This window comes from Erythrolamprus reginae, chromosome 13 (assembly GCF_031021105.1).
Source record: "Erythrolamprus reginae isolate rEryReg1 chromosome 13, rEryReg1.hap1, whole genome shotgun sequence".
NCBI lineage: Eukaryota > Metazoa > Chordata > Lepidosauria > Squamata > Dipsadidae > Erythrolamprus > Erythrolamprus reginae.
This window is the reverse complement of record NC_091962.1, coordinates 14582191-14867527: the sequence shown is the minus strand read 5'-3', so window position 1 is coordinate 14867527 and position 285337 is coordinate 14582191. Positions and strand designations below refer to the sequence as shown.

Below are 285337 nucleotides of genomic sequence, written 5' to 3'. Positions count from 1 at the left end.
CAGATCTTTCTCTTCTTTTCTGCATTCTTTCTTTTCTTTTATTCATTTTCCTCTTTTCCCCCCCTCTTTCCACTACCCTTTTTTCTGTAAATTTAATATCTCTCTTTTCACTCTTCAAATTTAGAAAATATTTTCATCAATTTGTTATTAGCTAATATATATTAACATGAGATGTAACGTTTATTATTAAAACCTAAGAAAATTCTTGATAATATCAAGGATATTGCTTATCTACTGTTTATTTACAATGTTTAAGAAATACCACACTGTCATCAAGAATTACATGTATTATAAGCCCTGTTAACTTTACCTAGGCATTTGTATTATAATCTACAACTTACAATGTATAATCGTATTACTTATCTGAATTGCTTGATTTCGTATTTCCCTTCCCTATCCCCCCCACCCCCCTTTTTTTCTTTTCTGTATATTCCTTCCTACTCTCCACTACCCTTTCCCTATTTCCTCCCCCCCCCCCTATATTTACAAATAAAGTATATATTTTTAAAAAAATTACCTTAGCTTTATATAGTGAGAGGAAAGTCATCTCCTGGACCTGAAGTAATACTACACCAATTAGCATTAATTCTTTCATTTCAATTTTCATTTCGTGCAAAAATGTTCAAAGTTGTTTCCAAGTGAAAAAAGCTTTCAAAAAGACCAAATATAAATACCTAAAATGAACAATTTGCAGATTAGGGTGTGTTATTGAGCAGCACACCAGGGTTAAAGAAGCAAAATATGCAGAAAGTATCTACTTCAAATAACTGGTCAAAAGTTAACTAATATTACTTAAGGTCCAGGAGTTGATCTTATTTTCTAGGAACTAAGTCAATTCTTGAGGTTTGGCCAAATTATTAGAATACAATTTTGGTGGAACTTGAGGTAATCTCAATCATCTCCTTGTAAAAAGACCAAACCACCACAGGTGAATGAGAATTAAAATTTGCTTCCCAGTAAAGCCGGAGGTAATTATAGCCATGCCCTTGTGGGCTAAAAGCACATAAAAGTACAGGATTAGTATTCTGGTTTCTGAACATCTTTTGATTATTTGGTGATATTGATTTTTTCCCCCCAAAGGCATGAATCCAATAGACGAAGAAGAAGACATCAACAGTGAGACAGATGGTTTCATTTACTCTTCAGTGTATTGAAAGCGAGGAACTGTATTGAAGGCAGGTACTGTTTGCGACATGTTGCTACAAAAATGTTTACACCTTGCTAAAGTTTACTTGCTTTGGCAAAGTTGTTTATTAAAAAACCCCAACATTAAAATGTATCAATGGCAGCGAGCCGGAAGGCTAAGTTGCACTTGCCACTGCGGCTCGTAAGTTCTTGTAGGACCAGCGAGATTTTGCTGTTGAACCTGTGGAGGTAGCAAAATTGCGCCTGTGTTTCAGCGTGGTTTTACCTGTGGCTCCGTGCATGATTTTTTTTAGCTGGTTTTACCTGTGGCTCCTACCTCCACAGGTGCAGCAGCAAAATCGCACAGGTCCCACAAGAACGTATGAGCTCTGGCGGTGAGCGCACTTTAGCGTTCCGTCTCTGCGGTTGCCCTTTCAGTCCCTGAGTAAGCAGTGAGGGCGAATCACACTGGAAGAGACAACAGCGCTCAGCTAAAAGCCTCCTCCAATGCCTGAGGACCCCCTCAGTAAGACTCAGACCGGAAGGGAATCCTTTGGGATCACCCCCCTCCCATCTTAGAAATAATGCCAGTACCAGCCAGACTTCTTAAAACCGAAAGTGATGCAATTGGATACCAGGTATATTGACAGAGGATAATATTGGTGGCTCACCATTGAAATGAGGCGTCCTTGGTGGTGTCTGAGCTCAGTGGCTTCCTTGTAGAGGTTTCGTTAGGAAGCTAGGGAACATCTTCAGTGCTGGAAGGGAGTGCAGTTGGCTCTCAATTTATGGTTTTAGTGGCTTCTTTCAGGGTTGGTGTAAAGGGTCTTGGACAGGGGTAGGCAAGGTTGGCTCTTCTATGACATCTGGACTTCAACTCCCAGAATTCCTGAACTAGTATGATTGTCACAGGAATTCTGGGAGTTGAAGTCTACAAATCATAGAAGATTTGTGGTCTTGGAGATTTTGTGTTGTTAGCTTCTTTGGCAGTTCCTTGATGGGACATTCTGTATTTCTTCATTGTTGGTCTGATGTGAATGATAGTAATAAAACCTCAATGGCCATTTTTAATGCTGATGTGGCCATTAATTGATAATAGATTTTATACATTTTTTCCCTGGCATAATTTAGCCCTGGCAATGCCTAGCCGGCTACTTTTCGCTGGCGGGATTTGCGGCGGTGCCGGGTAGACACGCCCCCCTGCGTAGCCGACATCTTGTTCTGCCGGGATCTCGCGAGATCCGCGAGATCCCAGCCTGGCCCGGCTGCGGCGCAGGCTGATGACAACACTATGATCATCAAATTCAAACTCAATCCTTGAGTTTGAAGGGATCTTGGAGGTCTTCTAGTCCAACCCCCTGCTAAAGAAATGGCCTATACCATTTCAAGCAGGAGGCTGTCTGGTCCCTTCTTAAAAACTTCTAGTGATGGATCATCTACAAATTCTGGTGGCAAGCTGTTCCATTGGTTAATTGTTCTCACTGTCAGGAATTTTGTCCTTAGTTCTAAGTTGCTTCTCTCCTTATTTAGTTTCTATCAATTGTTTCTTGTTCTACCCACAGCTGCTTTGGAGAATAGCTTGACTCTTTCTTCTTTGTGGCAATCCCTGAGATGTTGGAAGACTGCTATCATGTCTCCCCTGGTCCTTCTCTTTATTAAACTAGTGATAAAATGATGGAGACTCTACTCAAAAAGAGGATAAATCAGCACCTAAAGAACAATAACTTATTGGACCCAAATCAGCATGGCTTTATTGAAGGCAAATCATGTCAAACTAATCTCATTGATTCCTTTGACTATGTCACAAAAGTGTTGGATCAAGGTGGTGCCATGGATATTGCCTACCTGGACTTCAGCAAAGCCTTTGATACGGTTCCACATAAAGAGCTGATAGATAAATTAGTGAAGATTGGACTTAATCCCTGTATAGTTCAATGGATTTGGAGCTGGCTGAAGCGTAGACACCAGAGAGTTATTGTTAAAGGCGAGTATTCTGAGCAGAGTCAGGTTACAAGCGGTGTGCCACAAGGGTCTGTTATGGGTCCTATTCTTTTTAATATGTTTGTGAGTGACATAGGGGAAGGTTTGCCTATTTGCCGATGACTCTAAAGTGTGCAATAGGGTTGATATTCCTGGAGGCGTCTGTAATATGGTAAATGATTTAGCTTTACTAGATAAATGGTGAAAGCAATGGAAACTGCAGTTTAATGTTTCCAAATGTAAAATAATGCACTTGGGGAAAAGGAATCCTCAATCTGAGTATTGTATTGGCAGTTCTGTGTTAGCAAAAACTTCAGAAGAGAAGGATTGAGGGGTCGTGATTTCTGACAGTCTCAGAATGGGTCAGCAGTGTGGTCGGGCAGTAGGAAAAGCAAGTAGGATGCTTGGCTGCATAGCTAGAGGTATAACAAGCAGGAAGAGGGAGATTGTGATCCCACTATATAGAATGCTGGTGAGACCCCATTTGGAATTATACTGTGTTCAGTTCTGGAGACCTCACCTACAAAAAGACATTGACAAAATTGAACGGGTCCAAACACGGGCTACAAGAATGGTGGAAGGTCTTAAGCATAAAACGTATCAGGAAAGACTTCATGAACTCCATCTGTAGAGTCTGGAGGACAGAAGGAAAAGGGGGGACATGATCGAAACATTTAAATATGTTAAAGGGTTAAATAAAGTCCGGGAGGGAAGTGTTTTTCATAGGAAAGTGAACACAAGGACAAGGGGAGTTAGTTGGGGGAAAGATCAAAGGCAACATGAGAAAATATTATTTCACTGAAAGAGTAGTAGATGCTTGGAAGAAACTTCCAGCAGACGTGGTTGGTAAATCCACAGTAACTGAATGTAAACATGCCTGGGATCAATATATATCCATCCTAAGATAAAATACTGAAAATAGTATAAGGGCAGACTAGATGGACCATGAGGTCTTTTTCTGCCCTCAGTCTTCTATGTTTCTACCCAGTTCCTGCAACCAGTTCTTCTTATGTTGGAGCCTCCAGTCCCCTAATTCTCTTTGCTGCTCTTCTCTGCACTTTTTCTAGAGTCTCGACATCCTTTTTGCATCGTGGCGACCAAAACCGAATGCCGTATTCCAAGTGTGGCCTCACCAAGGCCTCATAAAGTGGTATCAACACTTCACATGATCTCGATTCTTTCCCTCTGTTGATGCAGCCTAGAACTGTGTTGGCTTTTTGGGCAGCTGCTGCACACGGCTGGCTCCTATTTCAATGGTCGTCCACTAGGACTCCAGATCCCTCTCACAGTTACTCCTGTTGAGCAAAGTACTACATATACTACACCTGAGCATTTTGTTGTCCTTACCTAAGTCCAGGATCTTACTTTTGTCACTACTGGCTGGCTAGACTATTTGGGGATTCAGGGGAGGTGAAGGGATGAGGGATGAGACAGACATTAGCCAAAGAGGTTGCTACCCAGGTCGCCGTGTTCCCAGTCCAACGGTTGTGCATTAAAATATTTATGGGTGTTTGTTACTGACAAAGCTGTTTTCTCTCGTTTGGGATGGGGTACAATTAATCTGCCATAAATCTCATTTGGGTCCAGCTACAGTTTGGCACGGTGGGAAGGGAACACCATGCTATAATTCATGGCGCAAACTTTATCACTGATTAAAAACAGAGCAAAGGCATCTCGGGCAAAGTGGCATCCTAGCTGCAGCCTCCTGAAACATTGCAAGATTTAGAAATTGTAGAAGAAATTGGTGGCTCGGGTTGTAGATGGTGTACATTCTTTGCGTGGTGAGAGCCAATCTGGAGCCGTGGTCAAGGCATCGCTCTCTACCTGGGACGACCTTTGAAAAGTGTTCGGAAACTTCAGATCATGCAGAATGCAGCTGCGAGAGCAATCATGGGCTTCTCTAAGTATGCCCATATCACTCCAACACTCCGCAGTCTGCATTGGTTGCCGATCAGTTTCCGGTCACAATTCAAAGTGTTGGTTATGACCTATAAAGCCCTTCATGGCACCGGACCAGATTACCTCAGGGACCGCCTTCTGCCGCACGAATCCCAGCGGCCAGTTAGGTCCCACAGAGTGGGTCTTCTCCGGGTCCCGTCAACTAAACAATGCCACTTAGCGGGACCCAGGGGAAGAACCTTCTCTGTGGCGGCCCCGGCCCTCTGAAACCAACTCCCCCCAGAGATCAGAATTGCCCCCACCCTCCTTGCCTTTCGCAAACTCCTTAAAACCCACCTCTGCCGTCAGGCATGGGAGAACTGAAACATCTCCCCCTTGCCCATGTTGTTTTGGTGTTAGATTGATTGTGTGCTTGTTTTTTAATATTCTGGGGTTGTTTTTTTATGAGTTTTTTAGCTTAACATTGTAATTGGATTGGTGGGTATTGGATTTGTTATTATGTATTGTTTTTACCTTCTTGTGAGCCGCCCCGAGTTTGCGGAGAGGGGCGGCATATAAATCCAATAAATCTAATCTAATCTAATCATCAGCCTAGGAACTGGATGGCTGTGAATTCTAGTACTGCCAACTGAGTGACTTGGGGCCAGTCGCTTTTTCTCAGGCCCTAGGCTGGAGGCAATGGCAAAGCACCTCTGAATAACAGAGTAACAGAGTTTTGTGTCTTCTAGTCCAATCCCCTGCTCTGGGATGAGCAGTTTCTGATGTGAAGCTCTGATTTTCTTGGACACAGTTTACTTTTTATAACAAAATTCTTGTGTATGTAATCACAACGATTGACTTGGTCCAAATAAGCTAGCTAGTAACAGGTTAATATACCGCATACAGATAGTTCATACTAAGCAAGCAGGTGAGCATGTAGTTGCTAATTTAACCTTTTGTTCTTGGCTAGAAAAATAGAAGAGGTGAATAAGCAAGTAACATTTACCATAGTTATACAGAAGGGTCTTGAATACCTTAAGTCAGGGATAGGCAAAGTTGGCTCTTCTTTGTGACGTAGTCAAAGAAATCATGTCAGACTAATCTCATTGATTTCTTTGACTATGTCACAAAGGTGTTGGATCAAGGTGGTGCCATGGATATTGCCTACCTGGACTTCAGCAAAGCCTTTGATACGGTTCCACATAAAGAGCTGATAGATAAATTAGTGAAGATTGGACTTAATCCCTGGATAGTTCAATGGATTTCAAGCTGGCTAAAGCATAGACATCAGAGAGTTATTGTTAATGGCGAGTATTCTGAGCAGAGACAGGTTACAAGCGGTGTGCCACAAGGGTCTGTTCTGGGTCCTATTCTTTTTAATATGTTTGTGAGTGACATAGGGGAAGGTCTGGTAGGGAAGGTTTGCCTATTTGCCGATGACTCTAAAGTGTGCAATAGGGTTGATATTCCTGGAGGGGTCTGTAATATGGTAAATGATTTAGCTTTACTAGGCAAATGGTCAAAGCAATGGAAACTGCAGTTGAATGTTTCCAAATGTAAAATAATGCACTTGGGGAAAAGGAATCCTCAATCTGAGTATTGCATTGGCAGTTCCGTGTTAGCAAAAACTTCAGAAGAGAAGGATTTAGGGATAGTGATTTCTGACAGTCTCAAAATGAGTGAGCAGTGTAGTCGGGCAGTAGGAAAAGCAAGTAGGATTCTTGGCTGCATAGCTAGAGGTATAACAAGCAGGAAGAAGGAGATTGTGATCCCCTTATATAGAGCGCTGGTGAGACCACATTTGGAATACTGTGTTCAGTTCTGGAGACCTCACCTACAAAAAGATATTGACAAAATTGAACGGGTCCAAAGATGGGCTACAAGAATGGTGGAAGGTCTTAAGCATAAAACGTATCAGGAAAGACTTAATGGACTCAATCTGTATAGTCTGGAGGACAGAAGGAAAAGGGGGGGGACATGATCGAAACATTTAAATATGTTAAAGGGTTAAATAAGGTCCAGGAGGGAAGTGTTTTTAATAGGAAAGTGAACACAAGACCAAGGGGACACAATCTGAAGTTATTTGGGGGAAAGATCAAAAGCAACGTGAGAAAATATTATTTGACTGAAAGAGGAGTAGATGCTTGGAACAAACTTCCACTAGACGTGGTTGGTAAATCCACAGTAACTGAATTTAAACATGCCTGGGATAAACATATATCCATTGTAAGATGAAATACAGGAAATAGTATCAGGGCAGACTAGATGGACCATGAGGTCTTTTTCTGCTGTCAATCTTCTATGTTTCTATGAGACACGACCCCCACCCATACCCACTTTTAGAAGCAGCCCCTCCCCTACTCAGCCGCTGGAAGCAGCCGTGTCATCAGAAGGGCAGCTCAACCAGGAAAAGAAGTCCATCTGGAGTAGATGCTTGCAGGAAGACAAGGCAAATGGCGAGGGGTGGGGCAAGGGGCAGGGCTTAATTCCACCACTCCGTGGGCCAGATACTTTTCATTGGTGGCCCATATCCAGCCCTCGGACCTTTGCAGAATAGCTTGACTCCCTCTTCCTTGTGGCAACCCCTGAGATATTGGAACACTGCTACCATGTCTCCCCTGGTCCTTCTTTTCATTCAACTAGCCATGCCCAGTTCCTGCAACCGTCTTTTATGTGTTTTAGCCTCCAGTCCCCTAATCCTCTTTGTGGCTCTTCTCTGCACTCTTTCTAGAGTCTCCACATCCTTTTTCCATTGTGGCGGCCAAAACTGAATGCAGTATTCCAGGTTTGGCCTTAAAAAGTCATTATAAGCAAACACTTTTCTTATTGACACATATAAACACAGCTACTAGAATTGCGATAGCGCAAACATGGAGAAATGAACAGACTCCCAGTGCAAACTTAATAATAGACAAGATATTACTCATGTGCAGAAATGGACGAGACGACAAACTTACTTAAGGGAAATAGAATGAATGAAGTTAAAAGTATGTGGTGTAATTGGCACGAATGGATTCAAAAGAAATTTCTTGTATAATATGATATGAAATTGCAGTACAAATTGTAGAAAAACCACAAATACCTTTTGAATGCTTTTTTTCTGTCCTTTATTGCATAGTATTAAGAGAGTGTTATTTATAAGACCTAACTTAACTAAGAACGATTGTAACAGGTAAAAAAGTAGGACAAGATCTGTAAACTGAACAAACAACATGTGATATGTGTATTTATGAAAACAATAAAAAGAATTTTTTTAAAAAAGTCATTATAAAGTGGTATTAACACTTCAGGTGATCTTCTGTTTATGCAGCCTAGAACTGTGTTGGGTTTTTTAAGCAGTGCTGCACAGGGGTGGCTCCTATTTAAATGGTTATACATTAGGACTCCAAAGATCCTAGTGATAATAGAGAAACGCATGGGTTTTAAAACTGTTTTAAATTGTTTTTAGGGGTTTTTACCTTTTACATTGAAGTTACAGGGGCTTCTTATCTACCATAGGCCACAATCATTATCTCTGATCCATCCCACGATTAAATATCTTTATTCCATTCTTAATAATAATACATGTCCTTCAAATTTTAATTAGGATCTTTTTCAACAACTCCATTCCACTCTCCAAAGTCATAGGAGCTCCTGTAAATTGAAACATGGCAACTCTTAAGATTTGTTTTCCAGTTAAATGTGAGAAGTCCAATCACCCATCTCCCTCGATCTTCTTGAAAGGATTCATTTCATCAGTCATCAGTTCTCTCCTATCTAGCTTATCCCCAAGCAGCCTGCCTTCAAAGCAGATTCCTTTTTCAGGGATGCCAGCAGCAAATTAAGTTCACGCCCATTTGGCCATCCACCCACCCACCCACCCACCCACCCATCCATGTCTGAATTTGGGTCCAAATTTTTTTTGCTTCCTTACATTGCCACCAAATGTGGTAGTATGTTCCTACCTCTTTTTTGCACTTCCAACATTTGTTACTTACATTTACGTTTATTTTGGCTGAGCGCGCTGGCGCATAGTGCCATCAGAAGAACATTTTATAAAGATTTTCTTTGTATGGTGTTGATAGTGTCATCTTATAGTTTACTGACCATAGTTTTTCCCAGTCTTCTAGTTGAATCGCATAGCCAAAGCTATCATATTAGGTTTAACTATTTCTTCAATATTTTCGTAATTTAGTAGATAATTATACATTTGGGTTATGAATTTTTTGTCAGATCCTGTCAATATTTTGTCTATTTCATTTTGTTTTTTACATATTCCAAATTTCACCAGGTCCTTTTTGTATCTACTTTGAATTTGGTAATATGGCAGCCAATCTATTACTATGCCTTCCTCTTTAAGTCTTTCTCTAGTTTTTAGACTTCCTTTGGTATTTAGGAGGGCTTCATAGGTTATTATTTGTTCTTGGCTAATTATATTTGGATGGATTTGGGCTTCTAATGTAGATAGCCATCTGGGTATTTCGTTATAATGTTTTTTCCTAACTTTTCGCCAGTATTTCAACAATGTATTCCGAATTTGATGTTGTTTAAAATATGAGTGTTTTGAATGTTCATTTCCCCATAAATGTGCATGCCAACCTTCATTTATATCGTTACCTTCTAGTGTTAAAATTCTAGGATTTTCAAGGTTGACCCATTCTTTAACCCATAGTAATTTAGTGGCTTGGTGGTATATTTCTAAGTTGGGCAAACCAAATCCTTCTCTTGTTCTTAGATCTTGTAAGGCTTTCATGTTTATTCTTGGTTTTTTATTGCACCAGATAAATTTAGAAATTATTTTATTTATTTTAGTAAAGAACGATTTGTTTAATTGTATTGGTGCTGTTTGGAAGAGATAGAGCCAACTTGGAAGTATATTAGACTTTATGGTGCTAATCCTTCCCATTAAGGATAAATTTAAGTTTGTCCATTTTTCTAAGTCTTCTTTCGTTTTATTTAGTAGTTTCATATAATTTAGTTCTTTTAGTGAAGAGTACCTTGCCGTAAACCAAATTCCTAAATATTTAATTTTTTTTTCTATTTGGAAACCTGTTTCATAGAAACATAGAAGACTGACGGCAGAAAAAGACCTCATGGTCCATCTAGTCTGCCCTTATACTATTTCCTGTGTTTTATCTTAGGATGGATATATGTTTATCCCAGGCATGTTTAAATTCAGTTACTGTGGATTTACCAACCACGTCTGCTGGAAGTTTGTTCCAAGGATCTACTATTCTTTCAGTGGAATAATATTTTATCACGTTGCTTTTGATCTTTCCCCCAACTAACTTCAGATTTTGTCCCTTGTTCTTGTGTTCACTTTCCTATTAAAAACACTTCCCTCCTGAACCTTATTGAACCCTTTAACATATTTAAATGTTTCGATCATGTCCCCCCTTTTCCTTCTGTCCTCCAGGAAAAGGGGGGACATGATCAAAACATTAAAACATCTTTTATTAGTAGTTTATTAAGATCTTGATTACAATTCTTGGTTAAGACGTCTTTCTTTATCACAGTTTTATTCTACATTAAATAAACTGAATGAAATAAAACTTTACTAAATCTTTTACAGTAAACTTTATTCTCAGTTTTAATATGAATATATCATCATACTTAATTTTTTTTCTGCAATTTCATCCTCCATACTTTATTAAGTAGAAAAGTACTTTATTGCAATGTTAAATTCCAAAAGCAAAAGGGAGGAATTAAATGAAGAATCTGCCAGTTGTTATACCTCCTGCATCTGTTTAGAAGAAGTCAGAGAGTTCATGTTTACCTCATTGAAGACCAGAGGCTACTTGTCTACCTCCACTTTTCATGGATAGAGAGTCCTAACATATTTCCTAACACTTTCTCTTTTTTCTGCTCAGTCTCTGCCTGAGTCCAGATGTGTGGAAAGTTGTCGTCCTGGATTGGTCAAGAGGGCTCGAGAAGGAGAGCCAGGTTGCTGTTATGACTGCGTTCCTTGTCCGAAGGGGACTTTCTCCACTCAGGAAGGTGGGTGACCCTGAGGAAAATGGGAGGCTTGGTGGAACTGGATCCATCCAGAACATTATCATGAAAGTGCAACTTAAAAGGCAGATTGGAGCAAACCTGGGGGGGTTTTCAACCTGCACAATTTCTTATCTAAAAGGAAGTAGATCAAAAAGACTTTGAAGGAGGGCTGGGAAGAGACTGAACTCCCCTCAACTGCATATACCTAGCTAGATTTTTAAAAAAAATATTCTTCTTAGTTCTTTTTAATGGAATTGTTTAGAAATACGTCTTGGAAAATGTCCCTGGAATTAGGTGTTGTCCAAAAAATGTATTTCTTGTAATGTAAAAAAATAAAATACAGTAGAACCCCGACTTACGAGATTAATTGGTGCCGGAAGGAGGCTCGTACGTCGAAAAGCACGTATGATGAAACATTGTTTCCCATAGGAAACAATGGAAAAGCGATTAATGCGTGCAAGCCCGAGGGCGGAGGCGGCGGTAGTGGCGGCTGCGGCGGCTGCGGGGAGTCCAGCGCTGCCTGAGCTGTGAAGGTAAGGGCCAGGGAAAAGGGAGCCAGGCTGCTTTTTCTTTCCCGGGGGAGCGGGCAGGAAGGACGAAGCCTCTAGGCTGATCTTTGCGGGTGGAAAGTGTGGGATCAGGCAGGGCGTAAAGCGGAAAGCCTCATTTTTTTGAGGGGAAAAGACGTCGGCTGAGGGGTGCCCAGTGCTTCCCGGCGAGGAGGAGGAGGAGCTGGGCTCCGGAGGGGCGCACGGGGAAGGGCTTGAGCCGCCGCCTTCTCCTTTCCTGCTGCTGTTGTTTCTCGCCGCAGCCTCGCGTGCTGCTTATCCCTCGCTGAGGTGAGAGAGCCGCGGGGCAAACAGCCGGCACCGGGCACAGCCTTTTGCGAGGGAAGCCGCCGACGCAGCAGGAAAGGAGAAGGCGGTGGCTCAAGCCCTACCCCGTGCGCCCCTCCGGAGCCCAGCTCCTCCTCCTCCTCGCCGGGAAGCACCAGGCACCCCTCAGCCGACGTCTTTTCCCCTCAAAAAAATGGGCAGCACTACCGCTGCCGCGGCGGGGAGAGGCGGGCATGTGGGCTGGCGGCATTGGGCTTGGTGGAAAGTCCGGGGGCAGCTCCAGCGACTCCCCTCCCGTGGCTGCTGTTGAGGCGGCAGCAGCGTCCGCCTCTGGCGCGCGGCTCTCCATTCTTCTCTTTCCCCCTCTCGGGCTCCGAATGCGGCGGCGGGAAGAGGAAACGAGGCGCAAGGCAGCGCGTCTGCAGGAACGGGTGGTGGGGCGCCGTTGTTGTCCTCACGGCGCAAAGCCACACAGTCCTGGATCGCTTGCTTCCCCGGCCAGCAAGCCGGCTGCCTGGGAAAGCGTTTTTCAAATGCGCCTCGTTTCCTCTTCCCGCCGCCGCATTCGGAGCCCGAGAGGGGGAAAGAGAAGAATGGAGAGAGAGCCGCGCGCCGGAGGCGGACGCCACTGCCGCCTCAACAGCAGCCACGGGAGGGGAGTCGCTGGAGCTGCCCCCGGACTTTCCACCAAGCCCAATGCCGCCAGCCCACATACCCGTCTCTCCCTGCGGCGGCGGCGGTAGTGCTGCCCAGCGCTCCGGCGTTGTCCGGGCTTCTCCCGCCACGCGCAGCCCAGCAGCTCGCTCCGGCTGGCGGCGGCGGAGGAAGGCGAATGCGGCTTGGAAGCTGGGAGGGGGGCGGAACGTCTTTGGCCACTTAGCTCTTCCTCCGAAAGGAAAGCGTGGAGGCTGCCTCTCTCCTCCCATATTCTGCCCCCCTCCCAGCTTCCAAGCCGCATTTGCCTTCCTCCGCCGCCGCCAGCATCCAGCTCTTCCTCCGCTTCTCGCTTCTCTACAAAATGACAGCCGGGCGGAGGCTGGCGGCGGCGGAGGAAGGCAAATGCGGCTTGGAAGCTGGGAGGGGGGCGGAATATGGGAGGAGAGAGGCAGCCTCCATGCTTTTCTTTTGGAGGAAGAGCTAAGTGGCCAAAGATGTTCCGCCCCCCCTCCCAGCTTCTAAGCCGCATCTGCCTTCCTCCGCCGCCGCCAGGCTCCGCCCGGCTGTCATTTTGTAGAAAACCGAGAAGCGGAGGAAGAGCTGGATGCTGGCGGCGGCGGAGGAAGGCGAATGCGGCTTGGAAGCTGGGAGTGGGGCGGAACATCTTTGGCCACTTAGCTCTTCCTCCGAAAGGAAAGTGCGGAGGCTGCCTCTCTCCTCCCATATTCCGCCCCCCTCCCAGCTTCCAAGCCGCATTTGCCTTCCTCCGCCGCCGCCAGCATCCAGCTCTTCCTCCGCTTCTCGGTTTTCTACAAAATGACAGCCGGGCGGAGCCTGGCGGCGGCGGAAGGAACACTCGTACCCCGAATTTGGGCTCGTAAGTAGAATCAAAATATCTCTCCCCTCCTAGCTCGCATCTCGAAATGCTCGTATATAGAGCAGCTCGTATGTCGAGGTTCTACTGTACAGTGATACCTTGTCTTACAAACTTAATTGGTTCCGGGATGAGGTTCTTAAGGTGAAAAGTTTGTAAGACGAAACAAGGTTTCCCATAGGAATCAATGGAAAAGCAATTAATGCGTGCAAGCCCAAAACTCACCCCTTTTGCCAGCCGAAGCGCCCGTTTTTGCGCTGCTGGGATTCCCCTGAGGTGAGGTTCCCCTCCATGGGAAACCCCACTCCGGACTTCTGTGTTTTTGCGATGCTGCAGAGGAATCCCAGCAGGGGAATCCCAGCATCGCAAAAACAAGCGTGAAGTCCGGAGGTGGGGTTTCCCATGGATGGGAGCCTCAGGGGAATTCCAGCAGCACAAAAACGGGCGCTTCGCTGGCAATGGAGGTCCAGAGGCGGGGCATCCCAGTGGCAGCGGTGGCTTTGTAAGGTGAAAATAGTTTGTAAGAAGAATCAAAAAAATCTTAAACCCTGGGTTTGTATCTCGAAAAGTTTGTATGATGTGGCGTTTGTAAGATGAGGTATCACTGTATTAAAGAAATATTGCTTTTTATTTTTCAGATACTGAAAAATGCACCCAGTGTCCAGATGATAAATATCCCAATGAGGACAGAGTCCAATGTATCCCCAAAGTTATAACCTTCCTGTCTTATGAAGAACATCTGGGCATCATCCTGGTCTCTTTTGCCCTACTGTTGTTCCTAAGCACAGCCAGCTGCTCTGTCCTCCTCCTGCCGGGGTTTGATCCTTCTCGACATTTTCAAGGACGACCATCAGAGGAAGTCGTTGGTGATGGCCTCTGCGAAGTTGGGAGCCGCCATGAGGATGGTGATGGAACAAATGATGTGGAAGAGGGCGAAGAGGACCAGGCAGAGTCGGTCGATGACGGCCCCGGCAAATCTCCACTGGTTGCAGGCGGCCCGAGACGCATCTCGGCTGCGGAAGTGTTGAGCGACGTATCTCAGCTCCTTCAGGATGGAGATCAGGTGAGGGTCCTCAGGGATGGAGGACGGAGGCTCCGGGGAGAAGAGGAAGGGACGGGGTATGTCAGGGGGCTTGGTGGTGGGGAAGGGGGCAGGAGCCACGGCGGCGATGGGGATCCCCGCGTAGACCAGGTGGCCGTTGGCGATGGGCCCAGCCGGACGGGTGGGCGGGCTGCTGCTCGCTCCGTCGCTGTTGTCTGAGCTGCAGCTCAGCAAGCTGGGGGCGCACGGGGGGCGCCGCTGGGGTTCTTCTCCCGGTTGGCGCATCCTCAAGAGCCAAGCGCCCCAGTTCAGCACCAGGACCTGGACCTGCGTGGAAGAAACCACTGGATGAGAGAAGGGGACCCCCAACTTTTCAGTGGTCTGTCTTGGAACGGAGCAAAGGAAGGGGAGACTTGTGGACTTCAATTCCCAGAATTCCCCGGCCAGCATGTCATAAACCATGCTGGCTGGGGGATTCTGGGAGTTGGAGTCCTCCTCTATTAAAGTAGGCTGGCTGGGGAATTCTGGGACTTGGAGTCCACTCCTTTTAAAGCATGCTGGCTGGGGATTCTGAGAGTTGGAGTCCTCTCCACTTAAGCATGCTGGCTGTGGGATTCTGGGAGTTGGAGTCCTCTCCACTTAAGCATGCTGGCTAAGGAATTCTGGGCGTTGAAGTCTTCCCCTCTTAAAGTGCCCAACACTGCTCTGGGCTGTGCCACATTTTGAGGGAAGCCTCCAATTCTCCTATAAGAATACGAACCTACTGTTTTTATTTTATTTTATTTTTAACACACCCAAACCAGAGAATTATAAAAATAATAAAAGAGCCAGTCAGGACAAAGAATCTGCCGTTCAAGTTAATGAAAGTGCATCATCTCCAGTGATTTCAAAAGTGCCACCTTATGGCAGCCCAGGGGCGAGATTCCCAAAGGGAGACCACCACCCATTCCCCAGCAGGCGGCAGAAATGGTTGGTTGGCAGAAAGTGGTGGAAAGTTCATATTTTTAGCCTGAAATGTTTTCAAGGAAGCTTCTGATTGATGGCGAGAACAAGGATAACGGTCAATCCGGTGTAGAAGTTGGGGATAAATCAACAGCTTGCCACACTATCTGCAGAAGGCCTGGTGTGGATGGGAACTTGGGTGGGGGGATTTTCAGGAGGGAGAAGATGCAGCTACAAAGTATTATTTAGAGGAGTTCAAGGACATCCTATATCCACCCACCTGGGCGGAAGCAGAAGGAGGACTTCCCATGCTGGCACAATCTGAGTGGGCAACATGACAAGTTTGTGGGTGGGGGGACAAGGGATGGGAAACTCAGATTCAGGGTTCCCATTGTAGGAACCCCCCCCCAAATCTGAAACAGGAGGCGGCACTCACCCATCTTGGCATGGAGCCTCCCTCGGGGTCATGGTGGTGGTACTGGAGGACAAAGACAGTGGTCATTACTGAGAGACCCACCATGCCCATGGTGGAGGCAAAATATTGCCCTGCAAAGAGAGAAGCAGATTGGAGAAATCCCGGAGTCATCTCACCTGGGCTTTTCAGTGTACATCTTTGACCAGTGTACATCTTTGACTATCCACAGAGGGCATTCCGCATTCTTGTAGAATAGTTAAAACAAATTTAAGCCTTTGATCAACACCCCCTTTAAAAACCCACACAAACTGGAGGTGACGCAGGTGCACCCCGGATTTGGGAGAGGGCGAAAGGACAGGAGGGGGAGTTACTCTTGTTTGAAATTGGATTCCCCTTTTCCAGTCTCACCTATTAGTGGCACCGAATCGGAGGTGGCTGGCATTATTTCGGCCACCAGCAACATAAAGACAGTAAGTGACAGCAGCACAGTGATGCCTGGAAAGAAAAGGGAGACCCCGAAAGGTTAGTGGCGGGGGACGGGGGTGTCCCATGGAGCCTAGAAGAAGGACCCCTGGGTCAGCCCCACCTGCCTCGGCCTTAGTCTTCCCAGTCTGCAAAATGGGGAGAGTTTTTTAGACTGACCTCCAAATCTGTTAGATCAGTTTTCAGCGCCCAAGGAAAGGGATTTTTTGTTTGTGTGCCCTTGTAGACCAATGGTGAGGAATTAATTATGACCCGTTTATGACTTGTGGACTTCAACTCCCAGAATTCCTCAGCTGGCCATGATTGGTCTCCAAATAGGGTAACTTTAAGACTTGTAGACTTCGACTCCCAGAATTCCTCAGCCAGCCATGTTTGGTCTCTAAACTGGGTGACTTTAAGACTTGTGGACTTCAACTCCCAGAATTCCTCAGCTGGCCATGTTTGGTCTCCAAACTGGGTGACTTTAAGACTTGTGGACTTCAACTCCCAGAATTCCTCAGCCGGCCATGTTTGGTCTCCAAACTGAGTAAATTGTAGACTTATGGACTTCAACTCCCAGAATTCCTCAACCAGCAGTGTTTGGCCATGCCGGCTCAGGAATTCTGGGAGTTGAAGTCCACAAGTCATAAAAGGGCCAGAGTTCACACTTTTGTCATAGGACTATCAGCGTCCTCGCTCTACAGAATTTGAAAATTTCGTCCATTGGTCAAACTCTTGCTCCCCCTCGCCCAACTGCGCACGACAACCTCGCCGCCTCCTTGGGCCCAAGAGTTTTTACCCAAAGAAATCTTCTCCCCTGAATCAGCAGGCAAGAGGAAGACCAAAAATGTCACGGCCGAGAGCAGCAAGCAAGGAACTAGCATGTTCAGGGCGTAGTACAACGTCCGTCGACGCATAACGACCACGAAGGTGACATCAAGGTAAGGCTCCCGACAACAGTCGTAGAAAACCCGGTTTTCACTGCCAGGGACCCCTGCAGGATGGAAGGATGGAGAGGAAGAGTCAAAGGGAAAGAGTCCCCCTCCTCCAGGGTCCTAGCCAGTGTTCCCTCTGATTTTTTGGGGGGGTGGGCGGAAAAGTATAGTGTCTGAGCGGCAGTCCCTTCGGGACTGGGCCGCACAGAAATAATAAATAAATAAATAAATAAATAAATAAACAAACAAACAAATAAAAAACCCACCCTGTTCTGCCTCCGAGAATTTCAAAATAAAATACTGCCCTGTGTGTCTATAACAGTGAGCTCATAATAGGGCAACTCTATCAATATCAAAATGCCACTTAAATAGTTGAGCTAGTTTCAAATTAGATTTTGATTTTCTTTCTCTCTTCCTTACTCCCATTCTTTTTCTTTCTCTTTTCCTGCCTCTCTTTTTTCTATCTGTTTCTCTCTCTTCCTCTCTCTCTCCTTCCCTCTCACTCTTTCCCTCTCGGCTTCTGGGCAGGTTTGGAAAACTCTGAGTTGGTGATGATTTTTAAGTGAGCGATTGCTCACTGCTCAGCTTAGAGGGAACTATGGTCCTCCTAGCAATGCCAAGGGGGACCTCAGGATTAGGAACGTCGGCTTCATTCTTACCCACAAGGTCCCACTCGCCGTTGGAGATGTAGCCCGACGTGTCGCTCTCCAGCATACGGAGGTCGAGCAGCCAGCCGTCGTGAGTCCAGGACCCGAATTTGAGGTCGCATTTTTGGGTGTCGAAGGGGAACCAACGGACGTCGATTCGACAGGTGCTTTTCAAGATCCCTGGAGCGGAAGGGGAGGAAGAAAAGTGGGACTCTCTCCCAAACTCCAACGCCTTTTTTAAGAAGTATTTTTGAAAGACAAAGCCACGCGGGAGCCTGCGTGTAAAATAAGACAGCCATCCTGCTCGGCAATTTGAACCCTACACAATATATATCGGAGTAGTCGAACAATTTTATTCCTTCCTTCCTTCCTTCCTTCCTTCCTTCCTTCCTTCCTTCCTTCCTTCCTTCCTTCCTTCCTTCCTTCCTTCCTTTTTTTTATGAACCAGAAAAGCAGATCTTATTTTTGCATCCTTCCCATCTCACCTGGAGGCAGCCACTGGCAGTAACCGCTGGAGTTGACCAAGACGTGAGTGTGGAGTGTAGAGTCAAATTCCTCATTGGCACTAAGAAAGAAAAATTAGAGAAGAATTAAAACTCTTTAACTAAAAAAAAAACCCAACAAGAAATGGGTGAGATCATCCAAGGACATGGGGTGAGGTATCATCAATATGCTGATGATATCCAGCTTTACATCTCCAAGCCCATGTACAGTCAACGAAGCAGTGGAAGTGATGTGTCGGTGCCTGGAGGCTGTTGGGGCCTGGATGGGTGTCAACAAACTCAAACTCAACCCAGACAAGACGGAGTGGCTGTGGGTCTTGCCTCCCAAGGACAATTCCATCTGTCCGTCCATTACCCTGGGGGGGAACTATTGACCCCCTCAGGGAGGATCCGCAACTTGGGCGTCCTCCTCGATCCACAGCTGACATTGGAACATCATCTTTCAGCTGTGGCGAGGGGGGCTTTTGCCCAGGTTCGCCTGGTGTACCAGTTGCGGCCCTATTTGGACCGGGAGTCACTGCTCACAGTCACTCATGCCCTCATCACCTCGAGGTTCGACTACTGTAATGCTCTCTACATGGGGCTACCTTTGAAAAGTGTTCGGAAACTTCAGATCGTGCAGAATGCAGCCGCGAGAGCCATTGTGAGGCTTCCTAGATTTGCCCACGTTTCTGCAACACTCCGCGGCCTTCACTGGCTGTGGATTGGTTCCCGGTCACAATTCAAAGTGTTGGTAATGACCTTTAAAGCCCTACATGCCATTTGGCCAGAATACATCTGGAACCGCCTTCTACCGCACGAATCCCAGCGGTCGATAAGGTCCCACAGAGTTGGCCTTCTCCGGGTCCCGTCGACCAAACAATGTCGTTTGGCGGGCCCCAGGGGAAGAGCCTTCTCTGTGGCGGCCCCGGCCCTCTGGAACCAACTCCCCCCAGAGATTAGAACGGCCTCCACCCTCCTTGTCTTTCGCAAATTACTTAAGACCCACCTTTGTCTCCAGGCATGGGGGAGTTAAGTTATCCTTTCCCCCTAGGCTACTACAAGTTATGCATGGTATGTTTGTGTGTATGTTTGGTTTTTTTATAATAAGGGTTTTTTAGTTGTTTTTATTAATTGGATTGTTCATGTTGTTTTACCAGTGTTGTTAACTGCCCCGAGTCTGCAGAGAGGGGCGGCATGCAAATCCAATAAATATAATATTATAATAATAATAATAATAATAATAATAATAATAATAATAATAATAATAATAATAAATATTTTAACTAAAAAGAATTATTTCAAAACTGGCCAAGAGGTTTTCGCAACTGCCGCCGGCTTTTTCCCTTACGCGAGATTTTTCATAACTGGTTTTGTATTAACTCTGGGTTTTGTATTAACTTCTGGGTCCTATTCTTTTTAATATATTTGTGAGTGACATAGGGGAAGGTTTGGTAGGGAAGGTTTGCCTATTTGCCGATGACTCTAAAGTGTGCAATAGGGTTGATATTCCTGGAGGCGTCTGTAATATGGTAAATGATTTAGCTTTACTAGATAAATGGTCAAAGCAATGGAAACTGCAGTTTAATGTTTCCAAATGTAAAATAATGCACTTGGGGAAAAGGAATCCTAAATCTGAGTATTGTATTGGCAGTTCAGTGTTGGCAAAAACTTCAGAAGAGAAGGATTTAGGGGTAGTGATTTCTGACAGTCTCAAAATGGGTGAACAGTGCAGTCAGGCGGTAGGGAAAGCAAGTAGGATGCTTGGCTGCATAGCTAGAGGTATAACAAGCAGGAAGAGGGAGATTATGATCCCACTATATAGAATGCTGGTGAGACCACATTTGGAATACTGTGTTCAGTTCTGGAGACCTCACCTACAAAAAGATATTGACAAAATTGAAGGGGTCCAAAGACGGGCTACAAGAATGGTGGAAGGTCTTAAGCATAAAACGTATCAGGAAAGACTTCATGGACTCCATCTGTATAGTCTGGAGGACAGAAGGGAAAGGGGGGACATGATCGAAACATTTAAATATATTAAAGGGTTAAATAAGGTCCAGGAGGGAAGTGTTTTTAATAGGAAAGTGAACACAAGAACAAGGGGACACAATCTGAAGTTAGTTGGGGGAAAGATCAAAAGCAACATGAGAAAATATTATTTTACTGAAAGAGTAGTAGATCCTTGGAACAAACTTCCAGCAGACGTGGTAGATAAATCCACAGTAACTGAATTTAAACATGCCTGGGATAAACATATATCCATCCTAAGATAAAATACAGAAAATAGTATAAGGGCAGACTAGATGGACCATTCTATGGACAGACTTCTATGTTTCTATGTTTCTAACTCCAGGGACCCCCCAAGTCGTCCCCCTACGCTCGATTTTTGTAGCCCTGCCTTACCTGTTGTACAGAAGAATGTCAGGTTTCCACACCTGCTCGGCTGAGAAACGTAACGTTTTCACTCCGGGATATTCAGATTCGTTCCATCGCAAATAGTGATCGTACCAGTATTTAAAAAAAGAAAAACAGACTGTGTTTTGCAAGGCGCCTAATTTCGGGGTGCCCTTTCCCTTTTATCCTCCTTCAATTATAGCCATAGAGGTAGATATTTAAAACGTACCATCTGCAGCCAGACGTTGGTGATGAGGACTTGGTTCTTCTCATCCTGTGCAGGCAACAGGAAAATAAAAATAAGGTTTCTTAAAAAGCCACACACTCTTTAAAAATTGAAAAATCCATCTTAGCCACAGGCAATTTTGTTTAAAAATAAGGCAAATCCTCAATGTACGACCGATTTAAAGTTACAACCTGTTATGTCTGGCCAGATCAATTATTAGATCAAGCAAGGAATCTGTCCGTTGCAATCTCGGCTATTCATTAAAGTCTCGGGCATAAAGTCAACTCCAAAATAGTTTTCCTTGATGACGTCTCTACTTAACTATGATTCACTCTGAATTGGCAGGAAGCCCGGGAATCAAGATTTGCTTTTCTTAATCTGTATTTCCCACAAACAGTCCAAAAGTAGATTTGATTCAGCCGTCTCTCACAATTGAAGTTGACTTCCACACTTGCTGTCACGAGGCTTGCCCTTATATAGCCGAAAGGCGTGACCAAGTGTTCTATAGATCTATCCACACAAAGGCCTGTTCAGCCACTTCTGCCTTCTGACACTTCTGCATACTCTGGCGTCGAGAAGAAGCTCTTCCCCTTCTGAGTTACTCATGGGCACCTCTGGAGGTGCAACAGTTGGCTTTCAGCCTCTAATCCCACATCAGACTCGGGTGCCAAATACCCTGGCCTAGGATACCAACCCACACCCGTCTCTCAATGCTCAGAATCAGCTGCTCAGGATGTAGGCGGAGCCACCAAAGAGGTGTCCATGTTTGGCGTTCATCTCCAGGACTTACCAGATCCATGATCTGCATAAGGCTGAGGGTGAAGTGGACAGTGATGGCTTGGGTATCATTGCTGACGGGTCTTTCCAGGGGAATGTAGTCTTCCATCAGGTCCTTCAGCAGTTGGCGCTGGTGGAGGCCTCCTTCGGAGTCTGCAAACCAAGAGTTGGACGTGAATGTTGAGGAAAACATCAAGATCCAGAATTCGGGGAGATTTTTTTTTCATAGAAACACAGAAGATTGACGGCAGAAAAAGACTTTGTCTGCCCTTATACTATTTCCTGTATTTTATCTTAGGATGGATCTATGTTTATCCCAGGCATATTTACATTCAGTCACTGTGGATTGACCAACCAAGTCTGCTGGAAGTTTGTTCCAAGCATTTACTCCTCTTTCAGTCAAATATTTTCTCACGTCGCTTCTGATCTTTCTCCCAACTGACCTCAGATTGTGGCCCCTGGTTCTTGGGTTCATTTTCCTATTGAAAACACTTCCCTCCTTTTCGATCGTGTCCCCCCTTTTCCTCCAGACTAGACAGAGGGAGTTCATGAAGTCTTTCCTAATAAGTTTTATGCGTAAGACCTTCCACCATTTTTGTAGCCCATCTTTGGACCCGTTCCATTTGATCCATCACTTTTTGTAGGTGAGGTCTCCAGAACTGGATACAAAGAAGCAAGCTGGAATTAAGGAGGAATTTCCTGATGGTTAGGACAAATTAACCAGTGGGACAGCTTGCCACCAGAAGCTGTGGGCGCTCCAACACTGCAGGTTTTCAAGAAGAGACTGGACAGCCATTCTGAGATGGTTTGGGTCTCCTACTTGAGCAGGGGGTGGGCTAGAAGACCTCCAAGGTCCCTTCCAGCATTATTATCATACAACCTGATCTTTCCACCCTAAAGCTTCTGCCCCCAGATTTTAAATCCCCCCAACCCAAAGATTTGCCCCCCACCCCATGCAAATGGCAGCGCAGGAGAGTCCGAAAACTCACATGGCTCCACAACTCTGCTGCTTCAAATCTGATCTCGAATGGAAGAGGGGAGGAAAAGGGGGGGTGAGGAGAAGGTGCCCCCCCTCTTGGGGGAAGTCTCCAGCCCCTCCCCACACACACCATCCTTCCCCATTCAGCAAAGCGGCAACGCAACATGCAAAAAAAAATTGCACTCCACCGGCAGTAAAGATGGTTGTGTCGTCTTTCGTGCCCGCAAAGCAAAACACACCGCACACACAAACGCACCAACAGGCAGAGTGTGGCAAAATAGAACACATATACAAACACACAAACCGCGAGAGACACAAACACACACACGAATGAGATGGTTGTTCTGCAGAACAGCCAGCAAAGCCAAAAACGATACCGCCGAGAAGTAGTTTCCCGTTTTCAAGCTGGACCAGAATTTTTTCCCTTCCTTTGGCGTCTCTGAAAACCGGGCAGCCTTCAAAGCAGGGGGTCCAAATTCATAAGGTTGTGTGTGTGTGTGTGTGTGTGTGTGTGTATCAACCCCCCCTTTCCCAAACCCCCCACCTCAAAGCCTTTGGAGGCCACCCACCTGCTCCTATGCCGGGAGACCGTGGACAGGACAGGTGGGTGGACGGAGAGGGAGAGAGGAAGGAAGGAAGGAAGGAAGGAAGAAGAGGAAGGAAGGAAAACAGGAATGGAGGAAAGGTAGGAGGGAGGGAGAAAGGAAAGAATAAAAGAAATGAAGGAAGGGAGAAGAACAAGAGGGAGGAAGGAAGGAACCTTCGGTTTTCATCACATTGAAAATTCATAGGGGGAAGAAGTGAAGGAAGGAAGGAAGGAAAATAAGAATGGAGGAAGGGTAGAAAGGCAGAAGAAAGGAAAGAATAAAGGAAGGAAAGAAGGAAGAACAAGAGGGAAGGAAGGAAAACAAGAATGGAGGAGGGAGGAAGGAAAGAAAGTAGGAAGGAAGGAAGGAAGGAAGGAAGGAAGGAAGGAAGGAAGGGCCTTACCTGGGAAGAGAAGGAAGAAGGAGGCGAAGACGAGGAGGTGAGCAGAAAATTCCGTATTCATGTTGGTTTGGGGGGGAAGGGGAAAAAAAAGGGATTTAAATTCCCCGGAATCTTTCCTCCTCCCTTCCTGCTTTTTGCCGGAATCCGAAGGAGAAGAAAGAAGCGACGTTCTGCAGCTTAGCAAAGACAGCAAAGCAGGGCTTCATTTAGGAAAGGAGGAGGAGAGAGGGAGGGAAGGAAGGAAGGAAAGAAGGAGGGAAAGAAAGAAAGAAAAGGGGGGGAGGGAGAACCTGCACTCTGGCCACCCTCCGTCCCTTTTACAGGGGGGCCTGAAGCCTTTCTCTCTCTCTCCCCCCCTCCACTCTCTTCGGAAGAGCCCTCCTCCCCATTTCCAAGGAACACTCCCCTCCCAGGAATGAGAAAAGGGGGTGGGTGGGTTTGGATAGAAGGGGCCCGGAGGCTCCACAGGCAGCCAAGATGGAGAGGCTGCAACCAGCCAGCCTGGAGGAGGAGGAGGAGGCTGGGAAAGACCGGCCAGGCTGTGGTCCCAGCGGGAAGCTCCTCCAAGCCCAGCAGGGCCCCAGAGGTCATCCAGTCTAGCCCCTCTGGAATTAGAAGGCCACCTGGAATGAAGATGCTGGGGTCATGCAGGCGCCTTGCTAACCCACCCCTCTTCTTTCTTCTCCCCTTTCTCTCTCTCTCCTTTCTTCTCTCTTTTCCTCTCTTTATCTCCTCTCACTCTCCTCTTTCTTCTTTCTCTTCTCTTCCCTCCCCTCTTTCTCTCTCCTGTCTCTTTCTCTCTCTCCTTTTTATGCCAAATCCAACTCAATGGAAGAAGTTCCAAAATTCATTTTTTTAATAAGAAAGGATGAATTTGCACAGATTCCCCCTGGGGTTTTTTCCCCGGCTGCTTCCACCGCAGTGGTTTAAGAGTTTTCCAAACCAAGCCCTGGTTTTCAGTCACAGCTGCAGTTGCTGGAGGGGACATTTGGGCTTCCTTGGTTTCCCCCCCCCCCACCCTGCATGGCATAAGGATCCCCCACGGGCGTGAAAGCATCCGTCGGAAGTAGAGTCTGGACACAGGAAGGGGGGGGGGATGTCCAGCAGGCAAAAATCCCATTTAATGGAAATTCATCCAGGCTTGCTGTTCTGGCCCCGAAACCTGAAACCTCACGGCTGCTTGAGCAAATTTGCACAACAGTGTGTGTGTTTGTGTAAGAGAGAGAGACCGACAGACAGATCTGTCTGCCTACCTTCATAGATAGATATGATAGACAGATGAGATGATAGAGACATAGAGACTAGATATAGACAGACACAGAGATAAATGTAGGTAGGTAGGTAGATATAGATAGATGGATGATAGGCAGGCAGACTAGATATAGATACAGAGATAGGTAGATAGGTAGAGACAGATGTAGATGGAAGATAGATAGATGATAGATAGATAGATAGATAGGATTAGATAGATAGACAGACAGGTACAGACATAGAGATTAGATATAGACACAGATATAGGTAGGTAGGTAGGTAGACACAGATGGATGATAGGTACAGGCAGACAGACATAGAGACAACGTATAGACAGAGATAGATAAAAGATAGAGACTAGATATAGAGAAGCAAAGACAGATATATAAACGATATAGGTAGACAGATATATAGATAGGTGGATGGTAGATATCAAAATTAGATAGAGACAGAGATAAATGATATAGGTAGGTAGGTAGATAGATAATAGAGATAGATGATAGACCTTTGCCGCCAGGCATGGGGGAACTGAGATACACTTCCCTCTAGGCCTTTACAATTTTATGCATGGTATGTCTGTATGTATGATTGGTTTATATATAATGGGTTTTTAACTGTTTTTAGTATTGGATTTTGTTATATACTGTTTTATTGCTGTTGTTAGCCGCCCTGAGTCTGCGGAGAGGGGCGGCATACAAATCCAATAAATAAATAAATAAATAAATAAATAAATAAATAAATATAGACAGACAGACAAATTAGGTAGGTAGGTAAGTAGACAGACAGACAGAGATATAGATAGATGGGTGGGTGGATGATAGATGATATATAGACTATAGAGAGAGACACAGACAGATGAGAGATTAGATTATATGGATGGATGGATATAATGAAGATAGATGAAAGATGATAGACAGTTATATGATATACAGTGTTCCCTCGATTTTCCTGGGTTCAAACTTCGCAAAAAGTCTATACCACGGTTTTTCAAAAATATTAATTAAAAAATACTTTGTGGTTTTCCCCCCCATACCACGGTTTTTCCCGCCCGATGATGTCATATGTCATCGCCAAACTTTCATCCACCGTTAATAATTTTTTTAAAAAATAAACTTTAATAAATAAACATGGCGAGTAAATGGTTGTTAAGGGAATGGGAAATTGCAATTTAGGGGTTTAAAGTGTTAAGGGAAGGCTTGTGATACTGTTCATAGCCAAAAATAGTGTATTTACTTCCGCATTTCTACTTCGTGGAAATTCAACTTTCGCGGGCAGTCTCAGAACGCATCCCCCGCAAAAATCGAGGGAACACTATAGAGAAATATATACATACATACACACACATACGTCAAAAGTGAACTAAATGAAGACGGGGCCCATTTCATCGAATAAATCAATTTATTTAAAAGAATATGTTACAATTAATTGTACTAATTGATTCTTACCAAACTTTTTTTGTTGTTGTTGTTTCAGAGGAGCTTCGCTCTAAAGATGAAGAATGCCCTGCGTCCTGCCCTCCCACCCCCAACCCGCCCTCCCACCCCCCAAAAAAATGTTCTCCGAGCCCTTTCTTCCTCCTTCGCAAGGATATTCCTTCTTCACATCCTAAAAAAATCGCAAACGGAAAAGAAACGCCGAGGAGTATGCAGTGAAAACATTACAATTAGAAGTCTGTCAAATAAATTAAAACAGTGAGAGACACACACACACACACACGGAAAGCACCAGGAAACCCAGAGCTTAAATATATATATATATATAAATATAAATATATTTATATATATATATATTGACCCGAACCAAGGATATTTAAAAGAAAAAAATTGAGGGACATGGAAACCTTTATTTTTTTTCAACCTATATAATCTTTGGATAACAGACGGGGACGTTTGAAACAAACTCACAATCCTGTAACAGAAAAGAATCAAAAATATATTTTTATAAAAGAGCAAACCAGCGGTGGGTGGGAAAAAACACTTTGCAACAAAATGCTGGGGTCTTTTTTTTTTTTTAATTGTTGCATCCCAATTGAGAAAAGGGGTAAGGGACACGTGCGCAATTTGCCTAGAAACGGGGGTCACTTTTGCAACTCGAAACCAAAACGCAGGTTTTGATGCAGAAAACAAAACACTTTGCAAGCAGTTTTGTTACCCAGCTGAGAGTTGTGGGTCCCTCCCCACAAACACACCTACACAACTCCCTTGGGACGCCCTCCCATCCTGATGGTTTATACGTCAGACCAGCATCCCTAAGCCACCTTTCCCCAAATCCTTGGTTAAGAACAAGGGAGGCAACGTATCGCCAAGGTATATTGCTTCCCTAAATTTAAATTATTTAAAATCTACTAAATTTAAATTTTAAACGCGGCCAAATTTGTATTCCGGGCTGCCCGATTGGCGCTTAGAAATTAGGGTGTCCGCTTTTTCTCTTTCTTGCTGGTGGCTTCGGGATAAAGCAAGGGGCTAGTCCTCAAGGAGGTGGGCCTTTCCAAGCACCATCCTAAGCGCTGACCAAACGCCCAGAAGGATCTTTGCGTGGTTTTTAGTGCAATCGGAAGCATCGAGGGCACACGGTTACTATTACTCCATTGTCCCACCTGTGAAAATCGACTTTTTTTTCTTTAAGGTAAGTGGGGGCCACCTTTAGTTTTGCCCGACGCTGAAAAACCACGTTCTTCAAATGATGTAACCACTAGGCTCAATGGTCTCCGCTGGACATTTTGTGGTTAGCAACTGGCTAACCAGCCCTCGCTCCCAAGCAATGAAATTAGCGAGGGGGGGCTTTTTAGCTGGGTGTGTGTGTATGTATGTGTGTGTATATATATACATACACACACACACACAAAAAAAACATTTAACACACACACATATATATATTTGCAGGTGCAGAGCAAAACTCCAGTGCCTTGTGAGACGATTGCAACATCTACTTTGAATTTTAAACAGTTTTCAATTGTGGGGGATTTTTTTCTTTCCTACTGCGTTTTTATTTTTGCAAAATTTTCATTTTTTATTTTATTTAAAAAAACACGGTTCAAATTGTGTTTTGGGCCTCAGCGTGAGCTCCGGTGTTGGAAAGAACAGAAACTGTTTATTAGCCCCTCGGATGTAACAGCCTCAATATGGAAAAAAAAAATTATATTTATATATATATAAATATAATATATGGGTTGGGCCTAGAGGCAAAAAGGAGCTGTGATGGCCCCTTAATATACCAGGGTGACACAACATAAAAAAACAAAAAGGAAAAACAAAAAACCCCAAAAAAACATTACACCAGGGTGACACTACATAAAAAAACAAAAAAGGAAAAACAAAAAAACCCAAAAAAACATTACACCAGGGTGACACTACATAAAAAAACAAAAAGGAAAAACAAAAAAAACCCAAAAAACATAACATACACCAGGGTGACACTACATAAAAAAACAAAAAGGAAAACCCAAAAAACATAACATACACCAGGGTGACACTACATAAAAAAACAAAAAGGAAAAACAAAAAAGAACCAAAAAACAACATACACCAGGATGACACTACATAAAAAAACAAAAAGGAAAAACAAAAAAACCCCAAAAAACATAACACACCAGGGTGACACTACATAAAAAAACAAAAAGGAAAAACAAAAAAACCAAAAAACATAACATACACCAGGGTGACACTACATAAAAAAACAAAAAGGAAAAACAAAAAAAAACCAAAAAACATAACATACACCAGGGTGACACTACATAAAAAAACAAAAAGGAAAAACAAAAAAACCAAAAAACATAACATACACCAGGGTGACACTACATAAAAAAACAAAAAGGAAAAACAAAAAAAAACCAAAAAACATAACATACACCAGGGTGACACTACATAAAAAAACAAAAAGGAAAAACAAAAAAACCAAAAAACATAACATACACCAGGGTGACACTACATAAAAAAACAAAAAGGAAAAACAAAAAAAAAACCAAAAAACATAACACACCAGGGTGACACTACATAAAAAAACAAAAAGGAAAAACAAAAAAACCAAAAAACATAACATACACCAGGGTGACACTACATAAAAAAACAAAAAGGAAAAACAAAAAAAAACCAAAAAACATAACATACACCAGGGTGACACTACATAAAAAAACAAAAAGGAAAAACAAAAAAACCAAAAAACATAACATACACCAGGGTGACACTACATAAAAAAACAAAAAGGAAAAACAAAAAAAAACCAAAAAACATAACATACACCAGGGTGACACTACATAAAAAAACAAAAAGGAAAAACCCCAAAAAACATAACATACACCAGGGTGACACTAAATAAAAAAACAAAAAGGAAAAACAAAACCCAAAAAACATAACATACACCAGGGTGACACTACATAAAAAAACAAAAAGGAAAAACAAAAAAGAACCAAAAAACAACATACACCAGGGTGACACTACATAAAAAAACAAAAAGGAAAAACAAAAAAAACAAATCATACCAGGGTATGGCTAGCTGATGAGGCCAAAACAAGGCCGAAATGGTGCCATCCTAGTCTCCCTGAATTTTAAAATTTCAGCAAAAAACATGGGATATATATATATGTGTGTGTATATAGACGGGCATGATAGGTTTGTCTCTCATATATATATTTTTCTTTACATACATACATACATACATATTTCAGACACTGCAAACGGATGTGTGGGTCTCCATCCAAGTTGTTAAAAAACAAAAAACTGGGGGGGGGGAAATTGGCGCTGCCTTAACTTTCAAACAACGTGTGACTCTGAAAATGGCTCCCCCTCCCCAAAATTAAAAAATTGTGTGCGCCACAAACTTATTCTGGATTATGGTGGTCTCCCTGCCCTCCCTTCCCCCCACATACCCCCTGTTGAACAGGACATTCATGAATGGAATTAATATGAGTTTTAATACAGTAAACCGGTTCCTTCCTCTTCTTTCTTTCGTCCTCTTTCTCATCCTTCTTTCTCTCCTTCCTTTCTTCTTCCTCGTTTTGAAAAGTGTTAATTTTTTTTTGTTTTTCTCCAGGAAGGGTTTTGAGGAGTGGGGGAAAAAGGGGATAATACGCTTGTCGGTCGGTCGGATTCAAGTGGCGATGTCTCGTTGCTCTGTCCGCATTACCTGGAAAATGTTCTGGGGGGGGGGGAAAGATGGAGGGAACGAAGGAAAGAGGCTGAAAATGAGGGTGGGTGTTGGGAGGGGGCGTGAAGACTGACCCACCCCAGGCTCCTTCAAAAAATGGGACATGGACCGAAGGGGAACAGGAGTCTTCTTGGGAGGTTTGCGGGGGGGCGCCTCCTGCTGGAAATCGGGGCGTTCCCGGGGTAAAGGGCTGGGGGGTCACTTTGGGCCAATCACCAGGAGAAGGTGAGTTCTTGTCCCACCTTAAGGATGGATGTTGGTTGGCTGACTTTGGGCCAATTACCAGGAGACACTGAGTTCTAGTGCCACCTTAAGGATGGATGTTGGCTGGGTGACTTTGGGCCAATTACCAGGAGACAGTCAGTTCTAGTCCCACCTTAAGGATGGATGTTGGTTGGGTGACTTTGGGCCAATTACCAGGAGACACCGAGTTCTAGTCCCACCTTAAGGATGGATGTTGGCTGGGTGACTTTGGGCCAATTACCAGGAGACAGTCAGTTCTAGTCCCACCTTAAGGATGGATGTTGGTTGGGTGACTTTGGGCCAATTACCAGGAGACACTGAGTTCTAGTCCCACCTTAAGGATGGATGTTGGCTGGGTGACTTTGGGCCGATTACCAGGAGACACTGAGTTCTAGTCCCACCTTAAGGATGGATGTTGGTTGGGTGACTTTGGGCCAATTACCAGGAGAAAGTGAGTTCTAGTCCCCACCTTAAGGATGGATGTTGGTTGGGTGACTTTGGGCCGATTACCAGGAGACAGTCAGTTCTAGTCCCACCTTAAGGATGGTTGTTGGTTGGGTGACTTTGGGCCAATTACCAGGAGACAGTCAGTTCTAGTCCCACCTTAAGGATGGTTGTTGGTTGGGTGACTTTGGGCCGATTACCAGGAGACACTGAGTTCTAGTCCCACCTTAAGGATGGATGTTGGTTGGGTGACTTTGGGCCAATTACCAGGGGACACTGAGTTCTAGTCCCACCTTAAGGATGGATGTTGGTTGGGTGACTTTGGGCCAATTACCAGGAGACACTGAGTTCTAGTGCCACCTTAAGGATGGATGTTGGCTGGGTGACTTTGGGCCAATTACCAGGAGACAGTCAGTTCTAGTCCCACCTTAAGGATGGATGTTGGTTGGGTGACTTTGGGCCAATTACCAGGAGACACTGAGTTCTAGTCCCACCTTAAGGATGGATGTTGGTTGGGTGACTTTGGGCCAATTACCAGGGGACACTGAGTTCTAGTCCCACCTTAAGGATGGATGTTGGTTGGGTGACTTTGGGCCAATTACCAGGAGACACTGAGTTCTAGTGCCACCTTAAGGATGGATGTTGGCTGGGTGACTTTGGGCCAATTACCAGGAGACAGTCAGTTCTAGTCCCACCTTAAGGATGGATGTTGGTTGGGTGACTTTGGGCCAATTACCAGGAGACACTGAGTTCTAGTCCCACCTTAAGGATGGATGTTGGTTGGGTGACTTTGGGCCGATTAACAGGAGAAAGTGAGTTCTTGTCCCGCCTTAAAGGCCTGAAATGCAGCTGGGTGACTTTGGGCCAATCACCAGGAGAAAGTGACTTCTAGTCCCACCTTAAGGATGGATGTTGGTTGGGTGACTTTGGGCCAATTACCAGGAGACACTGAGTTCTAGTGCCACCTTAAGGATGGATGTTGGCTGGGTGACTTTGGGCCAATTACCAGGAGACAGTCAGTTCTAGTCCCACCTTAAGGATGGATGTTGGTTGGGTGACTTTGGGCCAATTACCAGGAGACAGTCAGTTCTAGTCCCACCTTAAGGATGGATGTTGGTTGGGTGACTTTGGGCCAATTACCAGGAGACACTGAGTTCTAGTCCCACCTTAAGGATGGATGTTGGTTGGGTGACTTTGGGCCGATTAACAGGAGAAAGTGAGTTCTAGTCCCGCCTTAGAGGCCTGAAAGGCAGCTGGGTGACTTTGGGCCAATCACCAGGAGAAAGTGAGTTCTTGTCCCGCCTTAGAGCCCTGAAAGGCAGCTGGGTGACTTTGGGCCAATCACCAGGAGACAGTGAGTTCTAGTCCCGCCTTAGAGCCCTGAAATGCAGCTGGGTGACTTTGGGCCAATCACCAGGAGAAAGTGAGTTCTTGTCCCGCCTTAGAGGCCTGAAAGGCAGCTGGGTGACTTTGGGCCAGTCACCAGGAGACGGGGAGTTCTAGTCCAAGTACAAATACTTAACGCCGGGTTACAAATCAAACCGAATCAACACGGAGCGCCAATCTTTCGTCCCCCGCCCTTGTCACCTTGCTGCACAGGCTGTCTTTACTCCAATTCTTGTTGTCCTTGTCGGTGGCGTCCTCTTCCACCTTGCAAAGGAAGACGCAAAAGGGGAGGCGTTGAAGTGGGCCGGGCGCCGGGAGTTGTAGCGCCCAGAGGTGGAAGGCCTCCCACCGGCCCTCCCCAACCCTCCCCACCTTCACCTCCTTCCGCCACTTCAGCTCACAGAAAATGCGTTAAAAGCACTCGTGCATGTAGTTGAACTGGAAAAAAGGACAAGATTCGAATTCAGGGCCCGGTGCGCTTTCCTCCGGCCGGGGGTTTGGGAACCCCCCTCCACCTCCGAACACCCCCCCTCCCTCCGCTTACGTAAGGGGTGAAGATTTTGACCCATCGCGGCTTCTTCTCCCCCCGGGCGTACTCGAAGCAGAAGGCCATCCCTTCCTCGTCCGTGTCCCAACGCTGCATCTCGTCCCATTCGAAAGCGATGACCTGGTTCTGGGAGGATCGGCCCAAAAAAACGGCGGAAAATCACTTGAAATCCTTTGCAAAATCTCGCGCAAGATTTCGGTGAATTTTTTTTTCCTTTTCAAATCTTTATGCTTTGTATGGTTCATTGCATGTATATAAATAACATTTATAATTTAAAAAATAAAATAAAAAAGATTTCGCTTGCTGCGCATGCAACAGACACCGAATTAGCCTAACCTGGAAACCAGTACCGCCACCCACCCACACCACCCGGTCCCCCCCCCCCGCCAACCTCGAGCTGCCCTTCCTCGGTGCAGGCGTGGAGCTTGAAGTGCTGGATGCTGATGGCTGTGATGACGTGGCCCTTCCGGCGCGAGTCGCAGGAGCAGTGGGGGAAGACGATCTCGTTGTAGCCCTCGCACATCCGCAACATGTTTAGGTACTGCCGGGAGGGGGGGGGAGAAGAGGAGGGGGGGGAGAGATGTAAGATTTGGGGAAGGGGTTACAGAGTAAAAGGTATTAACTTACAGCCTTGGCCTCTTTGGGGGGATGGACTTCTGGGCAGTATAACGGCAAAGGATTGTGGGAAATAGGGTGTGGAGATTCAACGTTGTTCAATGGAAGAGATGCAAAACGGGGGAGGTATGTGCTTGAACGAAGCTTTCAAACCATGATTTCTGCCTCAATAACCCTCATTCTCACATGGATGATGGTTGCCGGGAATCTGGAGATGCCCAGCGCCCATAACTTTCAACGCTTCCTATTCAAAGTTCCAAAGGTGGGTTTTTTTCCCCAAGAAGGCAAAATGGACTTTGTTTTTTTCCTTGAAGAGGTCTCGCTCCTCATCGAAGAGGCTTCCTCAGGTTCTGACGGAATGATGGGGAACGGAAGGATTTCTATTCCTTGTAATCCTCTGGTCGTTGGCGCTCTCTCGGAGTCCTCGTGGCCGCTTGTGCCCTCAGGATTACCTGAATCCAGTTGCAGGGTGACCCCCTAAGCGGCCTCGGGTGACCCCCGAGCGCCAACGACCAGAGGACTGTAAGGAATAGAAATCCTTCCGCTCGCCACCATTCCGCCAGAACCTGAGGAAGCCTCCTGGTTGAGGAGCGAGACCTCTTCGGAGAAAAATGAAAAAATCCAGTTGCCTTTCGGGACAACCATGACATGGGTGACCCAGAATCTCCAGAAGTGGAGGTGGCCTTACTTACCATGACCATTTTCCTCTGTTCGACAAAAGCTTCTGCAGCTGGTAGAACTTCTCCTCGGCTTTGATGTAGCCTTTTTTCACGTCGTCGACCGCCTGGGTGGGTGGGGTGGGAAACAAAAGAACTATGGAGTAGCAGGCGGTCCCACAAATACACTGGTCATAAAACTTTCAATTGCACCTGCTCAATGGCACTCGCCCAAGAGGGCCCCAACTCGAAATGCCGTTTTGCTTCCTCGCTCGTCCACTCCTCGTGCCCTCCTGCCCGGATCCCCGAACAACACTCAACTCCCCCCCCCCCCCAATGAGTGATCCCTGTCAGCCTCAGGAAATCTCTTGATTCTGAAGATGATGAACCAAGTGCCTTAGTTTATCCTGGGTTAGGGAGGTTATCTGGAGACGGGAGTGAAGGGGACGGTGATTTAGGGGGGGCGGACGTTACTATGTGTTGTGGTTAGCTCTGGCCCAGCTCCTCCCCCAAGGAATGTGGAGGTGGATGTGGGGGGAAACATCTCCCGACAGAGTCTGCCAGCGAAGTATCCTCCGACGAAGGAAGTGGGGGTGTGATGGAAGAGGGGGGCTTGGCTGACAGCCCAGGAGGAGACCAATCTTCCTTATCTTCTTTGGATCCAGAGGAGGAACGTATGACTGAGCCACCCATGCGTAGAGTTATGCATAGGAGAGAACAACTTAAGACATATTACAGGAGATAAGAGAGGCCACCTGTGTTTGGGTGGGGCTCCAGTAATTAGAGCTGCTGATAAAAGAGCAATGTGCTGGCTTGGCCGTTGTGGAAGATGACGATGATGATGATGATATTATTATTATTAATTAAATTTGTATGCCCCCCTCTGCAGACTCGCAGATTATCGTATCGTCGTTTGTCAAGGTGAATTGTTTGTTTCCTGATTATATTCAAGACTGTGTTTGGATTCCTGGACTTTGGATTGTACTTCGTTGTGAATGTTTATCACTGTTCGGACAACAGTATCTGTGACCCAATTTCACAGCTACCGAGTTAATAACTGGACTTCGTTCTTGTATTGTATTCCAACTGTGCCTTGTTGCTACAAGAAATCCCTCTGAAGTTTAAAAGGGAGTTTTCTCTTCTCTCCTGTTGATAAAGAACATTTATTTGCCTTCTATCTTGTGTGTGTGTGTGTGTGTGTTTGGACTCATTAACCTGTAACGCCGGCAGAACACTACGGAAAGGGGTTTTCCCTGTCAGATAGTGATGAGTTATCAAAACAGATCCAAAATATAGAAGGACGATCAAACGAAAGGAAGAAGTGGAGGGAAAGGGGTTTGGAATCTGCAGTTAGTCCATCGGTGTGTTGGACACGTCCCTTCCAGGAGAAACTGCACTCGGACAAACTGCGTGATAAAATATGGCCGTAGGTTATGTGCTTCTTGAAAAGGAAGCCATGGTTAAATCATGGAAGGCTCCTCAAATGAGACCGTAGCCTTCAGTCGCCTTGACCAGGACACCGAGAGGACAACTCGCGCTCTGCGAAGAAGGGAAAGGGGAGTGGGTGGGGGGGGGAAAGCCGAGGGTCACCTGAAGGGGGGTCCCACCTGGTGGAAGAAGTAGGTGACGGCCAAATCGTTATCGTTCAGGAGGACCTCTTCCTCGGTCGTGAAGAGCCACTTTGGGATGGTCAGGCAAGTTCCTGGGACGGCCGAGGTGTAATTCTGGACGTAGAGCTTGTGGGGGAACTCGTTGGGCGCCAGTTTCCTCACTGGGGAGGGGTGGGAGGAGGAGGAAGAGAAACAAGGTTAGAAACCTAGAAGATTGAAAGCAGAAAAAGACCTCCTGGTCCATCTAGTCTGCCCTTAGACTATTGACTGTATTTTATCTCAGGATGGATCTAGGTTTATCCCAGGCAGGTTTAAATTCAGTTCCTGTATATCTTTCCTTCCTTCCTTCTTTCCTTCTCTTTCTTTCTTTCCTTCTTCCCTTCCTCCCTCCTTCCTTCTTTTTCTTTCCCTCCTTCCCTTTCTTTCTTTCCTTCCTTCTCTTTTTTTCTTTCCTCCCTCCCTCCTTTTTTCTTTCCCTCCTTCCCTTTCTTTCTTTCCTTCCTTCTCTTTCTTTCTTTCCTTCCTCATTCATAGAAACATAGAAGATTGACGGCAGAGAAAGACCTCCTGGCCTATCTCGTCAGCCCTTATACTATTTCCTGCATTTTATCTCAGGATGGATCTATGTTTATCCCAGGCCTGTTTAAATTCAGTTCCTGTGGATTCTTCCTTCCTTCTCTCTTTCTTTCCCTCCTTCATTCCTTCCTTCTCTTCCTTTCCTTCCTTCTCTTACTCCCTCCCTCCCTCCCTTCCCTTTCTTTCCTTCCTTCCTCATTCCTTCCTTCCTTCTTTCTCTTCCTAGTCTGTCCTTATACTATTTCCTGTATTTTATCTCAGGATGGATCTAGGTTTATCCCAGGCGTGTTTCAATTCAGTTCCTGTGGATTGGCCAACCACGTCTGCTGGAAGTTTGTTTCTTTTGACGTGGTGGGGAAGGTTAGAGACGAGGGTCCTCGTTCTGTTTCCCTCCCCTCCCCAAGTGCAAAATGGGTGCGGAATTTCAACGCTCCTTACCGAAAGAATGGTTGATCACTTCAAACAAGGCAAAGTACTTGGCGGTGGTGCTATCCATCCCCACCTTGGAAGCAACAGCCTGGACAGGGAGGGAGGGAGGGAGAAAATTAAAAAGGGAGGGAAAGGAAGGAAGGAAGGAAAGCAGAAAATGGAGGGAGGAAAGAAGGGAGGAAAAAGAAAAAGAAAGGGACGGGCAGGGGGAGAAAAAGGAAGGGAGGGAGGAAGGGAGAGAGAGGTGGAAGGAAATGCATTTTAACAACCATAACATTTTGAGAAGCCAAAACCCTTCCAAGGAGCCAAATCTTCTCTTAGGAGCTTCCCTCCTGCGCCCCCAATTCCTCTAAAGCCCCTGAGAATCCCCCCTCCCCGGGGACCCTCCCCTACCTGGTAGACCTCGTCGGTGGTGCTGTTCTTCTTCACCCGGACAGTCACAGTCGTGATATCTGGAAGGGCCACGCGGAGCTCCACGTCTGACACCCCATTGAAGTTCTGGGGGGCAGGGGGGGGGAGAAAGAGCCCGGATGAACCATTTTCTCTTGGGGGGGGGAAGCCCCTTCTCGTCAGCCCCCAGTGTAACCCCCCCGCCCGACCTACCTCGTCCGATTCCGAGAGGAATTCTTGCATGACGTCGCTCTCCCCCGATCACCCGGATGGAGCACACTGGAAGGGAGAAAGCAGAGCTTGTTGCAGGGAGCAACTCGCTTCATCTATTGCTCTCGCCATTGCAACTCAAGGCTCAGTTTTTGCTCCTGTTTGAACTCGCTGGTTTCTTCCTGCAAATTGGTCTTTGGCAGTTTGCCAAAGAAGAGCAAGGTCTGCGAGCGCTATGGACTTGTTCCACATCATTTGGACTTAACGACCGACTGTTAATGACAATAATTAGCAGCCGTTAACAAATCAAAAGAGGTTTGCGAGACGCCGTTTGTGCCATTTCATTGAATCGGGAAGCCTAGGTCAGAACAGCATGGCCCATGGTGCACTGAAGGAGGAAGGGGCGCCCCACCCGCTCCCCACCTACCCTTCTCTAGGTACTCCTCCAGGCCCTGCCTCCTGGCGTCCAGCTGCTGCTCCGACAGGGAGAAGGGCCATTTGCCGGGCAGGCGAGGGAAAGTAAAATTGGCAAACTCCCGTTTCAGGTTATGGTGCAAGATGGCAAACTCGCGGTAACGTTTCGAACACAGCTGCCGGCCCACCATGTAAACGTTGTAAACCTAGAAAAAGAGAAATGATAGATAGATAGTTGGATGGATGGATGGATAGACAGATAAATTGATGGATCGATGAATGGATGGATAGATAGCCATCACGATCTCCAAAACATTTAAAATTTATATAAAACGACTAAAAATTACTAAGCTTTCGTCAGCCCCTACTGACTGTGTCAGTATTAAAATCCCAGAGTATTAAAAGCAAGCATTTCTTCAAAGGGCTTTTTTTTTTGCCATAATTTTTATTGATTATTTCAATATTTACATCTTAATGGGGATTTTAATACTCTGATGAAGTCAGTAGGGACTGACGAAAATCTTAGTAATTTTTAGTGGTGTTAAATCAATTTTAAACATTCCAGAGATCGTGATGGCTGTCGCACGTTCATTTGTAACTATACCCGGAACTCGCATTTTTAGGACAATTCTTGATATATACACACACACATACACACACACACACATATAAACCCACAATAGAGAGGCGAACTAGCATACTGGACAAATGGCTGTCCAGTCTCTCAATCCAATCTCTGGATTGACCCTCACTGTAGAAGATTGCTCCGAAGGCAATAGGAGTTAGAGCAAAAGGTATTAGGCTTATAGCCTTAGCCTCTTTGAGGCATGACGTCACGTCCAGACAATATAAAGACAAAGGATTGTGGGAAATGGGGTGTGGAGAATCAATGCTGTTCCATGGAGGAGAGGTGAGGCTGGGAGGTGGGATTGAACAAGGCTTTTAAAAACGTCACGATTTCTGCTTCAATAAAAGACATCCTCTGTTGCGACGCTGTGCTGGGAAGCTTTCGGCGAGCCAAAACCGCACAACCGAACGAGTGCTTACCACAAACTTCTCGCCGTTCTGCTCCACGTGCTTGTAGGTGGGGATGGAGATGGGCACTGCCTGCTTCTCCGTGTAGTCGTAGAAGGACTGGCCCAGGGAGTCGTCGCCGGGGTCCAGGCTGTCGGCCTCGTGCGGGGGGTACCGACAAGACTGTCAGGATCAGCTCCTTCTCACCTGCCCGGATCAGGTCCACCACCTGCTTGTGGGTGGCCCCTTCCACGTTGACGCCATTCCTGGGGGCGGAGAGAAGGGAAGAATGATGCCCTTGGGGAAAAGGACTCCTCCATCTGAGTATTGTATTGCGGATGACATGTTATGTTTGTGAGTGACATAGGGGAAGGTATTTGCCGATGACTCTAAAGTGTGCAATAGGGTTGATATTCCTGGAGGCGTCTGTAATATGGCAAAGGATTTAGCTTTACTGGATAAGTGGTCCAAGCAGTGGAAACTGCAGTTTTATGTTTCCACATGTAAAATAATGCACTTGGGGGAAAGGAATCCTCAATCTTTGTATTGGCAGTTCTGCGCTAGCAAAAACTTCAGAAGAGAAGGATTGAGGGGTCGCGATTCCTGACAGGTTCCAAATGGGTGAACTGTGCGGTCAGGCGGTAGCAAAAGCGAGTAGAAGGCTTGGCTGCATAGCTAGAGGTATCAAATACTTAACGCCGGGCTACAAATCAACCTGAATCAACACGGAGCGTCAATCTTTCGTCCCCCGCCCTTGTCACCTTGCTGCACAGGCTGTCTTTACTGCAATTCTTGTTGTCCTTGTCGGTGGCATCCTCTTCCACCTTGCAAAGGAAGACACAAAAGGGGAGGCGTTGAAGTGGGCCGGGCGCCGGGAGTTGTAGCGCCCAGAGGTGGAAGGCCTCCCACCAGCCCTCCCCAACCCTCCCCACCTTCACCTCCTTCCACCACTTCAGCTCGCAGAAAATGCGTTCGAAGCACTCGTGCATGTAGTTGAACTGGAAAAAAGGACAAGATTCGAATTCAGGGCCCGGGGCGCTTTCCTCTGGCCGGGGGGTTTGGGACACCCCCCCCCAAACCTCTGAATGCCCCCCCTCCCTCCGCTTACGTAAGGGGTGAAGATTTTGACCCATCGCGGCTTCTTCTCCCCCCAGGCGTACTCTTCCTCTCCATCCTGCAGGGGTCCCTGGCAGTGAAAACTGGGTTTTCTACGACTGTTGTCGGGAGCCTTACCTTGATGTCACCTTCGTGGTCGTTATGCGTCGACGGACGTTGTACTACACCCTGAACGTGCTAGTTCCTTGCTTGCTGCTCTCGGCCGTGACATTTTTGGTCTTCCTCTTGCCTGCTGATTCAGGGGAGAAGATTTCTTTGGGTAAAAACTCTTGGGCCCAAGGAGGCGGCGAGGTTGGCGTGTGCAGCCGGGCGAGGGGGAGCAAGAGTTTGACCAATGGACGGAATTTTCAAATTCTGTAGAGCGAGGACACTGATAGTCCTATGACAAAAGTGTGAACTCTGGCTCTTTTATGACTTGTGGACTTCAACTCCCAGAATTCCTGAGCCGGCATGGCCAAACACTGCTGGTTGAGGAATTCTGGGAGTTGAAGTCCACAAGTCTACAATTTACTCAGTTTGGAGACCAAACATGGCCGGCTGAGGAATTCTGGGAGTTGAAGTCCACAAGTCTTAAAGTCACCCAGTTTGGAGACCAAACATGGCCGGCTGAGGAATTCTGGGAGTTGAAGTCCACAAGTCTTAAAGTCACCCAGTTTAGAGACCAAACATGGCTGGCTGAGGAATTCTGGGAGTTGAAGTCCACAAGTCTTAAAGTCACCCAGTTTAGAGACCAAACATGGCCGGCTGAGGAATTCTGGGAGTTGAAGTCCACAAGTCTTAAAGTCACCCAGTTTACAGACCAAACATGGCTGGCTGAGGAATTCTGGGAGTCGAAGTCTACAAGTCTTAAAGTTACCCTATTTGGAGACCAATCATGGCCAGCTGAGGAATTCTGGGAGTTGAAGTCCACAAGTCATAAACGGGTCATAATTAATTCCTCACCCTTGGTCTACAAGGGCACACAAACAAAAAATCCCTTTCCTTGGGCGCTGAAAACTGATCTAACAGTTGGGAATCTCGCCCCTGGGCTGCCCTAAGGTGGCACTTTTGAAATCACTGGAGATGATGCACTTTCATTAACTTGAACGGCAGATTCTTTGTCCTGACTGGCTCTTTTATTATTTTTATAATTCTCTGGTTTGGGTGTGTTAAAAATAAAATAAAATAAAAACAGTACGTTCATATTCTTATAGGAGAATTGGGGGCTTCCCTCAAAATGTGGCACAGCCCAGAGCAGTGTTGGCCACTTTAAGAGGGGAGGACTTCAACGCCCAGAATTCCTTAGCCAGCATGCTTAAGTGGAGAGGACTCCAACTCCCAGAATCCCACAGCCAGCATGCTTAAGTGGAGAGGACTCCAACTCTCAGAATCCCCAGCCAGCATGCTTTAAAAGGAGTGGACTCCAAGTCCCAGAATTCCCCAGCCAGCATGGTTTATGACATGCTGGCCGGGGAATTCTGGGAATTGAAGTCCACAAATCTCCCCTTTCTTTGCTCCGTTCCAAGACAGACCACTGAAAAGTTGGGGGTCCCCTTCTCTCATCCAGCGGTTTCTTCCACGCAGGTCCAGGTCCTGGTGCTGAACTGGGGCGCTTGGCTCTTGAGGATGCACCAACCGGGAGAAGAACCCCAGCGGCGCCCCCCGTGCGCCCCCAGCTTGCTGAGCTGCAGCTCAGACAACAGCGACGGAGCGAGCAGCAGCCCGCCCACCCGTCTGGCTGGGCCCATCGCCAACGGCCACTTGGTCTACGCGGGGATCCCCATCGCTGCCGTGGCTCCTGCCCCCTTCCCCACCACCAAGCCCCCTGACATACCCCGTCCCTTCCTCTTCTCCCCGGAGCCTCCGTCCTCCATCCCTGAGGACCCTCACCTGAGCTCCATCCTGAAGGAGCTGAGATACGTCGCTCAACACTTCCGCAGCCGAGATGCGTCTCGGGCCGCCTGCAACCAGTGGAAATTTGCCGGCGCCGTCATCGACCGACTCTGCCTGGTCCTCTTCGCCCTCTTCCACATCGTTTGTTCCATCACCATCCTCATGGCGGCTCCCAACTTCGCAGAGGCCATCACCAAGGACTTCCTCTGATGGTCGTCCATGAAAATGTCGAGAAGGATTAAACCCCGGCAGGAGGAGGACAGAGCGGCTGGCTGTGCTTAGGAACAACAGTAGGGCAAAAGAGACTAGGATGATGCCCAGATATTCTTCATAAGACAGGAAGGTTATAACTTTGGGGATACATTGGACTCTGTCCTCATTGGGATATTTATCATCCGGACACTGGGTGCATTTTTCAGTATCTGAAAAATAAAAAGCAATATTTCTTTAATACATTGATACCTCATCTTACAAACGCCACATCATACAAACTTTTCGAGATACAAACCCAGGGTTTAAGATTTTTTTTATTCTTCTTACAAACTATTTTCACCTTACAAACCCACCGCCGCCACTGGGATGCCCCGCCTCCGGACCTCCGTTGCCAGCGAAGCGCCCGTTTTTGTGCTGCTGGGATTCCCCTGAGGCTCCCATCCATGGGAAACCCCACCTCCGGACTTCACGCTTGTTTTTGCGATGCTGGGATTCCCCTGCTGGGATTCCTCTGCAGCATCGCAAAAACACAGAAGTCCGGAGTGGGGTTTCCCATGGAGGGGAACCTCACCTCAGGGGAATCCCAGCAGCGCAAAAACGGGCGCTTCGGCTGGCAAAAGGGGTGAGTTTTGGGCTTGCACGCATGAATTGCTTTTCCATTGATTCCTATGGGAAACCTTGTTTCGTCTTACAAACCTTTCACCTTAAGAACCTCATCCCGGAACCAATTAAGTTTGTAAGACAAGGTATCACTGTATTTTATTTTTTTACATTACAAGAAATACATTTTTTGGACAACACCTAATTCCAGGGACATTTTCCAAGACGTATTTCTAAACAATTCCATTAAAAAGAACTAAGAAGAATATTTTTAAAAAAATCTAGCTAGGTATATGCAGTTGAGGGGAGTAAAGTCTCTTCCCAGCCCTCCTTCAAAGTCTTTTTGATCTACTTCCTTTTAGATAAGAAATTGTGCAGGTTGAAACCCCCCCCCCAGGTTTGCTCCAATCTGCCTTTTAAGTTGCACTTTCATGATAATGTTCTGGATGGATCCAGTTCCACCAAACCTCCCATTTTCCTCAGTGTCACCCACCTTCCTGAGTGGAGAAGGTCCCCTTCGGACAAGGAATGCAGTCGTAGCAGCAAACTGGCTCTCCATCTTGAGCCCTCTTGACCAATCCAGGACGACAACTTTCCACACGTCTGGACTCAGGCAGAGACTGAGCAGAAAAAAGAGAACGTGTTAGGAAATATGTTAGGACTCTCCATCCATGTAAAACGGAGGTAGACAAGTAGCCTCTGGTCTTCAATGAGGTAAACATGAACTCTCTGGCTTCTTCTAAACAGATGCAGGAGGTATAACAACTGGCAGATTCTTCATTTAATTCCTCCCTTTTTCTTTTGGAATTTAACATTGCAATAAAGTACTTTTCTATTTAATAAAGTCTGGAGGGATGGAATTGCAGAAAAAAGATTTAAGTATGATGATATGCTCATATTAAAACTGAGAATAAAGTTTACTGTAAAAAGTTTAGGAAACTTTTATTTCATTCAGTTTTTTTAATGTAGAATAAAACTGTGATGAAGAAAGACACCTCTGTCTTAACCAAGAATTGTAATCAAGATCTTATAATAAAAGATGTTTTAATGTTTCGATCATGTCCCCCCTTTTCCTGGAGGACAGAAGGAAAAGGGGGGACATGATCGAAACATTTAAATATGTTAAAGGGTTAAATAAGGTTCAGGAGGGAAGTGTTTTTAATAGGAAAGTGAACACAAGAACAAGGGGGCACAATCTGATGTTAGTTGGGGGAAAGATCAAAAGCAACGTGAGAAAATATTATTTCACTGAAAGAGCAGTAGATCCTTGGAACAAACTTCCAGCAGACTTCCACAGTGACTGAATTTAAACATGCCTGGGATAAACATAGATCCATCCTAAGATAAAACACAGGAAATAGTATAAGGGCAGACTAGATGGACCATGAGGTCTTTTTCTGCCGTCAGTCTTCTATGTTTCTATGTTTCTATGGAACAGGTTTCCAAATAGAAAAAAAAATTAAATATTTAGGAATTTGGTTTACGGCAAGGTACTCTTCACTAAAAGAACTAAATTATATGAAACTACTAAATAAAACAAAAGAAGACTTAGAAAAATGGACAAACTTAAATTTATCCTTAATGGGAAGGATTAACACCATAAAGTCTAATATACTTCCAAGGTGGCTCTATCTCTTCCAAACAGCACCAATACAATTAAACAAATTGTTCTTTACTAAAATAAATGAAATAATTTCTAAATTTATCTGGTGCAATAAAAAACCAAGAATAAACATGAAAGCCTTACAAGATCTAAGAACAAGAGGAGGATTTGGTTTGCCCAACTTAGAAATATACCACCAAGCCACTAAATTACTATGGATTAAAGAATGGGTCAACCTTGAAAATCCTAGAATTTTAACACTAGAAGGTCACGATATAAATGAAGGTTGGCATGCACATTTATGGGGAAAAGAACATTCAAAACACTCACATTTTAAACAACATCAAATTCGGAATACATTGTTGAAATACTGGTGAAAAGTTAGGAAAAAACATTATAACGAAATACCCAGATGGCTATCTACATTAGAAGCCCAAATCCATCCAAATATAATTAGCCAAGAACAAATAATAACCTATGAAGCCCTCCTAAATACCAAAGGAAGTCTAAAAACTAGAGAAAGACTTAAAAAGGAAGGCATAGTAATAGATTGGCTGCCATATTACCAAATTCAAAGTAGATACAAAAAGGACCTGGTGAAATTCGGGATATGTAAAAAACAAAATGAAATAGACAAAATATTGACAGGATCTGACAAAAAATTCATAACCCAAATGTATAATTATCTACTAAATTATGAAAATATTGAAGAAATAGTTAATCCTAATATGATAGCTTGGATGACCAACTTTGGCTATGCGATTCAACTAGAAGACTGGGAAAAACTATGGTCAGTAAACTATAAGTTTCAAGTTTTATTGGATTTATATGCCGCCTCTCTCCGAAAACTCGGGGCGGCTAACAACAATCATAAACAATGTACTGTACAATAAAATCCAATACTAAAAGCAAATTAAAACCGCTTAATATATAAAAACCAAACATACATACAAGCATACCATATATACAGTTGTAACGGCCTAGGGGGAGAAAAAGTCTTAATTCCCCCATGCCTGGCCGCAGAGGTGGGTTTTAAGTAGCTTACGAAAGGCAAGGAGGGTGGGGGCAATTCTGATCTCTGGGGGGAGTTGGTTCCAGAGGGCCGGGGCCGCCACAGAGAAGGCTCTTCCCCTGGGTCCCACCAAGTGGCATTGTTTAGTTGACGGGACCCGGAGAAGACCCACTCTGTGGGACCTAACTGGCCGCTGGGATTCGTGCGGCAGAAGGCGGTCCCTGAGGTAATCTGGTCCGGTGCCATGAAGGGCTTTATAGGTCATAACCAACACTTTGAATTGTGACCGGAAACTGATCGGCAACCAATGCAGACTGCGGAGTGTTGGAGTGATATGGGCATACTTAGAGAAGCCCATGATTGCTCTCGCAGCTGCATTCTGCACGATCTGAAGTTTCCGAACACTTTTCAAAGGTCGCCCCAGGTAGAGAGCGATGCCTTGACCACGGCTCCAGATTGGCTCTCACCACGCAAAGAATGTACATCATCTACAACCCGAGCCACCAATTTCTTCTACAATTTCTAAATCTTGCAATGTTTCAGGAGGCTGCAGCTAGGATGCCACTTTGGCCGAGATGCCTTTGCTCTGTTTTTAATCAGTGATAACGTTTGCGCCATGAATTATAGCATGGTGTTCCCTTCCCACCGTGCCAAACTGTAGCTGGACCCAAATGAGATTTATGGCAGATTAATTGTACCCCATCCCAAACGAGAGAAAACAGCTTTGCCAGTAACAAACACCCATAAATATTTTAATGCACAACCGTTGGACTGGGAACATGGCGACCTGGGTAGCAACCTCTTTGGCTAATGTCTGTCTCATCCCTCATCCCTTCACCTCCCCTGAATCCCCAAATAGTCTAGCCAGCCAGTAGTGACAAAAGTAAGATCCTGGACTTAGGTAAGGACAACAAAATGCTCAGGTGTACTATATGTAGTACTTTGCTCAACAGGAGTAACTGTGAGAGGGATCTGGAGTCCTAGTGGACGACCATTGAAATAGGAGCCAGCCGTGTGCAGCAGCTGCCCAAAAAGCCAACACAGTTCGAAGCTGCATCAACAGAGGGAAAGAATCGAGATCATGTGAAGTGTTGATACAACTTTACAAGGCCTTGGTAAGGCCGTGCATTCGGTTTTGGTCGCCACAATGCAAAAATGATGTCGAGACTCTAGAAAGAGTGCAGAGAAGAGCAGCAAAGAGAATTAGGGGACTGGAGGCTCAAACATAAGAAGAACTGGTTGCAGGAACTGGGTAGAAACATAGAAAACTGACAGCAGAAAAAGACCTCATGGTCCATCCAGTCTGCCCTTATACTATTTCCTGTGTTTTATCTTAGGATGGATCTATGTTTATCCCAGGCATGTTTACATTCAGTTCCTGTGGATTGACCAACCACGTCTGCTGGAAGTTTGTTCCAAGCATCTACTCCTCTTTCAGTGAAATAATATTTTCTCATGTTGGTTTTGATCTTTCCCCCAAATAACTTCAGATTGTGTCCCCTTGTGCTTGTGTTCACTTTCCTATTAAAAACACTTCCCTCCTGGACCTTATTTAACCCTTTAACATATTTAAATGTTTCGATCATGTCCCCCCTTTTCCTTCTGTCCTCCAGACTCTACAGATTGAGTTCATGAAGTCTTTCCTGATACGTTTTATGCTTAAGACCTTCCACCATTCTTGTAGCCCATCTTTGGACCCGTTCAATTTTGTCAATGTCTTTTTGTAGGTGAGGTCTCCAGAACTGAACACAGTATTCCAAATGGGGTCTCACCAGCGGTCTATATAGTGGGATCACAATCTCCCTCTTCCTGCTTGTTACACCTCTAGCTATGCAGCCAAGCATCCTACTTGCTTTTCCTACTGCCCGACCACACTGCTCACCCATTTTGAGACTGTCAGAAATCACGACCCCTAAATCCTTCTCTTCTGAAGTTTTTGCTAACACGGAACTGCCCATACAAGACTCAGATGGAGGATTCCTTTTCCCCAAGTGCATTATTTTACATTTGGAAACATTCAACTGCAGTTTTCATTGTTTTGACCATTTATCTAGTAAAGCTAAATCATTTACCATATTACAGACCCCTCCAGGAATATCAACCCTATTGCACACTTTAGAGTCATCGGCAAATAGGCAAACCTTCCCTACCAAACCTTCCCCTATGTCATTCACAAACATATTAAAAAGAATAGGACCCATAACAGACCCTTGTGGCACACCGCTTGTAACCTGACTCTGCTCAGAATACTCGCCATTAACAATAACTCTCTGGTGTCTACGCTTCAGCCAGCTGCAAATCCATTGAACTATCCAGGGATTAAGTCCAATCTTCACTAATTTATCTATCAGCTCTTTATGTGGAACCGTATCAAAGGCTTTGCTGAAGTCCAGGTAGGCAATATCCATGGCACCACCTTCATCCAACACCTTTGTGACATAGTCAAAGGAATCAATGAGATTAGTTTGACATGATTTGCCTTCAATAAAGCCATGCTGATTTGGGTCCAATAAGTTATTGTTCTTTAGGTGCTGATTTATCCTCTTTTTGAGTAGAGTCTCCATCATTTTATCACTAGTTTAATAAAGAGAAGGACCAGGGGAGACATGATAGCAGTCTTGCAACATCTCAGGGATTGCCACAAAGAAGAAAGAGTCAAGCTATTCTACAAAGCACCTGTGGGTAGAACAAGAAACAATTGATAGAAACTAAATAAGGAGAAAAGCAACTTAGAACTAAGGACAAAATTCCTCACAGTGAGAACAATTAACCAATGGAACAGCTTGCCACCAGAATTTGTAGATGATCCATCACTAGAAGTTTTTAAGAAGGGACCAGACAGCCTCTTGCTTGAAATGGTATAGGCCATTTCTTTAGCAGGGGGTTGGACTAGAAGACCTCCAAGATCCCTTCAAACTCAAGGATTGAGTTTGAATTTGATGATCATAGTGTTGTCATCAGCCTGAGCCGCAGCCGGGCCAGGCTGGGATCTCGCGGATCTCGTGAGATCCCGGCAGAACAAGATGTCGGCTACGCGGGGGGGCGTGTCTACCCGGCACCACTGCAAATCCCGCCAGCGGCAAGTCACCAGCTAGGCATTGCCAGGGCTAAATTATGCCAGGGAAAAAATATATAAAATCTATTATCAATTAATGGCCATATCAGCATTAAAAATGGCCATTGAGGTTTTATTACTATCATTCACATTAGACCAACAATGAAGAAATACAGAATGTCCCATCAAGGAACTGCCAAAGAAGCTAACAACACAAAATCTCCAAGACCACAAATCTTCTATGATTTGTAGACTTCAACTCCCAGAATTCCTGTGACAATCATACTAGTTCAGGAATTCTGGGAGTTGAAGTCCAGATGTCATAGAAGAGCCAACCTTGCCTACCCCTGTCCAAGACCCTTTACACCAACCCTGAAAGAAGCCACTAAAACCATAAATTGAGAGCCAACTGCACTCCCTTCCAGCACTGATGATGTTCCCTAGCTTCCTAACGAAGCCTCTACAAGGAAGCCACTGAGCTCAGACACCACCAAGGACGCCTCATTTCAATGGTGAGCCACCAATATTATCCTCTGTCAATATACCTCACATCCAATTGCATCGCTTTCGGTTTTAAGAAGTCTGGCTGGTACTGGCATTACTTCTAAGATGGGAGGGGGGTGATCCCAAAGGATTCCCTTCCGGTCTGAGTCTCACTGAGGGGGTCCTCAGGCATTGGAGGAGGCTTTTAGCTGAGCGCTGTTGTCTCTTCCAGTGTGATTCGCCCTCACTGCTTACTCAGGGACTGAAAGGGCATCCCCAGAGACGGAACGCTAAAGTGCGCTCACCGCCACAGCTCATACGTTCTTGTGGGACCTGTGGAGGTAGGAGCCACAGGTAAAACCAGCTAAAAAAAATCATGCACGGAGCCACAGGTAAAACCACGCTGAAACACAGGCGCAATTTTGCTACCTCCACAGGTTCAACAGCAAAATCTCGCTGGTCCTACAAGAACTTACGAGCCGCAGTGGCAAGTGCAACTTAGCCTTCCGGCTCGCTGCCATTGATACATTTTAATGTTGGGGTTTTTTAATAAACAACTTTGCCAAAGCAAGTAAACTTTAGCAAGGTGTAAACATTTTTGTAGCAACATGTCGCAAACAGTACCTGCCTTCAATACAGTTCAATACAGTTACTCGCTTTCAATACACTGAAGAGTAAATGAAACCATCTGTCTGACTGTTGATGTCTTCTTCTTCGTCTATTGGATTCATGCCTTTGGGGGGAAAAAATCAATATCACCAAATAACCAAAAGATGTTCAGAAACCAGAATACTAATCCTGTAATTTTATGTGCTTTTAGCCCACAAGGGCATGGCTATAATTACCTCCGGCTTTACTGGGAAGCAAATTTTAATTCTCATTCAGCTGTGGTGGTTTGGTCTTTTTACAAGGAGATGATTGAGATTACCTCAAGTTCCACCAAAATTGTATTCTAATAATTTGGCCAAACCTCAAGAATTGACTTAGTGCCTAGAAAATAAGATCAACTCCTGGACCTGAAGTAATATTAGTTAACTTTTGACCAGTTATTTGAAGTAGATACTTTCTGCATATTTTGCTTCTTTAACCCTGGTGTGCTGCTCAATAACACACCCTAATCTGCAAATTGTTCATTTTAGGTGTTTATATTTGGTCTTTTTGAAAGCTTTTTTCCGTTGGAAACAACTTTGAACATTTCTGCACGAAATGAAAATTGAAATGAAAGAATTAATGCTTATTGGTGTAGTATTACTTCAGATCCAGGAGATGACTTTCCTCTCACTATATAAAGCTGAGGGTTTTTTTTTTTTAATATACTTTATTTGTAAATATAGGGGGGGGGGGAAGGAAATAGGGAAAGGGTAGTGGAGAGTAGGAAGGAATATACAGAAAAGAAAAAAAGGAGGGGGTAGGGAAGGGAAATACGAAATCAAGCAGTTCAGGTAAGTAATACAATTATACATTGTAAGTTGTAGATTATAATACAAATGCCTAGGTAAAGTTAACAGGGCTTATAATACATGTAATTCTTGATGACAGTGTTGTATTTCTTAAACATTGTAAATAAACAGTAGATAAGCAATATCCTTGATATTATCAAGAATTTTCTTAGGTTTTAATAATAAACGTTACATCTCATGTTAATATATATTAGCTAATAACAAATTGATGAAAATATTTTCTAAATTTGAAGAGTGAAAAGAGAGAGATATTAAATTTACAGGAAAAAAAGGGTAGTGGAAAGAGGGGGGGAAAAGAGGAAAATGAATAAAAGAAGAGAAAGAATGCAGAAAAGAAGAGAAAGATCTGCGTGTGACACAGACGTTTTCAGGGACGACTTTTTGTGGAAAAGTAATAGGAGGAGTATATGCATAATATAGTAAATGTATTTTATATGTAAAAGAAAAAAAAGAAAAGAAGAAAGTATATGTTAGTAGTATTAGTAGTAGTAATGTGTTATGTGATATGTATTGCATTAGTTTAAAAACGGATAAAAAGAGATATGGTATAAGTTTTGTTGCAAATTAATTAGTTTTTGGCGCTAAGTCTTTTCATTAATTTGAGTTTGGTTGGAACGTTCAAGAGTAAAACAGGATTAATGGTTTGATAAATTACTGGTTTTATAGTATAAAAGTTTGATATTGTTTTTGTGAAACCCATTTGTACCAGTTTTCCCATATTTCATAATATTCTGGGAAATTACCACAGGTGAACAAGCATTAAAATTAGCTTCAAGGCAAAATACAGAAGCTTCAGGATCTGCAGTTGCCCTTCATTTCTTGAAGAAACTCATTTGTTGGGACCTGAGGAAATTTTAGCCAAAGCTCAAGTCCTTAAAAGAAGCAAAATATATAAGAAAACTAGTTGCCTCAAGGAACTACAGGCAAAAGTTAAGGAAAAATAGTTCAAGTCCAGGGGTTTGACCTTATTTTCTTGAAATAAAGCCAGTTCTTAAGGTAATTCTGAGATTATGTTAGTAAAATAGATGGAATATTAGGTCATCTCAGCCATGTCCTGTTAACCCAACCACCACAGGCAGAACAAAACCAGAAACAGAGAAATATAGATTGATGGCAGAAAAGACCTCGTGGTCCATCTACTCTGCCCTCATGCTACTTCCTGTATTTTCAAATTAAAATTAACAGTTTTAAAGGTAAAGATAAAGTTACCACAGGAGGTGACCTTGCTCTCAGAAATAAACATTTTAGTCAAGGCTCAAATCCTGAAATAATCGAGATATTCAGCTGTCCCGGGCATTTTACTCCTTAGAATACACCCCCGGGGTTAAAATTACTACAGGTGCTATCTAACACTAGGGGCTATTAAGCGGCTAAAGAACTCACGCTCCCCTCCCCTCCCTTATCCGGCAAGTTTTAAAAAGCCTGAGGGGAAAAAAAACCTTACCTCAAAAGCTCAAAAGGCCCTGCCCGGCCTCGAGCTCGAGGACTTGGGCTGCGGAGGCGCCGGGGCGACTGTTTTTGGGGCTCTCCGGCGCCCCGCAGCATCGAACGAGAGACCCTCCAGCCGCAGACTGCTCCTTCGGGCAACGTGCTTGCTAATTTTCCACACAGCTGGGGCAAATCACCGGCTTTGTAAATGCTCCCCGCCCCTCGAGCGAGGAGAGGCATCCCGACCAATCCGAGGGAGGGGTTATCAAGAGCAGCCAATAAATGGGCGAGAGGGGCGGGGAGAAAGACCCCCGGGGAGCCTCTGAGGGGTAAAGGCTCGGTTGCACTCGATCCTCAGCACGGGGCCCGGCACCTGGAGGGGTTGCCATGGAGACGGCTCATTGCGGCCTGGTGGGGAAGATTGGAGGCTTGAGCCAGGTGAATTCAATGAATCTCAAATGAGAACGAACTGTAAACGACCCATACAAACTACTTTTGCAGAACACCCTATGTGTTGTGTTGGGCAAATCCAGCTCCTGAAACAAATTGGCTCTTTTCTACTTTGGAGTTGTTTAGAGTGAGTGGCATATAAATACAATCAATAAATAATAATGTTTCAAAATAAAGTTGGAATGGAGAAACTGTGGTCTTTTGGATATTGCATTACACCAGTATTACACCAAATATCTTCAAGTTGCCAAGGTTGGGAAACACTGTATTACACAGACACCTGATTAGGGACACCTGGCTTAGGAGATCTAGGGAGAAACAGAAGATTGACAGCAGAAAAAGACCTCAGGGTCCATCTAGTCTGCCCTTATACTATTTCCTGTATTTCATCTTAGGATGGATCTATGTTTATCCCAGGCATGTTTCAATTCAGTGACTGTGGATTTACCAACCACGTCTGCTGGGAGTTTGTTCCAAGCATCTACTACTCTTGGAGTCAAATAATATTTTCTCAGGTTGCTTCTGATCTTCCCCCCCCCCAACTAACCTCAGATTGTGTCCCCTTGTTCTTGTGTTCACTTTCCTATTAAAAACACTTCCCTCCTGAACCTTATTTAACCCTTTCAGATATTTAAATGTTTCGATCATGTCCCCCCTTTCCCTTCTGTCCTCCAGACTATACAGATTGAGTTCATGAAGAGAATTTCTGCCATAGGAAGAGGCGCTGCGCTGGAGGAGAAGAGGGGAGAGGCGCCCCACAGCCAGGGAAGACTTAGGGGGTCACAGAACCCCCCCCCCCCAATCCGAAGGAAAGCCATGGAAAATTCTCAGCTGAATCAGGAAGAGGCGGAGAGGATCTGCAGAGATCTAATCAGTGTTCCCTCTAATTTTTTTTGAGGGGGCTGGAAAAGTATAGTGTCTGAGCGGCACAGAAACAATAAATAAATAAATAAACAAAGAAACAAACAAATAAAAAACCCACCCTGTTTTGCCTCAGAGAATTTCAAGATAAAATACTGTGTACTGTGTGTCTATAACAGTGAGCTCATAATAGGGCAACTCTATCAATATCAAAATGCCACTTAAATAGTTGAGCTAGTTTCAAACTAGATTTTGATTTTCTTTCTCTCTTCCTTACTCCCATTCTTTTTCTTTCTCTTTTCCTTCCTCTCTTTTTTCTATCTGTTTCTCTCTCTTCCTCTCTCTCTCCTTCCCTCTCACTCTTTCCCTCTCGGCTTCTGGGCAGGTTTGGAAAACTCTGAGTTGATGATGACTTTTAAGTGAGCCATTGCTCACTGCTCAGCTTAGAGGGAACTATGGATCTAATACTGCCCGATCCTCTGCCCAGATCCTCCACCCTTCCCGGGGGAATCCTCCACTGGGCTCTCTCGGGAAAGGCAGTTTCCTTCCCCCAAACACGCGTCTCTCTTGCTCAGAACGTCTGGACGAAGCAGCCCCTTCAGATTTTCCACCCCTCGCCCCCAATTGTGTCGGAATCGCCCTCTTTCTTTCTGCCGATCAGGATCCCCTTTTCTTTGCCAAGCAGCCTCTCTTTCAGCAGAGAAAAATAGACAAAAATCATTTTGGAGGGAGAGAAATGAAATATAAGAGTGCAAAAATATACCCCTAAAACAAAGGCTCCTCTTTTATTATTCTTATGAAGATTAACACGGTATAAAATAGGAAATAATGTAGGTGGGATATAAATGGTCAGGGAAGGGACTTTGAATCCAGCCTGTCGATTCCCAAAGAAAGCCAGCCAGCCACATCAGCCTCACTAAAGAGAGGGGATCATCGGATTCCTTCCATCTGTTAGCCAGGATTAAAGCCCCAAGGAAGCCAGCATCCAGGGTGAATGACGTTGGTTCAACCAGGAGAAAAACCCAAGGAAGCCAGCACTTTTTGGACTCCTTGCGAGACAAACTAATTAAAATCAAATGACCAAACACACTAAACCAGCCTCTAAATTCCAAAAATGCTGTAGAAGAAACTGCATCAAAATTCACGTCCTGATCAAACCGATCGGTCGGCTGTCCCAGAATCGAAGGCTGTGGTGGCTTCTGCCTCCATTCAACTTTCTTTCTGGGCTTCTGCCTTCGCTCTTCCTTCTTCTTTGGTTTCTCCCAGCTGAGGATCCAATGGATCTCTTCCCTGAGATTGGAAGATCCCACTGATCTTACACAGAATCCAAAGGATTCCCCCCTCCCCTTTGACCTAGAAATTTGAAATCCTTCTGAGTTGAATAACAGGCAGGGAGGGGTTCATACAGGGGTCTTCCTTGGTTTCCCCTAAGGAATATAGTACAGGCAAGTCCTCGACTTACAGGAATTCATTTAGTGACCATTCAAAGTTATGACAGCATCCCTGTACAAAGGTGACTTATGAGCGTTTTTCACACTTACGACCTTTGTAGCATCTCATGATCCTTTGATCAAAATCCAGACACTTGGCAAATGGTTCAGACTTATGACCACTGCTGCGTCCCAAGGTCATGGGATCCCCATTTGCAACCTTTCCACAAGCAAATTCAGGGGGAAGCCAGATTCACTTAACAACCGTGTTACAGGCTTAACAACTGTGGTGAGAAAGGTGGTAAAGTCGGGCAAAATTCACTTAACAAGTATCTCCTCCAAGAACAGAAATGTTGAGTTCAGTTGTGGTCGTAAATTGAGGACTCCCACTAACTGCTTTTTTCATGCCATGTCCTGGTGTCCGATCTTTGTCTCCTCCCAGCTATGAACTCAGCCTAAAGGATCCTCTGATTTCCGTCTTCTCCTGATGGGTCTCCTTCCTTCCTCCCTCCCTCCCTCCCTCCCTCCCTCCCTCCCTCCCTCCCTCCCTCCCTCCCTCATGGCTGACAGTGTAAATGGGGGAGGGGAGATCTGGCAGCCCCTCTTAGTTTTTCAAACTGATGATCCCCCACCCAATCCCTCCCTTCCAAGGTCCTTCTGGCTGGAGGGAAAGAGAGGAGCCAACACCTGTCTTTTCCAGAGGTGTCCGTGGATGGAAGCTGTTATGTTTGCAAGTTGTTGGAATAAATGTGATCGCTGATTGGAGCAGGCGCGACCAATGAGAAACCCGCAAGCGCAACCAATGGGAAGCCGAGGCGCGACCAATAAGGAACCTCCGGGCACAACCAATAGGAAGCCCCGGCACGAAGTCTTGAAACATTGAGATTCCTCTGAAAGAGTCTTTGGATCTTGTGCTGCACAAAAGCTCCATTTCTATTGGGAAGGAAAGTTGGGTTCTGCCAGCTAGAACGTTTCTCATCCGGCCATTACTCAGGGAATGACAGGTTTGGTTTTTTTAAATGCTTCAGATGATAATGAGTCTCTCACTGGCTTTACTACTTTAATTCATTTTTCAACACTGTACAGTGCCTGGTTGATGCTCTCAGGACCAACTTTATAAAATACACACCACCCTCATTCTGATGCTCTGAAATCTGCTCTTCTCTAGAACCTTCACACGGATCATAAGGTTTCTACTGTCCGTGCTATGAGTCCAATGGACGGAAGCAGAAGCAATCTGGGCACCAAGTGCTGAATTATATGCAGCCCCCCCTTTGTGCCCCCCACCTGCTATAAAGTCAGACATTCCCCCCAAATAAGACGTAATATTGGGGGGTTTATAGTTAAAATCCTCATTAGGGCACAGAGCCGGTTGTTCGGTTCTTTGAATCCCACCACTGCCGGGGACTCCTCAGTCAGCCCCCCCACGACACCCCCCCCCCGGCTGTGGGGCTGAGTCACCACCTGCAGCCCCTCTGCATGATGGATGGATGGGGGGAGGGCAAGAGGAAATCCACACTCCTCTCCAGGACTGCCATGACCCCCCCTCGTGCTGCGGCCCCCCAAGACTGAAAGTATCCACCTCCCTCCACTTCTCTCTCTGCCCCTGGACTCGCCTCCTCTGGGTGAAGTCCAGGGAGACTCTGCCTAGAGACCGATGACGCTGAAGAAAGGGGAATTCCCATTGATCCTCCCGCTTTTCTGGGCCCTCCCTATTCAAAATTACAAGGCAAACACTCCCTCCCCTCCAATGCAGCCCCTCAGTCTCTGGGGCTGAGCGGCCGCATCCTCTCCCTCCCTCCCGGAAGAGCCGCGGAGGCTTCGGGGGTTCCTCGCCTGGCTGGTTATAGGCGGCCTTTCTCGGCCCCTCCGGCGTTTCTCCGGCCGTGCGTCGCCTGGATCCCCCTTCTGGGCTGGGCAGCCTTTCTGCGATCCCTTCACTTTGCGCAGAGGGGGAACGTGCGAGGAATCCCACTGCCTGAGCCAAAGGGATCCAGGAGATCCTGAGACTTGGCTTTTCAGCCCTTCCCTTCCACTCCTTTCCCTTTCTCTCCTTCTATCTTCCTTTCCTTTACCTTTCCATTTTTCTTTTCCCTTCCTTTTCTTCCCTTCACCTTTCTTTCCTTGTCCTCTTTAATCCCACCCTTTTTCTTCCCCCCTTTCTCGTTTCTTCGCTACCTTTATTTTCCATTCTGTGCCATCATAATAAAAATAGTAAAAAGGACCCTTTTGTTTTAGGAGCGATTCTTGTTCCACAGATGCAATATGCAAATTTCCCTGGGAGGAACATCTGTGAAATGAAACGTGGTTTTTCTGTTTGTGTGTGTGTGTGTGTGTGTGTGTGTGTGTGTTCAACCCAGTGAAGGGCCACAAACATTTTTACTAGCATAATACTGGCTTATTTTTGGAAATTATTTAAGGGAACAAAAAGGACCAGAAATGAAGGAGCGGCAGCAGTAATAGTTTTGGGTTGGAAGGATGCGACAAAATGGACAGTGCAAAATTGGTATAGGTACATGGTGGATCATATTCAATTTGAAATTATGGATAAAAGGATAAATTCGGATAATGAAACTGAGTTGGGACAACTGATGGGACGGTGGGACAAGGTAAGACGATATATATGACGAGCAGAATCCGAGACCAAGCTACAAGGAATAAATTGGAATCACTCTATAATATGTAAATAGATATATGGCTCTTGGGTCAAGTGGACTATACAAGAAACACCCCCGATTTGGTTGTGGGGAATGGGTGTGTGTCTGGGTGGTGGGCACAATTCACGATGCACTGTTTTATGTTGTGTGTAATATAAATTTGTTAAAAATTAATTTAAAAAATTATTTTAAAAAAGGAAATGAAGGAGCGGCTATCGTGGTATGTGGAGACAAGAGAGAAGTCAAGGTAGAAGGGATATACAACTAAAGATTTTGAATTATTTCAAAAGACTGGACAAAGCTTTAAAAACCTGATTGGAAAAAGCTTTGAGGGAATTTGAAAATTGGATTTGATTCAACATAATAAGAATAATATTAGACAATAAAAGGAAATAGAGTGCTGGTGAGACCACATTTGGAGTACTGTGTTCAGTTCTGGAGACCTCACCTACAAAAAGATATTGACAAAATTGAAGGGGTCCAAAGACGGGCTACAAGAATGGTGGAAGGTCTTAAGTATAAAATGTATCAGGAAAGACTTCATGAACTCCATCTGTATAGTCTGGAGGACAGAAGGAAAAGGGGGGACATGATCGAAACATTTAAATATATTAAAGGGTTAAATAAGGTCCAGGAGGGAAGTGTTTTTAATAGGAAAGTGAACACAAGGACAAGGGGACACAATCTGAAGTTAGTTGGGGGAAAGATCAAAAGCAACATGAGAAAATATTATTTTACTGAAAGAGTAGTAGATCCTTGGAACAAACTTCCAGCAGACATGGTAGATAAATCCACAGTAACTGAATGTAAATATGCCTGGGATAAACATATATCCATCCTAAGATAAAATACAGGAAATAGTATAAGGGCAGACTAGATGGACTATGAGGTCTTTTTCTGCCGTCAGCCTTCTATGTTTCTATGTTTCTAGCTTTTAGAATCAATAGAATGGTACCATGGGTTTTAATTGCCTTAGTGCTAATTTTACAGTTTTACCATATCTTTAAATCATTTGTTATATCCTTTAAAAATTATTTTCTTGATTGTAACTATTATGTGTAAATTATAAGGTGTTTCTTTTGAAGAAAAGCTAGTAAGCAAGTAAGCAATCAATCAATCAAACAAACAAACAAATGCATACTTGCTCCTGATTAGCAAACTTCTCTGTTGTAGCTTTTGAATGAAGGCTGCTTCTGACAGAAGAATGCCTGCCTCCCCACCATCATTAGCATTTGTAATCACCCATCAATTGTTAATGGCTTAGGTTCTCCTTCCTTCTGGAGGGAAGCATTCTACTCCGCATATTTAGGTTATATGATTAACTTTAAAAAAAAAAATCATGGCTAGATATTCCTTAAGAAGGAATTAAAGGGAACAGAAATCATGAGTCCTTGTTGTGTTATAACCACTCACAACAGCTTTAACCTCTACTACAGGCTAGTCGAGTGAAGCATTGGGAAAGGAGAACGAACTACGAAAAACTCTATTGGCCTATGATCCATAAACACCAATGAAAAAGGAAGGGAAACTAGAAAAGATCAAATCCAAACTTTCTACTGGGATTTGAACCAGTGGTGTATGCTTTGCAAGGTGCCCCCTTTAGCCTTAACATCACGAGATCTTCTTCCCCAATTAACCCAGCCAGAATTGTTATCCATGCCAGCCTCCTTATCCCCCCCCCAGACTACAGGCTCACTCCCCCCTCGTCTGGCTTTCCCAGTCTGCTTGCCCAGCCATTAAAGCTTCCACTCCACGTATCCATCTTCAATACGTCTCAAGCAACGATCAGAAATGAAGCAGCTCAGGGGGGAGGAGATTTGAATCCCAACACTGGTTTCCACCCTTATTCACCCTCTTCTTGGACCTGGATGAATATTATGAAGCACTGAACTTTTGTGAACTGCCTTTAGAGAGGATCCCTTCCACCTCCTTTGGAGAGTCTCAAGAGCTCCTTTCTCTGGACATCTTCTCCAGCACAAGACAAGCTTGCAAGAGGAGCAGAGAAAATCTATTAAGCAGAAATTGTAGAGTGGAAAATTAAAGGGCCTGAAAACTACTATTTTATTTCTCTATTTGAAAAAAAGAGACAGTGGAAATTTCATTAGAAACTTTATTTTTTAAATTTACTTTATTTTTTTTTAAAATTTTGGTGCAAAGTACAGAAACCAAAAATAATAATCCCAAGTTTGAAATCCCAAACAGCTGTTCTGCTGAACACGTTCTGAAAAGGAGGTTTTATCAAGAAAGAATTATATAAAAATAGAAAAAATAAATAAAAAGAAAGAATTATATAAGAGGGATGAAGATTTACCTTCCAAGCTCAGAACCAATCAAACATAGCATTTCAAAACATTCTGACATTCTCACAGAGAGGATCAGGCAACCAGGCTGGTACTTGGTTCCAACAGCTTTGTCCTGACTTCTTTTCCTACTCATTCTCTCTCACAAACACTTTTAGCTGCTGTCAATAGGAAAGAGTGCCCACAGTATTTTCTATAAGCTTTCACATTCAGTAGTGTTGTTGAACAGCTGAATTCCTCTGAAGTTTACAAAGATCACTTTAGCAAGATTTATTGAAAGGGGAAAGAATTCCCATCGTTGAACAATTACCAATTTTGAAACATATAGATATATTTTTCTTTGATTCCTGCATACTACCTAAGTGGAAATCAAATAAAAGTCACATTATCAATTTTCCCAATATCACAGGGGTGTTATATATCATGTTTTACATTTGTTCTGGCTATGAGATGCTCCTTTGTGTTCAAGTCTGGCCTCAGAAGGATAATGTAGCACTTGGGGATGAAGATGCAACCTAGCAGACCAGCACTGGAGGCCAGGATGGAGAAGACCTGAACAGCCACCATGTATTTCCCTTTGGTGCTCAGGTAGGTGGGCACAAAAGTCACCCAGACACTGCAGAAGACCAGCATGCTGAAAGTGATCATCTTGGCTTCGTTGAAGGCCCCAGGCAGATTCCTGGCCAGGAAAGCCACCGTGAAGCAGATGGCAGCCAGGAAGCCCATGTAGCTGAGGGTGACATAGAACATGACAACAGCCCCTTCATTGCATTGCAGGATGATCTCTCCATGCTGGGAGTGGAGGTCAGAGTCAGGGAATGGGGGAGAAACTCCCATCCAGATAGAGGAGATGATAATTTGGACAGCAGAGCAAGACAGGATGATGGAGTTGGACAAGCTTTTCCCCAACCATCTCTTCACTCGGTTTCCTGGTTTTCTGGCCAGGAAAGCCAGCACCACCATGATGGTTTTGGCCAAGAGAGAAGAAAGGGCAACTGAGAAGATGATACTGAAAACTGTTTGTCGGAGAAGGCAGGTGGCTTTCCTTGGCTGACCAATGAAGAGAGAAGAAGACAGGAAGCAAAGCAGGAGGGAGACCAGGAGGATGTAGGAGAGGTCCCGATTGTTGGCTTTGACAAGTGGAGTTTCTCGGTATTTAATAAAGATGATTAAAAGAAGACCTGTGATTAGTAACAACAGTAGGGCAAAAAAGACCAGGATGATTCCCAGATGTTCTTCATAAGACAAGAAGATTATAACTTTGGGGATACATTGGACTCTGTGCTCATTAGGATATTTATCATCTGGACACTTGGTGCATTTTTCAGTATCTAAAAAGTAAAAAGCAATATTTCTTTTATATTTTTTTAACATTACAAGAAATATCTTTTTTGGACAACACCTATTGCGAGGAACATTTTCCAAGAAGTATTTCTGAACTGTTTCATTAAAAAGATCTAAGAAGGAAATTAAAAATATATATATAGCTAGGTATATGAAGTTGACTGAAGTCCTAGGATGTTAATTATTTCCTATGAAATGTGTAGAATCTTCATAGGAACCTATTTTATTAGAGTTTAATAATGAATCATAACATCTTTTTAGGCAAACATCCTGAGTCCTGCCCCATGGCAGTATCCTGTAGCATCTGGAAGCAATATGGAATTAAGGAGAAACTTCCTAACAGTGGCCTCCAGAGGTTTTGTGTTCTTTAATATTGGAGGTTTTAAAGAAGAGACTGGACAGTCATTTTTCTGAAATGGTATATCTGTATTGGCAAACTATGGCACGGGTGGCAGAGGTGGCACTCAGAGCCCTCCCATTGGGTACGCGTGCCATTGCCAGCTGATCTTCTGATTTCCAGTGCACATGTCAATCTTCATAGGCACTGAAGCACTGGGAAACAGCCTGAAAACAGCCTGAGAAATGGTCCAGAAAACAGCCAAAAGAAAGAGAGTTTTCAGGACATGTTTTGGATCAAAAGTGATCTCAAAAACAGCCTGAAAATGGCCCCCAAAACAGGCATGTACACACTGGCCAGCTGGTCTATGGATTTCTGGTGCTCCAACACTTGCACCTGCAAGAGATATTTCTTCTGCTGTTAGTAAAGCTTGCCCAGTCTGCCACCCTCTCCTCCCCTCTCTTCCTAGCCCTCCTTCAAAGTCTTTTTGAATTACTTCCTTTTAGATAAGAAATTGTGCAGGTTAAAAGAAAAACAGGTTTGCTTCAATCTGCCTTTTAACCTGCACTTTCATGAAAAGGTTCTGGATGGATCCAGTTCCACCAAGCCTCCCATTTTCCTCAGTGTCACCCACCTTTCTGAGTGGAGAAGGTCCCCTCCGGACAAGGAACGCAGTCGTAGCAGCAAACTGGCTCTCCTTCTCGAGCCCTCTTGACAAATCCAGGATGACAACTTTCCACACACTTGGACTCAGGCAGAGACTGAGCAGAAAAAGAAGGAATACCAAAGGAAAGATATTAGGACTCTCCATCCATAGAAAACGGAGGTAAAAATGGATGGAGACAAGTAGCCTCTGGTCTTCACTGAGGTAAACATGAAATCTCTGATTTCTTCTAAACAGATGCAGGAGGTATAACAACAGGCAGATTCTTCGTTTAATTCCTTTTGCTTTTGAAATTTAATATTACAATAAAGTACTTTTCTATTTAGTAAAGACTGGAGGGATGGAATTGCAAAAAAAAAAGATTTTAGTGTGATGATATATTCATGTTAAAACTGAGAATAAAGTTTACTGTAAAAGATTTTGGAAACTTTTATTTCATTCGGTTTTTTTAATGTAGACTAAAGCTGTGATGAAGAAAGACACCTCTGACTAGTAAGATCTTGAAAGCTTTCCATAAAACATGGCAAAGCTGCTCCACTTAGGTCCTGTCTATTGAAGAACTTCCATTAGATGACATCAACTGGCATGGAAGGCCAACCATCCTGGAGACTCAAGGCCAGTGATGGCGAAGCTGTGCCACAGGTGCCACACGGAGCCATACCTGCTGGCACACAAGCCATTGCCCTATCTCTGTGTGTGCAGGCCAGCAGATTTTTGACTCACACAGAGGTTTTGGGAGGGAGTTTTTACCCTCCCCCAGCTTCAGGGAAGTCTTTGGAGCCTGGGGAGAGCGAAACACTACTGGGCCCAGCAGAAATTGGGAAACAGGCTACTTCCGGCCTCCAGAGGGCCTCTAGGGGTCAGGGGAAGCTGTTTTCACCCTCCTCAGGCATTGAATTATGGGGGTGGGCAGTTGTGCATGTGCAATAGCATGCGCCCATATTCTTTTGGCACCCAAGGAAAAAAAGGTTCACCATCACTGTTCTAGGCTTTCCCCACTTGAAATGGGACCTCAGGCTTTGGAAAACAGAGAAAAGGCAGCAACATTTCTCCCACCTTATTGAGCAACTTTAGCCGTGAAAGAATATTTTGTTTGATAGAAAGTCTCTGTCTTTCAAAATATGCCAGAGTCTCTTCCTTGACATCCTTCTTGGGGAAAATGAAGTGGCTTAAAATTGTGATATCTGCTTTTATCTCTCCATTTTTGTCCAAGTACAGTTTAAAGTTTGAAATATTCCAATATTCATTCTTCTCCAGAAAGGGATGAAACTAGAATGGGAACATCCAGGAATTTGGAATACAGAAATAATTGTTTATTATGCCACGTTCAGTCTTTCTTCTACAATTGTCTCATCTCCAGTGAATGAAAAAGTTTGAGAAAAAATTGTCAATCATATACTGACAAAACATAGAGAAAATATAATTGACAGAAATGGTCAATTATAGGGAACATTCTAGAGCAGATGACCAATAAAATGAACAGAGAGAGAGAGAGAAAGATGATTCATAAATTCTTTGAAAACAACAGGTAGATTCCTAGAAAGCATGGGTTTATCAAGAAGTAAGGTTTCAGGATAATCTTCTCCCTGGTCATCCTGATTCCAATCTGAAAGAACAAATCTCCCACCAACTCTTATTTCAGCCTGAAAAGTTAGTGAAGATCCTTTCTGAGTTTCTTTCTCTCCCATTATGCAGCTGCAGGATTCTCCCCTCTGATCCAATCCTTCCCTAGGCAGCCTCTCTTCTCCTCATCCCTAAAGTCATTCTCAGATATCATTACACTTCCCAAATACCATATTTTTCAGAGTATAAGATGCACTTCCTCTCCCCTCAAAAGAGGGTGAAAATGTTGGGGCATCATATGCACTGAATACAGCTATTTTTGACCTCCTGAAGCCCCGCCCTGTTCTGTCTGGGTCCCCCCAGACGCCAACACCAACCAAAAAGAGTATCCAGACACACTGGTAAAAAGCAAAGGCAGTTTATATATTTGAAAGCAAACACAGGTAACAAAAACTGTTCTTACAGACAGGAACGTTATGAAGCTTCACAGAGGTTTCACGACGGCCAGGCAATAAAACAAGATTCTTGCTGGCAAAAACAACACTGGAGGTAATAAAACCCATGCCTCCCCCAAGTCTTCAGCCTTCGAAGCCACAAGCCAGGATCAGAGACGCCAAGAATCGAAGCAAGGTCACAGGACTCCCCATCTCCACAATACAGTAAGGGCGGGCCTGCCTTTTCAACCCTGCTGAGGAGAACCACACCCAAACCCAGCTGTTACCAATTCAGGGATGGAAATACCTTGCTAATTGGCCCCTTCTTTGGGCTGCCCGTCTCTGCTTCATATCTATGATAGCCTGTGCGTCTTCATCTAATGAATCCAGGCTACTCGCTGGGGAGAGCCCCCCCCCGGGGGTCTCAGGCTGCTCTCCCTCCTCCTCTTCCTCTTCTGCCTGGTCCTCCCCCTCCTGTTCATCGTCCTCCCCCTCTGAATATGGATCCGGCAGCGTTCCAGCCGTTCCCTGAGGAGCCTCAGGCCGAATCACAACACGCCCCATGTGCAAACAGGTGTGCAGAGGGTTTGGAAGGTCTGCCGAATGCTCCTGGGGGCTCTTTTTTACCTATTCAAAATCTTAGTGCATCTTATAGTCCAACATTGGAAATTTTTAAGTATCATATTTTTCAGTGTATAAGGCCCACCGACGTATAAGACGCAGCTAGATTTTAGAGGAGGAAAACAAGGAAAAAAGTATTCTGAACCAAATGGTGTAGTATTGTATTGTTTAATAAAATACCAGTGTAGTGGAATACAACCCTGTATACTTTTTAAAGCCATGTACACTTTTTACAAACTTCAAACTTGACAGCTTCACAACTTATGGACTTCAATTCCCAGAATTCCTCCACCAGTCATGCTAGCTCAGAAATGGGAGTTGAAGTGCACAAGCCTTAAACTTGCCAGGTTTGAAGACTCCAGCACTCCTAACCTCTAACTTTGGTGTCTTCAAACTTGACTTGTGGACTTCAACTCCCAGAATTCCTCCACCAGTCATGTCAAACTTGGCTCTCCTCCTGGTTCTCTCCTCCCTGTACCCACCCACCCCATGGTTCAGATTCACACCCCCTTCTGCTCTAGCTGGACTTAGAGCTGGCATTGCTCTGCAATTGCATGACGACTCCAGGCTCTGAAGACATAGCAGCCACGAGTGGGAAGCCAAGTACAGCTGAGGAAGATCTGTGGAAGGCTACACACCTGGAGAAGAGAGTGGGTGAATAACTAGCTTCTCTAGAGAAAGAAATGCGTATCTTCCATCAATTCTCTCTCTTTCTTTCTTTCTTTCTTTCTTTCTTTCTTTCTTTGTCTGTCTGTCTGTCTGTCTGTCTGTCTGTCTTTCTATCTTTACACTGCAATTGATGGGAGATACACATTTCTTTCTCTAGAGAAGCTGGTTATTCGCCTGCCCCCCCTTTTTTTCTCTCTCTCTCTCTTTAAAAGAAAAGAACCTGGTCGAAAGCTAGTCGCCCCCATCTGAACTCACACCCCAACCGATCCCAGGTGTGTAGCCTTCCTCAGATCTTCCTTACATTGCAAGTAGAGCAATGGAAAAAACCCTGCAAAGACTTAGGGCTTGGAATACATTCTTCGCAGAGAGTAACAATGAAAGAGCTTGGGTACATTAATAGCACCTGGTTATGGTGTATACTGTATCTGGAACAAGTAAATACTGTATCTGGAGAAAGTAAAACAATGGGGAAAAACCCTTCAATGACAGGGTTTGGAATACATTCTTGGCAGAGTGTAACAATAAAAGAGCTTGCAAGCTGGAAAAAGCTGGGAACATTGTTAGCACCTGGTTAGGGCTGAAAGAAACTTACTCAGAGCAAATTAGAAAACCCCCGCACCTACAAAGACAGGTTTTGGAATAAATTCTTGGCAGAGAGTTACAATGAAAAGCTTGCAAGTCGATAAAACCTGGGAACATTGTTAACACCTGGTTAGGATAGGATAGAATAGAATAGAATAGAATTTTTATTGGCCAAGTGTGATTGGACACACAAGGAATTTGTCTTGGTGTGGATTGTGGGGGCAATATGCTGGCTATGTTAAAAAGTGCTATTGCTAACATGTTGTAAGCCGCCCTGAGTCTAAGGAGAAGGGCGGCATAAAAATTTAATAAATAAATAAATAAATATGCTCTCAACGTACATAAAAGAAAAAGAGACATTTGTCAAGAATCATGTGGTACAACACTTAATGATTGTCATAGGGGTCAAATAAGCAATGAAGAAACAATCAATATTAATAAAAATGTTAGGATACAAGCAACAAGTGACAGCCATACAGTCCTAACTGGGAGGAAAAGGATGATAGGAATGATGAGAAAAACTAGTAGAAATAGAAGTGCAGATTTAGTAAAAAGTCTGACAGTGTTGAGGAAATTATTTGTTTAGCAGAGTGAGGGCGTTGAGGAAAAACCTGTTCTTGTGTCTAGTTTGTCACACTGAATATTGACAGCCCCAGAGACATTCTAAGTCATTCAGTAATTAAATAGTTAACAGTGTGTGTTTGCATCAGCTCCACCCATTATGATGTAAAATCCTGCCACATCATACATGCATCATTTTCTCCTTGTTGAAAATCTCCATTTTCTCTCTCTCTTTCTCTTTTGTCTCCAACGATGTAGCACGCATCTAAGATGCCTCTGATAGGCATTAATTATATTTTGTTATTTTCCTAATAAAAGTAACTTTGTTTGAAAGATGATTTTCTACTTTAATCCATCGACTCTCAGATTTGATTTATTATGGTCCACGCGGGCTGTAATTTATCTCTAAATCTGTCATAGTTGTCTTGGTGTGCAGTGCTCTGTAGCGACGTTTTGAGGATGGGAGTTGAAACAGTTTGTGTCCAGGATGTGAGGGGTCAGTAAATATTTTCCCCGCCCTCTTTTTGATTCATGCAGTATACAGGTGCTCAATGGAAGGCAGGTTGGGAGCCATTGTTTTTTCTGCAGTTCTGATTGTCCTCTGAAGTCTGTGTCGGTCCTGTTGGGTTGCAGCACCAAACCAGACAGTTATAGAGGTGCAGATGACAGACTCAGTGATTCCTCTGTAGAACTGTATCAGCAGCTCCTTGGGCAGTTTGAGTTTCCTGAGCTGGCGCAGAAAGAACATTCTTTGTTGTGCTTTTTTGATGGTGTTTTTGATGTTAGGTGACCATTTTAGGTCTTGAGATATGATAGAACCTAGAAATTTGAAGGTCTCTATTGTTGATACTGTGTTGTCTAGTATTGTGAGAGGTGGAAGGGTTTCTCCTAAAGTCTACCACCATTTCTACGGTTTTGAGTGTGTTCAGTTCTAGATTGTTCTGGCCACACTACAAGGATAGTTGTTCAACTTCCTGTCTGTATGCAGATTCATCATTGTCTCGAATGAGTCCGATCACTGTTGTATCATCTGCAAACTTCAGTAGTTTAACAGATGGATCGTTTGAGATGCAGTCATTAGTGTATAGAGAGAAGAGAAGTGGTGAGAGTACACAGCCTTGGGGGGCACCTGTGCTAATTGTACATATATCTGATGTGATTTTTCCTAGCTTCACCTGCTGCTTCCTGTCTGTTAGGCCTCACCTGTTTTTGGAAATGGTTCAAGAGTTCACAGAGAGAGAGAGAGATAGAGAGAAGGGGGGAAGAGACAGGGATGAAAAAAGAGAGAAGTGAGAGAGGGAAATAAATAAATAAATAAATATGTTTGTTTGTTTGTTTATCTACCTACCTATCTACCTACCTATCTATCTATCCCGCCCAGTCCCAAAGGGACTGCCGCGCAGACACTATACTTTTCTGCCCACTTCTGACCCTTACTGACCTAGTAGCCCTAGCACTACTGACTGTTTTGAACAATACAATATGTTGCATTCCATGAATGGCAATTTTATATGTGAAATTATGACCAAAGTATTTCTGCACCTCTATTGGTTCCCACTGTCAGGAAATGTTTCCTTAGTTTTAGGTGGCTTCTCTCTTTGTTTCATTTCCATCCATTGCTTCTTGTTTGGCCTTCTGGTGCATTGCCCCCCCCCCTTCTTTCTGTCAGCCCCTTAAGAGCCTGTTGCCTCTCACACTCTTGGGCAAAGCATGGGGGCCATTTCCTCCTTTCAGGGGTCCATGGAAGGACATCTATAGTATGTAAAGTTGGAAAAAAGATGAACAACATTTTTGCAGAACTGCAGATTCATTGAGGCTGAGTGTGACAAGGAATGGCTGGGAGGGGCCAGGCGAGGCACCCTTGACGTGTGACATTCAGTTGGCCATGAGAAAGAAAGAAAGAAAGAAGGAAGGAAGGAAGGAAGGAGTGAAGAGGAAGGTTAGTTGGGCGGATAGGTGGGAGGGAGGGATAGAAAGGCAGGAGGAAGAAAGGAAGGAAAAAAGAAATGAGAAAGAAAGAAAAAGGAAGAGATAGAGAAAGAGAAAAAACTATTATTTTTAATTGTTCCATCACATGACTGCCAAGCATCTTCTGCTGAATCACATGACCATGAAGCCACTCCCACCCAGTCACATGACTGGTAAGCCACTAAAACCCAGTCACATGACCATCACCAAATCCACAAAATAAGCTACACCAACAGAGTGGTAGTAAAAAAATTAGGAACCCCCCCCCCCTTGCTTTGGAACCATTATTTCCTGAGTGATTAAACTGGGCAGATCTGTTGAGGTGGTTCCCCTCCTTCTCCTCTGGATTCCTTCTCCAAAAGATCTAAGATTCATGGATCCATATCTGGACCCCTTACCTGCCACGGCTGCAGCCTTGGAGACCCCAACCTCTTTTCCCCCTCCTTCCTTCTCCTCCTCCATCTGGGGGAATAGGCGGCATTCAAGGCCTGGGCCAGAGTCTTCGCGAGACTGTAAAAGCCATAGTAATTTCTCACCCGTTCTCTCTTCCTTTTCCTCTGGGTCTCCAGTGGGGCTTTCTGGGTGCATCTTCTGCGGCCTTTGACAGAAAAGACGCTCTTTGAAAGAGAACAGAGAAAATAGGGATCTTGAAACTTTTCTTCCACAAAGAAATGGGGTTGAAAGGCTTTATCTTTTGGCCTTCTTTTGTACAGATGACCAAACCTCAAAATACTGTGGACGTATTTGAGAAGTCTGTGCTTCTTTATTGGATACCCTGAAAAAGTTGTGATGATCCAGACTTTCCCTTCAATGAGTCCCGGCAAGCGCAGAAATATTAAATGGAAAGGAAGAATTCTGTCCCAAAGGGAATCAAGTTCCATGAAGTGAACAAAGACATTGACTTGTCTCCACTTAGAGAGGGCATCCCTGAGGGGGACTGTATGTTCAGTTGTTGAGAATCGTTGTGCTATAACCACACAAATTCTTTTCCTGACAAGCACAGAAGGGAAAGTCCTCATGAAATTCTCTCCCTTCTCTGTGTCTGAAGCAAAGAGGCCAATCAAGGTCCATCTGAAATGGAGGAGCAGTTGGACAACGGCTGGGTACTGGATCCCTTCTTTCTGTTGCATCTGGTGGAAAAGGGGGAATTTGTTTTTATCACTCAGAGCCTCTGAAGCTATTTGATGATTGATCTGAAAAAGCAATGAAAATACTATGTTATATTTGGGGTCAGATCAAATCCAAAATATTAGATTTTAATAAATCTGGCCTGCTTCTCATGAATGTATTAGAACAATTTGAAGTTAGACATTGTTTGAAATATTAAAGACATAATATTAGCAAGATTGTATAATAAGAATGAAAAACAATACAATTTAAAACCTATAAACAATGTGAATAATATTACTGTACCACCTCTACAATTTACCAGAATTAGATGAACACATTGAAATACTGACTGAAGTATTATATTCTAATAAAGGGCCTATTATAATTTTTGAGGATTAGTGCATCTTTTTCTGTTTCTGTATCCCAGATTTTTCTGGAGGACTCTTTTTAGCTTCTTCTTCAATTATACAAGAAACATGCAGACCTCAGTTCCTTATACGATTTGTCAGTTGGTTAATCCAAGATTTCTCTTTAATTGAACTCATTCCCTTTCACTCATTCCCTTTCTCTGACTGAGCTCCTTTGATGAATGAGGGTCCCAGATTCAGTCTCAGAGAAAACAACCCCAGGTAAAAAAAGGTGTTAATTTATACATAGTATGCTTGTGTGTGTGTCTGTTAGCATATGGGGTTTTTTAAAGCTTTAAATATTTTAACTGATTGGATTATTTATGATTTGTACTACTTGCTGTGAGCCGCCCCGAGTCTTCGGAGAGGGGCGGCATACAAATCCAAATAATAAATAAATAATAAATAAATATTGGCTGACTAACTGTGGCTACAATGTCATTTCCCAAAGACCATAACTTTTTAACTTGATTAATTATCAGATTTTATTTATTTTTATTTTTATTCATTGGACTTGTATGCCGCCCCTCTCCGCGGACTCGGGGCGGCTCACAGCATATACCAAAAACATAACAAAACAGTTTATCCAATTACTATACTGAAAAGATTCTTAAAAATTCTAACTTTAAGACATTCATTTGCATTCAATCAATACTCATACGACATTCGTTGGTCAGGGGGGAAGGTCTAATGTCCCCAGGCCTGGCAGCAAAGATGTGTTTTTAAACTCTTTCGGAAGGCAAGGAGGGTGGGGGCAGTGCAAATCTCCAGGGGGAGCTGATTCCAGAGGGCTGGGGCCTCCACAGAGAAGACTCTTCCCATAGGCCCCACCAGCCGACATTGTTTCCTCGACGAGACCCTAAGGAGACCAACTCTGTGGGACCTCACTGGATGCTGGGATTCGTTCGGCAGAAGGCGGTCTCAGAGATAATCTGGTCCGGTGCCATGAAGGGCTTTATAGGTCATAACCAACACTTTGAATCGTGTCTGGAAACCGATCAGCAGCCAATGCAGTCCACAAAGTGATGACAAAATATGGGCATCCCTTGGAAGGCCTATAACTGCTTGTGCAGCTGCATTTTGGACGATTTGAAGATTCTGAACATTCTTCAAAGGTAGCCCCATGTAGAGAGCATTGCAGTAGTTGAGCCTTGAGGTGATGAGGGCATGAGTGACTGTGAACAAAGACTCCCTGTCCAAATAGGGCTGCAACTAATGCACCAGGTGAACCTGGGCAAATGCCCCCCACGCCACAGCGGAAAGATGGTGTTCTAAAGTCAGCTGTGGATCGAGGAGGATGCCCAAGTTGCAGACCCTCTCTTAGGGGGTCAATAATTCCACCCCCCCAGGGTAATGGATGGGCAGATGGGAGGCAGTACCCACAGCCACTCCGTCTTTTCTGGATTAAATCTGAGCCTGTTGGTACCCATCCAGACCCTGACAGCCTCCAGGCATCAAATCATCAGCGTACTGGTGGTAACTCACCCTGTGCCCTTGGATGTTCTCGCCCACGGTTTCATGTAGATATTAAACAGCAGAGGGGAGAAGAACGACCCCTGAGGAACCCCACAAGGTAGGGACCTAGGAGTCGACCTCTGCCCCCTGCTAACACCGACTGCAACCGACCAGAGAGGAAGGAGGAGAACCACCGTAGAATGGTGCCTCCCACTCCCAACCCCTCCAGTTGGCGCAGAAGGATACCATGATGGATGGTATAGAAAGCCGCTGATCACTTGATTTGAAGGTCACTATTAGATACCTGGAATATAATTAGGAAACAACACTATACTAAAATACCATTATGGTTCTCAAGCATGGAGGCAACATCCTTCCTGAATACAATAAGCCTTGGGAAAATGCTAAAATACTCACAGGTTCTAGATAAAGAAACACATTTGAAATCATTAACACAACTAAAAGAGGAAAGAATCAAAATAGATTGGTGGCCCTATAGCCAAATAAAATCCAGATTACGGACTGATCTAGAAAAATATGGAATCCAGAAAAGCGACATACCATTAGACAAAATCTTATTAGGACCAAATAAAAAAGCAATTATTAACATATATAAAATACTATTAGAACATCAAAACTTAGAAGAAATTGTCAAAGGCAACATGATAGCCCGGGCTAAAAATATTGGCTATACAATTTACCTAGATCAATGGGAAAAAATGTGGCACACCAACTATAAAATTACCAGATCCACCTCATATAAAGAAAATGCAATTAAAATGTTTTACAGGTGGCATATGCCCCCAGCAAGGCTAGCCAAAATGTACGCTAACCTCAAACCCAATTGTTGGAAATGCGGAGAGAAACATGGCTCCTATTTTCACATGTGGTGGACTTGTACACAAGTTAAAGGAATTTGGCATAAACTTCAAAAATGGATAAAAGAAATAATTGACATTAAATTAGAAATGAAACCGGAAATATTTTTGCTTGGTATTATTGAAAAACAGATAAAAAAGGAACAATATTATTTGACCCAACACCTAATAACAGCAACAAGAATAACCATAGCCCAATTTTGGAAAAATGAAGCAATGCCGAATGAACGGAATTTAATTTTAAAAATGCTGAACTGCGCAGAAGCAGACAAACTAACATTGGAGCTAAAAGAGCAAGAAAACTCAAAATATTACCAGATCTGGAAAGATTTTTACACGTGGTTGAATAAAAGATTACCAGGAGTGCTGCATGACAAAGAAATATACTAAATCAAAACTTGCTAAAGAATTAAACATAATCCTTTTTTCTTCTTTCTCAATATAATATATTTTTACAAGTTATACGGTAAGAATTTAAAATTTAGTATTATAATCTATACACTATATGTTATAGATAAAACCAATGGTTACAATACCGCTAAGAATACAGGAGGGGAGGGGATGTATATTACATGCTTGTCTTTAAATTGTTTGTTTGTATTGTATATTGTTTAGAGGCTTATTGTTCTGTAGATGAATTGTTTGTTTGCATTGTCTATTGTTTATATGTAAATAAAAACTTTTTTTTAAAAAAGAAAGCCGCTGAGACCGGGAGTCACTGCTCACAGTCACTCATGCCCTCATCACCTCGAGGTTCGACTACTGTAACGCTCTCTACATGGGGCTACCTTTGAAAAGTGTTCGGAAACTCCAGATCGTGCAGAATGCAGCTGCAAGAGCAATCATGGGCTTACCTAGGTATGCCCATGTTTCACCAACACTCCGCAGTCTGCATTGGTTGCCGATCAATTTCCGGTCACAATTCAAAGTGTTGGTTATGACCTTTAAAGCCCTTCATGGCACTGGACCAGAATATCTCCGAGACCGCCTGCTGCCGCACGAATCCCAGCGACCAATTAGGTCCCACAGAGTGGGCCTTCTCCGGGTCCCGTCAACTAAACAATGTCAGGGGAAGAGCCTTCTCTGTGGTGGCCCCGACCCTCTGGAACCAACTCCCCCTGGAGATTAGAACTGCTCCTACTCTCCTTGCCTTTCGTAAGCTCCTTAAGACCCACCTTTGTCGTCAGGCATGGGAGAACTGAGACATCTCCCCTGGGCATGTACAATTTATGAATGGTATGTCTGTATGTATGTTTGTTTAGAAAATGGGTTTTTTTAGATATTTTTAAATTGTAAGTTAGATTTGTTGTAAATTGTTTCACTTTGTTGTGAGCCACCCCGAGTCTGCGGAGAGGGGCGGCATACAAATCTAAATAATAAATAAAATAAATAATAAACAGGGCGGCTGGGCGGGATTCTGCAGACGCAATCAGGCTGACATTGTATGCACATCTTGTCGACCTAATCGCCATTTTGTAAATCTTAATATGAGCTCTTACAAGTGTTCAGTCAGATTCGGATCTAGTTTTCCTCCAACGCTTCCCTAGACTACTCTTCTGGAGTTTCATTCCCTGGAGCTCCTCAGTAAACCAAGGAGATCTCCAGGGTCTGTTGCCAGAGAGAGGTCGCAAAGGCGCAATTCGGTCTAGAGCCTCCGTCACAGCCGTATTCCAGGCAGCAGCAAGAGACTCTGCTAAACTGTGTACAAGTAAATCCGGCAAATCCCCAAGCACCCTTTGAAAACCTTCTGGATCCATCAGGTGTCTGGAGTGGCCATTTGAGCATAAAAGACAACTTGATATCACAATATGGCTGCACTTTGATTCCCTTCTTTACACAAAATAACCCATCTTTGCATTTTCCTCTCAGTCACCCACAGTCCATTTCATTCAACTAGACATATCCAATTCCTGCAACTGTTCTTCATATGTTTTAGTCTCCAGACCCTTCATCATCTTAGTCTCTACATCTTTTTTATAATATGGTGATCAAAATGGGATTCCAAATGAGTTCTTGCCAAGGCATTATAAATACTAATACTTCACAAGCTCTTGATTTTATCCATCTTTTAGTGGCAACATTTTTGGCTTTCTTGGCTGGTGCCACACATTGCTTGTCCATTTTTAAGGGATTGTCCACTAAGACTCCAAGATCCCTCTCACAGTTACTGCTGTTGAGGCAGATTTCACCTAATCTGAAAGTGCACATGTGGTTTTTGCAGCCTGTGTAACATCTTACATTTCTCTACACTGAATTACATTTTGTCAGATAGAGTGAGGGTTCAAGTTTATCTAGATCCCTCTGGGTCTTCAGCCTATCTTCTGGGGTGTTGGCTATTCCTGTTCTTTTAGTGCTATCTTCATATTTGTTGATTCCCCCATTTCTCAACTCATCCAAAACATTAATGAAGATGTTGAAGAGTCCTGGGCCTAAAATGGAAACTTAGGGTCCCCCACTGCTGGTTTCCCTCCATGCAGACATAGTTCCATTGAGGACCACAAGCTGTCTCAATCTAGGCGTGATGCTCTCTATCCCCCATATTTTTATCTTACCAAGAAATAGGTTACGATTTACTTTGGAAAGACTTTCTGAAATCCAAGTGCTGTATACTATGTGCAGTACATTTCACTGGTACACTAATTTAGTAATTTTTTTCAAAAAATGAAATATTTATTTATTCATGATCTGCTTTTTAATCCTGCATTACTCCTAGTAAGTCATTCATATTTATACTGAATAACAAGATTACAAATACATGTATATATCTTTTTTGTCCTTCTTGGTAATAGATCCTTCTTCTTGTGGCTCCATTGAGCCCAAACCTCCCTCTCAAACAAGGTCTTGCATTAGGGCCAACAGGCTGAGCTCCATTTGGAGGGCAATCCATTTTCTCCATCATATTTCTCTGTTTATTGAGTCAAATGCTGCACTAACATCTAGAAAGCCAGTATACCATGTTTTACCTCGCTGATATAGATTAGATATTTCAAGACCAATTTGAGCCTATATATGATTATTAACTTATGAATTATTTCTTATAAAATTTATATAGTTATTACCTCTACCTAAAACTTTCTGGTTCTTCTGCAAGGAATGCATTTTTCTCAACTTTAACTAAGAGGATCATGACACAGATTTTAACCACATTATTTGTTAGTCCATTTGGTCTATAATTGCTAGAGTCCTTTTTATTCCACATTTTACATAGGTAAAATGTTACTATTGTCAACTTCAATCCAAGCGGATAGGGCAGATCTTATTTATATGTGAAAATGAAGATGCCAACAGAGGTTCCAACAACTAGCGATATTTTTGATCATTTAAATAGTTGGTAGAATGTCTTCTGTGTAAAATATATTGCTTGCATTTCAGGCCTTTTATGATTAACCTTAACATAATGGAGTCAAATATTGATATGGAAAACGCATGATTGCATCTGTTGCTCACCCACCACCACCCACCCCTCACTTAGCCAGATGAACAAAAACCGACACAAACCTGTGTGACTTTGTAGGTGCCTCCTAATGTTCACATCTGCATTATTTCTTATAAAATCTATATAGCTTTTAACTTTACCTAAAACCTTCTGGTTCTTCTGTAACTAAGAGGTTAATGGCATAAATTTTAACCACAATATCTGCTACTCCATTTGGTCTACAGTTGGTAGAGTCCTTTTTATTTCACGTTTTAGATACATAAAATGTTACTATTGCCAACCTCAATTCCAAGTGGGAAGGGCAGGTCTTGTCTTCTAAAATGAAGACAACTAGGGATATTTTTAATCAGTTAAATTGTTGGTAGAATGTCTTCTCCAGGGAATGTATTGCTTGCATTTCGGGCCTTTTATGATTAATCTCAATATGAACATAATGGGGTAAAACATTGACATTTTTGGTAATATGAGAAAAGCAGCTCTCAAATTCTATGGAGAAGACAAGATCGCATCTGTTGCTCACCCACCAACATCCACCACTTACTGTACTTTTGCCAAATGGAGAAAAACACACACAAACCTGGGGGACTTTGTAGGTGCCTACTAATGTTGACATCTGGATGGAGATTTCCCTGTGAGCTCTATCAAGAAGAGCCAGAAGGTTCTCCTTCCTTCCACAGCCGTAGTTGGGGACATTGGCTTCTCCAGTGGAGAGAATGTCCAGCAAGGCATCTGAAGTGCGGAAAGTGCTCAAATAGTTGTCATGGATATTGTAGCCAAGTGTGAGGTTGTGCAGGAGCTGGGAATTCTTGTTGATCACTTGAATGTTGAAAATTAATTTTAAACCTTGTGTAAAACCATAAACATCCCTATTGTAAAATAAGTGTTATTATAATCATCATCAACAACAAATACTTCTTTTAATATATAATTCTCCACAAACCTACTGAGCCTTAAGCCAACATTGAACCAAAAGCAATGATCCATTACAGAAATATGGAATTTGGCTGAGCTACAGCAACTACAAATGATTCCACCACTACTTCAAATAAAATTCATTATTCAATTGATAATTTAAGCATTGAACAGAGAGCGGGAAATAATCTGCAGCACTTACATCCTTTTCTCAGACCCCTTTTTGGATTTGTGGCTCTTTGGTAGTCATAATCGGGGACTTCAACTCTCCCCGAATAGATTGGGTAAATTCTTGTTCTACGCGTGATACAAGGTTCCTTGACATGTTAGCTGATTATTCCCTTGAGGAATCAACCAGGGGAAAGGGGATCCTGGACTTGGTTCTAACTAATGCACAGGATTTGGTTCATGATGTCTTTGTAACTGAGACCATAGGAACCAGCGATCACAACACAATAATCTTCAAATTAACCACAGATAGTAAATTGTCAGTGAAAACAAACACAGAGACCTTAAACTTTCACAGAGGGAATTTCACCAAAATGAGGAAAATAGTAAAGAAGAAACTAAAAGAAGAAATTTAGGGGTAGTGATTTCTGACAGTCTCAAAATGGGTGAACAGTGCAGGCAGGCGGTAGGGAAAGCAAGTAGGATGCTTGGCTGCATAGCTAGAGGTATAACAAGCAGGAAGAGGGAGATTGTGATCCCGCTATATAGAGCGCTGGTGAGACCACATTTGGAATACTGTGTTCAGTTCTGGAGACCTCACCTACAAAAAGATATTGACAAAATTGAAGGGGTCCAAAGACGGGCTACAAGAATGGTGGAAGGTCTTAAGCATAAAACGTATCAGGAAAGACTTCATGAACTCCATCTGTAGAGTCTGGAGGACAGAAGGAAAAGGATCGAAACATTTAAATATATTAAAGGGTTAAATAAGGTCCAGGAGGGAAGTGTTTTTAATAGGAAAGTGAACACAAGAACAAGGGGACACAATCTGAAGTTAGTTGGGGGTAAGATCAAAAGCAACATGAGAAAATATTATTTTACTGAAAGAGTAGTAGATCCTTGGAACAAACTTCCAGCAGATGTGGTAGATAAATCCACAGTAACTGAATGTAAACATGCCTGGGATAAACATATATCCATCCTAAGATAAAATACAGAAAATAGTATAAGGGCAGACTAGATGGACCATGAGGTCTTTTTCTGCCGTCAGACTTCTATGTTTCTAAAAGGTACAGTAAAAAAAGTCAAATCCCTCCAAAATGCTTGGGAACTGTTTAAAAATACATTGCAATAGGCTCAACTAAAATGCATTCCTAAAAAGAAGAAAGAGGACTGGAAAGTCCAAAAGGATACCAGTATGACTTAGGAAAGAGGTTATTGGAAAGAAGAAAAACTCATTTAAGAAATGGAAAGCTCTTCCTACCGAGGAGAACAGGAAGGATCGCAAACTCTGGCAGACTAAATGCAAGGCGATGGTCAGGAAAGCCAAGAGAGATTTTAAGGAGCATATAGCAAAGAATATTAAAAATAATAACAAAACCTTTTTTAAGTACATCAGAAGCAGGAACCCAACCAGAAAAACAGTTGGGCCACTCGATGAAAGTGGTCAGAAGGGAATAATCAGAGAAGACAAGGAGATTGCTGAGAGGCTAAATGACTTCTTTGCATCAGTTTTCACTGAGGAGGATAGAGAGCATTTGCCTGCCACTAAATTAGTTTTCTCAGGGAGGGAATTAGAAGAATTGAACCAGATAGAGATAAACGAGGAAGATGTTCTTGAATGCCTTTCTAAACTAAATGTGAGCAAATTGCTGGGTCCAGATGGCATCCACCCTAGAGTTCTCAAGGAACTCTAGTGTGAAATTGCTGAACTTCTAGCTAAAATATATAATCTTTCTCTAAGATCAGGCAGTGTACCTGAGGATTGGAGGGAGGCAAATGTAACCCTAATCTTCAAGAAAGGATCCAGAAGTGATTCAGGAAATTATAGACCAGTCAGTTTAACTTCACAGGCAAAGTGATGGAAACCATTACTAAAGATAAAATAATTGGGCACATAGAAAAACAGGCATTGCTGAAAGAATATCAACATGGGTTCTGCAAAGGTAAATCATGTCCTACTAACTTGTTAGAATTATTTGAGGGTGTAAATAAAGACATAGATAAAGGGGACCCAGTTGATATTGTATATCTTGACTTTCAAAAGGCTTTTGACAAAGTCCCTCACCAAAGGCTCCTAAAAAAGCTCTTCAGCCATGGAATTAGAGGACAGGTCTTGTCCTGGATTGGTAGGAAGCAAAGGGTGGCAATAAATAGACAATTCTCTGGATGGAAAGAAGTGAAAAGTGTGTACCCCAAGGTTCAGTTTTAAGACATTTACTTTTTAATTGATTCATTAATTATCTGGATGTAGAAGTAAATAGTGAGGTAGCAAAGTTTGCTGATGACACTAAATTGTTCGGAATAGTGAAAAGCGAAACTGATTGTCGGGAGCTCCAGAAGAATCTCTCAAAATTGAGTGAGTGGGCAACAAAGTAGCAAATGCATTTTAACCTAAACAAGTGCAAAGTTATGCATATTGGGGCAAAGAACCTCAATTATACCTACCAACTGATGGGGACCAAGCTTTCTGAGACAACCCAAGAAAGGGATATTGGGTTTTTAGTGGACAGCTCAATGAAGATGTCAACCTAGTGCAAAGCAGCAGTAAAAAAAGCAAATTCCATGCTTGGCATGATTAGGAAGGGAATCAAAAATAAGTTGGTAAACATTGTATTGCTTCTGTACAAATCGATGGTGAGACCACCCTTGGAGTCCTGTGTACAGGTCTGGCCACCGCACCTCAAGAAGGATATAATGGAACTGCAAAAGGTACTTGGGGGTCAAGGGAAATGGAGGGTTTTGCCTTCTCTTTCTGCTCAAGATCCCCATGTACAAATTGTTGGGCCACTGTGTGACACAGAACGCTGGACTCGATGGGCTTTGGCCTGATTCCGCATGGCTCTTCTTAGGTTGTTAGGTTCTTATTACAAAATCAGACAAGAGAGAGAAGCCGTGGAAATCAAAATCATTCAGGAAATTAAATATATTCCCTAATATAGGAATAACTTGGGAAAAGAAGGAGAAAAGAAGGAGAGTGTTAGATTGAGCGAGTGCATCTCCATCACCCTGAATGACTTACAGATCATGAAAAACAAACTGAAGAGAAGGAGCCACATTGAAAAGCAACTTTGTATGCAATACTTTATTTCCAGTGATAACTATACCAATGAGATGGTCTCCTGGGCTGTAAAAGCTCTGTGGTTGTTTTCCATCCTGGTGCTCCAAACTCAGCGGGCATTTCCTTCTCAGCTTCCCAGAGAGTAGATGGGACACAAGCAGCATCAGAAGCAGAAGCAAGAGGTCCATAATTCATGGGGTGACTCAATCAATCTCCTTCCTGATCCTAAAGAAGGATTAGAAGAATTCAGAGGATTCTCACAAGGTGGAATATGATCCAGTTGCTTTCCTGATTCAAACACAGCTTCATGTGGAAAGGAGAGAGACGTGCACGCAACAGCACAGACTCTGCCTGTCCCTAAACTCCCTATTTCTCTGCTCAAAATGTCCCCTGGAGGATTCAGCCAGAGCTGAATATTTTATCATAATTCTCCCTCTCAGGAGAGATCCCTGGGCTATTCAATTTTGGATAATTCTCTGGAGAGAAATGAAAGGGAAATAATCTCCCTATGGCACCTAATGGCAGGGGCAGAGATGGAATTAAATCGGTCACCTAGAATTGAGAGATTTGGGAGCTCCGTGCTTGAAACTGACCCCGGAGGGAATACATGGCAACTGTGGCTGAAGAAACAATTAAATATGACATTTGTTGGCATGAAGACAAAATCCCAGGGGCCAGTTAATGCCAGAGCATCTCACAGATCTGACATAGCTGCCTGCTGAGTTAAAGCCAACATGTATTTAACTTTATTTTGAAAGTTAAAGCTCAAAGGCTCCACACAAAAGGGCTGATGCAACTTTAGTGAAAAACTAGTTACCAGAACTTTGCAGAGTTAAAAAAACATTTCTCTCACACACATACACACACAGAAAAGGGCTGATGCAACTTTAGTGAACTTTAAACTTTTAAAAAACTTTGCAGTTTAAAAAAAATCATTTCTCTCTCTGTCTCTCACATACACACAGACACACACAAAGAGAGAGAAGTTAGAAAAAAACTGGCTAGATTAGCAACCTGAAGATGAGTGAACTTCAGCTACCAGTATTCCACAGTCAGCACTCAGGGGCCTTCCTCCCCTGGGCCTTTCCATGCTTTAGCTGTCCCTTTCATTGCCTGTAGGGGGCAGTCTGTGTTCTGGCCTTTAAATCGTAACTGACCTCTTCAGGCAGTGAGTTGGACAACTAAAGCTGGCAAAGACCCATCTGGGGGGTTTTTTAGGCCCATTCTCACCAGGCCTTTTGAACATGTTTGTTTGAAGATAAATAAATATAGGAATGGGGCAGATGTGGTCACATGTAAAACTACATTACCCAGAGGGCAATTTCACTACATTCTCCCTAATGAAAATGTCCTAAACAAATATGTCTCAATACAATCTCACTATTTCTGCCTCTGGAGACTGTTTGGGGTCTGAGGATGGCCACAGATTGGGGGGAAGGGAGGCCTTTCCCCCCTCCTGCCTCCCTCCCCCTCCCTCTGGGAAGTGTCTTGAAGGGCTTCGGGCCTGTTGTGGCCCCTGTGAGGAAAAGGCCTTTCCGTCTAGAGGAGCCTTGGGGGCATCAATACAGGTGGCCCTCAACTGACGACAGTTCTAATTTCTATTTTTTGCTTTGTAATCTCTTTTGTCATTTTCTCTATCATTTTCCAGTACATTTTAGCTTTGTTACATGTCCACCATTGGTGGTAGTAGGATCCTATTTCTTTCTTACATTTCCAACACAAAGGTGATGTCTTGGGGAACATTTTTGCTATTCTACTTGGTGGGAGATGCCATCTATAGAACATTTTAATTTGATTCTCTTTCAAAGAAACTGATTTTGTCATCTTCCAATTGCACATCCAAACTTTCTCCCATGTGTCTAAATCTATTTCTTTGCCTATATTTCTGCACCACAGTATCATACTATCTTTTAATGTTAAATCAATATTCTTGTGGGCAATCAAATATTTGTATATTTTCCCAATTACCCTGTTTTGATTTTTAGTAATTAAATTAACAAATTTTTATTTTTATTGAATATATAAAGTATACTGTCTTTCTGGTATCTAGATCTAATCTGTGCATAATGCCACCAATCGATTTGTATCCCTTCGTCTTGTAATTTACTTCTACTTTTTAATTTCATTTGGTCATCTAACAAATCTTTATATCTTATTTTTCTTGTATCCTTAATAGAATTTGGATGTATTATTGCATCTAATGGGGCAACCCAATCCGGAATTGTTAAGAAGTGGTTTTTCTTTATATCTTTCCATACATCAAATAAATATTTTCTTAATGTATGTCTTTTGAAATAAGAATGATTTTTGTCTTTATCGTACCAAACAAAGGCATGCCAGCCAAGCATAAGATCATGTCCTTCTAATTTTAATGTTCTCGTATCCTCTAGGGTTATCCAATTTTTAATCCATGTTAAGGCGGCTGCCTGGTAATATAATTTCCAATTTGGGAGGGCAAAACCCCCCCTCTCTTTTATATCTTCTAACATGTTTATCTTAATTCTTGCCTTTTTTCCTTGCCATAAAAATTTTCTAACCACATTTGTTAGATTTTTTTTAAAAATCGCCCCTGGATTTATTGGGATCACTTGAAATAAAAACAATACCTTAGGTAGGATATTCATCTTAATTGTGGCAATTCTTCCCAGAAAGGATATTTTTAAGTTATTCCATATTTCTAAATCCTTTTTGATTTCATTAATTAATTTTATATAATTATCATTCTGTAATGTTATTGTTTTGGCTGTTAGCCATATTCCCAGATACTTTACTTTTTTAACTATTTGTATTCCAGTAATACATTCTAAATTACTTTCTTGTGATTTATTCATGTTTTTGGTTATAAATTTTGTTTTATTTTTATTAATTTTCAAACCTGCTACCTTACCATATTGCTCTATTATCTGGATTAGTCTTGGTGCTGTAACTATCGGATCTTCCATTATAAAGGTCAGATCATCTGCAAAAGCCTGGACTTTATATATCTCTTTTCCAACTGTTAAACCTTTTATCTTTGGGTCTGCTCTTATTTTTATTAATAGTGTTTCTAAAGTCATAATGAACAGGAGGGGTGAAATAGGACATCCTTGTCGAACTCCTTTATTTATTTTAAACACTTCCAATTGCTCATTATTTAATATAATTTTTGTTGTTTGTTCTGAATAAATAGCGTCTATTAAGTTAACAAATTTAGGGCCAAATCTCATTTTATTTAATTGCATCTTTATAAATGTCCAATTAACATTATCAAAAGCTTTTTGAGCATCTAAGAACATTAATGATAATGTTTTATCTGAATGTTGCTCATAATATTCTAATACATTAATAATTGTTCTAAGATTATTTTTAATTTGTCTACCTGGCAGGAAACCATTTTGGTCTGAGTGAATTTTACTATTTATTACCGTTTTCAACCTATCTGCATATATTGCTATAAATATTTTATAATCTACATTTAATAGTGATATTGGTCTATAATTTTTAATTTTTTCCTTTGCTGTGTCTGATTTGTGAATTAAAGTTATCAAAGATTCAGACCATGATTTGGGAATTTTACCATCTAACCTGCATTCATTAAAGATTTGCAGCATATTATTTCTTAATGTTTTATTTTCTATTTTATACCACTCTGCTGGGATAGCATCTGGTCCTGTGGCTTTATTGTTTTTTTGCTTCTTAATAGTTATAAGGAGTTCTTCCATTGTTATGAGACTCTCCATCCTCTCCTGTTGTTCTTCTGTTAATTGTGGTAACTCTGAACTCTCTAAGTATTTAAATACTTCATCTTCCTCGATATTATCGTCTTTGTACAATTCTTTAAAAAAAATTTGTACTATGTTTGCTTTTCCCTCTGTGTCATATTTTATTGTTCCGTCTTTATCTTCTAAATATTTAATTAATTTAGATTGTCTCTGTTTTCTCAGTTTATATGCTAACCATCTACCTGGTTTGTTAGCATGTTCAAAATATTGTTGCTTAGCTCTTTTTATTTTTTCCAGTATCTGGTTTTGTTCTTCCAGTCTAATTTTATGTTTGATTAAATTTATTTTTTTTTCCAAATCCTTATTTTTCATATTTTGTTGTGATATAAATTCTAATTGTTTTAATTCATTCGTTAATTGTTCATATTTTCTTTTCTTTTCTTTGTTATATTTTGCTGTGTAGGATATTGTTAATCCTCTTATGTATGCTTTAGTTGCGTCCCATAAATTTTGGGGAGTAGTATCTGTGTTTTTATTAATTTCAAAAAATATTTTTAATTCCTTTTCAATCCATTCTTTATATTCGTTCTCTTTCAAAATATTTCTATTCATTTGCCAGTTATAATGCTTTTTACTATTTCTCATGTAGACTATAACTGGGTTATGGTCCGCCCAAGTATTAACATCTATTTCCACCTCTTGTATATACTCTGCTGTTGTTTTAGGAGCCCACACCATATCTATTCTAGTCCAAATTTTGTGGGGGTTTGAGTAGAAAGTATATTGTCTTCTTTGGGGATGTCTTTCCCTCCAGATATCATTCAGTAACAATTCTGCTTTCATTTTTTGAAAGGTGGAGGGTAGTAAATTCTTTTTTTTCTTTTTACTATTTTTCTTCTCCCTCGAGTGGTCTAATTGCCTATTTGTTATGGCGTTAAAATCTCCAATAATTAACATATTTTCCAAATTTAACTCTATAATTTTTTGGTGTAGTTTTTTATAAAATGCAATTTGATCATCGTTTGGGGCATATATAGAAACAATAGCAAGAGGTCTAGGTTCAATATTAACCTGGACAATCAAAATTCTACCTTTGTTGTCACTAAATAGTTGTTTGGAATTTATAGAACTCTCAACATACATTGCTACTCCTCTTTTCCTTTGATCTGCTAATGCAGCATACATATTTCCAATTTTATTATTCAGCAATAAGTTCCGATTACTTTTTTTTATATGTACTTCTTGAAGTATAACAATTTGAGCCTTTTGGTTCTTAATTTTAGAAAATATTTGTTTTCTTTTTTTTGGTTCATTTAGTCCATTGACATTTACAGAGAAAATTTTTAAGTCTCTCAATGTGGTCATTTATTGTACTTCTTGGTTTCCCGCTGGGGCTGCTTTCTTCTGGCCCCGTGGTCCTGCTCCTCCACTTGTGCAGATGCCCCCATGGCTTCCGCCTGCATTGCTTCCAGTTCTCTTGTTAACTGTATTAGTTAGTAGTATTGAATTACGCATGTAATTATGTATTTCTTTTTCTGTATCTGCATTTATACTTTTGAGAAAAGCGGGGAAGATACATCCCCACATTCTATGTTGAATGTTTGTAAGTCTGTATGTTATTTTAAGAAAATTAATAAAAAAATATTGAAAAAAAAGAAAGGGACCTTGCAGGTCATCTAGTCCAAACCTCTATCCAAGCAGGAGACCCTACATCTGCCTCTACCTCGGATCGAACTTCCAACCTCCTGAACCAAGGAGGAGCATCTAAATCCCCCCTCCCTTCCCTGTATTTTCTCTTCCCCCCTCCTTCCCTCCTTCCTCTCTCTCTCTCTCTCTCCTTCTCTCTCCCTCCCCAAGTCATTTAGCCCCAGATCTTTCCAAGGCCTTTCACTCCTCGTTTTTTCATTCCACAGACTTTTTCAAAATAAAAAATAATTTTAATTGAACAGTTTTAAAAACATATAAATTCATATGTATAAAGCCAACTTTCAAAAGACACCACATAACATTACATAACAGAACACAGTAAAAATTAATATTTATTTAGCAATGTTGCATATCAGTATATCTTCTATGTATCTATAACACTTGTTCATTAACTTGTCTATATTCACATAATTCATTAAAATCTAACCCATTACAATTATCTCTATCTCATAACGTCTTGTTTACATCTATTCATCTTCCACCTTACTAACTATTTAACTTTGTGTCTTTGTTCCAACCAATTATACCAATTATTCCACATTTTATAAATTTCTGTTTCCTCTTTATCATGAATTTCTATGGCTAATTTGCAGATTTCCAAGCATTTTAATATTCTAATATCTGAATGTCTGACATCATTCATCAATTATGGTGATGTGGGAATTGATGGATTGCTGTATGGGGGATCCACAGTGATGGAGGCCGCCTCCTCATCTTCAGATGCTGGTTCTGGTGATGCATCGCCCTGAACGCAGAGGCCAAACCATACACAGACCCCAGAGACGAACAAGGTCACTTTCCAGGGTCTCCAAGGAACTTTGGTGGGCTCTCAGTGGATGGCCACACCAGTTCTCTATTTATTTATGTAAACATCAAATTATAATTTTATTATATCTATATCGTAAATTATTGTAATTTGTTCAATTTAATTTTAGAATTGTATTTTATTCCAACTTCATTATAAATCATATTGTATTCCAATTTCATTTTAAATTATATTATATTAAATTCAATTTTAAATTGTTTTATCAAATTTTAATAATTATTTTTTTCTGGAACTTTGTACTTTGACATGGCTCAAGAGCTAATCAATAAGAACTCATATTATGTCGAACTATGACAGTATAGAATATTTGTTCGGGGGTGGGTGGAGAAACTGTCGAGAATTTAATATGAAATTCTGGAAGAAAAGGCAGGGTTGCTATCTAAAAGTTCTCAGTCTTTGTTCCACATTTTTGCAGAGCTCTTACTTTTGTGCAATTATTTGGAGATTTTTCTGTTGTGTTCCTGTCAATTACGAAGAACAGAGAGAAATTAGACGCATTGGGCTTTTTTACTTGAAACTCTTAAATAATATTACATGGAATTTCATGTAAAGTATTTGTGTGTAGTTGTGCATATAAAAATCCAATTTTGCTATTTCTGCTATGACAATCAGAAGGTGTCTGGCTGTCCTTTCCTTCCTTCCTTCCTTCCTTCCTTCCTTCCTTCCTTCCTTCCTTCCTCCCTCCCTATTTGTTTGTTTGTTTGTAATTTATATGCTGCTCACTCCAAATAGGACTCAGAGCGGCTAACAATAATCATAAATACAACAATGATAAAAATAGAGCAATAAAATCAGCGATGCAATAAATACAATAATATCCTACAAAACCATTCCTACTTGCAGTCAATCCTAATTCCAGGCCTGCCAGAAAAGCCAGATTTTAACGGCTTTCTGGAAGACATTCTACTTTCCCACATCCACCTTGCAACCAACCACACACAAGGATGAGGAACAAACTGACTTCATGGTGATTTGCAGATTGTGCTGTGTGTACACACTTCTGCCCTCAAACCTCCTAAACTTTACATGCAACCAGTGTACATTAATCCAACTAATTGAGGAAAAAATAGAAAACTAGAGAAAAACCTAAAAAGTCTGAAACACAAACATCAAAATGAGAAAGTCCAACAAACTCCTAGTAGAGCCAACACCTCAGAGGAGCAAAACAGAATCAACCCCCCAGAGCAGTGATGGCGAAACCTTTTTTTCCTTGGGTACCAAAAAAGCATTGCTTGCTTGCGCGAGTGCCCACACCCATAATTCAATGCCTGGGGAGGGCAAAAACAACTCCCCACCCCTGGAGACCCTCTGGAGGCTGGAAATGGCCTGTTTCCCAACTTCTGGAAGCAAAAAATCCCCTCCCAGAGCTTCTATGTGAGCCAAAATTCAGCTGGCCGGCACACACATGCATGTTGGAGCTGAGCGAGGGCAACAGTTCATGTGCCAGTAGATATGGCTCCTCGTGCCACCTGTGGGCCCCGTGCCATAGGTTCCCCATCTCTGCCCCAGAGGATGAAAACGAATGGACACATGTCACACCAAGAAGGAAAAACAAACCAAATACAAAACCACTACCAATTCCAACCCAGCCCCTCCCAACCCCACTGCTTACAAGCAACCAATACCTGGGACTCCTCATACAAGAGAACGCACAGATAATTGACAAAGAACCACCAGAAAGAAAGCAGAATAAAACAGCCCCACCAGACACCACCGCAACAAAGAAAAAGACCCCCCACACCAACCCAATGAAAAGGAAAAAGGTGGTGATGGGTGACTCAATTCTCAGGGGAACTGAAACTACAGACCAAACAATCAAACCAGGAGCCAGGGTGGTGCAGCAGGTAGAGTGTGGAACTGCAGGCCACTGAAGCTGACTCTATATCTGTAGGTCAGTGGTTCAAATCTCACCACCGGCTCAAGGTTGACTCAGCCTTCCATCCTTCAGAGGTGGGTAAATGAGGACCCGGATTGTTGGGGACAATATGCTGGCTCTGTTCAAAAGTGCTATTGCTAACATGTTGTAAGCAGCCCTGAGTTTAAGGAGAAGGTCGGCATAAAAATGGAATAAGTAAAATAAAATAAATATAATAAACCAGAGAGGTGTGCTGCCTCTCTGGAGCGAAAATCTCTGATGTAACGCAAAACCTTACCAAAATGATAAAGCTCACTGACTACTGCCCCCTACTGGTGATCAGTGGGAGAACAAAGGACACAGGGAAAGACCTGAATCAAAAAATGGAAGACTATGATCACTTGGGCAACACAGTCAAAAAGAGAGGTACACAAGTGGTTTTTTCTTCCATTCTACCCACAAATAAATCATTGGCTAAAGGATTGGTGTTTTTTCAAATAAAGATGTTCAAAAATCCTTGTGAGAGTGGGCCTACAAAAACAACAACAGATGGGCCTTTGCTGGCTTTAGTTGTCCGACTCACTGCCTGAGGAGGCCAGTTGGGACTTAAAGGCCAGAGCACAGACTGCACCGTACAGGCAGCGAGAGGAACAGCTAAAGCATGGAAAGGCCCAGGGGAGGAAGGTCCCTGAGAGCTGACAGTGGAATTCTGGGGGTTGAAGTCCACTCATCTTCAGGTTGCTAAGCTAGCCAGTTTTCTTCTACCTTCTCTCTGGGTTTGTGTGTGTCTGTGTGTGTGTGTGAGAGAGAGAGAGAAAGAGAGACACAGAAAAAAGTTTATTTTAACTCTTCAAAGTTAATTTTTTTTAAAATTCTGTAAAGTTCTGGTAACTAGTTTTTCACTAAAGTTGCATCAGCCCTTTTGTGTGGAGCCTTTGAGCTTTAACTTTCAAAATAAAGTTAAATACATGTTGGCTTTAACTCAGCAGGCAGCTATTTCAGGTCTGTGAGATGCTCTGGCATTAAGTGGCCTCTGGGATTTTGTCTTCATGCCAACAAATCTCAGATTTAATTGTTTCTTCAGCCACAGTTGCCGTGTATTCCCTCCAGGGTCAGTTTCAAGCATGGAGCTCCCAAACCTCTCGATTCTAGATGACCGATTTAATTCCATCTCTGCCACTGTCATTATGTGCCATATGGGGATTATTTTCCTTTCATTCTTCTCCAGATGATTCCCCAAAGTTGAATCATCCAGGGATCTCTCCTGAGAGGGAGAATTATGATCAAAGTTTCAGCTCTGCTCTTGGGCTGAATCCTCCAGGGGAGACGTTGGGCAGAGAAATAGAGAGTTTCAGCACAGGCAGAGCCTCTGCTATTGCATGTACGTCTCTCTCCTTTCCACATGAAGCTGTGTTTCAATCAGGAAAGCAACTGCATCATATTCCACCTTGTGAGAATCCTCTGAATTCTTCTAATCCTTCTTTAGGGATAGGAAGGAGATTGACTGACTCACCCCATGAATTATGGACCTCCTGCTTCAGCTTCTGATGCTGCTTTTGTCCCATCCAGTCTCTGGGAAGCTGAGAAGGAAATGCCCGCTGAGTTTGGAGCAACAGGATGGAAAGCAACCATGGAGCTTATACAGCCCAGGAGACCATCTCATTGGTATAGTCACCACTGGAGGTGAAACATTGCATTCAAAGTTGCTTTTCAACGTGGCTCCTTCTCTTCAGTTTGTTTTCCATGATCCGTAAGTCATTCAGGGAGATGGAGTGGCACTCCTAACATTCTCCTTCTTTTCTGCTTCCCCCCCATTTATTCCCATATTGGGGGATATGTCTAATTTCCTGAATGATTTTGATTTCCATGGCTTCTCTCCTTTGTCTGATTTTGTGAAAGAGACTCAAATCCAAAAAGCTGAAAAAAAGCTGAAAGGGCTGCAGATTATTTTCCTCTCTCTGTTCAATCTTTAATTTATCACATTCAATAATGAATGTTATTTAAAATAGTGGAGTCAGTTGTAGTTGCCGTACCTCAGCCGATTTCCATATTTGTGTAACTGACCATTGCTTTTAGTTCAATTCTGGCTTAAGGCTCAGTAGGCTTGTGGAGGGTTATATATTTAAAAGAAGTATTGTTGCTGTTGATTATAATAACATTTTTTTTTTACAATAGGAGTCCTAGTGCTTTTTCACAACGCTTAAGGTTCATTTTCAACACTCAACTGATCAACAAGAATCCCCAGTTCATGCACAACCTCACACTTGGCTACACTATCCATGACAACTATATGAGCACTTTCTGCACTTCAGATGCCTTGCTGGACATTCTCTCCACTGGAGAAGCCAATGTCCCCAACTACAGATGTGGAAGGAAGGAGAACCTTCTGGCTCTTCTTGATATGTCTGGAAGGGAAATCTCCATCCAGATGTCAACATTAGGAAGCACCTACAAAGTCCCTCAGGTTTGTGTGTGTTTTTCTCCATCTGGTCAAAGTAAGTGGTGGATGGTGGTGGCTGAGCAACAGATGCAACCATGTCTTCATGGAATTCCGTGTTCTTACATCCATCTGATGTTTGGGTCTTCAGAGAGAAATCACCAGCAGAACCAACCCAATCACAGCCTCTGAGGAGCATCTTGGGGTGAGTAAAATGACTCCAGCTGCTGCCTTCACAGTTGTATTGGGAATTTACACAATTTCTGCTTTGTCTAAATTCAGGAAATATGGATATGGGCATAAAATTTAATCTATGGAAACTGACGACTCCAAAAACAGACAAAAGTTCAATTGAAGAGAAATCTTGGATTACACAACTGACAAATGGAATTAGGAACCGAGGTCTCCCTGTTTCTTATATAACTGGAGAAGAAGCTAAAAAGAGTCCTCTAGAAAAAAATCTGGGATACAGAAACAGAAAGAGATGCACCAATCCTCAAAAATTATAATAGGCCCTTTATTGAAATATAATACTTCAGTCAGCATTTCAATGTGTTAATCTAATTATGGTAAATTGTAGAGGTGATACAGTAATATGATTTACATTGTTTATATTTTTTAAGCTTTATTATTTCTCATTTTTATTATACAATCTTGCTAATATTCTGCCTTTAATATTTCAAACAATGTCTAACTACAAATTGTTCTAATACATTCACGAGAAGCTGGTTGATCTGACCCCAAATATAACACAGCATTCTTCTTTGCTTTTTCAGATCTGTTATTCATATGCTCCAGAGGCTTTGAGTGATAAAAGCAACCCCTTCTTCCATCAGATGAGGACCAAAGAAGGGTTCCTCTATCCAGCCATTGTCCAACTGCTCCTCCACTTCAGATGGACCCTGATTGGCCTCTTTGCTTCAGACACAGAGCAGGGAGAGAATTTCATGAGGAATTTCACTCCTGTGCTTGTCAGGAATGGAATTTGTGTGGTTATATCACAACAATTCTCAAGAACTGAACCTACAGCCTCCCTCAGGGATGCCCTCTCTAAGTGGAGACAAGTCAATGTCTTTGTTCACTTCAGGGAATTTGAGTCCCTTAGGGACAGAATGCTTCCTTTCCATTTAACATTGAGGCACTTGCCGGGACTCATTGAAGGGAAAGTCTGGATCCTCTCAAATTTTGAAGAGGCTACAACAAACGAGCGCAGAATTCTGAAATACGTCCACAGTATCTTGAAGTTTTGTTATCTGATGAACGGAAGGCCAAAAGATAAAGCCTTTGAACCCCTTTTATATGTGGAAGAAAAGTTTCAAGATCACTATTTTCTCTGTTCTCTTTCAAAGAACGTCTTTTGTGTCAAAGGCCGCAGAAGATGCACCCAGAAAGCCCCACTGGAGACCCAGTGGAAATGGAACAGAGGAGGGATCCAAAATTCCTATGACTTTTATGGCCTCACGAAGACTCTGGCCCAGGTCTTGAATGCCGCCTATTCCCCCAGATTGAGGAGGAGAAGGAAGGAGGGAGAAAAGAGGTTGGGGTCTCCAAGGCTGCAGCCATGGCAGGTAGGGGGTCCCGATATGGATCCATTAATCTTAGATCCTTTGGAGGAGGAATCCAGAGGAGAAGGAGGGGAACCACCTCAACAGATCTGGCCAATTTAATTACTCAGAGGTTCCTATTTTTTTTACTACCACTCTGTGGGCGTGGCTTGCTTTGTGGATGTGGCTTGATGGTCATGTGAACGGGTGGGGGTGGCCTGGAAGTCGTGACTGGGTGGGAGTGGCTTCACGGTCATGTGATTCAGCAGGCAAGGCTTGTTGGTCAGGTGACTGGGTGGGCGTGGCCAATTGCATGTCACTCACATCAAGGGATGCCTCGCCTGGCCCCTCCCCTCCCAACCATTCCTTGTCACACTCAGCCTCAATGAATCTACAGTTCTGCAACAATGATGTTCACCTTTTTTCCAACTTTACATACCGTAAATGTCCTTTCATGGACCCCTGAAAGGAGGAAATGGCTCCCATGCTTTGCCCAAGAGTGTGAGAGGCAACAGGCTCTTAAGGGGCTGCCAGAAAGAAGGGGGGGTAGTGTATTTTCCAAAGCACCAGAAGGCAAAACAAGAAGGAATTTTTCTCTCTTCAAAAGCGGCTCATTCTCTGAAAGATATTGACAAACTGGAAGCACAGGGGGACACTAGTACTAGACTAGATACAGAAGAGACATGAAAGAAAAATGACGGAAGAGGTTGGTGGGAATGGGTTACGGAAGCAGATCTATGTCGCATGTTCGGAGCTTCTCCAGCCCAGCATCAGGGTGGGGGGTGAACAGGGGGCCGCAGCTCCCTCTGGTTCCCTCCCACTTGGAAGAGCCATGTGCCAGCCAGAGAAGCTCCGAACGAGCATCAGGAGGTGCTGACCAGCAGGAAGAGGGGAAGGCGGCCCAGCCATGTTTGTAGCCATGCACCTGCAAAGCTTGCCAAACTACTCCCCACCTTCCCTGCCATGCCTGCGACTTTCATTGGGAGCTGCTGGCCGCCAGGGACAGGGAAGGCGGCCCAGCAAACACCCATCCAGACCCCAACAGCCTCCAGTCACCGGCACATCACTTCCACTGCTTCGGTGACTGGACAAGGGGTGGAGATGTAAAGCTGGGTATCATCTGCATATTGATGATACCTCACCCCATGCCCTTGGATGATCTCACCCAGCGGTTTCATGTAGATATTAAATAGTAGGGGGGAGAGGACCGACCCCTGAGGCACCCCACAAGGAAGAAACCTAGAGGTCAACCTCTGACCCCCCACTAACACCGACTGCAACTGACAGGAGAGGTAGGAGGAGAACCACTGGAGAACAGTGCCTCCCACTCCCAACCCCTCCAGCCGACGCAGAAGGATACCATGGTCGATGGTATCGAAAGCCACTGAGAGGTCAAGAAGCACCAGGACAGAGGACAAGCGCCTGTCCCGGGCCTGCCAGAGATCATCCATCAATGCGACCAAAGCAGTTTCCGTTCTGTAGCCGGGCCTGAATCCAGACTGCTGGGGACCTAGATAATCAGCTTCTTCCAAGGACCGCTGGAGTTGGAGCACCACCATCTTCTCGAGACTGAACGGTAGTTACTAAGCACGGCTGGGTCCAGGGAAGGCTTCTTGAGGAGGGGGCACACAAGTGCCTCCTTATAAGGAGCCGGAAAGGACCCCCTCCCCAAGGAGGTGTTGACAATCTCCTGGACCCAGCTCTGTGTCACCTCCCTGCTGGCCGAAACCAGCCAGGAGGGAAACGGATCCAGTAGGTAGGTGGCGGAACTCACAGCTCCAATGGCCTTGTCCACTTCATCAGGTGTCACCAGATCAAACTCCTTCCAGACAGGTGGACAAGTATGTGCCCTAGTCACCTCGACTGACTCGTTGTCAGTCGACTCTGTTATCCAATTGGAGTCGAGGTGCGCACGGATCCGAGCAATTTTATCAGTGAAAAACGTGTTAAAATCCTCGGCACTACTCTGCAAGGGCTCCCCAACTCCTCCCTGGTTAAGAAGGGAGTGAGTCACACCAAACAGAGCGGCCGGGCGGGATTCCGCTGATGCAATCTAGGCGGCATGATACGCGTATCTTGCCGCCTTGAGCGCCACTTTGTAAGTCTTAATAAAAGCTCTTACAAGTGTTCGATCAGATTCGGACTTAATCTTCCTTCATCGCTTCTCTATACGTCTCTTCTGGCGTTTCAACTCCCGGAGCTCCTCATTGAACCATGGAACTCTACAGGGTCTAGTGCCACGGAGAGGTCACAACGGTGCAATTCGGTCCAGAGCCTCTGCTGCAGCCTTGACAGTATAGAAAAATTGATAACCAATGGCAAATTGTTATTCAAAACCTTCAGATTTCATAGGAAAAATCATTTCAGCATTATTTTGAAGACAATTTTTGTCCACTTAGTTATCATACCATCCAACCCTCAGGTTTCTAATCACACCACATAATGGTTTGTGAGTCCTTTACTAAAATTCAGTTTTATCAACAGAATTCCTATAATCTAGTGTATTTTTCGGATTATAAGATACACCAAGATTTCAAAGAGGTAAGTAAGAAAATAGTTTTTGCCCTCCACTAACTCCCAGGAGCACTCTGCATACCTCCCAAACTCTGTGCACAACTGTTTTCACTTGGGGCGGGGCTTCGGGAGGCCAAAAATGGCTGTATTTGGTGTATAAGAAGCACCAACATATCCACCTCCTTTTTTGGGGGGAGAAAATATGGAATTTACTTTAATGGTATCTGAGAATGACTTTAGGGATCAGGAGAAGAGAGGCTGTCGAGGGAAGTATCAGATCAGAGGGGAGAAGTTTTGCAACATTTGGTTAATGTCACATTACCATCAAGTAGAATTAGCACATCTGGAGGTGTTTTCCATCAGGATGACCAGGGAGAAGATTAGCCCGACACCTTTCTTCTTGATAAACCCCCATGCTTTCTGGGAATCAACCTGGGCTTTCTAAAGAGTTTATGAATCATCTTTTTTTTCTCTGTTCATTTTATTTCTAATCTGCTCTAGAATCTTCTCTATAATTGACCAATTGTGTCAATTATATTTTCTCTATATTTTGTCAGTATATTATTGACATTTTTTTCTCAAACTTTTTCATTCACTTTTGAAGATAGTGGCAGTTTTATTTAACCATATTTGGAGATTAGACAATTGTAGAAGAAAGACTAAATATGGGATAAGAAACAATGTTTTCTGTATTTCAAATATCTGGATGTTCCCATTCTAGTTTCATCCCTTTCTGGAGAAGAATGAATTTTGGAATAATTCTCGCTTTAAACTGTACTTGGACCAAAATGGAGAGATAAAAGCAGATGTGAGCATTTCCCTCGCTTTCTCCGACAAGTATGGCTCACTAACGACACTGGCATATTTTGAGAGGCAGAGATTTTCTATCAACCAAGGTGCCCTTCTATGGCTAAAGTGGTATAACAAGGTGGGAGAAATTTTGCTGTCTTTTCTGTTTTCCAAAGCCTGAGGTCCCATTTCAAGTGGGAAAAACTATTGTCTCCAGGGTGGTTGGCCTTCCATGCCAGTTGCTGTCATCTAATGGAAGTTCTTCAACAGACAGGACCTAAGTGGAGCAGATTTGCCATGTTTTATGGAAATCTTTCAAGATCTTACTGGTCAGAGGTTTCTTTCTTCATCATAGTTTTATTCTACGTTAAAAAACCTGAATGAAATACAAGTTTCCTAAACCTTTTACACTAAACTTTATTCTCAGTTTTAATACGAAGATACCTTCATACTTAAATCTTTTATCTGCAATTCCATCTCTTCAGACTTTATTAAATACAGTGATACCTTGTCTTACGAACTTAATTGGTTCCGGGATGAGGTTCGTAAGGTGAAAAGTTCGTAAGACAAAACATTGTTTCCGATAGGAATCAATGGAAAAGTGATTAATGCGTGCAAGCCCAAAACTCAGAAACCCCGAAGCCGGGGCCTCGCCACCGAAGGAGGCTTAACCCTCTCAGTCCTTCCCGACCCTCCTGCACATCCCTCTCGGCTGCAAGGATCCCCCATAGTAGGCCAGCAGAACAGCCTGCCGAGGGCTCTTGCCCGGAGGGAGGCGAAGCGCTGGGGAGGGGAGTGTCAGTCCAGCCCTCCTGCCTCCCCACCAGCCAAAAACCTAAAGCCTTGCAGCCGCCGCCAGCAGAACTGCCTGCCAAGCGCTCTTGCCCGGCAGGAGGCGAAGCACTGGGGAGGGGGGTGTCAGTCTGGCCCTCCTGCCTCCCCACCAGCCAAAAACCTAAAGCCTCGCAGCAGCCGCTGCTGCAGGACGCTTAAGCCTCCCGGTCTTCCCCGCCCCTCGCCCGTGACCAGCACAACTGCCTGCCGAGTGCTCGTGCGGCTGGTGAGGAAGAGGAGCCAGGGAGGAAAGAGGCCAGATGTTCAGATCTCTGGGCTACCTCCTGCTGTTGTTTCTTTCTTCCTTCCCTTCTCGGCTGCTCTTCCTCGCTGCCCACTGTCATTTTCACCCAGCATTGGGGTGGATGCGAAGCAAAGAAGCCGTACTGGCTCCCAACCCTTTCGGTTCTGAGGAAAAATAAGAAAGGAAGGAGGCTCCATCAAGTGGGCAAATCGACTTGGGGAGGCAGGAGGGGCGACTCCAGACCCGGAGCCTGACTTCACCTCCCGCTGGGCAGGAGGACTCGGGAGGCAGGTTCTGGATGAGGAAGGGAGACATCTGGACCAGGCGCTTCGGCTGGCAGTCAGGAGGCGGGGAATCCCGGCCGGCGCGGAAACAAATGGAAAATCCCATTGGGGCAGTCACAAGGCAGGGGAATCCTTCTGTCAGTAAGAGCGCACGCGCAGTAAGAGAGCCCACGAACCCAGGCTCAGGTTCGTAAGACGGATAGGGTTTTTATGACGAGGCAAAGAAATCTTAAAGCCCGGGTTCGTATCTTGAAAAGTTTGTATGACGAGGGGTTCGTAAGACGAGGTATCACTGTAGTACTTTATTGTAGTGTTAAATTCCAAAAGCAAAAGGGAGGAATTAAATGAAGAATCTGCTGGTTGTTATACCTCCTGCATCTGTTCACAGATTTTATATTTAGCTCAGTGAAGACCAGAGGCTACTTGTCTCCATCCATTTTCACCTCCATTTTCTATGGATTGTGAGTCCTAACCTATTTCCTAACATATTCTCTTTTTTCTGCTTAGCCCCTGCCTGAGTCCAAATGTGTGGAAAGTTGTCATCCTGGATTTGTCAAGAGGGCTCGACAAGGAGAGCCAGGTTGCTGTTATGACTGCGTTCCTTGTCCGGAGGGGACCTTCTCCACTCAGGAAGGTGGATGACACTGAGGAAAATGGGAGGCTTTGTGGAACTGGATCCATCCACAACTTTTCATGAAAGTGCAAGGTGAAAGGCAGATTGAAGGAAACCTGTTTTGTTTTGTTTTTTAACCAGGACAATTTTTTATCTAATAGGAAGTAGAGACTTTGAAGGAGGGCTGGGAAGAGATGGGAGCAGGGGGTGGCAGACTGGACAAGCTTTACTAACAGGGGAGTAAATATCTCTTACACTTTTTACTTTAGATATATGCTCCTACGTTTACCTTTCTAGGAACATCTGAGATCTTTGAAACTTGATGAATTGTTTTAGATCCACCTTCTGAAAGACCTGGCAATTCACTATATATTGGCCTCCCCTTGAGGGCCATTGAGGAGGTGTCACTGGTCCATAATATAGTGCTGTGGATTACACAAATATTCTGCCAGTCATGTACATCAATTAATCAATCAATCAAAATAGAAGTGGAAGGGACCTTGGAGGTCTTTAGATCCTACTCCTGTTGAAGCAGAAAAACTTATATCACGTCAGACAAGTGACTGTGCAGTCTCTTTGGAAAAACCTCTAATATTGAAGAACCCAAAACCTCTGCAGGCCAGCTGTTCCACTGGTTAATTGTTCTCACTGTTAGGAAGTTTCTCCTTAATTCCTTATTGCTTCCAGATGTTACAGGATATTCAAGGCATCCCCCAAGTCCCATATATTAACTGCGATGGGGCAGGACTCAGGATGCTTGCCTAAAATGATGTTATGATTCATTATTAACCTCTAATAATGTTGGTTCCTGTGAAGATTTTATACATTACCCAGGAAATAATTAACATCCTATGACACCCCTCAACTTCATATACCTAGCTACATTTTTTAAAAATACGCTTCTTAGCTCTTTTTAATGAAATGGTTCAGAAATAGTTCTTGGAAAATGTTCCTGGAATTAGATGTTGTCCAAAAAAGATATTTCCTGTAATGTAAAAATATATATAAAAAGAAATATTGCTTTTTATTTTTTTAGATACTGAAAAATGCACCAAGTGTCCAGATGATAAATATCCTAATGAGCACAGGGTGCAATGTATCCCCAAAGTTATAACCTTCCTGTCTTATGAAGAATTTCTGGGCATCATTCTGGTCTCTTTTGCCCTACTGTTGTTCTTAATCACAGACCTTGTTTTAATCATCTTCATAAAATACCGAGAAACCCCCATTGTCAAAGCCAATAACCGGGACCTGTCCTACATCCTCCTGGTCTCCCTCCTGCTTTGCTTCTTGTCTTCTTCTCTCTTCATTGGTCAACCAAGGAAAGCCACCTGCCTTCTCCGACAAACAGTTTTCAGCATCATCTTCTCAATTGCTGTTTCTTCTCTCTTGGCCAAAACCATCACGGTGGTGCTGGCTTTTCTGGCCACAAAACCAGGAAACCAAATGAAGCGATGGTTGGGGAAGAGCTTGGCCAACTCCATCATCCTTTCTTCTTCTGCTGTCCAAATTGTCATCTGCTCCATCTGGCTGGGAGTTTCTCCCCCCTTCCCCGAGTCTGATCTCCACTCCCAGCATGGAGAGATCATCCTGCAATGCAACGAAGGGGCCGTTGTCATGTTCTACGTCACCCTCAGCTACATGGGCTTCCTGGCTGCCATCTGCTTCATGGTGGCTTTCCTGGCCAGGAATCTGCCTGGGGCCTTCAACGAAGCCAAGCTGATCACCTTCAGCATGCTGGTCTTCTGCAGTGTCTGGGTGACTTTTGTGCCCACCTACCTGAGCACCAAAGGGAAATACATGGTGGCTGTGCAGGTCTTCTCCATCCTTGTCTCCAGTGCTGGTCTGCTGGGCTGCATCTTCATCCCCAAGTGCTACATTATCCTTCTGAGGCCAGATCTGAACACAAAGGAGCATCTCACAGCCAGAACAAATGTAAAATGATATATAAAAACATTGTGATATTGGAAAAAATGTTAATGTGACTTTTATTTGATTTCCATTTAGATAGTATGCAGGAGTCTAAGAAAACCATTTATATATGTTTCAAAATGGGAAATTGTTGAACGATGGGAATTCATGCAGCTCCGTCCCCTTTCAATAAATCTTGCTAAAGAGATATTTGTAAACTTTATTCGGAGGAATTCAGCTGTTCAGCAACACCTACTGAATGTGAAAGCTTATAGAAAATAATGGGGGCACTTGTTAGTATTGACAGCAGTTAAAAGTGTTTGTGAGAGAGAATGAGTAGGAAAAGAGGTCAGGATGAAGCTGTTGGGACCAAGTACCAGCCTGGTTCCCTGATCCTCTATGTGAGAATGCCAGAATGATGTCAAATGATGTGTTTGATCGGTTCTCAGCTTGGAAGGGAAATCTTCATCCCTCTTATATAATTCTTTCTTTTTAAAAAAGTTTTTTTATTTTTATATAATTCTTTCTTGATTTCCTGATAAAACCTCCTTTGCAGAAAGTGTTCAGCAGAACCGCTGTTTGGGATTTCAATTTGGGATTATTATTTTTTGTTTCTGTTCTTCGCACCAAAACAGAAAAAAAATAAAGTAAATTTAAAAAATAAAGTTTCTAATGAAATATCCATTGTGTTTTTTTCTTTCAAGCAGCGAAATAGCAATTTTCAGACTCTTTAATTTTCCACTCTACAATTTCTGCCCAAAGGATTTTCTCTTCTCCTCTTCCAAGCTTGTCTTGTGTATGAAGGGTTGGAGAAGATGTCCAGAGAAAAAGACCTTGAGACTCTCCCCAGGAGGAGGTTGAAGGGATCCTCTCTAAAGGCAGGTCACAAAAGTTCAATGCTGCATAATATTCATCCAGGTTCATGAAGGGGGTGAATAAGGGTGGAAACCAGTGGTGGGATTCATGTACATTAACAACCTATTCTCTCCCCTAATGATTTCTTCTAACAACCAGTTTGTCAAACTGCTCAGAAAGTTAATAACCAGTTCTCCTGAAGTGGTGTAGTCTGGTTGAATCTCACCACTGATAGGAACATATAGATTTCTGGAAGAGGCTCCCATGGAAACTGTTCTGCTCTCCAACCACACGGATTGCTGATCAATTGGGAATCAATGTTTAGGTCTCAAAATGGCTCCTAATAATAAATGATATTCCTTTGCAACTTCCATTTTAAGGAAATAAGAAAAGCTCTGATGGATCAGATGAAGGTCAGTCCCAGATGCACAGTGACCACACAAATACCTCTGGTTCTCCCACAAGCAGAAGGTGGAGATTTATGGCTTTGCCCAACATGGAACAGGCATTTTCCCTCGATTTCACTTCCCTCCATCTCACCACACAAGAATGGACACTCAGCCCTTTTACATTCCAGGCAGTGAAGGACTGCAAACATTTTTACAAACACACTCACCTTTATTTTGTGAATGTGGCTTGCCAGCCATGTGACCAGGGGGTAGCTTAAAGGTCATGTGACTGACTTAAAAGTGGTTCAACTTGACGTCACTCGCATCAAGAGTTTGGGTTAGGGTGCCTGGCCTCTCCTTGTGTCAAAGAGATACAATTTCCCTATCTATTTACTATTACTGAACATCCAAAATATACTATTTAATTCTATGTATATATTCCACATGTGTACATACATATTACACGCACAAAAAGAAAAATATACATTATCTACTATATGTTCTGTCTGGGTCCCCCCAGACGCCAACACCAACTAAAAAGAGTATCCAGACACACTGGTAAAAAACAAAGGCAGTTTATATATTTGACAGCAAACACAGGTAACAAAAACTGTTCTTACAGACAGGAACACTATGAAGCTTCACAGAGGTTTCACGAAGGCCAGGCAATAAAACAGGATTCTTCCTGGCAAAAACAACACTGTAGATAATAAAACCCACGCCTCCCCCAAGTCTTCCAGGCTTCTAGGCCACAAGCCAAGATCAGAGACGCCAAGAATCGAAGCAAGGTCACAGGACTCCCGGTTGATAACTCTCCACAAGACTGTAAGGGCGGGCCTGCCTTTTCAACCCTGCTGAGGAGAACCACACCCACACCCAGCTGTTGCCAATTCAGGGATGGAAATACCTTTCTAATTGGCCCCTTCTTTGAGCTGCACGTCTCTGCCTCATGTCTATTATAGCCTGTGCGTCTTCATCCAATGAATCCAGGCTACTAGCTGGGGAGAGCCCTCCCCGGGGGTCTCAGGCTGCTCTCCCTCCTCCTCTTCCTGACGTTCCTCTCCCCCGTCTGCCTGGTCCTCCCCCTCCTGTTCACTGTCCTCCTCCTCTGGGCATGGATCCGGCAGAGCTCCAGCCGGTCCCTGAGAAGCCTCAGACTGAATCACAATACTATATAAACTGTATGTGTATGTACACACGCATAAACAGCTCTTCTGAAATTATGCATATTTAAATTCCTTTACTGCAATAGAAAAAACATACCCAGAGCTCAGAAGGGGAAAAAAGACAAAAATTCAAAAATTTTCTACTGGTTCTGCGTATCTGACCAACTTTTTTCTACCTGTTCTCCATACCTGACCGTACCCGTGGGAGCCATCACTGATTCTAGGAATCTCCAATTCTAGTATCCCACATTTATCTGAGATAATTTTTGCAAGTTTCATACTCCCAATCAAAAAGTACTTAGGTGGGACTGGAACTCTGGAGTCTCCTGGTGATTGGCCCAAAGTCATCCAGGATGTTTATTTATTTATTTATTTGGGTTTTTTTAAATGACGGCCTTTTCCTTAGACTCAGGGCAGCTTACAACATGTTAGCAATAGCACTTTTTAACAGAGCCAGCATATTGCCCCCACAATCCGGGTCCTAATTTTACCCACTTCAGAAGGATGGAAGGCTGAGTCAATCTTGAGCCGGTGATGAGACTTGAACTGCTGACCTGCAGATCTAGCAGTCAGCTTTAGTGGCCTGCAGTAGTGCACTCTACCCACTGCACCACCTCGGCTCTTATATGCTAAGGGAGGATTACAACTCTGAGCCAGATAATTTTCATGGGTACGTGAGGATTTAGACATCAAGGTGGACTTTGGCTAAACTGGAAAATAGACTGGAAAATGCACAAACGTTTGAATATGTATCACACTTTACATCCACAAAGTAACATCGACAAGTTGTACCTGCCAAGAAAAATAGGAGGCAGAGGTCTATTGCAAATCCATCAAACTCTAGATGGAGAAAAATGAAGTTTGAACGATTATGTGAACCAAAGAACATAAAAAATGCTGCAAGCTGTGAAAACAGAGAAAATTATAAAAACAACAGAAACAAAGGAAGAATATAAGGAAAAACAGCTGGTTGTTGTCAGATTAAATAGATGGAAAACTAAATCTTTGCATGGACCACGCTTGAAAAACATTGAAAGAAAATGAGATGACAACTTTACATGGCCATGGCTTAAGATGGGAACCATCAGGAAAGAAACAGAAGGTTTAATATTCACTGTTCAAGAACAAGCAGTACAAACTAATTGGACTTGAAAATCAGAAGTGGTGGGCGAGGGGGACTGTCCTCACCCAGAACTAGAAACGTGAGAGGGCAAAACATTCAGCTTGTAATTTGACTTGAAAATTAGAAATGGTGGGCTGGATGGGGGAACTGTCCTCACCCAGAACTAGATACTTGAGAGGGCAAAGCATCCAGCGTCTAATTGGACTTGAAAATCAGAAGTGGTGGGCGACGGGGGGGGGGGCAACTGTCCTCACCCAGAACTAGAAACTTGAGAGGGCAAAACATTCAGCATCTAATTGAACTTGAAAATCAGAAGTGGTGGGCAGGGAGGAAGGGAACTGTCCTCACCCAGTACTAGAAACTCGAGAGGGCAAAACATCCAGCATCTAATTGTATTTGAAAATTGGAAATGGTGGGCTGGATGGAGGAACTGTCCTCACCCAGAACTAGAGACTTGAGAGGGCAAAGCATCCAGCGTCTAATTGGACTTGAAAATCGGAAATGGTGGGCTGGATGGAGGAACTGTCCTCACCCAGAACTAGAAACATGGGAGGGCAAAACATCCAGCGTCTAAATGGACTTGAAATTGCACCCCACCAAAAATCCCTAAGAGAAATATCAACAAATAATTTACAATTTAAGAAACCAAGTATACAATTCCAGGCCTTAGACATCGACACCTAACCTAAGGTCGCTCAACAACGATAGTCAACAATATGGTTGACGACTTATGTTGGTTTTTGTTTTTATTCACTATTGAAATTTAATACTGTATACGTTAACATACTGCCTTGTCCCCTTTCACCCCCTATCCCCCCCCTTTCCCCATGTATGTTTGCCTGTTTTGAATGTTTCTTTTATGTGTAGAAAATCAATAAAGATAATTTTAAATATTTGGACCAAGAGGCTCTACACACAGTCAGTCAGGCCCTCATCCCCTCCTGTCTTGGTTATTGCAATGTGCTGTACATGAGGCTCCCCTTGAAAAGGGTTCGCAGACTCCAAATGGTCCAGAATGCAGCCGCACGAGTTCTCATGGGTGCACCTCTGTACACCCATACAATACCTATACTCCGTGAGCTGCACTGGCTCCCTATTCGTCTCTGGGCACAATTCAAGGCGTTAGGTCTTCCCTATAAAGCCCTCTCTGGCTCAGGGCCAGGCTATCTATGGGACGGCCTCCTGCCACATACCTGCCAGAGACCTATAAGAGCACACAGAGTTGGCTTCCTCCAGGTCCCATCATCTAAACTACACCTTAGTGTAGTTGCCCATATAAAAATCCAATTTTGCTATTTCTGCTATGACAATCAGAAGCTTCGCCTTACAAGAAAAAAAGGTGCAACCATTTACCAGGTATATTAGAAATGCTCAGGGAAAACTGAAAGATCAGGAAATGTTTGCACGGCCACATTCGTCTACTTTCTGGATTGTTATTTTTCCACCTCAAAGATTTCAAACAGATTTTCAGTTGAATTGAATAGCTTGCTTGTTGTATTTAAGGTTGCGGAAAAAGTGATTTATTTTGGTTTGATTTTTTTTTAATTTGCATCTCAGAAACATCTCTGCAGACTTTCTACGTCCATCATGAAGGTGGTGCTTGACTTGCAAGCACAGTGGAGCCGAAATTATCTGTTGCTAAGCGAGACCGTTGTTAAGCGAATTTGGCCCCTTTGTACGACCTATCCTGCCACAGTTGTTCAGTGAATCACTGCGGTTGTAGAGTGACTCACACGGGATGTGAAGTGAACCTGGCTTCCCCATTGACTCTGCTTGTCAGGAGGTCCCAAAAGGGGATCATGTGTGTTCTGCCTGATGGGGCTCAGGCGGTAATTAAGAGTCCAGGAAAGAAAGTCAGACACACACGGGCAGTGATAAACAGCACAATTGTACTAAACAAAACGTCCTTATCCTTCAGGAGTAAACCACAGTGCTAAGCGAAAGTTCAGATAGATACAAAGTGCATGTGAAGTGAAAAAGCAACCAAATACAAAGTTCACGTAGCAGGAAAGTTGCAGGAGTTCTCCGAAGTCACGAGGCACGAGAGAAGCCGTGATTCACAGGTTTTCCAACGCCCACTTGCCTGAAAATGCTGGGTTGAATCAAAAAACACAGAGCAAAGATCTCAAAGCAGGGAACAGCAAAGCCTTCCAAACCAGACAGATAAACGTCTACAGTTTGCCTCTGCCTCTGTTCCCTTTTGTAACTGTAGCCCTCATTATGGGGACCATACCCAGCCCTCATTCTGTGGACCATACCCAAACACAGGTAACACCATAATAACAATCCCGTAATTGAGCCCTACGTTGCATTGCTCTACGGCTACGCATATTGATTATGTGTTCGGCATTCGAATCCAGAGAAGAGAGGCTATCCAACGGGCTGCCTGCCAAGTCCCCTGGGCTGCCTGCCAGCTCCTCTGGGCTGTCTGCCAACTCTTCTGAGCTATCTGCCAAATCCTCTGGGATGTCGGCCAAGTCTTCCTGGCTGTCAGCCATGCTTTCACAATCGCTCTGTGACGTATCTCTCACATATGTGTGATCAGCAGCCGGCCCAGGCCCAAACACAACAATGGGAGTCCCAGACACTGTGACCGTCACAAGTGTGAGTTAGCCGCAAAGCCTCGGAATGTCAATCCCATGACCCTGGGGATGCTGCAAGGGTCCTAAGGGTGAACAATGGTCCTGTGTCTCTTCCTTCTACAAACGGTCTCCAAGGGAACCGTCGTCAGTTGAGGGCTGCCTGTATTGATGCCCCCAAGGCGCCTCTAGACGGAAAGGCCTTTTCATCACAGGGGCCACAAAAGGCCCAAAGCCCTTCAAGATGCTTCCCAGAGGGAGGGGGAGGGACAAAGGCAGGAGGGGGGAAAGGCCTCCCTTCTCCTCAATCTGTGGCCATCCTCAGACCCCAAAAAGTCACCACAGGCAGAAATAGTCACATTGAATTGAGACATGTTTCTTAAAGATATTGCATTAGGGGAAATGTAGTGAAATTGCACTCTGGGTATTGTAGTTTTACATATGCCCACATCTGCACATTCTATACCGGTATTTATTTATTTATTTATTTATTTGTTTGTTTATTTATTCATTCATTCATTTTCAAACAAACATTTTCAAAAGGCCTTGTGCAAAAGGGCCTAAAAACCCCCCCAGATGGGTCTTTGCCAGCTTTAGTTGTCCATCTCACTGCCTGAGGAGGCCAGTTAGGATTTAAAGGCCAGAGCCCAGACTTCCCCCTACAGGCAGCAAGAAGGACAGCTAAAGCATGGAAAGGCCCAGGGCAGTAAGGTCTCTGTATGCTGACTGTGGATTTCTGGAAGTTGAAGTCCACTCATCTTCAGGTTGCTAAGCTAGACAGTTTTTTTTCTAACTTCTCTCTGATTTTTGTGCATGTCTCTGTGCGTGTCTGAGTGTTTGTGTGTATGTGAGAGACACAGAGAGAAATCTTTACTTTAAAACTCTGCAAAGTTTTTAAAAAGTTCAAAGTTCACTAAAGTTGCATCAGCCCTTTTGTGTGTCTTTATGTAAGAGACAGAAAGTTTTTTTAACTGCAAAGTTCTGGTAACTAGTATTTCACTAAAGTTGCATCAGCCCTATGGAGACTTTGAGCTTAAATGTTCACAATAAAGTTAAATACATGTTGGCTTTAACTCAGCAGGCAGTTATTTCAGACCTGTGAGATGCTCTGGCATTAACTGGCCCCTGGGATTTTGTCTCCGTGCCCACAAATGTCAGATTTATTTTCTTCTTCAGCCACAGTTGCCGTGTATTCCCTCCAGGCTCAGTTTCCATCATGGAGCTCCCAAACCTCTCAATTCTAGATGACCCATTTAATTCCATCTCTGCCCCTGCCATTAGGTACCATAGGGGGATTATTTCCCTTTCATTCCTCTCCAGAGAATCCGCCAAAGTTGAATCATCCAGGGATCTCTCCTGAGAGGGAGAATTATTACGATCAACGTTTCAGCTCTGCTCTTGGGCTGAATCCTCCAGGGGAGACTTTGGGCAGAGAAATAGGGAGTTTGGAGACAGGCAGAGTCTCTTGCATGTACGTCTCTCTCCTTTTCAGGTGAAGCTGCGTTTCAATCATGAAAGCAACTGCATCATGTCCCACCTTTTGAAAATCCTCTGAATTCTTCTTTAGGAACAGGAAGGAGATTGATTGAGGCACCTTGTGAATTATGGACCCCTTGCTTCTGGTTGTGGTGCTGCTTGTGTCCCATCCAGTCTCTGGGAAGCTGAGAAGGAAATGCCCACTGAGTTTGCAGCAGCAGCAGGATGGAAAGCAACCATGGAGCGTTTACAGCCCAGGAGACCATCTCATTGGTATAGTCACCACTGGACAGGAAACATTTAATACAAAGTGGCTTTTCAATGTTGCTCCTTCTCTTCCTGATTCGTAAGTCATCCAGGGTGATGGAGTTGCACTCCCTCTATTCTAACACTCTCCTTATTTTATGTTTTTCCCCCATTTATTCCTATATTGTGAATATGTCTAATTCCCTGAATGATTTTGATTTCCACGGCTTCTCTCATTTGTCTGATTTTGTGAAAGAGACTCAAAAAGGGGTCTGAGAAAAAGCTGAAAGGGCTGCAGATTATTTTCCTTAATTTATCATTTGAATAATGAATTTTATTTGAAGTAATTGGGGAATCAGTTGTAGTTGCCGTACCTCAGCCGATTTCCATATTTGTGTAACTGATCATTGCTTTTGGTTCACTAGACATCTGGAAGATTATACACTGCTCCAAAAAATAAAGGAAACTCTTAAACAACAGAATATAACTCCAAGTCAATCAAACTTCTGTGAAATCAAACTGTCCACTTAGGAAGCAACACTGATTGTGTTGTTTTTCACATGCTGTTGTCAGCACATTCAACTTTGTACAGAACAAAGTGTTCAATGAGGATATTTCATTCATTCAGATCTAGAATGCGTTCTTTGAGTGTTCCCTTTATTTCTTTTTTGAGTAGTATATATTAAAATTTGTTGTTGCTGTTGATTATAATAACATATTTTTTACAATAGGGATATATTTTTTTTTTCACTTGGTGTAAAATTAATTTTCAATATTCAATTGATCAACAAGAATTCCCAGTTCATGCACAACCTCACACTTGGCTGCAATATCCATGACAATTATTGGAGCACTTTCCACACTTCAGATACCTTGCTGGACATTCTCTCCACTGGAGAAGCCAATGTCCCCAACTATGGCTGTGGAAGGAAGGAGAACCTTCTGACTCTTCTTGATATAGCTGGAAAGGACATCTCCATCCAGATGTCAACAATAGGAGGCACCTACAAAGTCCCACAGGTTTGTTTGTGCTTTTCTCCATCTGGCAAAAGTAAGTGCTGGGTGATGGTAGATGAGCAATAGATGCAATCATCTATTTTGCACGAAATTCAGGAACTGATTTCCTCCATATTAGCAAAAATGTCAATGTTCTCCCCCATTATGTTCAGGTTGAGATTAATCATAAAAGACCAGAAATGCAAGCAATACCTTCCCCGGAGAAGACATTCTACCAACTAGTTAATTGATCCAAAAATATCTCTAGTTGTTGGGGCCCCTAATGGCTTCTTCATTTTAGAAGACAAGACCTGCCCTATCCACTCGGATTGAAGTTGGCAATAGTTGCATTTTATGTAACTAGAATAGGGAATAAAAAGGACTCTAGCAATGATAGACCAAATGGACTAAAATTTATGCCATGGTCCTCTTAGTTAAATGTGTGAAAAATGCATTCCTTGCAGAAGAACCAGAAGGTTTTAAGTAGAGTTAAAAGCTAGGTGGATTTTATAAGAAACAATGCATAAGTTAATGATCATCTATTGGCTCAAATTAGTCGTGAAATATCTAATCTATATGAGTGAGGTAAAACAAGGTTTGTAGGCTTTGTAGATGTTAGTGCAACATTTGACTCAATAAACAGAGAAATAGGATGGAGAAAATGGATTGCCCTCCAAATGGAGCTCAGCCTGTTGGCCCTGATCCAAGCCCTTGTTGGAGAGGGAGGTTTGGGCTCAATGGGGCCACGAGAAGGAGGACCTATGCTTACCAAGCAGGGAAAGGAAAATACATATTTGAACCCTTGCTATTCCGTATAGATATGAATGACTTACTAGGACTAATGCAGGATAAAAAACAGATCATAAATAAATGTTATTTCATTTACTAAACTAGTGGACCAGTGAAAGGCAGGGTACATAGTATACAGCATTTGGATTTCAGAAAGCCTTTGACAAGGTCAACCACAACCTATTTCTCGGTAAGCTAAAACTATGTGAGATAGGCAGCCTGATGCCCAGATGGAGTCAGCCAGTGGTCCTCAATGGAACTACGTCTGCTTGGAGGGAAACCAGCAGTGGAGGACCCCCAGGTTCCATTTTAGGCCCAGGACTCTTCAACAAATTCATGAATGATTTGTATGGGGGGAGAAATGGGGATATCATCAAATCTAAAGACAACACTAAAGTGGCAGGAATAGCCAGCACTCCAGAAGATAAGGTGAAGATCCAGATGGATCGAGATAGACTTGAACCATAACAAGATGAAATTCAATGTAGACAAATGTAAGGTTTTACACTTAGCCTAGAGAAACCAAATGTACACTGACAGATTAGGTGAAATCTGCCTCAATTAGTAACTGTGAGAGGCATCTTGGAGTCTTAGTGGACAATCACTTAAAAATGGACCAACAATGTTTGGCACCAGCCAAAAAAGCCAAAAACCTTTGCATCAACAGATGGATAAAATCATGTGAAGTAATAATATCTCTTTATAATGCCTTGGCAAGACCACGCTTGGAATTCTGCATCCAATTTTGATTACAATACAGTATTGTTTAAAAAATGTAGAGACTAAGATGATTAAGGGTCTGGAGACTAAAACATATGAAAAACAGTTGCAGGAATTGAATATGTCTAGTTGAATGAAAAGGACTTTGAGTGACTGAGAGGAAAACGGAAAGATGGTTTCTTTTGTGTAAAGAAGGGAACCAAAGTGAAGCCATATTGTGATATCAAGTTGTCTTTTATACTAAAATGACCTTCCCTCTGTACCATTATATAACCATGTGTGTGAAGCAGTATTATGAACGCATGTTGTATTTTTAGCTCATTGTGTGAAAAACAGGATATGAAACTGGGGCTAGTCCCTAAGTAAGAGGACAAACCACATTAAGAACATATGTCATTGCTCACGTCATGACTTATGGGAGTGTTCGGTATACTGGGAGTCACGTATGATTCTCAATTTGGTATAAAAATGGAGGTGTGAAGATGTCAATTGCCTTCTTCAGGGGGGATTCTCTACCTGAGTTGGCCTCTCCTTGAGAAACGAGATAGTAAACGTCTGTTCCTGTTCACCTGGCTCCTGTGTCATTATTTTTCCTTTTCTCACAGTGATCTAATAACAGTGTGCGATATTTCAGGGGCTGCCACAAAGAATAGGGGGGATGGGTTGACCGATTTTCCAAAAAATGGAAAACAAGACTAGAATCATTGGATTGAAACTAATCACAGAGAGAAACCACCTAGAACTAAGGCGAACTTTCCTGACACTTAGAGCAATTAATCAGTGGAATAACTTGTCCCCAGAAGTTGTGCGTGCTCCAACACTGGAGATTTTTAAAAAGAGACCAGGCAGCTACTTGTCTGGAAGATTATACGGTCCCCTGATTGAGGAGGAGGTTAGACTAGAAGACCTCCAAGGTCCCTTCCAATTCTTTTATTCTTTTCTAAGTTCTGTTATAGGTACATATATTGAGCATACTAAATACCTATCGGAACTACGTATATTTCAGAAGAAGAGTCCTTCACTCCTCTTCTCACAACAAAATACCTTACTCCACCAGACTTGAAATTCTTGGTTTAGACAACTTACAACTCCGTCGTCTCCATTCCGACTTAATTATAGTTCATAAAATCATATACCAAAATGTCCTACCTGTTAACGACTCCTTCACCTTCAACCGCAACAACACACGAGCACGAAATCAATTTAAACTAAATGTCAACCGCTCCAAACTTGACTGCAAAAAATACGATTTCAGCAACAGAGTAATCAACGCCTGGAATGCACTACCTGATTCTGTGGTTTCTACTCCTAATCCCTTGGACTATCTACAATTGACCTCTCCCCCTTTCTAAGAGGTCTGTAAGGGGCGTGCATAAGCGCACCACTGTGCCTACCGTCCCTGTCCTATTGTCTTCTTTTGTTATGTTTTATCATTACTTATCTAATGTTTTATTTGTACAAATTACCACCCTATAATTGTATGATTAAATAAATAAATAAAAATAAAATAAATAAAAACTCAGTAGTCTACACTAAAAAAATGATATTATCATACTTACACATTGGGTTGTATACCCTGTGAACAAAACTTGGATTCTTTTGTCATAACTATCTGATAATTAATAAATCCAGTTCAAATGTTATGCTCTTTAGGAAATGACACGGTAGCCACAGTTGGTCAGCCAATGGAGCGTGTAACACCTTTCCTTACCTGGGGTTGTTCTCTCTGAGACGGAATCTGGGACCCTCATCATCAAAGGAGCTGTCAGAGAAAGGGCCTGAGTGAGAGTGGTGCTTAAATGAAAGACCTCGTAGCTCTCCAGCTTCCTCAGCCCCAACTATCAAAGCATAAGAGGCCAAGGTTTTCCCCATGTTCTTACATCCATCTGATGTTTGGGGCTTCAGAGAGAAATCTCTAGCAGAACCAACCCCATCACGGCCTCTGAGGTCTTGGGGTGAGTAAAAGGACTCCAGCTGCTGCCCTCACAGTTGTATTGGGAATTTACACACTTTCTGCTATGTCTAAATTCAGAAAATATGGATACCGGCATAAATTCTAATCTACAAAATCTGACAGTCACCGAAAACAGACGAAAGTTCAATTAAAGAGAAATAATTGGATTATACAACTGACAAATCGTATTAGGAACTGAGGTCTCCCTGTTTCTTGTATAACTGGAGAAGAAGCTAAAAAGAGTCCTCCAAAAAAAAATCTGGGATACAGAAACAGAAAGAGATGCACCAATCCTCAAAAAGTATAATAGGCCCTTTATTGGAATATAATACAGTACTTCAGCCAGCATTTCAATGTGTTAATCTAATTATGGTAAATTGTAAAGGTGGTACAGTAATATTATTCACAATGTTTATAGTTTTAAAAATTAATTATTTTTCATTTTATAATACAATCTTGCTAATATTCTGTCTTTAATATTTCAAACAATGTCTAACTACAAATTGTACTAATACATTAATGACGATCAGGTTGGATTTATTAAAATCTTATATTTTGGATTTGATCTGACACCAAATATGACACAGCATTTTCATTGCTTTTTCAGATCAGACATGGAGTTGCTTCAGAGGCTCTGATTGATAAAAGCAAATTCCCCTTTTTCCACCAGATGGAACCGATAGAAGGGATCCAGTACCCAGCCATCGTCCAACTGCTCCTCCATTTCAGATGGACCTTGATTGGCCTCTTTGCTTCAGACACAGAGCAGGGAGAGAATTTCATGAGGACTTTCCCTCCTGTGCTTGTCAGGAATGGAATTTGTGTGGTTATATCACAACAATTCTCACCAACAGGATATACAGCCTATCTCAGGGATGCCCTCTCTAAGTGGAGACAAGTCAATGTCTTTGTTCACTTCATAGAATTTGAGTTGCTTTGGGACAGAATTCTTCCTTTCCATTTAACATTTCTGCGCTTGCCGGGACTCATTGAGGAGAAAGTCTGGATCCTCAAAACTTTTGTAGGGTATAAAAGAAACAAGCACAGACTTCTCAAATACATCCACAGTATTTTGAACTTTGGTTATCTGCCCAAAGAAAGGCCAGAAGATGAAGCCTTTAAACCCATTGTCTTTGTGAAAGAAAACTTTAAAGATCATTATTTTTTCTGTTCTCTTTCAAAGAAGGTCTTTTCTGTCAAAGGCCGCAGGAGATGCACCCAGAAAGCCCCACTGGAGACCCAGAGGAAAAGGAACAGAAGAGGGATCAGAAATCACTATGAAATTTACATCTTCTTGAAGGCTCTGGCCCATGTCTTGAATGCCGCCTATTCCTCCAGATCGAGGAGAAGGACGGAGGGAGAAAAGAGGTCGGGGTCTCCAAGGCTGCAGCCGTGGCAGGTAGGGGGTCCCAATAGGGATCCATGAATCTCAGATCCTTTGGAGGAGGAATCCCGAGGAGAAGGTGGGGAACCACTGCAACAGATCTGCCCAATTTAATTACTCAGGGAATAATGGTTCCAAAGCAGTGTGCGTGTGTGTGTGTGTTTCCCAAGTATTTTACTACCACTCTGTGGGTGTGGCTTATTTTGTGGCTGTGGCTTGATGGTCATGTGATTGGGTGGGAGGGGCTTACTAGCCATGTGACCAGGTGGGGGGGCTTCATGGTCATGTGATTCAGCAGGCAATGCTTGGCGGTCATGTCATGGAACAATTAAAAATAATAGGGTTTTTCTCTTTCTCTTTTCTTCTTTCTTACTACCCACCCACCCATCCATCCTTCCTCCCTTCCTCTTCCTTCCCTCCCTCCTTCCTTTGTCTCTTTTCCTCTTTCTTACTGTCCCTCCCTCCCTCCCACCCACCCATCCAACTTCCTTCCTTCCTTCCTTCCCCACCCTACCTCCCACCTATCCACCCAACCAACCTTCGTCTTCACTCCTTCCTCCCTTCCTCCTTCCCTCCCTCCTTCATTTCTCTCTTTCTCTTTTCTTCTTTCTTACTTTTCCTGCATGCCACCCTGTCGCGATTAGAATCATCAATCACAGCCCGCGTGAGCTGAAAATGAGTCTAATCCGGAGGTCAATGAATGAGATGAGAGGAAAGCTTCAAAACGTAGTTACTTCTATTAGTATAAAACAATGAAATCAATTTTGCCTGATCACAGGATTTCATGCACGTCTACATGGTTAGAAGGTTTTGCTTCAAGAAGGAGATGTTCTCCTTCTTCCCCAGAGAGGAAGTGACTAGACAGGGTTTACATCATAAATGAGGGGGAGCTAAATTAACATACATGAGTTAACTATTTAATTACTGAATGTCTCTGAATGTCTCTGGGGGCTGTCAATACACAGCGTGACACACCCACCCATCCAAATTTCTCCATCCAAGCTTCCTTTCTTCCTTTCTTTCTCGCTTTCTCTTTCCCTCTTTCTTACTTTTCCTCCCTCCCACCCACCCATTCAACGTCCTCCACCATCCTTCCTCCCTTCCTTCCTTCCTCTCTCTCTTCTTTCTTTTTTCTTTACCTCCCTCCCGCCTACCCACCCAACTTTCCTCTTCCTCCCTCCCTCCTTTCTCTTTCCCTCTTTTACTTTCCCTCCCTCCCATCTAACTTCTTCCCTCCCTTTTTCCTTCCTTCCTTCTTTTGTCCAACCCTCCCTCACTTCTCTCTCTTTCTTTCCTTCATTCCTTTTCTTTCTTTCCTTTCTTCTTTCTTTCCTTCTTTCTTTATCTCTCTCTTTTTTCTTTCCCTCCCCCTCTCTCTTTCTTTCTCTCCATTCCTTCCATCCACACACTCAACTTCTCCTTCCTTCTTCCTTCCCTCCCTGCCTCCTTCCCCCTCCCTCCCTCTCTTTCCCTTCGTTCCTTCCTTCCTTTCTATTTCTCTCCCCCCTCTTTTTTCCCCTTCCTCACTGCCACCCACCCAAACTTCCTCCTCAGTTCTTCCGCCCTCCCCTCCCTCCCTCTTTCTTTCTCTTTCTCTCCCCCCTCTTTCTTTCTTTTCCTCCATCTGCACATGCTCAGAAAAAGAAAAAAAATTAAAGAAATCCCCCCAAAATCAAAAAAATTTCAAAATAAAATTTGGGAAAAAATGCCAGCCCCCAGGGACCGATACCAGGCCAGTGACCATCATGAGTGGGCCGAAAAACAGAAGGAAAAACATTTAAATTTATTTTTTTTAAAAGCCACCCAAAACAAAATGGTGACACATGTGCAGTGCTGAAAACCTGGCCTCTGTGCATGCACAGAAGAAGAAAAATAAAGACATCCCAAAATCAAAAAGACATTCAAAACAATTTGGGGGGAAATGGCAGCCCCTGGGGACCAGTACGAGGGGACCGTTGTGCCTGGACTGGACTGGACTGGTAGGAACATGCCCCTGCTCCAAAGACTAGATACCAGGGCATTTCGATATTAAACACTGTTAATTTGGTGTCTTTACAATTTCCAGGATTGGAGCATCGCACCTTCTGGTGGCAAGTTGTTCCACGGATCAGTTGTTCTGTCAGGAATGTTCTCCTCGGTTCTAAGTTCTATCCTTGTTTAGTTTCCACCCATTGCTCCTTGTCCTACCTTCAGGTGCTTTGGAGAATAGCTTGACTCCCTCACTTTTGTGGCAATTGTTTTTTTAAAACTGTTTTAAATTGCTTGGAACTATTTTTAGGGGATTTTACATTTTACATTGAATTTACAGGAGTTTCTTATCTGCCACAGGCCACAATCATAGGACCAGGGGTGGACTGCTGCTCAGATGGTGGGGGTAGCAAAAATGGAGCTCCACCCCAGAGCACCCAATTTGCAGTAAAAGTTGAAAGAAAATGCAGGGCATCCTGCATAAGCCATACCCACAGTGTGGTAGTAAAAAATTGAAACATGATGACTCTTAAGATTTGTTTTCCAGTTAAATATGAGAAGTCCATCCCTTCCATCTCCCTCAATCTTCTTGAAAAGATTCATTTCATCGGTCATCAGTTCTCTCCACCTTGAGTCTTCAGGATCCATATCCTCTCTAGACATCTCCAAGCATCCTGCCTTCAAACCAGACTCCTTCTTCAGGGATGCCAGCAGCAAATTAAGTTCCAGTCCATTCAGCTGTCCATCTATCCACCCATCCATCCACCCATCCTTCCATCCATCCACCCACCCACCCTTCCACCCATCCACCCACCCATCCACCCACCCATCCATCCATCCACCCATCCTTCCATCCACCCATCCTTCCATCCACCCACCCATCCATCCATCCATCCATCCACCCTTCCATCCATCCATCCATCACTTTTGAACATAGTGGCAGTTTTATTTGACCATATTTGGAGATTAGACAATTTTAGAAGAAAGACTGAATGTGGGATAAGAAACAATGTTTTCTGTATTTCAAATTCCTGGATGTTTCCATTCTAGTTTCATCCCTTTCTAGAGAAGAATGAATTTTGGAATATTTCAGACTTGAAACTATACTTGGACCAAAATGGAGAGATAAAAGCAGATCTGGGCATTGACATCTGCTTGGTTCTCCCCAAGGAGGATGTCAAGGTGGAGACTCTGGCGTATTTTATAAAACAGAGGCTTTCTATCAAACAAGATGCTCTTTCACGGCTAAAGTTGCTTAATAAGGTGGGAGAAATCTTGCTGTCTTTTCTCTGTTCTCCAAAGCCTGAAGTCCCATTTCAAGTGGGGAAAGCCTAGAATCTCCAGGGTGGTTGGCCTTCCATGCCAGTTGGTGTCATTTAATGGAAGTTCTTCCATAGACAGCAACTAAATGGAGATTTTTTTGCCATGCTTTATGGAAAACTTTCAAGATCTTACTGGTCAGTGGTGTCTTTTTCATGACAATTTTATTCTACATTAAAAGACTGAATGAGATAAAAGTTTCCTGAACCTTTTATTCTCAGTTTTAATATGAATATAACCTCATACTTAAATATTTTTTCTGCAATTCCATCACTCCAGACTTTATTAAATTGAAAACTACTTTATGGTAATGTTAAATTCCAAAAGCAAAATGGAGGAATTAAATGAAGAATCTGCCACTTGTTATACCTCTTGCATCTGTTTAGAAGAAGTCAGAGATTTCATATTAACCTCAATGAAGACTAATTGTCTCCTGCCATTTTTACCTACATTTTCTATAGATGGAGAGTTCTAACGTATTTCCTAACACATTCTCTTTTTTCTGCTCAGTCTCTGCCTGAGTCCAAATGTGTGGAAAGTTGTCATCCTGGATTTGTCAAGAGGGCTCGAGAAGGAGAGCCAGGTTGCTGCTACGACTGCGTTCCTTGTCCGGAGGGGACCTTCTCCACTCAGGAAGGTGGGTGACCCTGAAGAAAATGGGAGGCTTTGTGGAACTGGATCCATCCAGAACTTTTTTGTGAAAGTGCAAGCTAAAAGGCAGATTGGATCAAACCTGTTTATTTTCTTTATTTGTAACCTACACAATTTCTTATCTAAAAGGAAGTAAATCCAAAAGACTTTGAAGGACGGCTGGGAAAAGACGGGAGGAGGGGGTGGCAGACTGGTCAAGCTTTACTAACAGCAGAGGGAATATCTCTTCTGCTTTTTATTATGGAGAAGTGCTGCTAAGTTTCCATTTCTAGGACCATCTGAGATCTTTGAAACTTGGTGAATTCTTTCAGCTACACCTTCTGAAAGACCTGGCAATTCACTGTATATTGGCCTCCCCTTGAGGATCACTGAGAAGGTCCATCATGTGGTGTTGTGGATAGTGTTGGGGGGAACTCTTTACACAAATATTCTGCCCGGCATATCGATCCATCGATCAATGAAAATATTTATTTATTTTATTTATTTATTTAGATTTGTATGCCGCCCCGCTCCGCAGACTCGGGGCGGCTCACAAGTGAAAAACAATTTATAACAAATCTAAATTTCTACTAAAAACATTTACTAAACCCATTTTCTAAACACACATACATACACACATACCATTCATAAATTGTATATGCCCGGGGGAGATGTCTCAGTTCCCCCATGCCTGACGACACAGGTGGGTCTTAAGGAGCTTACGAAAGGCAAGGAGAGTAGGGGCAGTTCTAATCTCCGGGGGGAGTTGGTTCCAGAGGGTTGGGGCCGCCACAGAGAAGGCTCTTCCCCTGGGGCCCGCCAACCGACATTGTTTAGTTGACGGGACCCGGAGAAGGCCCACTCTGTGGGACCTAATCGGTCGCTGGGATTTGTGCGGCAGCAGGCGGTCTCGGAGATATTCTGGTCCAGTGCCATGAAGGGCTTTAAAGGTCATAACCAACACTTTAAATTGTGACCGGAAGTTGATCGGCAACCAATGCAAACTGAGGAGTGTTGGTGAAACATGGGCATACCTAGGTAGGCCCATGACTGCTCTCGCAGCTGCATTCTGCACGATCTGAAGTTTCCGAACACTTTTCAAAGGTAGCCCCATGTAGAGAGCATTACAGTAGTCGAACCTCGAGGTGATGAGGGCATGAGTGACTGTGAGCAATGAGTCCCGGTCCAGATAGGGTCGCAACTGGTGCACCAGGCGAACCTGGGCAAACGCCCCCCTCGCCACAGCTGAAAGATGGTTCTCTAATGTAAGCTGTGGATCGAGGAGGACGCCCAAGTTGCGGACCCTCTCCGAGGGGGTCAATAATTCCCCCCCCAGGGTAATGGACGGACAGATGGAATTGTCCTTGGGAGGCAAAACCCACAGCCACTTCGTCTTATCCGGGTTGAGTTTGAGTCTGTTGACACCCATCCAGGCCCCAACAGCCTCCAGACACCGGCACATCACTTCCACTGCTTCGTTGACTGGACATGGGGTGGAGATGTAAAGCTGGGTATCATCAGCGTACTGATGATACCTCACCCCATGCCCTTGGATGATCTCACCCAGCGGTTTCATGTAGATATTGAATAGCAGGGGGGAGAGGACCGACCCCTGAGGCACCCCACAAGGGAGAGACCTCGGAGTCGACCTCTGACCCCCCACTAACACCGACTGCGACCGACCGGAGAGGTATGAGGAGAACCACTGAAGAACAGTGCCTCCCACCCCCAACCCCTCCAGCCAGTGCAGAAGGATACCATGGTCGATGGTATCGAAAGCCGCTGAGAGGTCAAGAAGCACCAGGACAGAGGATAAACCCCTGTCCCGGGCCCGCCAGAGATCATCCATCAACGCGACCAAAGCAGTTTCCGTGCTGTAACCGGGCCTGAAACCCGACTGCTGGGGACCTAGATAATCGGCTTCTTCCAAGGATCGCTGGAGCTGGAGTGCCACCACCTTCTCGACAACCTTCCCCATAAAGGGAAGGTTGGAGACTGGCCGGTAGTTATTAAGTACGGCTGGGTCCAGGGAAGGCTTCTTGAGGAGGGGGCGCACGAGGGCCTCTTTATAGGATGATGGAAAGGATCCCCTCCCCAAGGAAGCATTGATAATCTCCTGGACCCAGCTCCGTGTCACCTCCCTGCTGGCCGAAACCAGCCAGGAGGGACACAGATCCAGTAGACAGGTGGCGGAACTCACAGCTCCAATGGCCTTGTCCACTTCATCAGGTGTCACCAGATCAAACTCTTCCCAGACAGGTGGACAAGTACGTGCCCCAGTCACCTCAACTGACTCGTTGTCAGCCAACTCTGTTTTCCAATTGGAGTCGAGGTCCGCCCGGATCTGAGCGATTTTATCAGCGAAAAACGTGTTAAAATCCTCGGCACTACTCTGTAAGGGCTCCCCAACTCCCCCCTGATTAAGAAGGGAGCGGGTCACCCTAAACAGAGCGGCCTGGCGGGATTCCGCTGATGCAATCAAGGCGGCATGATACGCGCATCTTGCCGCCTTGAGCGCCACTTTGTAAGTCTTAATAAAAGCTCTTACAAGTGTTCGATCAGATTCAGACTTACTCTTCCTCCATCGCTTCTCTAGACGTCTCTTCTGGCGTTTCAACTCCCGGAGCTCCTCGTTGAACCATAGAGCTGGAAGGGACCTTGGAGCTGGAAGGGACCTTGGAGGTCTTCTAGTCCAGCCCCCTGCTCAAATAGGAGAACCTATACGTGATGGTGAACCTTTTTGGCACTGAGCACCCAAACCAGAACATATAGATACACATGTTGGAGCATTGGAAACTCAAAGACTAGCTGGCCAGTACACATGCCTGTTTTGGCCATTTGGGGGGCCATTTTCTGGCTGTTTCTGGCTGTTTTTCAGGTCATTTTTGGTCCGAAAAACGGCGTGAAAACTGTCTTTCTTTTGGCTGTTTTCTGGACCATTTTCCAGTCTGTTTCCAGGCTGTTTCTCAGTGCTCCACTGCCTGCACTGGAAATCAGAAGATCAGCTGGCAATGGCACAGATTCCCAGAGTGAGGGCTCTGCGTGCCACCTCTGGCACCCGTGCCGTAGTTTGCCATCATGGATCTATATCATTTCAGACAAGTGACTGTCCAATATCTTCTTAAAAACCTCCAATATTGAAGGACACAAAACCTCTGGAGGCCAGCTGTTCCACTGGTTAATTGTTCTCACTGTTAGGAAGTTTCTCCTTAATTGCATATTGCTTCCAGATGTTGTAGGATACTCTAGGCATCCTCCAAGTCCCTTTAACTGCCATGGGGCAAGACTCAGGATGTTTGGCTAAAAGATTATATGATTCATTATTAACCTTAATAATGTAGGTTCCTATGAAGATTCTACACACTACACAGAAAATAATTAATATCGTATGAGTCCCCTCAACTTCATGTACCCAGCTACATTTTTAAAAATACCCTTCTTAGCTCTTTTTAATGAAATGGTTCAGAAATACTTATTGGAAAATGTTCCTGGAATTAGATGTTGTCCAAAAAAATATTTATTGTAATGTAAAAAATCTATAAAAGAAATATTGCTTTTTATTTTTTAGATACTAAAAATTGCACCAAGTGTCCGGATGATAAATATCCTAATGAGCACAGAATCCAATGTATTGCCAAAGTTATAACCTTCCTGTCTTATGAAGACTTTCTGGGCATCATCCTGGTCTCTTTTGCCCTACTGTTGTTCTTAATCACAGACCTTGTTTTAATCATCTTCATTAAATACCGAGAAACCCCCATTGTCAAAGCCAACAACCTGGACCTCTCCTACATCCTCCTGGTCTCCCTCCTGCTTTGCTTCTTGTCGTCTTCTCTCTTCATTGGTCAACCAAGGAAAGCCACCTGCCTTCTCCGACAGACAGTTTTCAGCATCATCTTCTCAGTTGCTGTTTCTTCTCTCTTGGCCAAAACCATAACAGTCGTGCTGGCTTTTCTGGCCACAAAGCCAGGAAACCAAATGAAGAGATGGTTGGGGAAGAGCTTGGCCAACTCCATCATCCTTTCTTCTTCTGCAGTCCAAATTGTCATCTGCTCCATCTGGTTGGCAGTTTCTCCCCCCTTCCCTGAGTCTGATCTTGACTCCCAGCATGGAGAGATCATCCTGCAGTGCAACGAAGGGGCTGTTGTCATGTTCTACGTCACCCTCAGCTACATGGGCTTCCTGGCTGCCATCTGCTTCACGGTGGCTTTCCTGGCCAGGAATCTGCCTGGGGCCTTCAACGAAGCCAAGCTGATCACCTTCAGCATGCTGGTCTTCTGCAGTGTCTGGGTGACTTTTGTGCCCACCTACCTGAGCACCAAAGGGAAATACATGGTGGCTGTTCAGGTCTTCTCCATCCTGGCCTCCAGTGCTGGTCTCCTAGGTTGCATCTTCATCCCCAAGTGCTACATTATCCTTCTGAGAGCGGACCTGAACACAAAGGAGCATCTCACAGCTAGAACAAATGTAAAAACATGATATATAACCCATTGTGATATTAGAAAAATTGTTAATATGACTTTTATTTGATTTCCATTTTGATAGTATGCAGGAGTCAAAGAAAACCATATCTATATGTTTCAAAGTGGGAAATTGTTGAATGATGGGAATTCTTGCAGCTCCATCCTCTTTCAATAAATCTTGCTAAAAGATCGCTGTAAAATTCAGTTGTTAAGGAACAGCTACTGAATGTGAAAGCTTATAGAAAATAATGTGGGCACTTCTTACTATTGACAGCAGTTAAAAGTGTTTGTGAGAGAGAATGGGTATGAAAAGAGGTCAGGACAAAGCTGTTGGGACCAAGTACCAGCCTGGTTGTCTGATTCTCTCTTTGAGAAGGCTGGAATGATGCAAAATGTTTGATCGGTTCTCCACTTGGAAAGTAAATCTTACTTCCTCTTATATATTTCTCTTTTTTATTTTTATGTAATTCTTTCTTGATTTCCTGATAAAACCTCCTTTGTAAAAAGTGTCCTGCAGAATAGCTGTTTGAGATTTCAGTTTGAGATTATTATTTTTTGTTTCTATACTTCGCACCAAAATTTAAAAAAAATAAAGTAAATTTAAAAAATAAAGTTTCTAATGAAATGTCCACTTGTTTTTTTCTTTCAAGCTGAGAAATAATATAGCGGTTTTCAGGCCCTTTAATTTTCCACTGTACAATTTATGCGTAAAGCATTTTCTATGTTCCTCTTCCAACCTTGTCTTGTGTGTGAAGGGCTGGAGAAGAGAAAAAGGACCTGGAGACTCTTCCCAAGAGGAGGTAGAAGGAATCCTCTCTAAAGGCAGATCATAAAAGTTCAATGCTGCATAATATTCATCCAGGTCCAAGAAGGGGGTGAATAAGGATGGGAACCAGTGGTGGCATTCAAGGAATTTAACAACCTGTTCTCTGTCCTAATGATTTCTTCCAACAATCAGTTGGGTAAACTGCTCAGAAAGTTAACAACCGGTTCTCCTGAAGTGGTGAAAACTTGCTGAATCTCAGCTCTAGTGGGAAGAACCGTTGCACTTACCTGAACGGTCTTCTCGCTGCACTGCAAGGAGAGTCCAATCATGGGTTATATTTCAGCATTGCTGGAAGGGACTGAGTTAAAAATTAGCATAAATAAGTGGTCCAACCCCCTTGCTGCCCTTTCTGGGTCAGTCTTATAATAAAACGAAGTCATAGTGATAGTAAACCAATAACATTTATTAAACAGATAAACTGAACTGTAAACCAAACTATCAATTAACCCTGTGTCCGTGGGCCTAACTGCTGGGTGGGTTTGGACTCTCCTTGCAGTGCAGCGAGAAGACCGTTCAGATAAGTGCAACGGTTCTTCTCCACTTGCACTGCTTCGGAGAGTCCAATCATGGGATATACCCAAGCTTAACTAATTAGGGGGGGGGAAATTACGACTGGACCAGGGACGCAGTCTCCTTGCATACTCTCTGCAAAACTCTGCGCCCAAAGGCTGCTTCCGTAAAAGCATATTTATCTAAACGGTAGTGTTTGATGAAGGTGTTGGGGGCTGCCCAGGTTGCCGCCCGACAAATGTCCTCAATCGGTGCCTGGGTCGCCCGGGCTGCTGAAGTGGCAGCACTTCTCGTGGAGTGAGCAGTGATGCCCCCTGGTATAGGTGTGTGTCGTGACTTATATGCAATGATGATGCATGAACGGATCCAACAGCTAATAGTCTTTGCTGATATCTTGTTCCCCATGGATGCTGGGAAATAGGAAACAAATAACGATTCGGTTCTCCGACAGGTACTAGTTCGTCTGATGTAAATCTTGATGGCACATCTTACATCCAGCTTATGCCACCGCAGTTCCATTGGGTGCGACCCATGCGTGCAAAAGTCTGGCAGGACAATGTCTTGTGATCTATGAAAGACCGTGTTTATTTTTGGTAAGAATGAAGGGTCAAGCCTTAAGACCACTCTGTCCGTATGGAAAACACATAAGTCCGGTCTGACCGATAAAGCTGTCAGTTCGGAGACCCTTCTTGCTGACGTGATTGCCGTGAGGAATGCTGTTTTAAGGGATAGGAGCCGTAGTGGTATCTCACGCAGGGGTTCAAAGGGTGGTTCCGTGAGGGCCTGCAACACCAGTGGTAAGTCCCATGTTGGGAAGCGGTGTACTGGTGGAGGTCGGATGTTTGCTGCCCCTCTAATGAAGTCTCGAATCCAAGGATGTTGTGAAATAGGTCGGGAGAAGTCCATTTTGAGAATAGTGGCTATCGCTGCCACTTGTCTTCGTAGGGTATTGGGTGCCAATCCCCCGTCTAGACCCTTTTGCAGGAATTCTAGGATCTGGACCACCGAAGGTGATTGAGGATCTCGGTTCTGAGCTCTGCAGAAGGTGCAGTATGCCTTCCAGGTCACTTGGTAAACTCGAGTCGTAGATGGACGACGTGATGCCTGGATGGTGTTGATTACTCTGTCTGGCACTAGTTCTCTCCTTAGTCTCTCCCCCTCAAGTGCCACACGGCAAGCCTCCACCATTGGGGCTCCGTGTGGAACACAGATCCCTGCGTCAGGGCGACCTTGCGATGTGGAATCCTCCAAGGAGGGGAGATGGACAGGTCATTCAGGTCTGCGAACCATGGACGCCTGGGCCAGTACGGAGCCACCAAAAGTATCTCTGCTTGTTCTTGGAGTAGCTTGCTTACCACCCTCGGAATTAGACATACCGGGGGAAAGGCATACAGCAATCCCTCCGGCCACGGGCAGCTCAGCGCATTTATTTGTTCTGCTCCCGGCGTAGGGAACCGGGAGAAAAACCTGGGTAACTGATTGTTCAGATGGGTGGCAAATAAATCTACCTCCGGACTCCCGTATCTGAGAATGATCTCCTGGAACAGGTTGACATCTAGGCTCCACTCTGCTGGATCGATGGTTGTCCTGCTGAGCCAATCCGCCTGGACATTCGAGATGCCCGATATGTGTTCTGCCCTCAGGGATGCAAGATGGTGTTCTGCCCACCTGAACAGGGCCTGTGATTCTCACATGAGGCAACCGGACCTCGTGCCCCCTTGATGGTTGATGTGAGCTCTGGTTGCCACATTGTCTGTGAGGATTAGTACATGCTGTCCCCTCACCTGAGTTTCAAAATGGTGTAGCGCCAGGTGGACCGCTCTGAGCTCCAGAAAATTGATGTTTAGAAGTGCGAGTTCCGCTGAACTCCACAGTCCTTGGGCTACTCCCGCACTAGAGTGGGCGCCCCAGCCCGAGAGACTTGCGTCGGTTGTTATGGTGATCTCCTGATGTGACAGGAAGGGGGACCCCTGTAGAAGAGCTGCTGATTTCCAGCATGGAAGTGAGCGGCGCACCTCTGATGAGATTGTCACCCTTCTCGAGGAATGGCTGGTTCGGTTCCTTTGAAAGGGGATGAGGAACCACTGTAAGGGCCTGGCATGGAGCCTGGCCCAAGGCACAATGTCTATGCAAGATATGAATACTCCCAGTAACTGGGATAGGAATGACAGTGGTACTGTTCTGTTCCGCTGTAGTTCTGTAACTAAGGTTCGTACCTTGGTCTGACGTTCTGTTGACAGGAAGACCTTGCCTGTCACAGTGTCTATGTAGGTGCCCGGGTGTGGTAAAAACCTGGTTGGAGTAAGATGACTTTTCTGATAATTGACAGAGAAACCTAGGGTCTCTAATGTCCTTATGGTTTCCGTCAGGTTGTGTTGTGCCCTGTTGGGGCTGCTGGATAGTATAATGATGTTGTCCAAATACGCCATGAGGCGTAGTGGACGGGTCCTGAGTTCTGCGGTGAGAATGTCCAGTAGTTTTGTAAACGTTCTGGGGGCTGATGAAAGGCCAAAGGGCATGGCCCTGTACTGAAAGTGTTGGTCCTCGAAACAAAAGCGAAGGTATTTCCTGTAATCCGGATGAACCGGGACATGCAGGTATGCCTCTTTGAGGTCTATGGACGTCAGCCAGTCCCACTGACGGATTGCTGCTAATATTATTCTCAATGAATGCATTTTGAACCTGCGGTATCTGATGTACAGGTTCAATTGTTTTAAATTGAGTATGAGGCGACAACCCCCCGAGGTCTTGGGTACGATTAATACTATGGAATAGTACCCTTGTCCCTCTTGATGTATAGGGACCCTTTCTATGGCACCTATGTCTAGTAGGTGGTAGACCTCTTGGTGCAGAAGGTCGCGCTTGTGGGCATTGAGAATAACCGGGCACTGTAGGAACCGGCTTGGAGGTGTTTGAAGAAAATCTATAGTGAGGCCCTGGGCTATTGTGGTTATAGCCCAAGTGTCTGCAGATATAGACTCCCAGGAGGCGGTGAAATGCTGCAGCCATCCTCCTATGGTTGAGGAGTCATTTGTTTTTGCGATAGCCTTCCCTGTTGGAGCCTCTGAAAGGTCTCGTGGACTGTTGAAACTGTCTGTTTCTGTCCCCGAAGTTATTCCTGTCTGTTCTGTAGGAGGTCTGGGAGAAGGACCCCTGGGTATACGACCTTCCGGCTTGGGGTGTAGCTGAGGAAGTCTCCGCCCGAAAGGGTTGGCGTCTGAAATAGGGAGTCGTACGTCTGTCCTGACGTCTATAGGTTCTGGGCAAGACTTTCTTCTTATCTTTATCCTCTATGAGGACGTTATCGAGAGACTCCCCAAACAGCTTGTTCCCATCGAAGGGAGCTGAGGCAAGACGCCACTTGGATTTGGCGTCTGCCTGCCACGTGCGGAGCCAGAGTAAACGGCGGGATGACTGGTTTGTTGCCAAGGCTCGCGAGGAAACCGTGATGCTGCTAGAGTGGCGTCCGCAGAGAATTCCGCTGCAGCCAGCAATTTGTTCAGGTCTTGCCTCAGGCGGCCCTCCTCAGGGCCTAGCTTCGTGAGCATCTCTTGGAGCCATATGACTGAGGCTCTATTAAAAAACGAAGCCGCTGAGGTTGCTTTAAGGGCCCATGCAGACATCTGGTGAGATTTCTTGATTAGCCCCTCCGCCCTTCGGTCCTCAGGCTTCAGGCCCTCTGCCATTTCGGAAGGAACTAGTGCATTGGACACCAGGGCTGCTACTGGAGCATCTATGGATGGAAAGTCTAGTAATTTCTCAAGTTCTGGTTCAAACGTGTAGAATTTCCGCTCAGAGGCTGTTGGGCCCAGAGCTCTTGCCGGGTGTTGCCACGGCCTTTTAATATTGTCTAGGAATAACTGGGGAGCAGGAATGAAATCTGCATCCTTCTGCGGTTCTGACAGTACCCTGGTAGCAGGTTGGGGGGCAACTGCTGGGTCTGAAGTCTTATCAGCTGCGCCCAGGGCCACTGCCATCCTTGCCTTATTGAGAAGAACTCGAAAGATGGATTGCCTGAACAGGCCCACATATGCTGGTGGTTCTGGAGGTGCATATTCGTCCTCCGATAGACCATCCTCTGGCTCTGAACCCCCTCTGAAGGCAGCCTCCTCCTGGAATGAATCATGAGCAGGGGAGGCAGGAGCAGGAGCTGCCCATATGTTCCTATGCCCCAAAGGTGTAGGTTGAGGAGAATCTGGGGGAGCAGCGACTGTAGTGTATTGCTGGACCCCTGCTGCTATGCCGTGCGAGTACGCAGAGGCAATCATGTCCTGCAGGGCTGGGGGCATGCGTTGCCAGGTGTCCGGGGAGGAGCGGAGCCCTGCTGCTGTCGGGGTGAATGTGACTGAGGGCGGTGGTGGTGGTGCCATGTGCCATGAAGTTGAAGGCATGGCGAAATCAGGTCTTGGTGCCTCTGCCACCTGTGCTGAGCCCCCAAATCTATCGGGTGACCAGTCATTGTCAGTGGCTGTCCCCATCCCTTCCGGGAGTCTCGGGGAGGTGGCCCCCATTATTGCACCCGCCAACTGACCTGGAGTCGCAGTTGCATGAGGCTGAGGCCCTGGGGCTTGTCTCTGTGCTTCTAGCTGATCCTCTAGAGCTTTAATATGTCTTTCTGCTTCTTTTAAGGCAGAGGAGGATTGTGTGTTCTTAGATTTACTCTTAGAAGCGTGGGACTTCTCTTTGACTTTGACCCCGGGGGGTTCTGTAGGCCCCTGTTGAGGTACTTCAGCCATTGCTGCTGAGAAGTAGCTACCCACGAGAAAAAATGGTAAAGACTCTTGCATGCTCTAGAGAAGCTGACTCACCCCAAAATGGCTACCGCAGCTTGAATACCTGACCTTCCATGAAGACACCCAAGATGGCGGCTTACTAGGTAGCCCTCTTGCTGATCCTGGTCGAGGCTTTCCCTTCGCTGGTTTCCGCCTCTCATGCTCCCCGGCGCGATCCGCGACCTCGTGGGCCATCTGCTGGCCGGCCGGCTCGCAATCTCCGCTCTCCGGCTCCGTGAGCTCGGATCTTGGCGGGAATTTCAAAACGCGGCTTTTCTTCTCTCTTGCGATCTCCGCTATCTCTGATCGATCCGGTAAGCCGCGTTGGTCGCCCTCGCGGGGTATGGCTGCGCAGGCCGGGGACCCCCTTCTTCAGCGACTCCCGGTCTTAGGAGCAGTACCCGCGCAGGGAAGAGGCTCCGACCTGGGGAATAAGGTGCAGGCAATACTCCACAGAGCAGGGTGCCCGATCCTCGAAGGTGACTGTAGATTCGATGCACCTGAAATGAAAGGAAGGAGAAAAAGAGAAAAAGACATCATTAAAGAAGGAACTTTAATAAACAATTTAAGTAGAATACAACAAAAAAACATAGGAGGAAAACTCATGTGTCCCTTCACTATGACTGAGTTTTTTAGACTGACCCAGAAAGGGCAGCAAGGGGGTTGGACCAGTTATTTATGCTAATTTTTAACTCAGTCCCTTCCAGCAAGGCTGAAATATAACCCATGATTGGACTCTCCGAAGCAGTGCAAGTGGAGAACATATAGATTTCTGGAAGAGGTTCCCATGGAAACTGTTCTGCTTTCCAACCACACAGATTTCTGATCAATTAGGAATCAATGTTTAGGTCTCAAAATGGTTCTTAATAGTGAATGGAATCCCTTTGCAACTTCCATTTTAAGGAGATAGGAAATCAGATGAAGGTCAGTCCAAGATGCACAGTGACCACACAAATACCTCTGGTTCTCCCACAAGCAGAAGGTAGAGACTTATGGTTTTGCCCAGCATGGACCAAGCATTTTCCCTCAATTTCATTTCCTCCATCTCACCACACAGTACTGGACACTCAGCCATCTTACATTCTAGGAACCCCTAATTCTGGTAGCCCACATTAATCTGAGAAATTTTTGCAAGTTTCATAATACATAGAAATATAGAAGACTGACGGCAGAAAAAGACCTCATGGTCCATCTAGTCTGCCCTTATACTATTTCCTGTATTTTATCTTACAATGGATATATGTTTATCCCAGGCATGTTTAAATTCAGTTACTGTGGATTTACCAACCATGTCTGCTGGAAGTTTGTTCCAAGGATCTACTCCTCTTTCAGTAAAATAATATTTTCTCATGTTGCTTTTGATCTTTCCTCCAACTAACCTCAGATTGTGTCCCCCTTGTTCTTGTGTTCACTTTCCTATTAAAAACACTTCCCTCCTCAACCTTATTTAACCCTTTAACATATTTAAATGTTTCGATCATGTCCCCCCTTTTCCTTCTGTCCTCCAGGCTATACACATTGAGTTCATGAAGTTTTTCCTGATACGTTTTATGCTTAAGACCTTCCACCATTCTTGTAGCCCGTCTTTGGACCCAATCAATTTTGTCAATATCTTTTTGTAGGTGAGGTCTCCAGAACTGAACACAGTATTCCAAATGTGGTCTCACCAGTGCTCTATATAGCGGGATCACAATCTCCCTCTTCCTGCTTGTTATACCTCTGGCTATGCAGTCAAGCATCCTACTTGCTTTTCCTACTGCCCGACCACACTGCTCACCCATTTTGAGACTGTCAGAAATCACTACCCCTAAATCCTTCTCTTCTGAAGTTTTTGCTAACACAGAATTGCCAATACAATACTCAGATTGAGGATTCCTTTCCCCTAAGTGCATTATTTTACATTTGGAAACATTAAACTGCAATTTCCATTGCTTTGACCATTTATCTAGTAAAGCTAAATCATTTGCCATATTACAGACGCCTCCAGGAATATCAACCCTATTGCACACTTTAGAGTCATTGGCAAATAGGTAAACCTTCCCTACCAAACCTTCCTCTATGTCACTCACAAACATATTAAAAAGAATAGGACCCAGAACAGACCCTTGTGGCACACCGCTTGTAACCTGTCTCTGCTCAGAATACTCGCCATTAACAATAACTCTCTGATGTCTACGCTTCAGCCAGCTGCAAATCCATTGAACTATCCAGGGATTAAGTCCAATCTTCACTAATTTATCTATCAGCTCTTTATGTGGAACCGTATCAAAGGCTTTGCTGAAGTCCAGGTAGACAATATCCACGGCACCACCTTGATCCAACACCTTTGTGACATAGTCAAATAAATCAATGAGATTAGTCATTTTCAAAAAGACCAAAGTTAAGTACCTAAAAGAATTGTTTTGTTTCAGGTCAAATAGACTCGAACAGTACAAGTTTAGGTAAAATTTTGCCAGTAAAAAGTTAGCCCCCACCCCGAAAAATATTTTTATGATGATAAGCAATGTTAAATTGAGTAAATTAATGCCTAAGATATTAAAAATATTTTGAATTTGGAGCCTAAAATAATATAAAGTGAAAATGGTTGCAGGCAGCCGGGGGGGGGGGGGGTATTTCTGACTTTAAAAAACCAAATAGCATAATTTCTTTTAGTTCATTTATATTTTTCTTATGTTCAGAAATGTTCAAACTACCAATCCCACACCAACCTTAGTAAAATTGAACACATTTTGCAAGCTTAACTATCTATAAATTGAAAAAAAGTTCACAAATAAAGGGGGGGTCTGCCATTTATAATCAAAATAAAGCAATATGCATACTTTTTTTCAGTTCAATTTTCATATCATTGTGTGCAGAAATGTTCAGAATACTTTCCAAGTGAAAAAAGTTTTCAAATTGACCAAACATAAGCACTTCAAATGAAGAATTTTCAGTCTGGGTCAGGGTGACCCGGGAATAGTATAAGTGTGACTTTTTTTCAGCAAGAAAGAAACCCCACAGCCCCCCCAAAAAAATTCTCATAGAGAGAACCCCTGAAATGATGAAAAGTCATGAAATTTCAAGTTTCAGATATGCAGGGAAAATTTTTTACAGGGTCTCAAACTTTGATTTTGGGTCTCACCGACCCGAACAGCACAGCTTAAGACACATCCTGAGCCCAACAGGCCTCTTCAGGACATGTGTTGAAATAAATGAAATGCGGACTCTGTCTATGAACTTCCCGGTGTCAATTGGCGCTGTGCCTTTCTCGTGACCAGAAATGAGCCCCTTGCTGACCCGTCACCCACTCCCTCCACCCGTCACATCTCAGCCCTGTTTGGATTGCGGCTTCAAAGACGCGCGTCTCTCTTGCCTCTTGCAAGGGAGGTTTCCGCGGCATCCGCCCCTCCCCCGATATATATATAGAGAGATTAGATAGATAGATAGATAGATAGATAGATAGATAGATAGATTATTTGATTAGATAGACAGACAGACAGATAGAGATGGATAGATAGGGAGAGAGAGAGAGAGAGAAAGAGACAGAGAGAGATGGATAGAAAGAGAGATAGATACATAGAGATACAGACAGACAGACAGACAGACACAGACAGACAGACAGACAGACAGATAGAGACAGAGAGAGAGAGATGGATAGAAAGAGAGAGAGATAGATACATAGAGAGATACAGATAGACAGATAAATAAAGATGGATAGATAGAGAGAGAGAAAGAAAGATAGATAGAGAGAGAGAAATAGAGAGATAGAGAGTTAGATAGAGAAAGAGAGAGAGATGGACAGGTAGAGAGATAGATACAGTACATAGAGAGACAGAGAGAGAGATACAGAGAGAGAGAGAGAGAGAGAGAGAGAGAGAGAGAGAGAGAAACACACCTTTCATTTCAGAGATGTTACCCCCCAGGGAAATGTGCATATTCTTGCATCTTTTCTTGCAAGGTGTTTCAAAAGCGCTTGGTCATTGCCTCCTTCCAAGAGCAGGGAGAGAGGGGCTGGCCCAAGGTCTTTGTGGCTTTGTGCCTAAGGCAGGACTAGAATTCAGCACCTCCTGTTTCCCAGCCTGATGTCTTCACCACTGGCTCTTGCCACGGTGTGCAATTCTGAGAAAGCTCAAAGAGTCACAATCCAGGACAAAATCGGCTTCCCATCCCAGTATCACCCAAAACAAATAAAGATCTTTGCAGTTGACATTTCCCCAAAGGTCAATCTCAAATTCAGGGGAAAGTCCATAAATTGCTATCAAATTTCCTTTTTTATTTCATTGACCACATATGACACATTCAGCCAGCTGATCTGGCTCACCCATACCAAGAACCACGATTGATGCAAAGGTTAAGCGGAGAATGGACCGAGAGCACTTTCAGTCCGATCAGTTAAGATCAATTAAAGCAACTAAAGTGGGGAAAAACATGGACTCTGAAAGGCTGCTGGGCAGGAGAAATGTGATTGGCGGCCTTTAGATACCAAGGCAAATAGAATCATTAAGGCGAATTAATTTCTAGGTTGCTTTGACTAATTACTGGCATTGCATTTTCAACAGAACAGAAACAATGACCCCCTGGGCTTCCGTTTAGAGATAATGTATGGTAAACTTTAGGGAAATACCATCTTCCATATGGAAATACCAGCTATGCAAAGGGCAACTAACCCTCGCCCTCCTGTGGCTCGGGTTGGCATTGCAGCTAAGGAAGCCCAAAGATAAAACACTATTCAGAAGGATTTGCACAGGAGGAAACGGGTTCTCCCACTCTTAACGTTTTGAGCAGCTGTTTTATCTTCTCCAGGGCAGTTGCCATCTGGAGGCATGTATTTCTTCAAGACCGCATGGTCACAGGAGCACTCACAATAAGCTCTTAACTCGAACACCAACAGCAGCAAGAATGATGGAGGACACGGGCTAAACCCTAAAGTCCTTCTCCTCCTTCACTTTGGAGATGCTCAGTCAACATTCTACATTGATTGGCTGACTGCGTCAACAGACAATGATTGGCTCTCCCAGTCATTAATATATCTTGACACACTTCCCTTCCTGATTGGAGAGACAATTAGACTAATTAGTTTCCCTATTTTTTTATAATGGATACCACCCAAATGGTTTGGTCATCGTGTCTGCTCAATTATCCTCTGAAGAACAATGATACGAACGTATAGACAAGGTTGATAGGTCAGACACCCTTCGGGCCGAAGTTATTGCAACGAGGAAGGCCGTCTGAATAGACAGAAGTCTAAGAGAGATTGATCTCAGGGGTTCAAATGGGGCCCCCGTGAGAGGGTTCAGTACAAGTGACAGATCCCAGGTCGGAAATCTATGTACTGGAGGAGAGTGCTTGTTTGAAGCACCCCGGAGGAAGTCTCTCACCCATGGATGGTAAGCCAAGGACTGGTATTCCTCCATTCGAACCACAGTTGAGAGTGCCGCAACACTATCCTAAGCTGCATCAACAGGGGGATACACTCCAAGACCAGGGAAGTATTAATACCACTCTATTACACCCTGGTCAGACCACATCTGGAGTACTGCATCCAGTTCTGGTCACCGCACTTCAAAAGAGACATTGAAACTCTGGAGAAGGTGCAGGAAAGAGCAACCAAAATGATTAGGGGACTTGAAACCAAGACTTATGAAGAGAGATTGCGGGAACTGGGCATGGATAGCCTAGAGAAAAGGAGGGGCAGAGGGGACATGATAGCTGTATACATGTATATGAGGGGTTGCCACAGAGAGGAGGGGGTCACTCTATTCTCCAGAGCACCAGAGGGCCGGACGAGGAACAATGGCTGGAAGCTGACCATGAAGAGATTCAACCTAGAAGTAAGGAAGAACTTCCTGACGGTCAGAACAATCAACCTGCCTGTGGAGGTTGTGAACTCCCCAACTCTGGACACTTTCAAGAGGAGATTGGACTGCCACTTGGCTGGGGTGCTTTAGGATTCCTGCTCAGGCAGGGGGTTGGACTTGATGACCTGCATGGTCCCTTTCAACTCTAACAATAAATAAATAAATAAAAATAAATAAACTTGCCTCCTCAGGGTGTTTGGTGCTAAACCCCGCTCGAGGGCAGCTTGCAAGAATTCAAGCAGAGGAATCACTGAGGCTGTTTCCGGGTTTATCCTTTTGGTGCTGCAGAATGTGCAGAAAGCCGACCATGTCACCTGATATGTCCTTGACGTAGACGGTCGACGGGCTGCTTGCATTGTGGAGATGATCTTGTCGGGCGACTGATGACCTCTCAGCCTGTTCCTTTCAAATGCCAGACGGCTAACTGGAACCATGGAGGGTCCGGGTGATGAATGGACTCTTGGCTGAGGGAGATGTCCCTGTCCAGAATCCTCCATGGGGGAGATACTGACAGTGCCACCAGGTCTGAGAACCACGGGCGTCGTGGCCAGTGAGATGCTACCAGAAGTACCTCCGCCCGCTCCTCCAGTATTTTGTCGTTGACTTTCTGTATAAGGTTTGTTGGCGGGAAGGCATATAAGAGGCCACGAGGCCAACTGGAAGATAGGACGTTGATTTTCTCCGCTCCCGGCGATGGAAATCGGGTGTAGAATCTGGGGAGCTGTGCGTTGTGGTGCGTCACAAGCAGGTCCACCAACGGTGTATCGAAGCGACGGGTGATCTCCCAAAACAGGTGAGGGTCCAACCACCACTCTGTCGGGTCCAGAGTAGCTCTGCTCAGCCAGTCGGCTTGAATGTTGCTGACTCCGGTGATGTGCACCACTGACGAGGCTAAGTTGATTTTGGCCCAATCGAAAAGGGCCATGGTCTCCTGCATGAGTCGACGCGACCTTGTGCCCCCGTGATGATTGAGGTAAGCCTTGGTTGTGACATTGTCTGTTAGGACCAACACATGCTTTCCCCGAACCAGTGACACAAAGTGTTTCAGTGCCAGGAACACAGCTCTGAGCTCGAGGAAATGGATGTTTATGGGATTGAGATCCTCCTTGGTCCAGAGACCTTGCGCAACTTGAAGTCCGATATGTGCGCCCCAACCCGACAGACTGGCGTCTGTAGTCAGGGTGACATGGTTGTGAGTTCGAAAGGAAGACCCTTGTAGCAACGCTGGAGACATCCACCAGGCTAGGGATTCCTTGACCTTCCCTGGCAAACGAACCTTTTTGTTTGAGTGACTTATTTTTGTCCTTTGGGCTGGAAGTAAGAACCACGGCAAGGTCTGAATGTGGTGTCTGGCCCACAGTACAACCCCTATGCAGGAAACTAAAGTCCTGAGAATTTTGGACAACAAGGCTAGGGAGACCTGCTGCAGAATGATAGAGAGGGAAGGGACCTCGTGGCCATCTAGTATGACCCCACTTCTCATTCAGGAGACTCGCAGAATGATAGAGAGGGAAGGGACCTCGGTGGCCATCTAGTATGACCCCCCTTTTCATTCAGGAGACTTACAGAGTGATAGAGAGAAGGGACTTCGGTGGCCATCTAGTATGACCCCCCCTTTTCATTCAGGAGACTTACAGAGTGATAGAGAGGGAAGGGACCTCAGTGGCCATCTATTCTGACCTCCCTTCTCATTCAGGAGTCTTACAGAATGAGAGATGGAAGGGGCCACAGTGGCCATGTAGTCTGACCCCCTTCTCGGCTAATGATCTCTCCCTGTTTGCACAGAGAGAGGTCTGTTCATGCTGTGGGCATCTAGACAATCCCATGTCCTTTTCACCCCCTCCTCTGTCCATGTGGACACTCCACAAAGTGCGTGTGTGGGGGGAAGATTGGAGGGCTAATGATCCCTCCCTGTTTGCAGAGAGAGAAAGAGGTCCGTTCATGCTGTGGGCATCTAGACGATCCCATGCCCTTTTCATCCCTCCTATGTCCATGTGGACAGTCCACAAAGTGGGGGGGGGAAGAGTGTTGGAAGGGACCCTGAAGAAAAAGAGAGAGAGAAATGCAAAGGAAGTTTTAGAGAGGAGCATGTAGCAGTGTGTTCCCCCAGCCAATGTTCCTTTTGCATCTGCCTCGAGGCATCGTAAAAATTCCACAGATAATCATGACAAGCAGGTCATAACGGGGCCCCAGACAGCAACCAGCCTTCACTTCTGTCATTTGCTAATAGAATCCTACCTATCTCTCTCTCCCACCTACCCACCCGTCTTTTGTGAGGACCAATCTGATTGGCTTCCCAAATTAGCTTGTTGTGAGGCAGGGAGTTCCACCAGCCAATTTAGCACCCCAGAAATTTGACCGGGAGACCAATTCTCCTGCTTGTGAAGAGGGCTGGACCAGATGGCCTCTGAGGTACCATCCATCTCTATGACTCTGTGTCAGTTTCCTGCTTGAGGAGGGGTCCTGAGCAGAATTGGTATGTGTGGGTGTGGGTGTGTGTTTGTGGGTGTGAAAGAGCTCCCAATGCCCCCTCCCCATCCCACTTCTGGGGACCCTCAAGATGAATGAAGGAGGGGTGAAAAGAGGCATGGGTCCCCAAAGTGGGGGGGCAGGAGGCTTTGTGGGGAAAAACTTGGGGAGGCTAATGATCCTTTCCTGTTTGAAGAGAGAGAGAGGTCTGCCTTCTTCTCCGTTCATGTGTAGAGTCCCCAAAGTGTGTGTGGGGCTTTGGGAGCTCTTTCACACACACACACACATGCACACACAGAGACACACACACATGATCAGCAGCAATGAACTTTTGTTTTCAACAAAGCTAAACTCCAATGGTTATTCCATCAATAGATATGGAATAAAAATCACCAAGTACAGAATTTAATTATTAAAAAAGAGCATGTGGTAAGCTGTTCCCATATCTCCTTGAAATGCTAATTGTTTTAGGAAACTCCTGTTTCTTTGGTGTGATATATGGTAAAGGGGTCATGAGGTCCATTGCCCCAACTAAATGTGACCCGGTATGCCAATTTGTAGAATGATAACTCCTATCTTTTCCTCACTCTTTTGTTAATTCCTGTTTCTTTGAAGATGAGGAGCTTTTTCACACACACAAACACACAGAGACACACAGAGACATGTTTGTCTTTGGGTTGCGCTCACCCGTTCTGGTGTTTTGGGAAATGTACAACATTAACACTTGATTTCAAATGGAAGCAATGAACACTCACACTTCGGAATGAGTTTGTCCTTTTTATTCATCCTGCTTCTTGCCCAATCTGTGAGTTTTGAGTTAGTAAATCCTGCCCATAGAGTAAACCCACCAGGACTATCCTTTCCTGAAATCCCCAGCCCACCTGTATCCTCCCAACCACCCAGACCGCATGTCCCTAGGAAAGAGAGGAGGGAGGGGGAAGACCCAATGCGTACCTTATTTCAAAAGAAGTCCCTGCGCCCCCTCCTCTTTTCCTCTCCCCTCTTTCCAAGAAGAGCCATAAACGGTCCCCAGACAGCAACCAGCCTTCACTTCTATCCATTGCTGCTGATAATGTAGTGTGTGTGTGTCTGTGTGTGAGCTCCCAAAGCCCCCAAACACTTTGGGGACTCTCCACATGAACGCAGAAGAAGCCATGGGATCATCTAGATGCCCAGATTATGAACAGACCTCTCTCTCTCTTCAAACAGGAAAGGATCATTAGCTTCCCCAGGTTTTTCCCCACAAAGCCTCCTGCCCCCCCCACTTTGGGGACCCATGCCTCTTTTCACCCCTCCTTCATTTGTCTTGAGGGTTACCAGAAGTGGGAGGGGGAGGGAGCTTTGGGAGCAGTATGTTCCCCCCTGCCAATTTAGCAGGTCAGAATTTGTCAAATGTGTATGGGTGGAAGGAGAGGGTGGGACTGGGTGACCACCAAGGTCCCTTCCAACTCTTGTTAAATGTGTATGGGTGGAGGGTGGGGGTGGCCCCCTACCCCCACGTCTCGGGCCTCCAAATTTTTGCCTCTCTTGACTCTTTATTTTGTCATAAATGCTCCACGCATTGTAAAAATTCCAAAGATTAGCAGGAGGAGCAGGTCATAAAGGGGCCCCAGACAGCAACCAGCCTTCACTTCTGTCCTTTGCTACCTAGCAGTCTTTCCCAACCCTCTTTTGAGAGGACTGCTCTGATTGGGTTCCCAAATTAGCTTTTAAAGGATTAGCTTGTTGTGAGGCAAGGAGTTCCACCAGCCAATTTAGCAGCCCAAGAATTTGACCGGAAGACCAATTCTCCTGCTTGCGAAGAGGGTTGGTCTAGATGGTCTCTGAGGTCCCCTCCATCTCTGTCATTCCATTTCATTCTCCTACTTGAGCTGGGGGTCAGACTAGATGGCCTCTGCGGTCCCCTCCATTCTCCTGTTTGAGCTGGGGGTCAGACTAGATGGCCACCGAGGTCCCTTCCCTCTCTATCATTCTGTAAGTCTCCCGAATGAGAAGGGGGGTCAGACTAGATGGCCACTGAGTTCCCTTCCATCTCTATCATTCTGTAAGTCTCCCGAATGAGAAGAGGGGTCAGTCTAGATGGCCACCGAGGTCCCTTCCCTCTCTATCATTCTGTAAGTCTCCTGAATGAGAAGGGGGGGTCAGACTAGATGGCTACTGAGTTCCCTTTCCTCTCTATCATTCTGTAAGTCTCCTGAATGAGAAGGTGGGTCAGGTCAGACTAGATGGCCACCAAGGTCCCTTCCCTCTCTATCATTCTGTAAGTCTCCTGAATGAGAAGGGGGTCAGACTAGATGGCCACCGAGGTCCCTTCCATCTCTATCATTCAATGTGTGTGTTTGTGTATGAAAGAGCAAACTGTTCCATTCTTTCCTTCCAAAAGTAGCATTTTGTAACAACCATTCTGATTGGATGGTGGTGAAGTGTCCCATGTGGCCAAAAGGCTGTGGCTGAATTTGGGTTTTTGTGGCCAAAGGGCTGGGGCCAAGAGCTAGGGGCCTTTGGGCGAGGGAGTGAAGGCAGCGGCCGATCAGCTGCTGCGGAGGAAAGAGCTTCATCCAACTGGCGGAGGCAAAAAGTCCCATTCCCTTTCTCACGCCCCCAAACCCTCCAAACCGTGTCCCATTTCAAACATTTGAATATTGCAAATCCACCTCGGTTTTCACAGTGATGTCGCCCTCGGCTTACGAGCATCCGTTTAGCGGACGTCCGAAGTTACGACCGCCTCCTGGAAAAAGAGGGGGCGACTTACGACAGACAGGTCCTCGGCTCCTCGCATCTCCAGAGTCACAGGTTCAAAAGTTACGATCCCGTGATCGCCCATTCCCGACCTTCCAACAAATTGAAGTTACCGAGCACACAATGGCTAAGAATATATATATCTACAGTGGGGGGAAAATTATTTAGTCAGAATCTTGAGTCCCTGGCGGCGTAGTGTGTTACCGATGGTAGCCTTTGTTGTGTTGGTCCCAGCTCTCTGCAGGTCATTCACAAGGTCCCCCTGTGCGGGCTCAGCGTTCTTGTTATCATTTTGACCCCATGGGATGCGATCTTGCGTGGAGCTCCAGATCGGGGGAGATTATCAGTGGTCTTGTATGTCTTCCATTTTCTAATTATTGCTCCGAGTTGATTTCTTCACACCAAGCTGCTTGCCTATTGCAGATTCCAGTCTTCCCAGCCTGGTGCAGGGGCTACAATTTTTGTTTCTGGTGTCCTTCGACAGCTCTTTGGTCTTCACCATAGTGGAGTTTGGAGTGTGACGGTTTGAGGTTCTGGACAGGTGTCTTTTATACTGATAACAAATTCAAACAGGTGCCACTGCTACAGGTAATGAGTGGGAGGACAGAGGAACCTCTTAAACGAAGAAGTTACAGGTCTATGAGAGCCAGAAACATTGTTTGTAGGTGACCCAAATGCTTATTTTCCACCATAGTTTGCAAATAAATTCGTTAAAAATCAGACAATGTGATTTTCTGGATGTGTTTTCTCATGTTGTCTCTCATGGTTGAGGTCTACCTATGATGTTCAATTACAGGCCCTCTCTCATCTTTTTAAGTGGAAGAACTTGCACAATTGGTGTCGGACTAAATGCTTTTTACTCCCACTGTATATATCTATATATACACTGCTCAAAAAAAAAAAGGGGGGAACATCTGAATGAAAAAAAACTCTCATTGAATATTTCATTTGCACAACTATTCCATTTGCACACAACTGCATGTGAAATGGACTGTCAATCAGTGTTGCTTCCTAAGTGGACAGTTTTGAGTTCACGGAAGTTTGATTTACTCGGAGTTATATTGTGTTGTTTAAGTGTTCCCTTTATTTTTTTCGAGCAGTGTATACATGGGCGTATCTGTATATTCTTAGCCCTCACCATACATTTCTTGTGAGCCAAAGGGTAAGGGTATATCCCCTCATTCTAGTTTTTCGCTTATTTTATTGAAACAGAAAAAGAAAAAGTAATTTATTCAAAGTAAAAACAGCAATAAATAATCAATAATTTAAGCCTTGATATTGTCTGAAAAAAAATCACCGTTCCCCCACCCCCTATTTTTCACTTCTTTGAACCCCTTCTTCCCTTGGTCCTTCTAAACAAAATCACTATTAAACCCCCCCCCCCAGCCCCCCCCACCTAAAGTGAAATAATCGAAGGAAGGAAAAGAAGAGAGGGGAAGGAAGAACAGGGAGACCCAAGAGAGAGAGAGAGAGAGAGAGGTAGAAAGGTAGAAAGAAAGAAAGAAAGAAAAGTAGGGTGGTAGACAGAGAGAAAGAGAAGAAAGAGAGAGAGATGTAGAAAGAAAAGTAGAGTGGCAGACAGAGAGGACAGAGAGAGAGAGAAGAAAGATAGAGGTAGAAAGAAAAAAAAGTAGAAAGAGCGGCAGAGAGAGGTAGAAAGAAACAGAAGTAGAAAGAGGCAGAGAAAGATAGAAAGAGAGATGTAGAAAGAGAGGCAGAGAGAGAGACGAGGGGTAGAAACACAGAGTAGAAAGAGGCAGAGGGAGATAGAGAGAGATAGAGAGAAAGAGGAGGGGTAGAAAGAGAGAGAAATAGAAAGAAGCAGAGAGATAGAAAGAGAGAGACAGAAAAAGACAAAAGACACAGAGAGAAACCAAGGTAGAGAGAGACAGAAAGAGAGAGAGGTAGAGAGAAAGAGAGGCAGAGAGAGAGGTAGAAACAGAGATAAGTAGAAAGAGGCAGAGAGAAAAGAAAAGTAGAGGCAGAAAGAGACAAGAGAGGAGAGATGGAGAGAGAGGCAGAGAGAGAGAGAGAGAATGAGAGGAGAGGTAGAAAGAAGAGAGAGAGAGGTAAAGACAAAGAGAGAGAAAATGAAAGAAATTTTCGAAACTCTTCTAAGATCAGAAACGGGAAGAAGACCGAAGGATAAAAAAAACCCCAACCCTTTTCCCTCCCCACCCACCAAAATAATAATTAATTGCCGCTAAATCGCAATGGAATTATTTACAATTACTGGATCAGCAAAAGAGACTGTAAACATATTTTTTTTCCGGCCCCTTCTGGCGGGCTTCCCCCCTCCCCAAAGGTGAGAACCTTCTCTGTTTCAGAGGCGTTAAAAAGACACCACGCCGGCGGAAATTGGCTTCCCCGGGAGGGGGCAAAGAATCCGAGCTCCTCGGGTAGAATTTTGTACACGCACCGAGCTATTCCAGAAAGTGGGGAGCAAAGTTTTCGGGGTGGGTGGGTGTGTAAAGAGAGTCGCATATTGGGGGGGGGGTTGAGGAGAAGGGAGAGAGGGAGAGTCCGATCATGATGCAATGGAGACCCCCCCTTCCCAAAAAAAGAGGGTCTTCGGAAATGGACCGACAACATCGCACGGCCGATTTGTCTTAGCACTTCCAAAATTTGACGACGGAGTCATTGAGAGCGGGAGACCGTCCGATCTTGTGTTACGGCTGGGACTTCGCTTCCAACTGCCCTTAATCCCCCCCCCCATTCTCCTTCCCTTTGGTTATTTTTTTTTTAAATGTCTTTTTTTTAAAAAGAAGCATCCGCCTGTCCGTACGTGGACGGAGCGTTTTCTCGTTCCGTACGCCGGGTTGCTTCTTTGCCGGAATTGTTTTGGCTGTGGAGGAAGCTGTCATTTTGGAAGAGGACCTAGTCAGGGTTGCTCGGTCTGGCTCGGTCAGGGTTGCTCGGTCCGACGAAGGATGGAGAGAAATCCAGATTTTTAATTTTTCCCCCCCTCCGGGATTCTCTCTCTCTTTCTCTTTCTGAGTTTCTCGCAGCTTCGGGATTGAGCGGTGGACGATGAGCTCCGTAGTCCTTTAAAGTTCAAAACTCCAAGAAGTCTTGGACCGCCGTAGGCCCGATTCCCTGCTCCCGTTGCAACCTGGATTCTCGCAAAGTTCTCAGAAAGAGATGGCGGGTTGTACGATGTCAAAAATAACCTCCGGCCACTTTGTGTGTGTGTGTGTGTGTGTGTATTTGTGTGTCTTATTGTCCAACTTGGGACAGGGGCAGCCACACTAGTCCTATCCGCCTTCCTTCCCACCTACCAAAGCTCGGCACCTACTGAGCCTCACGAATCCCCCAAGGGGGTGGAAGGGAAGTTTGCCATTTTAGTTTGTTTGAAATTGGGGGGCAAGGGTTCATTTCCTTCTTTAGGGGAGCATGGAAAGTTGGGGTTACGACGTTTTGTTGCGGGGATGGACCCGGTTTCCCAAAACGTGAGCAATTCCCTACTCACCCACCCATTGGGACCCCTGCCCCTTTCTCAATTCCCCCTTCCTCATCCCCAGGCCTTTAGAAAGAAACCCGATTCGGATGCAGTGTTTCTCAAATCTTGGCAAGCTTGGGTGGACTACAATTCCCAGGATTCCCCACTGGCTGGGAATTGTAGCCCGCTCCTGCTTGTTATGGTTGAGAGAGAGGCTGGTTGAATTGGAAGCTTGCCTGCGGGAAACTAACTTTTAGAACAAAGCTGTTGTGGTTTGAGTTTTCAAAGCTTTCCCCCCACTCGAGGGGGCTGCCTGTCGCTTCCCTGTGTGATTCCTTCTCCAGCCCTTCTCTGAAGCAGAGGGGAGGGGGGGAGATCATTCAGCTTTGAAACTTCCAAAACTCATCTTTTTCCCCAAAAAAAGTTTTGGAAGCAAGCGTGGCCCAAGTCCAGAAAAATAATCTGATATATGGGGTGGACGAGAAGAAGGAGGAAGAAGGAAGAAGAAGGGAAGGAGGAAGGAAGGAAGAAAGGAAGGAAGGAGATGAAAGGAAGAAGGAGGAAGAGAAGAAAAGAGGAGGAGAAAGAGGAGGAAGAAGAAGTAGTAGTTTCAAGAAGAAAAGAAGGAAGGAAGGAGAAAAGAAAAAGAAGAAGGAGAAAGAGAAGGAAGGAAGGAAGGAGAAAAGAAGATGAAGAAGAAGAAAGAAAGGAGGAGAAAAGAAGAAGAAAAGAAGGAAGGAAGGAGAAAAGAAGAAGAAAGAGAAGGAAGGAAGGAAGGAGAAAAGAAGAAGAAAGAGAAAGAAGGAAGGAGAAAAGAAGAAGAAGAAAAGAAGGAAGGAGAGAAGAAGAAGAAGGAGAAGGAGAATTAGACAATTAATGTCAACATTATTTGGAATTAATATTCAAAATCCCTCCATTTCCTTCTGTGAGGAGTCAAGGGGGAGAAGGATTCTCTCGTTATTTTGGGGAAATTCCTTTTTGGCGATCTTCGATTTATCGTTTTAATAACCGGTCTTTGGGGAGCTTAGAAAGCAGATCGGGGAACATGTGGTTTTTTGCTCCACTCACCAGGACTACAATGCCCATCTAGCTAACGTGGTTTAGGGAGAGGGAGGCTCAGGGAGGGTGTGGGTTGTGTTCCCCCTGCTTTCGTGAGGACCATCGCGTGGGTTGAGATGTACAAAGTTTAGAGGTAGCTGAATTTTGGCTTGGACCGTTGACGTCAACCTTGACCAACACCTGCAAGAAGGTGATGTGGGAAACTGAGGAAGGGGGAGACGTTGTGAGAATGAATTCTGCCCCCTCCCCCTTCTGCCTTCTGATCTTGAATCCACCTGTCTCGAAGAAGTCCATCTCACATCCATCCAAAAATCAACATCCTACTTCTTTCCCAAGTCTCCATGCTCCATCGTTCCACCGTCGACCAAGAATGGACCTTCTTGAAACAGCTCGTTCCTCGGTTGGACCCAAAGGAGAGAGAAAGAGAGACGCATGGGCCCCACACTGAAGAGGAGAAGAAGCTGGTGGGGCCACCATCCTTGGAGAAGTCTTGTTGGCCAACAGGGTCAAGTCAATGAGCAAAGCAACCGATGGCCGGAAGAAGACATCGTTCTAGGAGATAGACGAGGAGGAGGAAGAAGAGCAGAGAGAAAGAAGGAAGGAAGCTGGGCCGTTTGGAGAGTGGGCAACAAAGATCAAGCGAAGATGGCTCCTACTTTTGAGCTCCAGACCTAGAGAGGAGACAAGAGAACGGAAGCTACCTTAGCTATCTTGGCTCTTCTTGGGTTTTCCCAAGGCTGGGAGGGAGTGGGCATGCAGGTAGGTCAGTCTAGCTGGGATCTTGGGTTCCCAACTGCCTCCCAAATCCCCTCCCCGCCTTCCTTTGACCCTGGAGGAACATCTCCAGGTCAAAAACCATGGCTGCCAAGGTCTCTTGCTTCCCCCTTCCCCAGTCTGTGGGTCTCCCCGTTTTAATTTCCTTCTGCCGGGACCCCCCACCTCCAAGATCCCAGCAGCCAGGCCTTCAAGTGCAAAGGACCGTGTCAAGAAAGACCCTCTTGGCATTCTTCCCGGGGCATCTAATGGAGAGAACTGTCTCTCTCTCTCTTTCTCTCTCTTCCTTGATGAAAGCAAGGGTCAAAAGTTGCTTGGTTTGGGGCAGGGACAGGCCAAGTTGGCTCTTCTATGACTTGTGGACTTCAACTCCCAGAATTACTGAGCCCAATCATGGTAGCTCAGGAATTCTGGGAGTTGAAGTCCACATGTCATAGAAGAGCCAACTTTGCCTATCACTGGTTGGGGGGGGGGGAAGTTGCTTAAAGAAACTAGGCGGCAACTTGAAAACTTTATTAATAAACTAGGTTTGAAGACCATCTGAGTTTATTTCTATCTTCGGGGGGGGGGGGCGGCATACAAATCCAATTAATAAATAAAATAAATCATTATTCTGGGCCAGGAGGCATGAAAGGAAAGAGAGAGATGGAGTCTTGATGATCTCTGGGCTTCCCTTTGCAAACCAAAACAACAACAGCAAAAAGCCCTGCAGCACAAAATGGGGTGGGTGGGAGGCTGGAATACCCCCCCTCCACCCCCGGTGAGCAGAGTCCACCTTTCGAAGCCACCACGCTTCCCGAGAACTGCCCTGGTGGAGATCCTGATCCTGACGACGCCACAAACACAAATGCACATAGGCACACACAAACACACACACACACACGTACTGACAAATACAGAGAAGAATGAGACACAGGAGAGACCCACAATGAACGACGACCACAACGACAATGATGACAACAAACCAGAATAAGAAGAGAAAGGGATAGGTGAGACAAAGACAGAGACAGACAGCAATAAAGCTAGAGAGAGAGAGCGAGGGATAGATGAGACCAAAGAGAGACAGAGCAAGAAAGCTAGAGAGAAAGAGAGAAAGAGAGAGGGATAGATGAGACCAAAGAGAGAGAAGCAGAGCAAGAAAGCTAGAGAGAGAGAGAGAAATAGATGGAGACAAGAGAGAGCAAGAAAGATAGAGAGGCAAAGAGAAAGGGATAGGCAGAGAGAAAAAAGATGGAGAGACAGACAGAGAAAGATGGACAAAAGAGACAGACAGACAAAGTGAGATAGCTAGAGACAGAAAGAGAGAGAAAGACAAAGGGATAGATGGAGACAAAAGAGAGAAACACAGACATAACAAGAAAAGAGAAAGGGATGGGCAGAGACAAAAGAGGTGGAAAGAGCGAGAGAGAAAAGGTGGGCCAGTTAGGAGGCCTTTAGGAAGTTCGTAAGACCTTCTTGGTCAGACTTCCTTGGGGTGGTGGTGGTGGTGAGGGATCTCTGTTGAAGGTGGGGGCTGAGAGGGAGGTTGGGGCTCACAGAGGGTCCCCCAAAGGGTGGGAGAGAAGATGGACATAAGAGTTCCGTGCATCCCAGAACAATGGGATGGGGAAAATGGGTAGGGGGAGAAGAAATTGTAAGCTGAGCTCCCCCAGAATTGGCGTCCCCTTCTTGAGAAGTTCTATCCTGGAGAGGGTTGCATTTTGGACACAACCCTCTCTGAATTCTCCAATTCCTGAACAGTGGGGCCTCTTCATGTGGACTAGGAACTTGGTTTCAGCCCTCCTCCTTACACACAAAATAAGCTCACACCCTTCGCAGTTGTCTGGCCTTTAAACCAGAATCTTTGACCCCTTCCTGACTTCTCTTCCAAATTGGCCAAGAAGCGTTGAAGTCACTGATGTCAACAATTAATCGGTTCGTTCAATGTAGAAATTCCATCATTAAATGGTTTCTTTCCGGTCGTGGGAACCAAACAGGAAACTTTCCCATGGAGGGGCAAGTTCGTCTCCCAATGCTCAAACAGCCCGAATTTGTTATTTAGGCCCCGCTCCACCTGAATCCCACCCTGAGGACATCTCCAGAGCTTTCGGGGGGGAACAAAGGCAGGAGGAGGACGGGACAAGGCTGGGAACGAAAAAGCTGCCAGAAATTCGTACATGTGGTCACATAACCGACGTTTTGGCACAAATGAAAAACAAAACACAACAACAACACACCACCATCCAGATGAGCAAAACACGGCACAGGCAAAAAAAAACGGCACAAAAAGAAGCACAGCCCGGGAGGATTGACGGTGACGATCACAAAGGTGTTCGACACAGTTGACAACAAGACACAAAAGTGCGGAGGAAGGAAGAGGAGGGATGTATAGATCGCTTCGATATTTGGATAGAGGCAATCGGCACCAAATTTATTTGCAAGGGGAATCTGAGTCCTCTTTGTTTCTCCGAGCGGACAATCCCACCCTTCAATTTGATTATTTGACATCATTCTTAAAAGTTGCTTTAGGTTCTGTCCTTCGTGTTTTGTTTTGTCCCTCCTTTAATATCCTTTCTTTAAAAGAGTCTTATTTTTTTAAGATATTCACTAATATATATATATATTAGTGAAACACCTTTACCCCCATGGTGAGAGGGCTGTGGCGAGTTGTCACAGAACCCCTGCATGAAGGTATGTTGCAAGTGTTGCGTGCATGAACACTTGGTCAGAAGACAGGGAGAGGAAGAGAGAAAGAAAAGAGAGAGGGAGAGAGTAACAGAGAGACAAAGACACAGTAAGAGAAAGAGTAAGAGAGAGAGAGAGAGGGAAAGGGAGAAAGGCAAAGAGTAAGAGAAAGAGAGAGAAAGAGAAAAAGAGTAAGTAAGAAACAGTAAGAGTCAGAGAAAGAGAGAAAGAGAAAATGAGAAAGGGAGAGAGTAAGAGAAAGATAGAGTAAAAGAGTAAGAGAGAAAAAAAGAGAGTAACAGTCAGAGAAAGAGAGAGAAAAAGATAGTGGGTGAGAGAGAGAAAGAGAGAGTAAGAAACAGTAAGAGAGAGAATCAGAGAAAGAGAAAGGGAGAGAGAATAAGAGAAAGAAAAAGAGAAAAGAGAGAGAGAGTAACAAAGAGTGAGAGAGAAAGAGAATGAGAGAGTAAGAGAGAGAAAGAGAAAAAGAAAGGGGGAAAGAATAAGAGAGAAAGAAAGAAAGAAAGAAAAAGAAACAGCAAGAGAGAGAGAATCAGAGAGAAAGATAAAAGAGAAAGGGAGAGAGAGTAAGAGAAAAAGAAAAAATAGAGAGAAACAGAATGAGTGAGAGAGAAAGAGAAAGGGAAAAAGAGAGTAAGAGAAAGAAAGAGAAAGCGAGGAAACAGCACTTCACCAAACGAGAAACTACAAACCAGAAACTCACAACACATCCAAAAAAAATGCTATTTTGTCTGAAAAAGTGCAACTCGGATCGACATGACGCAGGATTTGGCCTTTCCAAATCAAAGGAGGAAGAAGAGGAGGAGGAGGAGGAGGAGAAAAGAAGACAACCAACTTTTATGGTGTGCTCATTCCAACAGATGCAACTTACAAGGGGGGCGGAGCTAGGTCCCGCGACAACGAAGGGTGGCTTAGCAACAGAGTCGTCTCAAGATATGATTGGCCCCCTGCCGAAGGGAGGGCGGCATTGCGGAGTTTTCGGACAGCAAAGAGAGAAAAGTGGGGAATTTGGTTTTCTTGCTTTTTTTAAAAAAATTTAAAACGTGTTTTCACTAGACAAAATTAATAATTCTCCCACCCCCTTTGTTTTTTTCTTTTTAAAAAAAGTTTCATTTTTTATTTCCAAACGAGATGATTTCTTTCTTTTTTTATATATTATATTTATATTACATTTTTATATTATATTAAACAATATAAATTATTGTCTAATTTATAGACAAAATTAATACACTACTTATAAACTTCATTCATTCCGTGACCAGGTTCTTAAGTAGAAAGGTTTGAAAGAAGCAGCAATTTTTCCCATAGGAATCACTGTAAAAGCAAATAAGGCTTCCACCCCCTTTTCCGGCCCTGCTTCCTCCCAGAACATTCCTAGAGAGGCCCCACGGAGGCTTCTCCCCGCCTTTTCTGGTTATAGTATCAGAGGCTCAGATTTGTAAGAAAATGGTTCTTGAGAAGAGGCAAAAAAATCTTGAATACCCGGTTCTTAAAAGTTCGGAAGGGACCACTATAATTCTCCCACCCCCTTTGTTTTTTCTTCTTTTGCCTTTAAAAAAGTTTTGTTTTTTAATTTCCAAACGAGATGATTTCTAATTTTTGTAAAAAGACATTTATCCAAAGAAAACGACGTAGCTACTTAAGGAAACCTCACCAAGTAACAAGTCTCCTTGAAGATATTTGCCCGCTTTTACTGGAAGTCCTCGATCGACGCCAGTTGGCGCCAGAATTAAGCCACTAAGGTGGCTTTTAATCCATCTTACGATCATTTCTGCTGCCGTTGTTAAGCGAAACACGGCAATTGTTAAATGGATCGGGCTTCCCACATTGACTGTTTGATGGAAGCTGGTTAGGAAGGTCGAAAATAGTGACACAGGGACATCATAAATATATTTCCAAAGGTCTAAATTTTGTTCCCATGACAGTCGGGAATGCCGCAGTGGTCGTAAGAGTGAGGACAGGTCAAAAGTCACTTTTCCCAGGGCCGTTGAAGCCCCAAACGGTCACTAAAAATGCCTGCTTGTAAGCGGACTCCCTGTAAATTTTGGGGCTGACTTTTTGACCCTGCGGACGGCCGCAATATAAGGCCGTCGCTAAATGGGGACCACCTCTAAATACTCCATTTCCCCCCCCCAACTCTGATTGAGACGCAACAGGAGGAAAATTAGCAGCACATGCTAAACCTGGCCTGTTGCAAATTGGATCCTTTCCGGGGATAAAATTATATTTTCTTCAGAAATGGTAAATAGGAGAAATTCCCCTTTTCGACAGCGGGTGGAAACAAGGCCTGACCTGCGTCGACTTTTTTCTCCCCTCATGGACACACTGAGTAGATTTTGGAGAAACGAGCCATGTTTGGAAAGGGCCGTACCGGGAAAAAAACGGGGACCTGGGTTCGGGTTTTGCGCAGCCGCAGTTAACCGAGGACCCACCTGGGCAGGCGGTGGCTCAATACGGCCGGTTGGCGTCTTTGGGGCGTTTCAATTGAACCTTCAACCTTTTCATCCCGATCTGGAAGCCGTTCATGGCTTGGATGGCGGCTTGGGCGCTGGCGGGATTGTCGAAACTTACAAATCCTGCGGAAGAGAGAGAGAGAAGGGGGGGAAGAGGGGGAGGAAGAGAAGGGCCGGGGGCACGCTCAGACCCCGCGGCCGAAGAGCATCAGCCCCCCCCACGTACATTTCCCAAGATGGGGGTCAGAAGACCATTCAAGACTGTTATCCTGTCTTCTGTAGTCCTTCTTTTCATTAAACTAGACATAAACCCAGTTCCTGCAACCGTTCTTTGTATGTTTTAGACTAATATATCCCCTAATCATTTTTGTCGCTGTTCTCTGCACTTTTTTTAGAGTCCCAAGATCCTTTTTGCATCGTGGCGACCAAAACTGAATGCAAATACAGTGGTCCCTCTACTTACGAACTTCATTCGTTCCGTGACCAGGTTCTTAAGTGGAAAAGTTTGTAAGAAGAAGCAATTTTTCCCATACGAATCAATGTAAAAGCAAATAAGGCGTGCGATTGGGGAAACCACAGGGAGGGTGGAGGCCCTGTTTCCTCCCAGGAGATTCCTAGAGAGGCCCCATGGAGGCTTCTCCCCACCTTTAATGGCCCTGTCTCCTCTCAGGAGATTCCTAGAGGCCCCACAGAGGTTTCTCCCCACCTTTTCCGGCCCTGTTTCCTCCCAGGAGATTCCTAGAGAGGCCTCACGGAGGCTTCTCCTCACCTTTTCCGGCCCTCTTTCCTCCCAGGAGATTCCTAGAGAGGCCCCACAGAGGCTTCTCCCTCCCTTTTCCGGCCCTCTTTCCTCCCAGGAGATTCCTAGAGAGGCCCCACGGAGGCTTCTCCCTGCCTTTTCTGGTTACAGTTTCGGAGGCTCTGGTTTGTAAGTGGAAAATGGTTCTTGAGAAGAGGCAAAAAAATCACCCGGTTGTTATCTAGGAAAATTCTTAAGTAGAGGCGTTTGTAGGTAGAGGTACCACTGTATTCCAAGTGTGGCCTCACCAAGACCTTATAAAGTGGCATTAACACTTCGCGTGATCTTGATTCTATCCCTCTGTTGACGCAGCCTAGAACTGCGTTGGCTTTGGAACAGGGCTCTCTCCAACCATGGCCGCTCGAAGACTTGTGGACTTCAACTCCCAGAATTCCCGGCTGAGGAACTCTGTGAGTCGAAGTCCAGAAGTCTTCGAGTGGCCAAGGTCGGAGACCCCTGCTTCGTGGAACCCCTCAGAACGTTCCATACCGAAGCATTTACTCTGATTGGTCGCTCGGTCGACGAAAACTTTGGCCGAAATGACGTTGCCGAAAGGGAGGAACATCTGCAAGATCTCCGAATCGGTAAATTCCTGCGGCAAGTGATAGATGAAGATGTTGCAACCTTCGGGGCCTGCAAAAGAAAAAAAATGAGTTGTGGGTAAAAACGGACGGATGGCGAAAAGTCCTCGCGCAACCGCCTGCCGTGCGAGCAGTGTTTCGTCATTGGGTTGCAAAAAACATCTCAATATTTTTATTTTGTTTTGCTTTCCTCTTCTTGTTTCCTCCCAGGCCCTAAAATGCCAGCAGTATCTAGATTAAAACACAATACATTAAACCAGGTTGTGGCTTCTCGTGTGTGTGTGTATGTGTTTTTATTGCAAGGGGTGGAAGTTGGTGTTGGGAGGTGCAGCTCAGCTGTGCAAAAACTCAACATTTCCAAATGTTGTGTCTTTTTTTATTATTATTATTATATTATTATTATTATTATTATTAGGTTTTTAAAAATAGACTTTATTTAAACAATTAAAATAAACAAAATTAACAAACATGCTTAACATTGGCTGAACATCAGAATTGACAACATCTCCATCTGTCAATTGCAAAAAGTCGCTTTACTGGGATCAACACATAATTCGCCACTACATCACGCAGTCCTAGGTGCTTGGGAAGCGCCCGACTGGGGATGAAATACGAAATCCAGCATAATAGTGATATTTTTTGCTGTGTTTTATTGAAATAATAATAATAATAATAATAATAATAATAATAATAATAATAATAATAATAATAATAGTGCTTGGGAAGCGCCCGACTGGTGATGAAATATGAAATCCAGCATAGTGATCTCATTTGCTGTGTTGTATTGTTGAAATAATAATGATAATAATGATGATAATGATAATAACCCAGATCTCCACTAGGGGGAAGCAAAACTTCTCCTTCTTCTAGAGCATTGTTTCCCAACCTTTTTTGAGCCGCGGCACATTATTCATATTTTCAAAATCCTGGGGAACATTGAAAGGGGGGGGGGGCGCGGCGGCGGGGCGGGCTAAAGAAAAGTTTGGACAAAAAAACCCTCTCTCTTCCCCCCTTTCGCTCTATTTCTCCCTCTTTCTCTTTTCCTTCCTTCCCTTCTTTCTCTCTCTCCATCCCTCTTTCTTTCTTTTTTTCTCTCTTTTTTGCTCTTTCTCTCTCCCTCCTTCCCTTCCTCTATGTCTTTCTCTCTCCCTTGCTCTCTCTCTCTCTCTCTCTGTGTCTCTCTTGCTATCTCTTTCTTTTTTTCTCTCTCTTGCTCTCTCTCTCTTTCACTGTCTTGCTATATGTCTCTTTCTTTCTCTTTGCTATGTCTCTCTTTCTTTCTCTTTCTCTCTCTCTCTCTGCCTCTCTTGCTAAGTCTCTCTTTTTCTCTTGCTGTCTCTTTCTTTTCCCCTCTCTCTGCCTCTCTTGCTATGTCTCTCTTTCTCTCTCTCTCTCTCTTTCTCTGCCTCTCTTGCTGTCTCTCTTTCTTGCTCTGTCTCTCTTTCTCTGCCTCTCTGCCTCTCTTATATGTCTCTCTTTCTTTCTCTCTCTCTCTCTCAGCTGACTGCAAGCGGGAGCCCTGAGGGCGGCAGCTGGACGTGCTGCTGGACACCGTATATGCCAGGCCCGCAGCGCCAGCATGTACGACGTCCAGCAACACGTCCAACCGCCACCGTCAGGGCTCCCGCTTGCAGTCAGCTGAGAGAGAGAGAGAGAGCTCCCTCTCGCCGCCGCCTGGAGCTCCCTCTCGCCGCCACCATCTCCCCGCGACTGCCTGCAGCCGCTGCAGCCGCCCCCCCTCCTACCGCCAGTGCCCTCCCGCCGGGCCACAAAGGACACTTGCCGCCGACGCCAGGGAAGCTCCAGCTGGGCGGGGCGCTGCCGGTACTTCCGTCCTGGGGCTCCCGCTTGCAGCTGTCCCCCGGCTCCTGCTCGATGCCGCGGTTTTCGGCGCTCTCCTGCTGGGCCCCAAATAAGGAAGGCGGGAAAAAGGCGCGAAGAATGGAGCTCTCCTTCTTCCTGCCTTCCTTCTTTGGGGCCCAGCAGGAGAGCGCCGAAAACCACGGCATCGAGCAGGAGCCGGGGGACAGCTGCGAGCAGGAGCTCCAGGTCAGCACCGGCAGCGCTCCGCCCAGCTGGAGCTTCGCGGCACACCTAGCCGTGTCACCGGTTGGGAAACGCTGCTCTAGAGCAATGGTTCTCAACCTTTCTAAGGTTGCGACCCCTTAATACAGTTCCTCATATTCTGGTGACCCCCAACCATAAGTCTAGCGCCAATTCTCCCAACAGAGCTTTGAGCTGATTGGCAGGAAGGTCAGAGAGACGCCCCCACTGTAAACACCTGATTGGTCGGATTGTAAAAATATGTTCCAAGATACCAGAATAGAAGCTTTAGTTCCTAATACCAGGAGAAATTTGTCTCCTCCCAGGGTCTCAGGCGACCCCCGTGAAATGGTCATTCGACCCCCAAAGGGGTCCTGACCCCCAGGTTGAGAACCACTGTTCTAGAGGTTCCTGAGGGTATTGCAGGCCCAAATGTGATAATCCCTGCTTCTCGGTGGCCGTTTTGCAGCTGGGATGACCCCTGGGCTCGATCTGGGAAGGAATTGCAGGGGAGTGGGGGCGCTCCAGCCCCCGACCTTACCTTCCCTCTGCTGGGGGGGTGCCTGCTGGGTGATGATGGCAGCGGGCTGCTGGGGGAAGGCGGTGCTGACCAGTCCGTAGGCTGTAGGGTAGGCAGCTGTGGGAGGAAACGAATTAGAGAGCGGAGGGCTCAGCTTTCGGAAGGGGAGGGGTCTCCAGAGCTGGATTGGGGGGTGGGGATTGCAAAAAATCACCAAAATCTCTCTCACGCACACATCCCCTTGCGAGATTTTATCTCCTCTGCATGCACCGAAGCAAAAACATGCTCCCCCGCATGCCCGCAAGACACCCGAACAGCTCAATTTTTGCTACTGGTGTGGCGTCCTTCACCGTTCCGGTAAGAACCCACTACCACTGTCCTTACCTGTGTAATGTTGCATCCCGGCATAGGCCTGTTGTAAGGGATCCACCGGGGCGGCCGAGCTCTGTGCTGTGGCATCGGGGGTGGGGGGAGGCGAGAAGACGAGACACACTTAAAAGAGAGTTTGCGGCGGTTTCGACACGTCGGAGCACCCCCTCCCTCCCTCCCTCCGACCCCCACGAGCTCTCTCTGGGGGAGGCCACTCCCAAGGTTCGATTTTTCTCTAAGCCCCACTTCTTAGAGAGTCAGAGCTAGACTGCCTCTGAAGAGGAGGGCTCGAACAGGCACGGTTGACATTTCAAGCTAGGGCTCGGTTCCGAAATCGGCAAAATGTTTTCTCAGCCGGAATGGTGTCCTCTATCGGCTTAAAGAGCTCCTGTTTGGAGCTTCGAGGACCTGAACTCGGCGGTTTTAATCCCGTTGGAAAAAGAGCCTTCCCGTTAATCTGGGGTTAAAAGGATTAAAGTGGGTTTAATCCAGTCTTTCTGAATTTGGGACTTCAACTCCCAGAATTCCGTATTAATAATAATTTAATAATAATTTATTAGATTTGTATGCCACCCCTCTTCGGAGACTCAGGTCGTGTGATTCAGGTGTGGCATTCTGGGAAGTTGGAAGTCCAACTTGTTTCAAAGTGGGGCATTCTGGGATTTTTAGTCCATGCATTGTAAAGCACGTCGGCTGGGGGATTCGGGAAATTGAAGTCCACCCATCTTCAAGCCCTGGGGAGTCGTGGCGCATTCTTTTCCTCCCAACCCCAAATCACAGCAGGATGAGCAAAAACGCTCTTATTTTTTCTCTTCCTGCCTCTGGGTTCAAGTTCTACACCTCCTCCCCATCCAACCCTAGAGTCCCCACGGGGTTGCGGGAAGAATACTCCGTGATGGCGAACATATGGCATGTATGTTACAGGTGGCATGCAGAACCATATCTGCGGGCACCCGAGCAGTTCTCCTAGCTCGCTCCAGCACAATGCACATGATTTTCGGCTGGCCCAGTCCACGCCACTCCTCCCCTCCCAGGAGTCTCCACGCAGCCTGTTTCCGATCACACAGGCTCAGGCGGAGGCTCTGGGGCGTGGGGGAGGCCATTTCCACCCTCTTCTGGCTCCATAAAAGTCGCTGGAGCCTGCGGAGAGCGAAAAACGGGCCTACCGGAAGTGGGGAAACACACTATTTCCGGCCTCCAAATGGCCTCCAAGGGGGAGGGGAGAAGACCGTTTCTGCCTTCCCCAAACGCTAAGAAAGCCTCTGGACTTCCGGTAAATGTACTGGGCCTACAGGAAATTGGCAAACGGATAATTTCCAGCCTGTGGAGGCTTCAGGGAGGCCTGTTGGGCCCAAAATGGGGCACGGGTGGGCGGGGTGTTGTGCGCGCCTGAGTGGAGAGTGCGGGGGGGGGGTGTCACACAAAAAGAGTTCGCCGTCACTGTTCTAACTACTCAGGCTAAAATTGCAGCCCAACGTGGGCACCCCAGGGGTGGGTGGGAGGGGAGGAAGGACGGGCTGGAGGGGGTGGGCTGGGCAGAGCTACCTGGGAAGGGGTGGACGCCGTTGGTGTAGAGGCCCTCGGAGGCCGGCTGCCCTGTGCTCTGTGTGGGGACGGGGCTGTAGCCGTTGACGCTGAGGGTTGCCGGGATGGCAGAGACCGGGGTGCCCGCAAGGGTGGGCGGCGTGCTGCTTCCTGTTGGGAGGGAAGGAGAGAGAGAAAGGCCCCAACTCTAACCCAGGTCTGCAATACATTCAGAGCAGTGAAGGGCTGCTCATCTTCGGCACTGCCGGTGGGCCTTATCTCGCCCGTGCGCTCGTCAGGGGGCTGTTTGCCAACAGGTGGGTGCTCATCCCAGAATTTTCTACCAGGACGGAGACCCTGACCTCACCGGCTGCTGCTGCCCACCACTGATTCAGACGTGCACCCCTCCACCTTCAATGCACCAAAGTTACGGACTCCCACCCACTTTTTTGTGAGGCCTGTGGGGGGGGTCCATTTGGGGGGAACAAGGGGTCAAATTTAAGAGCTGGGGAGAGGCATGTCCAGAAGAGAGGGACTCTTCGAAACCCGGGGGACGAAGCCCCTCCCGGGGAAGGAACAGCTGATCTGGGTGGCGCCTCTGCCCTCCTTACCTGAGGAGGGGGTGATGGGGGTGGCGATGAGCCCGTTGGGGGCCAGAGTGGCCATCTGCTGCATCTGTACGGCCGCCATGGGGTTGAGGTAGGCCGAATGAGCGGCGACTAGGGCGGCTTGCTGGTGCATGAGCTGCGGAGGCCAAAGAGAGGGCTGAAGCCGCGAAGATGCCCCTGTATTTTCTCGGGACCCCTCCCCGCTCTTCCTGGATCCCCCGAGCTCAGCCACTCTGTGCGTTTCCACACTGCCCCATACCCGAGAGGCTGAGGCTTGGGGGGGACTTGGGGGGCTTAGGGGGAGCGAGAGGACCCAGCCCCGCCTTACTGCCTGAGTGTAGGCGCTGTACGCTCCGAACTGCAGCGCGATGGGGCTGAACATGCCCAGCTGGTTGGCCACCTGCTGCATCCGCCTGAGACCTCGCTCCTTCTCCGTGTCAGCAAATTTCACCACCAGGCTGGAAGAGGCGCCCTGGGGGGGGGAGATGGGGGGGCGAGGTTGGGAAGTGGCAGGTAGAAGGGATGCCAGGCTGGGCTCTAGAAGGGGGGAACCTTCCTTCCTTCCCTCCTTCCCTCCCCCTTTTTCCCGGTCCTCTCTTCTCCTTCCTTTTCCCCTCCTTCCTTCCCTTCTTTCTTTCCTTCCCTCCCTCCCTCCTTTCCATCCACCTATGTATGTATCCATCTGCCTTCCTTCATACCATACTATGTATCCTATCTACCTATTTATCTATATCCCTCCCTCCCACCCATTCACCTACCCTTTATGTCATCTTTTTCCTTCCTTCCTTCTTTCCCTCCTTCCCCCTTTTTCCCTCTCCTCTCCTCCCTTCCTCCCTTCCATCCACCTATGTCTATCTTCCTTCATACCTTCTTTTCCTTCTACCTATTTATCTATCCATCTGTCTATATTCCTCCCTCCCTCCCATCCATTCACACCCTTCCTGCCATCTTTTTTTCCTTCCTTCCTCCCTCCCTCCTCTTCCATCCACCTATGTATCTATAGAAACATAGAAACATAGAAACATAGAAGACTGACGGCAGAAAAAGACCCCATGGTCCATCTAGTCTGCCCTTTTACTATTTCCTGTATTTTATCTTACAATGGATATATGTTTATCCCAGGCATGTTTAAATTCGGTTACTGTGGATTTACCAACCACGTCTGCTGGAAGTTTGTTCCAAGGATCTACTACTCTTTCAGTAAAATAATACTTTCTCATGTTGCCTTTGATCTTTCCCCCAACTAACTTCAGATTGTGTCCCCTTGTTCTTGTGTTCACTTTCCTGTTAAAAACACTTCCCTCCTGAACCCTATTTAACCCTTTAACATATTTAAATGTTTCGATCATGTCCCCCCTTTTCCTTCTGTCTTCCAGACTAGACAGATTGAGTTCATTAAGTCTTTCCTGATACGTTTTATACTTCAGACCTTCCACCATTCTTGTAGCCCGTCTTTGGACCCCTTCAATTTTGTCAATATCTTTTTGTAGGTGAGGTCTCCAGAACTGAACACAGTACTCCAAATGTGGTCTCACCAGCGCTCTATACATGGGGATCACAATCTCCCTCTTCCTGCTTGTTATACCTCTAGCTATGCAGCCAAGCATCCTACTTGCCTTTCCTACCGCCCGACCACACTGCTCACCAATTTTGAGACTGTCAGAAATCACTACCCCTAAATCCTTCTCTTCTGAAGTTTTTGCTAACACAGAACTGCCAATGCAATACTCAGATTTAGGATTCCTTTTCCCCAAGTACATTATTTTACATTTGGAAACATTAAACTGCAGTTTCCATTGCTTTGACCATTTATCTAGTAACGCTAAATCATTTACCATATTACAGACCCCTCCAGGAATATCAACCCTATTGCACACTTTAGAGTCATCGGCAAATAGGCAAACCTTCCCTACCAAACCTTCCCCTATGTCACTCACAAACATATTAAAAAGAATAGGACCCAGAACAGACCCTTGTGGCACACCGCTTGCAACCTGACTCTGCTCAGAATACTCGCCATTAACAATAACTCTCTGATGTCTATGCTTCAGCCAGCTTGAAATCCACTGAACTATCCAGGGATTAAGTCCAATCTTCACTAATTTATCTATCAGCTCTTTATGTGGAACCGTATCAAAGGCTTTGCTGAAGTCCAGATAGGCAATATCCACGGCACCACCTTGATCCAACACCTTTGTGACATAGTCAAAGAACTCAATGAGATTAGTCTGACACGATTTGCCTTCAGTAAAGCCATGCTGATTTGGGTCCAATAAGTTATTGTTTTTTAGATGCTGATTTATCCTCTTTTTGAGTAGAGTCTCCATCATTTTAACTACAACTGATGTCAAGCTAACTGGCCTGTAGTTTCCAGCTTCTTCTCTACTGCCCTTCTTGTGGATAGGCACAACACTGGCCATTCTCCAATCCTCAGGAACATCTCCTGTTAACAGGGATTGGTTAAACAAATCAGTCAGGGGGGTAGCAATGACAGATCTGAGTTCTTTAAGAACTCTGGGATGGATGCCATCTGGACCCATTGCCTTATTTATCTTTAATCTTTCAAGTTCTTCTAAGACATCGGCTTCTAAGATCACTGGAGCTGAATCCGTACAGCTGGAAGCAATGCTATATCCCTCTATAGTATTATTTTGTAAGGTGTCTTTTGAGAAAACTGAACAGAAGTAGCTATTGAAATGGTCAGCGATCTCCTTATTCCCATCAATGCATGTATTATTCCCGGTACTAAGCTTTGTGATGCTGCAGTTTTTCTTCTTCCTATCACTAATATATCTGAAGATAATATATCTATCATCTACCTTCCTTCATACCTTCTTCATACCTATCTATCCATCTATCTATATTCCTTCCTTCCATTCACTCATCCACCCACCTACCCACCCTTCCATCTTTTCCCTCCCTACTTCCCTCCCTCACTTCCTTCTTTCCTTCCTTCCTTCCACCCACCTATGTATCTACCTTCCTTCACACCTTCTTTTCCTTCTATTTATCTAATTCATCTATCTAAATTCCTACCTTCCACTCACTCATCCACCCACCCTCCCTTCCATCTCTTTTCTTCCTTCCTTCCTTCCCTCCCTCCCCCCTCCCTCTTTCCTTCCTCTCCCTATATTTGGGACTTAGAAGTTTTTCAGTACACCGCATGGAGACGCTGCAATGGAGCGCTGGAGCCACCGGAGGGCAGCACAGCCCACAGGACAAAACAGCCGCTTCCCCGCTTTTCTCCAGGCTGCAGCCGTTTTCCAACTTCAACCCCGCCGAGGTCCCCACGAAATTCCCGCAGCCTGAGGGACTCACCGGTAACGTGCGGCTCCCGTGCAACGTGCTAATGGCTGCCTGGGCTTCCGCGTGCATTTGGAATTTCACAAAGGCGCAGCCTGGCGGAGAAGCACAGAGGACGGGAAAGGAGGGAGATTGAAACATAGAAGATTGACGGCAGAAAAAGACCTCCTGGTCCATCTAGTCTGCCCTTACACTATTTCCTGTATATTTTATCTTAGGATGGATCCATGTTTATCCCAGGCATGTTTCAATTCAGTGACTGTGGACTGACCAACCACGTCTGCTGGAAGTTTGTTTCAGTCAAATAATATTTTCTCATGTTGCTTTTGATCTTTCCCCCAACTAACTTCAGATTGTATCCCCTTGTTCTTGGGTTCACTTTCCTATTAAAAACACTTCCCTCCTGAACCTTATTTAACCCTTTCACATATTTAAATGTTTTGATCGTGTCCCCCCTTTCCCTTCTGTCCTCCAGACTCTACAGATTGAGTTCATGAAGTCTTTCTTGATAAATTTGATGCTTAAAACCTTCCGCCATTTTTGTAGCCCGTCTTTGGACCCGTTCAATTTCATCCATCTCTTTTTGTAGGTGAGGTCTCCAGAACTGGACACAGTATCATTCCAAATGTGGTCTCACCAGCACTTTATATAGCGGGATCACAATCTCCCTCTTCCTGCTTGTTATACTTCTAGCTATGCAGCCAAGCATCCTACTTGCTTTTCCTACCTCTAAATCCTTCTCTTCTGGAGTTTTTGCTAACACGGAACTGCCAATACAATACTCAGATTGAGGATTCCTTTTCCCCAAGTGCTTCATTTTACATTTGGAAACATTCAACTGCAGTTTCCATTGCATGGACCACTTATCTAGTAAAGCTAAATCATTTGCCACGTTACAGACGCCTCCAGGAATATCAAGTCTATTGCACACTTTAGATTAGATTATTATTTAGATTATTTTGTTTTGCAAAACCAGAAGGAAAACAAAGGCTCTACTCAACTCTCTCTCTCCCCCCTTCCCCATGTTTCTGAGCCTTGGTGGCCCTGAACAGGAGTGGACTTCCACTCCCAGAATCCCCCAGCTAGCACGCATGGAATTTGGGGAGCTGAAATTCATCTTCCAAGGTTGACCAATACCCCTTTACCTGGACATGGGTAAAGGGACTGAGCCGCGGGCACCATCCATGCCACCTCACCTTTGCTGGTGCCATCTGGGCCTCGGAGTACCGTGCATTCATCGATGTTCCCGAAAGGCTCAAACATCTTTCGGACGTCTTCGTCGGTCTGCTGTTTGCCCAGCATTCCTACAAACAGTTTCCGGTCTTCTGGAAAGACACCAAGAGGCAGGAAGTGGCTCAAAAATAAATAAAATATAAGAGGACAAACTTCCCCCTTTGCAAAAAACGAATTTGCTAAGTCCTTAGCGGAATCGCAGACTGACATTTCAGCTGGGAATTTCGGGGTGCGAAGGCTAAAAAATAAATAATAATCATAATAATAATCCAGACATTGCAGAATCTGCAGGAAACTCTGGTAACCCTGAAATTTAATTGTTTGAAGAAGTTAAAATCTGCAGATAAATGAAGACCCCAATCAAAGCATTGGGCCTGTCTACCCACCCACCCCTCAAAATATAGAAGGAAATCATACCTCCCCTACTTTCGCTGTCTGCAGGTTTCACCTGGATCGGTCGGTTCATCTGTAAGGACAAGAAATAGAATTTTCAAGGCCAAAATGTCAGGCGTTTTGCTTGCAAACGATCCATTGGGATTAAGAGAGCGGACCTAGAAAACAATTGTGTCCCATTCTCTCTCTTTTCTTTTTATGCCTTCCTTGTAGCCGTTCCCCCCCCCCCTTTGTTTAGCTTTTAGAAGCTAAAATAGACTTCTGTCATCTCCGGGGTGTGTGTGTGTGTGTTATCGGGACCGTCCCCAAATGGTTCCTTTCTTTCTGGGGGCTTTGAGCAACACCTTCAATATCCCCAACACCAGCTGGGCTGCTAGTTTTGGGCATCTTTGCCACCCAAAAGTATTGTTCGTTCTACCAATTTTTGACGGGGAGGCTTTTGTTATACGATGGGATGGCAGCGAATCAATTTAATAAATAAAATACAAGAATAGAGTAGAATAGAAATTAGAAAGAATAGAATAAAATAGGGTAGAACAGAATAGAATTTCATAAGGAAGCATAATTCATAGAATGGAAAGAATAGAGTAGAATAGAAATGAGAAAGAATAGAATCTCACATGGAAGCATAATTCATAGAATAAAATAGAATACAGTGGAGTAGAATAGAACAGAAATGAGAAAGAATAGAATAGAGTAGAACAGAAATGAGAAAGAATAGAATAGAATAGAAATGAGAAAGAATAGAATAAAATAGAGTAGAACAGAATAGAATTTCATATGGAAGCATAATTCATAGAATGGAAAGAATAGAGTAGAATAGAAATTAGAAAGAATAGAATAGAGTAGAGTAGAGCAGAAATGAGAAAGAATAGAATAAAATAGAATAGAAATGAGAAAGAATAGAATAAAATAGAGTAGAACAGAATAGAATTTCATATGGAAGCATAATTCATAGAATGGAAAGAATAGAGTAGAATAGAAATTAGAAAGAATAGAATAGAGTAGAGTAGAGCAGAAATGAGAAAGAATAGAATAAAATAGAATAGAAATGAGAAAGAATAGAATAAAATAGAGTAGAACAGAATAGAATTTCATATGGAAGCATAATTCATAGAATGGAAAGAATAGAGTAGAATAGAAATTAGAAAGAATAGAATAGAGTAGAGTAGAACAGAAATGAGAAAGAATAGAATAAAATAGAATAGAAATGAGAAAGAATAGAATAAAATAGAGTAGAACAGAATAGAATTTCATATGGAAGCATAATTCATAGAATGGAAAGAATAGAGTAGAATAGAAATTAGAAAGAATAGAATAGAGTAGAGTAGAACAGAAATGAGAAAGAATAGAATAAAATAGAATAGAAATGAGAAAGAATAGAATAAAATAGAGTAGAACAGAATAGAATTTCATAAGGAAGTATAATTCATAGAATGGAAAGAATAGAGTAGAATAGAAATTAGAAAGAATAGAATCTCACATGGAAGCATAATTCAAAGAATAAAATAGACTACAGTGGAGTAGAATAGAACAGAAATGAGAAAGAATAGAATAGAATAGAAATGAGAAAGAATAGAATAAAATAGAATAGAATAGGATAGAATTTCACATGGAAGCATAATTCATAGAATGGAAAGAATAGAATAGAACAGAAATTAGAAAGAATAGAATAGAGTAGAATAGAAATTAGAAAGAATAGAGTGAATAGAACAGAAATGAAAAAGAATAGAATAAAATAGAGTAGAAATGAGAAAGAATAGAATAAAATAAGAGTAGAATAGGATAGAATTTCATATGGAAGCATAATTCATAGAATGGAAAGAATAGAATAGAAATGAGAAAGAATAGAGTAGAGTAGAATAGAACAGAATAGAGAAAGCATAGAATAGAACAAACGGAACAGAAAAAGAAAAGAATAACAGAGTTGGAAGAGAGTTGAAAGCCTCCAGGGATGAATCTTCTACCTAATAATAAACTCCATAAAAAAGGCGAAGGTAGCAAATGACCTTTGACCTGGATATCTTTGCATCCCACTTCAGAAGGCAGGGTGGAGTTTGGGGGGCAGGTGAGAAGTGTGTGTGTGGGTGTGTGTGGGTGGGTCACAGATTTTGGGAACCAAAGACTCCCAACTGGATTTTGCAAAGGTCTTACGTCATTTGCAACGCAGGGTCTTATTATTATTATATCACAGCTGCTCCCCAACGTAGAAGAACCACAACGGAGGCCAACGTATTTGTGGCAGAACCAAAGATATTTGTAAAGTGGTTTTTTTTTTGACCTCCTCTTTGGCTCCAGTCATTAACATAGTTATTTGTGAGCCGCTCCCAGTCCTCGGAGAGGGGCGGCATACAAATCTAATAAATTATTATTATTATTATTATTATTATTATTATTATTATTGAGTGAGGCGAAGGGTTGAGCGGAGCGAAGTTCTCCATCAACTTTGGTCGTGAAAAAGGAGACTCGGACAGTCACAAATATTATTATTATTATTATTATTATTATTATTATTATTATTATATCATCATTATCATTATCATTATTATTATTTATTAGATTTGCATGCGGGATATGAACCGAGTGCCTGAATTTTGATAACACCCACGGTGAGGATGCTACGAAAGTCACAAGTGTGAAACACGGTCGCAAGTTGTGTTTTTTTCCCACTGCTGCGGTGACTTCAAACGGTTCAAAGCCAAGAAGGACTTCACGGTCACTTACATTTGAATTAGTAAATGGAATATTCTTCTTTAAATAAATAAATAGCCAGCTCATTTTTCTTTTCCCCTCTCTCTCTCACCCAAATCCCCTTCTCTTCCTTCTTTTCCCCAATTCCCTCTTTCCGTTATGTCTTCCTTATTTCCCCACTTTTTACATTTTTTCTTTATTTTTGTATGACTGCAATATGTATGATTATCACACCGTGCATTATATTTATTTCTGTTTCATTTTTAATGTGCATATACTCAATAAAGGCTACTTTTTTTTAGAATATTCTTTTTTTTTAAATGTAGTATGGTCAATTTAATAAAACACAGATATAAGGTCCCTCTTTAGTTTTTTTTAAGCTTTCTTTCTTTCTTTCTTTCTCTTTCTTTCCCTCTCTCTCACACACACACTCAATCTCTATTTTTCTTTGTTTCTTTCCCTCCAACTTTCTTTCTTTCTTTCTCTCTCACTCACTCTCTCTGTTTCTTTCTTTCTCTCTTTCTTTCCCTACCTCTTTCTTTCTCTCTCCCTCTTTCTTTCTCTCTCTCTCACACTCACTTGCTCTGTTTCTTTCTTTCTTTCTTTCCCTACCTTTCTTTTTCTTTCTCTCTCTCCCTCTTTCTTTCTTTCTCTTTCTCACACACACTCAATCTCTCTGTTTCTTTCTTTCCCTCCCTCTTTCTTTCTCACTCTCTCTCTCTGTTTCTTTCTTTCCCTCCCTCTTTCTTTCTTTTCTTTCTCTCACTCACTCTCTCTGTTTCTTTCTTTCTTTCCCTACCTTTCTTTTTCTTTCTTTCCCTCTCTCCCTCTTTCTTTCTCTCTCTTTCTCACACACACTCAATCTCTCTGTTTCTTTCCCTCCCTCCCTCTTTCTTTCTTTCTCTCTCTCTCACACTCTATCTCTCTGTTTCTTTCTTTCTTTCCCTCCCTCCCTCTTTCTTTCTTTTCTTTCTTTCTCTCTCTCTCACTCACTCTCTTTCTTTCTTTCTTCCTTCCTTCCTTTCTTGGATTTATACTTTATCTTACTTTATATGTTTACTTTATCCCCACCAATCCTGAGCTTTTTTGTAGGGGGAGGAGGGAAATTTCGGAAAAAATATCTCCATCCAGACTCCACTCTGTTGCCAGATGTGCGGAAAAAATCTTCCTCGCCCGCCTCCTTCATCCAGGAGAGGATACCCAAAAAACCCGCCCTCCTGCCTATCGCAGCCCAAGAGGCAGGGATGGCGATGGGGTTGCCATGGCGCCCGAGGCCTGTATCTTTCCCCGCCTCCAGTTGCCAAGTTATGTCCTGTTGCCACAGTAACCGGAGCAGCTAAGAGGACCAGTGTGGCTTCTCCTACCTCTTTTTTTTCTGCCTCTCCAGATAGCATTAAATATGGGGATGATTATTCTTCCAGAGAAATAGCAGGCTTATTTAATTGTTTTTTTAAAAACCCACACACACACAAAACCATTCGCTCTTCCTCTCTGCTTGCAGGTTATAAAAACTTTTGCGATGCAAACGGGAGAGAAGAAATCCTTGGATATCCTTTGCTTCAATCCCCTTTAATTTAATATAATTCATATACGATAATATGATAATAAGCAGAAAGGCAGGTCCAGGGGGAGAAACAAAACTTTTGGGAAAGTTTGCCTCGTTTTATTTATTTATTTTGAAGTACGGAGTTATGTTTGAGTGGATTTATTCTGATTTATTTGCAGCCAAAGCAAACCGACCGGAGTTGGCAAATAGGAAGAGCCACCGAGGAAGAGGAGGAGAAAACCCGGAAGAGAATCCGAATTTACTTCCTTTTCATTTCCCAAACTTCATTAAGAGCAGGTTCACTCCATCAAGCACCAGGCAGGTTACATGCAGTTTAAGCAACAAGCACAACAACAACATTTTTAAAAAGAGCATTGCAACCTTGCCAGTTGCGTTGGCGTAAAATTGAAAAGTAAGAGGAGGGGGAAAAACACAGGGATCAACCTGTAGATTTTTAGTAGTTTTATCTATAACTATACCTGGAATTCGCATTTTTAGGACAATTCTTAATATGTATGTATGTATGTATGTATGTATGTATGTATGTATGTATGTATGTATCTATCTATCTATCTATCTATCATGTATGTATGTATGTATGTATCTATCTATCATGTATCAATCAATCAATCAGTCAGTCAGTCTGTCTGTTTATCTATCTATCTATCTATCTATCTATCTATCTATCTATCTATCTATCTATCTATCTTGTATGTATGTATGTATGTATGTATTTATATATCTATCTATCAATCAATCAATCAATCATGTATGTATGTATCTATCTATCATGTATCAATCAATCAGTCAGTCTGTCTGTTTATCTATCTATCTATCATGTATGTATGTATGTATGTATGTATGTATGTATCTATCTATCTATCTATCTATCAATCAATCAATCATGTATGCATGTATCTATCTATCATGCATCAATCAATCAATCAATCAATCAATCAATCAGTCTGTCTGTTTATCTATCTATCTATCTATCTATCTATCTATCTATCTATCTATCTATCTATCTATCATGTATGTATGTATGTATGTATGTATGTATGTATCTATCTATCTATCTATCTATCTATCTATCTATCTATCTATCTATCTATCTATATTTCTCTCTTTCTCATTCATCTATATTTATCTGTCTGTCTGTCTATCCATCCATATTTCTCTCTTCTATCTATCTATCTATCTATCTATCTATCTATCTATCTATCTATCTATCTATCTCTTTCCTATCTATCTATCCATCCATCCATCCATATTTCTCTCATCTATCTATCTGTCCATCCTCCCTCCCTCCCTTCCTACCTACCTACCTACCTACCTACCTTACATAAAGTCTTAATTTTGGACATGTTGTTTCCTTCACATCATTTGAAGGGCCCCCCCACAAAATACTGTGATAATTTTAAAAAAAATTGGGAGGAAGGAGGGGGGGGGTCTTTGAAAGAGCAGCCAGGAAGCCAATGCCCGATCTCTATGGCAACTGGAGAAAATACTCCATGGCAACTACCCACTCATCTCGCCTTTATCCCTTCCGGTTGCCATGGGAACCCTGCTGACATCATCACTTATCTCTATAAACAATGACCAGGAGCGTTTAGCGGAGGGGAGGGGGAGATGTGAGGCTGGGGGGGGGGAGAGAGAAAAGAAACGGTGGGTCCATTGTGGGCTCTGGGAGGAGGGGGGGGGCTTGTTGGCAAAGCAACCCGAAGCAGATTTTTAATTTTTTTTAAGCTCCTCTTGAAACCGCCCCCCCCTCTCCCCCCTCCCCTTTTCTCTCTCCAAGGCCATTTTTTTTTTTTTTTTTTTGGCCAGGGAATATATTTATTTTTAAATCTCTGCACAGTTTAAATCGGGCCAGGCCTTGGGGACCTGAACCCGTGAGGTTGTTTCCTGAAAGGTTTTCACCAAAGGGGGAGAAGAGGAAATAATGATAAAATAAGAGAGGGAATAACACAGGGGAAGGTTAGAAAGAAGAGAGGGGGAAAATAAGAAAGAATGGACTTTGGATGGGGTTGTTTTCCCTCTTTCTTCATTAAAGTGACAGCATAATAACCTTCTGCCCATGTTTAACCCACATCTATAAATCCTTCCTTCCTTCCTTCTTCTCTCTCTCCCTCTCTTCTTTATTTCTTTTTCTTTTCTTCCTTCTCTTCTTTCCTTTCTCTCTCTCCTTCTCTTCTCTTTCTTATTTCCTTCCTTCCCTCTCTCTCCCACTTCTTTCTTTCTTTTCTTTCCTTCCTTTCTGCCTTCCCTTCTTTCCTTTCTTTCCCTCTCTTCTTTCTCTTCTTCTTCCTTCCCTTCTTTCCTTTCTCCCTCTTCCTTCCCTTTCCTTCCTTCCCTTCCCTTTCTCCTTCTTCTCTCTTCCTTCCTTTCTCTCCCTCTCTTCTTTCTGTCTTCCTTTTTCTTTTTCTCTTTCTTTTTTCCTTCCCTTCTTTCCTTTCTCTGTCCCTCTTTTCTTCCTTCCTTCCTCTCCTTCTCTTTTCTATCTATCTTTCTTTTTCTCTGTCTTTCTCTCTCTCTCTTTCCTTCCCTTTTTTCTTCCTTCCCGATCCTTCCCTTCCCCTCTCTCCCTTCTTTACTTCATCTCATTTTCCCTTCCTTATCCCTCCCTTTCTCCCTTCTTTCCTTTCTTCCCATTTTCCTTCTTCCTTCCATCCTAATTTTTTTTGTTGCAAAGCAAAAAACCATCAAGTTCCTAGTCCTTAAGCGTCACACAAACACCCACCCACCAGCTTGGAGGAAAGCCTGCATCGAGAGGCCTCCAGCGAAAGCCCCTCTTTTTCAATGTCTCCATCTGAATTCCGCTTCTACTCCAGCGTCCATGTTCCTCAACCTGCCTGCCTACCTCGCAACCTTGTCGCTCTCCCTTTCCCTGCCCCAAGCAGTGGGCGAAAAAACCAGGACCAGCTGCCAGGGCCGGGCTGGGTTAAGCGATGTCACCGGTCCATATGGAGGAGGAGGAGGAGGAGAGTGGCACGGGTGTGAAAGACGGCGCAAGGCCAAAGGTCCAATTCTGGCCTTGGAAGCCGGCCAGGCCTGCCCAGGTGTGTTTGCATCTGTGTGTGTGTGTGTTTGTGTGTGTGTGTGTGTGTGTGTAAACCTTGAATGGTCTCCCAACCACTAAGCAAAATGGAAACCGGGGTTAGAGAGGGATTAGACCGGGATTAGCCACCTCCAGCGACGTGGTTTCACGTGGATCTGCCATCTGGAGCCGCGGAACCTCGAGTGCTCTCGGAGACGGTGGATTCGGGGGGGGGGGGGTGTGTGGAAAGAAGCAGTGTGTGTGTTTTGTGTGTGTGTGTTTTGTGTGTGTGTGCTTTTAGGGTGGCGAGTGCATCGCAGCCCAACCAGGGTGGTCTGGATTCGGCCATCTGAAACCGGTCTGGATTCCCCCTGCTTGAAAGGCACGGGGGTGGGGGGTGGGAGGTGGACTAGAAGACCTCCCGAGGCCCCTTTTATTTATTTGTAGACTTTAGATGCCGCCTGGCTCCCAACCGGACTCCAATTGGGCGGCTTGTGATAACGGCAGCGGTTGAAAAGCGGTGTAAAAAAACAGGACTTGCAAAAATGATAACAGTTTAAAAAAAGCCAATATAAAAATACACTAATAACCCTTTTTTAAAAAGCCATATATGCTCTCCCAGCTCTGTTCCTATTCTATTCGATTTTCTATTTGTTTCTATTTTCTATTATTCACTCTTCTCTTCTCCCATTCTATTCTACTCTATGCTACTTTACTCTATTTTCTATTCTTAATTCACTTCCTCTTCCTCTCTCTTTTCTCCTCTTCTTCTATTCTACTCTACTTTCTACTCTTAATTCTATTCCTCTTTCTCTTCTCCTATTCTATTCTACTATTTTCTATTCTTAATTCTTCCTCCCTCTTTTCTCTTCTCTTCTCTTCTTCTACTCTTCTCTATTTTCTCTTCTTAATTCTATTCCTCTTCCTCTCTTTCTCTTCTTCTACTTTATTTTTTATTCTTAATTCTATTCCCTTTTATCTCTTTCTCTTCTTCTACTCTCCTCTATTTTCTCTTCTTAATTCTATTCCTATTCCTCTCTCTTCTCTTCTTCTACTTTATTTTTTATTCTTAATTCTATTCCTCTTTCTCTTCTCTTCTCCTATTCTATTCTATTCTACTTTACTATACTGTATTTTCTATTCTTTATTCTTCCTCCCTCTCTTCTCTTCTTCTACTCTTCTCTATTTTCTATTCTTAATTCTATTCCTCTTCCTCTCTCTTCTCTTCTTCTACTTTATTTTTTATTCTTAATTCTATTCCCTTTTATCTCTTTCTCTTCTTCTACTTTATTTTTTATTCTTAATTCTATTCCTCTTTCTCTTCTCTTCTCCTATTCTATTCTACTTTACTATATTTTCTATTCTTTATTCTTCCTCCCTCTCTTCTCTTCTCTTCTTCTACTCTTCTCTATTTTCTATTCTTAATTCTATTCCTCTTCCTCTCTCTTCTCTTCTTCTACTTTATTTTTTATTCTTAATTCTATTCCTCTTTCTCTTCTCTTCTCCTATTCTATTCTATTCTACTTTACTATATTTTCTATTCTTTATTCTTCCTCCCTCTCTTCTCTTCTCTTCTTCTACTCTCCTCTATTTTCTCTTCTTAATTCTATTCCTCTTCCTCTCTCTTCTCTTCTTCTACTTTATTTTTTATTCTTAATTCTATTCCTCTTTCTCTTCTCTTCTCCTATTCTATTCTATTCTACTTTACTATATTTTCTATTCTTTATTCTTCCTCCCTCTCTTCTCTTCTCTTCTCTTCTTCTACTCTTCTCTATTTTCTATTCTTAATTCTATTCCTCTTCCTCTCTCTTCTCTTCTTCTACTTTATTTTCTCTTCTTAATTCTATTCCTCTTCCTTCTTTCTCTTCTTCTACTTTATTTTCTCTTCTTAATTCTATTCCTCTTCCTCTCTCTTCTCTTCTTCTACTTTATTTTCTACTCTTAATTCTATTCCTCTTCCTTCTTTCTCTTCTTCTACTCTCCTCTATTTTCTATTCTTAATTCTATTCCTCTTCTCTTCTCTCGTCTTGTCCTATTCTATTTCTACTTTCTTGTGGCAAGGAGGCCCTTTATTTTGCCGCCTCCCACCCCCCAAATGGAAAGAAATATTGTTGATGATGATTAAATTCAATTCCAAAAAAAAACAAACCAATGGCTTGGGGAGGGGGGCTTGTTTTGCAATTTATTTGGGCAAAAATAAACCTGCCAAAAAGCCAGAGGCTGACAAATTGAAAAAAAATATATGAATCTTTTCCAACTCTTCCCCCCTCTCTGCTTCCACCCCCCCCAGGACCAAGGACAGCTCCGTTGTTCATCACACAACAAAAATATCCTCAGCTTCACAAGTTCTCACCCTGAACCTGCGGAGAGAAACTGTTCTTCTGTCTCCTTAGATCTCCGCACGAGGGGTCGACTTGCCCTGAATCTGGGGGCTCTGTTGTAATCCCCCACCCACCCTCCAAAAAGAAGCAAGAACTAACCCCCTCTGGCCTCCATTTAATATAAGTCTAAATATTAAAGGTATTAAAGACCCCTCCCTCAAATCCCTGCAACACCCACCAAAGGCTGGGATATATTTTTTCCAAAGGCGCCCCCTCCTTCTGGGGTTGGGGGAGGGAGGGGCTGAAGATTAGGAGGCATGGGTGCCCCCTGGCCTAATCCATCTTTGCCTGCCCCCTTCCCGTGGCTCGGCCAGCCCGAGACTAAATCTGGAGATAATCCACCAAATTCCAGATCTCCTGCTGTCCCGGCGTGCTACGCGAGCCCAGAGAGGGAGCGGGTGCGGATTTGCCCCCCGTGGCTTGTGGGGCATCTGGGTCCAGGAGTGGGGGACACACAGCCTTCAAGGGTTAGGGGCTACAATGAGGAGGGGGATTACTGAATGACTGAGTTGGAATCTATCTATCTATACATTGTATATTCCTATGTCCATCCATCCATTGTATATTCCTGTGTGTCTGTCTATCCATTGTAAATTCATCTATCTATCTATCTATCTATCTATCTATCTATCTATCTATCTATCTATCTATCTATCTATCCATCTATCATAATTCCTATCCATGCATCCATCCATCCTGTCTCTCGGTCTGCCTATCTATCCATTATATATTCCTCTATCTATCTATCTATCTATCTATCTATCTATCTATCTATCTATCTATCTATCTATCATAATTCCTATCCATGCATCCATCCATCGTATATTCCTCTATCTATCCATATATCCATCCATCCATTATATATTCCTGTCTTTCTGTCTGTCTGTCTGTCTCTTTCCATCTATCTATCCATCTATCTGTCTATCCATTGTATACTCCTGTATCCATCCATATATCCATCTATCTGTCTATCCATCCATCTATTGTATATTCCTGTCTGTCTGTCTGTCTATCTATCTATTTTTCTATCCATTGTATATTCCTCTATCTATCCATATATCCATCCATCTATTGTATATTCCTGTCTGTCTGTCTGTCTCCATCTATCTATCCATCCATCCATCGTACATTTCATTCTTTCGTTCTTTCTTTCTTTTCTGTCTGTCTGTCTGTCTGTCTATCAACACACATACATACATACATACATACAATGAATTTTCTTAGGGGGAGGGGGTTTAAATAATCCAATCAACGTCTATATTAATGGAGCCCCGTGTGTAGGAGCAGTCTACCTCCAGATGCCGGGGAGAGGAACAAAGGCAAGACCCTGGGACTTTTGCACCCCCAATTTCCGAGGCCCATTTTGGAAGAACGGCTGCCTGTCGTGGGGCGTCCGATGGGCCTGCAGCTTTTTCCTGATTTTTCTAATTTTCCAATTTTCCCTCTGCGGGCAGAGACTCCTTCCCTTCCCTCCCCCCCCCCCCCCCCCCGGCGTTGGCAGGAGGCGGTGCCAGGCCGCAAGGTAAGCGCTCGCTCGCTCGGCTGCTCTGCGACAGCTGGCAAAACACCTGCTCCTTTGGGCGGCCCCTCCTTGGACAAATAGCTGGCAGGGGAACAGAAGGGAGGCTGCCTCCAGGAGGGGCAGGTGGGACGGGGGAGGAAGGGAGAGGCGCCTTCCTGAACATCCGGAAGAAAAGAAAGAAGGAAAGAGAAAAGGGAAAGAAAGGGAGGGAGAGAGGGAGGGAAGAAAGAAGAAAGAAAGAAAGAAAGAAAGAAAGAAAGAAAGAAAGAGAAGGACAAATGGAAAGGAGGGAGGGAGAGAAGGAAGGACAAATGTTGAGGAAGAAAGGAAGGAACGAAGGAAGGAACGAGAGACAAATGGAAGGAGGGACAGAGGAAGGAAAGGAAGGAGGAAAGGAAGGAATGAGGAAGGAAGGGAGGAAAGAAAAAAGAAAGGAAAGGAAATTAAAGGAATGGGACAGAAGGAAGGAAGGAACGAAAGGGAGAGAAATGGAAGGAAGGAAGGAAAGAAGGAAATGAAGGAAGGAAAGGAAGAAGGAAGGAAGGATTGAAGAAGGGAGAAAGGAAAGAAAGAAGGAAAGGAAAGAAGTAAGTAATTAAGGAAGGAAGGAAGGAAGGGAAGACAAATGGAGGAAGGGAGGGAGGGGGGAAGGAAAGAAAGAAGTAAAGCAAGGAAGAAAGGAAGGGAGGAAAGAAAGAAGGAAAGGAAAGGAAAGGAAGGAAGGAAGGGGACAGATATGGGGGGAGGAAGGAAGGAAAGAAAAAAAAAGGAAGGAAAGAAAGAAAGAAAGCATTTTCCAGCAGCCCACTCACTGCCCACCCCCCAAGTAATAATCAAAAGCAACCCCTCCCCTCCTCCCATCCGCAGGGTCAAACCCTTCCCTGGCCTGGATTAAACCTGGTTTGGCTCCTTCCTCCCCCCAGGTGGATGCCAAGAGTCCCCCCCTCCCCTTCTGCCAGAGCTGATGCCAGCCTCCCTCCCCCGCCCCTCCCTGTTGACCTCTCTAATTTCACTCCGCAGGGCCCCGAGGCTGATCCGTGTCCATAATCCTATTTGCAACCCTTTCTCTCTCTCTCTCTCTCTCTCTCTCCTCCCAGGCTGGGCAGGGCAGGGCTGACCCCCGGCTATTTTATCCCAACTACAGCCTAGCCAACGAGGTTAAGTCAAGAGTTAATGCCTTGGACAAGAAGCAAATCTGCTTAGTGCAGGAGAACCATCCCCCCCCCCCCCATACCACTATTCTCCTGGCAGCAGTGAGGACTAGAAACTTGACTACTCCTTTTTCATGGGAACGAAAAAAGAAAAAAAACCAAGGCTCTGCACTCGGGCTGTCTGATTCGCAAGCTGCTAATCGTAAATGTGAGGCTGGTTTTCTACTTGTGTAAAAAAAAAAAATGTTTTAACCACTATCTTGTAAAAAAAGAGATTAGAATAGAATAGAATAGTACAGAGTAGAGTAGAATAGAATAATGTCGAGGAGAGGAGGGTGGACTAGACTAAACTAGAGTAGAATAGAATAGAACAGAATAGAGAATAGAATAGAATAAAGAAGAGAAATGAATGGAATAGAGTAGAGTAGAGTAGAATAGAGTAATGTAGAATAGAATAAAGAATAGAAATGAATTGAGTATAATAGAGTAGACTAGACTAAACTAGAGTAGAATAGAACAGAATAGAGAATAGAATAAAGAATAGAAATGAATGGAATAGAATAGAGTAGAATAGAGTAATGTAGAGTAGAATAGAATAGAATAAAGAATAGAAATGAATTGAGTATAATAGAGTAGACTAGACTAAACTAGAGTAGAATAGAATAGAATAAATAGAATAGAGTAATGTAGAGTAGAATAGAATAGAATAAAGAATAGAAAGGAATTGAGTATAATAGAGTAGACTAGACTAAACTAGAGTAGAATAGAATAGAATAAATAGAATAGAGTAATGTAGAGTAGAGTAGAGTAGAATAGAATAGAATAAAGAATAGAAATGAATTGAGTATAATAGAGTAGACTAGACTAAACTAGAGTAGAATAGAATAGAATAAATAGAATAGAGTAATGTAGAGTAGAATAGAATAGAATAGAATAAAAAATAGAAATGAATTGAGTATAATAGAGTAGACTAGACTAAACTAGAGTAGAATAGAATAGAATAAATAGAATAGAGTAATGTAGAGTAGAATAGAATAGAACAGAATAGAGAATAGAAATGAGAATAAAGAATTGAAATGAATAATTAGAATTGAATAGAATAAAGTATAGTAGAATAGAATAGAATAGAATAGAGGAATGCAAAGTAGAGGGTATTAGACTAGACTAGTCTAGAATAGAGAATAGAAATTAGAACAGAATAGAATAAAGAATAGAAATGGATAGACTAGACATAAGACTAGACTAGAAATAACAGAGTTGGAAGGGACCTTGGAGGCCTTCTAGCCCAACCCCCTTTTTATAGGCAGGAGACCCTACACCACATTGGAAAAACGGTTCTCCAACATCTCCCGTGTTGGAGAAAACACACCACCAGGAGAGGCAGAGCTTCCCCCCCCCTAAAATAAACGACCTCTTTTTTTTTAATTCCCATCTTTGAACACAGATTCCCAGGTTCTACAGACTCGGGGGGGGGGGGGGCGATCCCACCGCTGACACCAAGCGGGGTTGGCGAAACACTGCCCCCCCCAATATTGAGACCCACCCCCAAAGGCTGAGCCGAGAGAGAGAGAGAGAGAGACCAAACTTCGATTCCTAGCTGTCGACGGCGCCCCTTGGAATCCGCCCCCCGGATGGCTTGGCAAGGCCACAGACCTATCAACAGTCGTATGCCGGGGATGGTGGGTCTGTTTTTTGCCTTGGGTGCCACGCTGCCCCATCCCTGGAGATGGCGAAAAACAGCCCAACGGCCCCACTGGAAATTTGTTTCCGTACGTCCAGTCGGCCTGTTTTTTGCCGTCGTGGGGTTTTCCCCAAAAGAGAGCGTGAACGGCCGCAAAGAAGGCCGAAAAAGCACACTGGAGCAGACAACAACGCAAGGCCTCGCGTGGCCACCGATACACCCTGTGGCACATGTGCCATACGTTCGCCACCCCTGTCGTAAACCCGTTGACTAAATACTCCCTGTCTACTAAGTGTTGTGGTTAGCTCTGGCCCAGCTCCTGCCCCAAGGACTGTGGATGTGGGGGAGACATCCACATGCTGCAGGCCTGTTTTGCCCCCGGTGGAATCTGCTGATGAAGGCTCCTCTGACCAAGAAGACATGAGTGACAGGGAGGAGGAGAGTGGGGCAGACAGCTCAGAAGGAGATCAATTCTCTAGCTCCTCCTTGGATTCAGAACAAGAGTTAATGATACAGCCACGCATGAGGAGAGCGATGCATAGGCAGCAACAACTGAGAGATTATTATCAAAGAAAATGTGGCCACCTGTGGTTGGGTGGGGCTGTGGTCATTAGTGAGGCTGCTATAAAGAGCAGTCTGTGGGTTTGGCCATTGTGGAGGATTATCTGATCGCTGTGTTTCGTGACTGCTTTACTGACTTTGACCTTTTGTGTGCTGATTATTCCCCGCTTTGAAACTAAACCAGAGCAAAGTGTGTGTCACTTTGTGAAAGAAGAAGGACTGTGAATTGCCTCACAGCTGCAAGATAAGTATCACAGAACTGATAAGGGATTTGTACCAATTACCAGTTTGTTTGGAGACGAGTGCTCTTTGCTATCCCAAAAGAGGGCTTGGTTTAAGTGAATTTTCATTATAAAGAACATTGTTTTGAATTTTCAAACGTGTGTGTGTGTGTCTGAAATTGTATCTGTGCATTTTTGGGAGGAGTCTACCAGAGAGCTCGACAGAACACTAAGTAGACCCAGAAAATACTCCGAGCGAACCCAAACGCCGGAGGAAGGAACGGCCCCGAAGCTCATCCAACCCAAGTAGCGGTGTGTTGCACACGCAGTTCCGCAGCTCCGGCGTCCATGCGCCCGCCTCCGAGCGCGGTTTTGCTTCCGCGCATGCGAGGGGACAGACACCCGCGAGAGAGTTTTGGGTGATAATTTTTGCGTGCGCGGGAAGCAAATTCTTGCGAGGGGACAGACGTGTGCGAGAGAGTGTTTCCGGCAATTTTTTTGCTTCCGCACATGCGCAGGAGCAAAAAAAACCCACCAAAAATCACATGCCCATGTGTCCCCTCGCGAGATTTTTCTTCCTGAGCATGCGCAGAAGCAAAATCTCACTCAGATGCACGCCAGAGATGCGGAGGTATGCACGCATCTCCATTTTTGTTACTGGGACGATGGCGCTGACAGTACTAATAGAAACCCGCTACCGATTCAATTGGTCTTTTAACGGCTAAATAATCCAGTGGGGATTTTTTTTCGATTCGAAATCAACCTGGGTTAGAACCCTAACCCTAGAAACAGTGGCCAACCAGGAGAAACAGGATCAAAGTACAATCGCGCACGCCTACACCAGACGGAGTTTTTAACACCGAAGGCATCTCCTCCAGATTGCTCCCGGGCACTGTGCTTGGACTTACCCCTGGCAGGGTCTTCTGCTCATGCAGGGCGCTTTGGGCCTTGAGGGCTGATTCCCGGGCACAGTAGGTCAGGAAAGCGCATCCTGTAAAGGAGGAAAAAACACGGGTTCAAACACGGTGCAGAGGTTTATTGATTGATTGATTGATTGATTGATTGGACTTTTATGTCACCCCTTTCTCAGGACTCGGAGTTGGTGATAAGCTCAAGGGTCCCCTTGGTGGTGGTGGGAAAATAAGGGGCGGTTAAACCGAATAACCCCATATCTCTCTCTCCACTGCAAGATATGCTTTTGTTTTCCTGAGGGGAGGCCGCCTGTCAAGCCCATTTAGAAGTCGGTGATAAATCAACGGCTTGCCACACGATCTGTAGAAGGCCTGATATTTTTGGGAAGTCAGGAAAGGTGATTTTCATGAGGGAACAGGTGGTTCAAGGCCATCCTAGGCCCACCCACCTGGACAGAAGCGAGAGGAGTTGCCACACTGGCGCAATCTGAGTGGGCAACGTGAGAAGATTGTGGGCGGGGGGGAAAGGGAGGTGAACTTTCAGATTCAGGGTTCCCAGGGTAGGTGCCAGGATGGCTCCGGCAATAAATGGGAACTTTGAGGAGCACTTTAACTTGGATTCTGATTTAATTTGGATGCTACCTGGAACCTTGACACACAGCTCACCAAAGATATCCCGTTTCTGGGGCCATTTTGCTTCCAAATCTGCAGGCCCTTCCCCGAACCAGTCCTCGAAACCAGCTTGAAACTGGTTTCCCGGCTGTAAATTCCTCCAGGAACCCCCCCCCCCCCGTAACTCAACAAAACTCAAAGCTCAACATCCGAAGAGCTCGGCGTTCAGAGGCCGTCTACCTTAACATGTCACCTTTAGGACACGTTCGAATTTCTTTTCGAATCAAATATTGAATTTCTTTTTTTGTAACTTTTTTGGGAATATATCTAATAGGAAAAGTTTCTGGCGCTTTCCTTATTTTATATCTCTTAACCATTTTTTCTATCATATTCCAGTATGTTTTGGCTTTGGGGCATGTCGTCCACCATTGATGGCAATATGTGCCCAATTTTCATCTTTACGTTTCCGACATCTTGGCTGCAATTTTTTTAAAAAAAAATATTTTATTTTAATTTTAATTCCCCCCATTTTTTTTTTCATCAGCAAAATATGCTCCCATTTCTTCTCTGGCTTCGGCGCTGGGCCTATATTTAGCCTCTGCCTGTCACAACAGGCAACGAAGTGGAAAAGCTAAGCCATTCACGCTCCAGCAGTTCGGCCCTGATGGTGCCACGTCAGCCTGGCCCCGCGAGCTGCCAGCGGGAGGTTTCGGGACGGGGGAGGTTGGCTGTGGAAGTGGGGGGGGGGGGAGCTGAAAGCAGGAAAAAGATGCCACGGGGCAAAAAAGAGATCGCTTCCCTTCTGCCTGTCCTCCCCGCTGAGTCTCTTTCTCCCAATCAATTGAGAAGGGAAAAGAAGGAAGGAAGGAGAGAGGGAAGGAGGGAGGGAGGAAGAAAACAGGAAGGAGGAAGAAAGATGAAAAGAAAGAAAGGGGGAGTTGTAGGAAGGAAGAAGGAGGAAGGGAGAAGGAAGAAAGAAGAAAAGAAAGGAGGGGTTGGAGGAGGAGGAAAGAAGAAAGAAACAAGGAAGAAATAAGAAGAGAAAAAAGGAAGAAGGAAGGAAGGAAGGGAAGGAGAGAGGGAAGGAGGAAGGAAGGAAGAAAACAGGAAGGAGGAAAGAAGAAGAAAAGAAAGAAAGAAAGAAAGGGGGAGTTGTAGGAAGGAAGAAGGAAGGAGGAGGAAGGTAGAAGGAAGGAAGAAGAAAGAAAGAAGAAAAGAAAGGAGGGGTTGGAGGAGGAGGAAAGAAGAAAGAAACAAGGAAGAAATAAGAAGAGAAAAAAAGGAAGAAGGAAGGAAGGAGGAAAGAAAGGAAGGAAGGAAGATAGAGAGGAAGGGAGAAGGAAGGAAAGAATAGAACTACATATATTTTTATTTTTATTTCTTTTTCTTTCTTTCCTCCCTCCCTATATATTTATATTTCCTTCCTTCCTTCCTTTCTATAGGGCTTGGGGGCAAATCATACTGATTTAAATTCCTTCAAAGTTAAGGGAAATTTCAAACATTTTTGATCTGCCATGTACACCATTGCTCAACCTGCAATTTTATATCTGTTCTGCATCCCCTTCGCAACCCACTCACTTCATTTTAAATCTTTCTTTTTTAAAAAAAAAAACCCAAACAACTCTGAAATGCCTCCATCGTCCTCAGCCAACAACTTTTGAGGGGTGGGGGTGTGCGCCAAGTTGCAGCCGCAGAATAAGGGGCCTGGTCTTAGCATCAGTAAGGATGATGACCATTGGGTAGGGTGAGAGTGGAGAATAACAGAAAGCACGTAAATTTAATAAAATACCGCGGTTTCCCCCAAAATAAGACCTCCCCCGAAAATAAGACCCATCATCCTTTGGAGCGCATGCGGTAAAATAAGACTTCCCTTGAAAATAAGACCAAGGGCTTGTTTCGGGGGTGAAAACAAAAAAATTCCTATTGGAGTTGGGTGGCAGATAATTCCAATAAAATGAAATAATATATAATATATAGCTCAAAAAAATAAAGGGAACACTCAAAGAACACATCCTAGATCTGAACGAATGAAATATTCTCCTTAGATATTTCATTTGCACAAATATTGCATTTGCACAACAGCTGGCGAAATGGACTGTCCATCAGCGCCGCTTCCAAAGTGGACAGTTTGATTTCACAGTTTGATCGACTTGGAGTTATATTTCGTTTTTTTAAAGTGTTCCTTTTTTTTAAAGTGTTCCTTTTATTTATTTATTTTTGAGCAGTGTATTATTATTATTATTATTATTATTATTATTACTTAGATTTGTATGCCGCCCCTCTCCGAAGACCTGGTCTTATTTTGGAGGAAACAACGGTGAAATAAAATCAAACTTCCCCAACGCTTGCAAGCCAAGAGCTGTTCACAAATCACTTCAGATTGTGAACAAGGGGCCACAATCTGAAGTTAGTTGGGGGAATGATCAAAAGCAACATGAGAAAACATTATTTTACTGAAAGAGTAGTAGATCCTTGGAACAAACTTCCAGCAGACGTGGTTGGTCAATCCACAGTCACTGATTGTAAACATGCCTGGGATAAACATAGATCCATCCTAAGATAAAATACAGAAAATAGTATAAGGGCAGACTAGATGGACCAGGAGGTCTTTTTCTGCCGTCAGACTTCTATGTTTCTATGTTTCTATCCTCCCAAAAGCCAATTTATGGACAAAATTCAGAATAATTCTCGGAAGACCGCACCCCAAAAATCTCCCTGCCATGTCTGAGCTCAAAAGCAAGGCTTGTTTTTCTGCCCTTCTGTCTGAATTAAAAAATACATTTTGCCCCCCAGGTCTGTATCAGTGTGATGGTGCAAACTGACCACAATTTTAACGTTTTGCCTTTTGCTACAAAATACAACCTGGTATTTTTTATTTTTTATTTGCAAAGAACTCCTCTCTTCTTGGGGGGTTCCTTAAAACGGGGCCTATTTTCTCCCCACTTCGGCGATCTGAACCAACCCACCCACTCAATTTGGGGCAAGGAGGGTCGATTTCCCCCCCCACCCAGTGAAAAAACCGCAAAAACCCGCATTGGCAAGCCGTTGGTGCCATGTCTAAGGACGGGCACGTTCTCCAAATTGGCAGCCTGAAAGAGAGAGAGAGAGAAAGAGAGAGAGAGGGAGAGAGAGAGATAGAGAGAGAGAGAGAGAGAGGGTGACAAGGCACGGAAGGCCGCGACGCTCAAAACAAACCCTAATTAAATGCTGGTTTGAAAACTTGGTTGACCCCAAAAGTACAGGGAGAGGTTTGGGAGTGGAAAGAAACAGACCGAATATTTTCAGGGAAACATATTTTTGTACCACTTTGCATGAAATCTCTCTCTCTCTCTCTTATCTCTCTCTCTATCTCTCTCTATCTCTATCTATCTTTTTTCTCTCTCTATCATCTATTGTCTCTCTCTTCTATCTATCCATATATCTATCTATCATCTTTGTCTGTCTGTCTGTCTATCATCTATCTATCTATCTATCTATCTATCTATCCATCCATCCATCCACCCACCTACCTTTTTTCTCTCTCTATCATCTATTGTCTCTTATCTATCTATCTTTCCATCTTTCTATCATCTTTGTCTATCTGTCTGTCTGTCCATCCATCCATCTATCTTTTTGCTCTCTCTATCATCTATTGTCTCTCTCTTAGATATCTATCCATATATCTATCTATCATCTTTGTCTGTCTGTCTATCATCTATCTATCTATCTATCTATCTATCTATCTATCTATCTATCTATCTATCTATCTATCTATCTATCTACCTACCTACCTACCTACCTACCTACCTACCTTTTTTCTCTCTATCATCTATTGTCTCTCTCTTATCTATCTTTCCATCTTTCCATCTTTCCATCTTTCCATCTATCTATCTATCTATCTATCTATCTATCTATCTATCTATCTATCTATCTATCCATCCATCCATCCATCCACCTACCTTTTTTCTCTCTCTATCATCTATTGTCCCTCTCTTATCTATCTATCTTTCCATCTTTCTATCATCTTTGTCTGTCTGTCTGTCTGTCTGTCTCTACCTACCTACCTACCTACCTACCTATCCATCTATTATATATAGATATCCTGGAGTGCAATGGGACTTCTTTTCCAGGAACAAAACCTTTGATAATTTCCCATTGATGTTTTTAATTAAATATCTATATCCTTTGAAAAACACCCCTCACCTTCTCCCATCCCCCCTCCTATGTCACTTTATCACCCCTACTCAACCCCAAATCTGAGCCTTTGTATAAAATTGCTAACTTAGGAGCAAGAGGCGAAGAGTCCATTCCCTTAAGGACTAGTAACCTGCCACGATGGATTTGCCCTGGAACACCTAGCCTACGTGGAAAGTCGATCCTTCCTATTCTCAGCTCTTAATCCTGAGTCATTGATGGTTTGCTATGTTGTTAGCTCTTCTTTATATCAAAACACCCTCAGGTTTGAAAGGGGTTTGGAGGAATCAATTCAACTAAAGGGGTGTCCCCCCCCCCCCATTGCATTTTACACCAGTTAGTAACTTCGAACACCACTGGGTTGTGAAATTTTGAATCGTCCTTCGCTTTTATTGCCTTCTTTCCAAAATTCTCATTTTCCAAAGGTTATGGCGTGCGGACTAAGCCTCCATCAAAGCCCTCGCAGGTTTATTGCCATCCCACCAAGTTTTAAATCCAGTTTTATCCAATATTATTACTATTTTCAAACTGCCTCTGCGGTTGGAAAATAATTAATAATAATAATACCTTCCGCTGCTTTGAAGGGAATGAAACCGCCCTTCCGAATCCAAACCACGTCCAAAAAATGGACGGACCACTTGCATTATTATTATTATTATTATTATTATTATTTTTTTTTTTTTTAAAAAAAGAAATACAGAATACAGGAAGCTTTTCTGAGCCCCCAAGCCCCCTTGAGGAAAAAGATCAACCCCTCCAGTCAAATTCAAAGCAGCTCAATGGATTCCCTGCCAGAAACAAGCTCAAGGTTCTAGTCCTCAGTGCTTCTTGGAAAAAAATAAGATGCAAACCAACCAACAAGAGAGGGGGCGATTGAAACTTCGAACCTGCACAAAACGTCCATCATCGTTCGATTCTGCGGTTGTTTTTAAAGAGAAAAAGACAACGTACAACTCCATCACGATTCTCTTACCCTTCCACCAAACTATCCCACGAAGTTATAAAATAACATTATGAATCATTGATTAAGAGCATGAACAAATTGAAAACGACAAAATTCAAGCTCTAACTCAAGTCTGGAAACTCAAAAACTTTCATCTCTATACTGATAGTAAAGCCCTTAAAAGCTGTAATCGGGTCAGCAGATACGTTGACACCGTTTACGACCTTTCGATAAATTTATAGATACGGATTTATTTATTTATTGGATTTATTTATATTTGTTTATCTCTTCTTTTCTTTCTCCTTTCTTTTATTTTTTATTTTTCCTCTTTTCTTTCCCCTTCTCCCTCCCTTCTCCCTTTAGCTTTATCTCCTTCTCTATATGTCAGCGTGTATTTTGAATTATAACTGTAATACTCTAAATTGATATACAATATTCCCACAGTCTTTTTGCTTTAGGTATCCCCTATTTCTCTCCAATAAATATTATATTTTCTTTAAAAAAAAAAAAAATTAAAAAAAAGAGAAATATTTCGCCACCCTCCCCAAAATTATTCCGTTGGGACACAGGAGGTGCCTAAGCAAAGTTATGTTTTTTTTCTGGATTTTCAAGCGAGAAATTGACTCAGCAAAGGCTGCCGCCCCCCCCCCCTTCTTCGCAGTTCCTTATCCAGAGCCAAAAAATTGTTCACGACACGACACAACGCACACCTGCCAGACTGCCCCATCCATCACGGTTAAGACCAGCCAACCTAGATCAAAACAAGCCGGCTTCGACTCTCTCCATCTCTCGCCCGCCTGGCCTTTTTTTGGCTTGATCCCCAAAAGTTGGGGGGTGGCAGGGGGGTGAGGATGGGAGAAGGCAGGGTGGGGGGGTTAACCCAGATTAAAGGGAAACCCAGAGCTGGGGATTAGATCCTGATTTAAAAAAAAAAAATCTTTCTTCCTTACAGACTCTTTTAACTTTCCTTTGGTACCGTGGCGTTAATTAGATTTTATTCTTAGCTGATTTGGCTCTGGGGAATTGCAAGATGTTTACAAACCAGGGTAGATTATGCTGGAGTTGAAGGTGAGAAAATTCCTTCCTTCCTTCCTTCCTTCCTCCTCTATTTCTTACCTCCCTCCCTTTCTTTTTTCCTCCCTCCCTCCCTCCTTCCTTTCCTTCTCTATTCTTCCCTCCCTCCCTCCTTCCTAAGCTCTATTCCTTCCTTCTTTTCTTTCCTTCTCTGTTCCATCCTTCTCCCTCCCTCCTTTATCCATCTTCTTTCCTTCCTTCCTCCCCTCCTCCCTCCCCTCCTATCCTTCTCTATTCCTTTCTTCTCCCTCCCTATCCTTCTTCCTTCCTTCCCTCCCTTCTCTATTCTTTCCTTCCTTCTCCCTCCCTCTGTATCATTCTTTCTTTCTTTCTTTCCTCCCTCCCTCCCCTCCCTATCCTCCTTCCTTCCTTCCCTTCTCTTTTCCTTCTCCCTTCTCTACTCTTTCCACCCATCTCCCTCCCTTCATCTCTTCCTTCCTTCCTTCTCTCCCTTCTCTACTCTTTCCTTCCTTCTTCCTTCCTTTCTTTTCCTCTTTTCTTCTCTGCTTATCTCCCTCCCTCTCTCCCTTCCCTTCTCTTTTATTTATTTATTTTATTTATTCAATTTTTTATGCCGCCCTTCTCCTTAGACTCAGGGCGGCTTACAACATGTTAGCAATAGCACTTTTTAACAGAGCCAGCCTATTGCCCCCACAATCCGGGTCCTCATTTTTTCCACCCCCTTTCTTTTCTTCTTCCCCTCCTCCAAACCTCAAAGTTTGAGCTGCCTTCCGACCCCAACGGAGCTCCCCCCCACCCCCCAATTCCACCTCCCCCCCATCAAGCAGGAGACCCGAGCCCAACTCACGTCCCCTCCTGGAGCGAGGCTGCCGCCAAGGCCCAGTCGCTCCGGGGCAGCTCCGGGGGAGCATCGGGCACGGGAGCCAAAGGCAGGCGGGCGGGCTGGCTGGCGGCAACCTTCCCTTTCAGGAGCCAAAAAAACAACCCAACTTGACCGGCGCTGAGTCAAGCTTGGCGTCTTTGGCCTTGGAAAGCTTGGTTGGGCAGGTTCCCCCCCCCTCCAGCGCCAAGACTCCAAATCCCTCGATTGCCTCTTTGTTCCCTCAAGAGCGCCAGCCCCCCCCCCCGACCCAAAATAACCAGCCTCCCACCGCCTGCACCACCCCAGGCTTCGGTGATCCCCACCCCCCCAATTGAGAAAAGCCTCCTTTTAAGCCCAGCTTCTTTGCATCTCCAAGCCACAGACCGAGCGCACGCCTGGCACCAAAGTGCCCCCCCTCCCCAGCGCTCCATGGAAGCCCCTCATGGCGGGGGGGGGAGGTGTCCCACCAGCCTGCTTAACCCAGGCAGCCCCCCCTCCTCCCCAGCCATGATGGCAAGGCGCCCCCCCCCCACCCCCCATCACCCTTGGCGTTTGCTCCTTGTCAACTCTTCCGCAAAAACCCCCAGGGCCTGATAAAAGCCTCCTCTGCCATCCCCTGTGAAGGAAGGGAAAGAGGAGGAAAGGAGGAAGGAAGGAAGAAGAAAGGAAAGAAAGAAAGAAGGAAGGAGGATAGAGAGAGAAGGAAAGAATAGAGAAGGAAAGGGAGGGAGAAGGAAGGAAGGAATAGAGAAGGATAGGAAGGAAGAAGGAAGGAAGGGGGAGGGAGGACGGAAGGAGGATAGGGAGGGAGAAGGAAGGAAAGACTAGAGAAGGGAGAGAAGGAAGGAAGGAGGATATGGAGGGAAAGAAAGAATAGAGAAGGGAAGGAAGGAAGGAGAAGAGGGAGCGAGGATAGAAAGGAAAGAGGGAAGAAAGAATAGAGAAGGAAGGAAGGAGGATTAGGAGGGAGAGGGAAGGAAGGAAGGAAGGAGAAGGAAGGAAGGGGTCTTGCCGCCTCCCCACCCCCCCTGCTTTCCAATTCATGCAAATCTCCCAGCTCCGTCTCCTGCCATCTGCTGTGTCCCCCCACCCCACCCTCCATCCCCTACCCGTCGAGCGCGACCCAACATCCACCGCCCCACGCCTCCGCACCTGGAGAGGGAGACCTATGGGGGGGGGGCGACACCCCTTCTTTGGAAGGTCTCTGGACTTGAGGGGTTGGGGTGTTAGGTGTCGGTGCCCCCTGCCCCCCTGCCAGCCCCCCCCACCCCACCCCACGGTCTCCTTTTACCTTTGTGCATGCCGGTGTATTTATCTTTGATGACGGTCAACTCGTAGATTTTCCCGAACTGTTCGAAGATGGGCCGGAGGTCTTTCTCGTCCAGGTTGCGAGGGATTTGCCCGATGAAAAGTTTGATAGCGTCCGGCTCCTTCATTGGTCCAGGGAGGCCCAGAAAGCCCCCCCTTTCCCGGGGCAGAGCCTCAAAATTCGAGAAACGAACCCCACCCCTCCCAGACGCACACAGAATTTTTTTTTTTTAAAAAATCGGAATAATCAAGAAAAGTGCCAAAAAAAATCGGAAGAGCCAGGAAAACTGCCCCCCTCCCCAAAATAGGAATTATCAGGAAAAGCGCAGGAAAAAAATCGGAATAATCGGGGGGGGGGGGGAAGGATGCCCCAAAAAGAAAAAAAAAAGGAGGAAAAAGAGCCCCACTTGGCAGCAGGAGACAAAAGATAAAAAGGGGAGTTTGGTGGGTGGGTAGCCGGAGAGTGAGGGGGGGGGGGACAGGAGTTGGGGGGGGGGCTTGGGGGGGGGGGAAATAGCCCTCCGGTCTGGATTTAATTGAATGACATGTCCAATTTTTTTTATTGTTCTCTCCTTCCTTGCCTTTCTTCGTCGGGGGAAAAAAAAATCGGTTTCCCCCCAAAAATAAAATTTAAATTTAAAAAAATCGAAATAAAAAATTTAAAAAATTAAGTGTTTTTAAAAATCAAAATTAAAAAAAAAACCACAAGGGAATGTGATCGTTTTTCTCTCTTCGGCTGGTTCTGTGGTCCGCCTGCCACCGCTTGAAAACCCGGAGTTGCAAAGCCAAGCTGCCCCCCCCCCCTCACGAGTTCTCACCCTGACCCATCATCCTGGGCTTGGGGGGGGGGTGGTAGGGCTGCCATGGCCAAGCCGGGAGGAAGAGGAAGATAAAAAAAATTAGGGTCCTTAATGAAGTTTGAATGGGTCAACTTTGGTTTGCTGGAGGTTTTTTAATCCTCACTTCCCTTTTGTCTCCTTTTCTTTCTTTCTTTCTTTCTTTCTCTCTTTCCTTCTTTCTTTCCTTTTCTTTTCTCTTTTCTTCTTTCTTTCTTTCTTCTTGGGATTGGGGTTTTTCTCCGGCCCCCCGACCCTTGGGAAGCGGAGTCTGTGGGGGTAGGCAGGTCCTCTCCTCTTCCAGCCCTTTTCCCCCCTTCCTTCTTTCCTTCCTTCCAGCCAAACGAGAGCCGCCTTCGCCCCGGCCGGCCCTCTTCCCTCGACTGAGAGAACCACCATGGCGGAGGAGTTTAGGGACCGGCTGCAAAGGGCCAACCCGGGAGGAAAACGCACAAGGCAGACAGATGGGGGGGAGGGCTGTTTTTTCCGCCTCCAAGAGACAGGGGGGGGGAAGAGGATGGCAGCTAATCCTCGGTTAGTGACCGTTCCGAGTTACGACGGCACCGGGGGGAAGAAAGGGGGGGGCTTGGGTGCAACTTGAAGGGCCCGCAGGATGATGGGGTCGAAATTTGGACTCCCAGCCAGGGATTCACATTTATGACCTGTAATCGATCAAAATTCGGACATTTGGCCAGGGATTCACATTTATGACCTGTAGTTGATCAAAATTCAGATATTTGGCCAGGGATTCACACTTATGACCTGTGGTCACATCATCAAAATTCAGATGTTTGGCCAGTGATTCACACTTATGACCTGTAGTCACATGGTCAAAATTCAGATGCTCGGCCAGCGATTCATATTTATGACCTATAGTCGATCAAAATTCAGACATTTGGCCAGGGATTCACACTTATGACCTGTGGTCACATCATCAAAATTCAGATGCTTGGCCAGTGATTCATATTTATGACCTGTAGTCACATGATCAAAATTCGGACATTTGGCCAGTGATTCACACTTATGACCTGTAGTCACATGATCAAAATTCAGATGCTCGGCCAGCGATTCACATTTATGAGCTGTAGTTGATCAAAATTCAGATATTTGGCCAGGGATTCACACTTATGACCTGTGGTCACATGATCAAAATTCAAATACTCAGCCAATGATTCACACTTATGACCTGTAGTCGGTCAAAATTCAGATATTTGACCAGTGAATTCATACTTATGACCTGTAGTCACATCATCAAAATTTGGAATTTGGCCAGTGATTCACACTTATGACCTGTAGTCACATGATCAAAATTTGGACATTTGGCAAGTGATTCATATTTATGACCTGTAGTCACATGATCAAAATTCAGACGCTTAGCTAATGATTCATATTTATGACGGTTGCAAAAGGGGATTGCGAGACCCATCATAAAATATACGTCTGAATTTTGATCATGTGACTAACAGGATGCTGTAATAGCTGTGCGAAAATTTGTCGTACGTGTTTTTCAGTGCTTTGAACGGATATTAAACAGGCTGTAATATTGTATGTGATATACAAATGCAATATAATATTTTATATCATATTTTTTAACATTGTGAGCTGCCCCGAGTTTGCCCGATGATCGGTTGGGCAGAAAATCAAATTTAACCAAGTGAACAGGTAAACAAAATAAGGTTTTACATGGCTTCCAACACAGGGCAGGGCAATGTGGAGAATACAGGTATTGTTCAGCGTGATTTACCTGCATTTTTTAAAAAGCTACAGATCCCGGCTTGGAAATTGCATATCGGTTGGCAAGAATTAAATACAGGTTGTGGCTTCAGACAGCCCAGAATCGGAACTGAAGAAGGTATTTTTTTAAACAGTGATACCAGTCAAAAAATATTGTTTTTTTTTTCAGCTTTAGACAGCAATGCACATCTAAGATAGGAAGGAATTTAAAAATCATCGTAATAATACGAGACCATCGATGGAATGGGAAGGAACCCATTCAAACGGGCTTAGAAAACTCTGTTGCAGCAAACATATATATACATATATATATATATCCAGAAAACTATGAAGGTGCTTTGGAGAAACAGCTTTAATACTCCATTGCACCATTTTAGGTGGCACAGGGCTGTCAACAAATCTCCCTGGATTTACCCATTATTATTATTATTATTATTATTATTATTATTATTATTATCATCATTATTATTATTTCAACAATACAACACAGCAAACGAGATCACTATGCTGGGTTTTGTATTATTATTATTGTTATTGTTCTCCATTTCGCCAGGTGAAGGGGCAGGGAAATTTCACTATTCTTCCCCAGAATATATTTTAAAAAGCCAAAATTTGTTTGTGGGTGCGATATCAAAATCCATAAATCCCAGCAAATTTCCAAGCTACTAATTCCCACCTTTGATTCTCGTTTGGATGAGAAAGGCAACCCAAATAAACATCTTTTCCTCCCCCCTAAATCTTTTTTTTAAAAAAAATGTAATTTAATAAAATTAAATGTATCGATTGATAAATTGATTTATTGATTTCTTTATATAAGAGCAGACTAGATGGACCAGGTGGTGTTTTTCTGCCGCCAATCTTCTATGTTTCTACGTGTCTAATAAAATGGATTTTATTTTAATTTTCCTGGCTCTCCAACTATCAATTTCAGAGGAGGAAATGTTGGGGGTCCAGGTTTGGGGGTACGGTATTTTGGACACCCCTACCCAAAAGAGGTACACACACCCTAAACCCATCACTCCCCGTTTCTCCGTCTCTTCCTCAGCCCTGTTCCAAGTTGCGTTTTTTCTAGGATGGTTAAAACCCAACAACGACAACAACAACAACAACAGACTGCATTGCCACAAAACGCAAGGCGGCTTGAAATAAATACCAGCCCCCCCTCCCAATCCTGTAACTTCTTAAACGCGGTTCCTTGAGCCAAAAAGCGGTCAAAATTTGGCCTGGGACAGTGATGCCAGACAGAAAAGAATATTGTTCTGACCCAGAAATTTAATTTATTCAGAATTTATAGCAGGAAACGTTGAGCGAGAAGTTGAGTTCAACTCAACAGCCTTGGGGTTGACCCCTCCCTCCCCTAAAGGGCAGGGAGGGGAGGGATCTGGAGATGGAGGGGGCTTGAAATAAAGAAGGGGGGGAGTTTACCCCGCCTTTGCCCCCTTCTTTCCTCCTCCTCCTCCCCTCCCCCTTCCTTCTTTCCTTCTTTCTCCAGGTTGGGAATTTGCAGAGAGTCCCTAAGTGCCAGGCGGGCCCATTGTTCGGAGCTGTCCACGGTGCTGAAACGCAGCTGGCCAGATCACAATTAGAAGAAAGCAGGGAGGAGGAGGAGGAGGAGGGGAAGGGGTGGCCCAGCCGCTTGACAGCTCTGGCCTGAAAGAAGGCCCAAAGAGGGGGTCGACCCGTGTCCTGGTTCTCCTCCAGGCCTCCCCCTTGAACCCCGAGGGCTTCCAACCAGCGTGGCAAAGATGGGGGAGGGGGGGGGCGTCTCTGAGCATGCACAGAGGTCTTTCTAGGTCTTTGCCATTTGCCATTCTAGGTCCACAAACCCAACCTCTTTCTTCTCTTCCCCTCCCCTCAAGATCGGACCTCCAACTTCGCGAGAGAGGAAGAGACATCTCAACCCTGACTGTCTATATTTATCCACTGCATCCTCTCATTTCTCTAGCTGGCTAGCCAATTATCTCTGCCCATCTCTCTCATTTGCCTATCTATCTATCTATCTATCTATCTATCTATCTATCTATCTATCTACCCACCCATCATCTCTCTATCCATTCCCTCTATCACTCTAATCTTTCTGTCCTCTAATCTTTATCTATCACCCGTCTATCGTCTGTCTGTCTGTCTGTCTGCCCGTCCGTCCGTCCATCCGTCCGTCCATCTATCTATCTACCTATCTATCTTTGTACCTACTTACTTATCTACCTGAGTCTTACAGGATTGGGAGGCATAGAAGTCAAATATCTATCTATCTATCTATCTATCTATCTATCTATCTATCTATCTACCTATCTATCTACCTATCTACCAGCCTACCTACCAACCATCCATCCATCCCTCATCCAGATGGACAGCCTTTTGCCTCTACATTCCATGCAACTCAGCAGTATATTATTATTATTATTATTATTATTATTATTATTTTATTATTTATTAGATTTGCGTGCTACCCCTCTCCAGAGGCTCGGAGCGGATTACAACAACAAAACAATACAAATCCAATAGTTAAAAAAGACAATTTAAAAAACCCTTAATATAAAAAACAACCATACATCTCATACAAACCATACGTAAAGCGGAGAGGGCCCAGGGGAATATAGCTAAGTGGTTATAGGCCTCTGCTGTTCCCAGGATGGCATCTTCCATAAACCCAGCGGAGGGGGCTTTGGCCCCCTTCCACACAGGCAGAGCTGAGAAATTGGGGCTCTTTCTTCCGGAGCTCACTGGACTCAGGATCCCATGACACCTGGCCAGCAGGGCCAATGGCAAAGGATGCTGGGAGCTGTAGTCCTGTCAATCTCCCTGGCAAGGCCTGCCCAGATCCTGCCCTCGGATGGGGACTCTGGCCTGTCCCAAGCGTTGGCTAAAACCTCCCGAGGGGTGAAAAGATTCCTGTTCCAACCAGTTGCCCCCCACCCCACCCCCCTCCGTGCCTCTCCTTCCCCGGGCGGCTGGCCCGACTGTAATATATATTGACATCTGTCGAGCATGCGTGCCCTGTTTGTGGATATGAGAGATGGCAGGGTTGATTTAAGAAGCTGCTCCGTTTCCACAATGACCTCATCCCTGGAGGAGATGGCAAGGGGGGACACCGTCCCCTTCCCGCCTTTGTGCAAAAACACACACACAAACACACACACAAACAGAGGTGAGGAAAATGTGCACACCGAGACAAGCAGAGGCACACCCTGGATCTGGTTCTCCGTCCTCCCTTTGTTTCGTGGAATCAGGGTATTAATTTTTCCTAAGGCACGACTCTGCCTGGATGGTTGCAAAAATAAAGGAAGGAAGGAAGGGAGGGAGGGAGGAGAGAAAGGGAAATAGAAGGAAGGAGGAAAGAACAGAAAGGAAAGTGTAGGCATGAAATAAAAAGGAAAGAAGAGGAAAGTAGGAAAAGAAGAACAGTGAGAGAGGAGGGAGGGAGGGAAAGAATGAGGAAGGAAGGGAGGGAGGGAGGGAGGGAGGAGAGAAAGGGAAATAGAAGGAAGGAGGAAAGAACAGAAAGGAAAGTGTAGGCATGAAATAAAAAGGAAAGAAGAGGAAAGTAGGAAAAGAAGAACAGTGAGAGAGGAGGGAGGGAGGGAGAGAATGAGGAAGGAAGGGAGGGAGGGAGAGAGGGAGGAGAGAAAGGGAAATAGAAGGAAGGAGGAAAGAACAGAAAGGAAAGTGTAGGCATGAAATAAAAAGGAAAGAAGAGGAAAGTAGGAAAAGAACAGTGAGAGAGGAGGGAGGAAGGGAAAGAATGAGGAAGGAAGGAAGGAAGGAGGGAGGGAGGGAAATAAGCAGAGGAAAGAAGGAAAAGAGAAAAAAAGCAAAAGGGAAAGAAATTAAACGAAAAAAGATTGAAGGAAAAAAACAGGAAGGAAGAGAGGGAGGGAAGGAAAGAGGAGAGAAAAGAACAGAAAAGCACAGGAATAAAAAGGAAACAAAGAAACTTTTGGAGTTGGCTTTTCCTTGCAGTGTTGTAAATCGAAGGCAGGAAAGGAGAAAGTATGTGTTTGGGGGGGGGGGGATGAGGAAATTTTTTTAAAATCCTATGTTTATCCATTTTTGTGTGCCGTTACACATGACATCACCATACCTGATTTCTCTTCTCCATCCACTGGTACCATATATTCCAAGTATCACAACAGCATTCTGAATCACTTGTCTCCCTTGAATTCCATGGTCATTTCCCTGATAAACATAGAAATCATAATTAATAAATAACAAACAAACCTATAAAATGCAATAAATAGTAATGAAAAAGGTAAACCCAAAGTTAAGTACAGTATGTGGTATGTTTGTTGCGTGAATCTGAGTGGAGGATTTTTAATGTTTCAAAGTTTTTAGATCAGTTATTTATACGAATTGGATTTCAGATATTTCATTGTATATTGTCAACTAAGCAATGTCGCCTGGCGGAACCCAGGGGAAGAGCCTTCTCTGTGGCGGCCCCGGCCCTCTGGAACCAACTCCCCCCAGAGATTAGAACTGCCCCCACCCTCCTTGCCTTTCGTAAACAACTTAAAACCCACCTCTGCCACCAGGCATGGGGGAATTGAGATCCTCTTTCCCCCTAGGCCTTTACAATTCTATGCATGGTATGTCTGTATGTATGATTGGTTTTTATATTAATGGATTTTTAATCATTTCTAATAACAAATTACTATTGTATACTGTTTTATTGTTGCTGTTAGCCACCCTGAGTCTCCGGAGAGGGGCGGCATACAAATCCAATAACTAACTAACTAACTAACTAACTAACTAACTAACTAACTAAATAAATAAATAAATAAATAAATAAATATTGTTTTATGATACGTTGTGAGCTGCCCCGAGTTCCTTGGAGAGGGGCGGCATGGAAGTCCAATGAATAAATAAATAATAATAAATAAACGGATAGAATAGAATAGAATAGATTAGAATTCTTTATTGGCCAAGTGTGATTGGACACACAAGGAATTTGTCTTTGGTGCAGATGCATTCAGTGTACACAAAAGAAAAAAAAATACATTTGTCAAGAATCATGAGGTCCAACACTTAATGATGGTCATAGGGGTCAAATAAGCAATGAAGAAACAATCAATATTAATAAAAATCTCATAGATATATAAATGCAAATACACTGCTTTCGTTACATTTCCATTTTTGCACACAATATATACTGCTCAAAATAAATAAATAAAGGGAACACGTAAACAACAGAATATAACTCCAAGTAAATCAAATTTATGTGAAATCAAACTGTCCCCTTAGGAAGCAACCCTGATTGACAGTCGATTTCACCTGCTCTTGTGCAAATGGAATAGTTGTGCAAATGAGAATAACACATTCTAAATCTGAATGAATGAAATATTCTCACTGAATGTTTCACTCATTCAGATCTAGGATGTGTTATTTGAGTGTTCCCTTTATTTATTTTTATATTGTATATAAAAATGGAAATGTGTAACAAAATATCTGTAAAAAAAAAAAGATATTGCGATATTGTGTATATTTTTTAGTTTGTAAAAATTCAATCAAAAGAACTTTAAAAAATAAAAAAATTCAAACAAAACAGCAAGTGAGGGGTGGTGGTGGTAGTGGTGGAAACAGGCCTGGTTCTGCGGGCAAGGCCTCGCAACCGCTAGCAACTGTCCCCATGGCAACAGCACCAACAGCCGCTCCTCCTCCTGCCAACCAGCGAAATGGCTGATGTCACCTCGGGATTGGAACACCTGGATGGGGGGGCCCTCAACGAGTCCCAACGGACTCAGCTCATGACCTACAAGGTAGGGGGGGTGGAAGAGGAAGGCCCTGGGGTGGGGGGGCAAAGGGACCCCTCCCTCCCTGCATTTTTTAAGGACAACCCCCCCCACCCCGGTTGCTTTCCAAACAAGGGTCTTTGCAGGCTTGCAAGGACTGAGTTGCCCAATTTTCTCTCTTTGGAAGGAAATTCCAAGGTTTCCCCCCCCACACACAAAAAACTTTTAATCTTAAAACTCCCTCCCCACCGTAAAAGAGAACAAAACAAGCTTGTTGGCTTCTTTAAGAGGGTTTTTATTTACTTATTTATCATTATTATTATTATTTATCATCATTATTTATTACTATTAATTATTTATTTTATTTTTATTTTTATATTGCTATTATTGTTGTTGTTATTGCTATTGTTTTATTATTATTATTATTATTATTATTATTATTATTATTATTATTATTATTATTATTATTAAGATTTCTATACCGTCCTTCGCAGACTCAGGGCAGCTGACAGCAAAAAGAAATCAGAAATACTGTACAATGTATAAGAAATCTGATTTAAATTAGGATTTGGTGTCCGGATTTGGGAGAAGGAAGTTCTAACTCCTTTTTTGTGGGTGGGGATTTTAATCCTGTTTTTTTCCCCACTTCCCTTTTCCATGCCATCCTTTTTTCCTGTTACGTCCACGCAGTTGTTGTCTACTTCTTCTTCTTCCTGATTTTCTTTTCTTCCTCTTCCTCCTCCTTTTCTTCTTCCTCTTCCTCCTTTTTCCTCTTCTTTTCTTCTTCCTCTCCTCCTCCTTCCTTCTTTCCCCTCTTCCTCTTTTCTTCTTCTTTCTCTTCTTTTCTTCTTCCTCTCCTCCTCCTTCTTCCTCTTCTTTCCCCTCTTCCTCTTTTCTTCTTCCTCTCCTCCTCCTCTTCTTTCCCCTCTTCCTCTTTTCTTCTTCCTCTTCTTCTTCCTCTCCTCCTCCCATGTCTTCCTCCTCCTCTTCTTCCTTTTCTTCTTCCTCTTCTTCTTCCTCTCCTCCTTCCTCCTCCTCTTCTTTCCCCTCTTCCTCTTTTCTTCTTCTTTCTCTTTTCTTCTTCCTCTCCTCCTCCTTCTTCCTCTTCTTTCCCCTCTTCCTCTTTTCTTCTTCCTCTTCTTCCTCTCCTCCTCCTCCTCTTCTTTCCCCTCTTCCTCTTTTCTTCTTCCTCTTCTTCTTCCTCTCCTCCTCCCATGTCTTCCTCTTCTTCCTTTTCCTTTTCTTCTTCCTCTTCCTTCTTTTCTTCTTCCCCCTCCTTCCTCCTCCTCTTCTTCAACTTCCTCCTCTTCTTCCTCCTCCTCTTCCTATTATTGTTATTATTATTAATAATCATTATTATTGTCTATGTAATACTTCAGGGAATTTAAGGCTCCAGGGCTTTGGAGAAACAACTGGGGACCATTATGAAGGAGTGTTTTTTTTTCTCGTCACCCACACTCACACCCACACCTCGACACACAAAAACATCAGGCCAAAAAACTTATTTCTTGTCGGGAAATCATGCCCAGTTAGTGCTGACACCAGGCTGCAGAATAATGATTTGCTTAGGATTTCTATCTTCCACACAACCCTGCAGGGCAGGCTGGTTTTGTAGGAAACGGAAGAGCCACCAAATGTGCAATTTTAGGAAAATAATCACTGGAACCAAGCCAGGCATGAGAGATGGTGATGATGATGATGATGATAATAACAACAACAACAATCACAGCCCTAGACGCTTGGGAAGTGTAATGTTGTGATACGAAATCCAGCATATTAATCTTGTTTGATGTGTATTACTGTTTTTGTGATGGTATTATTATTATTATTATTATTATGATTATTATTATTATATAATTTAAAATTTAAAATTACAATCTAAGAATCCAATATTTAATAAACAATCATACCAATTCAGTGTTGTTACTTTATTCACAAAAACAGTAATACACAGCAAACGAGATTGATATCCTAGATTTCGTATTATAATAATAATAATAATAATAATAATAATAATAATAATAATAATAATATTATTATTATAGTCTTAGATGCTTCCAAAGTGTTTGACTTATGATATTGTGATACGAATATTATTATTATTATTATTATTATTATTATTATTATTATTATTATTATTTTAATAGTCTTAGATGCTTGCAAAGTGTTCGACGTGTGATATTGTGATACAGAATCCAGGATATCAATCTCGTTTGCTGTGTATTACTGTTTTTGTGAATAAAATAACAACAACCCTGAATCGGTATGATTGTTTATTAAATATTGGATTCTTAGATTGTAGTTTTAAATTTAATTAGATTTGCCTTCTGTGTTGTATATTATATATTATATGCTGTGAGCCGCCCCGAGGTCCTTGGACAGAAGCCGCATACAAATTTAATAAATAAATACATTAACAACAACAGAGTTGGGTGGGACCTTGGAGGTCTTCTAGTCCAACCCCCTATTAGGCAGGAAACCCTACACTACTAAATTACGGAGTCTTTTTTTGTGTGTCTTCCTCCCCTTAGATCAACACCAAAATTAACAACGAACAATATCTCCGAGCTCACACCGAAATCGAAGTTCTGCTATCTGGATTTCTCAGGTTGGTTTCTGGGGGGGGGCCCAACACCCCCTGAACCGGTCCTCCGGGCGCCGCTCCTCGAAAGCAGCCGGCAAAGAACCCACTGCGCATGTGTAAAAGCTTCTGCGCATATTATTATTATTATTATTATTATTACTACTACTACTATTACCGCTGCCACCAGTGTTCTCGCAAGCAGCTTCGGTTAGCTCGTTACCGTTACCGATCGTTACCGTTCTTTACCGTAGCGGTAGGGAACCGTTACCACTTCCGACGTAATGCGAACTGTTACAGAAAGTATGTGGATCCCATCCCTGGTTGGTTTCCAGGACCGAGCAAAGAGAAAAGATTTAAAAAGCATTTTCCCCCCCGAGGCAATTCGCTTTTTGTCACCCGACTGATCACACAGGCGATCCGTTTAGTGACCGTTTGAAAGTCGACAGAATAACAATACATCAGAAGGGACCTTGGAGGTCTTCTAGCCCAACCCTTTCTCCATAGCCCAGGAAAAAGATGATTTATGTTTATTTCCTCATATCTCAGTTAGTGACGGAAAATCTGGCGCTTAATTGCGGCCGTTGAGGACAACCTGTAATAAACGATGTGCGTCTTATTCCCAGTTAGTGGCCAATTTGACGCCATTTTAGAATTGAACCGACTTTCAGATCGGTGGGGAAAAAAGTCCGAGGTTATTTTATTCCTTTTCCTTTCTCAGTTCAATTTGGAATAGAGGTGGAAGGGACCTTAGAGGTCATTTAGTCCAGCCCCCTGCTCAAGCGGACCCAATACCCATTTCCAGTCTCTTCATAAAAACCTCCAGTGTTGGGAGCATTCACAACTTCTTGTGGCAGGCTGTTCCACAGGTTAATTGTTCTCACTGTGAAGAAATTCCTCCTTTTTGCTTCTCCCCTGGATTAGTTTCCATCCATCCTGGCCAAAATAGGTTGCAGGATTCCAGGTTTGGCCTTAACTAGTGTTTTTATATAACAGTTAAATTTCCTTTAATGCAATTTAAAAAAAAAAAAAATCTTGGTTTCTGGAACCTTTTGCTAATTGCTTTATTGATTTCAGAGGGGAAAAAAGGTAATTTTAAATTGTTATAAATTCTTTCCTCCGGCGGCTGACTCTCGTTAAGGATTTTTCAAGGTTTTTTTAAAAATTTTGCTCATTGAAAGCCCCCAGACCATATTTTTTCCCCTTTTTTTTCTGCTGAGACGGAAGGAGGGCAGATATAAATTAAACGTTTCTCCCGGGCCTCTAATTGCCTTATTGATTCTCGATAAGGGAAGACGGGGGGGGGGGGTTCATTTACCAATTTGACAAGGGGAGGAGGCGGACCGGCCAGGGCGGGAAACAAGAGGGGGAAATTAAATTAATTTTTTAAAAAAAAATATATTAAAAAATGAAATTAAAAAAGAACGTCTTTGAAAACCTGTTTTTCTGCCTCGTTCCCACCTCTTTCTCGTTGCCCTTTGGTGACTTCCAGAGACGTCTTCATGAAAAGGCCGGAGAATATCCGAGAATTTGCGGCAGGTGAGAATTAAAAGTTTTATTCCAACGAGTGGAATTGGGAGTGTTTGTCGCGTGCAAAAAAAACCCCCCCACACCAGCCCAATCAGATGGGCATCGTTGGAAAATTCTGGTTTTATTTTTGGCTTTGCATCCCCTTGCAATGTTCTTGCTTCACCGCGTGGACGTCCCTGGATCGGATGCCCCAAAATCCAGCGCTTTGGGATTCAAGGATGCTCGCTTTTAATGTGGATTATTTGGGGCCCCTGTTCGGAAGGGATTTCCCCAAGCAAACACAGGGATTTCCCTCCCAAACTCAATAAGCTTTCCAAAAAAAAGAGAGGCCTAACTCCTTCGCGATTAATTAATAATAACTTGCTGATCGTTCAAGACTAAAATCAATAGTGGCTTAAATTTAACTTCTGAAGATTCTGCATCGAAACAAGATTTTGGAAGTTGATGCGGCTTTGTTTAGACTTTAAACTGTCCTTTCTTTAAATTTCCTTTTTCCTTCCTTCCTTCCCTCTTTTTCTTTCACTTCCTTCCTTCTCCTTTTTCTTTCTTCTTCCTTCCTTCTCCTTTCCTCTTTTCCTTTCTCTTCTTTTTCTTCCTTCCTTCCTCTTTCCCCTTTTCCTTCCTTTTTCTCTGTTCCTTCTTTCCCTTCCTCCCTTTCCTTTTTTCTTTCTTTCATTCCTTCCTTACTTCTCCTTTCTTTTCCTTCCTTCTTTCTCTTTTTCTTCCTTCCTTCCCCTTTCCTCTTTTCCTTCCTTTCTTCCCTTTTTCCTCTCTTCCTTTTTTCTTCCTTTCTTCGTTTCTTTCCTTTTCCTTCCTTCGTTTCTTTCCTTTTTTCTTTCATTCCTTCCTTCTCCTTTCCTCTTTTCCTTTCTCTTCCTTCCTTAGCTTCTTCTTTCCTTTTCCTTCCTTCCTTCTTTCCTTCCCCTTTCCTCTTTTCTTCCTTTCGTTCCTTCCTTCTCCTTTTTTCCTTCCTTCCCTTGTTTTTCTCCTTTCCCCCTTCTCTTCCTTCTTTCCCGTTCTTTCTTTCCTTTCTCTTCCTTCCTTTCTTCTTTCCTCTTTTCCTTCCTTCCTTTTTTCTCTTCCTTCTTTCCTTCCCCTTTCCTTTTTCTTCCTTTCCTTTTTTCTTTCTTTCATTCCTTCCTTCTCCTTTCCTTTTTTCCTTCCCTCCCTTGTTTTCCTTTCCCCCCCTTCTCCTCCTTCTTTCCCATTTTCTTTCTTTCCTTTCTCTTCCTTTCTTCTTTCCTCTTTTCCTTCCTTCCTTTTTTCTCTTCCTTCTTTCCTTTTTCTTCCTTTCCTTTTTTCTTTCTTTCATTCCTTCCTTCTCCTTTCCTTTTTTCCTTCCCTCCCTTGTTTTCCTTTCCCCCCCTTCTCCTCCTTCTTTCCCGTTTTCTTTCTTTTCTTTCCCTTCCTTCTCCCAAAGGGAGAAATAATATTTCCCGTGCAATAACGTTTCTAAATCAGCAAAGGAAACATCCAACCTCCGAGATGGGTGGACAGAGAGCCCCGAGGAGGAATAGCGTCGGGCAAAGAGTGTGACACTTTCCCCTGACCATGTGCAGAGTGTTTCCCTCAGAGGTCATCTAGCCCACCCATCAATCCCACTGGCCGAAGGTCCAATCTTTTACTGTAAAAAAAAAAAAACCCTCCAGCAGGGAAAAAGCTCACCTAATGATAACGCCATTGCATCCGCAAGGGCCCCGAGTTCGATCTGCGTCGCTCCTCCGGATCGCCGATTCCTTGCGGCTGCCCTACACGGCAGGGTTGGTTTAAATTAACCTCGTCTCCCTCTCTTGTTTCATCTTCCAGACTATTTCACCAACCCCGAGCTGCCAGGGAAGATCCAGCAACACATGATGGAGAAACTCAACCAGGCCATTTAAGGGCCTCCTCTGCTTTCGCCCGGAATTTATGATTATATATATATATTTTTTGCAATCTCTTTTCCTTTTCATCGGTGGTTAAATAAAACCTACAAAATGCATGAAAATTGCTCGGGTTTTCCCCCCCCCTCAAATCGGTGGGGGGATAAAACGCCAGGCACGGCTGCATCCTATACAGGCACCTTAGTTTTGGGGCAGGAAAATAGGGGGGAAAATAGCAGATATTCATGTGGTTAACGTCCTTAGTCTGGTCAGCTTCAGCACATTATTTTATCCCCTGGTTAAGGGCTTAAAAAAAACTTTATTGGGAGAGAATAACAATGAAAGAGCTTGCAAGCCAGTAAGAGCTGAGAACATCGTTAGCACCTGGGAAGAAACTTATTCGGAGCAAGGAGAGCAATGGAAAAAACCCTGCAAAGACTTAGGGCTTGGAAAAACATTCTTTGCAGAGAGTAACAATGAAAGAGCTTGCAAACTGGTAAGAGCTGGGACCATTGTTAGCATCTGGTTGGGGCCGGAAAGAAACATTTGGAGCAAGTAAAGCAATGGGAAAAAAACCCTATAAAGACAGGGTTTGGAAAACATTCTTTGCAGAGAGTAACAATGAAAGAGCTTGCAAGCCGGTAAGAGCTGAGAACATCGTTAGCACCTGGGAAGAAACTTATTCGGAGCAAGCAGAGCAATTAAAAAACCCTGCAAAGACTGAGGGCTTGGAAAAAACATTCTTTGCAGAGAGTAACAATGAAAGAGACTGCAAAATAAGAGCTGGGACGATCATTAGCAGCTAGTTAGGGCTGAAAAAAAGCTACATTCAGAGTATAAGATACACTCAAATTATCAGCATCTTAGGGAGGAAAACGGTGCATCTTATACACCGAAAAATACAGTACGTTAGATTGATTTGGGGTTTTTTAATGGGTTGTTAGGGTTACAGAGTTTTATTTATTATTGTTATTAGACTTCTGTTTTTTAATTATTGCATTATTGTATTGTTTTTTATTGTTGTAAAAAACAATACAACAATGCAATAATTAAAAAAAAAGAAGTCAAGCAACGATAATAAATAAAATCCCAGTTCTACGGGACTGGGCAGCATAGAAGCCGAATGAATTAAATTATGTTATATTGTCTATTTCATGATGTCTTTTTAATAAAGACATCACGAAATAGATATTTTAATATACTGCTCAAAAAAAATAAAATAAAGGGAACACTCCAAGAACACATTCTAGATTGGAATGAACAAAATATTCTCCTTGAATATTTCATTTGCACAACTATTCTATTTGCACGCAACTGCGCGAGAAATTGACTGTCAATCAGTGTCGCTTCCTTAAGCGGGCAGATTGATTTCACAGAAGTTTGATTGACTTGGAGTTATATTCCGTTTTTTTAAAGTGTTCCCTTTATTTATTTATTTTTTGAGCAGTGTATATTTGTATATATTTAATAAAGATTATTTTTATTAAAAAAAAGAATGAATAAATAAGTAGATGGGCGCCCCGAAACTTGACCCCCTTCTCGAGGGGGCGTCTTTTCACTTCTTCCTTCCGCGGAAGACTCTTGGGGGGCCCTCCCTAATAAGACACCCTCCCCCAGGGCTCCCATCCCGCAGTCTGTCTGTCCCCCCGTCCTCCCACCCCAGGCCTGGCAAGCTCTGCCGACATTATCTCAGCAGTCACCTTGATAAGGTGGGGACGTCAACCTCTCTCGTAATGGATGGTTCTTCTGCAGCAAGTCGGTGTGAATATTCATGTCTTGCTTCTCCGGTGCATCCCGGACGGACCCCCCCCCCCCTCCCTCTTCCCCCCCCCCAGCATCCTCACATAGGGCTCTAATGAGATTGTTGGCAGGAGTCCCTCTGCTGTTAAGAGCAAGGGAGGAGGAGGGGGGCGGCTAGCAGGCAAACTTTTTCCCGTTATCTTCCCCGGCGGATGAGACGGGGAGGGGTGGGCGGGTGGCTTGGCGCACGCAAAGGGCCTGGCATCCTTGCGTTCTTTGGGAAGGGGGGGGAGAGAGAGACACAGAGGAGGAGGAGAGGCATGGGTGGGCATAAATTAAACCGGGCGGTGGTGCCAAGGGACAGGACAACCCGGGGGCAGCTTGTTCCCGTCGGGGCCGAGACGGGACTTTTAATGCAAGTGACAATTGCGCGACGGCGGCTTTTGCGATGTCTGGAGGTTTGTCGCTAACGGGCCATTCCGGGACGCACCCACGTTTTTTCCCCGCAAGGAGGCTGGCAGGCCAAGGTGGGGGACGACAGAGAGGATAAGTAAGGAGCAGCGAAGATGAGCAAAAGACCAAGCCTTGCCCCCCGAAAAGAGAGGGGGAAAAAACCCCAGTTCTATTCATTATTATTATTATTATTTCAACAATACAACACAGCAAAGGAGATCCCTCTGCTGGATTTCGTATTTCATCACCAGTCGGGCTCTTCCCAAGCACCTGGGACTGCGTGATTATTATCATTATTATTATATGTATTATTATTATTATTTCAACAATACAACACAGCAAACAAGATCACTCTGCTGGATTTGGTATTTCATCACCAGTCAGGCACTTCCCAAGCACTATTATTATTATTATTATTATTATTACTATTACTACTACTACTACAATACAACACAGCAAACAAGATCACTGTGCTGGATTTCATATTTCATCACCAGTCGGGCGCTTCCCAAGCACCTAGGACTGCGTGATTATTATTATTATTATTAACAACAGTACAACACAGCAAACAAGATCACTCTGCTAGATTTCATATTTCATCACCAGTTGGGCACTTCCCAAGCACCTGGGACTGCGTGATGTAGCGGCGAATTATGTTTGCCCATCCCAGTAAAGCGGCCTTTTGCAATTGACAGATGGAGATTTTGTCAATTCCGATGGTTTTCAAATGTCCGCTGAGATCCTTTGGTACTGCGGCCAGCGTGCCAAGAACCACTGGGACCACTTTCACTGGCTTATGCCAGAGTCGTTGCAGCTCGATTTTTAGATATTCATATTTCTATTATATTATTATTTATTTATTATATTATTATTCATATTATTATCCAGAGCATGATACCATGGTCTTTTGAGACTGAAGGATGCCAATGCAATTATTATTATTATTATTATTATTATTATTATTAATTGGATTTATATGCCGTCCCTCTCCGAGGACTCGGGGCAGTTTACAACATATAACGCAACTCTGTTGCCGTCCATTTTCCCCCGTCCTGAGTTCGGATCCAGGCCTCTTTGTGCGAAAACTCTTCCTGGGCTGGATAGTGGTGGAGAAATTTCCTCTTTTTTTTGCTAATTTCAACTTAGAAGGATTTAGCAGAATAATCAGCGGCGATTTAAGCGTTAGGGGACTCCAGGAAACACGAAGACGCTTCAGTTTAGCTATCGATCCGCTGTCCTGTCCTGCTGACTTTAACCTCCTTTTTTACAGGGAGATCATTCTTTTTGAAGTTTTATTTTATTTATTTATTGCTTTATTTCATTATTTCAATTCCTAGGCCGCCCTTCTCCAGACAATCAGGGCGGCTTACGACATAATGGATTAAACGCTTTGAGTTTGCTCGAGGTTTGCAAACTCCACCGCCCCATTTCTGCTCCTCTTAACACCCCCCACCCTAGTGATTCGACCTCCGGATAATTTAGCCAAAGTCCAGTTCCCGCGTTACGTTCGCTGGGCGAGTCCCGGAAAAAAATAAACGAGCGACGGGATCGGGGAAGGCTCTCCATTAAAACCAGCCGGCTTTGCTCCGAATAACCACAAACCCCTTTTGACACAGGCTGGAGTATGGATTTTGCTTCCTGTTAAAAGCGGGCCACGAAAAAGCAAATATTGATAAGCAGGTGTTTTATTCACCGATTCCTCGCAATCCTTTCCCACTTCTGGCCAGAAGACCTCAAATAAGACCTCCGCGTGTCTTTAAGAGGAAGGAATAGTGTCTGGTTTCGCACACGGTGCCCAGCTCAAGGAAATTCAACCTGCCACCAAAGGAGTTTTTGGCTAGGAAAAATATATATATATATATATTCCAAGCTCCAATAATTTCACGAGCCGCAGAGCAAAGTCTCTTTCCCAGCCCCTCTTCCGCGAAGGCTTCAAGGTTTCCCCACTTCTCTGTCGGCGGCTTCGGGTATCTTCTGGGCGAGCCAAAGCCGCTGGCTGTTGGATTTGGGTTCGGCAAGGCGCTGTACCGAAAGAGGGACGCGGATGGTGTCGAGACCGTTCACCTACAACGCGGGAGGAAAGGAAGAGAAGGGGCAGAGAGCGCCGTTATAAGTTAAGCCTAGGACTTCAACTCGACCCCCAAGTTTGGACGGCAAGCGCTTTAGTTTCACCTGTTCTCTTTGGAGAAAGTGGGACAGGCTTTTTAGAAATATAGAAGATTGACGGCAGAAAAAGACCTCCTGGTCCATCTAGTCTGCCCCGATACTATTTCCTGTATTTTATCTTGGGATGGATCTAGGTTTATCCCAGGCGTGTTTACATTCAGTGACTGTAGATTGACCAACCATGTCTGCTGGAAGTTTCTTCTAGGCATCTACTCCTCTTTCAATCAAATATTTTCTCCTGTTGCTTCTGATCTTTCCCCCAACTAACCTCAGATTGTGTCCCCTTGTACTTGGGTTCACTTTCCTATTAAAAACACCTCCCTCCTGAACCTTATTTAACCCTTTTAACATATTTAATATATGTCTCGATCATGTCCCCATTTTTCTGTTCTGTCTTCCAGACTCTACAGATGGAGTTCATGAAGTCTTTCCTGGTCAGTTTGATGCTTAAGACCTTCCACCATTTCTGTAGCCCGTCCTTGGACCTGTTCAATTTGATCCATCTCTTTTTGAAAGTGTCTCCAGAACTGGACACAGTATTATTCCAAATGTGGTCTCACCAGCGCTCTATACAGCGGGATCACAATCTCCTCTTCCTGCTTGTGATACCTCTAGCTATGCAGCCAAGCATCCTACTTGTTTTCCCTACCGTCTGACTGCACTGTTCACCCATTTTAAGACTGTCAGAAATCACGACTCCTCAATCCTTCTCTTCTGAAGTTTTTGCCAACACAGAACTGCCAATACAATACTCAGATTGAGGATTCCTTTTGCCCGAGAGGCTCCTTTGTTAATGGGTGTATGTGTACTTTATTTAATTTTATTTCATTTCATTCCTCCTTTCTCTGATAGTGTCAAATTGCCAAGCCAGAAGGAGTCACCGAAAAGTGCAAGAGAGGAAATCTTACCGTAACTTCACACCAGTAGCTGCCCAGTTTGGTGATGGGTTCTTCCGGGAGAGTCAACGCCTGGGGGGGTACTACAACTCCCAACTGAAAAGAAAAAACACAAAAGGGGGGGGGCAGACATACGGCTCCTTTAAAAATAGGGTTGCCAACGCGTTTCAAAAGTACTGTTTCAATCTAACACAAGGTGGAATTTTGATTGCATAACCATTTTTGTAAACCTACCTGTTGCAGCTTTTAACAGTCACTAAGCGAGCTGTTTTTAGTCAAGGACTGCCTGCATTTATTTATTATTTATACCGCTCAAAAAAAAATAAAGGGAACCCTTAAACAACACAATATCACTCCCAGTAAATCAAACTTCTGTGAAAACAAACTGTCCACTTTGGAAACAACACTGATTGACAGTCAATGTCACCTGCTGTTGTGCAAATGAAATATATTCAATGAGAATATTTAGAAACATAGAAACATAGAAGTCTGACGGCAGAAAAAGACCCCATGGTCCATCTAGTCTGCCCTTATACTATTTTCTGTATTTTATCTTAGGATGGATATATGTTTATCCCAGGCATGTTTAAATTCAGTTACTGTGGATTTATCTACCACGTCTGCTGGAAGTTTGTTCCAAGGATCTACTACTCTTTCAGTCAAATAATATTTTCTCATGTTGCTTTTGATCTTTCCCCCAACTAACCTCAGATTGTGTCCCCTTGTTCTTGTGTTCACTTTCCTATTAAAAACACTTCCCTCCTGGACCTTATTTAACCCTTTAAGATATTTAAATGTTTCGATCATGTCCCCCCTTTTCCTTCTGTCCTCCAGACTATACAGATTGAGTTCATGAAGTCTTTCCTGATACGTTTTATACTTAAGACCTTCCACCATTCTTGTAGCCCGTCTTTGGACCCGTTCAATTTTGTCAATATCTTTTTGTAGGTGAGGTCTCCAGAACTGAACACAGTATTATTCCAAATGGGGTCTCACCAGCATTCTATATAGCGGGATCATAATCTCCCTCTTCCTGCTTGTTATACCTCTAGCTATGCAGCCAAGCATCCTACTTGCTTTCCCTACTGCCTGACTGCACTGTTCACCCATTTTGAGACTGTCAGAAATCACTACGCCTAAATCCTTTTCTTTTGAAGTATTTGCTAACACAGAACTGCCAATACAATAGTCAGATTGAGGATTCCTTTTCCATTCATTTTCCATTCATTCATTCATTCATTCATTCATTCAGATCTAGGAGGGGTTCTTTGAGTGTTTTTTCAGGACTGCATTTTATTTATTAATTGGATTTATATGCCGCCCCTCTTCGAGGATTCGTCTCCTTTACGGCTGATTAGTCCCATGTGAAATAAACAAACATATACTGTATTTTTCGGAGCGTAAGGCACATTAGTTTTTAGAGGTGGAAAACAAGGGGGGAAATACCCTGAACCAAACAGTGTAGTAATATATTATTTAATAAAGCACCAGTGTAGCAGAATTTTTTTTTTACAACCATGTACACTTTTTACAAACTTCAAACTTGACAGCTTTACGGGCATCAACTCCCAGAATTCCTCCGCCAGTCTGGGGGTAAGTAGAAGGGCCGGGGGTTTTTTTTTTTGCAAAAACATGGGCATTTTTGCCCTTCCTTATCACCACTGGGACCACTTTCACTGGCCTATGCCAGAGTCGTTGCAGATCGATATTTAGATCTTCGTATTTCTAATATTATTATTATTTATATTTATTATATTATTATTCATATTATTATTATTATTATCCAGAGCATGATACCATGGTCTTTTGAGACTGAAGGATGCCAATGCAATTAGAATAGAATAGAATAGAATTTTTATTGGCCAAGTGTGATTGGACACACAAGGAATTTGTCTTGGTGCATATGCTCTCAGCGTACATAAAATAAAATATGCATTTGTCAAGAATCATGTGGTACAACACTTAATGATTGTCATAGGGGTCAAATAAGCAATGAAGAAGCAATATTAATAAAAATCTTAGGATATACGCAACAAGTTACAGTCATACAGTCAAGATGGGAGGAAATGGGTGATAGGAATGATGAGAAAATCTAGTAGAATAGAAGTGCAGATTTAGTAGAAAGTCTGACAGTTTTGAGGGAATTATTTGTTTAGTAGAGTGATTATTATTATTATTATTATTATTAATTGGATTTATATGCCATCCCAGTCCAAGAGCTTTCTGCAGGTGGGGTCGGGAGCTTCCGGACAGAAAAAAAATGGCTACATTCGGTGTATAAGATGCACCAACATGTCATATGGTGAGAAAAGTTAATGGTCTACATTTAGGCAAGAAAAACAAAACACTCGGGTACAGGATATGTAGTACATTGCTCAACAGGAGTAACTGTGAGAGGGATCCTGGAGTATCCGAGTGGACGACCATTTAAATAGGAGCCAGCCGTGTGCAGCAGCTGCCAAAAAAGCCAACACAGTTCTAGGCTGCATCAACAGAGGGAGAGGATCAAGATCACGTGAAGGGTTAATACCACTTTATAAGGCCTTGGTGAGGCCACACTTGGAATATTTGCATCCAGTTTTGGTCGCCACGATGCAAAAAGGATGTTGAGACTAGAAAATGTGCAGAGAAGAGCAACAAAGATGATTAGGGGACTGGAGGCTAAAACATATGAAGAACGGTTGCAGGAACTGGGCAGGGCTAGTTTGATGAAAAGAAGGATCAGGGGAGACACGATAGCAGCCTTCCAGTATCTCCGGGGCTGCCCCAAAGATGAGGGAGTCAAGCTAGTCTCCAAAGCGAAAGAAAGAAAGAAAGAAAGAAAGAAAGAAAGAAAGAAAGAAAGAAAGAAAGAAAGAAAGAGGGAGGGAGGGAGGGAGGGAGGGAAGGAAGGAAGGAAAGAAAGAAAGAAAGAAAGAAAGAGAAGGACCAGGGGAGACACGATATCAGCCTTCCAGTATCTCCGGGGTTGCCCCAAAGAAGATGGAGTCAACCTATTCTCCAAAGCGAAAGAAAGAAAGAAAGAAAGAAAGAAAGAAAGAGGGAGGGAGGGAGGGAGGGAAGGAAGGAAGGAAGAAAGAAAGAAAGAGGACCAGGGGAGACATGACAGAAGCCTTCCAATATCTCAGGGGTTGCCACAAAGGAGTCAAGCTATTCTCCAAAGCACCTGAGGGTAGACCAAGAAGCAATGGGTGGAAAGTAAACAAGGAGAGAAGCAACTTAGAACTAGGGAGAAATTTCCTGACAGTCAGAACGGTGGATCAGTGGAACAGAAGTTGCCTCCAGAAGTTGTGAAGGCTCCAACACTGGAAGTTTTTAAGCAGAAATTGGATAACCATCTGTCTGAAGTAGTGTAGGGTTTCTTGCCTAGAAGACCTCCAAGGTCCCTTCTAACTCTGTTATTATTATTATTTCCACCCTCTTTGGGGTGAGTGGAATGTTGTGTCTTATACTCTGAAAAATACAGTAAACTTCTCACCACACCAATGAGCCACGATTAATACCACGCTCGACACTAGAACCAGTAATCTTGACAATAAATACCCCAATCAAGGAATTTTACCAACCCAAACACAACAGACTAACTACTTACCATCAGCTCCAAGATTCTTCCCCATAGAACAAGCCTACCATCATGTTTAAAAATAAGAGCAAACCCCATACACCCCTTCTAAGCCTTGATGCCGTTCCCTAGTTGGGTTACGAAACGTCAGGAAGAAAACCACACAAAGGAGCCCACAAATGTTTTCTAAAAACCTCACGTTTCGGAGGAAGTGCCGGCAGACAATATCTTTCGTCAGCTCCCACTGGTCACAGTCATTCACGCCAATGTCCAGGGTGCAATTCTTCAGGAAACGGACAGTCTATAAGGGAGACAGAAATCTTTAACAGTTGGGTCAACTAAAGGGAAGGAGATTAGATTTATTTAGATTTATTAGATTTGTATGCTGCCCCTCTCCGGAGACTCGGAGCGGAGAGATGGCAACCCAGCTGTCTTTAGCTGAAGATCCTCCAAAGCATCACCAAGTGATTTAAAAAAAAAAAAAAAAACCTTCTGTATATATATCATATATATATAACATGCCCATGTTACACCAACACTCCTCAGTCTGCATTGGTTGCCAATCAATTTCCGGTCACAATTCAAAGTGTTGGTTATGACCTATAAAGCCCTTCATGGCATCGGACCAGAATATCTCCGAGTCCGCCTTCTGCCGGACGAATCCCAGCGACCCACAGAGTTGGCCTTCTCCGGGTCCCGTCCACTAAACAATGTCGTTTGGCGGTCCCCAGGGGAAGAGCCTTCTCTGTGGCAGCCCTGACTCTCTGGAACCAGCTCCCCCCAGAGATTAGGATTGCCCCCACCCTCCCTGTCTTTCGTAAACTCCTCAAAACCCACCTTTGTCGTCAGGCATGGGGGAACTGAGATATCTCCCCCGGGCCTATACAATTTATGTATGGTATGTTTGTTTGTATGTATGTATGCTTAATAATGGGTTTTTAAAAATATTTTAAATTGTAAATTATTAGATTTGTCATGAATTGTTTTTATTGTATTGTGAGCCGCCCCGAGCCAACGAGAGGGGCGGCATACAAATCTAATAAATAATAATAATAATAATAATAATAATAATAATAATAATAATAATAATACCAACTCTAAAATTACAAAATTAAGTAAATTAACTTATGAACTACAGAATAAACAAAATAAGGACTACTATAGAGTGTGGGGAAAACTATAATTGGATAGAAAAAAAATAAGAAATTGAACTAATATTAAAGGGAAAGAAATGAACTAACAAAAACAGAATTGTAAAGTATCAATCATTAAGTAAATTAATATGTATATATATATATAGGTATGTACATAGGTTTTATGTTGTTCGCTTGTTTGTTTGTATTATAATCAAAATAAAAACAATCAATAAAATAAAATTACAAAATCTGTTGCATACAAAGAAAAGTATTATAAGATATTAGTACAGATGGTATCTTCCCCCTTCAAGATTGGCTAAAATTTATCCCAAACTGAACAATAAATGCTGGAAATGCAACAAGGAGATATGGCCCCCTCTTTTACTTATGGTGCTGCTGTCACAAAGCAAAAAGATTTCGGAACGTGACACATAGATGGCTACTAGAAATTACAAAGGAAAAAAAATTGGCATGCTATTGTTGTGGCTGGCTCTGGCCCAGCTCCTGCCCCAAGGACTGTAGGGCTGGATGTGGGTGAAACATCCAAATGTCACAGGCTGGTTTTGCTGCCGACAGAGTCGGGCACCGAATTATCCTCTGAAGACGGGAGTGACGGTGAGATGGGACCTTCAGGGGGGGGGGGGGGCTGGCAGGCAGCCCAGGAAGAAGCCAGCCATCACCTTCCTTATCTTCGATAGACTCTGATGAGGAAGCTGTGATAGAGCCACGCGTGCGTAGAGCTATGCATAGGAGAGAACAGCTTCGCAGGTATTACATAGAAACATAGAAGCCTGACGGCAGAAAAAGACCTCATGGTCCATCTAGTCTGCCCTGATACTATTTCCTGTATTTCATCTTAGGCACGTCTTATCCCAGGCACGTTTAAATTCAGTTACTGTGGATTTACCAACCACGTCTGCTGGAAGTTTGTTCCAAGGATCTACTACTCTTTCAGTGAAATAATATTTTCTCACATTGCTTTTGATCTTTCCCCCAACTAACTTCAGATTGTGCCCCCTTGTTCTTGGGTTCACTTTCCTATTAAAAAGACTTCCCTCCTGGACCTTATTGATCAATATCTCTTTGTAGGTGAGGTCTCCAGAACTGAACACAGTATTATTCCAAATGTGGTCTCACCAGCGCTCTATATAAGGGGATCACAATCTCCCTCTTCCTGCTTGTTATACCTCTAGCTATGCAGCCAAGCATCCTACTTCCTTTTCCTACTGCCCGACCACACTGCTCACCCATTTTGAGACTGTCAGAAATCACTACCCCTCAATCCTTCTCTTCTGAAGTTTTTGCTAACACAGAACTGCCAATGCAATACTCAGATTGAGGATTCCTTTTCCCCAAGTGCATTATTTTACATTACAGGAGATAATAGAGTCCACCTGTGGGTTGGGTGGGGTTCAGGTCATTAGGGCTGCTGTTAAATGGTCAGCGTGCCGGCCTCGCAGTGTGGAAGATTATCTGATCGTGCTTGTGGAGTTTGCATTGCCGTTCTGGATTTTCCCAGGACCTTGTGTTTGGATTTCCGGACTCTGATCATAAATCATAGTGAGTTTACAATGTCCGAAAAGGAATAGCTGTGACAAAATCACAGCTACTGGTCAATGGACTTGAGTTTGTTGTTTCTGTTATTTCACTGCATTCAAGTTTGTTTGTTTTTACAAGTGAGCCCTTTGAATTCAAAAGAGGGTTTTTCTCCTATTTTTCTTTGGATAAAGAAACTATTGTTGCCTTGTACTGTGTGTGTGTGTCTGTTTTTGCTACTTTTACATTTAATTGAAGGCTCGGGCCAGGAGCCGGCAGAACAGCTATTAGGAATATGGAAGAAAAAATACTCAAACACCACCACCCCCGATACCTAATGACGCCTATAATAACCGCAGCCACTATATCATATGCTCAACTATGGAAAAACGAAAAGATCCCATCAGAAAACAATATTATAGACAAGATTTTCAAATGTGCAGACATGGACAAAATGACCATGGAAACCAAGGGTACAAATAGCAAAGAATTTGATAAGATATGGAAAAAAATTGGTATAAATGGAGGAAAGAAACAGGGTAATATGACACAATGTAGATGTACTGATTAAATATGTAAAATGTAAAATAATGCACTTGGGGAAAAGGAATCCTCATTCTGAGTATTGCATTGGCAGTTCTGTGTTAGCAAAAACTTCAAAAGGATTTAGGGGTCGTGATTTCTGACAGTCTCAAAATGGGTGAACAGTATGTTCGGGCGGTAGGAAAAGCAAGTAGGATGCTTGGCTGCATAGCTAGAGGTATCACAAGCAGGAAGAGGGAGATTGTGATCCCACTGGTGAGACCTCATTTGGAATAATACTGTGTCCAGTTCTGGGGACCTCACCTACAAAGAGATATTGATCAAATGAGTCCAAAGACGGGCTACAAGAATGGTGGAAGGTCTTAAGCATCAAACGTATCAGGAAAGACTTCATGAACTCCAGCTGTAGAGTCTGGAGGACAGAAGGAAAAACGGGGACATGATCGAAACATTTAAATATGTCAAAGGGTTAAATAAGGTTCAGGAGGGAAGTGTTTTTAATAGGAAAGTGAACACAAGAACAAGGGGACACAATCTGAAGTTAGTTGGGGGAAAGATCAAAAGCAACATGAGAAAATATTATTCGACTGAAAGAGTAGTAGATGCTTGGAACAAACTTCCAGCAGACATGGTTGGTCAATCCACAGGAACTGAATGTAAACATGCCTGGGATAAACATAGATCCTTCCTAAAATAAAATACAGGAAATAGTATAAGGGCAGACTAGATGGACCATGAGGTCTTTTTCTGCCGTCAGTCTTCTATGTTTCTAAATAGATAAATACATACACATTATTCAGGTAACGAGTAAGGGAACATAAATGCAAATGGATAAACAGTAATAGCTTTCGACATATTAACTTCTGTATATTTTTCAAGGATACTTAGTGATATTTGTATACACTTATAATTATGCTGACCTTCATCCCGCTGTGGGTTTGTAATTTAGGCAGCTTCCCTTCTTCACGTAACTAAAACAGAAGATGCAGAATAAATAAATAAATCAGATTTTTTTTCTCTCTCTCTCTCCCCGTTTTGGCTAAATACTAATTCCTGGAGCAAACTTACCCGGTTCTCTTCTTCGAAGAACATCTTGTTTTCAGGAGAGGCGTAAACGGCCCGGTTATGGAACAGGAGATGGTTACGACCGAAAGACCGGTGGACAAAGACGGTTTCGCCGCGGTTCCCAACGTCTGAAAGTCGAGATAAAGAGGAAAATTTGGAGGCTTTCATGTGTGTCTCTGTGTGGTCCTTGGCTCCTAACCGAGTACAGATAGTACTCGGTTTACAACGTCACTAAACAACTGTTTAAAGTTACCAAATAAGCGACTCACGGCTGTTTTTCACCCTTGCGACCACGTACGTCCCGTGATCAAAAATTGAGCTGATAAAACTATTATGGAAAGCAGACAAAACGCCTACCACGTTAAATTGAATCAACAAAAGTGGCAGAAATGAGTAAACTCACCTTGGAAATTCAAGATAAAGATGATACAGAACACTACAAAATATGGGACAAGTGGGCATGACTGGTTAAATCAGAAAAGATATTTAAAAACATAATATTCCCCTTTATTTACAAGAAATATTGAATCGTGCTACAGGTATGTAATCTTACAATCCTACTGAAAGGAACAATCTAGAAAAACAACCTCCTGCATAAAATGTAAACATAGAAAGACAGAAGATCGACGGCCTCCTGGTCCATCTATGCCCTTATACTATTTCCTGTCTTTTATCTTATGATGGTTATATGTTTATCCCAAGCATGTTTAAATTCAGTTCCTGTGGATTTACCAACCACGTCTGCTGGAAGTTTATACCAAGCATCTACTCCTCTTTCAGTAAAATATTTTCTCGTGTTGCTTCTGATCTTTCCCCCAACTAACCTCAGGTTGTGCCCCCTTGTTCTTGGGTTCACTTTCCTATTAAAAACACTTCCCTCCTGAACCTTATTTAACCCTTTCACCTATTTCAATGTTTCAATCGTGTCCCCCCTTTTCCTTCTGTCCTCCAGACTAGACAGATGGAGTCCATGAAGTCTTTCTTAATAAGTTTTGTGATTAAGACCTTCCACCATTTTTGTAGCCCGTCTTTGTACCCGTTCAGTTTGATCCATCTCTTTTTGTAGGTGAGGTCTCCAGAACCGGACCCAGAATTATTCCAAATGGGGTCTCTATACAGCGGGATTACCATCTCCCGCCTCCATACAGAAAATAGTATAAGGGCAGACTAGTTGGACCACGAGGACTTTTTCTGCCATATGTTTCCATGTACCTTCCACCGGTTCGGTGAGGATGAGTTCGAGGGGCTCTTTGGGGCGGTGCTTGAGGTCCTCCACCAGCCGGAAGACGCGGAAACGGGGGTGTTTGATGCGGGGCTCCCGGTCTTTCTTGCCCAGGGGGACCTTCCACCAGCGCTCCACAATGACCGTCTCCTGCAAGGCAGAGAAGTTTTTGGGGGAAGGGTTCGGGTGCACCTCTCTTTGGCCCTCTGCTCCCATCCCGTCCGCAAACGAAGGGGAGTTTAACCGAGATTTTTTTAGCCGCTTTGGGGAAAATGCAGGAAGCTGCCAGGCCAAAATCCTGGGACTGACCGGGACTCCCAAGCTCCAGGGGAAAATCTAGCCAGCTGCAACATTTCCCTTTCCCTTCTTTCTTTCTCTCCATCTTTCCTTTCTTCCATCTTGCCTCCCTCCTTTTCTTCTACTTCTTTCCATGCAGCCATCTCTCCTTTTCAATTCTTTCATCCCTCCTTCTCTCCTTTTCCTTCCCCCCCTTTTCTTCTCTTTATTCCTTTCTTTCCTCCTCCCTCTTCCTTCCTTTCTTCTTCCCGATCTATCCATCCACCTCCTTCCTTCCTTTGCTCTCCTTTTCTCTCTCCTTCCCTTTTTCTCTTCTATTTCCCCGTTTTCTTTCCTTCCTTCTCCCACCCCTCCTTCCTTCCTTCCCTCTTTTCCTACTCCTTTCCTCCCTCCCTCCCAATGTCTTCCTTCTTTCCTGCCTTCCTTCCATCTCTCTCCCTTTCTCCTTCTTTCTCCTTCTTTTTCTTTCCCCTTTTCTTTTCCTTCCTTCCCTATTCTTTCCTTCCTTCTCTCCTTTTCTCCCTCCTTCCCTTTCTTTTTTCTTTACTTTCCCCTTTTCTTTTCCTTCCTTCCCTATTCTTTCCTTCCTTCTCTCTCCCTCCCTCTCCTTCCATCTCTCTCCTTTTCTCCCACCTTCTCCTTTTTTCTTTCCCCTTTTCTTTTCCTTCCTTCCCTATTCTTTCCTTCCTTCTCTCCCTCCCTCTTCCTACTCCTTTCCTCCCTCCCTCCCAATGTCTTCCTTCTTTCCTGCTTTTCTTCCATCTCTCTCCTTTTCTCCCTCCTTCTCCTTTTTTCTTTCCTTTTCTTTTCCTTCCCTATTCGTTCCTTCCTTCTCCCTTCCTCTCCTTCCTTCCATCTCTCCTTTCCTCCCTCTTTCCCCTTTTCTTTTCCTTCCTTCTCTCTCCCTCCCCTTCCTTCCATTTCTCTCCTTTTCTCCCTCCTTCCCTTTCTTTTTTCTTTACTTTCCCCTTTTCTTTTCCTCCCTCCTTTCTTTTCTCTTCTTTCCCCTTTTCCTTCCTTCCTTCCCAGCTTATCCGTGTCCAGGAAGCCCATTCAGGCAACGCGGCCTCTCCCAGGCCACCCCACTCCATCTTTGGCCCTTGGGTAGCATGGAAATGCCCACCCCGCACAACCCTCCCCGTCTGTCTCCCCACCAGGGCTTATTTATTTATTCTTATCCCGCCCTTCGCCGTCAGGACGGACCCCGAAAGATCCCTCCGGCCCCGGCCCGGACATGCCGCGCTCACCCGCGGGCCCGAGAAGTGCAGCCCCCGGGGCAGGAGACTGACGAGAGACCCCGCCGTCGCCCCTCGCGCCACCCGCCACAGGCCCGCCGCCATCATGGCTCCCGCCGCCCTCACACAGACCACGCCCCCTGACCACTGCGCAGGCGCCGAAGCCCGCCAGGCCGCGACTAAGCTCCGGCCGAGCATAGCACCGCCTGCCGAGCATGACCTTCCTCCCTCAGTGCACGGCGCTACGGCAGCTCCCGGCTTTTGGTTCGGCCTAGCCAAACGGGAGGATTGCCTCTCCATACAGGGGCTGGGTGCTTGTGAGCCTGCCCAGAAGGCCTCCCCCGCCCGCGCCATGGATGCAAAGCTTAAATTGGGCTGGGAGTGAAAGGGTCTCTGAGCATGTGAAGAGTGCTGTCATCAGCAAAAAGCATCCTTCCTGTTCAATCAGTGCCATGAATGCAACATTGCAACAGCATGGTAGTAAAAGGGCAGTCTGAGCATGCACAGAGGGCTCTCTACCAAATGGAAAAGAACACAGTGCCTCTGAGCATGTACAGTGTTTTTCTTTCCCACAATGTCTTTTAAATCTTTGAAAACAAGCCCCCCAAGTGGCTATAAATGGGGTGACCCATCAAGCATTCGCACCCGTCCCCAAAATCCAGTTTCTAACCATGTTTCGAGGACACCATGGTAGACAAGCCACCATAGGAGGGGCCAGAAGTGGGAGGAGCTTAGCATCGTGGTCACAATGGGGGTCTGTTGTGCCTCTGGTTGCTGGCCTGGGCCCACCGGGTCACAATGGGTCCCCTTTGGCTTGGGTCCCTTGTCCCTCATCTCTGGGCAGATGCCACCCAAGGGCCAGAGATCATCCAGGGACCTTGCTGCCTGCTTTGGGGCGACGCTAAGCCTGCTTGGAACCCCCCTTAAGAGCTTCATCTGAACTTCCGCCCTCTAGGAAAGATGACTCCCTCAAACAGCGAGTAAGCCTCCGCAGCGCCATCTGGGCACCGCTGGCCGTCACGGCTGGCCCGCTCCAGGCTAAACCAACAATCGTGGCTTGCTGACCTCTGGTGGCCAAACCTGGCAGATCCAGATCCTTCCCAGGCCGATTGGTTTGGATCCCTGGGATGCTCATTGGCAGAGGAGAACTAAAACTCCCAAGCTAAAATTTTACAATCCGGTTATTTTGCCAGCCTGCTAGCCTGCAACACTAACCCATGGCTTGTTCTTGGCTAGCACTGGGCAACAGCAATTCCGTTGTCTTAAATCGGTCACTTGTTTTCAACTAACTTAGAAACATAGAAGACTGATGGCAGAAAAAGACCTCCTGGTCCATCTAGTCTGCCCTTATACTATTTTCTGTATTTTATCTTAGGATGGATATATGTTTATCCCAGGCATGTTTACATTTAGTTCCTGGGGATTGACCAACCACGTCTGCTGGAAGTTTGTTCCAAGGATCTACTACTCTTTCAGTAAAATAATATTTTCTCATGTTGCTTTTGATCTTTCCCCCAACTAACTTCAGATTTTGTCCCCTTGTTCTTGTGTTCGCTTTCCTATTAAAAACACTTCCCTCCTGGACCTTATTTAACCCTTTCACATATTTAAATGTTTCGATCGTGTCCCCCCTTTTCCTTCTGTCCTCCAGACTCTACAGATGGAGTTCGTTAAGTCTTTCCTGATACGTTTTATGCTTAAGACCTTCCACCATTCTTGTAGCCTGTCTTTGGACCCGTTCAGTTTTGTCAATATCTTTTTGTAACTTTTGGCCTCTGATTCCAAAAACAACCAGAGTTTTTGCCTATCACGCCAACTTTTTAAGCTACAGGATACCCCCAAAAGTCGTACAAATTGTGCATATACAGTGATCCCTCGATTAGTGCGGGGGTTACGTTCCAAGACCTCCCGCACTAATCGATTTTCCGCGGTATAGTGGTGCGGAAGTAAAAACACCATCTGCGCATGCGCGCCCTTTTTCCATGACCTCGCATGCGCAGATGGTGGAGCCGGGGAGCAACGAAAGTGCGGAAGCCGACAAAGATTGCTTTGAATGTCGGCTGCCCCCACCCCCCCAACACCCGCCTGCCGTTCACCCGCCCGCCCGCCCGGCCGCTCGCTCGCCCGTTCACCCGCCCGGCTGCTCGCTCGCTCGCCGCTCGAGAGCAAGAGGGGGAGAGATAGAGAAAGAGAGAGAAGGAAAGAAAGAGATGAGAGAGGGAGGAAGAGAGTGTGAGAGGAAGAAGCAAGATAGAGAGAGAAAGAAAGATGAGAAAGGAAGGAAGAGAGTGAGAGAGAGGAAGAAAGAGAGAGAGAGAGAAGAGTGGAAGGAAGAGAGAGAGAAATGATAGAAAAAAGGGGAGAAAAAAAGAGAAATGAGAAAATGATTGAAGCAGAGAATGACAGGAAAGAAAGAGAAAGAGACAGAGAAGTGACTCTTGGTGATGACGTATGACGTCATCGGGTGGGAAAAACCGTGGTATAGCAAAAAAAACCGTATTTTTTAATTAATATTTTTTGAAAAACCGTGGTATAGCGTTTCGCACTAATCGAGACCGCACTAATCGAGGGATCACTGTAACGTAAAAACTTACCAAATATATACTGTTTGCAAAGAATAATTTTATTCGTACAAAGGCTGTCATAGTGACTGCAAGTTAAATTGTGTTCATAAAAATAGTTTTTTTAATAGAATGGTAATTATGCGTATTAAGGGGGGGGAAATTTGCTTGTAGCTTTTTCTGGAGTGTTTAATCTGTGGACATTGTCGCTTGATGCTCCAACAAGTCAGCCATCCTATGTACATCCCATCTATCTTAATACCGTGTCTCCATGCGCTTCAAATCTTGGTGGAATCACTCGCTTTGCTCATTGACTGCACCAAAACTTTCAGGGAAGTTAGCAAGACGGCTATGTAAAAAATGCAATTTGATGCTCACGTTGCCTAATTATACACTGCTCAAAAAAATAAAGGGAACACTCAAAAGAACACATCCTAGATCTGAATGAATGAAATATTCTCACTGAATACTTTGTTCTGTGCAAAGTTGAATGTGCACAACAGCAGGTGAAATGGATTGTCAATCAGTGTTGCTTCCAAAGTGGACAGTTTGATTTCACCGAAGTTTGGAGTTACATGGTGTTGTTTTAAATGTTCCTTTTATTTTTTTGAGCAGTGTATATATAAGGTGCAGAGAAAGAACTTGACGTGGTAGAAGAAAACTAACTACAGTTTTGAAATCAGCATTTAACTGGTTTCTAATTTGACTATAAAAAAGCTCAAAAATCAAACTCAATGGAAATTGGGTCACTAATTGTTGTAATCCATGATCACCCAGAAGTCGAGAGAAATTCGAAACTCGTTTCAACTTTGGCCCTTGATATTTGCACGTGTTTTTGCAAACAGTTCAAACTGCAGCTTGGGGATTCAATAAAAGGATTTTTTTCTTGCTGAAAAAGGATGAGAAAAATATCATTTTTTTCCTTTCTTTCTCTTACCAGCGCGACCCTTGCCCACCCTGAAAATTTGAGTACCCACCCTCGCTACTGCCTGCAGTGTTCCTGAGTCCGAGGGTGCCAGCCCAAACCGGCCCGGTACCAGCGACTCGGCAGACTGGCTAAACCCGACTGAGATCTACAAGGTGAAAGTACCTCCGAAACCACCTGCTACCGCACGAATCCCAGCGACCGATAAGGTCCCACAGAGTTGGTCTTCTCCGGGTCCCGTCGACTAATGTCGTTTGGCAGGCCCCAGGGGAAGAGCCTTCTCTGTGGCGGCCCTGGCCCTCTGAAACCAACTCCCCCTGGAGATTAGAACTGCCCCCACCCTCCTTGTCTTTCGTAAACTACTCAAGACTCACTTATACCGCCAGGCATGGGGGAGTTGAGACACCTTTCCCCCAGGCTTTTTTTAATACTTTGTTTTATGTTTGGCATGAATGTACTGTTTGGTTTTTTAAATAATGATAGGGTTTTATATGTTTTTAATATTAGATTTGTTCCACTACTATATTGTTTTTATTACTGTTGTGAGCCACCCCGAGTCTTCGGAGAGGGGCAGCATACAAATCTAATAAATAATAATTTAAAAATAATTTTAAAAAGAGCTACAAAAACTCTGTTTCAAACGAAGCGTGGCTTGTTAGGAGGGGACGATGGGCCATAGTGCAGCTATTTCAAAGTTGGTTAACTTTTAACAATTCTTTTTTCCCAAACCTGGTAATTTTTAAGATAATTGGACTTCGATTGCCAAAGTTCCTGGGACTTGCTTTTTCAAAATGTGCCAACTTTTAAAATTCCCTAGCCAGTGTGGCTATAGTGGGAGAGGATGATGGGCATTGTGATGTAGCTCTGCTGAGAAATCTTTTTCAAGTGTGCCAAACTTTAAAATGACAGGACTTATGGCACGCTGCTTTTTCAAAATGTGCCAACTTTTAAGATGGCTAAATTTTAACTCCCAGAATTCCCCTGCCAGCATAGGGGAATTCTGGGACTTGAAGTCCAGCCATATAAAAAGTTGACCATTTGAAAATACACTATTTGCCCTGCCAGAGTATTATGATTCTGCCTTACAACCAGACTAATGCTTTTAAAAATAATTAATAATAAAATATTTACTGTAGAAGTGTACAACTTTTCACTGTAATGTCTGAATCGCCCAATTGGTGTTTTGTGCAATTTTTTTTTAACAGGCTGGCAACCTCACCGTTTTTGCTAGCGACCGCCAAAACCCCGATCGGCCAGTGCTGCTGGACTTCCACTTCACCCGTGGCAGTGAGGGTGTCAGCCATTGGCATGGCCTTTTGCGGGGAGGCACCTTTTTCCTGGATACCCCTCGGCTGGCGCTGGATTTCAACAGCCGGGAAAGGTGAGGAATCAAAAACAGTGTTTAAAATAAAAGAGGGGGGGGGGGGGGAAGAGGTGGCATTTTGGACCAAGGTTTGGCATTCAGGGGAACGAGGACAAGTTTGGTTTAAGATCTAGTAAACAAGTTGCTAGATCTCAAGAACCTTAGCAACTCGCCAGTAGGAATCCAGAAAGCAAGTTGGTTTTTTTTGCTCCTTACTGCGAGTTTCTCTGGAATTTAACAGGGTAGTTTTGATTTATAACCATTTAGTTAGTGACCACGGAAACTATACTGAAAAAAGTGGCTTAAAAGTGGGATAAAAACTCGGATAAGCAGCCTGTGTTTATAACGGTTGCAACGCCATGCAATCGTCGTGCGACCCTTCTCCATATTGTGTTAATTGCAAAACTTGGAATTGCTGACCCGTCCGTCTGACCCTATACAGCTTGACCGCCACGCTAGAATACATCGAAGAAAAAACAGGCGCAGAACAGGTGCTGGTGAACTTCCGTAAAGCTCGGCGAGACCGAGGTAAAACAAGGTCTTTTTTTATTTTGGGGAACTTTTTATCCTGGGGGTTTTTGGCCTGGGAATGAAATATCCAGGGCCTGGGAAAAAGAAAAATATTTGGGTTGCGAATGCCTCGTTAATCCCAATTACCATTATTTTTCAGAGTATAAGACACACCATACAAATCTAATAAATAATAATAATAATAATAATAATAATAATAATAATAAGATGCACCTTAGTTTTTGGGGAGGAAAATAAGGAAAACCATCTGCTAATCAGGTATTCATCTGGCTAGCGTCTTTAGTCTGGTCAGCTTTAGTATATTTTTTTTAATCCCCTGGTTAAGGGCTTAAAAAAACCCCTTTATTCTGCGAGAGTAACAATGAAAGAGCTTCCAAGGCAATAAGAGCTGGGAACATCATTAGAAACAGAGAAACCTAGAAGATTGACGGCAGAAAAAGACCTCCTGGTCCATCTCGTCTGCCCTTATACTATTTCATGTATTTTATCTTAGGATGGATCTATGTTTATCCCAGGCAGGTTTATATTCAGTCACTGTGGATTCTTCCTTCCTTCCTTCCTTCCCTTCCTTGTTTTCTTTCCTTCCTTCCTTCTTTGTCTTCCTTCCTTCCTTCTCTTCCTTCCTTCCTCATTCATAGAAACAGAGAAACCTAGAAGATTGACGGCAGAAAAAGACCTCCTGGTCCATCTCGTCTGCCCTTATGCTATTTCCTGTCTTTTATCTTAGGATGGATCTGTGTTCATCCCAGGCAGGTTTATATTCAGTCACTGTGGATTGACCAAGCATGTCTGCTGGAAGTTTGTTCCAAGCATCTACTACTCTTTCAGTGAAATAATGTAAAATAAAATAAAATAGCACCTGGTTAGGGCTGGAAAGAAACATCTGGATCAAGTTAGAGCAATGGGGAAAAAAACCCCCCTACAAAGACAGGGTTTGGAAAACATTCCTGGCAGAGTAACAACAAAAGAGTTTGCAACCTGCTAAGGGCTGGGAACACCATTAGCACCTGGTCAGGGCTGGAAAGAAACTTACTCAGAGCAAGTTAGAGCAATGAAAAAACAACCTGCAAAGACTTAGGGCTTGGAAAACATTCTTTGCAGAGAGTAACAATGAAAGGGTCTGCAAGGTAGGAGCTGGGAAAATCATTAGCAGCTGGAAAAAAATAATTATCAGCTTCTTTTAGGGAGAAAAACGTGCATCTCATACACCAAAATATACAGTAATGAAGCCCGATTGATAAAAACCCTTAGTTGGTAAATAAACCCTGATGGAATCCAAGTTGCAAATCTATACCCTGTGGAGTAACTCCCACTGCAACCCACTAATTTTGCTTTTATTTATTTACTGGATTTATAACTTTATAATTTTCCCCTCTCTCTTTTTTTATAAAGGCAACTTGCTACGAGCTTTCCGCTTCCTGGGTTTCGAACTCGTGGCCCCCGGCCACCCTGGCCTGCCCCCGTGGGAAGACACCATCTTCATGGCTTACCCCCTGGAACGTGATCTCGGCTGGAGCCCCCCACCAAAGCAGGAATGACGCTCGGGAGGCAAAGAAGGGGGACGATGGGGACCCTTCCCCGCCCCGTTCGGACCAGCGTGATTTCAGAGCCCCCCTCCCACCCCCAAAAAAGGCATTAAAGTGGCATGAAAGCTGAATGGCTTCTGAGCAGCTTCCATCCAAACCTTCCGTCCTGTCCCAACACAAACTGGGTTCGGTTTGAGGTTGCGACAAAGCGCAGCCAGCATCCGTTGGGCCTTTTCTGCCCCAGAACCCACAATTCTTTGCCCCCCACCACCACCCAGGCTGAAATCTTCTCTCCCTTCTGCAATTTTTGACTGGGAACTGCTAAACTCCAGCTTTTTATTTCAGACAAGAAAAATATATATAAATATACAAACAATGACATCTTGGTCGCTCGCAGCTGCCCTCGGCGTTTTAACAACGCTTCACGTCGCTTTCCAAAAACTGACCTCTCGTGCAAAACAAAATCTTCCACCTTCGCCCCTATATTATCCCCGTCCTTTTAGACACACACACACCCAATATATTTTTTGGACCCCCAATACAGGGTGCGCCAGGCATCATGGCTTAGGGCCAAAGAATTGCAGTCTGCCCCAACTTTTAAAGACGGCTGGGGGCAAAAAAAAAAAAAAAAGCGATTTAAGGAAATTCACGGTCTTTTAACAATCCAACGTGAACATAAGCTCAGATTTAGAGGGGGGGGGGGGCAAAAATACAGCCCCCCCCGTCTCATGTGCAACTTCTCAGAAAAAAAATCAGCCATACGGCCAGTTGAAATTGGATTCAAACTCAGCTGGCCATTCCAAAAACTCCCCAGTAAAGTCAAACAGAGTTAATATAAGTCCCCCCCCTTTCTTGGGGAGGGGGGAAAATCCTGAGAGGTTGCTGGGGGCTGCCATGTGACCCCGGCAAAATTCCAAACGATCCCTTCTGGGTGGGTGGGATCTTTCTGTGTGGTCCCTTTTCCAAGAAACGAATCTTTCAATCTGCGGGGGGGAGGGAGAATGGGGGAAAAGAGGTTTTAAGTTTTCGTTCTCTGGAAGAAAGAAAAAATAAATATCCCACCCCGTTCCAAAGGGGTTGGATCTGGGATGCAAATCTCAATTAACTTTATAGAAAACTTTATACAGAAGATGGACGGCAGAAAAAGTCCTCCTGGTCCATCTAGTCTGCCCTTATACTATTTCCTGTATTTTATTTTAGGATGCATCTATGTTTATCCCAGGCAGGTTTAAATTCAGTTACAACCATGTCTGCTGGAAGTTTGTTCCAAGGATCTGCTACTCTTTCAGTGAAATAATATTTTCTCACGTTGCTTCTGATCTTTCCCCCAACTAACTTCAGATTGTGCCCCCTTGTTCTTGGGTTCACTTTCCTATTAAAAACACTTCCCTCCTGAACCTTATTTAACCCTTTGACATATTTAAATGCTTCGATCATGTCCCCCCCTTTTCCTTCTGTCCTCCAGACTCTACAGATGGAGTTCATGAAGTCTTTCCTGATACGTTTTATGCTTAAGACCTTCCACCGTTTTTGTAGCCCGTCTTTGGACCCGTTCAATTTGATCCATCTCTTTTTGTAGGTGGGATCTCCAGAATTGGACAACGTATTATTCCAAGTGGGGTCTCACCAGCGCTCTATACAGAGGTATCACAATCTCCCTCTTCCTGCTTGTGATACCTCCAGCTATGCAGCCAAGCCTTCTACTCGCTTTCCCTATCGCCTGACTGCACCGTTCACCCATTTTGAGACTGTCGGAAACCACGACCCCGCAATCCTTCTCTTCTGAAGTTTTTGCTAACACAGAACTGCCATATATAATACTCAGATGGAGGATTCCTTTCCCCCAAGTGCTTTATAAAGTATTGCACCAAACACTCCCAACACATGTGAATGAACACCCCTTTCTCCTGGCATCCATGCCAACAGCCTGCCTTAACATTCCGATAAATATGCGCGAGTTGTACAGGTGTATGGTACCACTTATGTAAAATTTTTCTCATTTCTCTATCCCCTGTGTTCTTAAACTCCCAACTTATTCTTGCCGCACAATCACCAAACCTTTTACTCCTCACCTGCTTTCCTTCGGAGACTCATAGCATCACCAAGTTCTCCTCCCCTTCCGACACGGAGGTGTTCTCTGCGGAAACCGAGAGACAAGATAGAGTTGGCCTTCTCTGGGTCCCGTCGACAAAACAGTGTCGTCCGGCGGGAACCCAGGGAAGAGCCTTCTCTGCGGCGGCCCCGACCCTCTTGGATCAACTCCCCCCCCTAGATTAGGATTGCCCCCCACTTTCCTTGCCTTTCGCAAACTCCTTAAAACCCCACCTCTGTCGTCAGGCATGGGGAAATTGATTCCCCTGGGCCGTTTTTGTTTCGTGCATAGTTTGTGTGAGATGTATGGTTGCTTTTTATATGAAGGGGTTTAAATTCTTTTAAATATTGGATATGTACTGTTTTTATTGTCGTGAGCCGCCCCGAGTCTTTGGAGAGGGGCGGCATACAATCTAATACAGTGTTCCCTCGATTTTCGTGGGTTCGAACTTCGCGAAAAGTCTATACCACGGTTTTTCAAAAATATTAATTAAAAAATACTTTGTGGTTTTTCCTCCTATACCACGGTTTTTCCTGCCCGATGATGTCATATATCATCACCAAACTTTCGTCCACCTTTAATAAATATTTTTTTAAAATAAATTTTAATAAAGAGCAATAATCTAAATGGTTGCTAAGGGAATGGGAAATTGCAATTTAGGGGTTTAAAGTGTTAAGGGAAGGCTGGTGATACTGTTCATAGCCAAAAATAGTGTATTTACTTCCGCATCTCTACTTCGCGGAAATTCGACTTTCGCGGGCGGTCTCGGAACGCATCCCCCGCGAAAATCGAGGGAACACTGTACATAAATAAATAAATTTCAGGTGGGGGTGGGAGGATAGGAAAAGGGGGGCCCGGGGGGGGAGTGAGGATCCCACAATAGGGCCAGGAGTTTGTTAGATAGCCAGCAAAACGGATTGGAAAGAAAAATGCGGTGAGAAAGAATAAACATAGAAACCTAGAAGTCTGATAGCAGAAAAAGACCTCATGGTCCATCTAGTCTGCCCTTATACTATTTTCTGTATTTTATCTCAGGATGGATCTAGGTTTATCCCAGGCGTGTTTAAATTCAGTTACTGTGGATTTATCTACCACGTCTGCTGGAAGTTTGTTCCAAGCATCTACTACTCTTTCAGTGAAATAATATTTTCTCACGTTGCTTTTGATCTTTCCCCCAACTAACTTCAGATTGTGTCCCCTTGTTCTTGTGTTCACTTTCCTACTAAAAACACTTCCCTCCTGGACCTTATTTAGATTGAGTTCATTAAGTCTTTCCTGTTAAGTTTTATGCTTAAGACCTTCCACCATTCTTGTAGCCCGTCTTTGGACCCGTTCAATTTTGTTAATCTCTTTTTGTAGGTGAGGTCTCCAGAACTGAACACAGTATTCCAAATGTGGTCTCACCAGCACTGTATATAGCGGGATCATAATCTCCCTCTTCCTGCTTGTTATACCTCTAGCTATCCTTCTCTTCTGAAGTTTTTGCTAACACAGAACTTTTCCCCAAGTGCATTATTTTACATTTGGAAACATTAAACTGCAGTTTCCATTGCTTTGACCATTTGTCTAGTAAAGCTAAATCATTTACCATATTACAGACCCCTCCAGGAATATCAACCCTATTGCACACTTTAGAGTCATCGGCAAATAGGCAAACCTTCCCTACCAAACCTTCCCCTGTGTCACTCACAAACATATTAAAAAGAATAGGACCCAGAACAGACCCTTGTGGCACACCGCTTGTAAACTTGGCCGTCGTTATGCGGGGGCACAAATTTCAAACCCTTTTTGTCTGACCCAACCAGAGGGAAGGCTGTGGCCCTCTGTAAGTTGTGGTTGTCGAAAGACCACACAGGCAGGCTGAGCCAAGGGGCGTCTCCGCGGGACTCTTGTTGCGTACCTGACGGATTCTCCGACGACACCTCTGCGGAGATTCCCTAGGGAGGAATGCAAAGTCCAGTTTTGCAAAAGGGGCGGGAGTGAACATTGCAATGAATATATTAATCGGTAGTCAGTTGGAGTGGTGGGTGGTGGTGGATAACTCTCACTCACAAAAACCCACACACAAACGAAGAGGCAACAGCTCTTGGAATCGCGAGAACGTTTAACGTTTATTTAAAACTCCTAAAATTACTTCGCTTTCGTTAGTCCTCGACTAATGTCGTCAGAGTATTAAAATCCCCACGGAAGACAGAGTTGACCTTATATGACGCTGCTCAATTTGCTCATAGGGGATGACGTTAGTCGGGGACTAACGGAAGCGAAGTAATTTTAGTCGTTTTAAATAAATCTTAAACGTTCTGGAGATTGGCTCTTGCCTCTTCCTTTATAAATACAGTGGTCTCTCTACTTAAGAACTTTTCTAGATAAGAACCGGGTGTTCAAAGTTTTTTCGCCTCTTCTTAAGAACCATTTTCTACTTAAGAACCCGAGCCCGGAAAAATTTCCCAGGAAGTTTGAGAGCGGCACGAAGGCCCAGCCAGTTTCCTGCCATTCCCCCTTTAATCCCGGCCATCTCGGGCTTTTCTGGGCTGCCAGAGGAGCCTTTTGGTGGCGCTTAAGGAGGCTTTGGCAGCCCAGAGAGAACGGAGCATTTTCCTTTCTCTGGGCGCTTGGAGAGGGAAAATAAACCTCTGTCAGCGCCCAGAGAAGAGAAACGCTCCCTTCGCTCTGGACAGCGATTGTCTTCCTCTTCTTCCTCCTCCTCCTCTTCCTCCCACCCAAATTCCGAGCTTTTATTTCTTCCCTAATGGGTTTGCACGCATTATTTGCTTTTACATTGATTCCTATAGGAAAAATTGCTTCTACTTACAAACTTTTCTACTTAAAGAACCTGGTCACAGAACGAATTAAGTTCTTAAGTTGAGGTACCACTGTACACCCGGAACTCGCATTTTTAGGACAATTCTTGATACACACACACACACACACACATATATATATACAGTGATCCCTCTATTATCGCGAGGGTTCCGTTCCAAGACCCCTCGCGATAATCGATTTTTCGGGATGTAGGGTTGCGGAAGTAAAAACACCATCTGCGCATGCGCGCCCTGTTTTTCTATGGCCACGTATGCGTAGATGGTGGAGTTTGCGTTCCCCGCCGCCCACGCAAAGGGGAAACCCCGATTCGGCTCCTCGCTGCTGCTGCGCTACCGAGCAGATCAGCTGCTGGGCGGCCGAAGGAACCTTCCCTTGGTCTTCCCGGCCGCCCACGCAAAGGGGAAACCCCGGCTCCTCGCTGATGCCCGCCGCTCGCCCGCCCGCCGCCAGCAAGAGGGGGAGAGATAGAGAAAGAGAGAGAAGGAAAGAAAGAGATGAGAGAGGGAGGAAGAGAGTGTGAGAGAGGAAGAAGCAAGATAGAGAAAGAGAGAGAGAAAGAAAGATGAGAAAGGAAGGAAGAGAGTGACGTCATCGGGTGGAAAAATCGCGATATAGCGTTTCGCAAAGATCGAGATCGTGAAACTCGAGGGATCACTGTACACTGCTTTAAAAAGTAAAGGGAACACTTAAACAACACCATGTAACTCCAAACTTCGGTGAAATCAAACTGTCCACTTAGGAAGCAACGCTGATTGACAATCAATTCCACATTCCTATATTCATCCACAGCAACATGGGCTTCAATGTGGACTAGCCGCATAGCCACTGCCTGCCAAACCAGCCAATCCCCCCCAAAATAGGCCGGATTCACGTCCTGATGACCAACCAGGTTTCCGGGAGGCTCCGTCGCAGCTTCACCATCTTCGTCCGGCAGCTTCCGTACCGCGTAGCCCAGCCGGATCAGTTCCTCCCCGATGTCAATAAACTGGGGGAAGAGAAGCCGGGTTGAAAAGCCGCCCTTGGTGGGCGGAGTCTCAACCCGGAAGCGGTGATTCCAAGCCTGGATTGGGTCTCTCACCTGCCCGTCGTTGGGCTTGAACAAACGGACGAAGGGCCGCATGGCCACATAGGTGCAGATCTGGCAAAAGACCGGCTTCCACTGGGCGCAGTGGGTCAGGCGGTCAAACTCATCCAGGGCGGCCTCGTCCCAACGTGGCCCTGGAGCAGGAAGCCATCGAGGGTGAAAAGGCGGAAGTTGAATTAATACTCCTGTTCCGGTCACCGCCACCCCCACCCCCCTTGGGAGCAGCGTAACTGCAAAAGGTTGGCGGCTCTGTCTGTCCCAGAATTCCCCAGCCAGCTTTTAAGATGGGTGGACTTCCACTCCCAGAATTCCCCATCCATCCATCCGTCCATGAAGATGGGTGGACTTCAACTCCCAGAATTCCTCATCCATCCATCCATTCACCTACCCACCCACCTTTTGCGATGGGTAGACTTCAACTCCCAGAATTCCCCATCTGTCTGTCCATCTATTCATCTGGGTGAGTGGATGGACTTCAACTCTCAGAATTCAGAATCCCCCATCCAGATTTTAAGATGGGTAGACTTCAACTCCCAGAATTCCCCATCTGTCCGTCCATCCAGCTTTTAACATTGGTGGAGTTCAAGTCCCAGAATTCCCCATCTGTCCCTCCATCTATCTGTTCATCCATCCATCCATCCATCCATCTATGTTTTAAGACGAGTCGACCTCAATTCCCAGAATTCCCCGGAAACGATGGAGACTCACCACCACTAGGATACACACCGGCCAAGCTGCACTCAATGGCCTGGAAGGGGAGACCTAGAAAATCACCCCTTTAGCCCCCCAGGCACACAAAAAAGAAAAAAAAAAAAGGAGGTCAGGAGGAGGAGGAGGAGAAGCCCCCAATCCCGCCTGCCCCATCCCAGTTCTCCCAAAGCCACTGCGGCCGCTAAGCCCAATCACCCCCGTTGTTAAGTTAGCTACACGGTCGTTAACGGAATCTGTCCGACAACAAGCGAGGACCCCAAGAGCTGTATTGCCCGAAGGACGACAACGACACCCAGGGCCTTACCGCAACAGCCGCAAATTCTCCAGGGAGGCCTCTCCGTTGTCCCCAAAATCCACGAAATAAATATCCAGGTTGCCGTTCTCCAAGGTGCCCAGGATCTCAGCCCGGTACCAGGAACGGTCTTCGGGGTAGTAGCTGGCGACAATGTCTCCCACCTGCACGCTTTCCAGCTTCGGAGAAGGGGGCACAGAGAGAGAGACAAAAACAGAGGTGATACCTGAAGGGGACGGAAAGCTACATGGCCTTCTCGCGTTGGATCCCCACTTCTGGAGGGCAAATAATGAGCCAAAACCTAATACGTATATAGAAAGCCGTGTATTTTTATTAAAATTAAATGAATTATATTTAATAAACTCCGGGCCAAGACAAGACATCTCCTTCTTGCTTAAAAGTCTGTGCTGGGCAATTGGCCCCCATTTCCCCCCCGAATCTTGAATAAATCCCTAGAAACATAGAAACATAGAAGACTGACGGCAGAAAAAGACCTCCTGGTCCATCTAGTCTGCCCTTATACTATTTCCTGTATTTTATCTTAGGGTGGATCGATGTTTATCCCAGGCATGTTTAAATTCAGTTACTGTGGATTTACCAACCACGTCTGCTGGAAGTTTGTTCCAAGGATCTACTACTCTTTCAGTAAAATAATATTTTCTCACGTTGCTTTTGATCTTTCCCCCAACTAACTTCAGATTGTGTCCCCTTGTTCTTGTGTTCACTTTCCTATTAAAAACACTTCCCTCCTGGACCTTATTTAACCCTTTAATATATTTAAATGTTTCGATCATGTCCCCCCTTTTCCTTCTGTCCTCCAGACTATACAGACTGAGTTTGTTAAGTCTTTCCTGATACGTTTTATGCTTAAGACCTTCCACCATTCTTGTAGCCCGTCTTTGGACCCCTTCAATTTTGTCAATATCTTTTTGTAGGTGAGGTCTCCAGAACTGAACACAGTATTCCAAATGTGGTCTCACCAGCGCTCTATTTAAGGGGATCACAATCTCCCTCTTCCTGCTTGTTATACCTCTAGCTATGCAGCCAAGCATCCTACTTGCTTTTCGTACTGCCCGACCACACTGCTCACCCATTTTGAGACTGTCAGAAATCACTACTCCTAGAGATATGCTATTTTTCTTCTTCTTTCAAACTCTCTACTATCATCTCAGTTCCCACCACCAAGGAACTAAATGACTACCAACCAGTTGCTGTAACATCTGCCGTTATGAAAAACTTTGAAAGGCTAGAATATTACCATGCTCAAGACTGGAAAAAGTCTACGGAGAGGGGCGGCATACAAATCTAATAAATAACCCAGGGGAAGAGCCTTCTCTGTGGTGGCTCCGACCCTCTGGAACCACCCTCCTTTGCCTTTCGGAAACTCCTTGAAACCCACCTCTGCCGTCAGACATGGGGGAATTGAAACATCTCCCCCTTGCCCATGTTGTTTTGGTGTATGGTTGATTGTGTGCTTGTTTTTTATATATTGGGGTTTCTTTTTTGGACTTTTTAAACTTAAAACTGTAATTTAGATGGCTAAATATTAGATTTGTTACTATGTATTGTTTTTACCACTGTTGTGAGCTGCCCCGAGTCTACGGAGAGGGGCGGCATATAAATCCAATTAATCTAATCTAAATAAATAATAAATAAATAAATAGAAAAGACACAATCCCCATCCACCCTACATTTTATAAACAAGCAACACGAATGTTACGGAACTGACTAAGACGACTTACGAATTTCACGACAGAGACAAAACGGACTTTTACAATGGCACAAATGGGTAAAGCCATTCAAATACAGTGACAAATCAAAGAAATGATATAAACAAATCCAAAAATATACAGAGCTCACCCCAAAAAGGAAAACCCTTACATTTCAGATAAGAGGAAAGAGCAAATCTCTTCGTTGATGACGATCCGATAAATTGTGAAGTGTAAATATTTTATTTTTTTTGACAATAACTATTTTGAAAAGTCGCAATTTAGCAGTCAACAGTATAGCTGAAAATTCTTCAAAGTACTGTCCTTGGGCCTCTACACATTTTTTCCAGTGACTCTGCCGTGACCGGTACGTGCCCTGGGAGGCGTCTTCGGGAAACTCTCGCAAGGTCTTTGTCACGGCTGATTGGATCTCTTCTATGGATGAAAAACGCGCCTGGCCACAACGCGCTACTATGAGTCCGTGAGTTCCTGGCCAAACACCAGGTGCCAATGTGCCCCCCCCTTATAGTCCTGACGTGGCCCCAGCAGACTTCTTTTTGTTCCCAGCCTTGAAAGGAACCTGTTTTTCATCCATAGAAGAGATCCAAGCAGCCGTGATGAAGACCTTGTGAGAGGTCCCCGAAGACGCCTTCCAGGGCACATACTGGTCACGGCAGAGTCGCTGGAAAAAAATGTGTAGAGGCCCAAGGACAGTACTTTGAAGAATTTTAAGTGTTTGTGCAAATCTGTTCAATAAATTACTTTTTAAAAAAAGGAATAACAGATGGAACCTGACCAAGGAGAGATCGCCTCACCTCACTGCCATCGTTGTTCTCGTAGTAGCTGGTCATCTCCTGGACGAGTTTGTCCAGATAGAGAGCTTTGACACCGATAATCTGGATCCAGAAATGTCCCGGATTCTCCGAAGCAGAGACGTAGACCTCCAAATGATCCTTACCTTGGGTGCTGAACTCCGGGCTGGGCACTGAGAGGGAAAGGCAGATGGGTTAGGGAGTCCTGGGGAGAATGGATTGTGTTTCAAAATACAGGTTAGGTCCTCGTCTTACGGCCCTGCATTTTCGTTGTTAAGGGAGACACAGCTTCTGTCGGTTTTGCCCCGTTTCCCCAAATCTCTCATCCTTCCGCCTCTCACAACAAAAGACAACACAGTATCAACAGTAGAGACCCCTTCAAACTTCCAGGTTCTGTCATATCTCAAGAGCTAAAAGAGTCACCTAACATCAAAAACGTCATCAAAAAAGCACAACAAAGGATGTTCTTTCTGTGCCAGCTCAGGAAGCTCAAACTGCCCAAGGGGCTACTGATCCAGTTCTACGGAGGAATCATTGAGTCTGTCATCTGCACCTCTATAACTGTCTCGTTCGGTTCTGCAACCCAACAAGACCGACACAGGCTTCAGAGGAGAATCAGAACTGCAGAAGAAACAATGGCTGCCAACCTGCCTTCCGTTGAGGACCGAGTCAAAAAGAGGGTGGTGAAAATATTGACAGACCCCTTCGCATCCTGGACACAAACTGTTTCAATTCCTATCCTCAAAATATCACTACAGAGCACTGCACACCAAGACAACTAGACACAAGGACAGTTTTTCCCCGAACGCCATCACTCTACTAAACAAATAATCCCCTCTACACTGTCAAACTATTTACTAAGTCTGCACTCATATTACTACTAGTTTTTTCCCATCATTCCTATTGCCCATGTCCTCACACTTATGACTGTATGACTGTAACTTGTTGCTTGTATCCTTAATATTTTTTATTTATATTGCTTTCTCATTGCTTATTTGACCCCTATGACAATCCTTAAGTGTTGGACCTCATGATTCTTGACAAATGTTTATTTTCTTTTATGCACACTGAGAGCATCTGCACCAAAGACAAATTCCTTGTGCGTCCAATCACACGGCCAATAAAGAATTCTATTCTATTCATTCCATTATTCTATTCTATTCTTGACAAATCTATAATTTTTTTTATGCACACCGAGAGCCTCTGCACCAAAGACAAATTCCTTGTGTGTCCAATCACACTTGGCCAATAAAATAATTCTATTTCACAGTCTTTCTCACTGCGATGGTTAAGCCAATTGCCGCGGTTGAACGGTTAGCCTCCTGGTTGTTAAGGGAAACCGTCTTCCCTCCCCGTCAATTTTCCTGCCCCCAAGAGGTCGCTAAAGGGAATCGCACGACCCCATCATGAAAACGAGGCAGTGGCCAGGCGTTTGCATTTCAGCCATGGTGGAAAGGCTGCAGCGGCAAAGTTGCTCTTTCGGCGCGAATGATCACTAAGCAAACTGTCACACTTAGCGGCGAGGCCCGGACAGATCCTCCAGGTCCCGCAGCAGTCTACCCTCCCCATTTGGTTGCTCACCTTCGAAGACAAAGCTCAGCGTAGGGCAGCGGTTTATCAGGGAGGCTGCTCCGCTCGGTTCCGGGGGATCCCCCAAGAGGTAATCCGGCGGCCCGTCGCCGGCCCCTTGGAGATGCCCGGGATCCGGCGTCCGACTGCGAGGTTCCGCGTGCGAGTCAGACCACTGTCCCAAGTCGCCCTCCGCCGCCATCTCCTTCCGGGTGCCCAGCGGCTGTTTCCGTGGCCAACGGGACGCCGTCGATTGGAACAACTTGGTGCGGAACGCTTCGTCCTCGGACAGTTTCTCGTGGATCAAATCCTGCCGGAAGAAAGCGAATCAGGGAGAGTGCATCTATTCCAAAGACACCCCCCCCCTAATTTCTGCTCCCCATTGAGCCGGGAATCCCTCCAGCGAGGTCATCTGAGGAGGATGGGAACTGTACAGCGGTCCCTCTACGTACGAACTTCATTCGTTCCATGACCAGGTTCTTAAGTTTATCAGAAGAAGCAATTTTCCCCATAGGAATCAATGTAAAAGCAAATAAGGCGTGCGATTGGGGATACCACAGGGAGGGTGGAGGCACCGTTTCCTCCCAGGACATTCCTAGAGAGGCCCCACAGAAGCTTCTCCCCACCTTTTCCGCCCCTGTTTCCTCCCAGGAGATTCCTAGAAAGGTACCACAGAAGATTCTCCCTGCCTTTTCTGGCACTGTTTCCTGCCAGGAGATTCCTAGAGAGGCCCCACGGAGGCTTCTCCCCGCCCTTTCCGGCCCTGTTTCCTCCCAGGAGATTCCTAGAGAGGCCCCACAGTCTTCTCCCCACTTTTTCCGGCCCTGTTTCCTCCCAGGAGATTCCTAGAGTGCCCCCACAGAGGCTTCTCCCCGCCCTTTCCGGCCCTGTTTCCTCCCAGGAGAGTCCTAGAGAGGAGCCACAGAGGTTCCTAATCAGTTTGATGCTGAAGACCTTCTACCATTTTTGTAGCCCGTCTTTGGACCCGTTCAATTTGATCCATCTCTTTCTGTAGGTGAGGCCTCCAGAACTGGATACAGTATTATTCCAAATGGGGTCTCCCCAGCGCTCTATACAGCGGGATCACAATCTCCCTCTCCAAATCTCCAACGTAGTTAAACAAAGATTTAACTCAACACTGGAAGTTCTTAACTCAACATTTGAGTTAACTTTAAGTCAACACTGGAAGTTTTTAATTCAACATTTGAGTTAACTTTAACTCAACACTGGAAGTTCTTAACTCAACATTTGAGTTAACTTTAAGTCAACACTGGAAGTTTTTAATTCAACATTTGAGTTAACTTTAACTCAACACTGGAAGTTTTTAACTCAACATTTGAGTTAACTTTAAGTCAACACTGGAAGTTTTTAATTCAACATTTGAGTTAACTTTAACTCAACACTGGAAGTTTTTAACTCAACGTTTGAATTAACTTTAAGTCAACACTGGAAGTTTTTAACTCAACATTTGAGTTAACTTTAAGTCAACACTGGAAGTTTTTAACTCAACATTTGAGTTAACTTTAAGTCAACACTGGAAGTTTTTAATTCAACATTTGAGTTAACTTTAACTCAACACTGGAAGTTTTTAACTCAACGTTTGAATTAACTTTAAGTCAACACTGGAAGTTTTTAACTCAACATTTGAGTTAACTTTAAGTCAACACTGGAAGTTTTTAACCCAACATTTGAGTTAACGTTAAGTCAACACTGGAAGTTTTTAACTCAACATTTGAGTTAACTTTAACTCAACACTGGAAGTTTTTAACTCAACGTTTGAATTAACTTTAAGTCAACACTGGAAGTTTTTAACTCAACATTTGAGTTAACTTTAACTCAACACTGGAAGTTTTTAACTCAACATTTGAGTTAACTTTAAGTCAACACTGGAAGTTTTTAATTCAACATTTGAGTTAACTTTAACTCAACACTGGAAGTTTTTAACTCAACGTTTGAATTAACTTTAAGTCAACACTGGAAGTTTTTAACTCAACATTTGAGTTAACTTTAAGTCAACACTGGAAGTTTTTAACCCAACATTTGAGTTAACGTTAAGTCAACACTGGAAGTTTTTAACTCAACATTTGAGTTAACTTTAACTCAACACTGGAAGTTTTTAACTCAACGTTTGAGTTAACTTTAACTCAACACTGGAAGTTTTTAATTCAACATTTGAGTTAACTTTAACTCAACACTGGAAATTTTTAAGCAGGGGTTGGATAACCATCTATCTGAAGTCGTGTAGGGTTTCCTGCCTAATCAGTGGGTTGGACTAGAAGACCTCCAGGGTCCCTTTCAAGTTCAAGTCCCAGATTCAACCGCTCCGAGTGTTGGGGAAAAGAGAGAAACCCAGCTCTCACCTTAGCCGCCTGGACTTCTTTGCGAGTCCCGGAGAGTTTCACGACGCGGGTGAGCGAGAGTGCGCCTTCCCCCTCGTGGCTGCAGTCAACCTTGGCCCCGGTGCTCCGGCAAATGGCCTTCACCGTCTCGCCACCCTTCCCTGGAGGAGGAAGAGCCAAAGCGGCAATAAGGGACGAGAAAAAGGGGAATCCAGGGTTTAGGAACCGCCCTTTCCGTGGGATCCACAGTGCGAGCTGGGTTGGTTCCTGGGCAGACGTCTCGCGACCCAAATCGGGTACGGCATCAGCGCTAGAAGAGGGGGGGGTTGGAGGAGGATAACCAGGACGATGAGAAGCAGCGCAAGAGGAAGGGCCTTTGATGCTCTTTCAGCTTGCAGACATAGAAACCTAGAAGATTGACGGCAGAAAAAGACCTCCTGGTCCATCTAGTCTGCCCTTGTACTATTTCCTGTATATTTTATCTTAGGATGGATCTATGTTTATCCCAGGCAGGTTTCGATTCGATTACTGTGGATTCTTCCTTCTCTTTCCCTTGCTTCCTTCCTTCCTTCTCTTTTTTCCTTCCTTCTTTCTTTCCTTCTTCCCTTCCATCCTCATTCATAGAAACATAGAAGATTGACGGCAGAAAAAGACCCACCGGTCCATCTCATCTGCCCTTAGACTATATCCTGTATTTATTTATTTATTGGATTTGTATGCCGCCCCTCTCCGCAGACTCGGGGCGGCTAACAACAGCAATAAAACAGCATATAATAATAATCCAATACTAAAACAGTTAAAAACCCTTATTATAAAACCAAACATACATACAAACATACCATGCATAAATTGTAGAGGCCCAGGGGGAAAGAGTATCTCAGTTCCCCCATGCCTGACGGCAGAGGTGGGTTTTAAGAAGCTTATGAAAGGCAGGGAGGGTGGGGGCAATTCTAATCTCTGGGGGGGGAGTTAGTTCTAGAGGGCCGGGGCCACCACAGAGAAGGCTCTTCCCCATGGGTCCCGCCAAACGGCATTGTTTAGTTGACGGGACCCGGAGAAGGCCCACTTGTGTTATGTCAACTGGTATATTTTATCTTAGGATGGATGTACGTTTACCCCAGGCATGTTTCAATTCAGTTCCTGTGGATTGACCAACCACGTCTGCTGGGAGTTTGTTCCAAGCATCTACTCCTCTTTCAGTCAAATAATATTTTCTCCCGTGGCTTCTGCCGAATGAAATTTTTTTTTTACAGCCCTAACCAGGGGATAAAATAATGTGCTGAAACTGACCAGACTAAGGACGCTGGCCAGATGAATACCTGGTCAGAAGATTCTTTTCCCTAGTTTCCTCCCTGAAAACTAAGGCGACTCTTATACGGTAGGCGGCGTCAACAGCACTGCTACGCCCTCTCCTTCCTAATCCCAGCTCTTCCCAAAACCACGCCAAAAACGGTCAACGGTGGAACCCCGGCGCAGCTTCAGTGTCTCTGGGGCGGGCGGGCTAAAGACCACCAACCCTCGCGGCCCCCTGCCCGCCCACAAGGAAAGCTCCGGGGAGCAAGCGGTATACCGATGATGCGCCCGACGGCCCGACTTGGCACGGAGATCTTCTCCACCACGGGCAGGCTCTCCTCCAGGATCTGGTGGATGGCGGCTTTGGCTTTGCACACCTGGACGGGGGATCCCGAGATCCGGATCAGCCGCTCCCCGCCCGAATCCTCCAGATCCACGTTGATGCGGGCCTGGGTTTCTTTCCGCAGCTGCGGGAGGAAGGAGAAAAAACGGACGGGAATGTGGGGGGGGTTTTTTTAGGGCTCCGCTCGTCCGGCTTCCCTTGCAAAAAGGGGGAAGAGGGAAGGGACTCTCCAGCCCATCAGCCCCACCCTACTTCCACTTACCTGGAATCAACTCCCCCCAGAGATTAGAACGGCCCCCACCCTCCTTGTCTTTTGCAAATTACTCAAGACCCACCTGTGTCGCCAGGTATGCGGCAATTAGGATATTCCTTCCCCCAGGCCATTACAAGTTATGTATGGTATGTTTGTGTGTATGTTTGGCTTTTTATAATAAGGGTTTTTAGTTGTTTTATTAAATTGGATACTTACATGTTGTTTTTTTTATCATTGTTGTTAGCCGCCCCGAGTCTGCGGAGAGGGGCGGCATACAAATCCAATTAATATCGTCAGGCATGGGGGAACTGAGATATCTCCCCCAGGCCTATACAATTTATATATGGTATGCTTGTGTGTATGTTTGTTTAATAATGGGTTTTTTAAAATATTTTATATTGTAAATTATTAGATTTGTTACAAACTGTTTTCTGTTGTGAGCCGCCCCGAGTCTGCGGAGAGGGGCGGCATACAAATCTAATAAATAAATAAATAAATTAATTAATTAATAAATAATAATAACAATAATAATACCTGGTTCACCTTGGCGCCCTGCCGCCCGACGAGGAACTTCACCGCCTCCCTGGGCACCTTCAGCGTGAATTCGATCTCTTCCTCTCCCACGAAAGTGAGCCGCTCTTCTGGGGACGCCGAGTAAGAAACAGTAGACGGTTGACGGCAGAAAAAGACCCCCTGGCCCATCTAGTCTGCCCTTAAGACTATTTCCTGTATTTTTATCTTAGGAGGGATCTATGTTTATCCCAGGCAGGTTTAAATTCAGTTCCTGTGGATTTGCCAACCACGTCTGCTGGAAGTTTGTTCCAAGCATCTACTACTCTTTCAGTCAAATATTTCCTCATGTTGCTTCTGATCTTCCCCCAGTAACCTCAGATTGGGCCCCCTTGTTCTTGGGTTAGAAACATAAAGACTGATGGCAGAAAAAGACCCCCCTGGTCCATCTAGTCTGCCCTTATACTATTTCCTATATTTTTATCTTGGGATGGATCTATGTTTATTCCGGGCGTGTTTAAATTCAGTTCCTGTGGATTTGCCAACCATGTCTGCTGGAAGTTTGTTCCAAGCATCTACTACTCGTTCAATAAAATAATATTTCCTCATGTTGCTTCTGATCTTTCCCTCCAACTAACCTCAGATTTTGCCCCCTCCCCCTTGTTCTTGGGTTGGAAACATAGATTGAGGGCAGAAAAAGGCCTCCTGGTCCATCTAGTCTGCCCTTATACTATTTCCTATATTTGTTATCTTAGGATGTATATATATGTTTATCCCAGGCATGTTTAAATGAAGTTCCTGTGGATTTGCCAACCACGTCTGCTGGAAGTTTGTTCCAAGCATCTACTACACTTTCAGTCAAATAATATTTTCTCATGTTGCTTCTGATCTTTCCCCCAACTGTCCTCAGATTGTGTCCCCTTGTTCTTGGGTTCACTTTCCTATTATAAACACTTCCCTCGTGAACCTTATTAAACCCTTTAACATATTTAAATATTTTGATCATGTCCCCCCTTTCCCTTCTGTCCTCCAGACTCTACAGATTGAGTTCATGAAGTCTTTCCTGATACGTTTGATGCTTAAGACCTTCCACCGTTTTTGTAGCCCGTCTTTGGACCCGTTCAATTTTATCCATATCTTTTTGTAGGTGACGTCTCCAGAACTGGACACAGTAATATTCCAAATGGGGTCTCACCAGCGCTCTATACAGCGGGATCACCATCTCCCTCTTCCTGCTTGTTATAACTCTAGCTATGCAGCCAAGCATTCCAGTCGCTTTAAATAAGGCTCAGGAGGGAATTGTTTTCAATAGGAAAGTGAACCCAAGAACAAGGGGGCATAATCTGAGGTCAGTTGGGGGAAAGATCAGAAGCAACGCGAGAAAATATTATTTGACTGAAAGAGTCGTAGATCCTTGGAACAAACTCCCAGCCAACGTGGTTGGTCAATCCACAGGAACTGAATTGAAACACGTCTGGGATAAACATCGATCCACCTTAAGATAAAATACAGGAAATAGTAAAAAGGCAGATTAGATGGACCAGGAGGTCTTTTCCTGCCGTCAATCTTCTATGTTTCTAAGCTTTGGCTGTTGACCAGTCACCCCAGGGGGATTCAGCTGGTGGACAGTGGGTGGGTGGGTTTCAATATTGCCAGGTGGGGGTGGCTGCCATGCTCACCTTGTTCCTCCTGGTACCGCCGGTACAAAATGTAGAGGATGGCAGCTCCGGCTGGGATGCCAAGTCCCAGGGCGATCTTCTGCAGACCGGTCAAGCCTCCACCCCAATTGCTCCGTTGGTCAGCCATGGCTCTGCGACCTCCAAAGGTGGGGTGTGTGTGAAGTTCTTGAGGGGGGGGGAGGGAAAGAAAGGCAGGGGGAAAAAAAAACAGTTGGGTTGCTTGTAAAGAGTTCGGTTTCCCAGCCATTTAAAGGGGTTCAAACCCCTCCAGAGAGGGAGGGAAGCCAGCATATCCAATAATAATAATAATAATGATAATTTATTTATTTATTAGATTTGTCTGCCGCCCCTCTCTGTAGACAATAATGATGATAATTATATATATATATGATATATACATACATACATACATGTATGTATGTGTATATGTGTATATATATATATGTAAAAAAGGAGCTGTGATGTTCCTTCAATATACCAGGGTGATTCGACACAAAATGTAACCCTTCCCTGGTACAGAGCTGAAGAGATTGGATACTGTAGCCTAGAGGATAATTCTCTGCCTTACAAGGCAAAGGTTGCAGGTTCAAGTCCCAGTGGGTATGGCTAGCTGATGAGGCCAAAATAAGGCCGAAATAGATCTATCCTAGTCTACCTTAATTTTCAAATTCAGCTTAAACATGTGACACATACAGATAGAATTGTCGGCTATCAATAAAATTAACTGCCTTGGAAATGGCCCTGGGTTGGGCCGAGAGGCAAAAAAGGAGCTGTGATGTTCCTTCAATATACCAGGGTGATTCGACACAAAATGTAACCCTTCCCTGGTACAGAGCTGAAGAGATTGGATACTGTAGCCTAGAGGATAATTCTCTGCCTTACAAGGCAAAGGTCGCAGGTTCAAGTCCCAGTGGGTATGGCTAGCTGATGAGGCCAAAATAAGGCCGAAATAGATCTATAGACACTCAAAATATTACACAGGGCAAAACCCGAACTCAAAAAACAATCTACATACATATACCCGTGAAAATCTACGAAAACAAATATATATATATATATATATATATATATATATATATATGTATATATATGTATATATATGTATATATATATATGTTTTTTTATGTTGGATAACCGTGGTATATTGAAGGAACGTCACAGCTCCTTTTTGCCTCTAGGCCCAACCCAGGACCATTTCAAGGCAGTTAATTTATTCATAGCCGACAACTATATTCTGTATGTATCAAATGTTTTTAGCTGAAATTTTAAAATTACAAGGCAGAGGCTGCCAGATCGAATCCCAGTAAGGAAGGGTGTGGCTAGCTGATGAGGCCAGAACAAGGCCGAAATGGTACCATCCTAGTCTCCCTTAATTTTAAAATTTCAGCTAAAAACATTTGAGATATATATGTTTTTTTTTGCTGAATTTGAAAATTAAGGGAGACTAGGATAGATCTATTTCGGCCTTATTTTGGCCTCATCAGCTAGCCAGACCCACTGGGACTTGAACCTGCAACCTTTGCCTTGTAAGGTAGAGAATTATCCTCTAGGCTAATACACACACACACATAAAGGTGAAGCACGCATTGTGGAAAAATAGAAAAATGTGTTATACTGTCATTACGATTTGCTCAACTTGAAATACACTGCTCAAAAATAAAGAGAACACTTAAACAACAGAATATAACTCCAAGTAAATCAAACTTCTGTGAAATCCAACTGTCCACTTAGGAAGCAACACTGATTGACAGTCAATTTCACTTGCTGTGGTGCACATTCAACTTTGTACAGAACAAAGGATTCAGTGAGAATATTTCATTCATTTTAGATCTAGGATGGGTTATTTGAGTGTTCCCTTTATTTTTTTGAGCAGTGTGTTTATATATATACATATATAAAAGAATGTGGAGAAATGGACTAATTAACTATGGAATTAAATGACCCAAAGGACTGAGATTACACTGGGGAACAGCAATTTTGTTATCTTAAATCGATGACTTGTTTTGAACTAACTTTTGGCCCCTGGGTCCAAAAACAACCATAGTTTTTGTCTACCACGTCAACTTTTTAAGCTACAAGATACCCTCAGAAGTCATACAAATTGTGCATGAAAAGCAAAGTAAAAACATATTACCAAATATGTTTACAATGAATAATTATATTCATACAAAGGCTATCATAGTGACTGCAATTTCAATTGTGTTTATACGAATAGTTTTTTTTAATCGAAGGGTAATTATACATGTTCCGGGAAGTTAGCAAGACAGCTATGTAAAAAATGAAATTTGATTGCTCATGTTGCCTCGTTTAGTATACTTATATATCTATAAGGTATAAAGAAAAAACTTGAGGTGGTAGAAGAAAACTAACTGCAGTTTTGAAACCAGCATGCCTAATTAATTATAAAAAAGCCCCCAAAATCAAACTCAATAGAAATTGTTTCACCAATTGTTCCCCAGTGTAATAATAACAGAGTTCGAAGGGACCTTGGAGGTCATCTAGTCCAACCCCCTGCTTAGGCAGGAAACCCTACATTACTTCAGACAAATGGTTATCCAACATCTTCTTAAAAACTTCCAGTGTTGGAGCATTCACAACTTCTGGTGGCAAGCTGTTCCGCTGGTTATTTGTTCTCACTGTCAGGGAATTTCTCCTTAGTTCTAAAGTTGCTTCTCTCTTTGATTACTTTCCACCCATTGCTACTTCCTCCCTTCCTGTAGATCCCCCAAGGAATCCACCCAGGGAGGCCTGGATCTCTCTCCACCCACCCACCCCAAAGTTTCGGCAGGAGACCCCCAAACTGACCATCTATTTTTACAGATTGCAATTATGGCTTTTTTTTAAAAAAATTATTTTGCAAATCCTTGCCCCAAAATAATATAATTAATATAATTTATTAGATTTTTATGCTGCCCCTCTCTGAAGACTCGGGGCGAACCTCCAAAATTCCCAGAGGGTGGGGCGACTCTAATACAGGCTCCCCCTCCCATGGAAAACCCCATCACCACTGTAATTATTCCCTCCTCCACTCTCACTCAATCCTTTAAATTCTTAAATCCCTTCAAAAAAAAAAAATGCAAGTTTTTGCTCTGGTTTCTTGGAGAGGCGATTGTGGGTTGGGCCCTTGCAAGCCCTCCTGTTGGGCTATTTCCTCCCCTTTATTTGTTTTTGCAACCAGATAGACTGCTCCTGCCTCTGGAGGCTCCATTCCACCATGCAAATGAGAAAAAGAAGCGTTTTCAAAGGGTTTTTTCCCCCCCTCCCCCAGTTGGGGTCCTTCCGTTGATCCTTTTTCTCCCCTTTCTCCCTTTTAGGGTGCAAATATATATTAATATATTGTTTAATTGCATTTTAATTCCCCTTATTCCTCCCCCCTTTTCAAACATTTGCATGCCAATCATTCAAACCCGGCTTGCAGTCGTCTCTTATTCTTTCTTGCAACCGCCGCAGTTTTGGGGGGCGGGGGGGTCCGGAACCAAGGTTTTACGCCCCTGCCACAAAAAGAACATTACCTCCCACAAACACCTCCTCCCGCCGACTGGCGCTCCGCCTCTGCGGGCTCTGCTATTTATAACCTCTCGCTCCGCCCCCTCTCCCCCCGCGCGCCAGGCTTTCAGCCAATAGGCGGAGGGATAGCTACCTGACGACGGGAGAGGGTGAGGGTGGAGCGGGAAAGGAGCAGCCAATTGGAAAACGAACTGTCAGGCGAAAAAGAGGGAGAGAACGGTGGTATTGGCCCTAGCTTAACCAATAGACGGTGGAGAGGGTGAGAAGTCGGGAGCCAATCATCGGCGGGCGAGGACGGGAGAGGGAGCTTTAACTGTCAGGAGCGGGCGCGTGGTTGGTAATAGCATCGAGCTATCCCAGAATGCCTTGCGCGTCCGAGGACTTTTTCTGAGGCGCCATTTATTACCCATAATGCCATGCGCGAACCCATGATTGACAGGGCTGTTTTCAAACAAACCCAAATTTTAGCAGTTTGCACACAAAAAACTGGACCCTCATAATCCTTTATCCTAAAATTGACAATTTAATTTTTTAAAAAATCCCCCACTTTGAGGGCCTTGATTGATTGATTGATTGATTGATTGATTGACAGCTATGCCGCCCAATCCCTTGGGAGTCATTTCTTGGACCAGCTCAGTTGGCAGCTTCACGTCCCTTGCTAAAAAAACCCAAATAAACCTGTGTGGGTGGATTGAGAAAAACACTAACCATGGTTTGCGCAACAAACCATCATATCATGGGTTGTTGCCTTGCATCAAACCTTTAATGAAGGTTTGTGGCTGGCTTTGCAGCTGAGCCAACCCTAGGAAGGCTAAAGTTGGACTTTGGAGGGAGGAAGTGTGGCCAAACCTCCCCACCTTGTTAGTCTGAAAAGTTAGGAAGTGGATAATGGGTAAGAGAATCCTAAAACAAATCTTCCATTCTTGTTGAAACCATTTGCACCCAATCTCTTGTATTTCATTGATTTATCATCATACCAGCCAGAACCCCAAAGTCATCCAGCTTTGTTATATACTGCTCAAAAAAAATAAAAGGAACACTTAAACCAAACTTCTTTGAAATCAACCTGTCCACTTAGGAAGCAACATTGATGGACAATCAATTTCACCTGCTGTTGTGCACATTCAACTTTGTACCGAACAAAGGATTCAATGAGAATATTTATTTATTCAGATCTAGGATGTGTTCTTTGAGTGTTCCCTTTATTTATTTATTTTTTTGAGAGTGTATTTCCCATTGCATTCTGTGGCTCTTAAATATAAAAAAAAACCTATGAAGGTGCAAAAATGCCTTCTCCCATCAAATGGTACCATGGATGATACACAAAATTGTATTTTGATAGGTACGGTACTTTTTTTTAAAAAACTGCTTGGGGGCAGTGGGGACAAAATATGAAGACTTAAAAAAACCCGATTTTCATTTGAACGGCAATACCAGAATACCTCCGGAACCGCCTTCTACCGCACGAATCCCAGCGGCCGATAAGGTCCCACAGAGTTGGCCTTCTCTGGGTCCCGTCGACCAAACAATGTTGTTTGGCGGGCCCCAGGGGAAGAGCCTTTTCTGTGGCGGCCCCGGCCCTCTGGAATCAACTTCCCCCAGAACAGCCCCCACCCTCCTTGTCTTTCACAAGTTACTCAAGACCCACCTATATCGCCAGGCATGGGGGAACTAAGACATCTCCCCCAGGCTTTCTTATATTTTATGTTTGGTATGTATGCGTTGTATGGTTTTTAACAGTTGGGGTTTTTTATATAATTTTTATTATTAGATTTGTTCCATTGTATACTGTTTTTATTACTGTTGTGAGCCGCCCCGAGTCTTTGGAGAGGGGCGGCATACAAATCAAATAAATTATTATTATTATTATTATTAATAATAATAATAATAATAATAATAATAATAATAATAATACAAGCCCTTTGGATGGGTGGCCACGGGGAGATAACAATGTGAAAAATAGTCACAAAATATTGCACTTGTAATTTCAGTCACTAAGCGAACTGTTGTAAGTCGAGGAAGGTCTCCTAAAGACCATGGATTATTGAAAACCTCCAATCCACCCGTCTTCCTCATATAAACATAGAAGATTGACGGCAGAAAAAGACCTCCTGGTCCATCTAGTCTGCCCTTATACTATTTCCTGTATTTTACCTTTATTTATTGAACTGTATTTATTTAAATTCAGTTCCTGTGGATTTACCAACCACGTCTGCTGGAAGTTTGTTCCCAGCATCTACTACTCTTCCTCAAGAAAGAAAACACGGCCGTCGAATGAGAAGAACTGATGAAAGTTTTTTTGTACTGGGGTTTTAATCGTTGTGTACTGTTTTATTTACGTACGCCGCCCATAGTTCGTCAGGAATCGGGCGGCCTGTACATCCAATAAAATTAAAATTAAAAATAAAGAAATGAGAAAGACGAGAAGGCGTAGAGAATGTAACTGCATGTATTGAGGAGGACAGACAACATTACAAACGAGCAAAGCAATCCGTAAATAAGATTTAAAAACATTGAGGACCGCAGATATGTTTGTGTTTGGTTTTTTTTTTAAACAGAGGCTACGATTTGCAAGCTGCTGTTTTAATTGTGTACAGAGTGATAATAATTGCAAAACTTCTGCCCGGCAATTCTGTGGAAAGGATGATCATGAAGTCTTCAAATCACAGGTACTGTATTAGTAACAATTCTCTCTTTATTTGATGTTAAATTCATTCCCTTCTCCTTCCCCTTTTCCCCTGGAATATATCTCTGCTTTTCTATTATTATGCTGGGGGGAAAAAGGTTTTCAATTGTTTCTTATTTTCCAGAAAAGCTTTTTCCGACCTTAATGTCAGACCTTTTGAAAAGAAAAAATGTGCAGATTTCAGGGATTTTAATCTGTGGTAGAAGATTTAGGAGGATATGGGGCTAAATTTTAATTGGACAGCATTTCAAGTGGACTGACATTGTTTAGTTTTTCCTCCCGGATCAAAAGGCACAAAACTTTTCCCCAAAAAAGGTGTAAAGCATTTGCTCTTTTGCTACAAAGAGGGATTTAATTTTCATTCCTGTGAATGTACAGCTTGTAGCAAAGACAGCCTTAAATCTCTTATTATTTCTCTATTTTTTTAAAAAAAAAATATCCTTAAAACTAATTCTTAAAACAAACATCCTTTTGAAGGATAGAAATAAAAGATCCTGAGCCTGAAAGGGTGAGATTAGAAATTTGTAAGGGACCTTAAAGATCATCTACTCCAGCCCACAGCTCGGCTACTTAAGACGCAGCCTGGAACAATTTCTTTAGTTTATATCTTGGTCCAAGAGCTCAAAGGTGGGGGGAGTTTAGGCAAAGAGAGGTGGAACGGGGCCAAAGTCCAGGGAGCTGTGGTATCTGGATTCGAATCCAGGCCTTTGTTCTTCCATTACGTTCACCCTATCATATTCCCTGAGTGATGGCTGGCACTTTCTGCTTAACTGAATAACAGAGTTGGAAGGGACCTTGGAGGTCCTCTAGTCCAACCTTATATCCCTTCGTCCAACCTCTTAAAAACCTACCTTTCTATACATGATTTACCTACATGTGATTTATCTTTCGTAAAAATGGAAAGATACTGATGGAAGCCACCAAAATGAATTACCACTTCCTGTTTCCTGGTGCACAACGCTTCTGTATACTGTTTTTAGAGCTGAATTTAGCAGTAGCTTTTTAAATATTTTTAGCAGGCGAGCGGTACGGTGGGCTCAAGAATTACGATATCAGCCAGAGCCTTTGAGTAAAATAAGAACTGTCACTCGTCAAGAGTTGAGAACCCCCCCCAAGAGTAAAATCCATGGAAAGTCCACAGTGGAAAAACCAGACACGCAAACACACAAAGCAGTTTTTAGCAAGTGGTCATATTTGGTGCAGCATAGCTTGGTGAAAACATACTTCCCGGGTGAGATGCTTTGGTGCTTGACTGGAATAAAAACTTGTGTCAAAATGGACATTTGCTAGCATTGAACCATTTTTGTAGCCGAGGGATCCAACTTGCTATGGGATGCAATTAAATAAGATTCCATTTCCCCCCCCTCTCCTGCCAAGTCTTTTAAGTTGAGATTTTTTTTTACATTGTCAATGCAAAAAATTGATTTTGGAGCCCAGCTGTTGAACCCTTAAGCCGATTCCTTTGCCACAAATTTTTACAAACTCCCCTTGACCCTCAATGAGGTTTCTTCGAGGCTTCACCGAAAGGCATCACTGACCAGGATATTTGTGGCAATGAAAATAAATAATAATTGTGCAGTTGCGTAGCAATCATGCAACATGAAAGGGTTAAAAAGACAGGATAAGACCTCATGCCCGGAATATATTTCTCGCAAAACCTGGAAATATTTTGTCTTTCAAAGCTGGAAGCAAACCGAGTCGGTGGAGACGGAGGGGTCACCAGGAAGCCAAACGAGACTCTCGTTACTTAGAGGGGCTTCCTTAAATTTCATTTCCAGACCTGAATCAACACATCCATCGCTTTATCTCCCCAGGGAAAAAAACCCCCACATTTATTTTCCTGGCGCTTACGGGCCCTCCTACCGCCACCAAATCCACTCCTCTGGAAATGACTTGTGTCTACGGTTGGACAGCCTGGTGACCTGGGGGAAGGAATAACGTACGTGCGAAGCTGCCAGATGGAGACCTGTGTCTCTCTCCTGGAATTTGGGGGTCCTCGGTACGTCCGAGAACATCGTTAGGAGCGGCTCGATGTATCCAAAGCCAATTTTTTTTTTTAAAAAAAAGACAGCGATGGAGAAATGATTTCTTTTGGCAGTGTGATGGGATCCACTCCTCGCTACAGATCTGGTCTATAGCAAGAGGATCGTTATGGTGAGGAGCGCGGTGCCCGAAATCATGAGAACCAGCTCCGGAATCACTCCGCTATTCAACACGACCTCAAACCCTGTAATTTCCTCCTTGTAGCCTTTTTCTCTAGCGGTGCACTTGAAGACGCCTTCGTCCATCGGCGCGTGCGGTCCGAAGCGAAGCGTGCAGGATTGGTCCTCCATGGCGCAGGGGTAGACCTTGTTGCCTCTCACCCAGCTGTAGCTGGCGTGGTGGGACCTCAGCGGGCAGGGCAGGTAGATGTAAGCCGTGCGATCGACACTGACTTTCTTGACGGCATCCTGAGCCAATTTGGCTGCCGGGTCCAGCATTTAAGGAGAGAGAAAGAGTAAGAGAGAGGGGGGGAGAAAGAGAGAGAGAGGGAGAGAGAAAGAGTCAGGCAGAAAGAGAGGGAGAGAGCAAGAAACAGAGAGAGGGAAAGAGAAAAAGTATGGCAGAAAGAGAGAGAGAAAGAAACAGAGAGAGGGAGAGAGAAAGAGTAAGGTAGAAAGAGAGAGAGAGCAAGAAACAGAGAGAGAGAGGGAGAGACAAAGAGTAAGGCAGAAAGAGAGAGAGAGAGAAAGAAACAGAGATAGGGAGAGAGAAAAAGTAAGGCAGAAAGTGAGTGAGAGAGAAAGAAATGGAGAGAGGGAGAGAGAAAGAGTAAGGCAAAAAGTGAGGGAGAGAGCAAGAAACAGAGGGGGGAGAGAGAGAGTAAGGCGGGGAGAGGGGGAGGGGGAGAGAGAGAGGGAGGGAGGGAAAGAGAGAAAGAGAGAGGGAGAGAGAGAAAGAGAGAGGGAGCAAGGGAGAGGGAGAGAGAGAAAGAAAGAAAGAAAGAAAGAGACTCAACACATTGAAAAGAAGTAGTTTTTCAGCTTCCTGACCAGGTGGTTGAGTTGAAAAGCTTGCCTAGATGGGTTGGAAAGTTGGCCATGACCCAGCTCAACCATTCTCCATTGTACTTCCAGAAATTTTAAGGGGAAGGATACAGGAAGGGAAGACCCAAAACCCAGACGTGGCTTGGGAAGGTTTTGCATACCTTCCGGGTGAGGAAAAGGGATATAAAACACAACTTTAATCAAGCCAACGTCCTCCCTTGTTCTCCATTTCCTGCCCTTTGAGATCAACCTCTTGTGATCGATCATGACAAGACAGAGGGAGCCTCCCTAAGGCCGTATCCCCCCTTCCACCAAGTTCCTGCAAGGGAAGAGAGATACCTTCCACTGTTTTGCACGCCTGAGTTGTGCTGGATGAATCCAGGCTCTGAATCAACCTGCTGAAGGACAAAATGGGAACATCTCAAGAACTTTGGCTGCATCAGGTCAAAGCAACCCCCATGTTCTGTACTTCCTCTCTCCCTAATCAACGATCCCATACTCGGTATTAATTACTGTACTTTTGGTGTATAAGATGCACCTTTTTCCTCCCTAAAAGAAGCTGATAATTTGGGTGTGTCTTATACTCTGGATGTAGCTTTTTTTCCCTCCAGCCCTAACTAGCTACTAACCATCTTCCCAGCTCTTACCTTGCAGGCTCTGTCATTGTTTCTCTCTGCAAAGAATGTTTTCCAAGCCCTAAATCTTTGCAGGTTTTTTTCATTGCTCTAACTTGCTCTGAGTAAGTTTCTTTCCAGCCCTGACCAGGTGCTAACGATGTTCCCAGCTCTTACCAGCTTGCAAGTCCTTTCATTGTTAGTCTCTGCAAAGAACATTTTCCAAGCCCTAAGTCTTTGCAGAGGTTTTTTTCATTGCTCTAACTTGCTCTGAGTAAGTTTCTTTCCAGCCCTGACAAGGTCATAACAATGTTCCCAATGTTTCTTACCGGCTTGCAAGCTCTTTCATTGTTACCTTCTCAGAATAAAGGTTGTTTTTTAAGTCCTTAACTAGGGAATAAAATAATGTCCTGAAGCTGACCAGCTTGCAAGTCCTTTCATTGTTAGTCTCTGCAAGTCTCTGCATTTTCCAAACCCTAAGTTTTGCTGAGTTTTTTTTCATTGCTCTAACTTGCTCCAAATGTTTTTTTTCAGTCCTAACCAGGTGCTAATAATGTCCCCAGCTGTTCCCCGCTTGCAAGCTTTTTCACTGTTACTCTCTATGAATAATGTTTTCCAAGCCTTAAGTCTTTCCAGTGTTTTTCCATTGCTCTACTTGTTCCAAATGTTTCTTTCCAGCCTTAACCAGGTGCTAATAATATTCCCAGCTCTTACTGGCTTGCAAGCTCTTTCACTGTTACTCTCTCCAAATAAGGTTTTTTTAAAAGCCCTAACCAGGGGATAAAATAATGTGCTGAAACTGAACAGACTAAGGACGCTAGCCAGATGAATACCTGATAAACAGATTCTTTTCCCCATTTTCCTCCCCCAAAATTAAGGTGTGTCTTATACTCCGAAAATATGGTTTAACCAATCTGGTAACTCCTTCAGTTGCACAAACGTGTCAGAATCTCATGCACACAACGTTCTTCCTCTCCCTTTTTTTCTATCTCTTGGCTTTCTGACCCACCTGTTGGTGTGGTTTTCGTGGGAGACGGCAGAACAACTCATTCCAGCTGCATCCCACCCACAGTAAGGGTCCTGAGCCAAGAGGCAGTTCCAGCAATTTCCATGATATTGGCTGCAGTCGTGCAAGGGTAGGCGCGTGACTTCAAACGCAGTGCTCACGTAGAGATAGCCCTACCAGAGAGGAAAAAGTGCAGGGGAGAAGACAGAAGCTTGGTGAAGGAGGCTGTGGAGATCTTCTCTGGTCCTAGACACCAATTCCCTCTGCACGTTGGCCCAGGATATCCACAGGGGCCTGGTTCATTGTCTTCAGAACCAGACATGAGGTGGACAAGGCTCACTCACAACAGAAGGAAGTCCACCAACAGATCTGGAAAATGTATAGTCGACTCTATGGATCCTTTGATGTGCCTAGCTATGTAATTTCACCTTATTTCAGGAGGTGGAAGTCAAATACCAACTGATTGGCCACACAACCAAATAAGCTGGGAGATATTACCTCCCATGGTGCCTGCTCAACTCCCAGGATTTGCCTCCAAAGGTTGCACACTACCAACAGGTCTATTCTTTGTCTTACCGTGGTGGCGTCCAGGATCATCTGAGTGATGGGTGCTTCAGTCTTGAAGGGGCTTAACTCAGCGATTATCACTGTCTGTTCTTCGCTTCGGAGGACTTTATGGATTTTCCCTTTGGCTGTCACCACAAACAAACAAACAAACCCAGAACTCTGGTTAGGTAGAAGAAGACTGCAACGGTTGTTGCCTTAACAAGAGACATGGGACATTGCAGGGTCCATCCATCCAGGGGGTGAGAATGGCTTGTGCTTAAGGACGGGGAAGGAGCAGGGCTTAATTCAAGACTGGATGCACAAATGGATCAAGAACCTCAACAAATTCCTTCCAAGTCTAGCCCCTTTCCTCTCGCTAGAGTTGAGGACTTTTGAACAGGGGTTCCAAAACTTGGCAACTTTAAGACTGGCTGGAGAATTCTGGGTGTAATAATAATAATAATCATAATCATAATAATAATCATAATAATAACAACAACAACAACAACAACAACAGAGTTGTTAATTCTGTTGTTGTTATTATTACTGTTGTTGTTATCATTATCATTATTAATGGTTGCAGGATCTGGGCATGTCTAGTTTAATGAAAAGAAGGACCAGGGGAGACAGGATAGCAGTGTTCTAATATCTTCCAGTCTCAACAGAAGGCTGGACTAGAAGATCTCCACAATCCCTCTCAACTCTGTTATTCTGTTCTGCTAAGGTTTTGTGGGGGCCCCACTTTCTGACATAGCAAACTCACAAGTTCCAAGAAAGAGGACGTCATGGGAGACATTGTTGGCATCTCGGGTTTTGTCCACCACCACCTGAGTGTAGGTATCATTCGTCTGCAGGACATACAGAGGTTGCCCCTCATCTGGATAGACCACGGCCTCTAACTCTGGGTGGTCCTTAATGAAGGCCAGGACTTTGGTCATTGAAGCGCTGGACTCTGGTGGAATGCACTGCGGTTGGAGAAGGAAAGAGGTGTGAGACGCTCGTATGGAGAATTAACATCTCAAATTTTAACCCGGATTCTCTCCGATAATGCAGAAAAGTCGCTTCTTTCAGTTATTCTCTCAAGGTAAGAGCGACTAGAACAGCCAAAACTAAATTAATTAATTAATCGGGCAATTGGACGCCTAGAATCCTGTTTGGAAATGAGAAAGATCGAATCACCGAAGAAGCAGCACCTCCGAAATCTTACCGAGCCTGGTCTGGGGTGAGGGATGGGGCTCTGAGGATTCTTGAATCTGGGCGTTTCAAAATAGGAGCTGATTCGATTCATCGAGTACGAACAGACCGCAGAGGAGCCCCTTGGGAGAAATAAAGGAGAAATTTAAAAAATGTAAAAATATTGGGTGGTGAGTCCCAAGTCACAATTTGGGATGGTGCGCCTAAGGAACACTGCCTGGAGATTTCAGGACCACGGACACTGCCCATATAGGCACACAACTTAGGGATTCCAGGACTATGGACAGCTCCCAAGTGGGCTCGCCAACTGGGAATTTCAGGACCATGGACACTACCCCCACGTAGAGACACAGGTTGAGAATTTTGGGACCATAGACAGCCCCCAAGTGGGCCCACCACCTGGGAATTTCAGGACAATGGACAGTCCCCCCAAAAGGGGGACAGCCTGGTGATTTCAGGACAATGTACACTGTCCATGTAGGCACGCAACCTGGGAATTTCAGGACCGTGGACAGCCCCCAAGAGGGCCCACCCCCTGCGAATTTCAGGACCATGGGCAGTGCCCATGTAGGCACACGGCCTGTGAATTTCAGGACCATGGACAGCTCCCAAATGGCCCGGCCCGGCTGTGAATTTCAGGACTGTGGACACCCCTCCAAGTGGCCCGCTACCTGGGAATTTCAGGACCACGGACAGCCCCCCTCCACATGGGAAACACAACCTGGGAATTTCAGGACGACGGAGAGCGCCCCCACATAGTGTAGTTGCTTCAACAAGGAATGGATTTAAAGACTACTATTTGGGCTGAACTTAAACTACTTCCGAACTTAATTTGTTCTGTGACCAGGTTCTTTAGTAGAAAGGTTTGTAAGAAGAAGCAATTTTTCCCATAGGAATCAATGTAAAAGCAAATAATGCATGCGATTGAGGAAACCGCATCTCCTCCCAGGAGATTCCTAGAGGGGCCCCAAGGAGGCTTCTTCTCGCCTTTTCTGGCCCTGTTTCCTCCCAGGAGATTCCTAGAGGCCCTACGGAGGCTTCTCCCCACCTTTTCTGGCCCTGTTTCCTCCCAGGAGATTCCGAGAGAGGCCTCACAGAGGTTTCTCCTTGACTTTTCCAGTTACAGTTTCAGAGGCTTGGGTTTGTAAATGGAAAATGTTTCTTGAGAAGAGGCAAAAAAAGTCTTGAACACCCAGTTGTTATCTAGAAAAGTTCATAAGTAGAGTCGTTCTTAGGTAGAGGGACCACTGTATTTGCTCCTTAGGGTCCATATTAAATCTCCAGATTAAAGCACCATCTCAAGTTCACAAGACCTTATTCATTTGATGCCTTCTCAACAGCGACAGGATTCCAGATCCAAACTTCCCGTTGACCTGTAAGCCATATCTCGCCACTCACCATGGGCTGGAGAAGACCCCATACAATGTTGTCTCTCTGAAAACGAAGGTGTCCTCTAGGCGGTGGAAAAGTAGGGGTTCGTGGGGGCGTCCACACACCAGTCTCGCTTTGAGAAAGGTGCTCCAGAAGTCTCCCGAGGCTGGTCTCTCTCCCTGATCCATCTGGACACCCCGCAAGAAACAAAGACACACCCTGAATTTCAAATCTTGGGATTTTCATTGGGAATATCCCTGTCAAGCCGCTGCAGATGTTGGTGATAAATCAATAGCTTGTCACACTGTAGAAGACCTGATGATTGTGGGAACTTGGGAGGGGGGATTTCAGGAGGGAACAGATGCAGCCACAAAGCATTATTTTGGTTCAAGGTCATCCTATGCCCACCCAACTGGGCGGAAGCGAAGGAAGGACAGGCCATGCTGGCACAATCTGAATTTTCTAGATTTAAAATCAAACCTAATTGAATTGTCATTCATATTGCCTATATTTTAATTACCGTATTTTTCAGAGTATAAGACACACCTTTTTCTTCCCTAAAAGAGGTTGAAAATTCAGGTGCATCTTATACTCAGAATGTAGCTTTTCTCGAAGCTTTTTTTCCTCCCAGCCTTAACTAGGTGCTAACGATCTTCCCAGCTCTTTCCATGCAGGTTCTTTCATTGTTACTCTCTGTGAAGGATGTTTTCCAAGGTCTAAGTCTTTGCAGGGTTTTTTTTCATTACTCTAACTTGCTCCAAGTAAGCTTCTTTCCAGTCCTAACCAGGTGCTAATGATGTTCCCAGCTCTTATTGCTTGCAAGCTCTTTCATTATTACTCTCTGCTAAGAATGTATTCTAAGCGCTGTCTTTGCAGTTGTTTTCCATTGCTTTAACTTGCTCCAAATGTTTCTTTTCAGTCCTAACCAGGTGCTAATAATGTGCCCAGCTGTTACCCGTTTGCAAGCTTTTTCACTGTTACTCTCTGTGAATAATGTTTTCCAAGCCTTAAGTCTTTCCACTTTTTTTCCATTGCTCTACTTGTTCCAAATGTTTCCTTCCAGCCCTAACCAGGTTCTAACAATGTTCCTAGCCCTTACTGGCTTGCAAGCTCTTTCATTGTTACTCTCTCCAAATAAGGTTTTTTTTAAAGCCCTAACCAGAGTATAAAATAATGTGCTGAAACTGACCAGACTAAGGACGCTGGCCAGATGAATACCTGGTAAGCAGATTCTTTTCCCTATTTTCCTCCCCAAAAACTATGGTGCGTCTTATACTCCGAAAAATTTAACCACTCTTTCTTCTAACTACACACACATATATATTATTAAACATATTCAATTATATCAATATACAGTATATCCTTTTAATGAATTTCGCCCAGAGTCATTGAGGTGAGATGGGGCACTGCAGGAATTTGAACGATTGATCGATCAACCGATCAAAATGTCATTTCTATACATCGCCTTTGCCGAACCTTTTGCGCCCTCGATATAAAGAATTTTAAAAACGCTTCCTTTTTTTCATACCTTGCACACCCGTCCAAGCCAAACTTTGTACTGGTCCTCATCCAGGCCAGCTGACCGGTTGACCTCGTTGTAGAAGAAGAAAATTTCATCTTTCCTTCGGTCTTTATGCGGGAAGAAGGCAGCCCCTTCGAACTCAGCATCTGGGACAGGAAATTCAGGGTGAAAAAACCCCCAATCAACCCCCCCCCTCAATGACCCCATCCTGCAGCCTGCAAGCTTTGCTATTAAAACTTCTCACGGTTTTTGGAAAGAGTTTTTGCCTTTATATTCAATGCAGGTGGTCCTTGACTTATGGCCACCAATTGAACCCAAAGTTTTCTACTGCTCAATGAAATATCTTTTTTAAAAAATTCATTTTTTCTCATTTTATGACCGTGCAACAACAACAACAACAGAGTTGGAAGGGACCTTGGAGGTCTTCTAGTCCAACCCCCTGCTTAGGCAAGAAACCCTACACTACTTCAGACAGAGGGTTATCCAACATCTGCTTAAAAACTTCCAGTGTTGGAGCCTTCACAACTTCTGGAGGCAACTTCTGTTCCACTGGTCAACCGTTCTGACTGTCAGGAAATTTCTCCTTAGTTCTAAGTTGCTTCTCTCCTTGTTTAGTTTCCACCCATTGCTTCTTTTTCTACCTTCAGGTGCTTTGGAAAATAGGTTGACTCCCTCTTCTTTGGGGCAACCCCTGAGATATTGGAAGGCTGCTATCATGTCTCCCCTGGTCCTTCTTTTAATTAAACTAGACATAAACCCAGTTCCTGCAACCGTTCTTCATGTTTTAGCCTCCAGTCCCCTAATCATCTTTGTTGCTCTTCTCTGCACTTTTTCTAGAGTCTCAACATCCTTTTTGCATCGTGGTGACCAAAACTGAATGCAGTATTCCAAGTGTGGCCTTACCAAGGCCTTATAAAGTGGTATTAACACCTCACGTGATCTTGATTCTATCCCTCTATTGATGCAGCCTAGAACTGTGTTGGCTTTTTTGGCAGCTGCTGCACAGGGTTGGCTCCTATTTCAATGGTCGTCCACTAGGCCTCCATGATGTGAGCCAGTTGCCAAGTATTCAAATGTTGTGACCATGGGGATGCTACAAAACCTGATAACTTGTTTACTGTAACTTTTTGCTGTATCCTAAGATTTTTATTAATATTGATTGTTTCTTCATTGCTTATTTGACTCCTATGACAAATGTTGTACCTCTTGATTCTTTACAAATATCTCTTTTTCTTTTATGTACACTGAGAGCATCTGCACCAAAGACAAATTCCTTGTGTGTCCAATCACACTTGGCCAATAAAGAATTATATTCTGTTCTATTCTATTCTGTATTCTGTATTCTATATTCTATATTCTATATTCTATATTCTATAATATTCTATAATATTCTATAATATTCTATAATATTCTATTCTACTCTACTTTACTCTACTTTATTCTATTATATATTTTATTTTATGTACACTGAGAGCATCTGCACCACAGACAAATCCCTTGGGTATCCAATCACACTTGGCCAATAAAGAATTATATTCTGTTCTATTCTGTATTCTGTATTCTGTATTCTATATTCTATATTCTATATTCTATAATATTCTATAATATTCTATAATATTCTATTCTACTCTACTTTACTCTACTTTATTCTATTATATATTTTATTTTATGTACACTGAGAGCATCTGCACCACAGACAAATCCCTTGGGTATCCAATCACACTTGGCCAATAAAGAATTATATTCTGTTCTATTCTGTATTCTGTATTCTGTATTCTGTATGCTATATTCTATATTCTATATTCTATATTCTATATTCTATATTCTATAATATTCTATAATATTCTATAATATTCTATAATATTCTATAATATTCTATAATATTCTATTCTACTCTACTTTACTCTACTTTATTCTATTATATATTTTATTTTATGTACACTGAGAGCATCTGCACCACAGACAAATCCCTTGGGTATCCAATCACACTTGGCCAATAAAAGAATTCTATTCTGATTGTAAACGTGTCGTAAGTGACGTTTTTTCAGCACTGCTGTAATTTTGAACGTTAATGAAACGGACCATTGTAAGTGGAGGACCCCCTGCATTTCATTTCCAGGGAAAGGGGGAAAGGAACAAGGAACTTTTCTTACTGCCAAGCCAACTGTCTCTTGTCTTGACGCCTTTTCTCCGTCCGTAACTCCTCTGCAAGGAACTTTTATTCCCAGATAACGCCGAGTACAGGCTGTCTTCTGAAATAGGGAGAAAAGCCAGAGATGAAATCTGGTGTTTTTAAAAATATATATATATATATGCGTGCGATTCTGAGCCTGCTATTAGGGCAGGAAATAGAATAACAGAGTTGGAAAAGACCAAGAATGACTTAGAACGGAATCTGTGTCCAGGAATCTCCCCTTGATTAGTTTCCATCCATTATTCCTTGTCTGGACTTTGGGTCCTTTGGAAAATAGTTTGTCCCCCTTCCTCGTCTCTGTGGCACCCCTCAAATATTGGAAAGACATTAAAAAGAAAGGAATTTTGGCTGCTTACCGATGGCGATTGTGACGGAGTTTTGCAAGGGGGAGGAAGAGACGATGCTCTCCCCCAGCATGGTGAACATTTGACCCTGGTTGCTTTTTTGCAGTGTCGCGTTGTCCTAAAAGAACGAGAGATCAGCCTGCCCGTAAAAGCTGAGAGTGATGCCCTGTCGGTCCCCCAGTTGGCCAAAGCCCCTCCTGTAGGGTTGCCCAACCCCTTACCAAAATCCAGCACTTGGGAGAACCCGCGTTCGTGCCACAGACCAGGGTTTTATTCTCTATCCTTTCGATGGTCTGGATGAAGTTGTCGCAGTTGCCCTACAAAGAGCAGAATGGGGAAAATCAAACCTCTCCAACTCAACGCAACGCAACGTAACTCCAATAAATCTCAATCCATCCTTATGCATCCCATCCCATCCTATCCCATCTCATCTTATCTAACCCAACCCAACCCAACCCAACCCAACTCCACCCTATGTATCCCTTCCATCGCACCTCATCCAACCCAATCCATCCAACCCATCCCTTCCTATATCCCATCCCATCTTATTGCACCTCATCCAGCCCACTGCATCCACCCCACCCCAACCTACCCTAATCCATCCCAATGCAATGCAGCGCAAACCAACCCCAATAAAACTCAATCCAACCCTATACATCCCATCCTATCCTATCCCATCTCATCTTATCCAACCCAACCCAACTCAACTCAATAAAAACCCATCCCACCCTATGCATCCCTTCCCATCTCATCCAACCCATCCTTCCCATGCCAAACCAACCTTATTCATCCCATCCAATCTTACTGCACCTCATCCAAACCACTGCATCCACCCCACCACAACCTACCTTAACCCATCCCAATGCAATGCAAACCAAGCCCAATAAAACTCAATCCAACCCTATGCATGCTATCCCATCTCATCTTATCCAAGCCAAGCTAACCCAACCCATCCCAACTCAATAAAACCCATCCCAACCCTAGGTATCCCATCCCATTCCATCCAGTCCAACCCATCCCATCACAACCCACCCCACAGCCTTATGCATTCCATCCCATCTTATCCCACCTCATCCAACCCACCCCACCCCAACCTACCCTAACCCATCCCAACTCAACCCCAATAAAACTCAATCCAACATTGAGAAGATGGAGAAAATGTCCTCCTCTTTCCAACCTGAGCTGCCACCTCACCTTTTCTGCTCTCTTACAATCTTTCTCAGCCTTCTCTTCTACGCGGACTGGCACCTGGGCATCCGAAAGAGAGAAAGACACATACCTTGAGCATTGTGAATTGTTTATTGTGGTCGTTAAGCAAACTGTGTTTTATTATTTATTTGTTTGTTGTTTGTTTGTTTTTTTATTCTTAGGAAATGTACAGTAAATATAGACAAAAATATTCTCAATTAACGTAAAAAGATATACAACTCCATATGTACTTCTGACGAAAATTAGGATGTAAATTATCCCAGATATGTGTTTTTCTTTTAAGTTTGTGTTTTTTTATATATGCATTTTGCTTTAAACATTTTTCTTTTTAAAAGAAAACCATGGCTAAATGAAACCGCAGATCGCTACTACCAGTTTGTCTGAACCCTTCTGAACTGGTTGAATACCATGATTGCAACTTCGAGCTGTTGTTAAAAAACAAAATGGCCCTAAGTATCTGCCGGGGGTTTGGATGGAGGGATGGGAGGGCTCACCTCGGTGGGTGTGATTTCCGAACCCGCAAACGTCAGAATCCACACGATACCCCGCCCGCCGACAATCAGCTGAGAGGACCCAGCCTCATGGAACATGGCCATCAGCCTTTCCTTCTGATTGAACGTCCTCGTGACGGCATCTGGGGGGATGGAAGAAAATTAACAATCTTGTTAAAGACAACCACATGGATTTGGGACCTGGTGCCAAGAACTCCACCCGTGGTTCAAATACATCTCTATCTCTTATGTCTCTATCTCTCTATATCGCTCTATCTATCTATCTATCTATCTATCTATCTATCTATCTATCTATCTATCTACCTACCTATCTACATCTATCTATCTATCTATCTATCTATCTATCTATCTAATCTCTCTATCTATCTATCTATCTATCTATCTATCTACCTCTATCTTATCTCTATTTCTTTCTTTCTCTCTTTCTATCTCTCTCCATCTCTCTCCATCTCTCTCTATCTACATCTATCTCTTATCTATCTCTCTATTTCTATCTACCTACCTTCCTACCTACTTATCTATCTCTATCTCTCTTATCTTTCTCTATTTCTCTCTCTCTCTTTCTCTCTATCTACATCCATCTCTCTTATCTATCTCTTTGTTTCTATTATCTATCTGTCTGTCTGTCTTTATCTCTCTCTCTCTCTCTATCTCTAACTATCACTATCTCTCTCTTATCTCTCTATTTCTAATCCTTCTCTATCTCTCTATTTCTACTCGACTGGTGATGAAATACAAAATCCAGCATAGTGATCTCATTTCCTGTGTTGTATTGACGTAATAAAATAAATAATAATAATAATAAAGCACCCAACTGGTGATGAAATACAAAATCCAGCATAGTGATCTCATTTCCTGTGTTGTATTGACGTAATAAAATAAATAATAATAATAAAGCACCCAACTGGTGATGAAATACAAAATTCAGCATAGTGAACTCGTTTGCTGTGTTTTATTGATGATGATGATGATAATAATGATAATAATGATAATAATGATAATAATGATAATAATGATAATACTGATAATACTGATAATAATGATAATAATGATAATAATGATAATAATGATAATAATAATAGTAATATTGACCTCACCCAAATCCTAAGAGGTCAGTAAGGGGCATGCATAAGGCCACCAGCCTGCCTACCGTCCCCTGTCCTAATGCTTATTAGTACCCATCTCATGTCTATAAACAGCGTGAGATCTACCAATACGTACTTGACAAACAAATATGAAATATTCATCGTGGGAAGGATGCTACGAGCATTCGGGAAGCTGCAAATCCAAATCCATTACGCACATTAGATGTTGCTCATATGGAGACGCTTCCCCTGCCAGGCCCTGGCAAATTGCAAAAAACAATCCCCCCCCCTCTCCAATCCGCCACAACAAGGGACCACACCTTGTTGTTTGCGCCCTTCACATGTTTAACCCCCCCCCCCCCCGGTCGCTTTGGGTTTGCAGAGCTGAGTCACCGGGAGGGGAAATTGCTTCCCTCCCCAGCCCAGAATACAACACACACACACACACCCCAGCTCAATCTCTCTCTCCCCTCCCAATTTTCCGTGGTGCTCCGTATCCTTGTTTTTTATCTGCATTGCAGAGGGGGTTCCAAGTGGGTTTGACCTTCCCCCATGTCAACAGCTGCTCTGCAAAATGCTGCAATTCGGCCCCTCCTTGCATTGGGAGGAAGGGGTGGGTGGGGAGAGGACCAAAATTAATTTTAAAAAAGTTAAAATCAGGTGCCCTCTCATCTCTTGCCCATCTCCTGGGGAAGAAAAGACCCTGCCTCTCATTTTTGCAATGGAGGATTTGTGGAATCTGGAAGGGTTTCCAAGGGGGAGATTTTATTTCTTTCCAAAAACCCGATAGCATTTTGGTGGCTCTCGATGTTCCAGGTTTTGACGTGCCGTGCACGTAATTTGCAAGTGGATTGGGACCATGGATTCTTGGCCCTTCTATTAAAATTGAGTGTGCATGATTGCGTAGCTCATTATTTTTATGATAAATGTATTTTAAATTAGATTTGTATTTGCGTTGTATTGCCATTAATGTTGTGAGCCTCCCCGAGTCTTTGGAGAGGGGTGGCATACAAATCTAATAAATCTATCCATAAATCTATAAAATATATATTTTTAACAGGCAAGAATTGCCTACACACCAAGATGGAAAGACCCACAGACACCAGCTGAAAAGGAGATAATTAAAAAAATATATGTTTTTTATGGTTTTTGGGGGGGTTTCGATCTCAAATTTAATTAATTGGATTACGAGGTTTCATATTGTTTTATTATCTGTTGTAAACCCGCCCCGAGTCCTTGGAGAAGGCAGCATAAAAAGTCCAATTAATAAATAAATACGACTGGGCAGAAATGGACCAAATGAACCATGGAATTAAATGACCAAAAGGATTCTACCTGGACAAAATGGTATCAATGGATACACAAAAAATAAATGCAAAACAGCAGAGGAAGAAAAGAATATTAAGAACATTAAGAGAATATTTAAAATGAGTGTGTATATAATATATAAACATATTGATACTGATATTGATAAGAATGTAAATATATGGATGTTGAACCACTTGCAAATATTAAGATGTAAATATTTTTTTTAAATCAATTAAAAATATGTGCAATAAAATATATATATTTCCTCCCTCCCTCCGGGAAGAATCCAGTAGATCCCCTGCAGGCTGCACACTTTGATCCGACGGTCGCGGAATAGAATATCCTAATGTTATTTTAAAATATTTTTAAAAATCAATTAAAATATGTGCAATATACGGTATATTTCATCCCCTCCTCTCGAGTCCTTTTAACAAGAGAAAATCGACCCAATGTGGAGCTTTTTGCTGCTGAAAGAGAGCCTCCAATCGGAGAGGCAGTCTACCTTTCCATCTAGGGAGGCTCAGTCCTTACCGAGCCTCCGAGAAGAATCCAGTGGATCCCTAAAGGCTGCACGGTTGCAGTCTGGTTTGATCCGACGGTCGCGGAATCGACTATCCGAAGGAAGCGCTAAAATTTTAATATCTTTCCTCCTCCTAATGGAATTGTTGGCGTCAGACAGACTGAGAAAGGGGAGGGTTAGTTGCTTGCTTCTTTAAAGTAGTCCAAACCATTATTATTTAAATTGTTGGGGTTTTTTAATGTAATTTTATTATTAGATTTGTTCCATTGCTATACTGTTTTTATTGTTGTTGTGAGCTGCCCCGAGTCTTCGGAGAGGGGCGGCATACAAATCTAATAAATTATTACTATTATTATTATATTAATTATTATTATTATATTAATTATTATTATTATTATTATTATTATTATTATTATTATTTTGGTTTGAACTGGCCTTGGAAAAACATCCGTTTTGTAAAAAAAAAAAATCGGGACGTTAAGCCTCCATGGATCAGCGCAGTCTATCTTAATGCCCAGCCCACCCCTCCAGAATTCCAGAGAAAGACTTTGAATCCTTCACCCTGGTTTTTTTTGCAAGAATTCTTCACCCAATTTAGGGACCCGGGCCAACTTTAATTTGAATTTTACTGAATTTCTTGCCAATGGGTTGGAGAAGTTTTTGAAACAGGGCAACTGTTCAGCGTCCATTCTGCGGCTGGAGAAAGGAGATGGAATATTATTTATTTCTGCCCCCTACAAAAAAAGCATCCCTGGGGCTCAATTTGGAAGGCCCGGGCGCTTTGCCACGCTGTGCATTGCAAAGTTACCGCGGGAGCCAAAATACGAATCCTCTGCAAAAGAACACGAGCCAACTGTTTAATCTCTCCTGCAGGAATAACCTCTCGTAAAAAACGATGCCCCTAAAAGGAAGCCATCGCAGTTTCTCTCTGCAGCAAAATTTGCTTTCCTTCCTGCCTAATAACGTTGCATTATTTCTTCCTAAATCCAGGAACGAAGCAATCTTAGAAGAGAAAAATAAAAAATCCTGATGGCAGGAAGAAAAAACACGAAACAGGAAAATATACACCCCGATAAAATTTACGTTAAGAAGATAAATAAATAAGTATAGGTAGCTTTAGTTTTGCTTTGCAGTTGTTTTCACGATGTTGATTTGTTTGTTATTTTTACTTTCTTAAACATTTTGAAGTAGGTAAGAAATAGAAAAATAGAAACATAGAAGTCTGATGGCAGAAAAAGACCTCCTGGTCCATCTAGTCTGCCCTTATACTATTTTCTGTATTCTACCTTAGGATGGATATATGTTTATCCCAGGCATGTTTAAATTCAGTTACTGTGGATTGACCTACCACGTCTGCTGGAAGTTTGTTCCAAGGATCTACTGCTCTTTCAGTCAAATCATATTTTCTCATGTTGCTTTTGATCTTTCCCCCAACTAACTTCAGATTGTGTCCCCTTGTTCTTGGGTTCACTTTCCTATTAAAAACACTTCCCTCCTGGACTTTATTTAACCCTTTAACATATTTAAATGTTTCGATCACGTCCCCCCTTTTCCTTCTGTCCTCCAGACTAGACAGATTGAGTTCATGAAGTCTTTCCTGATGAGTTTCACGCTTAAGACCTTCCACCATTCTTGTAGCCCGTTTTTGGACCTGTTCAATTTTGTCAATATCTTTTTGTAGGTGAGGTCTCCAGAATTGAACACAGTATTCCAAACGTGGTCTCACCAGCACTCTATACTGTATAGCGGGATCATAATCTCCCTCTTCCTGCTTGTTATAGCTCTATCTATGCAGCCAAGCATCCTACTTGCTTTCCCTACCGCCTGACTGCACTGTTCCCCCATTTTGAGACTGTATAAAATCTAGACTTTACAATTTGGGTGGGGGGTCAATATACCTGATTTATTTCTCAGATGCTATTTGGGGCGTTGACACCTGCATGATAAATCATTGAAGTATATATGAAATTATTTTGTTAATGGGGAAAAAAAGCATGTGTTAATTTATATCCTCGAGACAAATTATAGTCTAGTGTGTAAATATAATATAAATATAGTGACTTTAATGCTAATATAATGCTAATGTCTGCCTATACTACTCATTTATTTAATTTTCTTTGATTTTCTTCTGTTGTGTTTTCTTTTCAAAAGTGGAAAATGAATAAAACTATTTAAAACGAAGAAAACACAAAACAGAAAAAAAGAAAAAGTAAAGAAGAGTTAAAGAAAAGAATTGGAAAGAGAAGAAGAAGAGAAAGAAAAAAAATGAAAAAAAGGAAATTGTACATATACCTGTATACAACAGGGTTCCTAGTTTTTAGCCACAACAACCCTGCCAGGTAGGCTCAGGCCCAAATAATTAATTCAAGGCGTTTTTTAAATGAAGGGGGGAGCTGCATTTCCAAATAAAATCCATTAAACTCGAGAATATGGAGCAAGTGGCCAGGAGTCTTTTTTTCCTAAAACATTTGTGACTCAGCAAAGAAGAATTGGCCTAAAACCAGACACAGCCTTGCTGAGAATTTTAAATAGCTTTTTTTTTTTGCGTTTTGTAGAAAGTAGAAGGTTTGAGGCAGAGATTATAGGGGGGGAAAACCAACAATTTTGCAACAGGGTTAGATTGATCTGGCGGGTTGTGTTCTGCTTTGGTTTAATTTGATATATTCATTGATAATTGGATTTATTCAGTTTTCGCTTCTTTGGAGAAGAGAGGTTGAAGACAGAAGGATTTGCTCCAGGGGAGCGGGGCTTTTTCAAAAGCTTGGCATATAGAAATTCAGTCTAGGCCTGCCCCCCTCTGCAGTCTGAAAGCAGATGCAAAATAATAATAATAATAATAATAATAATAATAATAATAATAATAATAATAATTTGCAGGTCTCATCTCTTTTGGGAAGGACTGGAGAGGTAGATAGCAATGGCAAATCCAGATTGACTTTGCAAACAACCTCTCAGAAGGGAACAGGTGACCAATAGGAATCCTATTATTATTATTATTATTATTATTATTATTATTATTATTATTATTATTAGGAGGAAGAGGAAGAAGAGGAAGGATGAGGAAGAAGAAGAAGAGGAGGAAAGTTTACCTTTGGAAATAAGGAAAAAGCTCATTTTAGCAACTAGAATAATTATAATAAGGGGAAAAAACCCATTTTTTTTCCAATCAGCATTAGAGAAATTATAAGAAAAAACTATCCTTTTGGAGTCCACATAACCCTAATAGGAAAGGAGGCTCTCCTTTTGGAATAATAATAATAATAATAATAATAATAATAATAATAATAATGCCTCATCTTTAGGAATTACAGTGATAAAAATGATAGAAGAAAGCCTTAGGCATCAAAATGATAATGGTAATTATAATGATAACCATAATAACAACCAATCATTGACATTTGTGGCACATTTTTTAAATGTTCAGTTGACTGAGTTTCATGTTTAATGAATAAAAGAGATAATGATAATGATGGTGGTGGTGATAATAATAATAATAATAATAATAATAATAATAAAAATAAAAATAATAATGCACATGGTACCATGTCCAATGATTTCACAAAACACATCAAGAAATTGGACCTTCCTGCAATCACACCAGAGGAACAGAAAAACCCTACGCTACTTGGAACATCATATATTTGAAGAAGATGCTTGGTTGATAACTGGGACACTGGCAGCAACCCATATCCACCGTTAGCATCAGTCAGAGGTATACGTGACATTTTAAAAAATGTTCAGTTGGCTGAGTTTCCTGTTTAATGCAGATAGTGAAGAAAATAATAATAATGATGATGATGATGATAATGATGATGATGATGATGATAATAATAATAATAATAATAATAAGAAGAAGAAGAAGAAGAAGAAGAAGAAGAGGAAGAGATGGAGAAGGAGGAAGAAGGAGAGGGAGAAGGGGAAGAGGAAGAAGAAGAGAAAGAGGAAGAGATGGAGGAGGAGAAAGAAGAAGGTGAAGGAGAAGAGGAAGAAGAAGAAGAGATGGAGGAGGAAGAAAGAAGGAGAAGGTTAAGGAGAAGAGGAAGAAGAAGACAAAGAGGAAGAGATGGAGGAGGAAGAAAGAAGGAGAAAAAGGAGAAAGGGAAGAGGAAGAGATAGAGGAAGAAGAAAGAGAAGGTATGGAGGAGGAAGATGAAGGAGAGGGAGAAGAGGAAGAGGAAGAAGAAGGGGAAGAGGAAGAGATGGAGGAGGAGAAAGAAGAAGGTGAAGGAGAAGAGGAAGAGGAAGAAGAGAAAGAGGAAGAGATGGAGGAGGAGAAAGAAGAAGGTGAAGGAGAAGAGGAAGAGGAAGAAGAAGAGGAGGAGGAGAAAGAGGAAGAGGTGGAGGAGGAAGAAAGAAGGAAAAAAAGAAGAAGGGGAAGAGGAAGAGATGGAGGAGGAGAAAAAAGAAGGAGAAGGTATGGAGGAGGAAGATGAAGGAGAGGGAGAAGAGGAAGAGGAAGAAGAAGAGAAAGAGGAAGTAATGGAGGAGAGAGAAAGAAGGAAAAGAAGGAGAAGGGGAAGAGGAAGAGATGGAGGAGGAGAAAGAAGAAGGAAAATGTGAAGGAGGAGGAGGAGAAGCCTTTAGAAACTGCAATCATAAAAATTACAGGAAAAAGCTCAAAATAATAATAATAATTCTAGAGGGGGGGGGAGCTTACCTTTTAAAAATTATAATGACTGTCTCATTACAGTCCTAAAAATGCCACCCAAGTGAGACTCATCACCAGAAATCCCACTCACCTTTGGGGACCAGCCTCAGCCGGGGGACCTTCTGAGCGGTGCCAAGGCAAAAGAATGCGAAGAGGCAGAAAAGGGGGAGATTGCACCCCATTTTGGGGAGCAGGGGGGGGCCTGAGTCCCTGCAAAAGGAGGGGGGGGTTTCAGAAGGGCTGGGAGTCCAATTCCATGCAATCCCGATTTCCCTGGCAGGAGGATCCGACCCTGCCTGCAGCCAACGCCGCTCTGCGTCTCCCTCCCTCCCCTGTTTTCTAATTTATAGTCCAATTAAATTTTCAAAAAAAAGAAAGAAAGGAAGAAAGAGGGGGGGGGGGAGAAAAGAAAGAAAGAGAGGAGGATCCATCGAGTGCTGTCTCCCTCCAGCGGCCGGCGGAGAAGAGAGGAAGAGCAGAAAGAAGAAAAACAACAGGAGGATGAAAAAGAGATTTACAGGCAGCGGGGGGGGGGGGATGGCGGGGGAGGAAAAGGGGGGAGGGAATCCCTGCAAGGAGAAATAATGACATAGGAAAGGAAGGGGGAGGTTTTAGTTAGGCAGCCCCTGCAGTGGAATTAGAAGGAGAGAGGGACATTTGGGGGGGAAAATGTAGGTTTTTCTAGTATTAGTATTATTTTGGGGGGGAGCTGGGGAATGAGTTGTAAGAGGGATTGTGTTGGGCACAAACACCGGTTGGGAATTTGAAAGATGGGCAGGTTTTCAGAGAGGGAATCAACCTTCCTTCCATTCTTCCTTCCATTCTTCCTTCCTCCCTTCCTTCCATTCTTCCTTCCTTCCATTCTTCCTTCCTTCCTTCCATTCTTCCTTCCTTCCATTCTTCCTTCCTTCCTCCCTTCCTTCCATTCTTCCTTCCTTCCTTCCATTCTTCCTTCCTTCCTCCCTTCCTTCCATTCTTCCTTCCTTCCATTCTTCCTTCCTTCCTTTCTTCCATTCTTCCTTCCTTCCATACATTCTTCCTTCCTTCCTTCCATTCTTCCTTCCATTCTTCCTTCCTCCCTTCCTTCCATTCTTCCTTCCTTCCTTCCATTCTTCCTTCCTTCCATTCTTCCTTCCTTCCTCCCTTCCTTCCATTCTTCCTTCCTTCCTTCCATTCTTCCTTCCTTCCTCCCTTCCTTCCATTCTTCCTTCCTTCCATTCTTCCTTCCTTCCTTTCTTCCATTCTTCCTTCCTTCCATACATTCTTCCTTCCTTCCTTCCATTCTTCCTTCCTTCCATTCTTCCTTCCTTCCTTCCATTCTTCCTTCCTTCCCTCCTTCCATTCTTCCTTCCTTCCATTCTTCCTTCCTTCCTTCCATTCTTCCTTCCTCCCTTCCTTCCATTCTTCCTTCCTTCCATTCTTCCTTCCTTCCTTCCATTCTTCCTTCCTTCCTTCCATTCTTCCTTCCTTCCCTCCTTCCATTCTTCCTTCCTTCCATTCTTCCTTCCTTCCTTCCATTCTTCCTTCCTCCCTTCCTTCCATTCTTCCTTCCTTCCATTCTTCCTTCCTTCCTTCCTTCCATTCTTTCTTCCTTCCTTCCATTCTTCCTTCCTTCCTCCCTTCCTTCCATTCTTCCTTCCTTACATTCTTCCTTCCTTCCTCCCTTCCATACATTCTTCCTTCCATTCTTCCTTCCTTCCTTTCTTCCATTCTTCCTTCCTTCCATACATTCTTCCTTCCTTCCTTCCATTCTTCCTTCCTTCCCTCCTTCCATTCTTCCTTCCTTCCATACATTCTTCCTTCCTTCCTTCCATTCTTCCTCCCTTCCATTCTTCCATTCTTCCTTCCTCCCTTCCTTCCATTCTTCCTTCCTTCCATACATACATTCTTCCTTCCTTCCTTCCATTCTTCCTTCCCTCCTTCCTTCCTTCTGCAAGGGGTTGGACAAGAAGACATTCTAACTGTGTTATCCTTCCCTCCTTCCTTCCTTCCTTCCATACATTCTTCCTCCCTCCCTTCCTTCCATTCTTCCTTCCTTCCATTCTTCCTCCCTCCCATTCTTCCTTCCTTCCTTCCTAACATACATTCTTCCTTCTTTCCTTCCTTCCTTCCTCTGCTTTTTTCCTACTCTATCCTTTATCCTTTCCTTTCTCCCCTTTCCCTCCCTCCCCTTTTTAGTTCCCTCCCTCCCTCTTCTTTTATTCCCTCATTTCTTTCCTTTCCTCTGCTTTCTTTACTTTTCCTTCCCCCCTTCTCCATCCTTTATCCTTTATCCTTTCTTCCCTTTCTCTCCTCCCTCCCTCCCTTCTCTTTCCTCCCTTTTTCAGTTCCCTCCCTCTCCCTCTTTTTCAATTCCCTTCCCATCTTCCTCTCCTCCTCCAGTGCACTTATAGGGGACCCCAGGCTGCAATTCATTCTTGTGTGTTTGCGTGGTGTGTTTGTGTGTGTTCCAGCCAAAATAGACCACTGGCTCGCTGGATCAATAACGTTTTTTCTTGCTGTGTCATGTTTACTTGCAGGTGAAAGAAAGCACCTCGCCTTTATTTCCCCTTCGGAGGGAGCGAGAGGTTTGGGAAGCCGATTTGAGACCCCCTCATTCCTCCTCCTGGTCGCCCACCCACCCAATTTCCTAAGCTGGAATGAACGTCGAATCTGGCCATTAAAAGCCATTTTTACAAGCCCTTCTTTGGGGTCACCGAGCGTGCAAAACAAGCCAGCACAGTTTAAAACCAATTTAACATTTGCAAAGTTGGCGTCCCCTTCCTCAAATTTCCCCCTTTTGGCGGTGGGAGAATTCAAACCCGGTTCCCTGCTGAAATTTCCAGGAATAGGGAGGGGCCACTGATAACACCCACCTTCTTTTAAAATGGGGCGTACTTGATCCCGAACATGTTTCGACAACCACAATCGAGTCCCTGTTGTTAGGTGAAACATTTCTCAATGCGCCCCATTTTATGACATTTGTCATTATGATTTATTTATATATCTATAAATACCTATATCGCCAGGCATGGGGGGGAACTACGACATCTCCCCCAGGCTTATTATATTTCACGTTTGATGTGTATGTGCTGTATGGTTTTTAATTGTTGAGGTTTTAATATATTTTATTATTAGGTTTGTTCCATTGTTACACTGTTTTTATTACTGTTGTGAGCCACCCCGAGTCTTCGGAGAGGGGCGGCATACAAATCTAATGAATTGAATTGAATGTATCATTATGATAATAATGGACTCGGGGCGGCTCACAACAACATAAACAGTGTACAAATCCAATTTTTTAAAAATACAATTTAAAACCCTGATAATAATCACACATAATAATAATAATAACAACCATAAAATAATAATAATAATAATAATAATAACAATGATGATAATAACAACAACAATAACAATAATAATAAACAGTAGAAGCAGTAGCAATAAATAAAAACCCACTAGAAATTTCAGGTGCAAGAAAGAATCGCATGTCTTTATTAATAAACAAGCTGAGTTGACAAAATCCCCAAATTTTGGATACACCTGAATTTTGTATCTTCTTTTTCTGTGATTGCATAATTATTTCCCTATGCATGAGCATTTGAGGGGATTTTTTTTTAATTGTAAGGTAGGTGTCACTCAATCCATTCCTAGTTTATATATATATATATACAAGGCAGAGCCCCAGGTTCAAATCCCAGTAAGGGTGTGGCTACCTGATGAAGGCAAATAAGCCTGAAATAGATCTATATTAGTCTCCTTTCTTTTTCATTATCAGCAAAAATATGTTACATATACATGCATACATACATATATATTATTTTATATTATATTACATTTTTGCTGATGAATGAAAAGGAAGGGAGCCCAGTATAGATCTATTTCGAGCTTGTTATGCTCTCGTCAGCTAGACATACCCTGACTGGGATTTTAACCTGTAGCGTTTAGCCTGCAAGACAGGATATCAACCTCTGAGCTACAGGCTCGCCTCCAAATCAGCTTTTACCAGGAAAGAGCCATATGATTTATTTTCTGTCAAAATCACCTGGTATTCCCAAATATGGGAGGAAGCAACTATATACAGTGGTGCCTCTACTTACGAACTTAATTCATTCCATGACCAGGTTCTTAAGTAGAAAAGTTTGTAAGAAGAAGCAATATTTCCCATAGGAATCAATGTAAAAGCAAATAAGGCGTGCGATTGGGGAAACCACAGGGAGGATGGAGATTCCGAGAGAGGCCCCACGGAGGCTTCTCCTCGCCTTTTCCGGCCCTGTTTCCTCCCTGGAGATTCCTAGAGAGGCCCCACGGAGGCTTCTCCCCGCCTTTTCCGGTTACAGTTTCGGAGGCTCGGGTTTGTATGTGCAAAATGGTTCTTGAGAAGAGGCAAAAAAAAATCGTAAAACACCCGGTTCGTATCTAGAAAAGTTCTTAAGTAGAGGCATTCTTAGGTAGAGGTACCAGTGAACTGTATATCTATATATTTATATCTCCTAGCTGTGACTCCAGGTGAGAGAAAGACGCAGGGGTGAAAAACTACCGATTCGAGCGTACTGGTAGTTTTGGAAAACTGGTAGCAGTGGTCACATGAGGCTCTGCCTATCCTCCCGGATGCCGCCATTTTCTTTTTTTTTTAACCCTCTCCGCAAAGCCTTCTGGGCATGTGCACAGGATGAAAAAGCGAGCGCTTCCCAACCGGTAGGGAAGGTAAGTAGATTTTACCGCCGGGAAGACGGCATATCAGGGGTGAAGCAAAGACGTGGTTGTAATTCTCAAACAGCCCTCCCCCGCTCAATTTATCCGCTTGGTGGAGAAGAATGAAGTCGAGGAGCTGCCCACGAGGAGGAGGACCTCAAGAGTTCATCTCGGCTTTTGGGGTGAGGTTCTAGGCGGCTTTTTCGGAGAGTGTCTTCTCTGGCCCACGATGGCCTTGTAACCTCGGGAAGGACGGGTCTCGGCAGGAATCACCTGGTGGGTGACATTCCCCCGGCCTCTGCTGTAGAGGAAGATGAAGGTGAAACAGACCAGGACAGAACAGAAAAAAGGGACAATCCCGATGACCAAGATTCCCAGCCAGATGCTGGCGTGGAGGGAGAAGGAGGAGGAGATCACCGTATTATTGCGCAGAACAAAGTCCTTCCGGAAGAGGGACTGGTTGAACCGAGGTACGAGAACCTGGAGAGAAGCTACCATAGAATCATTGCCAGCCGCGTTGCTGGCAACACAGCGGTATGTTCCACCGTCTTCAAGTTGGACATATTGAATCTTCAGAGTCCCATCAGGAAGGATGGTTGACCGGCCTTTGCTGGTGGAATCCAAGGTGATGTTTTGAGGGCTCACCCAAGAAATAATGGGTGGCGGATCTCCGTCACCGCTACAAGTCAAGTTGGCCTGCTCTCCTTCATGGACGACCACTTTCTGGAAGGTCTTGTTCTCAATCATAGACTTCCGGCAGGTGAAGTGGTGCGCTAGAGCGCTGGAGAAGTCGTGGAAGACCTTCTCGCCGCCTTCCGAGCTGGTGGCGCAGATGGGCAGCTGCGCTTCAAAGTTCAACCTCTGCCGCCTCTTCAAGATCCAGAGGAGGCGGCAGTCACAGGCCAAAGGGTTCTGGTCCAGACGAAGGACTTCTAGGTTGCCCACCGAGTGGAAGACTCTTTCTTCAAGAGTCCGGAGATGGTTGGCGGAGACATTAAGGAGACGGAAATGGACGAGGCCTTCAAATGCGTTGGCTTGGATGGTGGCCAGTCGGCCACCCGTAAGGTGGAATTCTTGGAGGCGGGAGAGATCCAGCAATTTCCTTCCACGGATGGTTGAGATGGGATTGTAAGAGAGGTCGAGGGAACGGAGATGGACCAGGTGCTTGATGGCCCTATAAGGAACATCATGGAGGTTGCATCGGATGACATACAAGGAAGTGAGGTTTAGGCCAAAGAGACTGTGCGGCTCCAGAACTTTCAAGGAAGGCCACTGGTTGATCTCCAGAACTTTTAACCGGTGGAGTTTCCGGAAGGAATAATTGTGGAGGACTCGGAGGTTGAGAATGTTGAGACGAAGCTCCAACAGGTGGTGAAGGTGGGACAGGGCCTCCGTTGGCAGGCTGGTGAAGTTGCATTTCTGAAGAGCGAACTTCTGTAGATGTTGGAGGCCTTGAAAAGCCTGGCCTGAAACCAAAACCAGAGGATTGTCCCTTACGTCCAGGTCCCCGAGACTGAAGAGGTCTTTGAACGTGTCGTCCAAGAAAACGAGGATCTTGTTGTCTCTGAGGTCGAGAATGGAGAGGTTGGGCAGCCCTGTGAAGACCCTGTCTGGGACCATCTTCAACTGGTTGCCCACTAGTCGGAGGGTCATGACCTTCTGCAGGCCGTTGAAGGCCCCTTGTTCAATGTTGGAGATGATGTTGTAGCCGAGGTCCAGCTCTTTGAGGGCTTGGAGGCGGGAGAACATACCCTGGTGTAGGGTCCGAAGGCTATTTCGGCTTAAGTCTAAGAACTCTGAATCTGGTGGGATCTTGACGGGCACAGTAGTCAAATTCCGGCCATTGCAGAAAACAACTCTTTCCTCAACCAAACATTTGCACCTGAAAGAGCAACTTTGTCCAGATCCCACCAAGAAGACCATCCCCAGAAAGACCCAGGACCGAGACGATGACAGATCTGGCAAAGAGGGTCTGCTCAACATCTCGAGAACTTCCTGAAACAACACAAAGACATCAACAAATTTAGAAGGCGTCAAATAAACAGGAAGAAGACTGTTTGAGGTCTTAAGAAAAGAGGGTCCACCTATTCTCCAAAGCAACTGAGGAATTCAGGGCAAGAAACAACAGGTGGCACCTCATCCAGGAGGGAAGCCACCTGGAATTCAGCAGAAACTTCCCTAACAGTGAGGACAATCATAGAAACATAGAAACATAGAAGTCTGACGGCAGAAAAAGACCTCATGGTCCATCTAGTCTGCCCTTATACTATTTTCTGTATTTTATCTTAGGATGGATATATGTTTATCCCAGGCATGTTTAAATTCAGTTACTGTGGATTTATCTACCACATCTGCTGGAAGTTTGTTCCAAGGATCTACTACTCTTTCAGTAAAATAATATTTTCTCATGTTGCTTTTGATCTTTCCCCCAACTAACTTCAGATTGTGTCCCCTTGTTCTTGTGTTCACTTTCCTATTAAAAACACTTCCCTCCTGGACCTTATTTAACCCTTTAATATATTTAAATGTTTCGATCATGTCCCCCCTTTTCCTTCTGTCCTCCAGACTATACAGACTGAGTTTGTTAAGTCTTTCCTGATACGTTTTATGCTTAAGACCTTCCACCATTCTTGTAGCCCGTCTTTGGACCCGTTCAATTTTGTCAATATCTTTTTGTAGGTGAGGTCTCCAGAACTGAACACAGTATTCCAAATGTGGTCTCACCAGAATTCTATATAGTGGGATCATAATCTCCCTCTTCCTGCTTGTTATACCTCTAGCTATGCAGCCAAGCATCCTACTTGCTTTCCCTACCGCCTGACTGCACTGTGGAACTGCTTGCCACCAGACGTGGTGGGCGTTCCGACACTTTTAAAGGAAATACTGGACAGTGATGGCGAACTGTTTTTGTTGTCGTGGGTTGCAACCGTGGCAACACGGCATCCCGGTAGCAAAAATTGAGCTGTGTGCGCAGCTCCAGCTGACCGGCGGGTGGCCGCGCATGTCGGTGCATGATTTGGCTTTTGCACATGCGCTGGAAGTGAAATTTCTCATCAAGACACACGGGAGAGAGAAATTTCGACCATTTCCAGCAAATATTTGTGAAAATCACTAAAATCTCATTCGTGCACGCATCCTCACCTGAGAGTAGGCTTTCGGCGCATGCCGGAAGCTGAATCTTGCGCTGACATGCGGGTGCCCACTCACTGGACACCAATGTTCCCTCTAATTTTTTTTCAGTGTGGGCGGAAAAGCACCTGACATGGTATTCCTTTCCGAGCAATTGAGTAATGGTCTGAGACTAAGGGGCTTAGAAGTATTGCCTTTGTCATGGTCAGACCATTTTCTACTACGGCTTGACTTCCTGGCTCCAATCCTTCCCCGCAGGGAGGCGGAACCAATGAAGATGTTCCGCCCCAGACGCCTGATGGACCCAGAGGGCTTTCAGACGGCGCTTGGGGTTATTCCAGAGGCACTCGTCCACAGTTCGGCGGAGTCTCTCGCGGAGGCCTGGAACACGGCTGCAGCGGGGGCTCTTGACCGGATTGCGCCTTTGCGACCTCTCCGAGGCGTTAGACCCCGTAGAGCCCCATGGTTCAACGAGGAGCTCCGGGAGTTGAAGCGCCAAAAGAGACGTCTAGAGAAGCGATGGAGGAAGAGTAGGTCTGAATCCGATCGAACACTTGTAAGAGCTTTTATTAAGACTTACAAAGTGGCGCTCAAGGCGGCAAGATGCGCGTACCATGCCGCCTTGATTGCATCAGCGGAATCCCGCCCGGCCGCTCTGTTTAGGGTGACCCGCTCCCTTCTTAATCAGGGGGGAGTTGGGGAGCCCTTGCAGAGTAGTGCCGAGGATTTTAACACGTTTTTCGCTGATATAGTCGCTCGGATTCGGGCCGACCTCGACTCCAATTGTACAACAGAGCCGACTGACAACGAGTCAGTCGAGGTGACTGGGGCACGTACTTGTCCACCTGTCTGGGAAGAGTTTGATCTGGTGACACCTGATGAAGTGGACAAGGCCATTGGAGCTGTGAGTTCCGCCACCTGTTTACTGGATCCGTGTCCCTCCTGGTTGGTTTCGGCCAGCAGGGAGGTGACACGGAGCTGGGCCCAGGAGATTACCAACGCTTCCTTGGGGAGGGGAGTTTTTCCATCACTCTATAAAGAAGCGCTTGTGCGCCCCCTCCTCAAGAAGCCCTCCCTGGACCCAGCTGTCCTTAATAACTATTGTCCAGTCTCCAACCTTCCCTTTATGGGGAAGGTTGTTGAGAAGGTGGTGGCACTCCAGCTCCAGCGGTCCTTGGAAGAAGCCGATTATCTAGGTCCCTGGCAGTCGGGTTTCAGGCCCGGTTACAGCATGGAAACCGCTTTGGTCGCGTTGATGGATGATCTCTGGCGGGCCCGGGACAGGGGTTTATCCTCTGTCCTGGTGCTCCTTGACCTCTCAGCGGCTTTCGATACCATCGACCATGGTATCCTTCTGCACCGGCTGGAGGGGCTGGGGGTGGGAGGCACTGTGCTTCAGTGGTTCTCCTCCTACCTCTCTGGCCGGTCGCAGTCGGTGTTAGTGGGGGGTCAGAGGTCGACTCCTAGGTCTCTCCCTTGTGGGGTGCCTCAGGGGTCGGTCCTCTCCCCCCTGCTATTTAACATCTACATGAAACCGCTGGGCGAGATCATCCAAGGACATGGGGTGAGGTATCATCAATATGCGGATGATACCCAGCTTTACATCTCCACCCCATGCCCAGTCAACGAAGCGGTGGAAGTGATGTGCCGGTGCCTGGAGGCTGTTGGGGCCTGGATGGGTGTCAACAGACTCAAGCTCAACCCGGATAAGACGGAGTGGCTGTGGGTTTTGCCTCCCAAGGACAACTCCATCTGTCCGTCCATTACCCTGGGGGGGGAATCATTGACCCCCTCAGAGAGGGTCCGCAACTTGGGCGTCCTCCTCGATCCACAGCTCACATTAGAACAACATCTTTCAGCTGTGGCGAGGGGGGCGTTTGCCCAGGTTCGCCTGGTGCACCAGTTGCGGCCCTATCTGGACCGGGACTCATTGCCCACAGTCACTCATGCCCTCATCACCTCGAGGTTCGACTACTGTAATGCTCTCTACATGGGGCTACCTTTGAAAAGTGTTCGGAAACTTCAGATCGTGCAAAATGCAGCTGCGAGAGCAGTCATGGGCCTACCTAGGTATGCCCATGTTTCACCATCACTCCGCAGTCTGCATTGGCTGCCGATCAATTTCCGGTCACAATTCAAAGTGTTGGTTATGACCTTTAAAGCCCTTCATGGCATCGGACCAGAATATCTCCGAGACCGCCTCCTGCCGCACGAATCCCAGCGACCGATTAGGTCCCACAGAGTTGGCCTTCTCCGGGTCCCGTCAACTAAACAATGTCGGTTGGCGGGCCCCAGGGGAAGAGCCTTCTCTGTGGCGGCATCGGCCCTCTGGAACCAACTCCCCCCGGAGATTAGAACTGCCCCTACTCTTCCTGCCTTCCGTAAACTCCTTAAAACCCACCTTTGCCGTCAGGCATGGGGGAACTGAAACATCTCCCCCCTGGGCACGTTTAATTTATGCATGGTATGTCTGTGTGTGTGTCTGTTAGCATATGGGGTTTTTTAAATATTTAAATATTTTAAATTTGTCTGATTGCTTATGATTTGTTTCTACATGTTGTGAGCCGCCCCGAGTCTTCGGAGAGGGGCGGCATACAAATCTAAGTAATAAATAAATAAATAAATAATGTCTGAGCGGCACATTTTCATGCCTGGGTGTGGATCGCTTAGAAACAAAGGAGAGTCACGTGCTGGCCTCCATCAGCCTCCACCCCAAATTTCTGCCTTCGGGAGGTTGCAAAGGAGGTGGGCGTGCACGACGGCAGCCCCAGACAGAGTCCGAGAAGCCGGGGGTTTCTCCCACGCCAACAGCTTGGGAGGGGCAGATCAGATGTTGGCGGGGAAAAATGGCGCTGGCTCCACTGCATGGGCTTGAAAAATGCTGTGCTGTGTTTGGCATTTGCCTGCGCCCTGGCGCGCTGCGCACATTAGAGGGAACAGTGCTGGACACACTCACTTTGGGAACGGTCTTGTAATGCCGTCAATGGGGAGCCTTTGCCTGTTTATAACCCACAATGCAATGTTCATGCATGCAAACTCCCATGCTCCTCGACTGGTGCATCTGCACATGACCCCTTGCATTCCCCCACCCCTGTGCATGCGCACACATTTCTTGCATGCACCCTGCCCCAGCACCTGCGCATCAATGACTCAAAAATCAGTTGGCCAGCAGGAGGGGCAAGCAAACATGTGCCGTGGAGCTGAGCTGCAGGGGCCGATATCTCCCCTGTCTGCAGAGAGGGCTGTGCCACAGGTCCACCACCATGGGTCTAGGGTCTCCTGCTTGAGCAGGGGGTTGGACTAGATGACCTCTAAGGTCCCTTCCGTCTCCGCTCCGAATGGCGGAGCACATACGTACCTTCCACCATAAACTCCAGGATTGAAAAGCAAGGCGGCCTCTGAGAACATCGGGCTTCTACCGCCCGTCTATGCTCAGAGGAGGCTCCCGTATCCCGCCCAGCCTCCGGGGCGTCATTCTTTTTAAGTAATTCCATGGCACAATTCCCACCAGTGCATTAAAACAATGAGGCGTCTGTCCGTCAAGCCAAACGAGAGACGGAGAGGCCAAGAAGACAAAAGGCTACTATGAGGGGGGGGGGGAGATCGAAAAAGAGGGGTCAGGAGAGGTCAGATGTTGTTGTTGTTGTTTCTATATTTCTATATTTATTCTGTGAGTCACCCCGAGTTTTTGGAGAAGGGCGGCATACAAATATTATTATTATTATTATTATTATTATTGCTGTTGTTGTTGTTTGTTGTTGTTTCTATATTTCTATATTTATTCTGTGAGTCACCCCGAGTTTTTGGAGAGGGGCGGCATACAAATATTATTATTATTATTATTATTATTATTATTATTATTATTATTATTGCTGTTGTTTGTTGTTGTTTCTATATTTCTATATTTATTCTGTGAGTCACCCCGAGTTTTTGGAGAAGGGCGGCATACAAATATTATTATTATTATTATTATTATTATTATTATTATTATTATTATTATTGATGATAGTAGTAATAATAATAATAATAATAATAATAATATTTGTATGCCGCCTTTCTCTGAAAACTCGGGGTGGCTCACAGAATATAGAAATATAGAAACAAAACAAATCTAATACATCCTCCTCCTCTTCCTCTCCTTCTCCTCTTCCTCTTCCTCCTCCTCCTGCCTTCAGGTGCTTCAAGATGAGAACATCATTTCGGGCTGACATTTTGCCCACTCAAAGCGAGCCACTTTCATTCTCTCCCTCCCTTCTCCACCACTTCCAAACCACAACTCCTAACGACACCACAGGTCCATTTTTTAATCATATCGTGCTGAGTGCACCTATTTTAAAAAAATAAATTCGGGAAAGCTTTCACAGGCCTGGATTTTTTTTTTTTAATTTTAAAGAGCAGGAATGTGAATTGGCTCACTTGCTAAAGCTCTCCGAGTTTGTTCCAAGCCAAGCACTGGGTTGGAGACGTCGGGGTGGGACCGATGACCTGTGGGAGGCCCAATAGCACCTGGGAAGACGCCAGAGGTGCTACGTAGCAAATTTAGGAGGGGGGGGGGGATCCCAGTTTTTGAAGAAGTAGGATGGGATAGACCTTGATGAATAATGAATATCTTTTAATATATTCTATTCTATGGAGAATTCTATTCTATATTCTATGTCCCATATATTCTATATATTCTATATTCTATATATTCTATAGTCTAATAATGTCCTATTCTATTCTATTCTCTATTCTCTTCTCTCTTTTCTTTTCTCTTCTCTCTTCTATTTTCTATTCTATTCTCTCTTCTTTTCTATTCTATTCTATTCTCTATTCTTTTCTCTTCTCTTCTATTTTCTCTTCTCTTCTCTCTTCTTTTCAATTATTTTCTATTCTATTCTATTCTATTTTCTGTTCTCTTCTCTCTTCTTTTCTATTCTATTCTATTTTCTCTTCTCTTTTCTTTTCTCTTCTCTATTCTATTTTCTCTTCTCTTTTCTCTATTCTATTCTATTCTATTCTACTCTATTCTATCTATATTGGGGTTTTTAATTATTGTATACTGTTTTATTGTGGTATGCCTCCCAGTGTCTGTCAGGAGTCGGGTGCTTTATACATGGAATAAATTGAATTAAATTAAATTAAAATCAAGTTTTAAAGGAAGCATAGGTTGTGGTAGGGGCGGGAAAGAAAATAACCTGATGGGGGGGGGGGGGTTTGGGGGGGCGCAGAATAATTTTTCTCAGCTCTTCCTTCCTCTTCGACTCCTCACCCATTTGCGGAGAACAAAATGTGATGCAAAGTTGGCACCTCGCACGTTATTTTTTTCCCCCAGCGGGGGGTGAGCGATGGCTCCCGCTGAGTCCCTGGCTCGGGATGTGCATCTTAAATGGGAACATTTAATTAACCCGATGCAGTCGAAGTGGGCCAAGGAGCAGCAGCAGCAAGAGAGGAGAAGGAGGATAATAATAATAATAATAATAATAATAATAATAATAATAATAAAAACACAGAGCTTAAATGGGACAATTTTGGTTTTGGTCTCCAAGCAAAGAAAATATAAATAAATCAGAATTTATTTATGAGTCCTTCAGGATTGGGCAGGATCTCCAACTTCCAATAATGATAATGATAATTAGTAAAAATAGTAATAATAGAAACAGAAACATAGAAGATTGATGGCAGAAAAAGACTTCATGGTCCATCTAGTCTGCCCTTATATACTATTTCCTGTATTTTATCTTAGGGTGGATCTATGTTTATCCCAGGCATGTTTACATTCAGTGACTGTGGATTCTTCCTTCCTTCCTTCCCTTTCCTTCCTTGCTTTCTTCCTTCCTTCTCTTTCCTTCCTTCCTTCCTTCTCTTTCTTTCTTTCCTACCTTCCTTCTTCATTCATAGAAACATAGAAACATAGAAGATTGACGGCAGAAAAAGACCTGTTTATCCCAGGTATGTTTACATTCAGTGACTGTGGATTCTTCCTTCCTTCCTTCCCTTTCTTTCTTTCCTACCTTCCTTCTTCATTCATGGAAACATAAAAGATTGACGGCAGAAAAAGACCTCCTGGTCCATCAAGTCTGCCCTTAGACTATTTCCTGTATTTTATCTGAGGATGGATCTATATTTATCCCAGGCATGTTTAAATTCAGTTCCTGTGGATTTACCCACGTCTGCTGGAAGTTTGTTCCAAACATCTACGACTCTTTCTGTAAAATAATATTTTCTCACGTTGCTTCTGATTTTCCCCCAACGGACCTCAGATTGTGCCCCCTTGTTCTTGGGTTCACTTTCCTATTAAAAACACTTCCCTCCTGAACCTTATTTAACCTTTCACATGTTTCGATCATGTCCCCCCCTTTCCCTTCTGTCCTCCAGACTCTACAGATGGAGTTCATGAAATATTTCCTGATGAGTTTGATGCTTAAGACCTTCCACCATTTTTGTAGCCCGTCCTTGGACCCATTCAATTTTATCCATATCTTGTAGGTGAGGTCTCCCCCCTCCTCTTTGCTGACTTCCCAACTAGCTCTCCACCCACACCCACTAAGTTTCTAGATTTGAACGTGGGGATTGTTTGCACGTCGGACCCCAATTGGGTCACGCCAACCCTGCTCAATTCTTCTTCGGATGGAAGGAGCAATTTGGTGATGCTTTCGTACACGCCTTCCCTCCGAACCGAAATAAAGGAGAAATAAAGAAAGAAGGACCGAAGGAAAAGTGGGGACATGATCGAAACATTTAAATACGTCAAAGGGTTAAATAAGGTCCAGGAGGGAAATGTTTTTAATAGGAAAGTGAACGCAAGAACAAGGGGACACAATCTGAGGTCAGTTGGGGGAAAGATCAGAAGCAACGTGAGAAAGTATGATTTGACGGAAAGAGTAGTAGATGCTTGGAACAAACTCCCAGCAGACGTGGTTGGTCAATCCACAGTAACTGAATTGAAACATGCCTGGGATAAACATAGATCCATCCTAAGCTAAAATACAGGAAATAGTATATAAGGGCAGACGAGATGGACCAGGAGGTCTTTTTCTGCCGTCAATCTTCTAGGTTTCTATAAAAAGCCCATGTTTGCCCCCCTTTTCTCCTTCTGCACCCCTTTTCACACCTGCAAACAGCTCAGAAATAGCTCGGAAAAAAACAAATGGCTTACCTGGGGCTACTACACCGCTTAAGAGTCTGTCTCTCGTCCCTCCGTCCTCTGGATTCCTTTGTCGTTGTTCCTCCCTTGAGAACATTCCCTTCTCGACTTTCTGTCATTTTTCTTCTTCTGCTGTGGTTTTTTTCCCTTTTTTTTTTTTTTACTGCTGCTTGGCACACACAGGAGCAAAGCAGGACAACGCTACACAAACACTCACACACTCTCACATCCTTGCAAAATGAAGCAGCACCAATTTTTTTTCCTTCCAGCCACCCAACGGAAAAGGTGAGCGCTTGGGAACGTAGCCATCCAGCTCCAGAGCCCCAAATCGAAACCTTCCGTTCTCAACTTAGGGTGGAGTGGGGAGCCCACCAACTTAGCCCCATATTTAAAAACAAAAAACAAAAACCCGGAGGGGAAAAAAAATTACTGGTGCCGTGCGTGGTTTTGAACTGTCAGTTGAATGTTTCCAAATGTAAAATGATGCACTTGGGGAAAAGGAATCCTCAATCTGAGTATTGTATTGGCAGTTCTGTGTTAGCAAAAACTTCAGAAGGGAAGGATTTAGGGGTTGTGATTTCCGACCGTCTCAAAATGGGTGAACAGTGCGGTCAGGCCTGGTAGGAAAAGCGAGTCGAATGCTTGGCTGCATAGCTAGGGGTATAACAAGCAGGAAGAGGGAGATTGTGATCCCGCTGTGAAGATTAGACTTAACCCCTGGGTAGTTCAGTGGATTTGCAGCTGGCTGAAATTATTATTATTATTATTATTATTATTATTATTATTATTATTATTATTATTATAATATCTGTTAGACCTGTTTTCTAATCCCAGTCTAACTCCCATTTCTACAATTGGTTTTGTATGTATGAGAGGGAGATATTTTAATTTTCCCAATCACCGCACATTTAATCTCTATGTGCCTTGCAGCCAAAGAAGTCTCCGTTTCCAAAACTTAATTCCTAGCGGTGTCAAAGTGTCCATCGAATTCCAACCGCAACTGATTCCAGAGCTCAAAAATGGACATCAGAATAATTAAAAAGACGGCTTGCCAGAACCATAGGCCAGAAAATTGGAATTATCCTTATAGGGATTTGATCCGTTGTCTTTCAAATGCTCACGCATTTCCACCTCCCCCCCACCTCCAAAACAGGTATAACAAAAATAAAGAGAGTCACAAATAAGCGAATAAAATCCAACCATTTGTACCAATATGCACCGTGATTTAATTAAATTAAAAAGTAGACTAAACTTTTTTAAAAAGACCAACTTCTCTACATTTTAGCTTTAAAAAAAAATAAATCTTTTTCTTTTCCAACTGGTATTTACACAGCCTCCCCTCCCCCTTTAAATATTTCCAACCATTTTTATTTTTTTTGGTTTTCAACCCAAGGAAAAGCTTTAGAAGAATAGACGGAAGGGCTTGAGTTCGGGTCCAGGCGCATCCAATGTAACATAGTGGATTTCTTTTTTTCAACTGAAAATATGTTCTCTACGGAAGCTCCTGAAAGCTCAACGCGTTTAAAACAGTCCTGGGGGCTGTTTTATCCCCAAAGGAAACCGCGAGGGGCTTTTGCAGAAATCGCGAATAAGCCTAAAGAACTAACTTGGGCTTCTAGGTCGCCATTCCAAAGCGGATCTGAGGTGCAGAAAAATAAAATCTATCTTGGAAAACCGCACTCGTCCATTTCCCTAGAACTACATATATAAATTGCTTTTGAACTTGGCTGAGAATTTGCCGTTAAACAGTACAAATGAGGTATTTTTTGGGAGGGGGGTTTGCCTGAGCTGGAGGCAACGTCCGACGTCACCTTCCCACGAAATCGTACCCCGGTGGATTGTCACCTAATCCCCCCCTTATTGCTTCCTTGCCTCCGCGGCAGCTAAACCCTTAAACATAAATTTCGAGGGGTCCCCTCCAATGGGGGACAGGTGGACCTGGCCTGTTTTTCTCCCAAGATGAAGCAGAAGACCCCCCAAAAGGAAGAGAGCCGAGCGGTCGCCGATTCCCAGTCCTGCCCGCCCTTTTTTTGACTCAGTCTCTCAATGCGATTTTTCGTTTTGCAATCTGGCTTCCGGCCACCGGGGGGCGACACCTAATCTACTTGTGGGGAAGGGGGGGGTTACTCCCCTGTGGGCCCCTGAATCAGCGGGTCGGAGTCTGAACTGAAGAGCTCTTTGTACAGCGGTGGGAAAACGGCATGGACGACCATGGGGTACATCTGGCGAAAGGAACGGAGCTTCTCCATGTGCTGGGAACAGAGACTTCGGAGTTTTCCTTTGGGCGGCAACTGGAAAGAGAAAGCGGGAGAAAGTGAGATACTCTCACCTGCCTGGCTCACCTGGGAAGTGCCCCATTTAGGAGAGGACTCGAGGGAGGAGTCCAACATGTCACAAGTCACAAATCCCTACAAGGCCGCAAGAGGTCTTGAATGCTTTCTTATCTCCTGCTCTTTTCCCCTTAACCGTCATTGGCCAGATTCTTGTACAGAACTCAAGCTTAGAAATATAGAAACATAGAAGATGGACGGCAGAAAAAGACCTCCTGGTCCATCTAGTCTGCCCTTATACTATTTCCTTCTTCCTTCCTTCGTCCTTCCTTCTCTTCCTTCTTCCTTCCTTCCTTCCTCCTCCCTTCCTCCTTCCTTCCTCCTTCATTCCTTCTTCCTTCCTTCTCTTCCTTCCTTCCTTCCTCATTCATAGAAACATAGAAGATTGATGGCCGAAAAAGACCTCCTGGTCCATCTAGTCTGCCCTTATACTATTTCCTTCTTCCTTCCTTCGTCCTTCCTTCTCTTCCTTGCTCCCTTCTTCATTCATAGAAACATAGAAGATGGACTGCAGAAAAAGACCTCCTGGTCAATTTCCTGTATTTTATCTTAGGATGGATCTATGTTTATCCCAGGCATGTTTCAATTCAGTTACTGTGGATTCTTCCTCCCTCCCTCCCTCCCTCCCTCCCTCATTCATAGAAACATAGAAGATTGACGGCAGAAAAAGACCTCCTGGTCCATCTAGTCTGCCCTGATACTATTTCCTGTATTTTATCTTAGGAGGGATATATGTTTATCTTAGGCATGTTTAAATTCAATTACTGTGGATTCTTCCTTCCTTCCTTCCCTTCCTTCCTTCCTTGTCTTCTTTCTTTCCTTCCTTCCTTCTTTGTCTTCCTTCCTTCTCTTCCTTCCTTCCTTCCTTCCTCATTCATAGAAACAGAGAAACATAGAAGATTGACGGCAGAAAAAGACCTCCTGGTCCATCTCGTCTGCCCTTATGCTATTTCCTGTATTTTATCTTAGGATGGATCTATGTTTATCCCAGGCATGTTTACATTCAGTTCCTGTGGATTCTTCCTTCCTTCCTTCCCTTCTTTCCTTCCTTCCTTCCTTGTCTTCTTTCCTTCCTTCTTTGTCTTCCTTCCTTCCTTCTCTTCCTTCCTTCCTTCCTTCCTCATTCATAGAAACAGAGAAACATAGAAGATTGACGGCAGAAAAGACCTCCTGGTCCATCTAGTCTGCCCTGATACTATTTCCTGTATTTTATGTTAGGAGGGATATATGTTTATCTTAGGCATGTTTAAATTCAATTACTGTGGATTCTTCCTTCCTTCCTTCCTTCCTTTCCTTCCTTCCTTCCTTGTCTTCTTTCCTTCCTTCCTTCTTTGTCTTCCTTCCTTCCTTCTCTTCCTTCCTTCCTCATTCATAGAAACAGAGAAACATAGAAAATTGACGGCAGAAAAAGACCTCCTGGTCCATCTAGTCTGCCCTTATACTGTTTCCTGCATTTTATCTTAGGATGGATCAATGTTTATATCAATAGAGCAATAGGCCTTATTATAAAAAAGAACGAGAAACCGTAAGTTATGGGAAAGTAAAGAGTAAAGGAAAAAGAAGTAAAGGAAGCAAATATTAAAGTGGGAGCTAAAAGTGGAGGTTAATTAGACCAAAAATATTGATGACAAAATTGATGGGGTTTTTTAGGGTAGGAATTTGGTGTCAACAGGAAACAGGGCCGGAAAAGCCTCCCTGGAGCCTCCCTGGGAGGAAACAGGGCTGGAAAATGTGGGGAGAAGCCTCTGTGGGGCCTCTTTAGGAATCTCTTGGGAGGAAACAAGGCTGGAATAGGTGGGGAGAAGCCTCTGAGGGGGCTCTCTAGGAATCCCCTGGGAGGAAACAAGTGCCGGAAAAGGTGGGGAGAAGCCTCCATGGGGCCTCTCTAGGAATCTCCTGGGAGGAAACAAGGCTGGAATAGGTGGGGAGAAGCCTCTGAGGGGGCTCTCTAGGAATCCCCTGGGAGGAAACAAGAGCCGGAAAAGGCGGGGAGAAGCCTCTGTGGGGCCTCCCTAGGAATCTCCTGGGAGGAAACAGGGCCTCCACCCTCCCCGTGGTTTCCCCAGTCGCACGCCTTATTTGCCTTTGCATTGATTCCTATGGGAA

At 44.0% G+C, this 285337-nt stretch overlaps 11 protein-coding genes across 18 annotated transcripts in view; 2 read left to right on the top strand and 9 right to left on the bottom strand.

The window, feature by feature from the left end:
- Positions 1 to 14173: 14173 nt before the first annotated feature.
- LOC139175496 (neuronal acetylcholine receptor subunit alpha-7-like) lies at positions 14174 to 21841 on the bottom strand. Its single transcript, XM_070766620.1, has 9 exons — positions 21662 to 21841; positions 20871 to 20919; positions 20655 to 20784; positions 18252 to 18331; positions 17779 to 17946; positions 16984 to 17178; positions 16131 to 16217; positions 15744 to 15853; positions 14174 to 14692 (listed from the first exon to the last, which is right to left on the bottom strand). The coding sequence occupies exons 1-9, from the start codon at positions 21839 to 21841 to the stop codon at positions 14174 to 14176; spliced, it is 1518 nt and encodes a 505-aa protein (XP_070622721.1).
- A 7918-nt stretch (positions 21842 to 29759) lies between these two features.
- Positions 29760 to 39358, bottom strand: LOC139175481 (sorting nexin-27-like). The gene is given in 16 exon segments (XM_070766606.1): positions 29760 to 30001; positions 32285 to 32347; positions 32462 to 32521; positions 32628 to 32756; positions 33022 to 33171; positions 33938 to 33961; positions 33964 to 34029; positions 35509 to 35672; positions 36526 to 36604; positions 36910 to 37014; positions 37120 to 37164; positions 37166 to 37185; positions 37544 to 37736; positions 38578 to 38715; positions 38717 to 38810; positions 39306 to 39358. Coding segments are annotated over 16 exon segments (1431 nt in total). The 3' UTR covers positions 29760 to 29953.
- Positions 39359 to 59498: 20140 nt separating this feature from the next.
- Positions 59499 to 75777, bottom strand: LOC139175480 (vomeronasal type-2 receptor 26-like). The gene is made up of 5 exons (XM_070766605.1): positions 75691 to 75777; positions 68226 to 69020; positions 62486 to 62698; positions 61400 to 61526; positions 59499 to 60415 (listed from the first exon to the last, which is right to left on the bottom strand). Exons 1-5 carry the CDS (start codon positions 75724 to 75726, stop codon positions 59499 to 59501), a joined length of 2088 nt encoding a protein of 695 aa, XP_070622706.1. The 5' UTR covers positions 75727 to 75777.
- A 58757-nt stretch (positions 75778 to 134534) lies between these two features.
- On the bottom strand, positions 134535 to 190883 carry CELF3 (CUGBP Elav-like family member 3). Of its 5 annotated transcripts, none has more exons than XM_070766475.1 (13): positions 184126 to 185341; positions 175207 to 175289; positions 159532 to 159580; positions 159078 to 159206; positions 157897 to 157976; positions 154907 to 155050; positions 154582 to 154714; positions 153992 to 154141; positions 152462 to 152527; positions 152099 to 152194; positions 149423 to 149566; positions 148114 to 148257; positions 134535 to 134556 (listed from the first exon to the last, which is right to left on the bottom strand). In XM_070766475.1, exons 1-12 carry the CDS (start codon positions 184268 to 184270, stop codon positions 148130 to 148132), a joined length of 1347 nt encoding a protein of 448 aa, XP_070622576.1. In that variant the 5' UTR covers positions 184271 to 185341; the 3' UTR covers positions 134535 to 134556; positions 148114 to 148129. The 5 variants fall into 5 exon arrangements, with proteins under 5 accessions (XP_070622576.1, XP_070622579.1, XP_070622575.1 ...); XM_070766478.1 differs by lacking the exons at positions 134535 to 134556; positions 184126 to 185341 and adding exons at positions 142010 to 142893; positions 190794 to 190883; XM_070766474.1 differs by lacking the exon at positions 134535 to 134556 and adding an exon at positions 142010 to 142893.
- Positions 190884 to 192346: 1463 nt separating this feature from the next.
- On the top strand, positions 192347 to 198536 carry RIIAD1 (regulatory subunit of type II PKA R-subunit domain containing 1). The gene is made up of 4 exons (XM_070766769.1): positions 192347 to 192465; positions 194970 to 195046; positions 196512 to 196558; positions 198356 to 198536. Exons 1-4 carry the CDS (start codon positions 192382 to 192384, stop codon positions 198427 to 198429), a joined length of 282 nt encoding a protein of 93 aa, XP_070622870.1. The 5' UTR covers positions 192347 to 192381; the 3' UTR covers positions 198430 to 198536.
- Positions 198537 to 202271: 3735 nt separating this feature from the next.
- Positions 202272 to 214497, bottom strand: MRPL9 (mitochondrial ribosomal protein L9). Its single transcript, XM_070766084.1, has 7 exons — positions 214275 to 214497; positions 212721 to 212880; positions 211512 to 211636; positions 211364 to 211414; positions 207428 to 207529; positions 203679 to 203762; positions 202272 to 202668 (listed from the first exon to the last, which is right to left on the bottom strand). The coding sequence occupies exons 1-7, from the start codon at positions 214458 to 214460 to the stop codon at positions 202537 to 202539; spliced, it is 840 nt and encodes a 279-aa protein (XP_070622185.1). The 5' UTR covers positions 214461 to 214497; the 3' UTR covers positions 202272 to 202536.
- Positions 214478 to 221246, top strand: OAZ3 (ornithine decarboxylase antizyme 3). Its single transcript, XM_070766604.1, has 5 exons — positions 214478 to 214526; positions 217794 to 217903; positions 218954 to 219129; positions 219554 to 219639; positions 221035 to 221246. Exons 1-5 carry the CDS (start codon positions 214478 to 214480, stop codon positions 221178 to 221180), a joined length of 567 nt encoding a protein of 188 aa, XP_070622705.1. The 3' UTR covers positions 221181 to 221246.
- A 241-nt stretch (positions 221247 to 221487) lies between these two features.
- Positions 221488 to 242268, bottom strand: TDRKH (tudor and KH domain containing). Its single transcript, XM_070766301.1, has 14 exons — positions 242190 to 242268; positions 238678 to 238842; positions 237023 to 237129; positions 236170 to 236359; positions 234621 to 234760; positions 232273 to 232570; positions 230695 to 230864; positions 228183 to 228349; positions 227876 to 227943; positions 227162 to 227301; positions 226970 to 227068; positions 225161 to 225197; positions 223241 to 223305; positions 221488 to 222151 (listed from the first exon to the last, which is right to left on the bottom strand). The coding sequence occupies exons 2-13, from the start codon at positions 238802 to 238804 to the stop codon at positions 223259 to 223261; spliced, it is 1590 nt and encodes a 529-aa protein (XP_070622402.1). The 5' UTR covers positions 238805 to 238842; positions 242190 to 242268; the 3' UTR covers positions 221488 to 222151; positions 223241 to 223258.
- Positions 242269 to 244615: 2347 nt separating this feature from the next.
- Positions 244616 to 266287, bottom strand: LOC139175562 (semaphorin-7A-like). 2 transcript variants are annotated; one of them, XM_070766720.1, is made up of 14 exons: positions 266061 to 266287; positions 258391 to 258530; positions 257882 to 257935; positions 256909 to 257004; positions 256700 to 256805; positions 256303 to 256401; positions 254156 to 254295; positions 252655 to 252815; positions 251270 to 251378; positions 250826 to 251027; positions 250093 to 250208; positions 249520 to 249689; positions 248236 to 248294; positions 244616 to 247334 (listed from the first exon to the last, which is right to left on the bottom strand). In XM_070766720.1, exons 1-14 carry the CDS (start codon positions 266149 to 266151, stop codon positions 247003 to 247005), a joined length of 1875 nt encoding a protein of 624 aa, XP_070622821.1. In that variant the 5' UTR covers positions 266152 to 266287; the 3' UTR covers positions 244616 to 247002. The 2 variants fall into 2 exon arrangements, with proteins under 2 accessions (XP_070622821.1, XP_070622822.1); XM_070766721.1 differs by having other exon boundaries at positions 248236 to 248291.
- Positions 266288 to 270811: 4524 nt separating this feature from the next.
- LINGO4 (leucine rich repeat and Ig domain containing 4) lies at positions 270812 to 272629 on the bottom strand. Its single transcript, XM_070766049.1, has one exon. The coding sequence runs from the start codon at positions 272627 to 272629 to the stop codon at positions 270812 to 270814; it is 1818 nt and encodes a 605-aa protein (XP_070622150.1).
- Positions 272630 to 282103: 9474 nt separating this feature from the next.
- Positions 282104 to 285337, bottom strand: part of RORC (RAR related orphan receptor C) — a 46082-nt gene continuing 42848 nt past the window's right edge. For all 3 annotated transcript variants that reach the window (XM_070766300.1, XM_070766299.1, XM_070766298.1), the window contains exon 11: positions 282104 to 283192. In XM_070766300.1, coding sequence (XP_070622401.1) covers positions 283025 to 283192 — 168 coding nt within the window. In that variant the 3' untranslated portion in view covers positions 282104 to 283024. The remainder of the gene's footprint in view (positions 283193 to 285337) is intronic.

Excerpts from the sequence above, each read along its gene's own strand:
- LOC139175496 (XM_070766620.1), bottom strand. The coding sequence starts at position 21,841 with ATGTTTTCCTCAACATTCACGTCCAACTCTTGGTTTGCAGACTCCGAA. Across the intron at positions 17,947-18,251 it reads CTGCCAGTGGCTGCCTCCAG|GGATCTTGAAAAGCACCTGT; the intron begins GTGAGATGGGAA and ends CTTCCGCTCCAG. Across the intron at positions 17,179-17,778 it reads CGGCGAGTGGGACCTTGTGG|GGGTCCCTGGCAGTGAAAAC; the intron begins GTAAGAATGAAG and ends TCCATCCTGCAG.
- LOC139175480 (XM_070766605.1), bottom strand. The coding sequence starts at position 75,726 with ATGTCAACATTAGTAGGCACCTACAAAGTCCCCCAG. Across the intron at positions 62,699-68,225 it reads CAAGGCTGCAGCCGTGGCAG|TTTCATCCCTTTCTGGAGAA; the intron begins GTAAGGGGTCCA and ends TTCCCATTCTAG. Across the intron at positions 60,416-61,399 it reads GACCTTCTCCACTCAGAAAG|ATACTGAAAAATGCACCAAG; the intron begins GTGGGTGACACT and ends TTTACTTTTTAG.
- CELF3 (XM_070766475.1), bottom strand. The coding sequence starts at position 184,270 with ATGAAGGAGCCGGACGCTATCAAACTTTTCATCGGGCAAATCCCTCGC. Across the intron at positions 175,290-184,125 it reads ATACACCGGCATGCACAAAG|GATGCGCTTTCCTGACCTAC; the intron begins GTAAAAGGAGAC and ends CCTCCTTTACAG. Across the intron at positions 149,567-152,098 it reads ACCCCCCCAGCAGAGGGAAG|GCCCCGAAGGTTGCAACATC; the intron begins GTAAGGTCGGGG and ends TTTCTTTTGCAG.
- RIIAD1 (XM_070766769.1), top strand. The coding sequence starts at position 192,382 with ATGGCTGATGTCACCTCGGGATTGGAACACCTGGATGGGGGGGCCCTC. Across the intron at positions 192,466-194,969 it reads CTCAGCTCATGACCTACAAG|ATCAACACCAAAATTAACAA; the intron begins GTAGGGGGGGTG and ends TCCTCCCCTTAG. Across the intron at positions 196,559-198,355 it reads TATCCGAGAATTTGCGGCAG|ACTATTTCACCAACCCCGAG; the intron begins GTGAGAATTAAA and ends TTCATCTTCCAG.
- MRPL9 (XM_070766084.1), bottom strand. The coding sequence starts at position 214,460 with ATGCTCGGCCGGAGCTTAGTCGCGGCCTGGCGGGCTTCGGCGCCTGCG. Across the intron at positions 212,881-214,274 it reads TGCACTTCTCGGGCCCGCGG|GAGACGGTCATTGTGGAGCG; the intron begins GTGAGCGCGGCA and ends TCTGCCTTGCAG. Across the intron at positions 211,415-211,511 it reads TCTTCGAAGAAGAGAACCGG|TTACGTGAAGAAGGGAAGCT; the intron begins GTAAGTTTGCTC and ends CTTCTGTTTTAG.
- OAZ3 (XM_070766604.1), top strand. The coding sequence starts at position 214,478 with ATGACCTTCCTCCCTCAGTGCACGGCGCTACGGCAGCTCCCGGCTTTT. Across the intron at positions 214,527-217,793 it reads ACGGCAGCTCCCGGCTTTTG|TACCCACCCTCGCTACTGCC; the intron begins GTTCGGCCTAGC and ends TGAAAATTTGAG. Across the intron at positions 219,640-221,034 it reads TAAAGCTCGGCGAGACCGAG|GCAACTTGCTACGAGCTTTC; the intron begins GTAAAACAAGGT and ends TTTTTTATAAAG.
- TDRKH (XM_070766301.1), bottom strand. The coding sequence starts at position 238,804 with ATGGCTGACCAACGGAGCAATTGGGGTGGAGGCTTGACCGGTCTGCAG. Across the intron at positions 232,571-234,620 it reads AAGAAGTCCAGGCGGCTAAG|GATTTGATCCACGAGAAACT; the intron begins GTGAGAGCTGGG and ends TTCTTCCGGCAG. Across the intron at positions 228,350-230,694 it reads AGAACAACGATGGCAGTGAG|CTGGAAAGCGTGCAGGTGGG; the intron begins GTGAGGCGATCT and ends CCTTCTCCGAAG.
- LOC139175562 (XM_070766720.1), bottom strand. The coding sequence starts at position 266,151 with ATGGGGTGCAATCTCCCCCTTTTCTGCCTCTTCGCATTCTTTTGCCTT. Across the intron at positions 252,816-254,155 it reads GGCTTGGACGGGTGTGCAAG|ATGGATCAGGGAGAGAGACC; the intron begins GTATGAAAAAAA and ends CGGGGTGTCCAG. Across the intron at positions 251,028-251,269 it reads CTCACCCCAGACCAGGCTCG|TGCATTCCACCAGAGTCCAG; the intron begins GTAAGATTTCGG and ends CTCCAACCGCAG.
- LINGO4 (XM_070766049.1), bottom strand. The coding sequence starts at position 272,629 with ATGTTGAGCAGACCCTCTTTGCCAGATCTGTCATCGTCTCGGTCCTGG.